The sequence below is a fragment of the Trachypithecus francoisi genome, unplaced genomic scaffold, assembly GCF_009764315.1.
Source record: "Trachypithecus francoisi isolate TF-2019V2 unplaced genomic scaffold, Tfra_2.0 Lachesis_group16, whole genome shotgun sequence".
In the NCBI taxonomy this organism is placed as follows: domain Eukaryota; kingdom Metazoa; phylum Chordata; class Mammalia; order Primates; family Cercopithecidae; genus Trachypithecus; species Trachypithecus francoisi.
The window spans coordinates 79,090,830-79,379,187 of record NW_022681461.1 but is presented as its reverse complement, the minus strand read 5'-3'; the positions used below and the strand labels follow the sequence as shown (position 1 = coordinate 79,379,187).

At 39.9% G+C, this 288,358-nt stretch overlaps 2 protein-coding genes across 6 annotated transcripts; one reads left to right on the top strand and one right to left on the bottom strand.

The window, feature by feature from the left end:
* Positions 1 to 92,382: 92,382 nt before the first annotated feature.
* Positions 92,383 to 92,977, bottom strand: LOC117098876. Its single transcript, XM_033237895.1, is given in 4 exon segments — positions 92,383 to 92,458; positions 92,460 to 92,564; positions 92,566 to 92,931; positions 92,933 to 92,977. Coding segments are annotated over 4 exon segments (576 nt in total). The 3' UTR covers positions 92,383 to 92,398.
* A 2,561-nt stretch (positions 92,978 to 95,538) lies between these two features.
* ZNF462 (zinc finger protein 462) lies at positions 95,539 to 248,057 on the top strand. 5 transcript variants are annotated; one of them, XM_033237892.1, is made up of 13 exons: positions 95,539 to 95,792; positions 156,229 to 156,478; positions 157,009 to 162,641; positions 163,408 to 163,572; positions 165,344 to 165,447; positions 168,426 to 168,544; positions 172,033 to 172,224; positions 205,760 to 206,027; positions 208,148 to 208,284; positions 218,122 to 218,345; positions 237,722 to 237,854; positions 243,949 to 244,072; positions 245,227 to 247,656. In XM_033237892.1, exons 2-13 carry the CDS (start codon positions 156,259 to 156,261, stop codon positions 245,432 to 245,434), a joined length of 7,527 nt encoding a protein of 2,508 aa, XP_033093783.1. In that variant the 5' UTR covers positions 95,539 to 95,792; positions 156,229 to 156,258; the 3' UTR covers positions 245,435 to 247,656. The 5 variants fall into 5 exon arrangements, with proteins under 5 accessions (XP_033093783.1, XP_033093782.1, XP_033093781.1 ...); XM_033237891.1 differs by having other exon boundaries at positions 95,543 to 95,792; positions 165,164 to 165,447; positions 245,227 to 248,057; XM_033237890.1 differs by having other exon boundaries at positions 95,543 to 95,792; positions 165,161 to 165,447; positions 245,227 to 248,057.
* Positions 248,058 to 288,358: the final 40,301 nt, after the last annotated feature.

Sequence of the window (288,358 nt, the reverse complement as noted above, 5' to 3'; positions counted from 1 at the left end):
AGAAGTCTATATGGAGAGGAACGGGACTCCCCAAGCCCTCCTTCAGTATAGGCAGTCAGATAATTACCCCTTCTTATCCTCCCCAGTGGTCAGACAGAGAGGCTTATTTCAGAGCGACCCCAGACTCAGAGGCACCAGGCACAGTGGAGAGCAAGGCTGAGGTGGCCGACTGAGATACGCCCTTTACAAGTAAGTTGACCTCCTGAACTGCAACCCCTTCAGCCCACTTCAGATTACCACAACAGGTCAGTAATCTAAAAAGTTTCAAGTAGAAGTTTTAAAGATCTATCTCTGGCAAAATGAAAGTAGTTCTGGAGACCACGCAATTCCACGATTTCACCAATGATCAAGCTGTCTTGGTCCTTGATCTCCCCAAACTGAAGCCCACAGGTTCACAAGCAGTCACCCAACACACACACGCACACACACACACACACCATCCAAATAATGACTTCATTTTAAACAAAAGCAATCATCAGGCATTGAAGAAATACCAACTTTTTTTTTTTAAATAAATTAGTTGAAACAAGCTTTTTTTAAAAAATTATACTTTAAGTTCTGGGATACATGTGTAGAACGTGCAGGTTTGTTACACAGGTACACACATGCCATGGTGGTTTGCTACATCCATCAACCCATCATCTATATTAGGCATTTCTCCTAATGCTATCCCTCACCCAGTCCTCTATCCCCTGACACGCCCCGCTGTGTGATGTTCCCCTCCCTGTGTCCATGTATTCTCATTGTTCAACTCCTACTTATGAGTGAGAACATGCGGTATTTGGTTTTCTGTTCTTGTGTTAGTTTGCTGAGAATGATGGTTTCCAGCTTCATCCATGTCCCTGCCAAGGACATGAACTCATCCTTTTTATGGCTGCATAGTATTCCATGGTGTATATAGACCACATTTTCTTTATCCAGTCTATCATTGATGGGCATTTGTGTTGATTCCAAGTCTTTACTATTGTGAATAGTACTGCAGTAAACATATGTGTGCATGTATCTTTATAGCAGCATGATTTATAATCTTTTGGGTAAATACCCAGTAATGTGATTGCTGGGTCAAATCGTATTTCTGGTTCTAGATCCTTAAGAAATCACCACACTGTTTTCCACAATGGTTGAACTAATTTACACTCCCACCAACAGTGTAAAAGCATCCCTATTTCTCCACATCCTTTCCAGCATCTGTTGTTTCCTGACTTTTTAATGATCACCATTCTAACTGGCGTGAGATGGTATCTTATTGTGGTTTTGATTTGCATTTCTCTAATGACCAGTGATAATGAACTTTATTTCATATGTTTGTTGGCCGCGTAAATGTCTTCTTTTGAGAAGTGTCTATTCATATCCTTTGCCCATTTTTTCATGGGGTTGTGTTTTTTTCCTGTAAATGTGTTTAAGTTTATTGTAGATTCTGGATATTAGCCCTTTGTCAGATGGGTAGATTGCAAAAATTTTCTCCCATTCTCTAGGTTGCCTGTTCACTCTGATGGTAGTTTCTTTTGCTGTGCAGAAGTTCTTTAGTTTAATGAGATCCCATTTGTCAATTTTGGCTTTTGTTGCCATTGCTTCTGGCATTTTAGTCTGAAGTCTTTGCCCATGCCTATGTCCTGAGTGGTATTGCCTAGGTTTTCTTCTAGGGTTTTTATGGTTTTAGGTTTTACATTTAAGTCTTTAATCCATCTTGAGTTAATTTTTGTATAAGGTGGAAGGAAGGGGTCCAGTTTCAGTTTTCTGCATATGGCTACCCAGTTTTCCCAACACCATTTATTAAATAGGGAATATTTTCCCCATTGCTTGTTTTTGTCAGATTTATCAAAGATCAGATGGTAATAGATGTGTGGCATTACTTCTGAGGTCTCTTTTCTGTTCCATTGGTTTATATATCTGTTTTGGTTCCAGCATCATGCTGTTTTGGTTACTGTAACCTTGTAGTATAGTTTGAAGTCAGGTAGCATGATCCCTCCAGGTTTATTCTTTTTCCATAGGACTGTCTTTGCTATACGGGCTCTTTTTTGGTTCCATGTGAAATATAAAGTAATTTTTTTCTAATTCTGTGAAGAAAGTCAGTGGTAGCTTGATGGGGATAGCATTGAATCTATAAATTACTTTGGGCAGTATGGCCATTTTCATGATATTGATTCTTCCTATCCATGAACATGGAATGTTTTTCCATTTGTTAAACATTAAAAAAAAAAAATTGGAAAAAGAGATGAATAGAGGGAGTTTAAGAAAGAGTTTTTCTTTCTTTCTTAAACAACCTTACATTTAATATCTTTAGAGTGGTAAGAAATGATATTACATCCATAAAATAAGAAATGGGTGCTATAGAAAGGAAATGGAGAAAAAGAGAAAACACTCAAGTGTTTAAAATATATTAGTCTAAATAAAAGTTCATTAGAAGTATTGAAGTAAAGAATGTCTCACAAAAAGCAAAACAAAAAGACACAAAGATGGGAAAGAAGATCAATCAGGGGAAGCAACATCCCAATAATGATAGTTAATGAAAAAGAGAACCAAGAAAAAGGAAACGGAGAAATAAAGAATACAAATCTTAACATTAAAAGGGCCCATGCAGGCCTAGAACCAAAACTGCAACAGATTCACAAAATGCAAATTATCATAAATTTTAAGCCGGGCACAGTGGCGCACACCTATAACCCCAGCACTTTGGGAGGCTAAGGCAGATGGACCACCTGAGGTTGGAAGTTTGAGACCAGCCTGACCAACATGGAGAAACCCCGTCTCTACTAAAAATATAAAATTAGCCAGGGCGTGGTGGTGCATGCCTGTAATCTCAGCTACTCGGGGGGCTGAGGCAGCAGAATCGCTTGAACCTGGAAGGCGGAGGTTGCGGTGAGGCAAGATTACGCCTTTGCACTCCAGCCTGGGTGACTAGAGTGAAACTCTGTCTCAAAAAAAAAAAAAAAAAAGAAAAGAAAAGAAAAAAGTTAAGACACCAGAGATAAAAAAAAAAAAAAACAAACAAACAAAAAAAAAAAAAACAGAAACTTTCAGAAATAAATTGCAGGCCACAGACAAGGAACCGATGTAAAAGGCATTTGAATGATCAGCATCTGCATGGATTTTTAGTCAGTGAAGCATGGTCTTAAAAATTTGGAGAGAACTTTTTTTAAGGTAGAATTTTATATCAAGCTCAATTATCATTCAGATTAGAATGAAAAATGCAAAAAATTTTATACATCGAAAGCCTCAAAAAATATTTACTTCTTCGGCAAATTTCTCTAGAAACTACTAAAAAAATGTACCTCAGCAAAAGAAAAACTGTGTCAAGAAAATGGAAGTCAAAAGATTTAGGAATTAAAGGCTTTGACACTGGAGAATGACACATAGGATTTTCTGATGTGCACCAGGCCTAGAGAGAAACTGTAAGAAAGAAATCCCTATGGAAAAAAATACATACAATTGATAGGTTTTATCTAATGTATTTAGGCATTTGGAAGAATTACTGCTGGTTAATCTGTTTGACATATTTGTTGGTGTGTTTAGAAAATTGTTAGTGCAATAAGTAAATAGAAAATTGAATAAATAAAATATGAGGCAATAACCACATAAAAAACAAAAAGTTAAATGAGAAAAAGTTTATATCATACTTGGCTAGACACTAAACTAAATATTCATGATAGTGTTATTCTTTCTAGAGTTTTGGGCAGAAAATGTTATATAATTGTATTGCGAGGCTGGAGGATGAGAAAAAGAAGACATGGGTTTATAAGAGATATAAATCCTCAAGTAGCATAATAGAAATTTAATATGTAATTTGTAAATGTAGACATTTGAAGGAAAATGTCAGAAGAGACTGCTAAATAATTTGAAGTAGCTCCCTCTGAGGAGTAGAATAGGTATGGAAAGAGTTGGGGCAAGGAGCTGTCATATTTTATTTATGGCTTTAGTACTACTTTATGTTTAAACTATGTATGTCACACTCATGATTTTTAGTGTAAAAGGAAGGATGTCTCCTGTTTTCACTATTACAAATAATATTACAAAGCACTGTTATATCCATTTTCTCATTTCATTTTTCACAAGAGTTCTCTGAGATAGAATTTACTGTGAGCCCTATATTACAAGTGAGGACATTGAGAATCATGGAAATGAAGTGAGTTGTGGCAAGTCTACTGATTGTAAATCCTTACCTTTCCTTCCATCCAAAGGCTAAAGAACACAATTGTAGTATTATTCTGTTTACAACTCCGCCTGGCTCCAAATAGGTACTTAAGGTAAATTATGAAGATGAATATAACATTGTTCCATAAATTGAATTAAAAATAAATCCTCTCAGAAGCACTTAGGAGAAGATACATAGACAGTTGATTCAAAGATAAGGTTAGTTTAGCAAATACAGGACAGAAAATCCTATGTATCACAAGAAAAGTGATTCTAAAATTTGATCCTGAGCTTCCTAGCAGCCAATGCTAAAAAGGAAGCAAGAATAAAAAACTGGACCATTCACTATATCCACAGTGTAAGACTATATCAGATTATCAGATTTTTTAAAAGAGTTTTATCTGTCCCTGATGCTGAAGTCAGAATTTACTTTCACCTACTAATCTTCAGTAAGAAGAAATGATATCATGTAATAAGCAATGTCAACATTGTTCTTAAAATATGTCTGTGATAAGTATAATTTTTGTTCCTCAATGTAGAGCACCCAATTTCATCACACCAAAAACAATTTGACTAAAAATAAATGAACAGAGGCAGGAGAAGGGGCATCAAAATATGACATGCCCTAGGTATAAGAAAAAAACTCAAAGCAAATATATAGTAATGTTCCTATTAGCCATATATACACAAACACTTATGTCACACTCATGATTTTCAGTGTAAAAAACACACACAGACACACACAGATGACACCTATAAATGGTTTTGAAACAATTTACCTTCCTGGTCCACTTGCCAAGAGTAACTAACTATAAATATCCACAACCTAACAGATTTATGCCATTTGTTGTATATTCATGAAAAATGAGATTAAAATTGATTTATGTATCCAAAATAGTGACATTTGGATTGATCAACAGTTATTCTTTCTGTTATAGACAATTTTATCTTAATATATTCCTGATCCTTAATAATAAAGTCATATTGTCTGTTAAATGCTGACTCTAGATGAGGGAGATTGAAATTCTCTCTCCTTTTAATGACTTCAGTTCTATCCCAAGTTCTATCCCTTCAGTTCTATCCCAATCTATCAGTTCTATCTTCAGTTCTATCCCAAGAGTTGTCCAAATTCCAAGACATTTCACTGGGCCACAGTACCAGGGAGTGTTGGTTTAAATGAGCCGACATGAAGAAAACTCTCAGTCTCAGAGAGAATAAATTAAATATTCCTACTGTATTGGTTTGCTAGGGCCGCCATAAGAACTTATCACAAACCGGATGGCTAAAAACAATAGAAATTGATTGTCCCACAGTTTTGGAGGACCCTGCTTTCAAAACAAGGTTTTGGCAGGGCTGTGCACTCTGTTACTCCCTCTGAAGGCTGTAGGAAATAATCTTTCCTTGCCTTTTGCTAGCTCCTGGTGGGTGCCAGTAATCCTTTACATTCTTTGTAGCTGTATCACTTCAATCTCTGCCTCTGTCTTCCTAGGGCCTTATGATAAGGATACCAGTTATTGGATTTAAGGCCCCTCTAATCCAACATGACTCCATTTAACTAATTCTATCTGCAAAACTCTATCATTTCCAAATAAGATAGTATTCTGAGGTTCCTACTGGACATGGATTTGGAGGGAACACTATTCAATCAAGCACACACACATTCAACAAAACTCAACAAGTGCCAGATAGGAAATACAGGGGGCTATGGGAGCACATGAATTGGGACCTAATTCAGACTCAGAAGAGTCAAAAAAGTTCAGAATCGAGGAAGACAGTGAATGGGTGAATGCTCAGACCAAGAGTTTACTTGTCAAGGGACGACTTCACCCCTTCTGTCCCAAGACACCCACCAATAGCTTCTAAACCCTTTCTCTCTAACTCTTCATTTGCCAAGGTCAAGTCCCCAAACTACCTCCTTCATAAAGCCTTTTCTGATTCTTCTTTGTCCAGACTCATCCCTCCTTTCTCTATTAACTACTGCTTAGCATTTGTGACTTTCTTGAAAGGAATAAAAACTGGGATACATTAAGTGTCTTCTGTGAGTCAGGGATATGCTAGTCACTTTTACATACCCAGTAATTCCTGTAAAGTGAAATCCCAATTTTACAGGGGGAAAAACTGAGACTTGGAGTTCAACGACTCATCTAAGAACACATAGCTCCTAGTCAGTCAGGACCCAGATGTCATGCATGATGTTTCAATGCACACTTCCTGCATTTAGAGCCTCACATTGTCCTAGACTTCTGCTTCCCCAGGTCTGCAGTGAGATAGCTGAGAGCAGGGATTGTGTTTTACTCCTGGCGTGTGGAAGAAATGCTGCTAGAACACAGTTGAAGGTCCCATCACGTCGAATGCCCACAAGGCTTCCGAAGGTCTGTGAGTGCACCCATAGCTCTCTGCGTCTTCAACACACCTCCCTCCAACCCTTCTTTTCTGCCAGAAGAAAACCAGATCAGCTGGGAGTGTTTTCACCAAGAAAAATTCATCTCTTAGCAAACATTCTTCCAGTCCCTAAGGATTCATCATAAGAGCTTTCCACTGCACCCGCTCATAGGGCACACAATGTGCTAAACCAGCTGTTTAACACGAGAGGCTCCCTGTCCCTGGAGACCTGAGACAAACTTCTGAGACGTGCAATACGTCTCCATTAGCCAAGCAACCATCTTTGGGTGTGCTTTCTAATTCCATATTCCTGTGTTCATTAACTATAAGCCTGCCAGAAACACAGGGCACCAGCTTTTCTAAGCAGAGAAGAGGCAAGTGTGCCTTACATGAATTCACATAGATCTGTGTTTTTTAGGACCCTGTATTACAGAGATTTGTCACCACCATAACCAGTGCAGACTTAGCTGCAGGGCCTGCTGAGATGTCCTTGCTGAGGCAACTGAGAAAGGTGAGTAAACAAGGATAGGCATGGCTGGGAGAGAGGGGCTGACCTGGCAGTGGGACAGGTTCCAAGCAGCCATCCAAATCCTAATGTTCAAAGTGGCAAGAGAGGGACTGCAGGACAGCAGGGAAGACCTCAGACTCCAAAGTCAGATAAAACTGGTTTGGAATTCTGGTATTGCCCCTTAGCAACTTTCTGACCTTGGGCAATTTGCATAACTTCTTATGCCATGCCTTAGAAGTAATAAAAGAACCTCCCAATTGTTCTGCGGTTAGAAAGAGATACTGCTTGTAGAATTCTTAGCACATGGCCTATTCAATGGTAAACTGTAAGTAATGCTCTTTCCAGACTGATTTCAGTCTCCAAGGGAAGAAGGGGTCTTGGCTGGTACAGTAACCTCCCATCAGAGGTGCCCTCACAGAGAATGGCAGCTTCACGACCAGGTTACGACAATGTCCAAATTAAGTAGAGTTGGGTCAGGGCCTGCGTTGTCCAATATGGTAGCCGCTAGTCACATGTGGTTCCACATTGAGATATGAAGTAAGTGTAAAATCCACTGGATTTGAAAGACTTAGTGTACAAAAAGTCAAATATTTCAATAATCTTTCTTATACTGCCTACATATTGAAGTGATAATACTTTGGTTATATTGGGTTAAATAAAATATATTATTAAAATTATGTTTAAATAAATTTTATTGTGTGTATTTGTGGCATATAACATGATGTTATTGGGATACATATATAAAGTAAAACGGTCACTATAGTAAAGCAAATTAACATATCCATCAGCTCACATCGTTACCCTTTTTTACTGGCAAGAGCAGCTAAAATCTATTCATCTAGCAGAATTTCCAAATACAGAGCAATTTTATTACCTATCATCCTTATGTGGTGCATTAGATCTCTAGAACTGTTCATCCTACATATCTGCCTCTTTGTATCCTCTGACCCATATCCCCATTTTCTCCCAATCACCGCCAAAATTAATTTCACCTGTTCCTTTTTCCGTTTTTTAATGAGGCTACTAAAAAAGTTAAAGTTACATGTGTGGCCCAGGGCCCACAAGCCTGGCTCGCATTACATTTCTGTTGGACCATGTTCGTTTAGGCCAGCAAGTGTCCCAGCCAATAGGTTGGTCTCAGAGGTTGCTATAGTTTGAATATTTGTGTCCCCTCCAAAATTCATGTCGAAACTTAATCTCCAATGCAACAGCATTAAGAGTAGGGCCTTCAGATGGTGATTTGGTCATAAGGGCTCCTCTTTCATGAGTGGGACTAAGGCCTTTATACATGAGCCTTAACACAGCATTCAGCATTTTTTGAGACAGCATTCATCCCCTCCAGAGGATGCAGCATTCAAGGTGCCATCTTGGAAGAGACCAGGCCCTCACCAGATACTGAACCTGCTGGCACCTTGATCTTGGGCTTCCAGCTTCCAGAACCATGAGAAATAAATTTCTGTTCTTGATAAATCACCCAGGCTAAGAGGTGTGAGTGTGTGTGTGTGTGTGTGTGTTTTGTTGTTGTTGTTGTTTGTTTTATGGGTTTTTTTTTTTTTTGAGACGGAGTTTCACTCTTGTTGCCCAGGCTGGAGTGCAATGGCACGATCTTGGCTCACTGCAACCTCTGCCTCCCGGGTTCAAGTGATTCTCCTCCCTCAACCTCCCAAGCAGCTGGGATTACAGGTCCCCACCACCATGCCCAGCTAATTTTTGTATTTTCAGTAGAGACAGGGTTTCACCATGTTGGCCAGTCTGGTCTCGAACTCCTGACTTCATGTGATCCCCCCACCTCAGCCTCCCAAAGTCCTGGGATTACAGGCAGGAGCCACCATGCCTGGCCAGGTATTTTGTTATAGCAGCACAAACAGACCAAGCCAGGAACCCAGTTTTGCATGTGTTAGAAGTGGAGCATAAGGCCGGGCGCGGTGGCTCAAGCCTGTAATCCCAGCACTTTGGGAGGCCGAGACGGGCGGATCACAAGGTCAGGAGATCGAGACCATCCTGGCTAACACGGTGAAACCCCGTCTCTACTAAAAATACAAAAACTAGCCGGGCGAGGTGGCGGGCGCCTGTAGTCCCAGCTACTCGGGAGGCTGAGGCAGGAGAATGGCGTAAACCTGGGAGACGGAGTGAGCTGAGATCCGGCCACTGCACTCCAGTCCGGGCGACAGAGCGAGACTCCGCCTCAAAAAAAAAAAAAAAAAAAAAGAAGTGGAGCATAATCAAAAAGCCAAGCCAGGCAGGGTTCCAAGCTAACGTACAGCCCTGCCAGTACTTGGGCTTGGCCCAGGTCTTCTGGAAACAGAGATGACAATGACAGCAGCAGGATACATATCTTACCTCACCTCCTAATGGGGAGGAGCCCCAGACAAAGGGCCAAGTCTGTGAATGGGTGGGACTAAGGCCATGAGCTTCAGGACCTGCCCTGGGCAGGGTTGAGGCCTCCAGAGACAGAGTCAACATGTTTGGGATTGTTTATAAACCTGGTAACAGGTAAGCACCTCACAATATTGTGAGTTCCTCCCTTGCATGTGAATGGCAGAGATAAGGATCAAGCCTTATCTCAAAGAAATTTCTCAAAGAAATTCACATCCAGCTCTGACTCTTGGGTGGGAAGAGAAAGTCAGAAAGAATCGGGAGAAGAAGCAGAAGTTTTGGAAGTAACTTCAAAGTGTTTCAAACTTTCAAAGTATTAAGTATGTCTGTAAGCCAAGCTAGCTACAGCCAATTTCTAACACGGACACAAGAACAATTCTTTGTGAACTCTATCTCATAGTCCCTTGAAAACATGCCCATAGTTAGAACCATATGTAAGACCTAACATGTTTAAGGAAACTCCTGGCTGTCCCCTTTAATTTCGCAGTCCCAAAGAGCCTCTGAAATGTGGTTAGGTAAAATCTGAGCCCAGTCTCCTCAGAAGCATGACATCAAAACCTGTTTATTAACTCCAAAAGTGAAACCTTTCCAAGAGTGTGTGTTTTCCTTAAGTGAAGGAGGGTAAAATAAGTCTCCAGTTTAGGAACTGAGAAGTGCAGTATTTGATCTTGTCTCCATGAAGTATAAACCAATGAACTTAAATAAAGCAGGCGTATGAAAAGCACGGGACATTGAAGGAAAATAAGATTTCTCAGCTGATGAGACCTCCGTGATACACTGTGCTTTGGGCTTGGATTATTTTTAGTCTTTGGCACTAAAATCAGGATTAGTATTTCACATCTTGGCCTCTGAAGACACTCATATGACTTTGTCTTTCTGGACATAGCATGTGTTCTGATACAAACTCTGTGAAGACCCTTACCGGATTCAGTGAGACAGCCTAATCCCTGAGTATAATGAGCATTTTCAAGGGCCATAGGGCCATGACAAAAACAAACAAACAACTGGCTGCTTCCACAAGACATGAAGAAACCTTGAATCATCTCTGGAAACCACTGGAAGCCACCCCAGTGGCATACCTTCAACGCGTCTTATGAAAAATCCATTACATTTGACTGTCTTCAGCATTTTGATGTTGCCTGTTTATTTCAACAGCATGGATGACTCACTTTCATAACCAAGCATAGCATGATTGGCCCAGTTCTAACAAGCAAACAGGAATTTCGGCAAAGTGGGGATTCTTTCTCTGCAGTCTTGAGACCCCTGAAGGTAACACTGTGTCGTGTCCTGCATCACAGGCTAGCCACAGACTCCACTGGCTGCTCCACTGGGGCCACTCTTGTTTGTGTCCACTCCATTTAACAGATCCCGGCACACACTGAGCACTTTTTAAATGTATATTAAGTAAGCAAGAATGAGTTACTGTCTAAGCTCTGAGTTTCACCTTCCCGGTGACACTGGCACTCTTTGCAACAAGGAGAACCAAGTCATCTAGCAATTCATTGGGTTGTAAAGCTGCCTTCTAGCAAACCACTTGAGAAGGCAGGCTTGGAGGAACAAAGCAGCAAGAGGTCACTTCATGTAGCTTTCTCACTACAATCCATTGTTTTCCACGTGAAAAAAGTGGATAATATAGTAGGCAATAGAAAAATGGGATCAGGCCAAGGGCTTCCAAGAGGCAGGGTTGGTTAGGTAAGCCAGACATGACCAAATTCAGGGTGAGCTTAAAAGAGGTAGACATCATACAACCTCTCCAGGAAATACTTTCTTTATCATAATGTTCATCATGATAATAATATGAAGAATATCCACTTATTCTTTTAATACTCATGCCATAAGTTCCTACAATGTTCCAGACACTACTCTGCATGCTGGGAACACAGCAATCAATAAAATAGGTAAAGTCTCCACCCTCATGGAGACAGGGAGACAATGTGAGGAAGTAAATATCTAATACGTCACACAAGAGTGGGCATGCCAGGGGCTGTGATTTTACACAAGGTGGCCAGGGAAGGTCTCAGAAATATGGTAATATTCGAGCAGAGACCTGAAAAGAACATTCCAGAGGAAACAAGTGCAAGCACGCTCTGCACAGTCAGGGAGGTGCAAGGCAGCCAGAGAGCCTTGGAGTGAAGAGAGCCAGGAAGAACAGTAGGAAACAACATCAGGAGGACGGATGGCAAGAGGGCACGTGATATAGCTCATTCACTCCAAGATGTCCCAGTCCACTGCTTCCCATATGAGACGGGAAAATACAGTGTCTCATGGTCGTGTCAAAAAATGTAAAAACAACCATCACAATAACAAAACTTCTCACCGAAATCAAGACCCTTAAAAGTCTCCCCTACCAAGCCCTATACAAAATGATAATGTCAGCATAGTTTACTTTTGACTCTTGTTAATAAACAGATTTCTTATGTACATGTCTTTCTTGCAAGCAAGATACCATGTTCTACTGTTTCATTTGTATAAAGTGACACACAGCTTTACAAGTGGGATCCAGGTTTTGTTGGACAGTGCTGGACTGTGTCAGCTTCTTAGCTCCATGTTCATTAATTTAAGCCTTACAATAACTCTATCTGGTAGATGTTATCACTCCCATTGTGTAAGCAATACAATAAAGCTCAGAAGATAATTTTCCCCAAAATTAGCCAGCTTATAAGTGGAAGCTCCAGAATTCCCACCCAAATGTATGGCTCTATGTCTAGAGTACCTTGGCCATTCGGTCATATCTTGCAAAGAAAAGAAGGAGAAGAACAGTGGATCCCTGAGTGGGTGTTGAGAAACTGGAAACAAGATCAGCCCTGCGACCCAGAGATTCAGAAAACTTTCAGCATGCATTTAGTCCTCAAGAGAGTGAACAACAAGGAAATGTGAACAACTGCTTCCTTGGATGACCAAGAACATTTATGGGAAAAAGAAACCTTGACTCAGAACCTTTGAAAATTAGACTGAAAGAAAATCTTCTAAAATTGTCAAATATCAAGAATCTGAACTATAAAACTACATGTTTGGGAGAAAGTTTAATCTTGATGGCACTGCCAGGATGAGGGAAAACACCAGAAACCTTGAGTGTGGCCTTGGCTGAGACTGGGCACTAAGGCTGTGAGGCATTGATAGAATGGTAGATGTTAAAAGAACCAGATATTCCAAATTTAAGCAGCTGTCTGTCTTATGAGAGGTAAATGTGTGAATACATTTTCAGTGTTTCCCTTTCCTCTGGCTGAGCAGCCCAGGAAAGCCGATATGTTTGTGCAAATGTAATGCAAATACCTGGGTACTGTTCTTGGAAACCCATTTTGCAGTGGCTTCATTAGCCAGCATATAAAATGGAGATGCTTAAAAGTTGTAAGTTTTAGAAGCAAAACTGATTTCTATGATCTAAGCAATCATCTATCCTGTTTTGTGCAATAAGGTAAATTTGGGGTATCTTTAGGCTGAGCTGTGTTTCTGCAGTCCTTCTGCTGTTTCTTTACAAGTGTTTCTTCTCTGGAGCTGGGTTCCCAAACAAGAGCTGGGATGGGCCCAGATGCAAAAATAGGCAGGAACTATAAAGCCCTTACTGCAGGGCTTAAGACGGAAGTCTCCAAATGCAAGAAAACTCAGAGAAAGAACTGATACCAACTAGCTTTCCAAGGGAACTCTGAATTTCCAGTAGTTGTGTGCCATGGTGACTGCTTCCTTGGAGTGCATTTTTTTAAATAGCTCAAGCAGCATTTGACTGTTGTTGTCCTCATGGGGATGTGTTTGTTCTCACAGGGTCATGCTCACAACAGAGTCTAGAACCAACTGCCAAAGGAATATAAGAGAAGGCACTGTGACATTTCCCTCTTAGATTGGAGAAAGAAACCATAAAGATGAGCTGACCTGGGACTAGTGCAACTCCCCAGACTGATGTATCAATATCTTATGTGTGGTGCTATATAACGATGGCAAACCCAGACTTAGACAAACATTAAAAATGAAAAGATCTTGCTGATGATTGCATACATCTGTGAATATACAAAAAACGACTGGATGTCACACTTGGATGGGTGAATTGTATGCTATGTGGATTATATCTCAACAATGCTGTTTGAAAAATTGAAAAGCTGCCTTTTCTTCATATAGCTAAAAAAAAAAAAAAGGTAACAAAGGACATCCCTGTCCACCACTATGCTATATATGTATTTCTGCGATGACTCATGGACTCGTTTTGATGTCTTCAGTAAGAGCCGTAGGGTAAAGTCTTAAAAGACGGTGAAAGAGTCTGCCATTAAGCAAGTGATACCTCAATAGTCAGTCATCCTGTAAGCAAACAGAAACAGAAAACTGGAATTTATAAGGCAGGCAGGCCTTCAGCAGAAGACACACCCTTCTCTCCATGCATCTCAGTGTCTTGGTTCTGGAATCTGGAGATGAGACCATGTGAGCATAGCTCTATAGTATGGACAACAGGACTTTAGCTCATGAAAACATCCTTTTGCAGGCCCCTGGCTAGAGATGAGTAAATGATATCTTATAGACCAGGTGCCTATTTGTTTGTTACTATGTTATTTTGGTTATCTCTGAACTTCCAGTAAGGTCTTGTTTGTGAATCATCCTCTTTTCAGCTGGTTGAATACTGGTACAACAAATAAGTCACATTTGTTCAGCATTCACCTATTCTTCACAAAAGCTTTATTAGACACTATTAGTATTAGCTTGCTAGTATTCGTATTAGGCTGCCATAACAAAATACTACAGATTGAGAATAGACATTCATCTTCTTACACTTCTAGAGGCTAGAAAGTGCCAACAAATTCAGTTTCTGATAAGGGCTTTCTTCTTAGCTTATAGATGGCCACCTTCCTGCTATATCCTAACCTGGCCTTTCCTCACTGCTCCTGCTAGGAGGGTGAGCTCTCTGGTGTCTCTTCCTGTTCTTATAAGGACACCAATCCCATTATATTAGGGCACCACCCCATGACCTCATTTAACCTTAATTATCTCCTTAAAGTCCCAGTGAAGGTCAGGGTTTCAACATATGGATTGGCATTGGTCAGGGGTGCAATATTCAGTCTCTAACACTATTATTTTCCCTATTGTATGCCTAAGAAAACTGAAGCTGGCCGGGCGCGGTGGCTCAAGCCTGTAATCCCAGCACTTTGGGAGGCCGAGACGGGCGGATCACGAGGTCAGGAGATCGAGACCATCCTGGCTAATACGGTGAAACCCTGTCTCTACTTAAAAATACAAAAAACTAGCCGGGCGAGGTGGCGGGCGCCTGTAGTCCCAGCTACTCGGGAGGCTGAGGCAGGAGAATGGCGTAAACCCAGGAGGCGGAGCTTGCAGTGAGCTGAGATCCGGCCACTGCACTCCAGCCTGGGTGGCAGAGCAAGACTCCGTCTCAAAAAAAAAAAAAAAAAAAAAAAAAAAAAGAAAACTGAAGCTTAGAAAAGTTATTTTTGTCATAAAGAGCAAGACTGGAACCCGGGATGTGTGATGGAAGAAACATGTCTTTATGCACTTTATTTATACACATTGTAGTGAATTAATGTGTGGGTACACTTTGACAAACATGCTAATAGCGGATCAGGCTGAGTGATGGTGGCAAAGAAATCTATAGTGAAGAGAACATCTTAGCAAGGCTACAGTCATGACAACCAGGTTCTGCCAGCCTTCCCTACATGGGCTTCCCTGTCCCTTGCCAGGCTTGAATGTTCTGGATCTAAATTTATTAAGAGAGATGATAGTTTTATTTTCATTATTCTAAACAAGAAGAAACATTATAGTCCAGACTCTGGAGACCCCAAGAGTTTTGGTGATGGCCACACAAATGGTGGCAAAGCAAGTAGCCTGTGGTTCAAAGTCACCTATACCTTTCAATACACATAAGTATCATTGAAGCCATGGACGGCATAGTACTTCTTATTACTACAACAAACAGATCTGCCTACCCCAAATCGTTCCTGCTCTGCCAGACTTTTCCTTTTCTCTCCTAACATCTCAATATATTTGTCCTATTCCACTGTCCTATTCCTTCTGCCTGATACATTCTGGCTAAAATGTCTTCTAAGGGTATTTCACTTATTCATTCGTCACATGTTTATTACTTCCTTGTTAGAAATCAGCTGTTATTCTAGGCACTAGCAATAGAATAGTGAATAAGTGAACAGTGTCCTCAAAGTACAAGTGTCTTCGTAAGGAACTTTGTATATTATTGTGAGAGTCTTAACATTCTTAGAACCTGTGAACAGAGAAGGCTCAGAGATGGCTATGCCTTTATCTTAAGAAGAGCATTTCTACTGCCAAATCAATCATAAACACTGTGAAAAAATGTAGTGTGATCTGCATTCATGATTAAATGGTTTCAAGCCCTAGCTTCATGTCTTTCATTTTCTCATGCAGCATCCACCATGTACCAGGAATTATGCTTGTTTCTGGTGGTACAGAAATTACTAGGGGAGAGGGACAGGCCATTACAATGCAATGTGCTAAGTGCTATGAAAGAATCACCATCAAAGTGCTTTGGAATTACAAAGGAGGGAGCAGTTTGGTCTCTTTGACAAAATGTAGAGAGCTTCACATAAAACATACAATTTGAGCTAAGTGATTGAGGAACAAGTATTTTCTAGGTAGAGGAAATGAATTAGTCTGTGTCTCTGTATTACTAGAGACATATAGCTTTTGAGGAGAAGGGAAAAAAATCAGTATGGCTGATGAGAATTTCAGGCAGGTAGGAAAAGTTAAAGGACCATTTCTAGACTGTCTCTGTATTTCTAAGATCCTTCCATAAACTCAGCTCCCACACCTTCATAACTTAATGGCACAGAGAACCGTAAATAATATTTACCTCTACAAATGCTTGTCTTCTCAAAGTATACCTACGTACATGTATACAGATACATATTTTAGCTTGTAAGACATCATAATGAGACATAAAAGTACCAAGTTGCTTTTTACTCAACATATTGGGGATTTGATTTTACCAATAGTTACTCAAATTTGGCTTGGGATATAAAACATCTTACTTCCTATTAAGGTATAAGAATTAGCCTTAGCAGAGTTTGCAGTGAGCCCACATCGCGCCACTGCACTCCAGCCTGAGCAACAGAGCAAAACTCTGTCTCAAAAAAAAAAGAATTATCCTTAGATGCCGGGCGCTGTGGCTCATGCCTGTAATCCCAGCACTTTGGGAGGCCGAGGTGGGTGGATCACCTGAGGTCAGGAGTTCGAGATCAGCCTGGCCAACATGGTGAAACCCCATCTCTACTAAAAATACAAAAATTAGCCAGGTGTGGTGGTGAGTGCCTGTAATCCCAGCTACTCGGGGGGCTGAGGCAGGAGAATTGCTTGAATCCTGGAGACGGAGGTTGCAGTGAGCCCAGATTGTGCCACTGCACTCCAGCCTGGTGACAGAGCGAGACTCCCTCTCAAAAAAAATAAAATAAAATAAAATAAAATAAGAATTAGCCTCAGATGACATAAAATTGAGCACATCAGAACTTGCATCAAAGACTGTGCACTTGTACTTTCAAAATCTTTGGCTCAATTAAATGATGTTTAAAATCTATTGCTTCAAATTCATTGTGGTAGATGGAAAGCAATCTTTTACTCTGAACCAGATGACAGTGGATCACAGAAGGGTACAGTGCTCTAAAGAAGCTTCCTAGCACTTATTCAGAAACTTGTCCAACAACTTCATGGCCCTTCCTTCATAAAGAGATCAGGGAACAATAAAGGATAAACATATTATTTTGGTAGCCTTAGCTCTGTTTGACACATAATTCTAGCTTTCTGCCTTCCAGGTACATGGTAGGAGTATATTTCCTTCAAGATGTTATTCCAGATACTCCAAAGCATTTTTTTCCCTTCCATTTTGATGGCCAATGATAACAGCTGCTTGATCAGGATCAGCCTGGTTCCAGAATGGGAACAAGACAAAGCAGTTACCAGACACTTCATAATGAATGTACAAAGTGAGAAGTAAACTTTTGTTGCTATGAACCACTAAAATGTGGGAATTGTTTGTTTCTAGGTATAATCTAGCCTCTGCTGACTGATAAGTTCTACATATTTGAGAGTTTAATCAACAATACAGGATTTTAAAAGTATAATTAACTATTCATGTGTCACACACAAAACACACACTGTGCTACATATTTTACCTTTATTTTCATACCTCGTGGATGGTATATTTTGTAGGCATATTTTATAAATGATAAATGATGTAGGTATATTTTATAAATGATAAAACATGATCAGAACAGTAAGTTGCAGAGTCAAAATACAAACCAAACCCTCTCATTAGAAAATTGGCCTCCCTTTCACTATACCCCATGACCTCTCCTATTTCTAGGGAATAATGTGGTCTCGTCAAATGTAACCTAGCTATCACTTGAATCCCAACCTCCAAGACCTAGACATATGATTTGAATCCCATATTGATGTTTTATGGAACATCAAATCTTTTCCCAAGAATTTTGCAAAAGCCCAGAAGGTTTATGAGCCCAAGCTCTTCCCTGCCTCCTAGAATCCTGATTCTTCATTTGAATCCCTCCTGCAAAATATGAAACCAGAGGTGACACTGAGCCCCTTCACCATTTCCACCAAAACAAAACAAACTGACTGTCAAAAAAACACGCATATACACGCACATATACACAAAAAAATATCAGGTAAGGGAGTCTGAGAGCACACTGTAGATCAAACAACTGAAAATCTCATGTTAGACATTTCTAGTCTTCAAAGATTCTTTCAGACCACCTACCTCCAGAGAGGTTTGTTTTGTGATCCTTGCCCCACAGAACACCTAAAATCCTGCCTGGCTCCGGTTCCTTTTTCCCCTTGCTCCTCCCACCAACCTCCTAGATTTTCTCTGCAACTCTGGATTCCTCTTCCTCAACCATTCAGAATGAGTCAGCTCTCTCTAGTTCCTACTTTCTGACTTGGGGAGTCAAACTTGCCAAACCTATCGACCTTCCATTTAATAAAAACTACCCTCTTTAACAGTCAATTGTGGTTTTTAAAGTACTTTTCTCTGTTATATAAACTATAAAATAGCCCTTTCAGATATGAATGTGGAACCAGCATTAAGGCAATGCCTATTTGATTCTCTTACTCAGTGCCATCTACCATCAGACATATCCTGAGACTTCTGCCAGGCAAAGTAAGAGATGCAAAATACTTGGATTCAGACCTCAAAATGTTTACCTTCAAACTGAAGACCCACGATTATTATACATCAAATGTCATGAAAACCTCCCAAGTCCTTGCCTACAAAATAGGATTTATGACAGCAACAAGAGTTTAGTAAAGACTGATGTGTTCAAGTGAGGCCTCATGAAGAGACTGGGACTTCAGATAGGAAGTTTATGTGCAGGGATTGGTAGCTATATAAGATAAGGTGGATAGGATATAAGTGATAGAGTATAAGGAGAGTGGATAGAGTGGATAAGGTACAAGTGACAGAGTATAAGCCAAAACCAGTTGGGAGGCGTGTGTTTACTCTTCTTAAGAAGAGCATTTCTACTGCCAAATGGTGTGTGCTGGCAACACTTCATTCCATCCTCCAGTATCTTTCTAGTCTACTGTGCCTAGAGTCATGTAACAATTTAAAAAAGCAAAATATGTATTAAACCCAAGTGTTTTTATCTCAACCCCAAGACTCTTTCATCTCCCAGTAGTTCTCCAGTGGTGATACCACAAGCGAACAGTTTGTCATGAGTTGGACTGATGGGTTCTGCCTCTAAAATCTGGTCTTTTTCGAAATGTTGAGAAAAGATATTCATGAATAATATCTGCTCAATTTTGAGTTTTTCTTCTCTAAATTTTTCAATCCTCTCACACTAGTTTTCTTTGTTGATAACGAAACAAGTTGTAAATAAACACTATGGGAAAAACAAGAAACAGTATGTACTCTTAGTTTTCCTTGGTTTATTTGTTTGTTTTTCATGAACAAGTACTCATGGAGGGGGCCAGGATTGGGAGCCATTCTCCCTGAATTCACACCTCTACCTTGCCCCTCATAAGCTGTGTGTCCTTCCCTAGGGAAATCATCTAATCTTTCAGTGCCTTGGTGTCCTACTTGCAAATCGGGGATATTTATAACACCATATTGCAGGGTTGAAGTGAGAATTAAGTGTGTATATACATTAGAAACAACTCTACCATTAGGAACAATGATAAAAATTGTAATAATAAAAACAATGATAATAATAGCTAACATTTTGAGAACTTAGTATGTATCAGGCACTGATTTATTTATCAATAAATATTAATTTTTTATCAGTATTCCTTATTGTAAAGTTCTACCAATGCATATAACAGAAAGAAATACATCATTATTTCATAGTGTTCTGAAATGAGCTGTATGACTCTCATCATGTTCTCTGCTACCTGGAAAGCATTTGAGAAGCCCCGGAATGCTCGTCAAAGAAGTTGATGTCATTCTTCCCTCATTTACACTTTCACACCACTAACTTTCTGTCCAAATTTCAAAATAGAACATTTGTTTCTGGTTGGATGAAAATCTTTGTTCTGAAGGCAACAGGCCATCTAGGATTCGCTGACTGTTCTGGGTGGATGCCAGATAAAGAGAAGTCCCAGAGGAAAATGCTTAAGATTTTCTACTATTATTGCTGCTATGGGATTTCTTTATGCATGTGCTACAGACAAGAATGCAATTATGTAGTTACTTAGTTCTCAAATGCAATATATTTCAGTGTTGGAATCATGATCAGAGCTTCTTACTATGGCTTCAAATCCTGCCTTCATTCAAATGATAGGATGAGTTCTTATTAAAATGGAGAAAACTGAACAAGATGCATTGCAAACCCATTTTCCTATTCTCTGGGTAAGCAAATTAATCCCAACATCACTGTCAAACTGAGTACATCCTGTGCTCAAATGGTTACTCTGAACCATACTGAAGAGTCCTTATCAAGCCTTCTTCACAGAACTCATGTGCTAGGATGCTTTCATTCAAGCTTCAACCAACCGGAGAACTTCCTTCCAGTTAGAGAGTAGTAACTAATTACCGTAGGCTGTGGTAAGAATTCTCAGAGATTCTGCTTCACCCAAGGTGAAGGTGTGAAATTAAATGAACGAATTATTAGTGCAACACTTATTTCAAACCATTAACTATTGTTTAGAAACTGACATTTTACAAATAAAATCAATGTCCTGGAAAAGGCAAATCTGTTTGCATCAGAGAGGTATCCTTTTTTCTCCAAAACTACAAATTTTGGAATTTATTAATATGCACATTTTAAGATTATCCTGTTAGAAAAGACTGTGATGAACCAACCCACTTAAGTGACGTTATGATGATTTTTAATGATTCAGGAAAAATCTCTACATTATCAATAGGCTGCATAACTAAGTCTCTTAGAAATCAAGGATGTGGCTTCCATGAGAAGCACTTTCCACAAAGCGTAAACAAAAATCCTTAAACAACCAACTTATTAAATCTAGAAAAATTCTCATTCCAGAATTTCTATAGTTAACTTTAGATATAGCAAAATAACCAAGCTGCAGAAATTAACATTAAAACTCTACTCACAAATTTATCAATTTGAAGTGCAACTTCTCCAAAAGGAAGGATAATGTTGACAGAGCCTGCTTATGAGAATCCATTAAACTGGAATCCAGAAAAGTTATTATCAGCACCCTTAATCTGTCATCAAGAGTTCTTGATTATTCAAATACAATCACGGGCCACATAATGACATTTCGATGATAGACCGCATACACAATGGTGGTCCCATAAGATCATAATAAAGCTGAAAAATTCCTATCACCTAGTGACACCTTGATGATCCTGACCCTGTGTAGGCATAGACTAATGTGTGTTTGTTTCTTCACTTTTAACAAAAATATCTAAAAGGTAAACATAACTAGAAATTTTAAAAATAAAAGAATGCTTATAGGATAAGGATATAAAGAAAGAAAATATTTTTGACAGCTCTACAATGTGTTTGTGGTTTAACCTAAATGTTATTACAAAAGAGTGAAAAGGATCGAAAAAAATTAAGCTTATAAAGTAAAAAAGCTACAATAAACTAAGGTTAATTTATTTTTGAAAGAAGACAATTTTAAAAAATAAATTTAGTGTAGCCCAAGTGTCCAGTGTTAATAAAGTCCACAGTAGTGTACAGTAATGCCCCAGGACTTCACATTCACTCACCACTCACTCAGTGACCCACCCACAGCAACTTCCAGTCCCGCAACCTCCATTTATGGTAAGTGCCCTGTACAGGTATCCCAGTTTTTATCTTTTATACCTTATGTTTACTGTGCCTTTTCTATGTTCAGATCTGTTTAGCTATACAAATACTTGCCTTTAGGTTACAATAGACTGCAGTATTCAGTGCAGTAACATGCTTTACAGTTTCGTAGCCTAGGATCAATAGGTTATACCATATAACTTAGGTATATACTGGGTTATACCACCTAGGTTCATTAAGTACACCCTCACCACGTGCAAACAATGATGGAATCATCTAATGATGCATTTCTCAGAATGTATTCTCATCTGTATAATGATGCATGACTGTATAGTAAATGAAAAGGGTTGAAGCACATTCAGAGATGATAGGTTAAGCAGCTTCTGATAAATACTTAACAGTGGTCACTAATTCTACAGGCTTCATATGAAACATTTTTACATAAATATCATTTTCACACCTCATAATAATTTTGCAAGTTGAGTATCATTATCTCCATTTTACAAATGAAACAACTAAGGATCAGGAGTGTTGGATCATCTTCTGAAAACCTAAGAGATAGCAACTGGTCGAACCAGGAATCAAAGACAGGTTTGCCTCACACCAAACCTGGTGCATTTCCCCACATATTGAACTACTTCACTAATGTACGTGTGGTGCTTTTCTGTATATTAATTACCTCATTTGCTCTAGTCAACAGTCCTCTGATAGAGGTATTCTTATTCTTGCTTTAAAGACAGAAAAATTGAGGTTCAAGAAAATAAGTGGCACCAAAAGCCATACAGAGAGTAAGTGATAATTCTCTTTCAATAACACCACAATGCATCTCCCCAAGAATTAGCAACAGAACTCCATCATTGACCAGGAGAGTAAGGTTCAAATTGAACTGGGTTGTGGTAGATCCTTAATCAGACACATTCCATTTAACTTTTTTCAAAGTCTGTTGCCATGGTTGTTAAGACCAGCATGCATTCCTTGAGATTACAACAATCTCACAGCTGACGATGCTGGAAATTGCATTTTGAGGTGTCATTACAAGGGTAGTAAAACCAAAACGAAACAAACAAAAAAATTAGTCTACGGCAATAAGCTTCAGTAGTCAAGACAATCATTCCACTTAGGATTGTATTTAAATATTTTCACTAATCTTTACTATTATTATCATTATTTTAAAAGTACATGGTCTTTACAGAAAAAATTGTTGAGATAAAACGTAGAAAGAATATGGGGGAAATGCATAGTTTTTAGCATCCCAAGTCCACTACAACTGACAGCCTGGTTTCTTTTTTCTTTTGCTCTTTTTAATATTTATAGTTGTATATTCCTTTGTGTATTTTTTATAAAGTCGTCATCGTATTATACATATAACTTGGTCTTACTTTTTTCGTTGAATATTGTAACATGGGAATAACAAGCACCATGTTACTAGCTGCTAATATTCTATGGAGCATGATTATCATGATTTGTATATTTTTTTCTCAGTACAATAGTTAGTCCTTTTGAGTTTTTCCAATTAATCTCCGTTATAAAAATCTTTGCGATGTTTCTTGATCCATAAATGCTTTGTCCAATATTTAGGCTTATTGCATTGGATAAATGCTCAGAAATAAAATTAATGATCATTTTAAGACTCTGGGTAGATATTGTCAAATTATTTTTCTAAATGCATGTATTTCCCACTTGAAATGTCATTAATATCATTTGAATATCCCAATTTCAGTAAAGTGACAGAATATTTCCCAGAGTATTCTCTGAAAACCTATATGAATCTGTGTCATTTATTCTGAAGTTAACCACTTAATTAGTTCATTCTCATGTTAAAAATAATCTTTGGTTCCAAAGAAGAAATTGAAGACACTTCCATAGATAATAAAAGTGTCCTAAAACCATCACTGCCTTTTAGCCATACTTTAGCGACTTCATTAATGCCTTATAACTGGGCACTGGGCAGAATGTAACTGCAACCACAAACATGTAAGCAGCACCCATATGCAGTATCTTTGGACAGTCTGACTCTGGATGACTTCACTGGTGTTGGGGACTTTGCAAAGCCTAGCCTTGTCCAAGCTGGTCAACAGCTGATCTTTGATGAAGGAACCGTCACTTCTGAGAGGTTATTTCAGGTTATAAGGTTTCCCTCTGGAAATTCTTTCCTTCATAAAATTTTTCAGTGTCTGGGTAACTTTGAAGAAATACACATTAAAAGAGATGAAACTAGGACTTCACTGAGTCTAAAAAAAACAGAGTGCTAATGCAGATATCTGCCAGGAGAGAGATAACACTATTCCACCAGAATCCTGGTCTTGGTTGTGGAGTAGAAGGAATGTTCCCAGAATAGGAAAATGGAGCATTGTCTTGACTGGGGAAAGAAAGATGGGGGAGGGAGGAACACAGGGAGAGGGTCAGAGATTGAGGGAGAATCAGAGATTGAACTAGAAACAGAAAGAAGATAACTTTTTTCATGTCTTTGGATAGTTGTGAGATTGAAGAAAAATTTTAACATATTTTGCCCAATGATGTAATACTGTGTAAACTCCTGGACTAGCTCTTTAAGAAAAGATTGTACAGATTCACATTGTTTCCCGGTCTTCTGCAGTCAAATGCTCCACCACTGAGCTATGTCCCCATTTTCCGGTTTTCTGGAGTTAAACTTGTAGTAGTTTGAGGTGGAGTGTGAGATGACAGAGATCTGTCCAAGGAAACCATTCTGAATTGACTGGGTCTTCACCAAAGCTCATATGGTATATGCGCTGACATGCTGCTATCAACTTTGACCCTGGGTCCTCTCCTATCCTACCCCAACCCCACCCCAGATTCTGACTTTTACTTGTGGAATCTAGAATCTGGGTAACTTTGAAGATAGGTACCAGGATAGGTATTGACTTAAGCCCTGATCACTATCCCCATTCATCACCCCTTATTTTGTTCTTCCTTATAGTGTGAGCTTTGCTATCTTATCCATCTTATACACACTCCCACAGCATTGCCAGCCCTGCCTGATTTGGCTCAGTAATATTAGCTTGGCCTAGGCAGCTAACACTACTCTATACACCAGAGAGAACATACCGATCACACAACCAAGGGAAGGTACATTCATGAAAATCTTTTGATTGCCTGATATTTTCACAAATTATAAAACAGGAAAAAATGTGGAAGTCAAGTTGGAATTTCAGGTTCCCCTTCTTAAGTAATGACATCAATACTTTACCCACCCCCACTCCTACCACTTAATAGGAATAGAGTCATATTTTACTTGAAATTTAGTTTCCAGTGTTTGCTTTTTGGTTAAAACTGTGTATCATGAAAAAAATATGTTTAAAAATCCCTCAAATAACCCAAAAAGTTTTATGTAAATCTTCAATAATTCTAAAAGCCCAGCAAACCCGGGTTTTCCTCTAGTGTTAGAATACATCACCAGTGGCTTCAGTTGAGCCCTGGAGAAAATCGTTATGTGTTTAGAGGCCGTGTTGTATAAAAAAATGTAAACTATGTCTTGAACTCTAGATCAACATGTCAATATGTTCCCAGTAGGAGAGTCACATGGTAACTTGGAGACATAGGAGCACCAGAACCACAACTTCCAACCCACATTCACTCTGGGGTAGAAGCTCACTGAGTGGAAATATGAGCAGGAATATCTATGCATCATAGTAGCTATAATGTGTCTACTCCTAAACTAAAGCAGGGGTGTTAAGTCTTCTTAGAGCTATTTATTAATTCATCTATTTCAGAAACATACACCATAGGCTTATTCTATACCAAACATCGGGTTGAACACTGCAGCAGTGACATACAGCAATGAAACATATTTTTTATTCTCCAGGAGCTCATTGTTGAGTGAGGGAAGAACAGACATTTGGGCCAATACTGATCATTCAATTCACCAACATTATATGCACACCAACAGAGGTGTAGGCATGAATTGATGAGAACATAGTGGAGGACCTTATTAATTCCACCTGGATAAATTATGGTGGAAGTTACAGAAGCCTCTGAGAAGAGGTTCACTGATGATAAATTTACAATTCTTAGTGCAAAAACAGGCCTACTAGCTCCTACTCTAAAGGTAAGCAACATATATTTCCTGCTGTGTTTTCTCTCAAGACAAAGCTTTCAATCTCCTTAGCACTACTTGCTCATTCATTCACTCATTCACTCAATTTTTCAAGCACTAAGCTATAGAGATGAGAGTATGGGGTCTGGAATTACTTGGCCTGGATACCCTTTGTAAATCTGACAATTACTCAAGCCCTCTAAATCTTAATTACCTTCTCTCTAAAACATGAATAGAACCCTGTATTAGTCAGGGTTCTCCAGAGGGACAGAACTAATAGGATAGATGCATATATGAAGGGAAGTTTGTTAAGGAGTGTTGACTCACATGATCACAAGGCGAGGTCCCACAACAGGCCATCTGCAAGCTGAGGAGCAAGGAAGTCAGTCCGAGTCCCAAAGCTGAAGAACTTGGAGTCCAGTGTTCGATGGCAGGAAGCATGCGGCACAGGAGAAAGATGTAGACCTGAAGACTAAACCAGTCTAGTCTTTCCACGTTCTTCTGCCTGCTCTTCTTATTCTGGCTATGGTGGTAGCTGATAAGATGGTGCCCAGCCAGATTAAGGGTGGGTCTGCCTTCCCCAGTCCACTGACTCAAATGTTAATCTCCTTTGGCAACACCCTCACAGACACATCCGGGAACAATAGTTTGCATCCTTCAATCCAATCAAGTTGACAACAGTAACCATCACAAACCCACATCTTGTGATTTTTAAAAACTGATTGAGGCCAGTGCGATGGCTCACGCCTGTAATCCCAGCACTTTGGGAGGCAGAGGCAGGCAGATCACTTGAGGTCAGGAGTTCGAGACCAGCCTGATCAACATGGTGAAACCCTGTCTCTACTAAAAATGCAAAAAATTAACCGGGCATGGTGGTGGGCGCCTATAATCCCAGTTACTTGGGAGGCTGAGGCAGTAGAATCACTTGAACCCAGGAGGCAGAGGTTGCAGTGAGCTGCGACGATCCTGCCACTGCACTCCAGCCTGGGCAACAGTGCTGAGACTCCGTCTCAGGAAAAAAAAAAAAAAAAAAAAGAGTGATTGAGACTATCCATGTAAAATACTTAGTATAGTGCTTGAAGCAGAATAAACGGCCAATAAATGCAACTGTTATCTGTCATTGTGCTAAGTTTGTAAAGATGACTAGGATCCCTGGGGCCAGGGGAGGAGGGGAAAGAGGAAGTAGAGAAGAGGATTGTAGGGAGACAAAAACACTTATGAAAACAAACAGAATTAAGAAAGCTCGTGAAGAGTATGTGATTGAAGGGGACAAGTAATGAGATTGGAAAGATAAATTGGGTCCTGATTGTGAAAGGGCTTGTAAACCATATGAGCAAGTTTGAACTGTATCCCTCAGGCAAAGAGAAGACAATGGAAGTCTTTTTTTTTTTTTTTTTTGAGATGGAGTCTGGCTGTGTCTCCCAGGCTGTAGTGCAGTGGCTGGATCTCCTCACTGCAAGCTCCACCTCCCGGGTTCACGCCTTTCTCCTGCCTCAGCCTCCAGAGTAGCTGGGACTACAGGCACCCGCCAACCCCCCCACCAGCTAATTTTTTTATATTTTTAGTAGATATGGGGTTTCACCCTGTTAGCCAGGATGGTCTCGATCTCCTGACCTCATGATCTGCCCATCTTGGCCTCCCAAAGTGCTGGGATTACAGGCGTGAGCCACCATGCCCAGCCGACAATGGAAGTCTTTAAGCAGAGAAATAACTTTATGACATTTTTTTAGGAAGAAAATCCTGGCAGAAGAGTGTATGAAAACTTGGAAAGATGCAAATCCAGAGGCAGTGATATCAGTGGGAAATGTTTACAATAATCTTGGCAAGAAAAATCCAAGGTAGTGGTAATGAGTGAGAACTGAAGTGGAAGAATTGGACTTGAGGAATATTCTAAGGTAGGATGAGCAGACCATAATGATTGATAAAATGTGAGGAGCAAGAGAGAAGGAAGAGTCTGTAATCTATAATGACTCAAGCTAGAATAAAGACAAGAGAAGCAGAGGCAGAGTAGATTTTGTTCACATGAGCAGTATGTGTATGCAAGACATGCTAGTAGGACTGTTGAACAGGTAGTTGGAAACTGGGTCTAGAGTTCATTGCAAAGCTCCAAGCTAGAGATATAAATTTGGGAGTCATCAGAGAATAGCGAGCAGTGAAAACTCTGGGATTGATTCCAAAAAGAGGAGTTGAACGTGTTTTGTTCTTGGTTGCATTAGTTCCCCTACTATTCACTCTTCTGAAATGAAGTGCAAACCATGTTACATGGTCTCCAAAAATAATGTCTTCAAGCCATCCTAGAGGTATTCACCTTTCACACTTTTATTCCACAAAATGTTACCATGGTTAAGTCACCTCATTGTGTTATGTAGAAGAAGCATCCTTTGGCATTGAATTCATCAACAAAAAACTGCTCCTTGGATTTTTGGGACTGTTTTCTTGACAGAAACCAGTCTCTTACCATAAACAATTTATGCTTCAACCTTGTTCAGCCTCAAAATGTTGGAGGACTAAATTGACCACTTTTTACAATGCATACTTATCTTCAGGAAGTAGCTGCATACAAATTTACCAAGAAACCCATAATTTTATTACAAATCGATATTTCGAAGGCCTTCCACCTTTTACATTTTTTCTTCCTCTCAAGTCTTAGCAGGCAGATTCTTCTCTACAAATAAGGCTAAGCCCTTTATCATGTCCCAGGTCCATAATGAATTGCATGACTCTTCTAGAATAAGAAATTTTGATCGCAGAAGATGTCACTAAAGGGCTAATGATGATCTAAAGGGTTTATAAAGCAGATATCTACCAGGAGAGAGAGAATATTTTTTTCTACCAGAATCCTAGTTTGGGCTGGGTAGGAGGAGGCCCCAGGCCAGTTATTTGAAGCAAATGAATGACCAAACATTGTCATTTTGGGCAATAGTTCACCATTTGCTTTAGTTGAATGTAAAGAATTATGGGCAGGGCCATTATTAGACAGCCATCATATCTCATCATTCTCAAGCTTAATGTTGGGCTAAAAAGAGGTTGCAGACTAAGGATGCCTTTGAGTTGACTGATGGATATAATTAACCAGAACAGCTTGGTGGTTTCCTCATTGCTCAATATACCATGTATTCTTAACAATAGGAGCCAGTTATAACAAATCATCAATAAAAGAGCACAGAATCGAAATTTAGAAACATTAGGTTCACATCCCAGCTTCAATCTTGAGTAAATTAATTAAACATTTAGGGGCTTATTATCCCTATTTGTAAAACATTGAAAATAGTACCACTTTACAGGGTTTTTTTTTAAGCATCAGTGGGATAATACATGTGAAAACACTTAACACAGCACCAAGTAAATAAAGACTTGCCCCCAAACATCAATACTGGATCAGAAAAACAGCTTGGGGTCCAAATAAGATCATGGTCTGCTTATGCCAGATGTTGAGTCTTTGTTCTAATGACATAATAGAATAAGTCTTAGTTCTAATGAAGAAGTCTTTGCTCAACTGAACTTATAGATCCTGAGTCATATTAGTTGGAGACCATACATGACCCATCTTTATATTAACCATCAGCAAATGCATTCTTATTTGAGTGACTAGAAAATTCAGGACTTTTAAGAAGTCATTGCTTTTCTGATTGTGATTAGTTTAGGGGCACAACAAGAGAACATACCTTTACCTCAATGTAAAGAAGCCATAAAAATCTGACCATACAACTGCTTAAATTAAAAAAATATATATGCAGAACTTCAGACAGAAAAGGTAGAGTATCCCTCAGATTTAGTAAAGTTTTGGGTAGGAAACTAGCTGATTTTAAGACAGTAGACTAGAGCTGCCTTGATATTATAACATACTATGCATGACTGATATCTGGCTTAGTTTTCAAACATAAATCTATTCCCCATAAACTTTGACTATGTGTGGCTCCCTCTCCAGTGTAAAATTTTGTCTGAGGAAAATTCCAAAGAGTTTCACTGAATACAAAAAGCTGAAGAGAGCAAACTGAACAAATAAGCCATTTTGGAAAAGGTCAAAGGATATTTAAGAGAGCTTGCCAAGATAAACAGCATAGGTTCAAAGAAAAAAAAACATAATAAATTAATATTTTAGAATCCAATATATGTCACTCTCCTTGTATATTAGAATGAAATAAGCATACATTTAACAAGTACTCACCAAGGAGAAATTGATTTTTCGGGCCCACTGGACATTCACACCATAGTTTGCTACTGATACAAAGAAAGGTTAATGTACCCAGTCACACAGAGCCAGTGAAGGAGGCTTGAGGTTGTACCTCAGTGATGACTAAATCATCTTCAGGCAACCAAGAGACTTCCTGGAAACATCTGTGAGAAGCTGTGGACTTTGCCATCCTGGGCCATTTATCCAGGCATGATGTTTAATTAGTGCACACAAAGTTGATGTGAAAGGCTTGGCAACTCATCCTCTCACCCCTGTTGGGTTCATTGCCTCATTAGAAAAGCCCTGGATGACTAACCAGCCAGACAAAAAAACTAGCACATTTTCCACTGTCCACAGTAGCAGTAGCTAACATTTTTATAAAGATTTAAGGTTTACAAAGTGATTTTATGTATGCAATACTCTGTTGCAGTGTAGTAGACAAAGCACCAGACCTTGCATTTCAAAGACCCGAGTCTACATCTCAATCATTTCAATCCTGCCATTATGTGACACTGGAAAGAGTGCTAATGCTGCCTGCCTCACAGGGAGTTGTTTGGATTATCTGAGATAGTACATGTAAACATAACTATCCCTTTGCAGGTGCTCGGTGATGATTGTCGTGACCCAATCTACTGCCTTCCCACTTCTCCATCCATTTAATTTGAAGAGTGAAATTGTCTAAATTTTCTGCTATTCATCTGAAGATATGGTTACCCCATAGTGAGGCTCTATGTAAATCAGATAGTCAATGATGATAGAGGTTAACTGAGAAGATCATAATAGGAGATTCAGATGGGAAAGCTGGAATAGAAGACAATGTCAGTTAGGTTGACCCTCCTTCAGATAAAATCTTATTGCCAATCCAGACTTCCTAGAAATTATTTTCTAGCTAAGCATGATTCTTGTTAGTTGCTGAGCTAATGTGATTATACTGTATCCATATGATCAAAGGAAACATTTTCAGTAAAACATAGAAGAATGTTAAAATTTAACTCTAGAATAGAGGTCTTGTCTCTTGCCTCTTTTTCTTCTCCCATGTTTTGTTTCTAAACTCCAGGACTGAGTCCTCAGCTCCCTCAAGAAAAGGGGGCTGGGGCTCACACAGCAACTGTATTTGAAGGAAAGCAGCGATTACCTCTCCTATCTTTCACAGTCAAATAAATATTTACTAAGTAAGGACACACAGCATACATTAAAATTAATGCTTTGCACAGCTTTGGAAATGTCTGTCATATCTGTCAATGTTTCAATAGCTCCATGACTGTGAATGGCTCTGCTGTCTCTCAGTGAGAGCTGCCATTTTCCTGATGGTGCTCTGCAGGAGGCTGGGCCTGATTACACACTCGGAGCCTGAGGACGGGCAGCTAAGCAGACGAAAGCTCAAGGGAGAGAGGGAGAGCTTATAAAGTTATTGTTCAGTGAGGTCTGCGGCTGCTCTACAATATTTTTGGAGAGCAATTTAATGGTGATTTCAAATAAAGAAAGGAAGCTACACCTAATAGGGACATCCATGTTTATAGACTATTAACAAAGAAAAACTGGAGAAAACTGACAATCATCTTTACTTGGTTAAATAGCCTATGCAGACTTATGTCTTCTCCATGTCAAGTTGTCACCAGCCCAAGGGTTTCAGAAAGGACGGTTTACACTTGAAAGATATTGATGTGTGTGTTTTCCCAAGTGTCATTCACCCAATGTCTGTGCATCATGGAGATATTTGGACTTGGATAATTTTCTTTTAGTGTTCTTCCCTCCTCTAGGAACAGTGTCAACTCCTGACACTAATCTGGCTGCTGAAATGATAGCTTCCAGTTTCATTAATGATATATTTATGATCCTTTTAAAATGCCAGTGATCTACTCTTTTTGGAAAATATACACAGCCATTAAGAAAGCCATATTTTTCAGCTGTTGCTCCTTCCATTGGCACCTCAGTTTTACTGCAGCTACAGTCACCAGAGGATGGAAGGAAATTTGACGGGCTATTTTGGGACAGTGAGAGAAACAGATCTGGAGAGATATAGAAATAGAGAAAGCAAGAGGTGAAATGGGAAATAGCAAACAGAGAGGTATGTGTTACACAGTTGACTACATTTTCCCAAGTATTCAGAAATAAATTAGTGACATTCCTGAATGTGCTGGAATGTCTTGCTTCATTCCAGCTGTGTTTTTTCTGTGACTCATATATTAGGGTCCCATCTCATCGGCTCTAGCATATGAGTGTTCTGATTTAACATCAGTACTGGCTTCCTGGGTTTTTTTGTTTTTTGGTTTTTGTTTTAGAAATACGCAGTTCTTTTTGTCAGGAAGAAAGCCAGTCTTTCCCATCAATATTTTTATCAATGCATACACCTCCCCATAAATGGTATTTTACGTTATAGAAATGAGATTGGAAAATCATTACAGAGGTTCTATCTCTAATGCTTTTTGAAGTTACTTGGCTAGTTGGAACATTTTTATTACCTCAGTGTAAATGGCAAAATAAATAAATAAATAAGCTTGCATGTATAATTCTAGCACTGAGAATCAACAGAGGTATTCATTTGAGTTTCCCAGAAGTAGAACCTGAGATGAGGATTCTTTCACGGGTGACCTACTAAAGAAGGATTCTCTGGAGAAATTGGTAAGCGTCAGGAAATCAGAATAGGAAAAAGGAAGAAGCTGAACGTGATGTAATAGCAGGTGAAGTTCCAGCCTCAACCTGAATCTGTGGGGAATTCTGGAGGATATTTAATGTTGCAGTTTGGTCCACACCGGCGCAAAGGAGCTGGAATTTCATACTGCTGCACCAGTGAAACGCTGGCTTCAGATGCCCTCAAGGGATGTAAACTACCAAGCACTTTGACTCCTGGGAGATCCAAGCAAAAATTGTCCAAGAGCTCAGAAGTGGTCCTCTTCAGAAGGTCACTGGTATAAGCTGTTAGAGGCAAAACAGCCAGAAGTTGTAGGATGGTATCCAAGGGGATTTGTCTGGATCACCAACAGCATCCACTATGACATATGACTTTCATTTATTCACCAAATAATAATTTAGTGCCCACTGTGTGCCAGGTTCTGGACCAAGTGCTGGGCTTATTAAAGTGAACAAGAAATATTTTCTGAAAAAGTTCAACACCCAGCAGAAGAAATGGGATATAAAGAGGTCAGTAAAATATAATATGTTTCGTGCTTTCAAGGATAAAAGTACTGTGAAACCATATAACAGCCAAGAGGGGATGTCATGAAAAACTTCGGAGAGAACATAATTTTTTTTTTTTTTTTTTGAGATGGAGTCTCACTCTGTCACCCAGGCGGCAGTGGCACAATGTAGGCTCATGGCAACCTCCATCTCCCAGGTCCATCTTCTCTGCCTCTGCCTCAGCCTCCCAAGTAGCTGGGACTACAGGCACCCACCACCATGCCTAGCTAATTTTCGCATTTTTAGTAGAGACGGTTTCACCATGTTGGCCAGGCTGGTCTCGAGCTCCTGTCCTCAAGTGATCCGCCCTGCTCAGCCTCCCAAAGTGCTGGGATTACAGTGCTGAGTCACTGCGCCCAGCCCAAAGAGAACATAATCTGAAGCATCAAACACTCTTGAACAAGTAGAAGAACTCAAAAACATTGTTAAAAGATGAAGGACTGCATCCTCAGCTCCTCAGCTTAGCTGAGCTCACCCTGGATCACTGTTGTTGTTTTTCTGAGATATTCATTAAGTATGTGCCCTGGAAACATTTTCTGAGGATCTGATATGTTCTAGGAACCGCAACAGACACTGGAGACACAAAGAAAAACAACAGTCCCAACCTTTAGAGGAGCTCACATCTTGAGCTCATCATTTCCCATTCTGGAAATTCAGATTCTTCATCTGAAAATTAAAATGTATAAACCCTTGGCACCTGCCTATACTCAAGAATAACACACACACACACACACACACACAAAAGAACTCAACAGAAATGCTCCAAACAATTAAAATCTCAGATCTCAGAAGCCCCCAGAAAACAACCAAGAAGCAATTTTTCATTTTTTTCCCCTTCTTTGTAGAAGATGTGGGCACAGTTACAGATTTAAACTCAGCTCTTAGAATGAATGACTATCATCCCCAATGAAATATCTATAATGTCTTAATCTATGGCCAAAAGTGAAAATAAAAAGTAAATGAATCTTAAGCTCCCTGTGATAATAGTGCCTACTATGGACAGCCAAGCAAAATCAAATATAAGAAAGCATCAGAATGAAGGATGGTGACACCCTGGGCCAGATGTGGTCATAACTGTCAGTAGAAAATGAAGAAGAAAGGAGAATAATGTAGAGGAAAAACAAGATCTAAGCAATTCTTGCCTCATATAGCCTGCCCCAGTTTACGAACGGAGATGTCCTCCCTTGGCCAGTCCAAATCTTGTCTAAACTTTCCCATCAAGCCATGTTGTATTTTTCTAATGAAATAGTACAATCCCTTATTTTAACTCTGATAGTTGTGCTGACATCAGCCACAGAGTTCTCTAGAAATCATCTGGCCTAATTTCTTAACTATCTTTTGTATTACCTATTAGTATGTAAACTCTTTGAAGGTAAAAATTTTTCTTTGTTTCTTCTTTTCACTCTCTCCAAGCTGAGTGAAGGGAAATGGAAGACATGAGAACTCATGCTTGCTAAGGAAGAAATGGGTAGAGTCTCCTCAAGCACTAAGTGTTCCTTCAAATTCTGAAAAACAAAGCAAAATGTGGGTGCAGGAAAAGATCACACATTGGCAACAATGCACATGAGTCATCAAATTTAGTAAGATTAGCATAGAAATGACAGAAAGGATGGCTGAGATCTGAATCTGACTCCTATGAAAAAGATGCCAACACTAATTAAAGGGTTGAAAAGGACACAAGGCAGGAAAGAATAAGTCAAGATCAGAGCTAGCAGAAACTAAAAGGGAAGACAACAGGAAATAAAATTTGAAAGCTAGGGCCACAGCGTGCAGACAGCTCTCTGCTGAGGTCCACCTCTTTTGATGGCAAAGTCTCCACTCAGCAATCATTACTGAATTGTGGTCATGGCCACCCAAAAGCATGATAAGTTGCATATCTTCAGAGTTTATATGAAATTCCACTTTTAAGGATGAAAATCTTGAAGACTCCATCGACTCTTTGTTCTTCTATTTAATGTGCTGAAACAATTACAGAGACTATGAAATGACTATGACCAAGAGGATAGAAGAACCTGTCCTCCAGGTATGTGAACAATCTATGAAGATATTCCCTTTGTTTCCAATATGTATCTTTGACTTTTTTATAGTAATAAGGGTGAAAATGGGTAGAAATTTCCTGAAAGTGGAGAAACACTTAAGGAAGTAGAGAAATTAAATACCTGGGTCAACACTGTCTATAGAGCCTTCTGTGATTACAGAAATCTTCTGTATCTGCCCTGTCTAATCACTGTGCTGGCCACTAGACGCGTGTGGTTATTGAAAACTTGAAATGTGACTGAAGAGGAACTGATTTTCTTTTAATTTTCTCTAATTCTAATTAACCTAAATAGACACATGTGGCTAGTGGCTCCCATATTGGACAGTGTTAACCTAACCATCATCTAAAAGGATGAAGAGAAAACAATAAAATAAAGAGGTTGAAGGAAGAGAATAAAAAAGAAAAATATGACTAAATTGAGAAAGTGATGAGAATGGGCAACAAAGGTAGTCAATAGAAGGAAAGAGTGAACGAGACCATCTAGGAGATCTGTTTTTATTTAAAAGAAGATTCGTTGCCAGGAGACAGATCAGCCTAAGAGCAGAGTTAAAAGAGCTTAGCTAGGAGAGGTGAGATTGGCAAGAGGCCTTGTCAGGAAACATCAACTAGTTTCTACAATCTGGAAGAATGTTGAGCTAAGAATTCCTTCTATGTTCAATTTCTAGGATCCTAAATAAAGCCATGTGCACTGTCTGTTTCAATTTTAGATTGGGCCAAGGAATATCCCTACAAGTCACTTTATTTCATGCTACTTTCTAAGGAATGGCAGTTCTCATTCTTTGAAAGACAACTCTGACTAGTTGGGTCTTAAGTTCAAAAAATAAGACAAAAATTAACAAATGCTGGCAAGGATGTGGAGAAAAGGGAACTCTTATACACTGTTGGTGGAAATGTAAACTAGTACAGCCACTATGAAGAACAGTATGGAGGTTCCTCAAAAAACTACAAATATTATAGAAAGATCATATGATATAGCAATCCTACTACTGGGCATTTGTCCAAAAGAAATCAAATCAGTACATCAAAAAGACATCTGCACTGTCCTATATCTTGCAACACTATTCTCAATAGCCAAGACGTGGAATCAATCAGAGTGTCCAACAACAGATGAATGGATAAAGAAAATGTGCATACATATATATGTTAAACACCAGCGGGGTGTGGTGGCTCACGCCTGTAATCCCAGCAGTTTGGGAGGCCGAGGTGAGAGAATCATGAGATCAGGAGATCAAGACAATCCTGGCTAACATAGTGAAACCCTATCTCTACTGAAAAATACAGAAAACTAGCTGGGCATGGTGGCGGGCACCTGTAGTCCCAGCTACTCAGGAGGCTGAGGCAAGAGAACGGTGTGAACCCCGGAGGTGGAGCTTGCAATGAGCCGAGATCGTGCCACTGCACTCCAGCCTGGGTGACAGAGCGAGACTCTGTCTCAAAAAAAAATAAAAATAAAAAACATTAAACACCATATGTTCTCACTCATGTGGAAGCTGAAAAAGTTTATCTCATAGAAATAAAAAGTAAAACAGAGGATACCATAGGGGGGTAAGGAGGGATAGGGAGAGATTTGTTAAAAGATAGAAAACTATGGCTAAATAGAAGGAATAAGTTCAAGAGTTCTATAGCATTGTAGAATGACTATGGCTAACAATAATATATTGTGTAGTTTCAAATAGCTAGAATGAAGATATTGAATGTTCCCATCACAAGAAGGATAAATGTTTCAGGTGATGCATATTCTAACTGTCCTGGTCTGATCACTATATTTTACATGTATTGAAACATCGCTATGTACCCCATAAATATGTACAATTTCTATATACCAATTTTTAAATTTAAAAAATAAATAAATTTTATAACAAGAAATAATATTCATCCTTGAATATTATTGGATTTCATTGATTTACTGACTGTAGACGTTTGCGGTATTTTGTCCATACGTACACAGAAAAGCAAATAGGTTCACTATTCATTGATGAAATGGAAAACTCTTAACACAGGTGCATAAACCAAACAAGCCAATCAACTTTGCTCCTGTTCAGTTAGAGACATTTTTCTGAACACTGGGAGACTCCACCGAGGTTATTAAAAACTTCAAGGGAGGGGAAGTAGCTGCAGAAGAGGAGCAGAAGAAACGAGTTTTCTTTTTTCTTTAAACATAAGAAGTTGCTCCCAGACCAAATCATCGCATTGTTTGTTTTGCACCTTCCCCTTATGTAGGCTATGCCTATCTGTTACGCTGATGTATTATACAAAAAAGCTACCCAGTGGGCAAAAATAACTAGTGTATTCAATGAGTTAAAACATTTAGAAAGCCTTTCCACAGCAATTAGCTCCATGATCCCCAGATCCTCCTTATTTTGCCAAAAAGACAACTAAGACTCACAAGATATGGTGGTCTGCACAAGGTTGCCCAGCTGTGGAGTATGACGGGCCAGAGCAGCCCAGGTTTCCTTCAGCGAAATCCTATATGAACGCACTTAAACCTAGGACCTGACTTGTAAGGAACTGACTGTTTCTTTCCTCAAGACCATGTACACAGCAGAATTCATATTTCTCAGGCCAAAGGAAAGTTCCACAAAACAATACCTGAAAACCAGACAGGTTAAGAGGCATCAAGGCATTTAGATACTCACTGTCAAGTTTACTCTTACATGAGGCACACATCTCCCAAATGTTGGCCAGAGGAGAGAAAAGGAATTAGGAACAGAATGATTGTTAAGTAAAGAAAGTAGGTGCAAGAAGTGTTACAAACCAAAAATCTGAAGTGGACTTTTTAGGTCCAAATTAGTGACTGGTTGATAAGAAAAGCTACCATATTCTTACTCTATGTGGGACAATGAGCTCAGAGTTTCATAAGCAGTTTTCTCAAAAAATAAAAAAAATTAAAAGTTGATTCTGTAGTAGCTATGGTGACTCTCCAACATTTATTTCTCTTGAGATGACTGATTTGCAACAATCATGATAATTCTATCCTCACTACTAGTCATTACTTTGGGAATAAGCCGCTAACCCGGTAGCCTTTTGTTTTGTTGTGTTGTGTTTGTTTCAGAAACAGAGTCTTGCGCTGTCACTGGCCCTAGCTCACTGCAGGCTCAAACTCCTGGGCCCAAGTGATCCTCCCCCATCAGCCCCCCGAGTAGGTAGGACTATAGGCATGCACCATCACATCCAGATAATTTTATTTTTGTCTGTGGAGACAGGATCTCACTATGTTGCCCAGGCTGGTCTCAAACATCTAACCTCAAGTGATCCTCCCACCTTGGCCTCCCAAAGTACTGGGATTACTGATGTAAGCCAATACACCCAGCCTTACCAGTGGTCTTGAAATAAAATTTCCTTCACATTTAAGAGGCACTGGAAAATGCGGCCCTCTGAAAATGAGAGTTTGCTTCTGAAAGAAGTCAACCCTGAAGATGGTAACACTAAAAGATGGAAAGAACATCACTGTGTCATTGAATCTCTCACAACCTTGGAATCCACTGTGCCTTTGAACTTCTCACTATGTAAAATAATCAATTATTTTATTATCGGAACATCTGTTTTTTATAGCCAAAATCATCCCAACTCATATATTCTATTAGCCTCATTTAAAGAAAAGAAAACTGAGGCTTGGAGACATTAAGCAATCAAATCACATAGGTAGTAAATAGCCAAGTTGGGATTTGAGAACAGATCCATCTGATTTCAAAGCACAAGATCTTAACCACAAAATGAATTGAACCTATTTTCTTAAGTTTCCAGAAATCGTTGGCCACTACCATACCAAAAATCTTTTTCTTCACAGTAGAAAAGTGCCAGACTTAACAAAAAATTATTTGACTAATTATGTTTTTAGATCTATTAACTCTGATTCTCATGTATTACTCTTTTTTTCCTATTCAAATACTCATGCACACCCTTAAGGAACTCAACATCAAGTACAGTGAGTGCAGCAGTTCTCAATTCCTTTTGTATTTTTTATTTCTAAACACAAGAATATATTTTTAAATACTGAATGTATTTTTAAATACTAGAAATCTGGGCATGCATCTGAAGGGTTTAGGTTTCCTCCATCAGTCACAAAGCAGTGTCTCACTGTTGGGTAAAGCATGGGCTGCTCTGGCGTGACACATAAATTTCTGATCTTTATCCATTTCTGGTCTGCTATTGACAATATTTAGCTCTCCTTGCAGCAACTAACAACCTGCTTTAGACCACATTGCATAATTTACTGATATGGTTTGGCTGTATCCCCACCCAAATCTCATCTTGAATTGTAACTCCCATAATTCTCACATGTTGTGGAAGGGATCTAGTGGGAGATAATTGAATCATGGGAGTGGTTCCCCCATGTTGTTCTTGTGATAGTGAATAAGTCTCATGAGATCTGATTGTGAGGCCTCCCCAGCCACATAGAATTGTGAGTCCTTTAAACCTCTTTTTCTTTACAAATGTGTATGGATATGTCTTTATCAGCAGTGTGAAAACGAACTAATACACTAACTCAACTCAATGTACCTTCTTACACATTGTAATAAATGAATGTAAGGCTGGGTGTGGTGGCTCATGCCCATAATTGCAGCACTTTGGGAGGCTGAGGCAGGCGGATCGTGAAGTCAGTATTTTGAAACCAACCTGGCCAATATGGTGAAACCCCATCTCTACTAAAAAAAAAAAAAAAATACAAAAATTAGCTGGGTATGGTGGCACGTGCCTGTATCCCAGCTACTTGGGAGGCTGAGGCAGGAGAATCACTTGAACTCAGGAGGTGGGGGTTGCAGTGAACCGAGATGGTGCCACTGCACTCCAGCCTGAATGACAGAGTGAGACTCCATCTCAAAAAACAAAACAACAACCAAAGAAATAGTGTACTCAGTTACAGCAAAAATAAACTTTACACTTAGACCAATGCTTGATAGTACACCAGGAAGGGGTTCATGGTGTAGGATGTAGCTGTCAATTTTAACCCAATAGTCAAATACCTATCTGGTTAAAGAGACAGATTTGTCAACAACTAATTATGGTAATGTCTAAGGAAATTCAAGATGAGGGGTCTTCTTGAAGGATTATCAGAGAAAGCTTTGGCCAGGCACAGTGGCTCACACCTGTAATCCCAGCACTTTGGGAGGTCGAAGCAGGCAGATCATGAGGTCAGGAGATCCATACCATCCTGGCCAACATGGTGAAACCCTGTCTCTACTAAAAATACAAAAATTAGCTGGGCATGGTGGCACATGCCTGTAATCCCAGCTACTTGGGAGGCTGAGGCAGAATTACTTGAATCAGGGAGTCAGAGGTTGCAGTGAGCTGAGATTGTGCCACTGCACTCCAGTCTGGCAGCAGAGTGAGGATCTGTCAAGAAAAAAAAAGAGAGAGAGAGAGAGAAAGCTTCATGGAGGTGGGGGCTTTTGAGCTGATCTGTGAAAGAGGAGTTGAGGTAAGCCTATCTAAGAAGGCAAGTTGCAGGGAATGTGGAGGACGGGATTCCAAGTGGAAGGAAAAATATGGGCAAAGTCACAGTAACATGACTTTTCTTGTAGTCACAGATTAGGGTTCCCAGTGAAGCTGGGTATTGCTTCTAATAGGAGAGAGACTCAGTCAGTCCCTTCCCATCAAAGAAATGAGAGCTTGATAAGGATGTCTATGAACTTTAAGGTAAAAATTATGGTAATTATTATTGCTTCTAGACATACAATACATCTCACAATTTAAAAGACATTTTACGTATATTATCTAAGTTGGCATTTACAACAGCTCTTATTATTATTTACACTCTACTGATGAGGAAACCAAATTTCAGAAAGATTGGCTGGCTTGCCAATGATTACACAGCAAATATTCAGCTAAAATTGTAAGAAAAATGCTCTTTCCATCAGATCACCAGCATCACCCTCTGAGTATCTGTAAGCTAAAGATCATGGGGAAATTAACATGCATATATTAACATGCATATATTCATTGATGCCAACGAGCATAGCATAATTATTGAGTAAATTAAGCATTGCAGAAAATTTTACATTTTTTTCTTTCTAGCTTATATTTTCCCAAACTGTGGTCTTATAATTTAAAAACAAAAATTAGGAACATAGTGAATGCATCTAAGACATAAATGGTGATATCTCTATATATTTCAAAATTATTCGTTATTGCATATTTAAGAGTACTTACTGCTTTCTTAACTATAAAGTAATTTATACTCATAAAATGTCAGGAGTGAAAGCTCACTTTAATTTAATCATCTGTTAATATTATATTAATGCATTTTTGTTTCTATGCATATATATATATATGTGTGTGTATATGTTTACCTCATGAGCCACCAATTTTTTTCTCAGATTGCTTATCAACAGAAGTAGAAGAAAAGACAAGCAAACCATGTTAGTTATATAAAACACTTCATGCAGAGCAAACCACAAACTAGGATTGCTAGGATTGCTGCAAATCTCACTGTTGAAGCAAATAAAGTATAACAAGGAGACCTTGTTCAACTGAAGATATCTAAACATTAAGAGCATATCTGGTGGGTCACCATTCCAAGATGGCCAAATAGGAACAGCTCCAGTCTGCAGCTCCCAGCATGATCAATGCAGAAGACTGGTGATTTCTGCATTTCCAACTGAGGCACCTGATTCATCTCACTGGGACTTCTTGGACAGTGGGTGTGGCCCATGGAGGGCAAGCCCAAGGAGAGCGGGGCATCACCTCACCCAGGAAGTACAAGGGGTTGGGGGATTTCCCTTTCCTAGCCAAGGGAGGCCATGATAAACTGTACTTGGAAAATTGGGACACTGCCACACAAATACTGCACTTTTCCAATGGTCTTAGCAAATGGCACACCAGGAGATTATATCCCACACCTGGCTCAGCAGGTCCCACTCCCACAGAGCCTTGCTCACTGCTAGCACAGCAGTCTGAGATCGACCTGCGAGGCAGCAGCCTGGCAGGTGGAGGGGTGTCTGCAATTGCTGAGGCTTGAATAAGTAAACAAAGTGGCCAGGGAAGCTTGAACTGGGTGGAGCCCACCACAGCTCAGCAGGGCCTGCTGCCTCTGTAGACTCCACCTCTGGGGGCAGGGCATAGCTGAACAAAAGGCAGCAGAAACTTCTGTATACTTAAACGTTCCTGTCTGACAGCTCTGAAGAGAGCAGTGGTTCTCCCAGCACAGTGTTTCAGCTCTGAGAATGGACAGATTGCCTCCTCAAGTGGGTCCCTGACCCCCATGTACTCTAACTGGGAGACACCTCACAGTAGGGGCTGACTCACACTTCACACAGGTGGGTGCCCCTCTGGGACAAAGCTTCTAGATATTTGTTGTTCTGCAATATTTGCTGCTCTGCAGCCTCCGTTGGTGATACCCAGGTAAACAGAGTCTGGAGTGGACCTCCAGCAAACTCCAACAGACCTGCAGCTGAGGGACCTGACCATTAGAAGGAAAACTAACAAACAGGAATAGCATCAACATCAACAAAGAGGACATCCACACCAAAATCCCATCTGTAGGTCACCAACATCAAAGACCAAAGGTAGATAAAACCACAAAAATGTTTTTTCAGCAGAAAAGCTGAAAATTCTAAAAACTAGAGCGCCTCTTCTCCTCCAAAGGATTGCAGCTCCTCGCCAGCAATGAAACAAAATAGGACAGAGAATGACTTTGATGAGTTGACAGAAGTAGGCTTCAGAAGGTCACTAATAACAAACTTTTCCAAGCTAAAGGAGGATGCTCGAACCCATCACAAGGAAGTTAAAAACCTTGAAAAAAGATTAGACAAATGGCTAACTAGAATAAACAGTGTAGAGAAGATCTTAAATGACCTGATGGAACTGAAATCCATGGCACGAGAACTACATGACGCATGCACAAGCTTCAATCGCCAATTTGATCAAGTGGAAGAAAGGGTATCAGTGATTGAAGATCAAATTAATGAAATAAAGCAAGAAGGGAAGTTTAGAGAAAAAACAGTAAAAAGAAATTAGCAAAACCTCCAAGAAATATGGGACTATGTGAAAAGACTAAATCTACATTTGATTGGTATATCTGAAAGTGATGGGACTAAATCTACGTTTGATTGGTATATCTGAAAGTGATGGGGACAATGGAACCACATTGGAAAACACTCTGCAGGATATTATCCAGGAGAACTTTCCCAACCTAGCACGACAGGCCAACATTCAAATTCAGGAAATTCAGAGAACACCACAAAGATACTCCTCGAGAAGAGCAACACCAAGACACATAATCGTCAGATTCACTAAGGTTGAAATGAAGGAAAAAATGTTAAGGGCAGCCAGAGAGAAAGGTCAGGTTATCCACAAAGGGAAGCCCATCAGAATAACAGCGGATCTCTCAGCAGAAACTCTACAAGCCAGAAGAGAGTAGGGGCCAATATTCAACATTCTTCAAGAAAAGAATTTTCAACCCAGAATTTCATATCCAGCCAAACTAGCTTCATAAGTGAAGGAGAAATAAAAGCCTTTACAGAGAAGCAAATGCCAAGGGATTTTGTTACCACCAGGCCTGCCTTACAACAGCTCCTGAAGGAAGCACAAAACATGAAAAGGAACAACGGTACCAGCCACTGCAAAAACATGCCAAATTGTAAAGACCATCCATGCTAGGAAGAAACTGCATCAATTAATGGGCAAAATAACCAGCTAACATCAAAATGACAGGATCAAATTCACACATAACAATATTAACCTTAAATGTAAATGGGCTAAATTCTCCAATTAAAACACACAGACTAGCAAATTGGATAAAGAGTCAAAACCCATCAATGTGTTGTATTCAGGAGACCCATCTCATGTGCAGAGACACACATAGGCTCAAAATAAAGGGATGGAGGAAGATCTACCAAGCAAATGGAAAACAAAAAAAAAAGCAGGGGTTGCAATCCTAGTCTCTGATAAAACAGACTTTAAACCAGTAAAGATCAAAAGAGATAAAGAAGGCCATTACATAATGGTAAAGGGATCAATTCAACAAGAAGAGCTAACTATCCCAAATATATATGCACCCAATACAGGAGCACCTAGATTCATAAAGCAAGTCCTTAGAGACCTACAAAGAGACTTAGACTCCAACACAATAATAATGGGATACTTTAACACCCCAATGTCAATATTAGACAGATCAGTGACACAGAAGGTTGACAAGGATATTCAGGACTTGAGCTCAACTCTGCACCAAGTGGACATAACAGACATCTACAGAACTCTCTACCCCAAATCAACAGAATATATATTCTTCTCAGCACCACATAGCACTTTTTCCAAAACTGACCACATAGTTGGAAGTAAAGCACTCCTCAACAAATGTAAAAGAACAGAAATCACAACAAACTGTCTCCCGGACCACAGTGCAATCAAATTAGAACTCAGGATTAAGAAACTCATTCAAAACTGCACAACTATATGGCAACTGAACAACCTGCTCCTGAATAACTACTGGGTAAATAACAAGATGAAGGCAGAAATAAAGATGTTCTTTGAAAACAAAGAGAACAAAGACACAACGTGCCAGAATTTCTGGGACACATTTAAAGCAGTGTGTAGAGGGAAATTTATAGCACTAAATGCCCACAAGAGAAAGCAGGAAAGATCTAAAATCGACACCCTAACATCTCAATTAAAAGAACTAGAGAAGCAAAAGCAAACAAATTCAAAAACTAGCAGAAGGCAAGAAATAACTGACATCAGAGCAGAACCCTTCAAAAAATCAGTGAATCCAGGAGCTGGTTTTTTGAAAAGATCAACAAAATTGATAGACCACTAGCAAGAATAACAAAGAATAAAAGAGAGAAGAATCAAATAGACTCAATAGAAAATGATAAAGGGGATATCGCCACCAATCACACAGAAATACAAACTACCATCAGAGAATACTATAAACACCTCTACACAAATAAACTAGAAAATCTAGAAGAAATGGATAAATTCCTGGACATATACACCCTCCCAAGACTAAGCCAGGAAGAAGTTGAAACGCTGAATAGACCAGTAACAGGCTCTGAAATTGAGGCAATAATTAATAGCCTACCAATGAAAAAAAGTCCAGGACCAGAGGGATTCACAGCCGAATTCTACCAGAGGTACAAAGAAGTGGTGGTACCATTCCTTCTGAAACTATTCCAATCAATATAAAAAGAGGGAATCCTCCCTAATTCATTTTATGAAGCCAGCATCATCCTGATATCAAAGCCTGGTAGAGACATAACAAAAAAAGAGAATCTTAGACCAATATCCGTGGTGAACATTGATGCGAAAATCCTCAATAAAATACTGGCAAACCGAATCCAGCAGTACATCAAAAAGCTTATCCACCATGATCAAGTGGGCTTCATCTCTGGGATGCAAGGGTGGTTCAACACACACAAATCAATAAATGTAATCCATCACACAAAAAGAACCAACGACAAAAACCACATGATTATCTCAATAGATGCAGGAAAGGCCTTGAACAAAATTCAGCAATGCTTCATGCTAAAAACTCTCAATAAACTATGACTGATGGAACATATCTCAAAATAATAAGAGCTATTTTGGACAAACCCACAGCCATTATCACACTGAATGGGCAAAAACTGGAAGCTGAATGCATTCCCTTTGAAAACTGTCACAAGACAAGGATGTCCTCTCTCACTACTCCTGTTCAACATAGTGTTGGAAGTTCTGGCCAGGGCAATCAGGCAAGAGAAAGAAATAAAGGGTATTCAATTCAGAAAAAGAGGAAGTCAAATTATCTATGTTTGCAGATGACATGATTGTATATTTAGAAAACCCCATCATCTCAGCCCAAAATTTCCTTAAGCTGATAAGCAACTTCAGCAAAGTCTCAGGATACAAAATTGATGTGCAAAAATCACAAGCATTCTTATACACCAGTAACAGGCAAACAGAGAGCCAAATCATGAGTGAACTCCCATTCACAATTGCTACAAAGAGAATAAAATACCTAGAAATCCAACTTACGGCCGGGCGCGGTGGCTCAAGCCTGTAATCCCAGCACTTTGGGAGGCCGAGACGGGCGGATCACGAGGTCAGGAGATCGAGACCATCCTGGCTAACACGGTGAAACCCCGTCTCTACTAAAAATACAAAAAACTAGCCGGGCGAGGTGGCGGGCGCCTGTAGTCCCAGCTACTCCGGAGGCTGAGGCAGGAGAATGGCGTAAAACCCGGGAGGCGGAACTTGCAGTGAGCTGAGATCTGGCCACTGCACTCCAGCCTGGACGAAAGAGCAAGACTCCGTCTCAAAAAAAAAAAAAAAAAAAGAAATCCAACTTACAAGGGATATGAGGGACCTCTTCAGGGAGAACTACAAACCACTGCTCAACAAAATAAAAGAGGACACAAACAAAAGGAAGAACATTCCATGCTCATGAATAGAAAGAATCAATATCGTGAAAATAGCCATACTGCCCAAGGTAATTTATAGATTCAATGCCATCCCCATCAAGCTACCAATGACTTTATTCACAGAATTGGGAGAAACTACTTTAAAGTTCATATGGAACCAAAAAAGAGCCTGCACTGCCAAGACAATCCTAAGCAAAAAGAACAAAGCTGGAGGCATCACACTACACGACTTCAAACTGTGCTACAAGGCTACAGTTACCAAAACAGAATGGTACTCATACCAAAACAGAGATATAGACCAATGGAACATAACAGAGGCCTCAGAAATAACACCATACATCTACAACCATCTGATCTTTGACAAACCTGACAAAAACAAGAAATGGGGAAAGGATTCCCTATTTAATAAATGGTGCTGGGAAAAGTGGCTAGCCGTATGTAGAAAGCTGAAACTGGATCCCTTCCTTCAACCTTATACAACAATTAATTCAGGATGGATTAAAGACTTAAATGTCAGACCTAAAACCATAAAAACCCCAGAAGAAAACCTAGGCAATACCATTCAGGACATAGGCATGGGCAAGGACTTCATGACTAAAACACCAAAAGCAATGGCAACAAAAGCCAAAATTGACAAATGGGATCTAATTAAACTAAAGAGCTTCTGCACAGCAAAAGAAACCATCAGAGTCAACAGGCAACCTATGGAATGGGAGAAAATTTTTGCAATCTACCCATCTGACAAAGGGCTAATACCCAGAATCTATAAATAACTTAAACAAATTTACAAGAAAAAATCAAACAACTCCATCAAAAAGTGGGCAAAGGATATGAACAGACACTTCTCAAAAGAAGACATTTAGGCAGCCAACAGACACATGAAAAAATGCTCATCATCACTGGCCATCAGAGAAATGCAAGAACCACAATGAGATACCATCTCACACCAGTTAGAATGGTGATCATTAAAAAGTCAGGAAACAACAGATGCTGGAGAGGATGTGGAGAAATAGGAATGCTTTTACACTGTTGGTGGGAGTGTAAACTAGCTCTACCATTGTGGAAGACAGTGTGGCGATTCCTCAAGGATCTAGAAGTAGAAATATCATTTGACCCAGCCATCCCATTACTGGGTATACACTGAAAGGATTATAAATCATGCTACTAGAAAGACACATGCACACGTATGTTTATTGAGGCACTATTCACAATAGCAAAGTCTTGGAACCAACCCAAATGTTCATCAATGATAGACTGGATTAAGAAAATGTGACACATATACACCATGGAATACTATGCAGCCATAAAAAAGGATGGTTTCATGTCCTTTGCAGGAACATGGATACGGCTGGAAACCATCATTTTGAGCAAACTGTCACAAGGACAGAAAACCAAACACCACACGTTCTCACTCATAGGTGTGAATTGAACAATGAGAACACTTGGACACAGGGAGGGGAACATCATACACACAACAACACACACACCCACACACACCTGTCATGGGGTGGGGGTGCAGGAAGAGAGATAGCATTAGGATAAATACCTAATGTAAATGACGAGTCAATGGGTGCAGCAAACCAACATGGCACAGGTATACTTATGTAACAAACCTGCATGTTGTGCACATGTACCCTAGAACTTAAAGTATAATAAAAATATAATAAATAGAAAAAGAGCATATCTAAGTCGCTGGTCTTTCTCAAACCCAGGAATACCAATTGGATATAACAAAGTGAATGGTAAGAAGGTCACTTTGAGACATGATCTAAAAGAAAATCACAGTTTTGTGGTCCCAGCAAAGATGAACTCTCTTAATGAGTCTAAGAATCCAGAAAGTTTAACTAACACTTGCTGGTTCCCATAACCCAAACTGAATGTTATGTCTATGCTGCCCACAATATACAGTCAGAATGCATTAAGATACAAGTGTCAACAATGAAACCTAGGACCATGAAGATGGTAGTTAGTAGGAAAATCAGAAAGCAAGAAGACATGCTTAGAATCAGCAAAAAACAAAAGCGAACTCACCCTCTCATCCATACTCCCTACGAAGTACAAAATCTTAGAGGAGGACCACTAGGATGTTGTTCTGAAAGCTACATGATCATCACTTAAAATAAACTAGTTAATCCATGAATTACCTGATCTACTCCAATTGTATATACCATGCCCCCGGCTACACCTACATGTGAATGACTGCTATATACACCCTGTCTCTGTGCTTATCTAAGCATCGTCTGACTTCTGCAATTAATGCAGCTTCCAGCCTCAAAATCTGGCTCCCACTCAAAATGTGCAAAGGTCCAGTCCCTACCCTTCATAGCAAAATTCTCTGGCATCAGTGGTTGTAAAATAAAACAATTTTCATGGGACTTATCTATGTTAAAAACATTCTTCATCTTTTAAATATGTCAGCTCTGGAAACTTTGAAGTTCATCATTTATCTTCATGTGATATTTTCAATCACTTAAGGAATAAGCAGAAATGTGTTGATCACTTATATGCCAAGCATTCCGTGAAGAGCTAAGAGGAACTACAATAAAAGAAAGTACTATTTCTGCTCTCAACAAGCTTGTGGTCTACTAAGAAATACATAAGTTACACAAGATACATTGGACAATGCAGTATTTGCAGTACTTATAGTCAGGGGAATATATAATTTAATCCTGTATTGTATAGAGGTCACTCTGATACACTAAGGAGGAGGTAAGGCCCTGTGGACCACAGGCGGAGTTGTCTAACGGAAAACATACTGAAGTCAGAACCTAAGTTCAAGTCCTGACAGCATTATTTTCTAGTTGAGTGGCCTTGGTAACCTCTTTGAGCCTTTAAACTAGATGGCTTTGCCCCCTTCCTGCCATAAAACTCTATAACTCTCTATAACTCATCTTGAGATACAATGAAGGCAGAATAAACTTTGTATAAATTAAGGGGAACAAAAGGGCATTCAAGACAGGAATAGTGTGAAACAGAAGGAAAGTGGTAGACCGCATGTAGCAGGGAAGACCCTGAGGGAATGACAACAGTGCCTTATGGGTTCAGAGTTAACAAAAATAGACTGTGACCAAGACCAGGCCTTCCATTTCCCATTCCTTCCAATCCAGAGCCTTTCATTAACACTATCAGATCAAGACGTCAGAGCCCCTGCCCATTCACTCCTAGACAGCCATCCAGAATGGCAACAAGTAGAATTCAGAAGGCTTCTGATCTGAGCACTTTAGTTTGGCCGAGAATCATTTTGTTGCCTATAAAAGAAACCCACTTTTTAAGTAAAAAGGATTTATCAAAATAACACAAGAAGTTCCTATGAGGTCCAATTGTAGAATACTACAGCTAGGCTTTATGGGACCTGGAAGGTCATCAGGTACCTATTCACTCCATCTAACTCTCTGAACCACATGGCTTCTTTCTGTGCATACATCTGCTTTGTTCTTTTCTTCCTATACACCAGCTTGGCCGTTCTTGCCCTATACACGACATGGCCATTGGATGGACTCTGTCTCTATCTCTTCATGAGTGTAGTGTCTCTGTGCCCTAGTTAGTTTTTGTGAATCATTTTAAATTATAGGGAGAACTCTTCATTGATCACCAGCCAGCTGGTGGAGCTATATGTTTTCTAAAATTTCTCCATTTATCAGAAATTGTAGTACTCAGTTCTGTCCTTTCAGGACTCTAAGTTGAGTAGACTAAACTAGATATTAAATAGAAGAATTTATTTATGGCAAGCAAATCAACCACAGTCTTTGCTACAGGCTACTAGGACAGCTTAGATATCTTATGAACTCAAAAGATGTGTGAACTAACCATTTATGATATAGCTTTTAGAAGAAAACATGCTCCAAGTCACAAATTGCAACACATTTTTGGAGCGGAATCTACTTTTAAATTGGGGGCTATCCAACATGTTTAGTTGGTAGACACTGTGTAAACAAACACGTTGGTTTAGTTAGTAGACATCATATGAAGAAACTGGTCAGACTGTGTCCCAACTTGATTCTACAAGTTTATACTTGCATACCACAAAATCTCTAACACAATTTAGCACAAACACATGCCCTTTATGTGGAGAACAAAGGCCAATCACTTAGAAAATAATGTAAGAACGTTAGATGAGTGGCTTAGAACATCAGTCCCTACTCTTTTTGGTACCAGGGACCAGTTTCATGGAAGACAATTTTTACATGGACCAGGGTGGGGGAATGGTTTCAGGATGATTCAAGCACATTATATTTATTGTATACTTTATTTCTATTATTATTGCATTGTAACATACAATGAAATAATTATGAAACTCACCATAATGTAGAATCAGTGGGAACCCTGAGCTTGTTTCCCTGCAACTAGACAGTCCCATCTGGGGGTGATGGAAGACAGTGACTGATCATCAGGCATTAAATTCTCATAAGGTATGCTCAACTTATACCCTTTGCATCTGCAGTTCACAATAGGGTTCATGCTTCTTTGAGAATCTAATGCTGCCATTGATCTGACAGGAGGTGGAGCTCAGATGGTAATGCGAGTGATGGGGAGTGGCTGTAAATACAGATGAAGCTTCACTTGCTCACTCGCTGCTCAATTCCCACTGTGTGGCCCAGTTCCCAACAGGCCATGTACTGGTGCTGGTCTGTGATCTGGGGGTTGGAACCCCTGATTTAGAAGAAAGTGGGATGGCCAAGCTCCCTCCATGCCGTTAGAGAGAACTTCAAAAGGAGGTAACAAACTTTCATTTGATGTCAATCACATGTCACAAACTGTACCAAGTGCTGGACATGCATTTTCTTACTTAAACCTCATAAAATCCTAAGAGGAGAATATTGTTAATCCCACTATCCAGACAATGGAACCAAGGCTCAACAAGGATAACTGACTTGTATGAAGTTTCAACAGCTGTGACAAAACCAATGTTCAAAGCAGGGTCCATCAGACTCCAAAGCACATGCTCACTCATTTCCCCCCTGACTCTAGTCAGCATAGTGGTTAAGGGCATGGACTCTGAAGCTGACCTACTGGATTGCTAACCAGTCCTTTGACAGGGTACAAGTGAACCTGCGCCTCAGTGTTTTCAGTAAAATAAGAGTTATTTAAAACATATCCCCAAAAGCTGTTGGAAGGATTGAGTTAACATACGTGAAGTGCTTTAAAAAAAAAAATCCTGACACATCTTAAGCTCTTCACCATTCACTTTGGTATATCCAACTGGATTTCTGATTTAAGAAGGGTCAACAACTTAGATTTGCCCTTAAAGTCCAGATATCTTCGGTTGAACTGAATCAAAGTATCTTGCCATACCCTATTTGCTCTAATAATGAGATTTGGAGCAATTCTATTTTGTGGCTCGTTACTATGCAAAATTTTACATAATTCAGATGATCTTCTTGCTTTTTCATAAGCCTTTGTTGATAAGCAATCTGAGAAAGAGATTGGTGGCCAGTTATGTACATGTACACAAACGTCTATGTAGAGAAGCAAAAAATGCATCAAAGCTATTGTTATTACTACCCCCATATTGTTTGGTATGCTATGATCCATGGGTAGATGATTAATACTGTGAAGAGGGAAAAGTCATTTGCTTTGATCTGATTACAAGCACGCAATAGTATTTGCAAAGTACAAGATGTGTCTAAATATCGAAGGAATGTAAATAAATCAAGGTGAATATACTTACCTAAGGAAGCACACTGAAACCCTGTCAGCATAGACAGTTTAGAATGAGGGTGGACCAAATACCAAAGGAGAAGTAGAAGAAGGAATAAAATATGCTATCAGAGTAATCTTCAATGCTGGCCCTAGGGGGATAAACTAAGTAACCTAATAGGTGTTTTCCATCTTTGAATTCTATGACTAGAATAGCAATGAAGGTTTTAGCTCAGAATTGGGATGCTACAGACAACTGAAGAGGTCTGCAGAAAGAAGCTTTTATATTACCTACCCGCACCATGTCTGGCTTAAACTAGTGCTGACTGATTTCTATTTTCATAAATGCTCACCCACCATAACAACGTTTTCACACACTGTGTGCAATCATCATGCACACATGCATACAATTAGGGCATGAGATACATGAGCATTTGTGTATAGATAGATTTTGAAAAGTAATGTTCATCTCTGATGCATTGGTTCTCTGATTTACATTCAATACGTAGAGAATAAAAGCATATTTCTTTTAAAAGGGAAAGGGAAAGGAGAAAAAACAGCAGCTGATGTAGGTTGGAATTTATGGGTCAAATTTTAATTCAGTGAATATTTCAGTAAATGAGTATTACACTTGTAACTTGCAATGTTTATCTAAAATGAGTGTGTGTTGGGGGAAAGAAGCGGGATAGGGAGAGAAAGCTATAACTTCCTTTAGACTTCATTATCAACATCATTTGGCCTACATATTAAAATTATTATGATTATGTCTTTAAAGGTAAAAATGTGTTCATACTGATCACATTAACTTCCTTATGGTGGTAATGAGTTTGAATTACAATGTGAAAACATTGAAACTAAATAACCACTAATGTTCTTCCAAACATTATTAAGAATAGAAGATTTCTCCAGATGGTCTAGAAATTCTACCGTTAAATCATAGTTAAATAATGTATGGGTCAAATTCCACGATCTTAAGTTCAGTAAAAGTGTAGTTTTTGTTATACTACTTTTCATATAGTATTATATGAGTTAATTAATATAATATTAAATGGGCACATCTCCTAATACAAAGTGAATAGATTATAACCTGGGGCTTTTTCATCTTTTGCAAACAGGTATTTGTTGAAATGGAATCTGACCCATATAAACGAATTTATCTTTATGAATGTGAATCTGATATGGCAGAAACCCTTTCAAAACTCCATGCCACATGTTTTTTTCATTACTAAAGACTTTTCAAGGATATGCACTAAGTGCATGTAAAAGTTATTTTCATTGAATAAGGCATTAAATTCTAACATATGAATCTCAAAATGTAGTAAATTATTGTAAAATACAAACTCAAATTATTACATTTAAAGGAACTCATTGTAAAATGTATGGGTGCATGGAAAAACACCTGAATGACTATTTCAGAGTTTAATTCCCTCAGACTAGATTCCTTCATTTGCAGGAAATGATTATTGTATATTCAGCCTTTTCACTTTTTCTCCCCCTATTGTAGTGTAATGACATTAAAAATAACATTCCTGATTAGAGTCTCCCACCTTGGATTTTCCCCCAAGTTAAGATGCTTGAGTTTACAAAATACTCTTAAGTTTTTATTGCATGGAGACTATCATGGTACAACTTACAACTAGAGAGCATCTCTTTTCAGGCAACAGCCAGATACTGTGTTTAGAGTTTGTGCAACCCTCATTCAGTCATACATTCTTTTTTCAGCTAATAGTTATTCATCATGCCAGACACTGTTCTGAGTGTTTCATGTGGCTAAACACGGAAGAGCAGTCAAATAAGGAGGAGAGAAGAAACCCTACGTTCTTGAGGCAAGGTTCTGATTATACAGTACTTCCTTTGTTAACAATAATTGCTTGTTACCTTATGATGCTATCCTTTAATTAGAAATGCCAATACAGGAAAATGTTAACTAGGTCTCACACCTATTATCAAATGTAAGATATGTCAAAATTACAAGCAGTTGTAGAAACGCACACTCATAATAATAATGATAATAATATAATAATAACATCTGCCATGAATTACTGCTTAGCATGTGTCTGACACCATGAAAAAAAAGAAAGAATACTTTACAATTAACCATAAGACTATCAGTTCTCTTTGGGCAGGAATCATGTATGTATCTCATTCACGGTTACATCTTCAGAATCAGACAAATTGTAAATATTCAAAAATATCTTTGTCAAAGAAATAAATAGAGAAATGAATGAATCTATTATCTCAATGAGTGACCAAGGCATATGAATTATTACCCCTTTTTACAGATGAGCAAACTTAGTTATAGACAGATGAAGTATTCATGGCTAAACTAGGATCTAAATCCAGTTCTGATTGACTCCAAGGTCTGTGGTTATAACTACTCTGCCTCCAAAACTGGCATTGTGGGTCCCAAATCTCACTTCCTCATTAAATCAAACATATTCTTAATTAAAATAAGCATATAATTATCTTTCATTTGATAAGTATTTTTGTTCATCTATTACGTTTTTAATTTCTCATACTGTACCTATAAGCACCTAATTCACTCATTATTCTGAACATTCATAATTATCTTTCAAAATAAATGTTCATTAAAACAACTTCTCTCCCTCTCACACTAAAAGTCAATGGTTGCATTGCCAAGAGGGTGAAAGTCTCTCAGGGATGCACATATGGTTTCAGTAATTCAAATCACCTTTTTATGTCTTGAAACCTGGTATAGTGAAAATAACAGGAGCTCTGGATAAGGCAAACCTGAGCTTGAGTTCTTACTACCCTACTTGACCAGCTGTGTGGCCTTGAGGGTTTAAATACTGCAAGCCTCAATTCTTTAAATGTAAAATGGGAACAACTGAAAGAAATAATGATAGAATATCTGCAAAGTTCCCAGTGCAAGTAGAAAAGAAGAGACTTAATCAATAAGAAACCTGATAAAAGTATGAGAGCAACTGAAATTTCCAGAAGAAGACCGAAAATCCTTGTGTCTGGTAGTTATGCCACTCCTGGAGAACCTCACCAAGAAAGTAGGCAGAAATGTTAATCTGGGTGACTTCTGGAGTGGCACCTGCTGCTGGCCCTGGTTTACTGGTGAGTCAAACTCATGCTTTTCTCTAGAGAAGGTACTTAGAGGGATGGTGCCTCAGGATAAAGAGTGAAAAGGGAGTTTTGTTGAAGGCCTTTTCTGTATCTATTGAGATAATCATGTGGTTTTTGTTGTTGGTTCTGTTTATGTGATGGATTATGTTTATTGATTTGCATGTGTTTAACCAGCCTTGCATCCCAGGGATGAAGCCGACTTGATCGTGGTGGATAAGCTTTTCAACAGCCGTTCATGCTAAAAACTCTCAATAAACTAGGTATTGATGGAATGTATCTCAAAATAATAAGAGCTATTTATGACAAACCCACAGCCCTTATCATACTGAAATGGCAAAAACTAGAAGCATTCTCTTTGAAAACTGGCACAAGACAGGGATGGCCTCTCTCACCATTCCTATTCAACATAGTGTTGGAAGTTCTGGCCAGAGGAATCAGGCAAGAGAAAGAAATAAAGGGTATTCAATTAGGAAAAGAGGAAGTCAAATTTTCCCCGTTTGCACATGACATGATTATATATTTAGAAAACCCCATCATCTCAGCCCAAAATCTCCTTAAGCTGATAAGCAACTTCAGCAAAGTCTCAGGATACAAAAATCAATGTGCAAAAATCACAAGCATTCCTATACACCAAGAACAGACAAACAGAGAGCCAAATCATGAGTGAACTCCCATTCACAATTGCTACAAAGAGAATAAAATACCTGGGAATCCAACTTACAAGGGATGTGAAGGACCTCTTCAAGGAGAACTACAAACCACTGCTCAACAAAATAAAAGAGAACACAAACAAATGGAAGAACATTCTATGCTCTTGGATAGAAAGAATCAATATCGTGGAAATGGCCATACTGCCCAAGGTAATTTATAGATTCAATGCCATCCCCATCAAGCTACCAATGACTTTCTTCACAGAATTGGGAGAAACTACTTTAAAGTTCATATGGAACCAAAAAAGAGCCTGCACTGCCAAGACAATCCTAAGCAAAAAGAACAAAGCTGGAGGCATCATGCTACATGACTTCAAACTATGCTACAAAGCTACAGTTACCAAAACAGAATGGTACTCATACCAAAACAGAGATATAGACCAATGGAACATAACAGAGGCCTCAGAAATAACACCATACATCTACAACCATCTGATCTTTGACAAACCTGACAAAAACAAGAAATGGGGAAAGGATTCCCTATTTAATAAATGGTGCTGGGAAAAGTGGCTAGCCGTATGTAGAAAGCTGAAACTGGATCCCTTCCTTACACCTTATACAAAAATTAATTCAGGATGGATTAAAGACTTAAATGTTAGACCTAAAACCATAAAAACCCTAGAAGAAAACCTAGGCAATACCACTCAGGACATAGGCATGGGCAAGGACTTCATGACTAAAACACCAAAAGCAATGGCAACAAAAGCCAAAATTGACAAATGGGATCTAATTAAACTAAAGAGCTTCTGCACAGCAAAAGAAACCACCATCAGAGTGAACAGCAACCTACAGAATGGAAGAAGATTTTTGCAATCTACCCATCTGACAAAGGGCTAATATCCAGAATCAACAAAGAACTTAAATAAATTTACAAGAAAAATACAAATAACCCCATCAAAAAGTGGGCAAAGGATATGAACAGACACTTCTCAAAAGAAGACATTTAGGCAGCCAATAGACACATGAAAAAATGCTCATCATTACTCATCATCAAAGAAATGCAAATCAAAACCACAATGAGATACCATCTCACACCAGTTAGAATGGCGATCATTAAAAAGTCAGGAAAAAACAGATGCTGGAGAGGATGTGGAGAAATAGAAACACTTTACACTGTTGGTGGGAGTGTAAACTACTTCAACCACTGTGGAAGACAGTATGGTGATTCCTCAAGGATCTAGAAGTAGAGATAAGATTTGACCCAGCCATCCCATTACTGGGTATATACTGAAAGGATTATAAATCATGCTACTATATTTTATTTATTTATTTATTTTTGAGACAGAGTCTGGCTCTGTCGCCCAGGCTGCAGTGCAGTGGCCAGATCTCAGCTCACTGCAAGCTCCGCCTCCTGGGTTTACGCCATTCTCCTGCCTCAGCCTCCGGAGTAGCTGGGACTACAGGTGCCCGCCACCTCGCCCCACTAGTTTTTTTTAGTATTTTTTAGTAGAGATGGGGTTTCACCGTGTTAGTCAGGATGGTCTCGATCTCCTGACCTCGTGATCCGCCCATCTCAGCCTCCCCAAGTGCTGGGATTACAGGCCTGAGCCACCGCGCCTGGCCTAAATCATGCTACTATAAAGACACATGCACATGTATGTTTATTGCGGCACTATTCACAATAGTAAAGACTTGGAACCAACCCAAATGTTCATCAATGATAGACTGTATTAAGAAAATGTGGTACATATACACCATGGAATACTATGCAGCCATAAAACGGATGAGTTCATGTCTTTTGCAGGGACAAGGATGCAGCTGGAAACCGTCATTCTCAGCAAACTATCACAAGGACAGAAAACCAAATGCTGCATGTTCTCACTCATAGGTGGGAATTGAACAATGAGAACACTTGGGCACAGGGCGGGGAACATCACACACTGGGGCCTGTCCTGGGGTGTGGGGCAGGGGAAGGGGTAGCCCTAGGAGAAATACCTAATGTAAATGATGAGTTAATGGGTACAGCAAACCACCATGGCACATGTATACCTATATAACAAACCTGCACGTTGTGCACATGTACCCTAGAACTTAAAGTATAATAATACTAATTTTATTAAAGATATACACACACACAAATAATAATAATTTTTTTAAAAAAAGAGTGGAAAGGGAGAATTGCCTCCCGATGCTTCACCTGAGTCTTAGACTTTGAGAGAAGCCAATGCCAGCTCAAGTGAAGGAAGTCTTGGAAGTAGAAACTGGTAGAGGATCTAAGGTTTGGAATGGGATGATCTCCAAGGTTTTATGCAGCAATTGCATTTTATGATTCTAACTATTGACCAATTGTAAAAATCATTTAAATGATCTCACATGTCTTATAAATGTATAAAGGCAGAACAGAACACCATGGTGTTGAGAGAAAGAGGAATTAAAAAAACTTCACATCACCCAGAGTACAAAGCCTCTAACGCTGGAGAAATTACTTTAAATGGAGGTAGGAAACATAACCAAGTAGATTTCAGAAAGGGCATCCTTCTCTCCTCCCCGGCACCCCAAGAAGAATGCATTTGGTGCTCAGTATATCTTCCGAAATATACGTGACTGCAGCCCCAGACAGAATATTCTAAAAGCATACAGGAAAAATGTACTGAATACTTGATTTGTGGCTTTTACTGGAGAGATTTACAAAAGCAAATAGAAAAAGTTTTCCATCCTCAAATATCTTGTAACTAAATGGGGAAGATAGCAATCAATATGGCAGACTAAATTGATCTCTAAATAGAGATACAAATAATGTGTTATGAAAAAACAAAGATTCAAACTAAAACACTAGAAGAAAATTCCATGAAAAATATGTTTTTAATTGAGCTTTGAGGAATAAACAGGATTTATAATGAGGAGAAAAAAAAAAAAAAAGAAAAAAAAACATGGTAAAAAATCCTCCCTAGTTAAAAAAAAAAAAAAGACAAAAGCCATGAAAAAGCAATTTCCTCAAAATGCAATATAAATAACCAATAAACATTAAAAAGAAAGATTAACCTTGTTAATACTCAGAAAATGCAAATTAAAGTAACGTGAACTTTTTTTTCTATAACATTGGCAAACACGGGGTTTTTTTTATAGTTCTTACGAGAGATCACATAATATACATATCAAGGCCCTTAAAAATGTTAATATAACTTTACTCACTAAATTCAAATCTAATAATTTATTCTAAGGGAAAGAAAAATCAGAGGAAATAATAAAGACATAGATCAAGTCATTACTTATAAAGATAAAATATATTAATATAATATAATACATCCATTTTATATATTTTAGAAGAATATTTAATGACATTGTAAAATTTTCATAATATACTCAACAAAAAAGAAGGGTTCTAAATAAATATATATATGCATGTATATATACATAGTATGTATATGTACTTTGAAGCAAAGATCAGAAAATACATCTAAAGATACCATACTATTTCTGGATTGTGGGATTATGTGATTTTATTTTATATTTAGTAATCTCTGTAATATCCAAAATTTATAGTAAGAGAAATAATGTTATTTTAATGTTATGTTAAGTAATGTTATTTTAAATTTTAATGTCTTTTTTTTTTTTTTTTTGAGACGGAGTCTCGCTCTGTCGCCCAGGCTGGAGTGCAGTGGCCGGATCTCAGCTCACTGCAAGCTCCGCCTCCCGGGTTTACGCCATTCTCCTGCCTCAGCCTCCCCAGTAGCTGGCACTACAGGCGCCCGCCAACTCGCCCGGTTGGATTTAGACAAGTTAAGAAGGGAAACTGTCATTTTAGCCCAAAGAACAATATGAGTACAGACAAAAAGACAAATTTGAAAGGCACTTTCAGAAAAGATAGAGTAGATGAGTAAGAAGGATGCAGGGTAAAGGAAACTGGAAAAGTGGTTGGAATCAGATTATTGAAGATATTGAATGTCATGCTCATGAATTGGTCCTATGAGTAGTGGAGCTCCTCACACAGGGTGATTATTGGTTTGCTTTGTTTTGTTTTGCTTTGTTTTAGAGACAGGGTCTCATTTTGTCACTCAGGCTGGAGTACAGTGATGCAACCACAGCTCACTGCAGTCTTGAACTCCTGGGCTCAAGCAATCAATCAATCCTCCCACCTCTGCCTCCCAAGTAGTTGGGAATACAGGCATGCACCACCATGCCCAGCTAATTTTTAAGTTATTTGTAGAGATGATAGGGGGTCTTGCTATGTTGCCCAGGATGGTCTCAACATCCTGCCTTCAAGCAACACCACTGCCTTGACCTCCCAAACTGCTGAGATTACAAGCGTGAACCACTGCACATGGCCCAATCCCATTGGTTTACAGAAACACTATCCAAGTGACCATTTGAGGTATGGAGGATGGATCAAAGGGGGAAAACTAGAAGCAGAAAGAATGTTGTTTATATATTCTAAACTAACAATATCCAAACTGTTTAGACCTTGACCCAGAGTAATGAATATGTTTCACATTGTGACCCAATACACTCACATACACACAAAAATCCATACAAAATTACCCTCACATATGACTAAAATGACATCTACTCTAATACATTCTATTCTGTTGTTTCCTGTTTCTTTCTGCTCTATAACATTACTTTTTGTTTTTTTCTTAAATGCTGGTCACAGCCCACAAAAATGATTTCATGACACCTAACGTGACAGTACTACTCTGGGAAAAACCCAAGTCTTCCTTTTCTCTTCCCAGCTCTACTCCTGAGTAGTAGACCAAGCTCTAGCGATGGATTGAGACCAAGAACCCAGAGCTGGGCCATGGTACTATGAGCTGGAGCTTTCTGAGAAAGAAGCCAAGGGGGGAACATCTTTGATCCCACATGGAAAAATATTTAGAGAGATCTTCTCCATTGGCCTCCATTTCTTCCATGGAATGCTTCTTGGTCCTATAAATTGTTTCCCATATAGCCAGTAAGATAAGACAGGCTTGGGACTTGTCCTCACCTTCTGGCAACCTACCATACCCCAATAAGACCAACATAAAATCTTTTTAGGCCAACAAAATATTTTTAGCTGGCATATTGTCCAATTTAATTCCTAATGTAGGAATTTGAAACAAAAGCCACATCAACTAGAAAAAGAGGGTAAATTGGTAGACTGTTGCTGACATACTTTTCCTTAGACACAATTTTGTAGGCCGTGGCTTTGAATAGAAGTCTATCTACCCTGGCAGAAAAGGATTCACTAGTCCTAGTAAGAGATAATCCAGGCTAAGTGGAGGATAGATCCAACAGACATATCTCTGATGGGATCAGCTGAATTTGAGTGTAGTTGAATTGAGAAGAGAAGGGAAAGAAGTGGTAAGGCAGAGGAGGGAGAAGAGAGAGAAAGAATACTCCTAACATTTCCACTTGGGAGATTGGGATTGAAACTGGCTGTATTGTGACATCATCAATAGAAAATATGAGAAGAGGAACAGATTTTGTGGAGAAAATAATGAGTTCTGTTTTGGTAGAGGTCCAGATCAGAGAAAATTTAAAACAAAGGGAAAAAGGCATTCCGTTTTTCCATCAAAGTGTTTCTATCTTTTATGGAAGAAAGCAGAATATGAAGGTCAGTTGAACCATGTGATGAATCGGTTAATTATCACACATTTCTGGATTTAGAGTGAACCAAGGTACAACCCCATTCACATGGCAAATGCAAACAACACCTATTATACATTTAACAAAGTTTTCTTGTTGACCATTTCATCTACCTTCTCTTAACAACACCTGGGAGATACCAGGGTCATTACCTCCATTTTGCAGATGAAAAGCCTGGACCCAAAGAGTTTAAGAGTCTTGTTCAAAATCACATTTGGTCCCTGGTAGTCTGGCGGCTAGGGAAAAAAAAAAAGCAAAATTACACTTGAGTCTGATACATTTTGCTAGTGCCTGTTCTAGACAGCAGCTTCTCTTATTAAGTAGCGAGCCTGTAAATTTGATCTGATCATGAGAAGAGAGAGGAAATCTCTGGCTGAGGAGGTCCAAGTAGAAGAGTCACTCTAAAAGGAATTTAGAATATTCCAGCAGCCAGAAGTAAAAGGCATGCCTTACTCAGATTGTAAAATAGTTTTAAACTGTTGAATATAAGATCTAGGCCATTAGAGAAGGTTTCCATAATTTGATGCTAGTTATATTATGAAATATAGCTCAAATAAATTCAATCTTATGGCTTTATAATCACTCAGGAAAATCATTGCAGAAAGAGGATAGTAAGGGAATTAAAATGTTTTCTGCTTTGAAGATTGTTTTATATTTTCTTAGGCAGAAAAGGGTTTTCAACAATTTTAAGGGTGTTAATGAACATAAATCATATATGTTTTAGCAATTCAGAAAGGCTAGTATGCATAAATTTTTTTTGTATTAACAAGAGTTTAATCCTTGTGATGTAATACAATTAAGTCAGATTCTCCCTTGCAGACGACTGCAGTCGAAGGAGAACTTTGGATTTAGAGACACCAGGATTTTCATTCTGGTTCCACCACCTACTAGTTTGATAACTACAACTGGGCAAATAACAGCAGAATTTATCTGAGCTCAGTTTCATCACCTGTTAAATAAAAATAACAATACCTACCTCATATAATAGGTGTAAGGATTAAGAGATAAAAATGCATATAAGACTCTGAGTCCAATCCCTGACACAGCAGAAGTTCAAGGAATAGTAGCTGTGATGATGAAAGAGAATAAAGGAAACACACACACACACACACACACACACACATACACACACACAACCACCATAAGCCAGCCTTGGAAAAATATAGTAATTTTATTTAGTTCACTAGGGTAAAATTCATTCTGGAGATTCCAAACTTTTAAACACAATATATACTTTAAAAATTTACGTTTGGTTCTAACATTCATATTTCAGGTGACCCTGGAAAAGGTATCTTGTCTTCTTTGGTTCAGATTTTGCAAAACACCAGGAAAAAAACACTTACCTCTGACCTTTCCAGAAATATAGTGACTGTTTGCTTTTAAAAAGATCAGTCATGGTTAGAATTTTCCCATATTAGAAGTCAGTCCAGCTCTTGTCTTCAGAAAAACGCATACATACAATCACACACAAACAACCAAACCATTTCAGGCAGATAAGAGGCAAGCCTTTTCAGTCTAGGTTTTCAGAAAGGATATGTGACCATCTTTCTAGGGAACTCATCAAGATACTTAACCTTTCGCACTGTTGGGAATTTCTTCCTTAAATGTATGTAGAATGTTTCGAGTGTATTTCATCATGTTCTAGCTTTAGCAGAGTTGGAGTACAATTGGTTACTACTCTCTGAATAAATAAATAAACTTTTTATTAATAAATAAATAAACTTTTTTCAATCCTGGAGGATTTATAATAGCTTCTTTTCACTCTTCTCTTCTCTGGGACAAATCATCCTGGTGCCTTTAACTTCTGCAGAGCGTGCTGAAATGCCCTGACTCTATTAAAGTGCATGGACCTTAATAAAATACTCTAGACAAAGTGGCTAATGGGTTGACTTTTGCCATAGATCTTATTTGCCAAACTTCTAAACATGCCTGCATGCCTGGAGCTTTCCTGTCCAAGTTCAAATATAGTATAACACATCACAAGTGCTGAGAAGCAGGAAGCCCATCACTGAATCTGGCACCACAGTCCTGAATGGAAAATACCATTTGTTTCCTTGGCAATCTGTCCTTGGTAACCAGAAAAAGTGAGGAGCAAAGGGTTAATGCTACTGTAGAAGAGTCACACTCACCAATTCTCAGAGGAGAGGGTAGGGTGGTAAATTCTACTAGGAGAGAGTGACTGGAAACAGGTTAAATTCCTGGTGCCGTTCAGCAGGAAGTTGGAGAAAAGGTCTAAAGGTCTAATGGCCTCATTAAGGGCTGCTTCTACTCCACAACAAGTTTATAATCAGAAGTTGTCCTGCAAGAAGAAAAGGGAAGGACAAGTGGGAAAGACACTTCTGCGTTGAGAATTGGCTAGCACAGAGGATGGAAGGCAGAAGACCTTTCCAACATGTTAAGAGCCAAAAGAGTACCTTTTAGTGTTTGTTTTGATTATATTTGCCTGTAACCCAGCAACTGGGCCCAGATGCCAGCAGCCCGAAGAGAACATTGCTGATGACTGGTGTCCAAAAAGAAAAAAAAATTCCTTTTGTTTTCTCACTTTTATGGTTCTTCTCAAGGTGAGTGAAAAGAGCTGGTCAGGGCCCTTTGAAACTGTTTAGAACCCTTACTCGTTTTTCTAACAATAGTCAGAATGATTTATAATGCCACGTGTTCTCATTGGTGGTTTCCTCTTTTTTATTTTTGAAGACAAGACACAAGTGGGAAATGTGAATCTTGAACCAGAGTTAAGATGATCTTTTAAAGCAACCGAATGCATTTACCAGTCACTCTACCCCCAACTTGAGGTTTTCCTCCCTGAATCACTCAGTTCTCCCCGCTACAAGGGCAATATTCATATGCTCAGTGTCATTACAAATGCTTGGATTTCAAGAGCTCCACGTTGCTAGATATTTTAAGTTGTTTGTGTTTTACACATTCTCCTCCTCTGTACTGAAAAACAAGGCTAGTATATCCAATGTATGAAATTCATCAGATATATTACAAATCACACCAAAATGATCCCAGACAGGCAGCATTCTATTATTTCAAAAGATATATCACAACAAAGGAAGACTACAAAACTAACTCATTCTTTATCATCTTTGCAACCAGGCGGGTCTTTATTCAATTCATGATAAATCCCTCCTCTTTTAATGTGTGTTTATTTTATTTTGTTATTAACTCTAGGGAAATAAAGAAAAGCGTGTGTGCGTGTGTGTGTGTGTGTTGGTGGTGGTTTGGTTTTGGTTAACCATCACCACTCAGGCATTTGAATATCAGTATTAATGCCGTCCTTAACCTCTTCATTTCTAGATGAATTAACCCAAATTTTTATAATTACCCTCCCTCCACCAACATCCCCATGGGACTTATTTGGTATGTTAGAAAATAACTTCGAATTAAAATTTTTCATTATTTCCTACCTAAAGACTCCTAGAATTTCCCATGATGTGCTGGTTTAAGTGGAAAAATTACAAGTACATTTTATTTGACTTTTATTTGTGTCATTTCTAATTTACTTGAGCAGTGTTTTGTAATTCTCATTGTAGAGATCTTTTACCTCCCTGGTTACCTGTATTCCTAGGTATTTTATTCTTTTGGTGGCCATTGTGAATGGTATTGCATTCCGCATTTGGATCTCAACTTGGATGTTGTTGGTGTATAGGAATGCTACTGATCTTTGTACAACTTTGCTGAAGTTGTTTATCAGATCAAGGAGCTTTGGAGCAGAGACTATGGGGTTTTCTAGATATAGAAACAGGTCATCTTCAAACAGGGATACTTTGACTTTCTTTCTTCTTATTTGGATGCCTTTTTTTCCCCCTCTTGCCTGGTTGCTCTGGCCAGGACTTCCAGCACTACATGGAATAGGAATGGTGATAGAGGGCATACTTGTCTTGCTCTGGTTTCCAAGGGGAATGCTTCCAGCTTTTACCCATTCGGTATAATATTGGCTGTGGGTTTGTCACAGATAGTTTTTTTTATTATTTTGAAGTATGTTCCTTCAATGCCTAGTTTGTTGAGGGCTTTTAACATTAAGGAGTGTTGAATTTTTAATAAAAGCCTTTTCTGCATATATTGAGATAATCATGTGGTTTTTGTTTTTAGTTTTGTTTGTGTGATGAATCATATTTATTGATTTCTGTATGTTGAACCAACCTCACATCACAGGGATAAAGCCTACTTGATGATAGTGGATTCGCTTTTTGATGTGCTGCTGGATTTGGTTTGCTAGTATTTTGTTGAGGATTTTTGCATCAGTGTTTATCAAGAATATTGGCCTGAAGTTTTCTTTTTTTTGTTGTGTCTCTACCAGGTTTTGGTATCAGAATGATGCTGGCCTCAGATAATGAGTTAGGGAGGAGTCCCTCCTCAATTTAGTGGAATAATTTGAGTAGAAATGGTATTAGATCTTCTTGATACTCTGGTAGAATTCAGCTGTGAATCTGTCTGGTTCCGGGCTTTTTTTTTTTATTGGTAGGCTTTTTGTTACTGATCAATTCAATTTCAGAGCTTGTTATTGGTCTGTTCAAGAATTCATTTTCGGCCGGGCGCGGTGGCTCAAGCCTGTAATCCCAGCACTTTGGGAGGCCGAGATGGGCGGATCACAAGGTCAGGAGATCGAGACCATCCTGGCGAACACAGTGAAACCCCGTCTCTACTAAATATACAAAAAAAAAACTAGCCGGGCGAGGTGGCGGGCGCCTGTAGTCCCAGCTACTTGGGAGGCTGAGGCAGGAGAATGGCGGGAACCCGGGAGACGGAGCTTGCAGTGAGCTGAGATCCGGCCACTGCACTCCAGCCTGGGCGACAGAGCAAGACTCCGCCTCAAAAAAAAAAAAAAAAAAAAGAATTCATTTTCTTCTTGGTTCAGTCTTGGGAAGCCATATGTGTCTAAATATTTATTCATTTCTTCTAGATTTTCTAGTTTGTATTCATAGTAGTCTTTGAGGATGTTTTGTATTTCTGTGGGGTCAGTGGTAATGTCCCCTTTGTCATTTCTAATTGTGTTTATTTGGATCTTCTCTCTTTTTTTCTTTATTAGTCTACCTAGTGGTATATCTATATATTAATTTTTTTTTAAAAATTCCTGGACTCCTTGATCTTTTGTATGGTTTTTTTGGTGTGTGTGTGTCTCAATTTCTTTTAGTTCAGCTCTGATTTTGGTTACTTCTGAATAATCAATATCGTTAAGATACTCATACTGCCCAAAGCAATTTACAGATTTAATGCTATTCTTATCAAACTAACAATGACATTCTTCACAGAATTAGAAAAAAACTGTTCTAAAATTCATAAGGAACCAAAAAAGAGCTTAAATATCCAAGGCAATCCTAAGCAAAAAGAACAAAACTGGAGGCATCACATTACCCAACTTCAAACTATATTATAAGGCTACAGTAACCAAAGCAGCATGGTATTGGTACAAAAACAGGCACATAGACCAATGAAACAGAATAGAGAGCCAAAAAATAATCCTGCACACCTACAGCCATCTGATCTTTGACAAAGCTGACAAAAATAATCAATGAAGAAAGGACTCCCTGATCAATAAATGGTGCTGGAATAATGGGCTAGCCATATGCAGAAGATTGAAACTGAACCCTTTCCTTATGCCATATACCAAAATCAACTCAAGAGAGATTAAAGACTTAAGTGTAAAATCTAAAGCTATAAAAACCCTGGAAGGTGACCTAGGAAATATCATTCTGGACATAGGACCTGGCAAAGATTTTATGACAAAGTCACCAAAAGCAACTCCAAAATAGAAATTGACAAACAAGACTTAATTAAACTAAAGAGCTTCTGCACAGCAAAAGAAACTATCAACAGAGTAAACAGACAATCTACAGAATGGGAGAAAATATTTGCAAACTATGCATTCAACAAAGATCTAATATCCAGAATCTATAAGGAACTTAGACAAATTTACAAGCAAAACCAAACAGCCCCGTTACAAAGTGGACAAAGGATATAAACAGGCACTTTTCCCTCCCTTCCTTACCCTTCCTTCCTTCCTTCCTTCCTTCCTTCTTTCCTTCCATCCTTCCTTCTCTCCGTCCCTCCTTCCTTTCTTTCTTTTCTCTTTCTTTCTCTCTTTCTTTGTTTCTTTCAGATGGGGTTTCACCATGTTGGCCAGGCTGGTCTTGAACTCCTGACCTCAGGTGATCCACTTGCCTCAGCCTCCCAAAGTGCTAGGATTACAGATGTGAGCCACCGTGCCCGGCCTCAACAGGCACTTTTCAAAAGACACATATGCAGCCAACAAGCATATGAAAAAATGTTCAACATCACTAATCATTAGAGAAATGCAAGTCAAAACCACATTGAGATAGTATCTCACACCAGTCAAATTGGCTATTATTAAAAAGTCAAGGCCAGGCATGCTGGCTCACAGCTTTAATCCCAGCACTTTGGGAGGCCAAGGAGGGGCAGATCACCTGAGGTCAGGAGTTTGAGACCAGCCTGGCCAACATGGTGAAACCCCCATCTCTACTAAAAATACAAAAATAAGCAGGGTGTAGTGGCAGGCATCTGTGGTCCCAGCTACTTGGGAAGCTGAAGCCAGAGGATTGCTTGAACCTGGGTGGTGGAGGTTGCAGTGAGCCAAGATCCTGCCACTGCACTCCAGCCTGGGCAACAGAATGAGACTCCATTTCAAAAAAAAAAAATAAAACAAAACAAAACAAAACAAAATAAAATAAAATAAAACTTCAAAAAGTAACAGATCCTAGAGAGACTGTGGAGGAAAGGTAGCATTTATACACTGCCTGTGGGACTATAAGTTAGCTTAGCCATTGTGGAAAGCAGTGTTCACTTCCTCAAAGAACTTGAAACAGAATTACCATTCCACCCAGCAATCCCATTTCTGGGTATATACCCAAAAAAATATAAATCGCTCTACCATAAAGACACATGCACATATATGTTCATTGCAGCTGTATTCATAATAGCAAAGACACTAAATCAACCTAAATGTCCATCAATGGTAGATTCGATTTTTTAAAATGCAGTACACATATACCATGGAATACAATGTAGCCATAAAAAAGGATAAGATCATGTCATTTGCAGCAACATAGATGGAGCTAGAGGACATTATCCTAAGCAAACTAACATATGAACAGAAAACCAAATACCACACATTCTCACTTATAAGTGGTAGCTAAACAATGAGAACATATAGACACAAAGAGAGAAGCAACAGGCACTGGGGCCTACTTGAGGGTGGGTAGTGGGAGGAGAGTGAAGATAAGAAAAAATACTTATTGAGTACTATGCTTATTACCTGGGTAATAAAACAATCTGTACACCAAACCCCCGTGACACACAGTTTACCCAAATAACAAACCTGCATATATACCCCTGAACCTAAAATAGAAGTCATAATGAAAAAAAAATTACACCAAAAAGTTTTTATTTGGCTAATTCAGTGAATGGGATTTTCAGATTAATCAAATATTCTCCATATATTTAATATTTTCAAAATTTGAAATACATTTAACAACAAAACTCTGTGCTACAGAATTTAACCTGTCTGATGACTCAGATGACATTTTAGAATCCTGTATTGCTTCAGTACCAGTTTTCAAGAGTTCACGATGCAACTTCACATTGGTAGCTTGAAATTAGCCAGGATGGGAGTCTTTATAATACAGAAAGCAGTAAATTCTACAACGAGAACCAGTTGTTAAACATTTACCAGCACACCACTAACTTCTAGGTCATTATTACAGGTTTAATTATAAATTTCCTATACAATTCACATTCTAAAATATACACCCTCAAATATGTAGCAGCATAATAGATCAGAGAATGAATGAATAACCAAAGTCTGAGAGTTTTACTCATGCTTAAAGTTGCAAAAATTCAACCTGATTTTAATTTTCTTTGGTAATCATTTTCTGAATTTTTAGAACAAAGAAAAAAAAATCTACCTTAAGTTAAAAGTGAGCAAAACAATAAAACATGCTGAAATAGCAGAATGTTTTAAATCCTGTTTAAAAGGTTAGAGGAAGCTTACTATCTTTCCCTATGATTCTTCTATAATTGAATATTCAATCCTTGAAAATCAGTAAGTAAAAAATATGAACCTCAATAGAAATTTTGGTGAAAAACTATACGTCTAAATTCTTCTGTTTTAGATGAAAAAAATACACATGTCTAAATTTTTCCATTCCAGAAAAATGGAAACAATCATTATTCTCGCAGGATATCCAACAAATACATTCTTATTATTCAGTTTCTTCATTTTTAACATGTATTTAGTTTTGAAAAAAATTAGATATTGTAAAAGAAAAAGAAAAATAATAAGGTTCTGTTTTATCTGCAAGATTGGCAAAGCTGGCCAGGCACGGTGGCTCAAGCCTGTAATCCCAGCACTTTGGGAGGCCGAGACGGGAGGATCACGAGGTCAGGAGATGGAGACCATCCTGGCTAACACGGTGAAACCTCGTCTCTACTAAAAAACACAAAAAAACTAGCCAGGCGAGGTGGCGGGCTCCTGTAGTCCCAGCTACTCCAGAGGCTGAGGCAGGAGGATGGCTTGTAAACCCGGGAGGCGGAGCTTGCAGTGAGCTGAGATCCGGCCACTGCACTCCAGCCTGGGCAACAGAGCGGGACTCCGTCTCAAAAAAAAAAAAAAAAAAAAAAAAAATTGGCAAAGTTTAATTTCTTAATAAAAACATCCAATGTTGGTGCAAGTATGGAGAAACAAACATTCTTACACTGTTAGTGAGAGAGCAAAATATCAAAACTTTCTGGAGAAGTTGGTAATGTCTGTCAAAAGCCTTAGATACATGTATGTCCTTTAACCCAGAAATTATCACTCCAGAATTTATCACAAGAAAGTAACTAGAGTTTGGCAACAGCCAACTATTCAACAACATTAGATTGCTAAAGTAATTAGATCATTAGTTTTCCATTATAGTAGCTATGTTGCATTGAGTAGTTCATACAGCAGTTCAGTTTATGCAAATAAAGGATAAGAAATAAGTCTGATGTCAACAATTTTAAGGAACTAATTCAGGGCACAGCTAAGACTAGCGTAGAGTCAATTAATCACCCCAGGTTCTTCTCATAAAAAATCAATATAACTCATCTTGACTGAGAACCTTCATTATCAAGAACAAAGCAAGTTGTAATTGTGTTGCTCTGTTTACTAAGGCAGAAAATCATGCCTTGGGTCCTAAAGGTTCTGAATTCTACTCTTCACACGACAGTTTTTCCTTCCACAATGCTTCCACTAAGTATGTTTGTCACTCTTTTAATGTATTTTTATTAAACGTTTGTATAAATATTGCCATGGCCGTAGACTATGCTGTCATCATTTCTTGCTCATCACTGCAGTAGCCTCCTAACTCATCTGTATTGATACAACACTAGTCATTTACCCCGCATGAAAGCTCAATCCTTAATATAGCCTGCATGCTCCAGTTTACATGGTTGACCCATAAATATCTCCTGGCTTTCTCGTTCTCCATCTCTCACTCCAGTCCAGCATCCTTTCTTCAGCTTCTCCAGGACACCTTGCACAAAGTCTTTGCACAAACCATTCCTTGAGTTCCTTCTCCCTGCCCTCCCCAACCACCACTGCCTTCATCCCCCAGTTAATTTTTTTTTAAACTTTTTTCAGATATCTTGTCCTTGGTTGTTTTTTTCTCAAGGAAACTTTCCTTGATCTCTCTATTACAAGCTCCCATGACCATTTCCTTCAAGGTCCCTGCTAACCCACCTTTGTGGAAATTTCAAAAAGGTGTCCCTTCCAATGCTTCTTGCAAGAAACTCAGCAGTGAGAGCCCTGACTGGTGTTCAGGCATCGTTTACTCGTTGGTCTGGTGTTTTAGGTGAGGCATAGTCTGAACCACTGTAGTGGCCCTACCATCCTTCACATGTATTGCGGCTGCAATTTAACAATTTTCATAGGGAATCATTTCTCTAACCCCAGCCTCTTTCCATTGTACCTTATTAGACTCTGACCTCCAGACTTCTGTGATATTGTCTGAACTTGATTACCATTGTATTCCCATTGTCTAGGACATTGCCTGGCACAAAACAAGTACTTAATAAGTCTTTACACATCAATGAATAAATCTAATCTTTTTGTCACTGTTATTTTCCTTTCCTCCACTTACCCTTTCTGTTTCCATCCTGTTGATAATCCACACACAAAGATCATTGAAACTTTCTAAGAAGTCTCCACAGGTGGCTATTTGCACCAAAATTACACCAGTAATGGCAACACATTGAGGTCCTCAACAAATGGAAACAATCATTATTTTCACAGGATATCCAACAAATGTATTCTTATTATTCAGAGTTTCTCATTTTTAACATGTATTTAATTTTTGTTCTTTTCTGCATGTTACATGTGCAACTAATGGGGATATTTAGAAATAGTGGGATGTAAAGAAACATGTAATATATCTGATGGTGCTAACAGATATGAACAGTGTGTGTATTTGTGCACTTAGGTGTGTGTGTGTGTTTGTGCGTGAGGTGGGTGTGATAGAGTGATGAGGGAAAGGATCAGCAAGATCTCAATTCTGTTTGGCAAATAATTACAAAGCATTTCTGAACTACCAAAAAAGGGAAAATAGGATTTACAAAAGAAAGGACTAGATCAAAACCATGCTGAGGAAAAGGAACATACTAATGAATAAAGTGAAACAATCATGTACCAACTGTACTTGATATTGAAAAGAGATTTGTGAAAGGCTAGAATCTGGTCTTAATCCCAGCAGATTTCAATCAAGTATCAAAAAGAACTGTGTGCTTATAAACTTTAAATATTTTATAATTTCCAAAATAATTTATCAGATTAAAAACGAAACATGAATCAAGATAGGTGGAGAACATATAAGGCAATGAGCACATATGGGTTTGGGTAGAGAAGATGAAAGGATGAGACTCTGTGTCTTGGGCTAATTGTATAGATGCAAAATTGGTATTATTGCTCCTTCCTCTATTTCTCTTGGTTTTCTAAAAGTAGCAAATGGCCAGATGGAAATATTTAGGAAGAAGGGGCTATTCATGAACAGAAGAAGAATTCTGATTTTTTCTGCTCCTAAATCCAAATTCTACTAGAAAAACAATGTACTCACAGAAAACTAGAATGTTCATAGAAAATGTAACCAAGTTAAGGAAAGAAAACCCACAAGAATGATATTGGCTTAAAAGTGCCTTTAGATATGTATATAACCTTATAAAATCAATTTAACTAAGCCTTCTAATAGACATTCCCCATTGTGTATTGAAATGTGAGTTGACAGGAAACCTTAGAAGATGAACAAAAATAGTGAAAAACAAGTCTTTTGTCTCATGGAACAAATCTTTTATGCTTTCAAAGTCAACTAAGATCATGTTGTACTCGAATGAAAGAGAGATTAAAGATCTTGCAGGTTAACATCTCCTGATCTGTGGCTGGTTTATTATATCATTCACAATATATGTGTTGGGTTTCTGATTTGAACCAGAAACTTTGGTGGGTGTTGGACATACAACAGGAAATAAATCAGAGTCTCTGATCTAAAAGAACCCATATTCTCATTGAGGGAGAAAGGCAATATCCAAATAAAGAAATCTGTGAGATCCTTGATAATGCTAACAAAGATGTACAGTGTGTATGTGTGCACTTAGGTGTGTGTGTATTGACGTGTGAGGTGAATGTGATAGAGTAGTGAGAGAAAGCATCTCAATAAGTTGACATTTGAGTAGAGACCTGGTTGGAGAGAGAATGTCCCGAAAATAGATGATTGCAGAGAATGCCAAAGAAGGGAACAGTAGGTGCAAACAATGAAGAAAAAAAAAGGAGGCCAGTAAGGCTGAAGCAGTCTGAGCAAGAAGGGGAATAGCAGGAGCAACAGTCCAAAGAGTAGTGAAGACAAGGTCATATCAGGTCCTATAGTCCAAGATAATCCAATATATACTGGATGTTATACTGTACGAGTTATGATGCCGTACCATATCAGTTACTTGCTCTGACTTAATGTCTTAAAAAGGCCACTCAGAATGAAATTTAAGTAGTCAAGGGTAAAAGCAGAGAGGTCAATCAGAAGGTTACTTAAATCACCAGTCAAGACATGAGGGTGTCTTGGCTCAGATCAGTAACAGAGGAAGTAAAGAGTAGCTAGACTGAGAATGTATTTTGAAGTAAAGGGATATGATTTGATTATTAATTGAATATTGAGCATAATACAGTAAGAAATTAACAATGACTCTGAGGATTTTTAATTTTAAAACAATGTTTGTGGGTATATAGTAGGTATATCTATGTTGGGCATATGTGAGATGTGGCTCTGAGGTTTTTAAAAAAAATAGAATTGCCATTTGCTATTAGAGAAGACTGGGGAAGTGAAAATCAAGGATTCCATTCTGGATATGTTCAGTTGATGCCTATTAGACATTCAAGCAGATATGTTGCATAGCACTTAGGCATAAGGGTTCTGGAATTTAAGAGAGACGTTCAGGCTGGAGGTGTAAATTTTGGGGTCACTTTATCTTTATGCTACTTAAAATACATAACTGGGTGAAATCACATAGGAAGAGAGTTTAGGTAACCAAGGGAAGGAGTCTGGGGACTGAGCTTAGATTTCTCCTACAAATAGAGGTAGGAAAATGAGGAGGTTCCAGCAAAGGACACTGAGAGTGTATGGCTTGTGAGATTGGAGGAGAACCAAGAGCTCAGTCTTGGAGGCCGAATGAAGAGCATGTTCATGGAGAAAACAGTTGAGTGAGACAAAGATCGAGTCTGAGTAGATTTGACCAGAAGTCATAGATTAGAGTTTTTTTCTCTCATTTCCATACTTTTTCCATAACACCATCCTTGCCTGAGCTATAGACAGGACTTCTTGGGAGCTGCTCATTCATAATGAAGTTCACTGAAATGTCAACAGAAATGGTGAAGCAGAATGTCTTGGCTTGTGTTTTTCCAAAGGCAAACCCAGAAAAAAGGCTTTGACAGAGGCCAAAGATGTATTAATGAGCATGCCACTACCTCAGCTTAATGGGAATCCTCTGAGGAAACATATAGAATATGCTTCAGCATTGTCAGGAGAAGTTGTTCATAGACTCATTGGTTGTGAGTTGCCTACCTGGGGGCTTTAAATATTTCGCATTTCCACATTGCCCTGTGCATGTCCTGTGGTGGTAGCAAAAGTTTCCAGGCAGAGAAACTGAGAAGCATGCTCATCACAGCTGCAGATGAATCTAGAGGTGGACTGAATTGGTATGAGCATCTGCTGTTGAGGACAATGCAAATCTGATTGTGGCAGAATTTCTTCACCACCACCTGAGAGCAGACTGTCAGGACTTTATTTTTAGACTATGAATTAAGATATTTGGCCAAATGATCAGGTAGCATTCTTTTGAGCACATCCTAGATTGAGGAAAATATATACGTGTGAGAGCTTTTAAAAAGTATTTGTCATGTCCTAAGAATAATAAAATATGACAAATATTAGAAGATATAACATTCTGCGTTCTTTTTTTATATCTAGAAGTTTCTGGAAAATCTTCTAGTTTCTGCTGTGTAGAGAAAACAGAAAGAAAATTATTGAAATATAAATATTATAAGTGGTATTACTTCCTTGTTTTTATTTTTAAAATGTATTATTTAGATTCACCTAGTACCAAGAAGGATTTCATCTGGCTAAAATAAATATTAATTTTTAATGTGTTTTAATAGTGGATATGTCTATATGAATATCTCATTAAGAGGAAATTATTTATAAGTTCATGCCATGAACTACTGCCATTGTCTCAAGAAACTGTACTTCTCTGCCTGATAAGCAATGGGTATTTATTAAATAGATGACAGATATTTGTCTTAGTAAAGTTTCATAACTTTCTCCAGGGAACTTACCCACACAGATATGCCTTTAATTGGCAACACAGCTTGTCTGAACTTTATGTTCTCACTGGAGATCTAGCTATTCCAAGTTAATTTTTTAAAAAAACAGGATTAATAGAGGATTGCCTGACACATGGCAGTATATTCTTTCCTCTAGATCCTCTGGGTCATCCTGGATAAGGTCAGGTCATAAACACACCCACGTAGACTCATTGCTTTGACTCTTCTAGAGCTATTCTCAATCAGAATTTGGTGTTATCCTAATCAGTCTTTTGAGGACCTGTGGATTCACAGGATGAATCCACAGAAATAATGGCTCTCTTACTTATCTGCTTCAGGAAAAAGCTCTGCTTCTTGTTTAAAAAAACAAAACAAACAAAAGTTCGTTTTGCTTTTATTTTCTGCACAACATGCCATGTCACTAGTAATATGTCCTACCTGTTTTGGCTGACTCTGAAGGCAGCTGTAGGACTCTGTGCCACACACTTCTGTGTGCCCATATTACATCTGCTGCTGTTATTTTTCTACTCATTTTTCCCTTTGCTCAGACTTTTTAACTATTGTTTCCATTTTGTATTAAATTTATTTGTATAATTTGAATTGAATCCTTTGTAGAACCAAAAAAGAAATAAAAAGAAAGATGGTAGGTAGATAAATGAAATAAATAATTTATGAGCATTTAGGGGAAAAAATGCAGTGGTTGTTGGACCTATATGGGTTCATTAAGAATAAACCAGGCCAAATTGACAAATACAGGGGAAAAAAATGTATGCTAATTACAAGAGCAAGTTTTTATTTCTTAGAGTAGATCAGATGCTAACTTAGCTAGGTGAATTCGTCCCTAACTGAACAATGATAACAAAAAAGAATTGAATAATGAACCTATTCCATCTTGGAAAGAGGTCTTTAGTAACACAATTCAAAACTCCCTCCTTTGGCTTGATGCTTCAAAGAGATCACAAAACACTGGGTTCTGAGGATTGAGGATTTCATACAACTGGGAGATATATAATAAAATGGAAAACAATATCAAGACTAAAAAAGTTTGGCAGTCTGAAATGATAGACCAACAACCTCTGGAAATTTAGCAACAATTGAAGGAACTGAGGCTATTTGATGTACAACAATATCAGAAATTCAGTTGGAGGTAAAGTGTTTTCTATTTAGAGGAGGGTGGGGGTAGGCTGTTTGTAAATCTTTGGAGGGCTGTCCTGTAGAAGGGGCAGGTGTTCCATGCTCCTCCAAAGAGAAAAATCAGGATTATAAACTGTTTGAGGGTAGAAACCATGTCTTAGGCATCTTTATAGTCTTAGTAGGTGCAATTAAACAGAGGTGTCATTTGATGCTTGTTGGGGTGTGAAACTGATGTTACAAGACAGATTCAAGCACTCTATAGGGAAGAACTTTGTAAGAAGCAAAACAGCTATCTTTTGATATATTGAATTTCTTACCATTGGAAGTGTTCCAGCTGTGCAGACACTAGTGTATTAGTTCAGATTAAGAACTTGAGTTCTGAGATGAGGCTGACCTAGATTCAAATTTTAGCCCTGTTAATTAGCTGTAGGAATTCAGACAAGTTACTTAACCTCTCTGGATATTACTTTCTGTCTGTAAATTGTGTATAATGGTAGCTTGCTTTCAGATTTTTTGTGATGTTTGAACTGAGATAATTTCTCATCCAAGTACTAATCAGACCTGACCCTGCTTAGCTTTCAAGATCAGACAAGATTGAGTACGTTCAGGGTAGTGTAGCCACAGACAGAATTGAAATAATTTCTATGAGGAGTTAGTACAGTGCCTGGAACAACAGTAAATATTCAATAAATTGTAATAATTTTTCTAGCAGAATGTATTTGACAGTCTTCTAAGAATGTTATAGAATGGATTTTTGCATGGGATGGGAAGTTGAAGAAATGATCACTTGGTCCCACTCAATTCAAAGATTCTCTAATTCTGTGTTTTCTCAACATTATTCTTTTATATATCTTTAGCATTTTATGAATTTTTCTAGAATTGCATTTATCTCACTAAGTTAAAAGCGGAAAGTTAAAGCAATTATCAAGCTCCTCCAGAAAAAAAAAGACTATCTCTTGTTTAACTTCACACCCCCAAGTATTTAGCACACTGATTGACATATAGTAAATAATACTGTATCCACTGTATAAATGAATGAATGATCAAATAACTATTTAATTCATCTGAAAACATAGACCACGTCTGCCATCTTTCAATGAAAATTTCAAGTACAAATGCTTGATCAAATCTGCTTAATCAACCCATGCTTCCTTTAAGCCCAAATAAAAAAAGCAAATGATAAAGATTATAATTTATTTGTCTCTAAATCGCTATTTAAGAAACCAACGTTTTTTTAGCACCTACTGTGTGCCAGGTGTTTTTCATAATAATTCGATTCGGGGCCGGGTGCGGTGGCTCACGCCAGTAATCCCAGCACTTTGGAAGGCCGAGGCGGGCGAATCACGACGTCAGGAGATCGAGACCATCCTGGCTAATACGGTGAAGCACCATCCAGTATTTTGTACTAAAAATACAAAAAGTTAGCCGGGCATGGTGGCGGGCGCCTGTAGACCTAGCTACTCGGGAGGGTGAGGCAGGAGAATGGCGAGAACCGGGAAGGCAGAGCTTGCAGTGAGCCAATATGGCGCCACTGCACTCCAGCCTAGGCGACAGAGCAAGACTGTCTCAAAATAATAATAATAATAATAATAATTCCGTTGGGTCTGTTAACACATCGATGAAGTAAGTAATGTTTGGCTTAGTTTGTTGACCAAAAAATATAGTGTCTGAGAACTTAAAAATACTCAAGTCACACTGCCACTGGGTGGTAATATATAGGATTTGAACCTTAGTCTGACTAATCCAAATGCTAAACGATTCCTTTACAAGTATTTTTAATTGCAAAAGCAACATGATATATGTTTACTTTGAAAATTTTGAGCAGTTAGAAATATATAGACCAAAATATTAAAACTTCCTTTTATAGTTAATGTTTCTTCACCCCTTTCAACCGCCTTCCATCCTCCAACCTATAAAAAATGATCTGCAAAAACTTCCTGTTAGATACTGTTCTATGCATTTACACACTTATATAACATATATAAACGTAACAAAATATAAATACAATAATAATGATAGAAAGATGTCATACGTAAAGATACAGTGTCTTTTTTTTTTTTTTTTTGAGACAGGGTGTCACTCTGTTGCCTAGGCTGGAGTACAGTGGTGTGATCACAGCTCACTGCAGCTTTGACCTCCTGGACTCAGGTTATCCTCCCACCTCAGCTTCCAGAGTAGCTGGGACCATAGGTGCGTGCCACTACACCTGGCGAATTTTTGTGTTTTTAGTAGAGATGGGATTTCACTGTGTTGCCTAGGCTGGGCTTAAATCTTGAGCTCAAGCGATCTGCCCACCTTGGCCTCCCAAAGTGCTGGCATTACAGGTATGAGCAACCACGCCTGGCCAATAGTGCCTTTTTTAATATGTGTTTTGCTCATTGGGTATGTCTTCTATCAACTGCTTGATGATGCCCTATGCCTGTTTTTTAAAATGTAGATTTAATTTTTCTAAACAAATTATTGGAACTCTTTGCAAATAACATTTATCCTTTCTTATACACAATTTAAACATTTTCTTCAGGTCAGTCATTTGTCTAGCTTTCTTCACCTATAGAATTTATTTTGTAGACTGCACACTAATCCTTTTATGTACATAGTCTGCGTTTGGACTTTGTACTCTGTATTGTGCCCCATTCTCTGTTCTGCTATTGTATTCTGTTCTCGTGCCAATTCCACATTGTTTTGATCACTATATCTTTATAACATCTGATGGGGAGTTAGTCTACACAGTAGTTTTATTTTTCTAAATGTTCATTTCCTTCTACAGATAAATTTTGGGATCAGTTATTAAGGTAATAAAAAATGTCATTTTGATTAGGACTGCTATGGATTTGTAGATAATTATATGGGGAATCAACACTTTACCATATTGAGGCTTTTCATATGGGAACATGATGTGTCTCTCCATTTTTCATGGTTTATCGTCTTTTGGTAAATTTTAGAAATATAATTATACAGGTCTTGCATACTTTATTATTTATTCTAGATATTTTATGGGTTTTGAAAAATTGTCAGTTGAGTAAATGGGATTTTATCTCTATATTGATTTTTTGGTATATATCTCATACCTGCGTCGTAATTCGTATAGTGGCATATACTGAGAGTCATCTACCAGGAAGCCCTCTGACCACTTCTCTTTCTAACAGAATTCTGATTTTGTTTGGAAGTAGCAATGTGCCCATTCCCAGAGGATGAATCATGATTGGTGTAAGCCAGTCATATAGCAATCCAAATGATTGCATAATTTCCTTTGTATTTACTTTTCCTACTACACTTGCCACCTACCTTTACAAAATGTGTAAGGGAAATTCTGATAAATTTTACTGCTTGGTGCAAGGAAAGCCCCTTTGCTCCTATCCCCATTCTTTCTTCCTACTTTCAGTGCTGATGAGCAGACATTATATCTGTTTGGAGTAGCCATAATGTAGCCATGAGGCTACAAATATGAAGACAAAAAGGCAAGGAGTTGCAACGATGGGATAGAAATATGGAAACTGCTGAAGTCTTTGAAGATACTACAGAGCCACTGAACATGTAGACAAACTGCCTTTCTCCAGATTTCCTTTTAAGGAAACAAGGTTTAAACTTCACTTAATTCAGTTTCTCTAACTACAGCTAAATGCATCCAAACCTATTTAGATATTACTAACATAGGGAAAAAATTGTTGATTTTTATGTATATTCCTTGTATTCAGCTTCCTTACCAAACTCTAATTTTTTAGAGAATTGTTTCAGAGTTTTGATTTTGCATTTGCAAATAATAAATTTTGGTTTTGATTTTTCTGATACTTCTTACTATTTCTTGCATTATCTAAAAGGCTGGGACCTCAGTGAAGTGTTGAATTCTATCAGTAAATAGCAGGTATTCCCCTTTTTAATTCCTGACCTAAATAGGAATGCCTGTAGTATTTCAGTAGTAAGTTTCTCGCTATAAATTTCTGGTTGATACTCTGATAATAAAAGAAGCATTCTTCTAGTCCTAGATTACTAAAAATTTACTTTTGCTTTATGCTGTTTTTTCTTAAGTCAGAAATAAATATATCAACTACTTATTTGGCATCTATCAAGATGATCACATGGTAAGTCTACTGTGTTAAATTAATATAATAAGGAACATCAATAGATTTTCTGGTTTTGAGCATCCTTACTTTTCTGGGATAACCTTATATATTCATGAAGAATCATTCCTTTCATACAACATTAGATTTTTATATAAAATATTTTATACAGGAGTTTCAAGTGCATATTTACAAGTAATATTGCTATAAAGTTGTTTATGCCTTTGATTTGCTTTGTTGGATGGTGAGATGACAGAATAATACTAGACACAAAGAATGAGCACAAAACCTTTAAACAGTATAGGACTTTTACTTTCATGTCTAGGCTTTCTGTACTCTTCGATTTTCCAATAAGCATTCATTACTTTTATAATAAAAAGAGTGAATATATATACATATATATAATATCTGAGTGTGTATATATATAAATTTAAAGATATTAATTTGTACATTACTACAACTGGGTGACATCACATAGGTTTTGATATGTAGTATTCTCACTGTTGTTTTTACTTTAAAAGGCTGTAATTTTGGCTTGGTATTCTTTTTACCTAAGGGTTATTGTAAGAGGTTTAATATACATACATATACACAGGAATATGTATTATATATGTATTATTTGTTTCTGTGTATTTGAATGTGTATTATTTGTTTCTGTAAGGTGTACTGGAATCTACCTAGCATTTCTGGTGTGAAGGTTAGGGAATGTTTTCTTTTATTCTATAAAAACTGATTTTTTTTTTCTTCTTCCTCTTAAGACAATTTTCATCATTAGGTGGACTTTTAAAAAATTATTCTTTTTATCGAATATTTCTAAATTCATTGATACAATAGTCTCATAACTTTTTAATCTCCTCTGTGTAGTTATGTCTGCATTCTTAGTTTAATGTTATATATTTGTGTTTTCTTCTTTCAGCATCTGACTTACCTGATTTTCAGTTGATAGTTTAATTGATAAAGTTTACTTGTTCATTTTCATAGAATTTTGTTTCTAAAACTCAATACTTTCTACTTAAAATTTGTGTGTAATTTTAGCTCCTTTATTTGAGAGTGGTTGTATATTTTCGATTTTTTCTATTTTCTAAATAATAAAGTTAAGGATATTAATTTTTACGTGACTACAACTGGGTCACATCACATAGGTTTTGATATGTAGTAGTATTCTCACTGTTGTTTTTACTTAAAAAGGCTGCCATTTTGGCTTGGCATTCTTTCCAATTAAGGGTTATTGTAAGAGATTTTTAAAAGTTTTTTAGTATTTTGTGTTTTGTGTCCTTTAAGTTTATAGTTTTATTGCATTATGTTTGTGATCTATTTTGGATGTTTATTGAACTTGGAGAGCTTTTTATGTGTGACTAAATAACTGGCCATTTAAAAAAATGTTCCAAGTGTACCAGAAAAGAATATCAGACACACAGTTCTATACATACCTCCATTTAATCAAGTTTAATGAATGTATCATTCAACTCCTCTATAACTTTGTATTTGAGGATCATTTAATTTGTCATTTTTTGGTGAGGCATGTTACAAATCTACAATGATCATTGTAGTTTTTGTCAGTTTTTCCTTCTATATATAACACATTACACTTCACATAGTAAGAAGCTATATAATTATTCCTCTGTGATAGGAGGAATAAATTAAATAAATAATTAAAACTTCCTTCCTTTTCATTTGTGTTTTTTACCTTGGATTTTATTTTGCCTGATATTACTATATTTTCTGCTTTCTTTTGTATAATATTTACCTGACTTCTGGTTAGTCTATTTTATTTCAAACATTTTTTATCATTTAGTTTTATTTATGATGTATTTAAAGAGCTATTTGCATTTTCCATTTCTCAGACTATCTTATTTCACATATCTCCTTCAGAAACTGACAGATTCTGTGACTCCCAGACAAAAAAAGAAAAATATATATAGAGTTAAACAACCCATTTAATAAACTTGATTAAAGTTTGTGGTTATCTATTGGGTGTAACAGTATGAGTTTCTATATCTCCATAAGAAAATAAGAAATTATCTATTAACATTTATTCTGAAAGTGGACATAAACATATTAACCAAATAGTTTTATTTCTGACATCTTATTCTTATTTCTGACATTGTGTCATGTTTTCTATTATATAATCTTGTTTATTTTTTTCTTTTCTTTTACTACTTGAATTTTCTTGTTCCTCTTTTCTTTCGTGAGTTTTAAAGCCACTGCTTTCTCAGTGAGCTGAAACAATATCTAACAGTGATCAGTAGTATAAGATATTAAACTCAGAATCCTGAATCTAAGTGCAGTTCACTCTTGAACAACATGAGTTTGCACAGGTCCACTCACACACAGCTTTTGGTCCACGTATGCCACCTCTGAGATAGCAAGACCAACTTCTCTTCCCCCTCCTCCTTAGCCTACTGAATGCAAAGACACGAGGATGAAGAGCTTTACAAAGATTCACTTCCACTTAATAAATCGTAAATACAGTCTCTCTTCCTTATGGTTTTTTCTTAATAATATTTTATTTTCTCTAGCTTACTTTATTGTAAGAATACAGTATATTATACATATAACATACAAAATATGTGTTAACTGTTTGTTACCGGTAAGGTTTCCAGTCAACAGTAGGCTATTAGTACTTAAGCTTCCAGAGAGTCAAAAGTTATCTACCAATTTTTGACTGTGGCAGGAGACAGGGTGGTGGGGTTTTGGTGCTCCTAACCCCTGAGTTTTTCAAGGGCCAACTGTATATTAAGAAAAAAGCTCACGTAAAGCTTTAAATGGATTTGTAACCCACTAATGTATCTGCAATTTTGTAAACACCACTGTTTTGGGTCATGAGCTAAACTTGTGTACATGCTGACAGAATTCAGACTGAGAAGTTAATTTTTATATATATATACATACATATATATGCACATATATGGAAGTTTTGCTCAAATATTTAATAAAATCTAAGCAATATTTAATATTGTGATCTTTTTCAGTTTAAAGTAAATAAAAATAAAACTGACACACACTTGCTAATGTGGACAAACAGATAAATGGAAACAAATGGATAGTCTAGAAACATATCTTACGATATATCAAATTTTAGTGTGTAATAAAATAACATTTCAATTAAGTGTGTAAAAGGTTTTTTAAATGATGCTGTGACAATTAGTTAATAATTTGGAAAGCAACTATGTTTGATCTCTACCTCATATCATATGTTGAAATAAATTCTACAAAGATTGTAAAGTTAAGTATGAAGATAAAATTCCTGAAACTGATTAAAAATCAAGTTAATGAATAGTTGTTTTTACTGGGGTTTCTGAAGGCTTTCCTAATATTATACTCATGGTAGAAAGCGTAAGGAAAATGATTGGTAAACTTGAACTTAACTTTAACTTCCATATATCAAAAATTAACTTCCATATATCAAAAAACATTATTAAGTTAAAAGCAAAATTTAAAACTAAGAAAAATATTTTATTATATAAGGGGCTAAAATTCTTAATCTACAAATTAACATAAGTCAGTGTGACACTCACACATCATACCAATAAAAAAAAAAGCAAAGGGGGCCGGACGTGGTGGCTCATGCCTGTAATCCCAGCACTTTGAGAGGCCAAGGAGGGCGGATCACCTGAGGTCAGGAGTTCAAGACCAGCCTGGCCAATGTGGTGAAACCCTGTCTCTACTAAAAATACAAAAAAATTAGTCTGGCCTGGTAGTGGGCGCCTGTAACCCCAGCTACTTAGGAATCTGAGCCAGGAGAATCGCTTGAACCTGGGAGGCGGAGGATGCAGTGAGCCAAGATCGCGCCATTGCACTTCAGCATGGGCGACAAGAGTGAAATTCTGTTTCAAAAAAATAATAATAAGAAGAAGCAGCAAAGGACATAAACTGTCAAATCACAAGGGAGAAGTACAGAGGTTCCCTCTGTGTTTGAGGGCTAAATATTTTTCTTTCTTTCAGACTTTTCTGTTTGCTAAATTTTCTATAATATATATTACTTACATAATAAAAAAACATATATACATATACATGCATAAATGCAAAAGACATATTACCATGCTATATCAGGAGTTTAATACTTGACAATGAGGAAAGGTGGTGGGTGCTACCTGGAATCAGAAGTTCTGAGTTCAAATCCCAGTGCTAGTTGAATGATCTTGGCAAAGTCAGTGAACCACTTTGAGCCTTGGTTTCTCCAAATACAAAACAGAGGAAATAATCTTCATGTCGCAAGTTGTTGTGAGAATAGTTTTTGAAATGTATGTGGAAATGCTTTGTGAGGATCATTTACAGATGTTTGAGATTCCTGTTACTGATGTAGTACGTGAGGGCTTTCCCCAGCCTCCAAACACAATCTGTGCACCATCTCTTACAGACACTACATCCCTCTGCCTGATGAGGGGATATATTCCTGAGTTGTTCAGGTGACAGTTAGCTGGGGCTGTCTTGCATTTTGCCATCTCCTAAGTGAATGGGACAGATGCTAGCTACAGGCTATAGTCAAGGGAAACTGTAATAAAGATCACTATTGCTGTTCTTTCTCCATGTCAGTTGCTTCACCACTCAATTCTAGTATGCGCAAAGTTAATTTGATTACCACATGATCCTATAATCTCTTGTCCATAACATTTAGAAAGTCTCAACTACTTTCAAATTCTGTGTTTCATCATACAGCAAATGAAAACATTGACTGTCCTTCTTTTTGAATAATAGAAATAATTCCTTTGTGAGTATTCCATGTTAGAGAGTAAATGCAAAAGAACCAGAAGAAACACTTTTTATTTAATATGATCCCTGATAATGCAGAATAGTGCTATATTTTCCATTTATATTTATATGTGAAATAAAACAATTATATTTTTCCAGATGAAAAATCATATGCTTCTTTTGTCTTTTTTATTTCCTGATCCTAAGCCTATAAAACTTATTTTAGAATGAAAAATGAAAAAAAAGTAAAAGATAACTCCAAATACTCCCAAAGAACAGAAGATATTGATATATAGAGAACACAATTAGCTATTCCACTAATCTTCTGAAATTAGAAAAGAAAATCAAATGAACTGAAAGTCATCAAAATAATTTAGAGAAAACATAAAAATATTATTATTATTATTATTATTATTATTATTATTTTGAGACGGAGTCTCGCTCTGTCACCCAGGCTGGAGTGCTGTGGCCGGATCTCAGCTCACTGCAAGCTCCGCCTCCCGGGTTGACGCCATTCTCCTGCCTCAGCCTCCCAAGTAGCTGGGACTACAGGCGCCGCCACGTCGCCCGGCTATTTTTTGTAGTTTTTAGTGGAGACGGGGTTTCACCGTGTTAGCCAGGATGGTCTCGATCTCCTGACCTCGTGATCCGCCCGTCTCGGCCTCCCAAAGTGCTGGGATTACAGGCTTGAGCCACCGCGCCCGGCCTCGAGAAAACATAAAAATTATTTATTGATTGACTAAGCAGTTAATTATCATTGTCACATAAAGTACAGGTTTTCATTTTTGAGAAACCTTAGGAAGGAAGTTAAGAATGGAGGGAGGAAAAAGCCAGAGAGGGACAGAGGGAGAAAGTTAAAGAAGGAGTGAGAAAGGAAGGAAAGAAGATAACTGAACTTTTGGTTCAATACCAGCTCAAGGAAATCTCTTTTGCTAGGATAGGCAAATTGGATGTAATGGAAATAGCCATGAAGAGGGATTGAGTAAGTCTGGATCTTAGTTTCTTCAATAACTTGGTATGTAACCCTGGGCAAATCACTTTTCCTTGAGACGATTTTCTCATCTGGAATAGATCAGTGGTTTTCCAATTGTGCTCCAGCAGAATGCTGCTGACTAGAAGCTAGACCAAGGAACAGTGGTGGTCTGTGCAATTAACAGAAAAAAATGAAGTGAAATAAAATGTTTCCTATTTGCTGTAGTTTATTTATTTATATTTATTATAACAATTCCTACAAAACATTGATTTTTCTAAGCATACTGAACTGTTTCTTGTATTTGAGATATCAGCAAACAAAGCTTCCTTGATTTTAGGTTTTTCTCTTACACTTAAAAATAATAGCGTTTGCTCTACTCTCACATAACTGGTTGATTAGTTCTTGCAAAAGACAAAATGAATTAATAAGCAGCAAATCAACAGCAATAGCAGAATTTAGATACCATTCATTATGTTTAGGGTTTTAAATTTTTAAATTATTGTTGTTGCTTTATTTATTTAAATAGTAATGGCTTGTTTTTCTAAGATCATGGGCACATATTATGGTTTTGATTTTCTAGACTAGACACATCTCTTGATTCCAAAATTAGAGCTCTTGCTTCATCTATGCTGCCTCACAGTAAAGGTTTAAGGATTTAGAGCATATCAGCTTACAGATACAGACTCCCATATACTTTATATACATGTTATTCAATCTTCATAGCATCCTATCAGTATTTAATTTATTCCTCTTTTACAAATGTGGAAACTGATGCATGGAGTCATTAAGACACTTGTCCAAGGTCATCACTAGCAAAAGCAGGAGGTGGAAACCAGTGAGGAGGTGTTCAGTGCTAGATTTGGTTTCATCTTTGTTCTAAATATTAAGTCAATAAATGTTCACATAAAACCTGTTGTTTGGAATGAGCAAATTTTCAGAATAAACATCAGAAAGATACTAAAAATAAACCTGTTCTGCCTTCTAGATACTTTAAAAAACATAACCAATGAGTAACTTTTGTGAAACACTGTTATTAGTAATGTGCCGAGAAATCAAACCACACCCTAGTGGACAAGAGAGTATGTGTAGATTTCATGTTATGGTGAAAGGGCAAATAACATGAAATCTACAAGGGTGCGGTCACGGGCTGGTAGTTTGCAGATGCAAAGTCAACTTTGTGCTAGCATACTGCATACTGGATGCCCTGAACCCTGAGTCAAGGCTGTTTGGGAAATCAAATGGATATGTCACCAAGAATTTCAAGGGGTGTGTGTGTGTGTTTAAATAATGATTTTAAAAACCTCAGAATTAATATTATACATTAGAAAAACATTTGATTTGGCCAGTCTTATGATATGGAAGAAATTTTGGGCTGGCAAAATTTATTTGCAAGCTCTACACTTTTCCTAATTGCAAAAGAGATATATTCATTGTAGAAAAGCTTAAAAATCTGAAAAGCCAGAGTGAAAAAAATATATATAATGTATACATAATTACATTGCTAGAAAAAATGACATTACCTGGAAAAAACTACTATTAACATTTTGATTATACTTGTCTGATTATTTTTCAATGCCTAGCTACACACACACACACACACACACACACACACACACACAAATATGGGATACTACTATGTACATTGTTTTGAAATCTGTTTTTTTGGTTATCAAAAAATCATGTAAATATTTCAGTGTCATTTGACAGTTCCTACAGAATTTGATAGCTATACAACTTTCTACCACATAAATGAATATAATTTCTTTGATCACTTGCTGTTAGGTATTGATGCTACAGTGAATCTCCTTATACATAAAAGTTTGATGACAGTCATGAATATTTCTTTAAATCAATTTCCAAAAGTTAAATTCCTGGATAAAAGACTTTTAATATATCTGGAAAGAATAAAACTTTTCATAGTTCCATTCTCACTAATAGAGAATTATAGGGTCGATTTTTTCATATTCTCAACAACTGGGAATTATATACGCTCTTAACAACTGGGAAATACACACACACTCACAAACATTCAGTATATAGTCATCCTTTGGTATCCAAAGGATATCAGTTCCAGGACCCCCACGGATGCTCAAGTCTCTTATACAATATGGCATAATATTTGCATATAATCTATATACCTTTTCTGATATACTTTAAATCTAGATTACTTACGATAATGAATACAATATAAATGCTATGTTGAACTTTTTTATATTGGCCATTAGTAATTTTCTTTTGCTAATATTTGGTAATATTTTTGAACTGTAGTGGCATGACAGATTTCAAAATGTAACAGTAGGAATGAGGAGACTTGGATTTTAGTCTTTATACCATCAGTGTTGGATGACCTTAGGTTAAATCATTCAATCTCTTTGGTCCTAAATTTTCTTTTCTATATAAAATATATTTAAAATGCCCACTCAAACTTTCTTCCTATATTATCTGTGAAGGGAAAAATATCTGTGAACAGATTACCACTATTTCATTAGCAGTATTAATATGTTCCTTGAGACACATTTACAATTACCAGACATATAAAAAGTAGATTCTATCACTTAACTTAAAAATGTTTTTAAACACTGAAAAAGATAATTGATAATTCAGTCCAAACAAAGCAGCTGACTCCATAGCTTATATATATATATATGCATCATTATATAACTATATAACTTATATAGCTTATCTATATGTTCTAAATTTTCTAAATTTTTTATAATGAGAAGTCAATTTACTGTTGACATGCTGGTATATTTCCATTCAAGGTGATTTTTGGGGTATACAATTTGAAAAAAAGTAATTCATGATCATAATTTTGTATCCAGGTCTTTTACCTAATATTGGACCATTTTTCTATTTAAGCACAAATTCTCAAACAATAAAGCTACTTATATGTCATAATGGGAATAGATTATTATCTATGTAACTATTCCTCTTATCTTAATCACTTATATTTGATTATTTTAGCATTTTTTTATATATATATTTTTCATTTCTGTTTAGGGTAGATTCTAAGCATAGAAATTAAGGGCACAAAAGTGTGAACATTTTAAGACTTTAAATGTATATTGTTAAATTGCTCTAAAAAAGATTTGTGCTAATTTTTACTTCCTAGTAAGAATATACAAAGAGATGACTTAATTTGGAGGTGTGCTAGCCACTACTATGCCACATAATCTTTTTCTTAAAAATGTTTTAAATTACAAAAGTGATTCACGTTTGTACACACACACACACACACACACACACAAATTGTAACAACACTTTCCTCCCCATCTCTCTCACTCCTTACCATTAGCATACCATTTAGCAAGTACACTATCAGACATTTTTTAATGCAAAAATCTTTCTTTCAATTGTGATAATAGTATATGTATTTTGATATGCATTGAAAATGTATAAATGGCCCATCAGACCTGTGATTTGTGAATATTATTGCTTATGATGAAGTTAAAAACATTTTAAAGTTGACATTTAAAAATGTATATTAATTAAATAACAGGACCAAGTTACATGAAAATATATCCCCTCCCCCCCCACAAAAAAGGAAAAGAATAAGAAGAAATCTTGAATGTGATATGAGAACGGTAACTTTGGAGAAACTACCATTGAAGTGTTGATTCTAGGGCTGACTGCTCCTTACCAGCTGTGTGTTCCTGAATAAGTCACTTCCTTTCTCTAAGCTTCAGATAGAGAACAAATAGTAAGAACCTAGAAATGCTGGTCTTTCTGCTGGAAGCAATGCTTCAGGCAATCTTTCACTTCAGTCTTGTCCTCAGAATTTGGTTAATCTAACCCTAGTTGATCTAAGGTTGTTATTTTGCCTTTTTAAGAAGTTGACTAGGCCAGGTGGCTGACACCTGTAATCCTAGCACTTTGGGAGGCTGACGTGGACAGATCACTTGAGGTTGGGAGTTTGGGACTATCTTGGCCAACATAGCGAAACTCCGTCTCTACTAAAAATACAAAAACTAGCTGGGTGTGGTGGTGCATGCCTGTAGTCCCAGCTACTTGGGAGGCTGAGGCAGAAGAATTCTTTAACCTGGGAGGTGGAGGTTACCTTGAGCCGAGATAGCACCACTGCACTCCAGCTTGGGCAACAGAGTGAGACTCCATCAAATAAAATAAAATAAAACATCTCTTTGAGGAAGAATTTCATGTTAAATTGTGAGTTAAGCCAACACATTGGCTTTACAATGAACTCCAAAATTTTTGACAAAATATTACTCCTTAATAACTTCATTGTGAGAACAGAAATATTCAAATTAATTATAGTTTCATCATAGGCCAAATCCTGGTATTGCTTTTGAGTAAAAAATCTGAAGTTTTATATCCAAGTAATGTGATATTGAAGCTAGTGGTTCATGAAGTAGATCATGCATCAAAAATTTGACTCATTTCAGTTATTCATCTTTGTATCCCTAGTACTCAGTTCTGAGAATGGCATAATACAGATGCTAAACACTCAATGATCGAATGAAATTACACATTACATATTACAATAACTAGTTTGATAGAACTGTAAATTTAACTACTACCTATGGAAGAAAGACTTTCTTTTGAATTTTAGAATATCACTATCAAAATATCTTTGATATCCAAAGGCATATATACAAAGATTCACATGGAGTAAGTTTAATGTAAGTCATTGCAATGTCTCTTCCTTTGAGGGCTGTTCAGAATCATGAATCATCCCCCTTTGTCTTCTGTTAGTCACTTTTCCCTAGGCATGGACACGGGTTACCTAGTTATATATGTTTAAATATGGGTTTATGACAATATATTGATTTTTCTGGAAGAGATTAGAAAGGTGTGCTAGTGACTTCACTTTTTTGATATGTGGAGCGTCCACAATTATCCAGTCTGAAGTTTTGAGAAAAATTTTTTGAAGACTGAGTAATTTCCAACAAGAGTCAAGATCTCAAAATAGATAACTCATTAAAAAATCACAAACTCAATTAGTAAAAAGATTACGTTGCATTGCATAGAAAGGAAGTTTTACATAGGGAAATACCACCAAGTTAAAAGATGTGTAAAATGTGGTTAAAAAGCCACATCGTATTCACCTACTCTTCCTTTTGCTAAAATCATCAACTCGAACAGTTTTCCAGCTGGAATTTAGAAAATGGGGCTATCAACTGGATTTTTTTTTTTAATAGCTTTCAGGAAGCAGGAATACTTTTCTTTTTTTAAATGATAGAACATAAATATTGAAACAACGGCATTAGAACATCTATCCATTCTTGCTTTGGTGGAAATTCTATCTAATTCAGCTTCTGGACCGACTGTTCGTTTTTCCATGATCTCTTCCTGCAGGTTTGCTAGAAGTCCCTTTTCCCCCCATAAACACTTTCCTTTGAGAGATTTGGGTGCCTTGCTTTTTTAAGGTTTTAAAAACTAAAATGATTTATAGACTATCTGTATCCTGTTGAGAGTTGGGCAAGTGAATGGATCATATTTGCATTGGTCATTCTGATTATAAGACTTCACTGTTTCTTGAACTAAAAGTGCAAGATTTATTATTCTATTAATGCTGATAAAGTCACTCTTTTGATGAGCCATAATTTCTCTTTATGAGGAGTGTGTATGCCAGTCACCAATGATAAGGGAGAAGAAAGTCCAGACTTCTAACATATTCACATTCCCTGCAACATTAATAGTCTTGAAACCCCATATGACTCCAGGGGATAATGCCACAGGATAAAGTAACAAAAGGTAAATTTCAAGGAGTCAGGATGTCCCCATGAGACTTCCCTCATATTGTTGGCTGTGTAGGAAACCAAGTTTTTTGTATTTTAATTAACAAATTTAAACATTAACCCTCCTAATGGAGAAGATAACCTACCAACTAGCCTGGTATTATCTTTGTGAATATTCTTAGGGAACGAAATAGCAGGAGGTGTGAACTTTCTCTTGTTTATCTTAATGGTCTGCTAATGGCAAAGCATAATTACTGTTACTTAAATGCCAAGTTTACTAAGGTTTTCACGAAAACCTTCGGCCACAGCGCTTTCCTTGACTGACCCAGCTTTTATACAGTTTTTAAAAAATCATTTGAAAAATTGCCCCAAATAAAAACAAGAAAAAAGAAAAGCCCATTCCCTTTATGTTTAACCTCTTTCAATTATTTTCATTGGGGAGTTAAAGCGTTTGTGACTTCTAAAAAGTCGAAAAGATGATGTGTATGGCATCATTAATTGAATTCGTATCGCCCCCACATTCAAAAAGCAAGAGAGTTTTGCGATAGTTCGCTTCACAGCTTCAGTAAGTCAATTTGCTTCTAAACCAAAGATCGAGTGTGTCTTCTAAAGACCATCGTGTGGTGCCGTATTTGGGATGGAAACTTAACCATTGTACCTTTCCCCCATGCACCCACACCAGAAGCCTGAAAGCCACCATCTCCCCCGTCGGTCTCTGGATCTCCTCGCTGTCTTTGTCCCTTCTAGACGTGGAGGCTTGGAGAGGAGGTTTGGTTTCCAAGGATTGGAGCGTTGTGAAGGGCGGGGCCACCTCCAAGTCCATCTCCCCTTTTTGTCCTCTTCTCCTGGGACGGGAGGGTGGAGCCAGGTCCCCCCGCGGCCGGTTCGGGAGCTCTCTCTATCTCGGTCGCTCGAGGTGAGTGTGAAAGGGCGGCAGCCCGTTTAATTGCAGCACAGGTTAATTTCTTGAGTTCACCGCAGTCGGTGCGCCAGCCGCTTCCCTGGTCTTTGCCAAGTGGGTTTACGAGGTCTGAGGCGTGTTGGGGCGCGCTCACGTTCTCGCAAAAGGCTCCTCCCCAGGGCTCAATTCCCCGACTGCGGGAAGCCCTTTGGTGCCCCAGGAGCCTTGGAAACCCAAGGTTTCCTCTGACCTCGTCGCTCCTTCCTCCCTCCCCACCCGCCTGGTTCCCTACGTCCCTGCCCCCAGGGAAGGACGGCCCCCATCTTAGGACTTACGACCCAAGCCAACCCAGAAGGTACCTTCACGTCGATGAAGATTTTATCGCAGCCTCTTCAAAACCCAGCAGTAATAGGAGCTTTCAACCTGAAATACGATTGTTATTTTCCCGGTGCAGAGCTTGACAGAAAAAGTCAGCTTTTTATTAAAGACAAAGAGGTAAATTATCAGCCGGGACAGTGGAGGGACGGCGGAGACCTGGCGCGCTTCCTCCGTTTGCCACGAGGAATTTATGGGGTGGCGGCGGCCAGTGCTCAGACACCCCCTGGGTCTCGGTGGGGAGGAGCTCGGGGCAGGAGGACTTCCCTAGGTCCCTCCGGGCACTCGGAAGGGGGAGTCCTCCGAAAGCCGCACAAAGCCGGGATCATTTCAGTCCGAAACAGCCTCAGCGTCCTCCTCCTCTCCTTTCTTCTTTCTCTTCTCGGTGACTCCCGTTCCCCTTTCGCCTCTGTCCTTTCTGCGCCTTGTTCTCCTCTCTTTACTTCTCTTCCCTCTCCTCGCCTTTCCTCTCCCTCCCCCTCCTTTCTTCTCCACCGCACGCGTAGAGTGTCATTTATTTATTTATTTATCACCCCCGCCATCAACACCCTTTTAGGGATCCCGAGCTTTTCAATGTGAGTGGGAGGAGAAAAGGGCAGGAAGTGTTGACTGGAAGTGGGTGAAATCATGCCTCGGGGTGAGAGATTCTGCTCAGGAATATAGGGACGGGAAAATCCTGGAAAATGAGGATTTAGATCTGTTTATGAAGCCCCGCTATCGGATGGGAACCAACTCCGCGCGCGTCTCCTCCTCCTTTATTGTGTGGATTTATAGGTATATATCTTCTCGGACTGTTGCTTGGGGGGAAGGAGGAGAAAGGGCGAGTATTTAAAGAGGACAGTCTTGCCCAGGATCCTTAACACCGCGCCTTCACCGGATGCGCGCTCCTCAATGCAAAGGAATCCAGCAACATCCCCCAATTCAGACGCGGACAAAAGAAACTTTAATTAAGGTCTCTGCCCCGCGCGCTGCGCGTTTCTCTCTCCTGAGGCTGTTGATGTCCAACTCCAAGATCCGAGAAGTAGAAATGGTACAATCAGCCCATGCCCTTGAACTTCAATTGCTCCTGACTTGCTGCATTGATTTTTTTTTTTTTTTGATACTGTAGAACCCCCACCCCCACCCCCCACCGCTCCCAGTCCAATTAAAGCCTTAGGACACTTTCGACCTGGTGGTGGAGGGGGAACCACTCCTTTGCAAAAGAAATAGTTCTGAATGATACGGAGGAAATTACACTAAATAAAAATTCAAGGTGTGAAAGCTTCATCTTGGCTCGCGTGTCTTCAACACCATGACACCTTATCATTAGGAGCGCTGATTGTTACTTTCCGAGCCTTTAGATGATCAGCCAGAAAGTGCAAACAACGCGGGGCTGGAGGGTGTAAAGTTATTTAAGCAGGCTTTCTTTTTTTCTTCTGGTGCGCAGTCAAAACATTTCACAAGTTAGGAAAAGAAAGTGGTGGTTCCGAAGCTAGGAATGATGGGCTCTTTTCCTCCTCCACCCCCCACCTTCCATATCAGAAAAGAAATAAAACGCACAATGAGCCTTTATTTCAGGAGAGAAGACTTCAAAATACGTGCCAGTAATGGACAATTTGAGCTTTTCACTGGAAATACTCACACCGCAAGCTGGAAAGGGATTAAAAAGCCCCACGTGGTTGATCTGGGTTTAGACTTGCAACCTCCAGTTCCCCATGTATGTTCTTTGCAAAGGTTGGCCTCTAGATGGATGCAAGTAAGGGACCCTCTGGGGCCCGGGCTCGGCGCCTCGGGCAGAGCTGACGGTGGGAGCGCTATGAGCTGCCGGGCAGGGTCCTCACCGGGGGCTTCCTCTGCGGGCCAGGGCTGCCGGTCGCCACCGGGACGCGAGCGCGCACGCCTCGGCCCGGCGGCCGCGCTCCTCGCACCGCCTTCTCCGCAGGTCTTTATTCATCTCATCTCCCTCTTCCCCTTCTCCTTCTCCTTTGCCTCCTTCTCCTCCTCTTCCTCCCCCTCCTCCACCACCACCTCCTCCTCCTCTGCCGCCGCCACCTCCTCCTCTTGCATCTCACTGGCCTGGCTCTGAGTGACAAAGACAATGTCCCAGCCTTAACTTTGCAACCACCTTGCCTCCTTCTGGGGTTCAGCAGGGGGGATGGGGGACAGCAGCAGCAGCCTCAGCATCTCCTCCAGCTTCTCCTTCTGCTCTTCTCGAGCTCTTGGATAATTCTTCCTCTTTTTTCCCCTAGCCTTTTTCCTCATTTCTTTCTTTCTTTCTTTTTTTTTCTTCCTCTCTCCTGCACGTTGTTGTTGTTATTAGAAAGGCTTCGCGCACCCCCTGGTGCTCCGGCGTTTTGTGTGGCAGGAGAAGATTGTCTTCCTTCTCTCTTTCTGTCTTGCTTTCTCTCTCCCCCTGGTTGCTCATTATTCAGAGAGAGACACAGAGGGAGGGAGAGAGAGAGAGCGCGCGAGGGAGAGGGAGGAGAGGAGAGAGAAGAGGAGAGAGGGGAGAGAGAGAGTGAGAGGGAGAGGGAGGGAGGGAGAGAGAGGGAGAGGGAGAGAGACGGATATCTCAGGTCATCTGCAGCTGCAGCGAGTCTGAGGAGCCGAGGAAGGCAGGGAAGATGGCGATCCTCCATTGCTGAGACCCGGCAGAAGCACATGAGACTCCCAAACAACTTCCACAACAATAACCCGAGCAGGAAGAGGAGAAAGAGAAAGAGGATAAGGAGGCGGTGGGGCTGGAGAACCCGAAGCACCTCCCGGCGCCGGGACGCTTCTTCTGTAAGTTACTGCAATTAACAACCACCTCGGGGTGGTCCGAGTGCTCCGGGGAAGAGAGCGCGGGGTGGTGGAGGCACAAACGCGCTCATTCATTCGGCCAAGGAGGGTTGGAGGAGCGGGGAGGAGAGGAAGTACCCTGCATGGACTGGCTGTTGGAAGAGGAGAAGAAGCGAGAGAGAAGAGGAGGAGGGGGAGGAGGGAGAGCAGGAGGGGGAGGAGGAAGAGGAGGAGGAGAAGCGAGGGAGGAAGAGGAGGAGGAAGAGGAGGAGAAGGTGGTAGTGGTGGCAGTAGAGGTGGCTGTGCTTTTCCTGCTGGCTGCTCCTTCTGCTGGGGGGAGTGAGCGCGGTGGCTTAATTAATTTCGTGTAGTTCTATGAAGAGAAGAGAAAATGAAAGATGAGTGAGAAGAGAGCTGGAGGCTTAGGACGGATGCTCCGAGTGTGGGGACAGGAGTAGGGACAGAGAGGGGGGCGGAGGGCGGGAGGCCGGAGACCTGAGCCGAGAGCCAGAGGGAGCAAGCGAGGGTCAGAGGAGGGAGAGCTCCGAGCGAGCGGCCCCGACCTGAGCGGGTTGACCTCTTTCTTTCTCTGTCCCTCTCCTTCCTTTCCCCCCTCTGTCTGCCTGTCCCCCGCCCGATGGCAAAGCCGTGCGGATTGGCACCCCCCCTCTTCCTCAGGTATTTGGCTCTCTCTCGCTCTCTCTCTCTCTCGCTCTCTCTCTCTCTCTCTCCCCGAAGTTGGGATGCGGGGTCGGGATGTGTCGGGGGGTGGCTGCTGCAGCTGCTGGTGCCGGTGCTGCTGGTGAACAGAGAGGCGAGGAGCGGGGGGCACCGGCCTGGTGGGGGGCGCAGGTTCAGGAGCGGCTGAGGAGCTGTCTCCAGGCTGGAGGTTCAGAAGCGTCTGGTGGAGGAGGACAACGGTTTCTGGAGACGAGAAGCCATTACACACGCTTGGCTCTCCTGAGGAAGGGAGAAAGGAAGGCAGGGGCCTGGGGGGGGGCGTCTCACTCCTGGTGCAGTTCCCAGGGGTCTGCCCTCTTTCCAGGCACGAGGGGAAGCCGCAGCCGCCCCCCATTGGAGCAGCCCCTCTTTCCCTTTCTTTATCTCCCTGTCCTCCATTTGCAAGCTGTCTGCTTTGGTTCCAGTCCAGACTCCAAAACACAAAGCTCCTTCTCACGTTCATTCTCCAGGCTGTTCACCATTCCTGAAGGAACCCTCATTTTCTTTTCATTGTAGCTTCTAACCTACAGAGAGGGAGGGAGGGAGGCTGCCTGGAGTTCCTTTTATATTGCTCCCCAACCAAGAAAAAAAAAAAGTTTCATTTTTAAGCACGCGTCTGGGATGGGGAAAGACCAACCAGTTGGGGCTTTCTCCCAGGGCTCCCGGGGGCTGTGTCTGAGTGTCTGTGTTGGCTGTTTGGTTTGCTTTGGTTTTGTTTCTGGAGGTTGCTTGCAGGTTTTTGGAGGAAGTGACTAGTTTGGTTAAGAGCTGGGAACTGAGTCAGGTAAGCCGTGTCATGTTGTAACTCCACCAGAAAATGGAGGAGAGCGGGTTTCCAGGAGACAAAGCTGAGATGAGAAGTGTTTATAAAATTATGGATGTCTCCATTTTGAAGCTCTGTTGGTGATGGCTGGAGGAGGAGGAGGCTTGCTTGCCTACTCCTTCTCTCTTTCCAGAGGGAAACCTTGTGGTGGTTCCTCACTATCTATTCATTATGCAAGGAAATGAGGGCTTTTAAGGGTTCCTCAGATTTTTCTCCACCAAAGGAGTGCTTTCACAAGTTATTGAGGCGTTTGTTTCCATTTTAAAGTAAACTTTTGGAATTTTTTTTCTCCTTTTGAGTGGACCTGAAGGGTTTTGACCTCCTTCAGGAAAGGCAAGGCAAAAACCTTAAAACATTTCCACTGAGGTCTTCACACAACTTTAAACTGCTCCAGGTCTCCTGAAAGTCACCAGGAAATGTGATTTCCTCCTTGTGAAGATGGTGATGGCCCTAAGCTGAGATTTTTTTGAGTTCTAGGGCTTGGTCATCATCATGTTTTGATGCATTGCAAGACTTTATTGTCTGATTTGGGTTGATTTCTGCAAATATTAAAAATAATAAGAATAATCCTGCAAGATCTCAGAGGAACTCTAAGACTGACTAACACCAGTTTCTCCAGGTTCTCCATTTCTCTTCAGGTCGTTCCATTTGTATGTTAGGCCTTCTTTTCGTTTCTTTGTTTCCCCCTTTCCCTTTCCTTCGGCTATTTTGTTCTGTGTTCTGAAGTACTCTAAGTCTTCAGAAATACCAGTATGTCTTCTTAACAATGTCACTATGGAAACAAATTTGAAAAACACAATGTCAGTTGAGAAAACCTTATGTCCAGGTATCTTCACCTTTTTAATTGGGAGGAATTTATTAAACACGTAGGAAGACATTTTGTGAGGATAATTTGAAAAAAGGACCCAGTCCTACCCTTGTCCACGCAGTGATGGGAGCTCTTCACATATTAGTTCTAGAGAATGTACATAATTGACCCAAACGAAGAACTAAATCCCGAAATGCTTCAGGAATTTATAAAAGCCAACCATGAAGATGTTGCTTTTCCATTAGGTGAGGTAGCCATCTTGAGGATGAGGGAAGATGTTGGAAGAATTTTAGATGAACTGTTGAAGATAGGTGAGGAGGGCTCCACGGTGGAATGAAAACTTGGAGGAAATTCAGAACCAATTAATATACTCTAAGGAGGCTAATTGGACCTTGCTTTCAACTAAGAAGAAATATAGAAAGGTACCAGCTTCAACAGAAATAAGGAACACATGGGTGAGCAACTTATAACAGCATTTTTCTTGCTTTGCTTTCTCATTATGTGTCAGATTTTTGTGTGTAAATTTCCTTATGTCTACAGTATTTTTGTGCATATTGAAGTGGTTTTAGATTCCAGATGTAATTATATTCTGTTGAGTAGCTGGTAGCACTGTCACTCAGTAAATGCACAGTGCTGTATATGACAACATCACATTTTTCAAACCAAACTGTTGTGTCATTAATTGAGGGTTATTGTTCTTCTGAGGGGTGTGAAAGGAGAGGGGAAATACATGGTTCTTTAGCTGATAATTGTCCATGGTCAATGAAGTAAAACCATGTTTGTGCAGACAAAAATGTATGGTTTCAGTTGTTGTGTATGCTCATTTAAAAATACTTCTCTTAGATCTCTGCTCCTTTATGAAAAACCTAGGCCCCTCCAAGGGCACTTTAAAAAAATCCTACTTGGAATCATAACTTTTATTATTCATTTTTGAATGTAATCTTTTGATCCCATTACTTTTGCTCTTAAGTGAAATTTCACCAATATTATATTTAAATTTGCTAATGCATAAATGGATGCACCAAACTGGGTGTCCAAACTGGGAAGTTCAGATGCAGTGGATAAAGAGTTATTTGGAAAAGTAATTACCAGATAATTTTACATCTAATTAACCATGTATGTTTCTGTAAACATAAGTACATTATATATTGATCTTGAAACAAACTTTCATGATACCTTTTTTTATTGTTATTGATAGCAGGACAATTGGTTCATTTGCTTATTTCAGCAGGGGGGAAAAATCTGACTGGTTGTCAGTCCAGCTGTTTGACTCTCCACATGTTTTACTTTGCAAGCAAATGTTTTGGGGTCTTAGAGTTGAACTTTTCTGGAAGGGAAAAATAGGTATTTAAGAGGCATCTTGGAATTTGGGAGTGCATTCTAACTGGTTATCTAAGACACATCCATCTCTGATGCCCTTCACCAACATGGCAAACACCATAATATTTAAGGACATAGTTTTTTGAGTTTTTCTAGACATAACCATTTGAATTAAGACAAGTATTTTGAATAAACCATTATGAGAGAAATAAAAAGTATTAAATCAGACATTTTCATTTAATGTCAAAGCTCAAAGATCATTTTTGTTTATGAAACAAGTTCATGTGGCTTATTATGCAAATTTTTGCCATGGCTCTAATATATCACAAGGAGAAATCATGGAGAAATATTTGTGAGCTATGATGCACACTGCCATAAGAAAAATTCTTGTTGTATTCTCACATTCCATAATATTTCTCATATTGGATTTATGTCAGTCTAATTCATTGACCACATTCCCCGAGGAATTGTTTTTCCCCCTTACTCTTTGGAGTTGGAGACAACTTTTAGAGAAAAAAAAAAACAAAACTTATCTACTCTTCCTAATGAGTCTTCCGGAAGACAGCAGAAGAAAAAAAATCCAACTCTACTAATGGACTTTAGAGTACTTGTGGTCGGTTTTCCTGAAAGAAAGGAATGGTAAAGTTGCAATGGGAAAGAGTCCTTTTTTCTGTGTGATGGAGTTTAATCGGGTCTACTCTGTCTTAAATTATTCCTTGATGTTGCGATTTCTTGGTTAAGGTAACCTTACTTATCTTCTTTATGGTATGTGCCTTTTTCAGACTTACACTTCACTACATCATGAAATTGACAAAACTGTATCAGCTATTCTGAACTCATAATTGGAGAACAGAGATGCTGTTTCATAATGCTGCAGTCACAATTAGGAGATACATAATGGACTCTTACTACTAAGGATCTGATATGAATGTATGACTGGGGGGGTTGGTATATTCAACAGAAGTAAAGGGAGAATATTTCCATGACTCAAAAGCTAAAATCCAGTGAACTGAAAAAAAAAAAAAAAAGTCAGTGTGTGTGAGTGTATGTAAAAGCAAGTATCTTGTGAGTTTCACATGCTTATGGAGTATGATGGCTTTGAGAGAGACATTAGCTGGGTATTGGTGACCTATTAATTGATTATGAGAAAACAGAGAGGAGAGTAGATAATGCTAGAAGAAAATTCCTGTCCTTGTGTGATATGCCAAGACATCTGGCAGATGTTATGTTGGGCCCTAAGGAATGGACAGTTTAATTTTAGCCCTAGCAAGGAAATGGGAAGTTCTAAGCTCTTTTAATAGCACAAGTCTTAGTTTGGGGAAGGTTGCTTAAAAAAATAAGAAAGAAAGGAAAAGAGGCACTTACTGTTATGTGAAACAACTCTAGGGAGTAGGGAGTGAAAACTGAAGTTTCGGGATGAGGAGCAAAAATATTATTTCTCACGTAGAAATTAACATAAAATTATTTTAAAAGTGACAAATATGTACACTATAAGTAAGGACTATTGGGTATTTAATATTCACCAGGCAGAACTTCCAATTTGGAAGCTAGTTGTTTTAGGCCCTAGATCATTTAGTTTAAGTCTCCTCCCTCCACTTGCATTATACTGAAGAGGAAACTGGCACAAAGACATGAAGTGAATTGCACAAGGTCAGAAAGTTCAGTTGTAACCAAGCCAGGCCTAGAACTCAGGTCGGCCGACTCCAGCCTAGTGCCCTTTCCACTACCCCATTGCATTTGATTGTGGAGGGTTGTGAAATAGCCGCTCTCTTCTCCAGGGCCCACGGCTTTCTGAGAAACTCTGTGCTCATACACTAGTGGGCAGGAGTATGAACTTTTCTTAGTTGGATTTAACATGTTGGGGAGCCCAGGGTTGAGCGTGGTTTCATTCATAGATCCAGAGACCAATTTTGTTCATGTGACATTCAGTAAAGTGTTAGCTTCTGAGTTTGCAGCTGTACTTTTCTTTTCATTTTTGCTGCTCTCTTCTCTCATTCCATCATCCAAGGGCTTGGGAGCCCTTTTCAAATGCCCTTCTTTGGAAGTTTGTGTGAGTCTATTGCAACTTACAATAGTGCCCACAATTGGACTCTGAGGATCTATTTTGCAACGTGGTGCAGATTTAAATTGGCTCCTTTCAGAGATGCCATTTTGTAATACTGATGAATGGCTGAGAGGGTGAAATCCAGTCTGAAACAATTACTGGTGGTTTTCCAATATTCTTACTCATTCAAAATGTGCCCTCCGTGTATCTTCTTGGAGCCCAGCTCTCTTGCAGACCAATGGCTAACCTTTTCCCATTTTCCCACTATACATGAAATCATCCTTAAAGTGACTTTTAACAACACAAACAACATTTAACCATGGGCAATGGGACAGTCCTGAAAGGAAAGGTGCAATGGGTTTCCACTTCTGTCTTCTTGGATGAGCAAAAGTGATTTTGCAGAGAAGAAGAGTGATGTTTGGAAGTTTCCACATTTCCTAAGCTCCTTCCAAACGAATGCATCAATTTTTAATTCAGGAGGCAGTCTGGAGAAGGTAGTGCTGGATGTGGACTTCTGGCAGAAACACAGTTAACGCTGTAAACAGTTGAACCTCAGTGTGGCACTCCTCCAAATGAGTTGACTGTCGAAAATAAAATGTTCCAGAAGAACTGGGAGAACAGGAAAGAAGTTAAAACAGCATGGTTTGCATGCCAGTACTAAAGGAAGAAGAAAAAAGTTTGGGTTGGGGGGGCATTGGAGAGAAGATAATTGTAAGTTGAACTGTCTCTTAGATTTATAAGACCCAGGAGAAGTTTCCAAATGTGGGAAAATGGGTTTTTATGAATTTAGATGGTATTTGCATTATGCTAGGAAGCTCTTTTGGATTTTTTTTCCCCCTTGAACTTTGTATTTGGAGAACTGCACACACTGATAAAAGGGAAATCCATTGGAAGGAATTTGGATGTACATTTTGTGCTTGGAAATGCTATCATAAAATTTATCGTTTTTCTAAGTCCTCCTATCTTCATCAGCTGAAGCACATAGAGGGTTTTTAAAGTCTTTGGATGTGTGTGTGATTCCAGCACAAAGTTAATTATTTTCGTGGCTTAGAAGGATAGAGTGGTGTGGTGTGAGGAGGTGCTAGTATTGTCACCTACAAATGCATTGCCTTTTACTTCTGGTGAGCAGATTACTTGGTGTCTTCAAAGCATTCTTGCCTAATTCCTAGCTGGAGACATTTTTTCTTGAGTTATTCTTGGAGAGAAGGTTTTTTTGTGTGTGCCAGGTCATGGGTATTTTGGTATTGATTTCCTTGCTTTCATGTGTTTGCTTATTCAGTTTACTGCATGTTGCTTCTGGATATTAATAAAATACTTGTGCTGTGCCTGTCCACATCTTACCCCCAACCTTATTCAAAGAGTAGACCCTGTTCTTTAGGGTGAAAGGAAGTTTGATAGGTACTTATTTGTTCAAAAAATAAATACTTGAAGATGAGAACTGTATAATTCAGGAAGTTATTTGCTAGACCTTCACATCGACAAATTTTAACAAATACCACACCAGGAAAGATGGAGAAAATTCTACTAGGAACCAATAGATCCTGATTAAAATGTTTTTAGGATCACGTAGTAGGAAATTAAACATTTGCCCAAGATGAGGAAGCGAAGTATTACCTTTGGATTCAGCTTGGTTGGAGCGCAAAAGGAGCTGTAGGCCCAGGTGAGACAACTGTGTCAGAAGTAATTAAGCCCAGGATTTGTGGAGAGGCTTAGTCGCCACAGAGCCCAGCTGGGGAAGGCCAAACTTACTCTCTAAGTTCTCGTCTGGGCAGTTGAACCAGAACACACGCTAAGGCCTCCAGATTTTGGAATTCTTCTTTTTCCTGTTCTGATTTAAGAAGGTAATGCCATTATTCTTTGGTTTTGCTCATGTCAGCTGAGTGCCTCTCTTTTTACTGGGAAATGCCAGACACTGGGGGATGGGAGCCATGTCCTTTAAGGGAAAATTCTCCCCGTTAACACTGCAAATATGCTTTAACATTGTCCTTATTACTCCAAAAATAATTGTGCAGTGGCACAATGTGGGATACTTGAAAGATGTTTGCTGCACAAAGGTTCCAATACTCACCTGCAGATTAAGAAATGAGTTTCTAAACCATCTCATTTCTATTGCTAATGAAAAGCTTTGGAAGGCACCTGTGAATTAGAGCTCCAGCTGCTATCATGGTAGGGAAGTTAGGCCTTGAAAGGATACATGGATTAGCCCGTCAGAAAAGCAAACAGTAGCATCAGCACAAGTAGAAAATAGACAAGGTTGTTAAAGCTAACAGGAAAGTAGGCTAAAGCATTACTGTAATTATATGGTGGAAATTTGCTGGGAAGGAGTGACTGGTTGGATGGGAGAAGGAAAAAAAGAAGAGAAACAGGAAAATAATGGACTAGCCAAATTGAAGAAGTCTGTCCACTGGGAAGAGCCTACGGGAAGAAGTAAGGCATTGCTTTTAAGAAAGCAATGTAGCAAGTAGAAAAAGACCTTGTAATTTGGTACCTAACACGTGTGAAATATGAAGACCAGTGCTCAGATCCACATTCTTTGGCCAGTTCCTATTGTAAAAAATAGAATTGGGTTTGGAGGACAATTTATGTGACTTTGGGGTTACAATTACAGCCTTTCTGATAAAGGACAGATGGAAACTCAAGGGAACTGGTTAAGTAGGCCTAGGTGGAGATTTTCCTGGAAAATGAACGAGGTAGAGAATAGAGCACAGCAGAAAATAGCTGCATTATTAATGGGCAGAAAATGTGATAGTCCTCTCTAAAGTGATCCATAGAGCTTCTCTACCTATGCCGTGGGTGTTAGAAGAAATGAAGAATAAAGATGTGCCTTTTCAGAGGGGAAAGGAATGGACTACTACTTGGCGTCAGTTTGGGATTCAGCCATTGGCTTGAGCCAAGCGTCACAGGCTGGTCTGTCCATCCGGTCCCAACATTTTAAAATCCAAAATAAGGCCACTGTGGTCCAGAATGTTTAGCCATTCTAATCCCTGATTACATCATCCCTCTGTGTTATGACTAATTAGTCAGCAGTTGAGCACCATTCAACCCAGATTGCCATGGGCCTGTTGGAGGGGTCCTTCATTTGGGGTACAATTTGAATGCTGGGTTATAGCTGAAGATGACCAAAGATAGATACCAGCTACAAGTACTTATCACCCAGAATCTTTTCTCTTCAGTGTTTTCTATCTTAGTCGTCTTTGAAGACTAATTAGTATTTAATAACAATAAGTGGGAAGGGATTCTTTGTAGAAGAGACCATTTTCTTTCTTTTTCTTTTTTTTGGAGACAGTCTTGCTCTGTCACCCAGTCTTGCACTGTCACTGGAGTGTAGTGGCACGATCTCGACTTACTGCAACCGCCACCGCCCAGGTTCAAGCAATTCTCCTGACTCAGCCTCCCAAGTAGCTGGGACTACAGGCACAAGCCACCATGTGCAGCTAATTTTTTGTATTTTAATAGAGATGGGGTTTTATCGTATTGCCCAGGCTGGTCTCGAACTCCTAAGCTCAGGCAATCCTTACCTGCTTCAGCCTTCCAAAGTGCTAGGTTACAGGTGTGAGCCACCGTGCCGTCCTCAGAAGAGACCATTTTAATTTGAATATCAGAGTTCAGCTGCAAGAACTTCTCCCCTTTGTGCTGTCAATTGAATATTGTCTGTTCTAATATTGGGTAAGAACAATAGAAAATAAATATGATTGCTTCATCAAAAAAATCTGCCAACTCTACAGAGTCGGAATACCACATAGGACCTTAAAAAATGTTGTCTTCCCTGCTGGACCGACTCACAGTTAATACTCGACAATGGTTTTTATTTTTTTCTAACATTTAATATGAACCAGGGACTGTTCATAGGGTACAGGAAACTGAGGTTTAGGGAGGTAAAGTAATTTAGCCAAAGTCATGAGGCTGCAAAGTAGGGGAGCCAGGATTCACATGAATGGGGGACTGCCTCCAGAGGCCTGGCTCTCAACTGGTGGGATCCAGCCTTGGTTATTACTTCATCTGCTAATAGCTTATGTTCTTGATGGTTTATCTCTTCCAGTTGCTTATGTCAGGAGTATATCCTTAGAGTTCTGGAAGGAAATCTGAGAATAATGGAAAATTAATTATAGTATATTGGTTGATATGAGATATATGACTTATTGTAATAGCTTGAGGAAGTGTGTTTAACTGAAGAGCACCCTTTTCTGAATTATAGAGGAGATGATAGGGCAAAAAAGCAAGAGACCATGTAGGGGACACTTCAGGGAATAAACATTTTAAAATTATATCAGACTCAGAAAAAAATGAGCCACCTACTTGTTGATGTGCTGTATGACTTTTTTTTTTTTTTTTTTTTTGCAGAAAAGGTGTTGTACTTTTTTTCTTCATAGGGCCGCTTTTGACAACTCAGTGCCCTGTGTTGGCTCTGGTTACTATCAGCCTGAGAAGTGTTCTCAACAGCTACGCAGATGTTTGAAAATTAGTTCTACTCTTCAATGGTCATTTTGGGGCATGGTGCAGATTCTCTTAAAAGTGTGGGTACTAGTACCCCCCACCCCTTTTCGTGATCACCATGTGCTCTGTTTAGATCATGGAGATGTGATGAGTGCTTTGGTTTTATTTGCCTCTCTCTGAAACATTACAACGTAGTAAGGAAGTTTATGGATGAGCACAAATGTCCCTAATGGAGTGACACACTGTGCTAAGGGAGATAGAGCAGATCCAGATATCCCTACGGTATCCAGGAGCGTAGCTTTTCTGCAAACGGTGGTTGGACATTAGTTGCTAAGTAGACTCTTCAGCCCTGAAGAAACTAGTGGTGGTTTTATAAAATCTTAACTTTGCTGTGGATCTATTCGGTTGATCTCTGGTCCCCAGACAGACCCATAATCAAAACCTTTGCAGAAGGATAAACACATGTCCTGTTTATAAAGTGTACTAGAGAAGGCCACAAAGTCATCCATTTTTACTTCTCATCCATATCATTATCTACCCAATTTATAAAAACCGTTATTTTCTTAGATAAAGGACTAAAATAGAAAAAAAAAAAAGCTCAGAAAAAACATATAAAGTGAACAATGGAACTGTATAGTTAAAGAGAGTAAAATAGAACTGAAGCGTGTTGTTCTTAGGGTGGAATTTCTAATTTGAGGAATAGGAACTCCATTCAGCCCCGGACAGCATAAACTGTGACCCTAGGCAGTAGTGCTTAGCATTCTAGGATAATCCCTCAGAGAGCAGCCTGTCTCAAAGACCAGTTCTCAATGGGCTTCTTCAGTTTTCCTTTTAATTCTTTGAGGAAACCTACCCAGACTACCCTCAGGAACTGCTTTGCAGGAAACAAGGTGAACTGGGTCAACATATCTTTGTGGATACAGTGAGAATTGGGAATTTGCGAACACATTCAATGTGAGGGGCTCCATAGGAGAGGAAGCTTGGGATATATTCTAAGGAGGTAAATGTAGAAAGTTCATGTGTGCAGGCCTGGCAAAGAAATCATTCATTCTCTTGAAAAGAAAACCACATTTTCAAAGACAGATTCTATGATAATTTAAAAAGTATATTGTATAGTTCACATAAAATAGCACGGATTTAAGGAGATGGAATTGTATCCTTCCACTTGTGTGGAAGTTTTTGTCATTCATTCCATCTTCTCCCATGGCTTTGCCTCCAGTTAGCAATTTTGCGGGCCTGAGAACTGAAGTGGTGTTGAAGAACAGATGTCAGCTGTTCCTGAAATTCATCCCTGCCCCATGGTTGACTCAGTGTTTCAGAATACCTCACCCATTCTTTTTCTGACCAGTGGCTGAAGCTTGTTAATAATGAATGAACATCACCCATAGGTCCTGAAATTAGCAAGTGTTAAATGTTAGGTGATTATTAGGGGAAAACAAGATAATCTAGTCAGTGGGCTTAATTAGGTTCTGATTGCCCAATTGCTGCTTCATGATAATTATATTCATAACCCCATTTCTAGACGTCAACTACAATGATCAAAATTGACCCCAGCATAGGTAAGTGTTAGGAATCTTATTTGAAGCAGCTCCTCAACGGTGAATATCTGATGTTTCCAATGTGCTTCTGCCTGTTCTTTCTTCCCCTCTTGCCCCCTTTCCATGATCTTTACCCCATCTTAGTAGAAAGGTCATGGCAATATTATTTTGTCTGTGACCATGCACATATTGTATAGCTTGTGTTGGTGTCTACAGAAAAAGAAATTCTTAAGTTTTTAGGGGTCAAGTATAACTGCAGAGCTTTCATAAATCAGCAAATAGGAATCTTGAAGCATAAAAATCCCAAATTGGCTGGATTGTTATTTTCCTCAGCACATGAAACCTGTTAAGTCGATTGAATATGATTCATTTGAATAGATCTTTTACTTTATAAGGCATAATCTTAAAATGAAAAAGAGAGTCATCTGTGTTTAAGATAATGCCTTAGCAACATGATCACTAAGATTTGAGGGAACTGTAAATCGAGAACTTTTAACTTTATATCACCCCTTCCTTTCCTCCAAATTATGAAATTTGCTGCCAGTGTGTTCCGGTATAAAAAGGAACATGTCATTACTAGGGACATTGTTTGCTGTTTATCTCCCAAATGAAGTCAATGATTTCCAGGAAATACAAACAACAACCTGTATCAGAAGTGATACAGTATACAGTGTGGGTATGTCAGCGTGACACCGTGAATCACTAGGCCAGACTGTCATTTGGCAGCCTTCCCTTTGTGACATGCAGTTATATGGGAAAATAATGCACTTAAAACTTGCATACCATGGCTGAACTTCAGTGCAATACATCTGTCTAAAGAACAACTAGGAACTCAGCTACTGTATAAATTGCTTTATGTGTATATACATGTATATGTATGTATATGTACACACATATATCTCTATACATAGAGATAGATACTCTCTAGGCACTTATTTTTCTCTAAAGCATCAAGAGTACAAATAGTCATCTCTTAGAATTTCTGGGGTGAAAATGCAATTCTCTGTGCAGGGGTCTCTGTTAAGAAAGTGATGTGTAATGGGTGGAGTATACTCTTTGGGGCCACACAAGCTGAGGCTGAAATTTGTCTCTGTCCATTACTAGCTGTGGGACCTTGAGTAAGTCATTTAACGTCTCTGTCCCCATGATTTCCTAGTAAAATAAGAATTATTATAATTTGAACTAGCCGGGCGAGGTGGCGGCCGCCTGTAGTCCCAGCTACTCGGGAGGCTGAGGCAGGAGAATGGCGTGAACCCGGGAGGCGGAGCTTGCAGTGAGCTGAGATCCGGCCACTGCACTTCAGCCTGGGTGACAGAGCCAGACTCTGTCTCAAAAAAAAAAAAAAAAGAATTATTATAATTTGAATCTGTAGAACTAACATAAGGATTAAAAAATAATATGTGCCTAAGAGTCCTGGTTCATAATGGCCACTGAAAGTGATAGTTTCTTCCTTCCTCACTGATAGAGAAACTGAGGCAGAGATCTTCTCCAGGGCTTAGCCCCATTTATCTATGGTCAGTATATTAGGTATTTTGTTCTTGGTCTTAAACTCAGTTTTTGGAATCCTGCTTGTTTAATTTTGTGCTGTGTCTGTGTCTCCCTTTCCTGATGAGCAGTCTTTGCTGCAGTTGTCCATTCCCAGGTAGACTTTACTACATCTTGAACTGATGGTCTGTGGATGAAGCAGCACTCCGTATTGCTATGTGTGCATTCAGTAGGAGCTTGTAAACTACCCGAGAATGATGCCATTTCCTCTTGGAAAAAGTACATTTATATGGTAACAACGCCTTCAACCTGACCTTGCAAAGCTATTCCCTGGAGTGTTGTAGGGGAACAATTTTTAATAAACATGAAGTTTTTCAAGCTTTTCAGAAGAAAGATGTTATTACTGTTCCTGTTGTTTGGTATCATTCTGGCAAAAATGATATGTCTAAGAAAATTGTCCTTATTGCAGAGAAAATATTGGCTGTGCTGTTTATATAAATGTTGTCTGCCTCACTGTTGCTCTACTCACATAGGTATCTCTTAGCCAGTTTGAGGACTGCCCTGTAGCCTGGCTTAGAAATGCTTCGGTTTTCTCTGTGCAAATGTTTATTTTAATAGTCCACATCTACTTAGTTTTACTAATGTACTATAATATCAGATGCTTTCAGACCTTATGGATAAGGAGACTAATTTTAGAGTGTTTTAAGAGTAGGTGATATTTTAAAATGTGGAAAATGTGGAATGGCATTGGTAGGGCCTAACCAGACTTACTTTATTGGGTCTGGCCAAAAGGACATTCATTAGTAGCTTTGGTGGTGGTGGTGTGGTGGTGGTGTGGCAGTGGTGTGGTGGTGGTAGTGTGAATGTTAGTGGGAAAGATGAAGAACATGTAAGTGGTTCTTTGGTAAAACCATCTAGTGATTTTCTACCTGTACAAGCAAAGTACTCATGATTTATTTATTTATTTATTTTACATTTGGGAAATTTCCAGAGAAATAAAGGTGTCCTTGGAATGTTGTTGTTGTTGTTGTTATCATTATTATTATTATTTTTGAGACAAGATCTTGCTCTGTTGCCCAGACTGGAGTGCAGTGGCATGATCTCAGTGCACTGCCAGCCCTGCCTCCTGGGTTTAAATGATTCTTCCACCTCAGCCTCCCGAGTAGCTGGGACTACAGGCATGCACCACTATGCCTGGCTACTTTTTTGTATATTTAGTAGAGATGGGGTTTCAGCATGTTGGCCAGGCTGGTCTTAAACTCCTGGCCTCAAGTGATCTGCCCACCTCGGCCTCCCAAAGTGTTGGGATTACAGGTGTGAGCCACTGTGCCCAGCCAGAATGTTATTATTTTTAAATTATAAATAAACTTTAGAGTTGCCACATTAACTTTGTGTCCAGAGCTATTTGAAGAGGAAAGAAAAACCTTGTGTTTATTTACTGGTGTTCAAATCTCTAGGATTCTCCTAAATGAGAGATTTTTGGTCTTCAAAGGGTAGAACTCAAAACTAAAGGAGTAGAGATGTAGCTGTGGCTGTGGCAGTGGTTATTAGTACAGAATGCCCTCAATACAGTAAGAAATATGGGATGAAATAGTGGGGATTGAATCCTGGACTCCCTAGGACCCCTTAAAGACTGGGAGTGGGAAGGTTGTCCAGTTGGTTACTTCTTTTTTTTAATTTTTTTATTTTTATTTTTTTATTATACTTTAAGTTCTAACAGTTGGTTACTTCTTTAAGGGATGTATTTTATTTGGGAATGTCACTGTCATATGTGCTCAGTTCTTGACATGTTGAAGGATCCTTGTTTATTTGTGACTACAGAGTAGTGGGAAAGTGATTGACTTTGGGGTATGACCTGAATTCACACCCCTGCCTGCCACCTCCTAGCTTTGTGAACCTGGATCAAGCTCCTAATCGCTCCTCTGCTCCAGTTTCTTATCTTTCAAGTGGAATTCTCTCTCTGGTGAAGCCTGAGAGGCATAATATATGTAAAGTGTTCAGCACCCTGCCAGGGGCCCAGTAAATGACCACCTCTACAGTTCACTTGCAATGATCAATTAGGGGCCACCCAATGACTCTGGTACAGATGGCATGCTCTTGCCATTCATCCAATGCCTGGTTTTACATACTTAGTTAGCAGTTGTGGGATGATGATAGAGTTGGAAAGAATTTAGTGTCTTCATCTTCATGTGTTTTATAGAAGCTGTTTATTTAAGGAACATGTGCCCATATCTGTATTCATTCATCGAACACTTACTGAGCTCCTCCTTTTGAGTACTAAGCATGACTGCAGTATGCCTAGGTGGTCAAACCCAGGGGATATGAGATCTCTCTATCACAGTTGTGTTAGGCTCTTTGTTTTGGTGATTAAGTGATTATGATGGAGATAGGTGTCCTCAGCCACATTCAAATAGCCTGGAGCCAGGGGATGGTGAAGAGTGGCTTAGGCTGTGGGTAGTGGATTCCTGTTTAGATGCATTCATGTCTACATCTTTGTGTGTATATATTTACAATATAATCTGCTAACCATATAGTCAGTGCTGCTGTGGTTCGTAATCTGGCAGATCATTTAAATATTTACTCCAAAATATCTTGTTCTCTGTTGGTGTGAAGTAGAGTTTCCAGTTATTTTTAGGTCATTTTCATCTTAGCAACCCTGTTGGAGATGAACCAGACACGCTGCTGTAAACTGTCCCCACATTTGGATAGAATTTAATAAAGTAAAGTTTAATGGTTTGGTCCCAAGAGGCAAACAGACCATCTGGTTAGCAGAAGGTTAGGTCAAGTATTGCATGGCTGCTGAGAGGGCCACAAACCAGCCCTGACACACTGGTAATGTGTCCAGTTGCTGAATGCATTAAGCATTGAAATGGTGCTTTCAGGTCTGCCGAGCCAGCAGTTCTGTTACCACCGCTGTGACGCAGGAGATAATTCAGCTGGGCAAGCAGCAGCATGGGGGTGGATCTACAGTACAGGATGTGTAATGTCAACATGAAGGATTGGAGCTGGCAGAAGGAAGGGAAGCAGTCATTTCATGCCAGTGCAGGAAGCCTAGAGAGATGCTTTCCACCCACCCCCCCAACCCTGTCTCTTGTCCTCTTCTGGAGCTTTCACATTATGTGTTAAATGATTACCTTGTGCATGGTCCATGGCAAAACTTCAGCTGATTTTTCTGCCTCTTTTGGAACCTGTCAGCATAAACAGAGTAAACCACATTCCACACACATGTAGGGCGGGCAAAGGAAAGAGTTTACTGCCCAGACTGGGAGGAGGAGAAAGGGCTTCATTAGGCAGGAGCATCTTTGTGCTTGAGATGGAATCCCATTGTATGTCCCTTTGTGCTCAGATTTGAGACCGGCCATCCATTCAAAGCCTGCAATCATCTCGGAACATTGTGCTGCAGCTGTAGTCGGTAGAAGGCTGCAGAATGGTTCCAGTGATTCTGCAAAAGCTTAGCAATTACATAATTGCTATGTAACTGGAGAGAGCCATCAGGATTGTCTAGTTACCCTGGAAAGAAGGCTTCTACAATTTGAGGGGTAGATTGTTTTCCCTTGTTAAACCTGAAAGCTGATGAGCAAGTACATCACACCACTAGGCTGAAACCAGGTCCTCTCACTGGCATGAGAGGGGAAGAAATTCACAAGTACACTTGGCTGGACATTCAGTGGACTTCACAGCTGTGTTAAAGGGAGAGAGAGCAACTCACTGACTCTTGGAATCGTGGATCCTTGTAGCAGTTTAACATGATATTTAACTTGTTTCTAATATCCGAGACTGTGTTCTATATGCATTCAAGGCATGGAGTATTCCAGAGCTTTCCTAGGAATGGGACACAGAGTTGCTCGTAATCACCAAGAGCCCTCTGAATTTCTGCCACCCGCTCAGGAGGATTTTCACAGCCTCTCTTGAATGAATATTTGCCTCAGATGCTGATCAGTGGAAGCACTGCAAAGCCTGACTCTTCAGATATTCCTAAATGCTGAAATCTTCTCGGCGTCAGCTCATGATGCTGTCTGAGTCTGTGCAGTCCAGGAGCTGGGACAGACAGACTGGACGGTTTGCCTGTGAGAACTTCACAGTGCAGAAATGAATTCCTTCTTTCAGCTACCTCACCACTTGTTTTCCATAGTTGAGAAAACTTTGAGGTGGTGTTGGCTAAATGTAGGTACGAGGGCTGCATTAAACCAGTGAGAAGTCCAAGGCTCCATTTCATCCCGTGTAAAACACTCATCTAAAATTAGCCACATCTCGTAACCCAAGTGTGGACTTTGTGTTTGTTTATGTTAAGTAGCTCTAAATTTCAGTGATCCTGCCTTTCTGGTGTCAGTTTTGTGGAGCTGCTAGAATAGAAAGAGTGGTTGTTGGGATATAATTTTATTAATGGTTTAAGTTGGGCCTTTTATAACTGATACTCATCTCTATTTCTCTATTTAAATGTGTTTGTAGTCAGAACTTCAGTCTAAGGGAAAAGTAAAACATTTTGGTTCCTTTGTGAATTAAAAAGGAATGTCTAGTAGGCAGTGTGGGGACCTGAACTCCCAAGATGGATTGGGTGCACAGATTCTTAGACCTTTCACCTTTAGACCTGTACGTTACTCTGTACCTCCTGGGTTTAAATCTGAGGTTGATAGATACGAATAGTTTCTTTAAGAATTCTGATTCCTACAAAACAACATTGGCAGGTTTTCAAGGAGCCAGCCTGTCTCAGCACTGAGGTTTTATTTTGTAACAATTTGGAGGGGTATAGGATCACCCATGGTGACCCTTTCCTGCGTCATTCCAGGCAGGCCTTGGCATGCTTCGCCAGATGAGTAAGGACGAGGACAGTTGGCAGGAGGACCTGCTGAGTTCATCTTGCTTCATATCTTAGGAACTGGCTTGACCCTGTTCCATCATCAGTGTTTGGGCCCTCTGAGAAACTCTAGACCATCTTTTCAAACACTAGACCTGGAGATTATGTTGAGAGCAGCAGCGTGCACTCATATGAGGGAGGAGCACTTGATTCTAGCTCAGAGGACACATTGAAGGGGGACCCTTTTCTGTCAGTATTGGTAGGCCTGTGAGGACCTTGGTGGTGAGGGCCATGGTGTATAGTGGAAAGATCATAGACCTCAGAGCCAGTGAGTAACTGGGTGACCTTGAGGGAATGATTTCATCTTTGATCCCCAATTTCCCTATCTGGAAAAAAAATCCACTTTGTAAAGTTCTTATGAGGAATAAAGGAAATCAGGAAAATAAATCTCTGGTGCAGAGCTTGACATATAGTGGACACATTAAAAAAAATCCTGATTTTCTTCCTTCCCATCTTTGAGTTTTTATTAAATACTTATTATAGGTAGAGTGCTGTTAAACAGTGACTATCTGATTAGAAGTCAGAATATACCTGAGTTTTACATGAAATCCCAACTGAGCGCTCCTTGAAGCTTGTACTGGTGAGATTGGTAAACATATACCTTCTTGGCTAAAGAGGCTGAGCTGAGCAGTATCTTTTGTTATATGGTGACTTTTCAAAGCCAGTGTGCTCCCCTGTGAAACATGACTCCAAAATCTGGTAAAAGGGAAGAAAAGTACCTTACCCTCTGTTTGTGCTATCTTGAACATTCCGTAATAGATTATATATTAAATTCCTTAGATGAGGTTCGGGTTTTTTGTTTTGACTGTTGCTACATGACTAACTCCTCTATAGTAAACCTGAAATTTTCCAAGAATGGCACAGATGTAAGCTATTTGATTATCTAGAATCCAAATGTCTTAGCAGTTTTAATGTGTTACAAGCCTTTTTTCTGCCACCTCTAGTCCAGCGTGCAACTCTGTGTTGGTACGCAGGAAGCCTTATTGACTGGTTTCAGGAAAAAGATCTTATTCAGTTAAAATTTAGCTGATCAGCTTTGAAGGCCAACCACTGATTTGTTTCATAATGAGTTCCTGAGCAGGACTAGACTAGAAGCTACAGAAAGGCAGGCTGAGTCTCCCTCGTTCACTAGTGCCTTGAGCAGTGCCTAAAACAGATGTACACAATCAAAATGTATGGAGTCTATAAACCAAACCTAGCATTTTAAAAACTGTTATATTGCTCCTAAATATCAGTTCCTTAAAAATGCCTACATATCTGAAACAAAATAGTCTCTTAGCTGCTTCTGAGCAGTCATTGCTGCCTGAAACATCACTAGACCTATAGCATTCAGTTAAAAAATGGAAGTTAATGTAAGTTCTCAATCAAAGGAAACTACCCACCTCTACAACCCATATTATATACATTTTGAAGTAAGAATGTCTTAACAGTCTAGCCGTTTATTGACCTAATATTTGTAAATGGTCTGTTTGGGCAGGTAAAAAGATGTAATGCAGTGTTTGGAACAGGAGAGTTTTTTTTTCCTTTTATTTCCTTTTTTTTTTTTTTTTACTGTATAATGTCCCTCAAGTTATGGCAGTGTACCTTGTGTCACTGAATTTCCAAAGTGTACCAATTTTTTTTTTTTACTGTGCTTCAAATAAATAGAAAAATAGTTATAATATTGATCTTCAACTTTGCCATTCATGCTTCTATGCACATTAGGTTAGATATTCCACATTGAAAGCATGAGAGTGCCTAGGCCTTTGAATGGCATATACCATTTCTGGGAAATGTATCTGGAGGCTAAGTATTGCTTTCTACAAATAACTGCCCCCTTTGTTTTAAAAAGAAGAAATGCATATTGAAGTAGTTACATGATTTGTTTGGCATATAGGAAGCACGCTGGTGCTGAGTATTTTTTAAATGGTTATGTAAGCAAAGCTGAACTGTAAATCTTCATTCAGGAATATGTATTAAGATTGTGGAATGGGTGTAGGACAATTGATAGGGGCTGACAGTGGGTTTGATTAAATGGATCTTTTATGGCCCTGTGATCTGTCCTTTACTTGAAAGCTTTTGAAAAGTGGAAAGATCATTTTGTTGCATTTCCCCATTTCTTGTTTTTAAAAGACCAACAAATCTCAAGCCCAATAAATGGCTTGTATTGAACTTTTACATTTGAATTAAAGATTGTTAAACATGAAAAAAAAAAAAAAGGTCTAGCAGTCTAGGTTAAAGCAGCCAAGGAGAATTTGTTTGTTGGTAGCTTTTGAAAGATACTAATGTGAAGATGACATTTTACTAGTATGATCCTGAATGATTCTTCAGTGCATTATAGAGTTAAATTTCATAGAATTGAGTCTGAAACACTGGAGAAGAAAAATTCAAACTCAAGAATATTCAGTGATTCAAGGCCATTGGTTCTGGAGGAAACTCATTTGCAGTTTTATATGAAAGAGGAAGATAGGTCTTTTTCCAGGACTTTCTTTGACCTATTAAGTCTAAATGGATGGTGGCATGTATTTTGTAGGGTAAATTGGTGGTATGGAAGCCTCAAGGAATATAGAGAAAAATGTCATGGAAAAAAAAGATGAGTATATAGTATTTCCTATCAATTTAACAAAATTGGAAGAATGAAGCAACGGAACCAGGATGATAGTCATGTTCTTTGAAGATGGTCAAGCAGATTCAGAAAACATCCTTCTTCACCTTTGACTTTAGTTATTGAACATTTCAATGGAATGATTTAGATCATTGAAAGTTTACTATGTGCAGAAGCCTTCTAGGTATTAGGTGACCTTGCAGCATTAAAGAAACCCATGGATCCTGTTAGTCCCAACCTCACTGAAGGACATATTCTGAAGAGCCAGCTCATTAAACAAGCTTTTGAAGGGTGTGCGCTGCAGAGCAGTTTCCTGTTATTTGGTTAATGGTTGACCTAGTTCTAATGCCATATGCTTCCTGGAACGCATTCTAATATAAAGTATGTGTTAAAGCAAGACTAGGATAATGGCAGGAAAGTCAAAGCCTTTCTGAAGCAGAGACCATATTAATGCTGGCCCAGTGAAGGCAGAATAGTATGTGGATGGAAAATGAAAAGACTTTTCTCTTCATGATCCTGTTTGCTAATTCTGATTTTAATCCTCACATTTTACCCCAGTTCATTCTAAGGAGTTGCATTTTCCCCAGAATACCTTATACATAAGGCCTCCGTCATTAGTTCATTTTTCAGTGCATGCTAGGCCAAGTTTAGTGTTGAAGTACCCTAAGTAAAATTATTACTGCAAGGAAAGATTAGATTAGAGTTGGCTAATGGCAGGTGATTTTGTTTTTGTGTTACTATTTTTGTATTGTAAACAGGGGATTAGTAAATCTTTTCCTCTGAAGTTTGGATGGAGTTCAGAGCTAAGATTGAGGCTCCTTTGACTTATTTATCCTTTTACCTGGAACCAGCAGCCCTGGCTTGTTCATTTAGATGGACAGGGGAGCCTACACAAATCATGGGGGCTGGTGAGCAAACTCTACACCGGGCATACAAGTGTTTGTTTTAACAGCTTCAGAATGTGAAGAATCTGTAGGTCTAGTCTGCTAATTGCTGGATATTTGGGTGGCAATAGAGGAAGTTGTTATGCTGTCTTCATTGCTCATAAAAAAATGTTTAAGCAACCACAAGTGTGTATATATGGTGGGGGAAGGGTGGACAGCTCCCTTTTAAAAGTTTTTTAACAAATCACTATAAAATTGTGGTATGCGGCAGTGATTCCTAAACCAGGCTGATCTTCAGAATTATTCTGAGAACTTAGAAACAAAAAGGGATTTATTAAAAATAGACTTTCAGGTTCTACCACAGGAGAGGAATTCATTAGGTCTAGGGTAGGAGCCTAGAATGTTTATTCTTAGAAGCCAGGTTTAGGAGCCACTGGTCTTGGGAATGCAGTATCATTAAGGAAGGGAGGAAGAAGCAGCCACTGTGCTTGAAGGGCTGACATGCAGGAAGCAGAAAAGGAAAAGAGTTGCTGTCAGAACTTGATATTTGTGGCTGCTAATAATTTGAGCTTTGGAATAGGCTTTCGTCTTTTCTTCTCTAGGAATTTACTACCTTTGGAGCACCTTACGGGTACTGTATACTGAGTGATTTACCCACTGCTGTGGTTACTGGATACTGAGTGATTTAGGTTTGGGAAATGTCATCTCAGTGACAGGTTACATACTGTGGTCTGCCACCACCACCATCCACCTCTGCCCTGTCCCCTTCCTCCTACCATGGAGGCAGTATAAACAGAATATCTGTCATTCATCAGTTACATTGGATGCAGTTTTTTCATATTAATTAATTTGGCAGAAACAAAGGAAACACATTGTTGATTTCTATATACAGAGAAATTGCTATGAATTCACCAAGTAAATTTTTGATTTTTGTTTGTTTGTTTGTTTTTTCTATTAACAATAAGGGATGCAGTCTTGTTGACCAAGGACTTGTTCCATATGGCTTTCTGCCTGGCCTGGTTTGAAGCTGTTGCCTCTGATATTGGGCCACTGCTAACTGACCTAGTTGTAAATTAGAGTAACCTTGGCTAGAGGATCAACACGGTCTAGGGTCTAAGTATGCTTGATGTGTAGTTGATCGTCAATGCTTATTAGTGAATGACCGAACCAGCTCAGTAGCTGTTTCTTCAAAAGATAAGAAGTAACGTGGAGAGGTGAAGATTCTGCTTCAAAGCCGTGTATGTGGTCAACATAACCTTTCTAGAGTGATTTCTGCTTTAATCTCAATAAAAAGGAAAATGGCCCTGTTGCAAAATTTGGCAAGTCAGACACTTCCTGGCATTTCCCGAGAAAATGCAAGGAATTTATTTATTTTCTTTACATGTTGTCTACCCCTAAACAACTATCACTACTACCGTTAAACTCTCTGTACACATTAAAGGAAGTGCCTCTAGAATAAATGTTGTTAAGAGAATTTAATCTTTCTTCACTTTCCTTCTAACTTTAAGAGCTCATGGGAATGAAAACGTTGGTTTAGAAGTAGAAGAGAAGAAACAATTGAGTAGAAAAAGAAAATAATTTGAGAAAATTTGTCTGGTTGGCAGTAATTTTTTAGTAACACAAAGCAGCAGTCATGGCCCAAGAACCTGTGGTTCTTGGTTGTGTCTTTGCCATGCTTAGAAGCTTCAAGAAAGGGAGTATAGTCTCTTTAAAGTTATTTTGAGGAGTTGGACACTACCTACTAGGTTCCTAATGCTTACCCAAGTTAAGAGGTTGAAGCGCCTCCAAGGCTTTAAGTAGCAGCTGAACATGTGATCTTGTTAACCCTGAGATGTTGCTGAGAAGTGACTCAGATCACCGTGGCAAACAATCCTGTCCAGTTCCAGCTGCCCCAGCAGAACTCAGCATTAGGTCACCCTTTAGGCGTATGGTGCAGAGCTCATGCTACCATCAAGACTTTAGAACAAGGACAACTTGAAGTGGCTGTCTTGCACATGGGACTGATGTTGAGGACTGCTTGATATTTTGGAGCCCACCTGATTCTTAAGAGTTTCCAGTTCCTCTATCCCTATTCCCTGTCCTCTTAAAAACCACTTGGAGAGAAGGGGGGGATGCCAGAGAGAGTCATGTTCTCATAATTATTTGCTTTTTGGATGTTTCCTCATCTAGATAGACGGGACCTTTTGTTTTCCCCAGGAAAAGGTAACGTATGCTCAAGGTAGCCTTAAAAAAAATGTGTGATGCCTATTTTAAATAAAATAACAAACTAGAACAGTTTGTATTTTATTAAAAAATAATCAAGAGGTAACTCATACCCAAGCAGTGGGTTTGTTGGCCTTAGCCTGATAGGAGGTAGCCACATAATGACTCACTGAGCACTACTGACTTAGTAAAAAAGAAAAGTAGGGGTGGAGTGGTTAAGAAGGTGGCTGGGATTGTTACCTCACTGGACCACTCTTTAAGCTTTCTCTGTCTTTTCATGACTCAGGTATGTTTATGTAGATCCAAAATTATTTTAAAGTTTGAAGTGTCTTTCTGTTAGCTGTGTGAATGTGCTGCCTATTTCAAAAGTTGATAATGACTCAAGGGTATCCAACTCTCAGGATTCAAGCCACTGCATGTTGGCAGTGATACTAGATCCTGGTTTTAAAAATAAAATGCCAGGATGCCACCCTGAGGATCCAGACATAGACTGTGAGCACATTCGAAATCTTCATCCTCAAATACACAACAATGTCAGCTACAAAAAAAAAACAGAAAGAAGAGAGAGGGTCTGAAAAGGAAGGAGTTCCTGTCATCCGCAGTCTATGTGAAGTCACAGGTTATATGGACCTAGGAAATCATCCCACTTAACCCCTTCATTTTACAGCTCTGGAAAGGCTGAAATGATTTGTCCAAAGTCCACAATGTAGGAAGTTAGTTAAGGAAGCCTGAAATGGAATCTCCGTTTTCTGCCCTGGTGATCCATGCTTATTCCACTACAACAGTGTTGGCAGATAGCTTCTATTTCTCGTGCCAATTTTGATTGATTGGTGGAGAATGCCTGGAGCTCCACTTTGAGGATTCTGTGCCTTGTCTAGGCTTGTTGGAAAAGAGTGTGGAGATCAAGCAGAGAAGTCTGCAATAGGCGGGAGAGGGTAAATGACAGGCGGTGGCACTTCCCTATACTTGCTGTCCCTTACAATTATGTGACTTAAAATTACAGGCTTACTCTTTACCAAAACACTTTCTCCCTTGGTGTTCATGAAGACATCCTATTTCTAAATGTTTTCAAACAAAGAAGAGAATATTTAGTCAAGGGCAGAGAATCTCATTCAGAAAAGCTTGTCCAGGTGATTTATCCAGGGTAACTAAGTTGTTGAGTAGCAGTTTGACCGAATGATAAGGTTTTCCCCATGAGTTTTATAACCTATCATGAAGAGCTGTCTTTCTGCATTGTTGGTATTGTCTAACCCTGATAAGACTGGGGAGTCATTCATCTCTTTCACCACCATCTTCTTACATGTTGTTCTTACATGTTATCCACAGCTGGATTTTCCTTGCCTACATCCCCCTAGGGCATCTACTAAATCCTCTCCCTCCATAAATGGAAGTAAAAAAACAGTTTCACAAAGGTCATAATGCAGAGCCCAACTGGAACCTTGGTTCCCTGACTATCAGTATTCCAAGATACTTGCTGACAGGTTTCTTACTTGTTGCAATAAAACTAGAAGGAACCTTCGAAGTTATTTATTTAATGCTATCTTATAGCCAGAGAAGTTGAATCCAAGAACATTTAAGGGACTTGCTCAAGGTAACGAAGTTGTTTAGTAGTGCAAACACCCTCTGGATCTTGAAAGCTAAACCCACATTACATATATAGATGTATTTTTTTTTTCTTTCCTTTCTCTCTTATTTTAATGAGACAAATGAATTGTTTATCATTGAATTCACAGGGGTCATGATTGCCTTGCAACATATTAGAATCTGTAGATTTCAAATAGAATGATGAAACTGTGATTAAGAAGGACTTTTTGGGTTGTCGTTAAATAGTTTATGTAGTACATTTAGAAGGAAAGAGTGATAATAAATTTTCTCGTAACACGACCCTCTCAAGTGTAATTTTGGAACCCTATCTACTTCCAAAGACAAACTGTTGTGAAGATGAATGTGGGAGATAAATGTGCCTGGCAGTCTAAAGCATGCCATGAATTCGTGGTTGTCTAGCCCAGTGCTAGGTACATGATAGCTGTTCTGTAACTGTGGATTTAGATCTACCACCAGAGTTCTGTCATGGTTGTCTTCTTATGTACAAACTGACAATACTTTGCCCTGAATAGGGTTAGTGTTTGGCAGGGAGGAAGCTGTGTTTCACTGGTAGGGCAGTCTGCTAACATCTAATTTGAGATGAATGCTATTGATAACAGCATAGAAAAAGCTACTGCCATTTCCCATTCAGTTGCATCCATTTGCCCATCTTGACCAGTTTGGAAAACATAACTGGGGCTCTTTTTTGGCGTCTTCAGCATCAGATAGCTCCTTATATGAAATGCCACTGTGGTCTGTTACTATTGGCTACTCCACATCTGTCACTCTTCCCATTCTATTAGCTAATAATGAGAGAGCGTTAACCTGGATTTCTAAGATCCTGGTGTTCAAACGTGTTGACTCTTGGACCTCTTAGGAAGTAGGCAAGGTAGGCCATCTTGCAGCTTTTACCCTCTGCTGGAATATTTCCTTCTGAAGTGCCACCACTTACAGAATCATCGATTAAAAACCTTTCCCATGTTCTTTCTGGAACCTCAATCTAACCTTGAGCCTTTGTTTTTGGAAGATAATGGTATAATTTCTACACAAAACTGGGAACAAACTACTTTTAATTCCTTTTCCTCTTAGTTGTTTCAGCAGCATGATCCCCTTTCACTTTAACGGAAAGATTCTCTTTCTAGCTTAAAATATTCCGGATATGCTTTAACTTGCCTTGGGGTCATAGCACACATCTCCCAGGACTGATGAGTCTTGTCAGTTGCCCCAGGGTGAGAACTTTAATAAGCAAATTCCACACACCTGGTTTTGCAAAATATTGGCCTAATGGGGCACCTAGGTGGAAGTCAGTAAGTGCATCCACTCCCTACGTACACACCCTTCCTCCCCACCCATTTTAAAAGGGAGGCCTCAGAAATGCTGCCTCCCCGTTTATCTTGTAAAACTTTCCTGTCTCTGCTTCGCTATGCTGGGGTAGCTCAGAGGGTTGTGATCGTTAACGAGCTCAGGGTGTTACTGTCGCTGCTGCTGTCTTGTGGATTTGAAAGTAATGCCAGTGATGGGATGTGGTATAGGTACGGGGGAGTCTGGTTAAAAGGGAACAGGGCTGGAAAACTCTCTTTGTCAGACTGTGACTCCCCCTGCTCTGCTCTTTGATTTGTGGCTGCCATTGGTGTTTACATGGCCTTCCCGGCTCACACTTTCCTTGGTTAGTTGAAAAGAGACTGCCTGTTTCCCTGTTACTGAATGCTGTACCCTGGGCTTACTTGTTTTTTACAGTTTTTCATTCATTTGTTCATTCATTTAAATACTTACTGAGCATTTGACTGCTTCCCAGGCTTTGTGCTAAATGTTGGCTCTACCGAAATGAAAGACCTAGACCCTGCCTTTTAGAGGCTCATAATCTAGTATTTACATCTCCAGTTATCAGCAGGTCTAACACATTACCACCACTGCTAGAAGTGGTGTGTTTTTAATGCATTTTATTTGGCTTATGTGCTGTCTTTATTTGCTGATGATCAACTCCCCCAAATAAAGCTATTTGGATATCTTTCTTGTTATCCATTCTTTCAGACGTGTTGGCTTACCCAGGTGATCAGAGTGCAGGGTAACTGCCTTAAGAAGCTACAGTGGCATTGATACTTACGCATATCCAGGCCAACTAATAGGTGTGACCATTTCTTTGAGTGTTTTATGCTCTAGTATGGAGCTTGACTCCACCTTACTTTCCAGCTGCCATCCAGTTAACATACCCACAGGATTCTTAGACCAGACATACATCATTGTATATATTCTGCCTAAAATTTTGTAAAATCTAGTGGTGGCATTTAGCTCTTTTGGCAATAAAAACTATAAGAATTTCATGGCCTTGACTGAGCTATGTAATTTCTGTTGTCAGCCTTTGTTCCACAATCATTTGTGTGTATGCACCTCAAGAATTTCAGTCATCAACCCAACAACGTATGCAGTACCCCTTCCAGGAAGTGATCTTCTGGTCTCTTGGTTTGGAGTTACTTAAACATTGTGGGGAGAATTCCTTCATTTCCTTCAGGAGTCCTTTTTGGGCATATAGAAATCTAGCACTTGAAACCACTTAATCAAATATCATATCCACACACCTGCAGTTCTTTCTCTATGTCTACAGACATGGTTTTACACTTGTATGATATAGTTAGGCTCAACTCCATTTGTAGCGAGAAACATTTGAAACTTGTCCCCCCTCACAATGATGATGCACTTAGGTTTACCTTCATAATATGGGTAAATGTCTCAGGTTAGCCAAATGTGTCTAGGGCCAGAAGGCATATGCTTTGATATGGAATTCTGGAGGTCATTCCCAGCCTTTGTCCTCTGCACTAAGGCTCATGTCACTTGCATCATGCTGTGACATGAAACAATATTGGATCATAGGGAGTGCATAATAGACTATGTTGTTCAATTATCATGAGATTACCACATACTCTTGCCTGGAATCTTGCCAGCAATAGTGAACAAAGAGATGACCCAAGCAACTTTCTCACTTTTATTCTTGAAGACTAAATGGCATCCTTAAAATCTGATGGTTTTCTTTGTACCCTTCTGGTTGAGTAAAGAATAAGATGGTCTTTTTCTTTTTTGGACAAATCATATGGCTAGTACAGGAAATCAAGGAGATTTTTAGCTAATTTAGTAAAAAAGTCAGAGGTGGAACAGAAAATACACCAGCTGAAAAAAGGAGATGATTGATTTCTAGGAAATGGGAGATTGTTCGGTATATTTACAGTAATGAAGAAGAGTTCTTCCTGGAACAAAAGTATTGAATAAATAACAACAAGAGACAAAAAAGAAAAATGCATTTCCCTGGTACACAAACCTTGAAGCTCATGCTTTTTGCCATTAGGAGTTCTGAACATGTCTTGAATTCTTAGACTTTCTTGATTTTTAAAATCTAATATTCCAAAATAATTTTTATTCATCTCCGTGTTTTCTTTGTTTTCCCCGAGTTATCTGTGTCCTCTGAAAGTTTAAAAACAAGTGATTTTTTTTCTCATCTTGCTGGCGGAGACACACAATAGGCTGCCTCTCCCCTTCTCTGTGGAAAGAATGGAAACATAGTAAGCGGCCAGAGGAGCTCCATACAGATTGACATTCCTTGCTTCTGCTTTTGAAGTTAAGATGGTCACGAGAGAGAAAAATATTTTCGGTTCCAAGCCTAAGAAAAGGACATTCCTTTTAGTCTTGGCGTTCTTGTTTTCATAGTGTTGATTTCTCTTTGAATTATCATTAGTCCCATTAATAAATCACATCTGAACATGAAATCACTTTTGCAAGTTCTTCCCCTCTCCAGACCCTTGATTATAGAAAAGGTGACGTTTCTTGATATTTATCTGAAGTAGCTTAGAGTATGTTTTCCTGGCTTTTTTTTCCCTCTCTGGATAGGTTCCCATTGTTGATCAAGCATATTCAAGAGAGTTTTTTCCAAAGAGTCCTGAGAGACCCATCCATGCATTCTATTCTGTTAAACAAGAAAAATATAATAATAATAAAGTTTAGCTTTCACCTTGCTTTAGAGAGAGAAATCTCAGAGGAACCATTTTCCTTTCAGGAGGATTTGGGGTTCTTAGGTTAAATTCCATATTATACAAATTCCCTAATGGCAAAGAACCTATGCAATCAACAATCTTTCTTTTAAATGTATTTCTCTATTGAAAGAGCAGGGGATTCCATTTGAGGCATGTGTTGATTAAGACATGAAGACAAGGTCTGAAATTGGTGGTGGCCCAAGGTCATTGGTAGAACTAATGGACCATTTGAAAATTATTAGCAGCTGGTTTAATAGCGTTTTAATAACTACAGCTGTGAGAAAATCCAAGCACAGGGTATTTGGAATGTTCCTTTTGAGGTCCTTTCCTTTTGTTCTATAATAATCCTGGCATCTGTTTAACAAACGTGCAACTCAGAAGATTAGGTAGCTATATACATAAGCATATCATGCAGGCTTTATTTGCTTTAGGTTTTTACCATTAAAAACATTTTTGGACATCATCACACTTGTCACACAATCTGCACATCCCTATGCCCCAGTCAGTAACACCACAATCTCAGAGTCTCACAATGTTGGAGAATTTCAATGGCTCATCTCAGAGTTCTTCTCACTTACATTTTTTATTGAAAATTTTTACCGTATCTAAGGATTTGTGGGGTTCAATTTGCCAAACTCCAGGGCAGTGGAAAAGAAGACAACTGCATCAAGTCAGTTTCTGGTTTTATATAGTTTAGCAGAAGAATAATTTGCTTAGATCTTTGCCTTCATATTTATTTGGAGGCATATACTCTCTCTTTCTCTCTCTCTCTCTCTCACACACACACACATACACACATACACGCACACACATACACGCATGTTATGCATAGATGAATAATATTTGGTCTGCAAAGAAATAGGCCTGTTTCCTCCATCTGTCATCTGTACCTTGCTAACCCAGAGACTTGACATGGAGGAGGAATGCAAAGAGCCTTTCACCGTTAATGGATTCCACAGCTGTGAGTCACCCTGGCCCCAGGCTTCTCGCCTTTGCCTCATCCCATTCCTGCTCTCAAAGTCAGAGGTCTGGATCTCCAGTTACTGACTTTGGAACTAGGGGGAGATGACACAGGTGACGTAAAACAAGAGCCCCCTTCTGTATCAGAGCAAATTCCTGAAATATGCTACCAGAACATAAAAGTGTGGAAGTCAGCTTTAGACAAATCCCTGCCTTACATTGATTTGCAAAGCTCTTTAGAAATCAGACCAAGGCTTTCAGTATACATATAAATGTGTTCTTCACAACACAATGCCATGAAGCAGATGTGCTCTCCTTGAGACCCACAGAGGTCAAGCGACTTCCCCAAAATCATAGCTGGTTGATTGCCAGGAGAGAGACCCAAACCTTGTCTTCTGACCAGCCCTTTCCAGTACAACATGGATGACTCACCCGCAAATGACAAATGCTTTGTAGTCTTTTAAAGGAAGTTGGGGATATTCAGGGGACATGGTCTAACCTTGTGAGAATGTATCATCATGGAAGGAAATCACCATCCTTTTCATAGTGTAGTCCTTGGAGTCAGTTGCTGAGATGGCTTTTTATGGCTTTTGTAGGATGGATTTTAGTGATGATAAAAGGACATGGTAAATATTTGGTAATGTAACAAATGCCCATGGAAATGGTAAACAGTACTATCATAATTGTTTTCATTTCCTTAACTGCACTCAAAGAGTGCAGACGAAGAGGTGTCGCCCAACTCATCCCCAGACTAATATGTTGAAAGCACCAGGCTCTGATGGAGAGGGAAAGGGGTAATGCTAATAGTACTCAGGAGATGGCAGGAACTATATTTTCTAAGAGTCAGAATCCCTGCTATTTCTGTTGTCTCATTTAATCCTCACTATATTTGTTGTGCAGTGGATGTCATTTTATTGTTATTTCTATTTAGCATAGGAGAAAACAGAGGCTTTAGACAGGTTAAGTAATAACTTGCACACTGGTACTAGATGGTAGGTATCAACACTGGGATGTGAACGCAGGTCAGTTGCTCTCTATCCGTTGTGAAGTGCTGCCTACAAACCTCTTTGAGATGATTGAGAAATGTGATCCTGATATTTCTGGAGGACTAGAGTAGTCTCTGAAAATATATGGCTAGGAACTATTGGCAACAGACTATGTGCAAACTGATTTTTAGTACTTCCTCATTTAATCCTTGTTATAATCCTATGAAATAGTACCATCTTTACTACTTTTTACAATGAGGAAATGGAAGCTGAGAGAGGTTATACAACTTGCCAAGATCTGACCATTGTTAATTGATAAAAAGTGGATTTAAACCGGTAGGTGGGCTGCAAACCCATGCTCCTCACTGCCATACTGGGTGCTGCTAGGCTGAGGTTCAAAACAGCCCCTGTTGGCTGAAGGTTTTTTCCAGCTGGCTCAGCTCTCGGGTTGGTGCATTCTGTAAATGATCAGTTTGACAGTGTAGGTAGTAGAGATATGCTGCTTTAAGAAAGAACTTTGTATCTCTATTACAGAGAGAAGATATAAAGATATTAGGTCAGTCATCCATTAAAAAATACAACAGTCTTCCCTTTTTTAAGTGGGAGGGATCCCTAACTCTTTGGTGTTTATCTGAAGGAAAATGTAAAGGTATTACAGGGCTGTAAGCATGGCAACAGATGTGATTAGATTAGCATTTTAAATCTCCAACTCCAGATGTTCAGCTGCATTAGGTAACTACCTCAAGGTGAGTGCCAATGAAAACTCTTAAATAAGTACTTTGTTCAAAGGAATCCTTCAAGGTTTTCTAGGTCTGTGCTGTCCAGTGTGGTAGCCCTGAGCCACAGGTGGCTGTTGAGCACTAGAAACAGTGAAACAGCCTTTGAAACAGTGCCTGGTCCAAATGGATATGCTACTGTATAAGTCTAAAATACACTGAATGTTGAAGCTTATTAAAAAAAAGGATGAAATATCTCAGTAAGTTTTATATTGATAAATATGTTTTATACTGATAAATAGAAAAATATTATTGAGATAATATTTTTGGATATATTAGGCTACATAGACTATGTTATTGAAGTTAATTACACTTGTTTCTAGCTGCTAGAAAATTTAAAATCACATACATGGCAGGCATGATTTTTTAATCTGACACTGCTGGTCTAGGTAATTTCCTTGCTCTCTAGTTAAATAGGAAATTTATGGGAATACCATTATCATAGGTTGATGCACTGTCTCTGAGTACCCTTTGTTTAAACTATTTCCTACCTAAGGTCTGTTGCTTCTTGGATAATATTCCATACCTTCATTGGCACTGTTCTTTTAAAATTTGGTTGGAAGTATCATTTTTCATTTATTACCAAAGAGTAGATTGTTCTTGACATATGTTAGAAAAAATTGAGCTTAGACCACATCTCATTAGTTGCTCTGGATGGGTCAGAAAGTGGTGACCTGGTTATTAGACAGAGTGCACCAAGCATTAGCTTCTGTCCCCACTCCCTTCTAAATATCATGTAGGCTTGACCCCTCCTCTTCATCCCCAGTGCATCGTCTGGCCCAGGCTTCCTTTATCTCGTCCCTGGGCCATCTTAGCAGCTGCTTAGCAGCCTGTTTCCCACAATCCTCTTCACCTCTAGGAGTCCCTCTTAATGCTGCCAAAATAATCTTGAATAGGACACAGCTTTCATTATATCACATTGCCCTGATCAAGGATGATAAGAGAAACCTGTTTCTGTCCGAATGCAGGGAGGGAGGGAAGGCTCTGACATTTGAAACTGGATAGATCTTATGTTTTTAATCCCTATGAAATGGATATATTTTAGTCCCATTATACAGATCAGGAAGTTAGAGGTCCTATTGTCTTTCTTTGCTAAAACCTATGCTAGTTCTAGTGACCTGTGCTGATTGCTAGCTTTCAGGAACATTCATGGAAACAAAAACTTGGAACTCCTGTAATACCATCTATTTGGGGTTGGGAATATGTATTGGGTACCTCTTTCTTATATATATTCATGGAGTTCTTCGTAGACAAACCATTCAGTCTGGTTATGATGTTCACCTCCCCTCTACATCCCGGTTTTATTTACTTATGAAAAGAAATGCAATGCAAAAAAAACAAGAACTTTCATTATCTAACCCACCCTTTCTAGCCTTAAATCATGTCCTTTTCTTTCCCAATGGTCTAATCGTAACTGCCCTCTCCATCTCTGTACTTGGAAACTGTACTATAACAATCTATGCCTTATTATAGAGTGTTTGGAATTCTTCATTCTCTGATTTTTTTTATGTTAGTCTTACCCCAACTGTATTTTTAACTTCCATGAGAAGGAACATGCCTTATACCAGCCTTCTGTCTCCCTCATTGTTTTTGTTTTTCTCCCATGTCTAGAACCATACTAGCTACGTAGTAGGCACTCAAATGTTTAGTTAGTGGATGGTGCTGGCATGTGGCAGCTGGTCAATAAATATTTGTTTTTGGCTCAATGGAAAGTGATTTTTTTATAAATGAGGACAGAGAGCTCCAGATCAATGATTCCCTCTTCACCAGTCTAGATGTGAGGTGGAGTGGACCTTGGCAATGACAAGACACTTCTAAGCCAGACTCGACCTCATGGCATCTCAGGTTTCCCACCTGATCTCGGTTGCGGGATGAGGTGGTCATGGCTAGTATCCCATATAGCTCCAGAAGGTAATGGGTTATATTGCTTCTAATATTTCCTGGAGTGACATTTAAGATGTTTATTTGTGTTTAGGGGGTAGAAAGTAAAGTATATAATCCCCTGAGGACAGAACCTGTCCTCCTTAGGGCCTCCTAGAACAAAATTGAACATTAGATCAATGAGATCAACTGATGAAATATTTTGTTCAAATATGTGTTTCTGCTAAACCTTGCTGTCTCTTGTATGGGATACACCTGCTCCTGTCTGAAGTTTATGAAGACAGCTCACAAAGCATTGACATTTGGTCCACTTGCTAATAGGCAGTTAATGTTCTGTGGTCAGTCTTGGCTGTGCCTCTTTTCTTCACGTGCCAACGTTATTTTGTGGATTCATATTAAGTATTTAAACACCAGAGTGATCACACACCCACACATTCCCTAAAATGTGGGCTGACTTGTTGGCCAACCATTCATGAGCCTGGGGATTTTTTGAGAGAGACTATTTAGTTTGTTTTCTGATTTCTCTGAAAACATTTAAACAAACAAACAAAAATTCCAACTTGTAAAGCCCACATACTAATAAAAATCACACAAACACTATAGAGGTTGGAATTCAGAAAGGGTAAAACTTCTTTTCACCCTCCCCTTCAGAGAAAACTTCACCGGTAAAAGTTTAAGGTATATGGCTTCTGGTCATTTTTCTATATTTACGTATTTGCATCATATTATTATCAGTATTTGAATAGAAACAGATTATGTGTCCTGTTTTGCAACTTATTTTTTCACTTAACTATAAACATGAAAGAACACTTCCCCTAAGAATTCCCTAAGAAGTACAGGTTTTGGTATGCAGGAAAAAGAACTAGATGCCTGGGGTTCTTAGCTTTGGTGACAAGAGAACTTTGCCTACACTGTTGAACTTTTGCCATCAGTGACCTCATTCTACTTTAATATGTCGATCTTTGAAGACTTACTTTTTTTAGTAATTCCATGGAAATAAACTGTTTGGAGACCAGTTCTTATCAGTCGTGATGCTTCTCATCCCCTAAATGCACCAGTCTTCTGGAATGTAGTAATGTTTTATGAGTAAAAATTATGTTTTGTAAGGACACTCCTCTTTGTCTGAAATTCATTGCCAGAGGCAGGAACAGAATAAGGAGCGCAGTAATATGCACAAGAATATGAGAAGAGGAAGACAAAGGTAGAAGTATCCTTAAGTTCAAAAATGCCAGATCTGCTAGACAGTCTTAAGACAAAGATGGCATTGAGATTAGGGAAGGAGAATAGAGAGGGAAAGAGGCCAGCAGCAGGGCCCTGCTGATCCATGGATTCGCCTCCAGCCACAAGCCAGTCAGTCCCTAGCTCATGGCCATATGGGACTGAGGCTAAAGCTGTGCTCTAATTCTGATCCTCAAGCTTCTCCACCAGCCCTCTCCCTCCCCCGACAAACACATACAGCCTTGCAGTTCCTGAGCATTAGCAAATGTGTAATTCCTTATTTTGTCAGTGCTAAGATGCACTTTTCCCCACATTTATACATTTCTCAAAAGGGATGCATGTTATCATCAGTTTATATTTAGTGTGCATGGAGTCCTCCCTTGAAAATTTGTTATTAAACTAAGTCTTATAATAAATTTGGAGGAAGAACTCCAAATAGAGGAGGAACAATGTATGGGTTCTGGACTCTGCCTGGAGATGGGTTTGAACAGAACAGAACACAGTCCCTGCTTTCAAGAAACTCACAATACACTGTGGGGAAAGAGGCAACTAAGTGGATGGTGCTGTGTGAAAATGTTTGGGAGATTCAAGGGTACCTAAGAAGGGTCCAGCACAGCCTTGGGTTGCCAGGAAAGGCCTTCTAGAGAAAGTGGTACTCAATTGGGTGTGATTTTGCGCTAACCCTTCTGGAGGTGGAGGGGGGTCATTTGGCAGTGTTTCCAGAGAGACAGTTGAAGCACTGTTGGTTGTCACTACTGGGTATTAGGGAAGATACTACCAGCATCTAGTGGGGATGTCAGGGATGCTGCTAAATATCCTACAATGCCCAGGACAGCCTCTCACAATAATTATCAGGCTTCAAATGTGAATAGCACCCGGAGTTTCAGAAACCCTCCTGTAAGTTGAGATTGAGGGATGAATACACATTGGTGGTACTGGGGGAGGGGGGTCAGGGTGGAGAGAGTCATAGGTGTCCAGGAAAGGGAGTTATTTGGAGGAAAAGTTGCCCATGGTGGGAAATGGCACAGAAACAATGGTTTTGTAAGGTTTGGAAGCAAAAGTATCCTATTATTGGTCCTAAGAAGGTTGTTGCTGACCATGATGAATTTGGTTTAGCAGAATGAGAGTTACAAAAGCCAAATGTAGAAGACTGAAGGAGAAGTAAGGAACATGAAAGCAGTTTGTGAAAAGGAGGAATTGATGATAACAATGGCATTGTAATTAAGTTTTTGTATATGCCAGAAACTATGCCAAATGCTTTATGTTCCTTATCCAGATTATTCTACACCACCTTGTGATATATGGATTACTCAGTATGGATGAGGAAATAGAGGTTTGGAGAATTTAAATAGTTTGTCAAGGATTCATATACCTCATAAATCATAGAGTCAGGATTCAACCTCAGGCCTCTTTGACTCTATCTGTAATTTCCCTAGAGAAGAAGATAGGCCAGAGGGACATGGAGAGAGAGAGAGAGTGAGAGAGAGAATGAGTGAGTGTTGGTATGTGTGCATGTGTGCATGTGTGTTTTCTCCCTAGATGGCTGAGAGTTTACGGTGGGGATGACTTAGCTAGTAGTCAAAGATAAACTGAAAATGCAAAAAGGATAACTATCAGATCATCTCCCAGATGAGGCAGGTGAGGACTGACTCAAGAACTCAAGGAATCAGCCTTAGATGATGGGACATGGGAGCACCACTTCCATTGTGGCACGAGGATAAGAGAGAAAAGATAGGTGTCTGTGCAGATGAGGAAGGGAAACCCTGAGAGAAAATGGAGTCCTCTTCCTTTTCTCAGACACAGTGAGCAATGGGAGACAGACTTAACTATGTGAACATGAGATTACTGGGTGGAGTTGAGATCATGAATTTGCAGGGACACCAATCTGAGGATATGCAAAAAGAATTTGGGAGATTTAAGATTTTTCCATTTAAGATTGTTCCAGAGTTGACATTTTTTTCAGATGGTTATGTGGGGAAGACAAAGGGGTGGATTGCATAACAAGAGCTCATTCTCAGCTTTCCTTCCACCTGCTTAAATTCCTTTAGGAAGAGATAGTGTGACTTTTCTCTCTTTTTTTTAAATTTTAATTTTATTTAATTGTTTTACTTTTCCATAAGTTATTGGAGTACAGGTGGTATTTGGTTACATGAGTAAGTTCTTTAGTGGTGACGTGTGACATTTTGGTGCACCCATCACCCACATATACACTGTACCATATTTGTAGTCTTTTATCTCTTGCCCCACTCCCACTCTTCCCCCCAAGTCCTCGAAGTCCATTGTATTGTTCTTATGCCTTTGCGTCTTCATAGCTTAGCTCCCAAATATCAGTGAGAACATACGATGTTTGGTTTTTCCATTCCTGAGTTACATCACTTAGAATAATAGTCTCCAGTCTCATCCAGGTCACTGCAAATGCTGTTAATTCATTCCTTTTTATGGCTGCATAGTATTCCATCATATATATATATATCTCTCACAGCTTTTTTATCCACTCATTGATTGATGGGCATTTGGGTTGGTTCCACGATTTTGCAATTGTGATTTGTGCTGCTATAAACATGTGTGTGCAAGTATCTTTTTCAAATAATGACTTCATTTCCTCTGGGTAGATCCCCTGTAGTGGGATTGCTGGATCAAATGGTAGTTCTACTTTTAGTTCTTTAAGGATCTCCACACTGTTTTCCACAGTGGTTGTACTAGTTTAGTTCCCACCAGCAGTGCAGAAGTGTTCTCTGTTCACTGCATCCATGCCAACATCTACTGGTTTTTGATTTTTTGATTATGGCCATATTGCAGGAGTAAGATGATATCACGTTGTGGTTTTAATTTGAATTTCCCTGATCACTAGTGATGTTGAGCATTTTTTCGTGTTTGTTGGCCATTTGTATATCTTGTTTTGAGAATTGACTATTCATGTCCTTAGCCTACTTTTTGATGGGATTGTTTTCTTACTGATTTGTTTGAATTCGTTGTAGATTCTTGATATTAGTCTTTTGCCAGATGTATAGATTGTGGATGATTTTCTCCCACATCTGTTTACTCTGCAGACTGTTCTTTTGCTGTGCAAAAGCTCTTTAGTTTAATTAAGTCCCAGCAATTTATCTTTGTTTTTATTGCACTTCCTTTTGACTTCTTGGTCATGAAATCCTTGGGTAAGCCAATGTCTAGAAGGGTTTTTCCAATGTTATCTTCTAAAATTTTTATAGTTTCAGGTCTTAGATTTAAGTCCTTAATCCATCTTGAGTTGCTTTTTGTATAAGGTAAGTGATGAGGATCCAGTTTCATTCTCCCCCATATGGCTAGCCAATTATCCCAGCACCATTTGTTGAAAAGGATGTTCTTTCCCCATTTTATGTTTTTGTTTGCTTTGTTGAAGATCAGTTAGCTGTAAGTATTTGGGATTATTTCTGGGTTCTCTATTGTCTTCCATTGGTATACGTGCCTATTTTTATACCAGTACTATCCTGTTTTGGTGACTAGGCCCTTACAGTGTAGTTTGAAATCAGGTAGTGTGATGCCTCTAGATTTGTTCTTTTTGCTTAGTCTTCCTTTGGCTATGTGGGCTCTTTTTTGGTTCCATATGAATTTTAGAATTGTTTTTTCTAATTCTGTGAAGAATGATGGTAGTATTCTGATGGAGATTGCACTGACTTTGTATGTTGCTTTTGACAGTATGGTCATTTTCATGATATTGATTCTACCCATCCGTGAGCGTGGGATGTATTTCCTTTTGTTTGTGTCATCTATAATTTCTTTCAGCAGTGTTTTGTAGTTTTCCTTGTAGGGGTGTTTCACCTCTACACCTCCTTGGTTAGGTATATTCCTAAGTCCTTTATGTTATTTTTTTCAACTATTGTAAAAGGGATTGAGTTCTTGATTTGATTCTCTTATTGGCCACTGTTGGTGTACAGAAGAGCTGACTTGTGTACATTAACTTGTATCTGGAAACTTTGCTGAATTCTTTTATCAATTCTGGGAGATTTCTGGAGGAGTTCTTAGGGTTTTCAAGGTAAATAATCATATCGTCAGCAAACGAACAGTGACAGTTTGGCTTCCTCTTTACCAATTTGGATGCCCCTTATTTCTTTTTTGTCTGATTGCTCTGGCTAGAACTTTCAGTGCTGTGTTGAAGAGGAGTGGTAAGAGTAGGCATCTTTGTCTTGTTCCAGTTCTCAGAGGGAGAGCTTTCAACTTTCCCCATTCAGTATTATGCTGGCTGTGGGTTTGTCATAGATGGCTTTTATTACATTAAGGTATGTCTCTTCTCTGCCGATTTTGCTGAGCATTTTAATCATAAAGGGATGCTGGATTTTGTCGAATGCTTTTTCTGCATCTGTTGAGATGATCATGTGATTTTTATTTTTAATTCTGTTTATGTGGTGTATCACATTTATTGACTCACATACGTCAAACCATCCCTCTATCCCTTGTATGAAACCCACTTGATCGTGGTAGATCATCTTTTTGATATGCTGTTGAATTTGGTTAGCTAGTATTTTGTAAAGGATTTTAGCATCTATATTCATCAAGGATATTGGTCTGTAGTTTTCTTCTGTGGTTATGTCCTTTCCTGGTTTTGGTATTAGAGTGCTGCTGGCTTCATAGAATGAATTAGGGAGGGTTCCCTCTTTCTCTATCTTGTGGAATAGTGTCAAAAGGACTGGTACAAATTCTTTTTTGAATGTCTCATAGAATTCTGCTATGAATCCATCTGGTCCTGGACTTTTTTTGTTGGTAATTTTTTAGTTACCATTTAAGTCTCACTGCTTGTTATTGGTCTGTTCAGGATACCTAATTCTTCCTAATTTAAGGTAGGAGAGTTGTATTTTTCCAGGAATTTATCCGTCTCTCCTAGGTTTTCTAGTTTATGTGCATAAAGGTGTTCGTAGTAGCCTTGAATGATCTTTTGTATTTCTGTGGTGCCAGTTGTAATATCACCTGTTTTGTTTCTTAGTGAGGTTATTTGGATTTTCTCTCTTCATTTCTTGGTTAATTTTGCTAATGGTCTATCAATTTTATTTATCTTTTCAAATAACCAGCTTTTGTTTCATTTATCTTTTGTATTTTTGTTTGTTTGTTTGTTTCAATTTCATTTAGTTCTGCTCTGATCTTGGTTATTTCCTCTCTTCTGCCGGGTTTGGGTTTGGTTTATTCTTGTTTGTCTGTTTCCCTGAGGTATGACCTTAGATTGTCTTTTTCTGCTCTTTCAGACTTTTTGATGTAGATGTAGGCAGTTAGGGCTATGAATTTTCCTCTTAGCACCACCTTTGCTGTATCCCAGAGGTTTTGATAGGTTGTGTCATTATTGTCATTAAGTTTGAAGAATTTTTAGATTTCCATCTTGATTTCATCTTTGACCCAGTGCTCATTCAGGACCAGATTATTTAATTTCCATGTATTTTCATGACTTTGAAGGTTCCTTTTGAAGTTGCTTTCCAGTTTTATTCCACTGTAGTCTGAGAGAGTGCTTGAAATAATTTTAGTTTTCTTAAATTTATTGAGGCTCGTTTTGTGGCCTCTCATATGGTCTATCTTGGAGAACATTCCATGTGCTGTTGAATGGAGTGTGTATTCTGCAGTTGTTGGATGAAATGTTCTGTATGTATCTGTTAAGTCCATTTGTTCCAAGGTATAGTTTAAATCCATTGTTTCTTTGTTGACTTTCTGTCTTGATGACCTGTCTAGGGCTGTCAGTGTAATATTGAAGCCCCCACTATTATTGTGCTGCTATCTCATTTCTTAGGTCTATGAGTAATTATTTTATAAATTTGGGAGCTCCAGTGTTAGATGCATATATGTTTACAATTGTGATATTTTCCTGTTAGACAAGGCCTTTTACCATTGTATACTGTTCCTCTTTGTCTCCTTTAACCACTGTTGCTTTAAAGTTTATTTTGTCATATAAGAATAGCTACCCCTGCTCACTTTTGGTGTCCATTTGCATGAAATGCCTTTTCCCACCCCTTTAAGTTTATGTGAGTCCTTATGTGTTAGGTGAGTCTCCTGAAGGCAGCAGATAGTTGGTTGGTGACTTCTTATATATTCTGTGCTTCTGGTTCTGTATCTTTTAAGTGGAGCATTTAGGCCATTTACATTCAGTGTTAGTATTGAAATGTGAGGTGCCATTGCTTTCATCATGCTCTTTGTTGCCTGTGTACTTTGGTTTTTTGTTTCTGCTTTTTAACTTGTATTTTTGTTTTATAGGTCCTGTGTGATTTATATTTTAAAGAGATTCTGTTTTGATGTGTTTCCAGGGTTTGTTTTAAGATTTAGAGCTCCTTTTAGCAGTTCTTGTAGTGGTGGTTTGGTAATGGCGAATTCTCTCAGCATTTGTTTGTCTGAAAACAAGTATATCTTTCCTTATATATTATGCTTAGTTTTGGGGGATACAGAATTCTTTGTTGGTAATTGTTTTGTTTGAGGAGACTGAAGATAGGTCTCCAATCCCTTCTAGCTTGTAGGGTTTCTGCTGAGAAATCTGCTGTTAATCTGATAGGTTTTCCTTTATAGGTTACCTGGTGCTGCTATCTCACAGCTCTTAAGATTCTTTCCTTTGTCTTAACTTTGAATAACATGATGACAGTGTGCCTAGGTGAAGATCTTTTTGCAGTGAATTTCCCAGGTGTTCTTTGTGCTTCCTATATTTGGCTGTCTAGGTCTCTCGCAAGGCTGGGGAAGTTTTCCTCAATTATTCCCCCAAATATGTTTCCCAGGCTTTTAGAATTCTCTTCTTCCTCAGGTACACTGATTATTCTTAGATTTGGTCGTTTAACATAATCCCAGACTTCTTGGATGTTTTGTTCATATTTTCTTATTCTTTTTTCTTTGTCTTTGTTGGATTGGGTTAATTTGAAGACCTTATCTTCACTCTTGAATTTCTTTCTTCTACTTGTTCAATTCTAATGCTGAGACTTTCCAGAGCATTTTGCTTTTCTAAAATTGTGTCCAAAGTTTTCTGAATTTTTGATTGTTTTATTCTTTAAGCTATCTATTTACACGAATATTTCTCTCTTCTCTTCTTGTATCATTTTTTGGATTTCCTTGCATTGGGCTTCACCTTTCTGTGGTCTAGCCCTGATTAGCTTAATAACTAACCTCCTGAATTCTTTTTCAGATAAATCAGGGATTTCTTCTTGGTTTGGATCCATTGCTGGTGAACTAGTGTAATTTTTTTTTTTTTTTTGCAGGGGGTTGAAGAGCCTTATTTTGTCATATTACCAGAGTTAGTTTTCTGGTTCCTTCTCATTTGGATAGGCTCTGTCAGAGGGAAGGTCTATGGCTGAAGACTGTTGTTCAGATTCTTTTGTCCCACGGGGTGTTCCCTTGGTGTGTAGTATTCTCCCCCTTTTCCTATGGATGTTGCTTCCTACGAGCCGAACTGCAGTGATTGTCGTCTCTCTTCTGGGTCTAGCTACCCAGAGAGTCTACCCAGCACCAGGCTGGTTGGGGGTTTCTGCACAGAGTCCTGTGATGTGAATTGTCTAAGGGGTCTCTCAGCCATGGATACCAGCGCCTGTTCAGATGGAGGTGGCAGAGGGTGCAGTGGACTCTCTGAAGGTCCTTACCTTGGTGATTTAATGGTCTATTTTTGTGCTGGTTGGCCTCCTGCCAGGAGGTGGCACTTTCTAAAAACTATCAGCTGTAGTAGTGTGGAGAGGGACCAGCGGTGGGCGGGGCCCTAGAATTCCCAATATTATATGCCCTTTGTCTTCCACTACCAGGGTGGGTAGGGAAGGACCATCAGGTGGGGTGGGGCGATGTGTGTCTGAGCTTAGACTCTCCTTGGGCAGGTCTTGCTGTGGCTGCTGTGGGAGATGACGGTGAGATTCCCAGGTCACTGGAGTTGTGTACCTAGGAAGATTATGGCTGCCTCTGCTGAGTCATGCAGGTTTTCAGAGAAGTGGGGGAAAGCCAGCAGTCATGAAGGACCGGTATGACTCCCACTGTGACCCCCGCAATAGCCCCAGGTCTGTTTCCAGGTGGAGGGCGAGATGGGCTTGAAAATTTCTCTGAAGCTATGCACCTCCCAGCTGCGAGAAAAAAGGGTTTTAGTTCTTCCACACCTGTGTAGTCTGCATGTCGGATTTGTGCCCTCCTCCGAGTTCTGGTCAGGAGGCTTCTCACCCCGTTCAGATTGTTACAGAGTTCAGCTAGAGAGTTCGTTCTCCCTGTGGAGTTTTACCCCCTTCTCCTCTGGCCACCGTCCCAATGGATCCCTGTGATGCCAGGCAGGAATGGGCTGCTTGGGGACCCAGTGAGATCCCAGGGCCATTCTGCTGCTTCCTCTACCGCTGTATTTTGCTTGGCTCTCTAACTTGACTCAGCTCCAGGTAAAGTCAGAAACTTCTCTGGCAAGCAGACCTTCAGCTTCTCCAGCAGGGGTGTGTGTTTGGGAGAGGAGGGTCTCCCTTTCCCATTTCTGCAGTTGGGGCACTCACAGTATGAGTACTCACAGTACTCACCGGGAGCGGTGTCTCCCGGGTCCTGCAGGAGCAGTTTGCTTTTTTCAGAGGGCCTCTGGGTCCTCTTGGGATTGCTGGTTTGTTCTTGCAGTCGACCTGGAGCTAAAATTCACAATGCAAGCCTCCGCATGCTGCTCTGCCTGGAGCTGCAATCTAGTCCTGCCTCCCTTCTGCCATGATACCAGAAATCCCTGCTTTTCCTTTAAATGTATGGGTAGAGCAGCGTGTTGATTGAGAATTGATGATATACAGATACAATTAATAAAAAATTATCTTTATAACCTTAAGGCTGGAGTTTCTAAAATCACTGAATATGGATTGTCTGAGGTTACTGACTTAGAAGTAGTCATTCAAGAATCCCAGACAGGGTGGAAAAAAAAAGTCATTGTCAGCAGAAGAGTCAACATTCTTAGTAATCTGGGGTAAGAAAGTTGAGTTTATTGATAACTAGACCAGTCACCCCAGTTGTTTTACATTTGATGATTATTTTAAACTGTTTGAAGTGTTGAAATTTGTTGAAAATTTTTCACATCATTAAGTAAAAAATGAAAGTGTTATTCACTTGGGCCCACACCTAGATAATTTACCTTATTTGTAAATTTTGAAAACTTTATGTCCTCTTTTATAGTAATTGTTTCTCTTTGTTTTCTTGTACAAATGCATTGGCTAGCATTTCCACAACAATGCTAAGTACCAGTGATAATCCTTGTCTGGTTTTTGACTTATAATTTTTCTAATGTTTCTTCATTAAGTACAACACTGAGTTTATCTAGAATTGCTTCAAGTGCTGTTCAGCCTCTTTGATACTGATAAAATTATTATTTTCTTTTTTGACCTTTTAATATAGTGGAGTGTTGATAGATTTTCTTGTATTGAAACTGACTTTTCTCAGTCAACCCCACTTGATCTTGGAGGGATATTTCTTTAATGAGCTCCTGGATTTTATTTTGAATTTCTGCCTCAATATTTCTAAATGACATTGCTCTGCTTTTTATTAGTATTTATTATGGACTAAGCTCTGTAATCTATGTCACACTGGCTTTGGAAATAGATTGGTAACAATCTTGTGCTTTATACTTTAGACCAGTTTAAAAAGCATCTGATTTACTGATTCCTTAATGTCACTTAAGATGCTTTGGTGATTAGGTTGACTATTTGACTGCTAGTCTTTCATTGAATTGTTTCTTCTTGGATTAACTTTGGTAATATGTGTGTTTCTAGACACATTACATTAGTTTTACACATATTGCCATGAGTTTTACATGGTAATTTTAAAATTATAATACATTTTCCTTTACATTTTTGGATATTGTCTTCTACTTATACTTATTTTCTATATTTATGTTTTGCCCTCGTCCCTTTTTGTTGTTAATTAGGCTAGCTAATTGTTTTAATTTAATTTTATATAGCATATTTTTAAAAAATAAAGTTACTAAGTTACCTTATTATTTAATATATTGATTCCTGAGTTTATTTTTATTGTAATCAAATCTTTTCTTCCAGTTTTCTTCTTCTGTCTTTCCATTTCCCCCTGGACTTGAGTTAGATGCTTGATTCATTTAGTATTGTTATTTCTTGATTTATAATGTTCATAAAGCTGTGATGTTTCCTCTAAGTATTGCTTTTACCAGATTCCACATTTAAATACGTAGCATTTTAAAAGTCATATTCTACTGGTGAGTTTTTATTTCTGGTTACCCCAGAAATTGCTTAGGAGAATGTTAAAAAATTTTCCCAAATGTTTGGGATTTTTCTTCTCTTTTTTCTTCTTCTTTTTTTTTTTTAACATACCTTTATTTCACTGTAAGTAGAAATTATGTACTGTTTTTTAAATTTGTAATTTATTATCTCTTAATTCTAGCATTAAATACTTCTTTAAACCTCCATGGGCACTTGGAAACTTTTGTAGATGTCTCACAGATACTTGAAATGAAAATATGTTTTCTATTTCAAGATATAGAATATGAAATGTACCTCTTAACTCAATTTTATGAATTGTATGAATTATATCCTTGGTGGTCTTTCTCTAGTTAATCTGTTAAGTGCTTGTGCCTATTTCTTGTATCTGTTGCCATCTTTATTTCTTTATCTATTTGGTGCTGCTAGAGAACATAAATATTCATAATAAATCTTCATTGTGGATTGTACTTTTACATTATTAAGTATTCATCTTTATCATGTTAAAAGCTTTTGTATCTTAAATTTAACCATGAATAATATTAATCGTGATTTCTTCTTTCTTTTGCTTGGTATATGTTTAATAATACTAGATTTTCAAACTTTTTGTATCATTTTACTATGTATGTGTCTCTTATAGACAAAATCCAGTTAGAGATTGTTTTTTAATTTACTCTGGGGATGTTTTCCAGAGGAAGAATTATCTAGTTCACATTTATTGGTATATCACATATACCTAATTCTAATTAATTTTATGCATTCTCTTTTATATTTCTGTGCAATTTCCTTTGTCCTCTTCATTTTACTATATAATCTGCATTTTCTTTTGAGTTCTTTCCTCTAGTGATTCAAAGCTATATAGTCTGTTTTTATTTTTATTACTAAATTAATGTTCTTACACCTTTATTTCGAAATTTGTTAACTTCACAAATGAAACAGTATGTGTATTTATTTTTGTCCTGCTATGAAAGTTGAGAATATTTGCCCATATATACATATTTATTTTTATTTATTTTTATATATATTTTTTGAGACAGGATCTCACTCTATCACCCAGACAAGAGTGCAGTGACATGATGTCGGCTCACTGCAACCTCTGCCTCCCAGGCTCAAGCAATTCTCCTGTCTCAGACTCCCAAGCAGCTGGGATTACAGGCACGTGCCCCTACCACCCGGCTAATTTTTGTATTTTTAGTAGAGACAGGTTTCACCATGTTGGCCAGACTGGTCTTGAACTCCTGACCTCAAATGATCCACTTGCCTCTGCCTCCCAAAGTGCTGGAATTATAGGCGTGAGCCGCCTCTGCCCGTTTATATTTATCCTCTAAAGTTTTTGCATTTCCATCTGTGTATTTTATTATGGTTAAGTTTTTTTTTCCAATTCTACATACTTTTATAGTTATTATGGGATGATTTATTGTTATTATAACTACTACATTTAAGGAATTATAATTTTATTTTGTAAGTATTATCAATTATTCAATTGTAGTTTTAAATGTGAGCGGATTCAGTGCTCATAGCCTCTGCTTACCTCTAAATTTCCTGTTCTTGAGATCTTGATTTTGAACCTTCTGTTGGTTGTATTTTACTTACGTGCTGCATTCTCTGACTATGCTGATTAGAAAATCATTTTTTATTATTTTTATATATTAAAAAAACGGATTGTGAACTTAATTGGGAATTGATTACTTGGGTATTGTTCTCTCTTTCTTGAGCCTCTGCAGACATAGCTTCACTTTTTTTCTGTCATCAAATGTTACCGTGAAAAAGTCAGAGGACACCTGACTTTTTCTGTTATAGATGAGTAATTGTTAAAGGTCTTGATATATATAGGATTCAGTGTTTAGCCTTGAAATTCTGTAACCTCACCAAGATGCTTCAATTTTACTAATTCAGTCTTACTTTTTCTTGGAATATCAGATACTCTTTTATTTCAACTAAGTATTTTCTACCACAGATTGAAGCATATTTAGTTTTGTTTTGTTTTGCTGTCTACTTCTACAAAACCTTTTATCTGTATGTTCGATCTGTTTTCAAACCTTCTTATCTGTCATCATCTCCACTTGCTTTCATCTACTTGTCTTTTTCCTCTGCATTTTGTGCAGTTTTTTGAAGACTGTTTTCCACATCATCAACTTTGTTTTTGATTTGTGGATTTTACCTCTTATAACTTTAATATATTTATTACTTCTGCAATGATATTATTTTTGTCATCGTTTTCTTTCTTCAACTGCCAGCCTCTCTTTCATCTTGTGCTGATGTCTTGTCATCTTGTCTTTGATCTCTTCTTTCATAGAATCTCTGTTAATTGTTGTATATAATTTTCTTCTGTGTCCTGTTCCTTCAAAATAGATTTTTTCCATGGGTGTTTTCCATGCCATATTTTTCTGTCATCCTCCACCCCTTGTCTTAGTTTTTTTTTTTTTTTTAATAACTCATTTGTCTTCGGGGCATAACTAGCAGAACTTTTTCTTGGCCCTCAAAAAACGAGAGAAACATCTCTTTTAATCCCCTCCTCAAGCCCTGCTTAATTCTGCTTTTAGAACCTGAGTTTGTGTCTTGATGGCTTGACTTGCTTCGGTAGTCCTTCAGCAGTTTAGAAGGGTTCTGGCTAGGTTCCTGGGACGGACACCGTTGAATTTTTCTCTCTGAACTTCATGATTCTAAGTTTTAAGTCTTGCTTTTGATTCAAGGGTCATGTAAGTTTATTGGTTGGGTGTGGCCAAACTGTATGTTTTGTCTTTTATTTTCCCTAGCCAAGCCTTTGTTAGCAGTGTAAGACAATTAGCCATCATTTTTTTCTGGAAATTTCTTTGGTTAGCCTAAAGCATATATCCTTCTTTTGAGGGATTTCCAGACACATCGGTGTCTTCAGATGTTGATTCTTAACTGAGAGGTTAGCCCTGCAGTATAGCTTTAGGGCAACAATCAAATGACCACTCTAAGCTTGGAGGTATTTTCTAATAAGATTTTATTTATCATGAAAGCTTCCTGTCATGGAAGAGCCTAGGATCATGAGGATTTACCCAAACTCTTAGTATTTTCCAGGTAAAATACCCTGATTCTTTCCTTTGTGGACCCATGTCCTGCTTTAGAAATACCAAGGACACCATGTCATGAACCTTTCTGAAGCTTTTAAGGGAGATGGGTATCAGTATCAGCACTTGCAGTAGCCACAGTCTTCATTCTTTCAAGACGAGTAATTGTCTTTTATGAGTGTACTCATGTTAGTTTCTGATGCTGGGTCTGCAACTTAGTATTTTCTCATTAATTCCCAAACAAGAAGTTAAATATTTGCAAACAGTAGTTGTCTCCTGTGCTCTTCAAGGACTGCATAGTTATTATTGCATTCAGCCAGTTGGCAGCATTTTAAAGTAGGGCTCCAATGCAGTGGAGCAGGGAATGCTCACTATTCTAGCTGGTGGTCTCAGGGACTGTTTCATACAGGAAGGAAAACTTGAGCTTGGTCTTAAAACTTGCTTGGACCTCAGATTCACCCTGAGAATATGTAAAAAAGATTACTGGACCTTAACACCAGAGTTTCTGATTCAGGTCTTGGGTGGAACTCAATTAATTTGCATTTCTAACAAGTTCTTTGGTGATGCTGGTGCTGCTGGTCCAGGGATTAGACTTTGAGAACCACTGTCTTAAAGGCCGGGGATTACTTAGACCTTCCAAAAGCAGGTAAAAGTGTTCTACATGGAGGAAAACCATGAACAAGCATAGAGATCTCAACATCTTCCTGATTTCTAAGCTATTCTCTTCAGAATGGTAACAGACTCTTCTAAGAGACCCTTAGGGGAGATATTTTAAAAGTTAAAGATGATTCCTAGACTTTCTGATACATTTAGATTTTTTAAATACCCAACAAATGGATATAGATACCCTCTAGGAATAAAGTTAGATGAATAAAGAAATAAAGGATAAAGATAAATTAATATATTAGTAAAGAGAGAAAAATATTCCAAGTTGCAATTGGTTTCAGAATGCAGTATATAATTTGAAGCGAAATCCAGTATCAACAATATTCTGTTATCATTAGTCTGAGACACTCCCTAGGTGTGCCACCAAAGAGGCTGGCTTTTTTTGACAGACATTTGTAAGGCTGACTACTCTTCTCCTTTCCATTTTACATGAACCGACCCTGCTATGTCCAGATCCTCCTAAGCCTCGTTCAGCTAGCCTCTTCAGTGACTTTGTTGGCAGTGCACATTTTCCATAAGAAACAAGACAATGTTTCTCGTGGGGTAGATTTGGCAGGCATAAAGCTACTACATAACCTTGTTCTGACTCCATGAGTTTGGATTCTAAAGATAATTCAGTGTTATAGCTCTTGTTCTTCTGTGTATACCTTTGTCAGCAACTTTCAGTCTTCCAAATGTGTTTCCAAAGTATAAACACACTGCTTGCATGCCTAAGAAGTTCTCTGAATAGTCAAACTGCAAAAAATGGATTTTGTACCTTTTCAGTTACTCTCCTGGGTGTGAATTCAAGGTAGAGGAGATACTTGTGTTTATTCTGAAATCTGGTCTTTAAGATCTCCTCTCCACTGGACACGATGAACCTATTGATGGTTAGCTTTTAGAGTAGAGTCTTCTCTTTGACTTAAGGAAGGCACAAATAATATTGTTTCAGTATCTTTCAGGGAGGCTAAGAAGAAAAAATTCTGTTTCTACCTAATTTTGTTATACTCCCTCCACTGAAAAGGTTTATACAGTTTTGAGCTATAGGACAGAATTATTCCTCAGGCTTTCCAGGATTCTTTGCAAACAAGAATAAAAAAGGCTTTGTGGAGGGAAGGCAACCAAATGGTCTCAGGTGTAGTCAGGTGATGACTCCAGGTGTCACATCAGTTCAGGGTAGCTTAGCAGTGTTATAAACACATAGGTAGAACAACGCAGCCAGGGGCAGCTTCTCCATGGATGATGAGGAAAAGGAGGATGGTCATTTATTTAAAACTCATGGATAAGTGGAGACTTAGAATTGCTAGTGGAGACTTAGAATTGCTAGTGGAGACTTAGAATTGCTAGTTTCCCAGTAGTCGGCTAACCACTGCGATGTAGCTTCATTAGCTTCATAAGCACTAGGTTTTGTTTTGTTTTGCTGTTCATGAATGCTCTCTGGAATTCCTTAGGTTCTTGAACATTTAGTTCGATTTGGTACCACTGGTTAATTTTCTCCTGGAAAGCAGGCATGCATACAGTTAGTACTCATAGCACAAATCTCATCAAAGCCAGACCTATGCCGGGCCCTGGGGATATAAGAATAAAGAAAAAAAAACGCATTACTTATCCTCTGAAGAGTGACTTATAGTAGCCTGGGGCCCTGTCACTTTGAAAAAAGATGATTTTACACATTGGAGAGGAGAACATATGCATTGTTTTTCACAGAAATTTTAGTCAGAGGCCACATGCTAAGGACTTAACTTTTTTTGTTTGTTTGTTTTGTTTTTTGAGACAGAATCTCGCTCTGTGACCTAGGCTGGAGTGCAGTGGCATGATCTTGTCTCACCGCAACCTCTGTCTCCCAGGCTCAAGCAGTTTTCCTGCCTCAGCCTCCCGAGTAGCTGGGATTACAGGCACCTGCCATCAAGCCCAGCTAATTATTTTGTGTGTGTTTTTAGTAGAGAAGTGGTTTCACCATGTTGGCTAGGCTGGTCTCGAACTCCCTACCTCGAGTGATCTGCCTGCCTCAGCCTTCCAAAGTGCTAGGATTACAGGCAAAGGCCACTGTGCCCAGCTGACTTGATCATTTTTAATGACATTTGCCCCTTAACAAACCCACAGGATTATCAACTGTCCTAGTTGGGTGCAAGGGCTGTATCAGTAGGAAAGACCAATCACATACATTCACCTTGGATTTTTTTTTTTTTTTTTTCTGAAAAAATTTTTGGTAAGATACCCAAATTAGAAAAATAAAACTGAAAACTCATGATATCATATAGTATGAGGGCTGCTAAGATCATTTAAAACCATAGAATTATAAAATCTTGGACTTGGGAGAGAACTTGTTGACCCTCTAAGGATCCAGAGACTCCCCAGTGAAGACCCCATGAAGGGCCTCTAAAGACAGGAGGGTTATATGCAGAGAGTGAAAATACCTGGAGATCATTTAGTTTTCAGTCTCAGCACTACTGACATTTGGGGCCAGATAATTATTTGTTGTGGGGGCTGTCCTGTGCATTGTAAAATGCTTAGCAGCATCCCCAGCCTTTACCCACAGATGCTGGGTACGATAACTAAAACTGCCTGCAGATACTGCCAAGTGGCCCCAAGTTGGGGTGAGTGGGGAATAAAATTACCCCTGGTTGGGACTACTGCTTTATGACAACACAGGGTTAGTAATCTAACACTCATGATCAATCTTTTTTGATTGGTTGGAATCCTATCACTCAGAAGCTCTAGTTCATTTGTTTGTTCCTTCCTTCATTCAACACATATTTCTGAGTACCTGTTGAGTACATTGAGTGTTCCTGGGGCTGAAGATCCTAATGTGAGCCAGACAGATCTAGACTCCTTCTTAGGGTTCTTGTGTTCTGGTGGGAAGAAAAGACCACAGACAAACAAGGGTCATGCCAATAGTGAAGGAAATAAAGTAGTGTATTGCAGTAGAGAGAAACTATGTGTGTGGGTTGGTGTTGTGAGTAGGGATTTCAATTTTATAGATTTTGTAGGGGTTGGGAGTGGTGGCTAACTTTAGATAGAGTTGTCAAGGAAAGCCCCTGGATTTAATTTATAAGAAGGCAGTCACATGAAGGTTGGCATTTATATGTCTCTGAATAATAAAATGTAAGGGAATGAATTTAATCAGGAAAAAAAATCTTACAAAATATGAGAGGAAAATCTTGTAAAACAGGTCCTTTGCACAAAAAGGTTGAACATCATGATCTAATCTCTTCATTTAGCAAAATGATCAAAGTAAGGGCCTCAAAAGACTTGTTCTCAAGGTGAAGATGGCAGGCAGAGACATCATACCTACTGTCACTTTTTGGTTTTAGTGACCTGAGAACAAATTCCTTAATTGACTGGATAGGCATTTCTGTATGCCTTTTTTTGTTTGTCTTTTGTTTTTTAAATAGCTCAACAGTGGATATGCTGAAAACCCTAACTTTGTTGGGCAAAAGTGGGATTTATCATTAAGGATTTATGGAATGTGAGGCTTGGCTCCTTAACTGAGCACTGTAGTGTTTTCACCTGATAATAAAGTCTACTGTTGTGTTGGTGGACAAATGTCTAAGCTTTCCGCTTGGTTCTTGGGATGTAGGAATTTTTAGGAATAAACTTACTTACTAAAAGTATATTGGGGATTGCAAGAGAAAAGAAATTTCTTAGCTTTCATTTTTAGAAAATTTCTAATTTGGGGGTATATTCCACTCCCATATGGAAACACATATGATGTTTTTTCCTGCTATAAGGCTGCATTAATTTGTTGAAGCAAGGGTAGGAAAACTAATGGATCTGAATGAGCCAGTTGGTTAGTTTGATAAGGGAGAAGGACAGCCTTCTATTGGCTTCTGCTACAGGTAGAAGTCAAGAGGAGGAAAAAAAAAATCACAGTCCCCTTGAGTAGGAGGACTTGAAAGCATGTATGGTCTACATAGGCTCAGGCACTGTTTGCCTTTTCAGAAAGTAGGCAGTTTAGGACTTTATCCTCACAGGGTAGCTATATTAGAAACCATGGTTTGGAGAAAGACACACAGACAGACAGATTCAAGTGCCAGGCTTAGGTAATCAGTTTTGTCTGCTATAAGAAAATAGACTGGAAGGGTTATTACATCAGGGGCTGCCACTGATGGAGGCAGGCTCAGAATCATTCTCATCTAAAGGAAGTGAATTGTTTGAATTTTTTGAGCAAATGATGAGCACACAAAAGTGAGCAAGTCTCGGGGAGATTAGATTGAGATTTTCCCCAGATAAAAGAAGTTATTTCAGCAAAACTTCCTCACACCCTCCACAAGTCAATGGCCATATATCATTTTTTTTCTTTGCCTAGTAATAGAAAACAAGGTAAGTTGTTAAAAATGGTTTCTGGATTCATTCACTGAATCTGTAGAATTGAGACTTGGTATGTTTAGCTGAATCTTTGGTATGTTTAGCTGAATCTTGTGAGCCAGGAACACTTGGGGCCATGAAGACACACCCAAGGCCCAAGGTCAGTCAGGCTGACCAGCCCCCAGGGAAAGTTCTCAATTCACATCTTGGTCTTTCGTGATGTGGAAGATGACTTTTACTGCAGCTTCTGCTTACTCTGCGTCTTAATCAGTTCTGTAATGAAGACCCAGCAGCATATCTGCAACTTCCCTTTAATTTTACAATTTTTATAATGAGAGTTCTTGTGTGAAAAGTGTTGGTAGAAACCCAGGCAGCATTCTGAAGAGTCGATAAAGCAACACCATGATTTTCTGTCTCTGCTGTTTGGGTGAGGTTTAGCTCTGGAGGGAAGAAATCAGTTATCTCTTGTTCTAAGTACAAGGGCAAGAACAGCTGCAGTTTCCAAGGAACTTCCTGGTGAACCCATGACATTTCAGAGAATTCCTCAATACTTATTATTGCTCACTTACTCATTCTTAGGACACCAAGAATGGGTTCCCATCATTTGAAAGGACATGATGAGCTGGAATCTCATTTATCATGGTTGCATTTTGAGAATTTCAGTGAGGGGGAGGCATCTTCATTTTGTTTTGTTTTGTTTCTAAACCACATCTCAAGAAAGTTGTAAAGACGCTTCTCAGAATTAGAATTATCCAGTGAACTGCAAGTTCCCCTTTACAGACAATGAAGTCTAAAGCTACTGAGATATCAGCCTGCTTCCTCCCTTTCTTTTCTTGTCCCTTCTCTCCTTTTATCTCCTTATTCAAATCACACGCTTCCTTTTCTAAGGACAGGAGAGCTGGCAGACTGCCTATTGGCCTGTTGGCCTCAATTAGCCTTATATCATTACAAAGGAATGCATGAATTCTCCAGAAGGTATGTAGTATCTCTTTCTGTATGAGACACTCACTACCTGCTTTCATAACAAGTCACTCGGTCAGAATCACTTCTTATTTACATATCCAACATTTTTAGCCACTTGGATTACATCCCTAGATGCTCATTTCATTTTAATGATGATCCCAAAGGTATCTATTAAGAAATAGTACTCCAGCATACTCTGTAGTACTTGAAAACTTTGTGCAGGAGAGCGAACCTAAAATAAAAAGTAACCTGAAGGCTAGCATCCTTGGCCAGTAGGTGACTGGGTTATTAATCTGCAAATTGCCTGTTTCAGACTTTGTGCTTATGTACAAGGTCCCACAGATGGACCAGGCCAACTGTATACAACAGAGGCCACATGCATTGGCAGGACTTGGTCTCATGGTATTTCCCTGCTACTATTTAAATTCAGTCTCATATTGGAGGTTACATATGTGATTGCAAATTAATCCTTTCTCTTCTGAAAATTTGGTTTTGAAGAACAGCTGTGTCTCCCTTCTGAATTCCTTAATTATTTATCCTCCTTGATATGTTAAACCTTTCATTAGTGTGGTGGATTGCCAAGAGTACACAGAACTGCTTAGATCATGTAGCAAACAGTATACACATTTGATAGGACATTTGAAGACCACATTGTGAGCCAGGATCTATAACAGTACCAAATGCTATGGGATTGTTGGAGGTAGCTTGTTGTTGGAAGTTGCTTGTTGGTTTATTTTGCTGGTTTATTATTTATTTTATTTTATTTTTTTGAGACGGAGTCTCACTATGCCACCCAGGCTGGAGTGCAGTGGCATGATCTTGGCTCACTGCAACCTTCATCTCCTGGGTTCAAGCAGTTCTCTGCCTCAGCCTCCCAAGTAGCTGGGATTACAGACGCCCGCCACCACACCCGGCTAATTTTTTTTTTATTTTTAGAAGAGACAGGGTTTCACCATCTTGGCAAGACTGGTCTTGAACTCCTGACCTCGTGATCTACCCGCCTTGGCCTCCCAAAGTGCTGGGATTACAGGTGTGAGCCACTGTGCCTGGCCTGCTGGTTTATTTTTTTACACTGTAACATGGAGATAGTACCTATGTCATTTGTATTTATTCAGAAAATAACTGATTCTGCCCCACTCTTGTTAAATTTGAAGGGCATATGCCCATATATGAGTTAAAATTAAATCAAGAAAATTAATTACATATATATGTATGTAATTAATTATATATATATAATTATGTGTGTGTGTGTGTGTATATATATTTGGACATTCTGTATTTGCATTTGTAGTTTTGATTCCATAACTACTGTTCCTGAAAGAGATTTCACCTCAACTTTTCAGTTCATTACTCTTTGGAAAGATGCTTTAAATGATTATTAAATTATTAGAACTTTCACTTCAGCCTTAACAAGTGTAAATGATTAGTAGTGATATAGAACTCCCCTTGTTGCTAAGAATAGCAACCCAACATTTACAAGTTTACTAGTGCCTTTTTTAAAAAAGAAATAATTTTTCATCTTAAGGTCCTGGGGCTTGCAATTAAAAATATTAACTTCCCAATACACGTCACAACTCTTTGACTTCAGCATATCAACAGTTTCTGATCTGCAAATATATTTTTTAGAATGATCTTTAGTTTCTTGATTTTTCTGTTTTTCTAGCTGAACTATTCCAGAATTTATGTATTCTATTACCTGTCCTTGGATAATTGGTTTTTCCATTCATAAGAAAGAAAACTAAGAAAAGTTCAAACAACAGGTGCTAATGAGAGCCTTTTATTAGAATTATGATTGAGGAGAACTGGGAAGTTTAGTGTCTTATAAATGAAACTAGGTTTCTGGAGTGGACAGAGGAAAAGCACCTTATGGTGTTTCTGGTTCTATTTCTCAAAGGCTTTGAAGGTTATAATTAGTTGCTACTGAATCACATGGCTGTGGTGCTTCACAGCTTTATTTCTGGGCTGCAGTCCTTCAGTCAGAGAACAGGTTAGATCCAGGCAAGGCCTATGCCTTTTAATTTGATCACTTCCTGAAGACAGCTGGGATTTTGACTTGAGGACCACATTTATGCTCCTGGGCCCTCAAACTAAAGAGCAGTGTTTGCCAAGCTGACCTGGACCAAGTGATGGTGGCGGGCCTGAAGAATGCTACACAGTGTCAACACCTGCCCGCTCCAGTTACGTCTGAGCAGTGAGTTGGAAGGATGAATGACGAAGCTGTGGTTTGTCTCCTTCCTCCTTCACAAGAAGGAAAACTGAGGCATAATGGATCCCTGGAATTCTGAGCACAGAAAGTAGGTGGGCAGGTGATATAAATTAAAATTGGTGTTCTTAAGATTGAAAATGAGCAGGCTTTGTCCATAATTTACTTTTCCTCATTTCTGTATATATGTTTCAAATCTTTGACATCATCTCTGGTTGTTCTTTATATCTTCAAGAATTTGTCGAACATAAACAATTGGATTTTGGGTTTCCCCGTCAAAACCCCACATTTTGAAATCCTCAAACTATAAATACAAACTGAACAAATCAGCAACGAGTAAGTAGTACTAAAGGCAGTGACTAATTAGGATAGTCTAGGGGTTTCATGTTAGGAGCACCAGTCACATTAGGTGCCAGTTACTATAGAATGAAATCTGTGTTCACCTTGCAGGGATCATGATGGGTGGTGTTTAAAGTCTAGGCATCTGAGGCCTATTTGACCTTGAAGGACCTGGACATATATCTGGGGTAGAGACAGAGTGCTTGTTCGATTTGCAGATTCATCTCAAGACCTTTTGAAATAGACTCTTTTTAGTTAGTTGAGAAACTTCCTCTTTTACTTTTGATTTTGCTGATTTTGGTGAGAAAAAATATTGCTAATTTCATCATCATAGTATTATTAAATGAAGTAAGTAGATATGAGATCAAAGCTTTTAACTTAAAATCATAATTTTATAACAGATCAGTGACTAGGTTAGCCTCTTAGGGTTGCTGCTCTTCGGGATTGATGAAATAGATATGCAGAGCTTATTTCTTGCCTTTTTTTTTTTCTCGGTTGTGGTTTCTTAGAGGATTACCATCTGCTGCAAAAACATGAATGGGTCATCCTCATGTCCATTGTGTTTTTGTCTCTGTCCTTCCCTACTCCCTTCTCCTCCACTTGCTGTCACTTTTTGCACATGTGCCCATGTACCATCTCATAAACATATCAAGTTTCTATCTCTTTGATTGGGCCATGCCAGCAACTTCTGTTTTCTTCTTCTGTCAGCGTCTTCAGGAGAAATGTGTACACAAAGGCAAGATGGCTTTCAAAGTAGGCTACATCCTCCTTTCAGTACTTGGTGCAGACATGAAATTGAAGGCCATTCAGCTCTACCTGATGCTGGTTCTCTCAGTGGCCTGGAGATTAACCTCTTCTAAGGCTCTGAGCTATTTTTGAGGCAGAGGCTGCAACAACATGAAAGCTAGAACCCATTAGGAAATCACTTTCATCATCTCTTCTTTTTCCAAATCAGTGGCTCTTTTTCTGATCTCATAACCCTTTAATCTCCTTTGTAGCAGAACAAGGAGACTGTTAGTTTATGTTTGTGTTCAGTGAAGTTAGCATCCTTGATAATAGCTTCAGAAGACACCAAGATATTAGAGAACTACATAGAGATGAATTTCATCTCTAGGTGAATGACTTAATGCCGAAGGTGCCCTGCTTTCCTTCTGCAGAGCCGTAACTTTTGTTGATGTTGTGCAAGTCAGGCTTAAACTTTCCAAAAGACACACAGCAGAAAGCCTTTTGTTGCATTATTTCTAAAGGCTTGAAGTTTTGAAGGGAAGAGATTTTGTTTTCCTCTCTGCTACACAATGGAGCTTTCAGAGAACCTCCTTTAAAAGGAATAGCTACAGCCTTTGTGTTGAAGGGTGTGTCTGTTGGCAGGGTCTGCTGATGCAGACAGACTGGCTGGTGATTAACAAAGGTCATTAGACTTTGGAATCTGGCAAGCAGAGTCGGATGGTATGTCTTCTGTGTGTGGAAGGACGACTTCCAAGAAGTCAAGGCATTCTGGAGGTCCCCCTGCTGCACCCCTAAATCCTGGTGTAGAACAGGATCCGGCCCAGGGTCATCCTTCTCTGACCAGGGCTCTGCTGGGACTAACAAACCAGCATATCAATCATGGAATAAAAGAACCTTTGGAGATCTTGGTGAATGACATTTGAGGAGGAGAAAGGTGCTGCTTTTTGAAGAGAAATGAAAACAGTTAATTCTTTGTTGGGAAGAGAAGAGCATAGGAGGAGCCCAGCCTGCTCTTCTAGCATTCATTTCTGATTGTTAGCCTAGCAGAATCCAGGAGAAGCCATGTTGTGCACGGAGGAGAAGCTCTGAGCTAAAATGGCTGCCCCTAAAGCTCAGAGGACTAGGGCAGCTTAGTGAGTCTTAGAGCTTCAGTGACGCAGGAGCTCATATCTCTTGAAAGTGTGATAAACACATTCAGCAGAGCTGTGGCTTGTTTGGCTGAGATGAAAAGACTAAGCTTGGGGGATGGGGAGTGCACACTGGATGATCTGCTTTTTTCTGTGAAGTGTTCTAAATGCAGGAGTTGTCTGCACCATGGAAAAATTTGTTTTCAGGTCTAATGGACTGTGCGAAAGGAGAAGTGGGGTGGGGCCTCAGTGACTGCTGTAATTTGATCCAGAGCTGATAGCAACCTCTTCCACACAATTTGGGTTGTTGCTTAGACATAAAAGCTTGTGTATCTGGAATATTGAGACTTAGCTGAAAAGAGTCTGGTGCACAGTTCAATGTTTATTGAAAAAGGATAAATTGCTGGGTGAAAGAAGAGGAGGTAAATATCTGTGGCTCACTCTGCAAGCTCAGTCTGTCCAGAACTGGACTTGCCAGAAGTTATTTCAGGAGGAGCATTCTTTGATAGAAAATCCTTGTGTGATGGCTCCTTTCACTACATTAATATGTTATTACTGGACCTTTTTTTTCCTGCAGAAATAATTTATCTTTTACAGTAAAAGTATAGAGTATTACATCATAAAATACATTGGCTACAGCGTTAGTTCTTGGACATCTGGTTCTAGATTACAATGACTCAGTAGAGTTTGTGATGATATTAATGAAGTAACTTACTCATTAAGACAATAACAGGGTATCTCAACTTAAAATATACATTAAGATAGGAAGGACTTCACCTTTGTAATACATTTTTGACTTCTTGATGGTGGGACTCTCCATTGAGTTAGTGTGTAGCTTTCTGTATATTTCAGTCACACAGTAAATAGCAGAATGAAGGTAGCTGGGCAAGTTTTGATTTATTCCATGGTAGGTTCACAGCTTTTTGCATCCAGGTATGCACTTCATGGTTGTAAAGGAAAGAAGTGGAAAAAGATAAAAGTCAGGACTTAGAAGCCCTTCTTCAAAAATGCAAGTTTCTGTTGTCTTCATGCAAATCGAGGTGCCAAGGTGCAACTTTAAACAGAAACTGGATTGTCATCCAAAGTTGGTTGTTTGAAAACCTCGTGAGAAATATTTTATGACCTAATTAGATTGAAGAAGCTGTTAGGTTATAATTGGTAGGTAATAAAAGAGCAAATAGTCATTTAGCTCATGGAAAAAAAAAAAAAACCCCACAACTAAACTATTTGGAGAAGGGAGGAAATAGAGGTGTACCCCAATATCAGCAAAGTTATTAAAATAAGAAAAGCTACAATAAAAATGCTCTACCTCCACTCCAAAGATTTAAATACTATTTCACTATTTGGTGACAAGACACCAAGGTAATAATAACTAAATAAACAGCTAATGAAGATTGAAATTTTCCCTTTCTTCTGTGTGGACATCCTCTTCTTTTGAGATGGCTCCAATTTAAAAAGAAAATGAGTCCAAGGCAGAACCAAAGCCAACATTAAGTTACCAAGAAATTTGGATTCAGTGGAGAAGCTCAGAAACTTCTGAAACTTTTGAAGTACTAAACGTTTCCTTGACAAATGGCATTGGAAGACAGACATATCATGCTAGAAAATGTTTATCTGGTGTTTTTCCTTCTTTGAAATTATGAGGTCAAGGACATCATCTCCATTATGTCTGATTGCCTCTCTTTAGCCAATGTTCCAATTGGCAAAGCCCAATAAGAAATCTACTGATACTGGAATTTTCTCCCATTAATGGATATATAGCCCCATCAGCTCGAGGTATGCGATTAGTGCATTCCTTAAGATGTTTTGTTCTGACTTCTGCCACAGGTTCCTAATGTGAGAGGGTAGACCCAGATCATGGAGGTGCTTCAGTGTGATGGCTGTGATTTCAGAGCCCCGTCTTATGAAGATCTCAAGGCACACATTCAGGATGTCCACACGGCATTTCTGCAGCCAACTGATGTTGCTGAGGACAATGTGAATGAGCCACGATGCGGGTCCATGAATGCCAGTAATCAGACAGAGGTGGAGTTTTCTTCTATAAAGGATGAATTTGCCATTGCAGAAGATTTATCAGGTAAATCTATACTAAACTTGGCATAGCCAATGTATTTTAATTGCTCTTGTTTCCTTTTAGCCTGTAGCCATGGTTCTTAATATATGTGGCTTTTGCAGAATTCCTTGTGCTTTGCTAGCCATTTTTGTGGTTTGGGCATCATGTATCTCTTCTTGAGTATCTTAGGTTGTTATCCTTTCAAAAGCTTCCTCATATATCCTACCTTTTAATTTGGAGAACAAGGTAGTAGCTTGGAAAGTTCTAGAAAAAGTAGTACAATTTATGAAACTTGTATTTTTATAGCCGTGTGGCGCATTTATGGAGATGAGGAGAATACCTAAAGCTGTACCCTGCATCTTTATCCATGAGAAGGTGCAGTACGGGTATCTTCATTGATGCTTTGTCAATACTCTTCAAGGCCTCATCTTGAGACTTCAGGCCTTTTGCATGTGATGTTTAGTAATGAAGAATAATTGGAATGATACTGATTTGCATGATTAGATATCTTAATTGTCTTTTGCTTTGTCACTTTCCTTATGCTTTTTCTTTAGGTCAAAATGCAACTGCATTGGGGACCGGAGGTTACTATGGCCACAGTCCAGGATATTATGGTCATCATATTGCCGCTAATCCCAAACCAACAAGCAAGTTTTTTCAATGCAAGTTCTGCGTACGCTACTTCAGGTCAAAAAACCTCCTCATAGAACACACTAGAAAGGTCCATGGAGCTCAAGCTGAAGGGAGTTCGTCAGGACCCCCTGTCCCGGGATCCTTAAATTATAATATCATGATGCACGAGGGATTTGGAAAGGTCTTCTCTTGCCAGTTTTGCACATACAAGTCACCAAGAAGGGCAAGAATAATTAAGCATCAGAAGATGTATCACAAAAACAATTTGAAGGAGACCACTGCTCCCCCACCTGCTCCTGCTCCAATGCCAGACCCTGTGGTTCCGCCCATATCCCTGCAGGACCCCTGCAAGGAACTGCCAGCAGAGGTTGTGGAGCGCAGCATCTTAGAGTCTATGGTCAAGCCTTTGACCAAATCTCGAGGCAACTTTTGTTGTGAGTGGTGCAGCTACCAGACCCCCCGCCGAGAACGCTGGTGTGACCACATGATGAAGAAACACCGCAGTATGGTCAAGATCCTTTCCAGTCTCAGACAGCAACAAGAAGGAACTAATCTACCTGATGTGCCGAACAAGAGTGCCCCCAGCCCCACTTCCAACTCCACCTATCTGACCATGAATGCTGCAAGCCGGGAGATACCCAATACTACCGTCTCCAACTTCAGGGGCTCCATGGGCAACTCCATCATGAGACCCAATTCTTCTTCAGCTTCCAAGTTTTCACCCATGTCTTACCCTCAGATGAAGCCGAAGTCACCTCACAATTCTGGTCTAGTTAACTTGGCAGAGAGATCCCGTTATGGAATGACTGACATGACCAATTCTTCTGCTGACCTGGAAACTAATAGCATGCTAAATGACTCTAGTTCTGATGAAGAGTTCAATGAAATAGACAGTGAGAATGGTTTAAGTGCTATGGATCACCAGACATCAGGCCTGTCTGCAGAGCAGCTGATGGGCTCAGATGGCAACAAATTATTGGAGACCAAGGGGATTCCATTTAGAAGATTCATGAATAGGTTCCAGTGCCCCTTTTGTCCTTTCCTCACCATGCATCGACGTAGCATCTCTCGTCACATAGAAAACATCCACTTATCTGGAAAGACAGCTGTCTACAAATGTGACGAATGTCCGTTTACTTGCAAGAGCTCGTTGAAACTTGGGGCTCACAAACAGTGTCACACGGGTACAACGTCAGATTGGGATGCTGTGAATTCCCAGAGTGAAAGCATTTCATCCTCACTGAATGAAGGTGTGGTGTCTTATGAGAGCTCAAGCATCAATGGTAGAAAGTCAGGAGTCATGTTGGATCCCTTGCAGCAGCAACAGCCACCGCAACCACCACCACCGCCGCCACCACCACCACCATCACAACCACAGCCACTGCAGCAGCCACAGCCACCACAGCTGCAGCCACCACATCAGGTGCCATCCCAGCCACAAACACAGCCACCACCAACACAGCAGCCACAGCCACCCACACAAGCCGCACCTCTGCACCCATACAAATGCACCATGTGTAATTACTCCACCACAACTCTGAAAGGGCTAAGAGTCCATCAGCAGCATAAACATTCATTCTGTGACAACTTGCCAAAATTCGAGGGGCAGCCCTCAAGCCTACCATTGGAAAATGAGACAGACAGCCACCCCTCTTCCAGCAACACTGTGAAGAAAAGTCAGACCTCAATTCTTGGGTTGTCCTCCAAGAACAATTTTGTAGCTAAGGCCTCTAGGAAGCTCGCCAATGACTTTCCTCTAGATTTGTCACCCGTGAAGAAGAGAACCAGGATTGATGAGATAGCAAGCAACCTTCAGAGCAAAATTAACCAAACCAAACAGCAGGAAGATGCAGTGATCAATGTTGAGGATGATGAAGAGGAAGAGGAAGACAACGAAGTCGAGATAGAGGTTGAGTTGGACAGGGAGGAAGAGCCGACAGAACCCATCATAGAGGTTCCTACTTCCTTTTCTGCCCAACAGATATGGGCAAGAGATACCAGTGAGCCCCAGAAGGAGCCCAACTTCAGAAACATCACCCATGATTACAATGCCACCAATGGGGCTGAGATTGAGCTCACCCTTTCTGAAGATGAAGAGGATTATTACGGCTCCTCAACAAACTTGAAAGATCACCAAGTTTCCAATACTGCTCTGCTGAATACCCAAACTCCCATCTATGGGACCGAGCACAATAATGAAAACACAGACTTTGGTGACTCTGGAAGGCTTTACTATTGTAAACACTGTGACTTTAACAACAAATCTGCCCGGAGTGTTAGCACCCACTACCAACGAATGCACCCGTACATTAAATTCAGCTTTAGGTACATCTTGGACCCCAACGATCACAGCGCAGTGTACAGGTGCCTGGAATGCTACATTGATTACACCAACTTCGAAGATCTCCAGCAGCATTATGGTGAACACCACCCAGAAGCCATGAATGTACTCAACTTCGATCACTCGGACCTGATCTACCGGTGTCGGTTTTGTTCATACACGAGCCCGAATGTTAGAAGCCTGATGCCACATTACCAAAGAATGCATCCCACGGTGAAGATCAACAACGCGATGATATTTTCAAGCTATGTCGTGGAGCAGCAGGAAGGGCTGAATACAGAATCCCAGACCCTGAGGGAGATTCTGAATTCAGCTCCCAAGAACATGGCGACTTCCACGCCTGTGGCTCGTGGTGGTGGTTTGCCAACTACGTTCAACAAAAACACTCCTTCCAAGACCTTTACTCCTGAATGTGAAAATCAGAAGGACCCTTTGGTCAACACTGTTGTTGTTTATGATTGTGATGTTTGTTCGTTTGCAAGCCCCAACATGCATTCTGTCTTGGTTCATTATCAGAAGAAACACCCCGAAGAAAAGGCTTCCTACTTTAGGATCCAGAAAACTATGCGAATGGTGTCTGTGGACAGGGGCTCTGCCCTTTCTCAATTATCATTTGAGGTGGGTGCTCCAATGTCTCCCAAAATGTCCAACATGGGTTCCCCACCCCCCCCACAACCCCCGCCACCAGACCTCAGTACTGAGCTTTACTACTGCAAACACTGTTCCTACAGCAATCGGTCAGTTGTGGGAGTGCTTGTCCACTACCAGAAAAGACACCCAGAAATAAAGGTTACTGCCAAATATATCAGACAGGCTCCTCCCACAGCTGCAATGATGAGAGGGGTCGAAGGGCCCCAAGGCTCCCCCCGGCCACCCGCCCCCATGCAACAGCTGAACCGAAGCAGTTCTGAGAGAGATGGCCCTCCTGTGGAGAATGAGATGTTCTTTTGCCAGCACTGTGATTATGGGAACCGGACGGTCAAAGGGGTACTCATTCATTATCAGAAGAAGCACCGGGACTTCAAGGCCAACGCAGATGTGATCCGGCAGCATACAGCCACCATTCGAAGCCTCTGCGACCGAAATCAGAAGAAGCCTGCCAGCTGCGTGCTTGTCTCCACCTCTAACCTGGAGCGGGACAAAACGAAACTCCGAGCACTCAAATGTAGGCAGTGCTCATATACCTCCCCCTACTTCTATGCACTGAGGAAGCATATCAAGAAAGACCACCCCGCCCTGAAAGCCACAGTCACGTCCATCATGCGATGGGCATTTCTAGATGGCTTGATAGAAGCTGGCTACCACTGCGAATGGTGCATTTACTCCCATACGGAGCCCAATGGTTTGCTCCTGCATTACCAACGGAGGCATCCAGAACACTATGTTGATTACACTTACATGGCTACTAAACTGTGGGCTGGGCCAGACCCATCCCCTCCCTCTCTCACAATGCCAGCCGAAGCCAAAACCTACAGATGCAGGGACTGTGTTTTTGAAGCTGTCTCCATCTGGGACATCACTAATCACTACCAAGCGTTCCACCCCTGGGCCATGAATGGTGATGAGTCAGTGCTGCTGGACATCATCAAGGAGAAAGATGCTGTGGAGAAGCCCATTCTTTCATCCGAAGAGTTGGCAGGCCCTGTGAATTGTGAAAACAGTATACCCACCCCTCTCCCGGAGCAGGAAGCTGAATGTCCAGAGGATGCAAGACTGTCCCCTGAGAAAAGCCTGCAGCTAGCTTCAGCCAACCCCGCCATATCCTCCACCCCATACCAGTGCACGGTATGCCAATCTGAGTATAACAACTTGCACGGTCTTCTCACCCATTATGGGAAGAAGCACCCTGGCATGAAAGTGAAGGCTGCTGACTTTGCCCAGGACATTGACATCAACCCAGGTGCCGTCTACAAATGCAGGCATTGCCCATACATCAACACCCGTATCCATGGCGTCCTGACCCACTACCAGAAGCGACATCCGTCCATCAAGGTGACCGCTGAGGACTTTGTGCACGACGTAGAGCAGTCTGCTGACATATCCCAGAACGACGTGGAGGAGACAAGCAGGATCTTCAAGCAAGGGTATGGCGCCTACCGGTGCAAACTGTGTCCGTACACGCACGGCACTTTGGAGAAACTGAAAATCCACTACGAGAAGTATCACAATCAGCCTGAATTTGATGTCTTTTCCCAGTCGCCCCCGAAGCTGCCAGTCCCCCTTGAGCCCGAGATGACCACTGAAGTGAGCCCCTCCCAAATCTCTATCACTGAGGAGGAGGTGGGAGAGGAGCCCGTGTCCACTTCTCACTTCTCTACCTCCCACCTGGTCTCCCACACTGTGTTCCGGTGCCAGCTCTGCAAGTACTTCTGCTCCACGAGGAAGGGGATCGCCAGGCACTACCGCATCAAGCACAATAATGTCCGAGCCCAGCCGGAAGGCAAGAACAACCTCTTCAAGTGTGCCCTGTGTGCCTACACCAACCCCATCCGCAAAGGTCTGGCAGCCCACTACCAGAAGCGCCACGACATTGATGCATATTACACTCACTGCCTGGCAGCCTCCAGGACCATCAGCGACAAGCCCAACAAAGTGATCATCCCATCCCCGCCCAAGGACGACTCCCCTCAGCTGAGCGAGGAACTCCGGCGGGCAGTGGAGAAGAAAAAGTGCTCCTTGTGCTCTTTCCAGTCGTTCAGCAAGAAGGGCATTGTGTCGCATTACATGAAACGCCACCCAGGGGTGTTCCCAAAGAAGCAGCACGCCAGCAAGTTGGGGGGCTACTTCACGGCCGTCTATGCAGATGAGCATGAGAAGCCCACGCTGATGGAAGAAGAGGAGAGAAGCAGCTTTGAGAAAGCCGAGGTGGAGGGTGAAGCTCAGGAAATCGAGTGGCTCCCGTTCCGCTGCATCAAATGCTTCAAGCTGTCCTTTAGCACTGCAGAGCTGCTGTGCATGCATTACACTGACCACCACAGTCGGGACCTAAAGAGGGACTTCATCATTCTGGGCAACGGCCCCCGCTTACAGAACTCCACCTACCAGTGTAAGCACTGTGATAGCAAACTGCAAAGCACAGCCGAGCTGACCTCACACTTGAACATTCACAATGAGGAATTCCAGAAGCGTGCCAAACGTCAGGAGAGGAGGAAACAGCTTTTGAGCAAGCAGAAATATGCAGATGGTGCTTTTGCAGATTTCAAACAAGAGAGGGTAAGGATATGTTTTGATTTCCCTTCCCCCAGGAGGCCTCTCATCACTGGTGCCCACATGCACTTCTTCGTTGCCAGCCAAACTGCTGCAGGCTTCCTAGTGACTTAGCTTGCCAGAGAGCTCAATAAGTCAATTAAACATTTCGAGCTTGATTATCTCCCATTCTGTGCTCATCCCTCTCCTTGGTCCCGTTCCCCTCCCTCCGTCCCTTTGACTCCTCCCATGGCTCCCCAGGGGAGGTTTGGGGTGGTTTCTATGTATGTCTTTCTGCCAAGTAGCTTTATCTGAAGCCTAGTTTTACAACAACGCTCGCTCTTTCCTAAGGCAGTGTGGGCTGTCTCTTGGTACCATTAGCACTTCTCAGCCATGTCTTGGTCTTCAGTGTTTGCTACACGAACCTAACGTCTCCAGGAGTAGATTTTATTTTATCAAGAAGTTCATTAATGGCGCAACTATGCAACGTTTCACCTGCCTAGTTGAAACTGGTTTGAAAACCAGATAACTTAGTGGCAGTGACAATGAGCTTCTGCACAGAAATCTTCTCTACTCACAAGCCGTAACGTATTTGGGTTCCAAAGACTTTGCATAGTAGGCAGCGTGCCATGATGCTGACAAATTTGTTATATAAAAATACTCGCCTATATCTCCCTTGGTTTTTAACCTGATAATCGGCTTTAAAATAAAATATGTTAATAAACTGCAAGAATAAATTCCGACAATTGAGGGAGGCCTCGGAGTACTGATGGCTACCACTGTATTTTACCAGCCTTTTGGTCACTTAGAAGAGGTGCCAAAGATCAAGGAGAGGAAAGTGGTGGGCTACAAATGTAAATTCTGTGTGGAAGTGCACCCAACGCTCCGAGCCATCTGCAATCACCTCCGAAAGCACGTCCAGTATGGCAATGTCCCAGCTGTGTCAGCTGCCGTGAAGGTGAGAACTGGAAGGTCTGGATGAGCATTCTTGTGTGTGAGCGATTCGAGTTACTTACTAACCCCATGGCCTAAAGCAGCTCAGGAAAGAGCATCTCAGAATGTGGGCATTTCTGAATTATGCTTGGATTGGTTTGGCTTGTTTTGATTTCTTTGCAGGTTGGATCTTCCTCATCTTTCTGTTCAGGGAAAGGTCGAGTTTCGATCTGGTTTCCTTCCACGTGGATAGTTTGGTGGCAACAGAAGGTCCAGGATTCTCGGTCTAGGAGGCTTCAGGTCGTCCTTCTCTTCTGCGTTTAGTGCCATTAGCTCTTCGTTCTTCCAAGTTGCCCGAGCTCTTGAGAGGAATCAAGTGGGTTCTGTTCCCATCGTCTTCTGCTCCTCTTTCTTCCTGACTTCTTACTGTTCTCATCTGGCTGAGGATGCAGAAAGCCTAGGAGAATCTCTTTGTCTTCTTATCCTGGATCCTCTGGGGACTGCAAAAGACATTAAAACTAAAAGCATTCAAGTAACAACTGACCCTGAAAGCCTTGGTTTGTCTCCTCCATCCCCTCTCCCATATATGCTGACAAATGTCTTCCCTTTTCCCTCTGACTTTTATTAGGCCACCTGTTTTGAACATCATAATCCTAATAGCAGCCACCACGTCAGTAACCAAGCCACCATCCCCATCTCCAGGATATTGCTCAGCCCTATTATTTATTAAAACAGAAGTCATTTCAGGGTTCTGCCCTCTCTCTACGGGTACATGCAAATATATTTTTGTCCTCTGCCCTTCTTGAGCTTACATCCTATTTTGCCAATTTAACATGAAGATAAAGTCTCTACTTTTCTTCATTGAAGACTGAAGCTTTCTGTCTTTTGGCAGAACAGTGGCAATCCAGGGATATCAGCAGTCATTGCTTGACATACAGTTGCTTCTTTCATACACCACTGCGGTGTGTCCCAGGCTCGTTTCCTGGGATCACGTGAGAGAGACAGAAGGGCTTTTCCTGTGTAATCAGTAACCCAAGGAACTATCTCGAAAAACAGGTGACTTAAAACTAGGCTGCTCCTTAATTTTTTGAGTTGATTATGCAGCAGTCTCCAGTCATAGAGTGAAGTCACCATCTACAGGGTAGGGGGCAGACAGCAGGATCTTTTGCTTTGCTTCCTTTCCAGATAATGGCCCAAGGCTCCTCAATGACCATACTACTTTGCTTTTCATTCTCTTCCTTTCTTCCTCTCTTTTCTGTGAGCCACAACCCTAGCCCAACTTTATGTCAGCTTAGATGGGATTGCAGTTGGAATTTTCTTTTAAGGGGAAGAAGTGAGTGAAGTGTCTTCAGAGCGGGAGAAGCCCTTGTTCACATTTCGCAAACAGTAGCAACCTGTGTCCGGGTATGTTGTTCTAAAATCACCTCCACTGCATGAGGAATGGCAGTTGGGCTTGCTCTCCCTCTAAAGGTAGCTGGAGAGGCAGGGGAGGAAGCTCTGACAAGAAGTGCTATTGAGTTTGGGAGAATGAAGGGAGAAAAAGAAAGCTGGGGGCAATGATGATGGATATTTATTTTGTTGGTGGGGCATGTGTGTGTGTGTGGTTCTCTTAGCAGGAGGCGGATGACCCTGCCCACTTGTTCCTGGATGGATTGGAAGCAGCCAAAGACGCCAGTGGTGCCCTGGTGGGCCGGGTGGATGGTGAACACTGCTTGCTTGATGGAATGTTGGAGGATGAAACCCGGCCGGGGGGATACCATTGCAGTCAATGTGACAGAGTCCTGATGTCCATGCAGGGGCTGCGTTCTCATGAGAGGAGCCACCTGGCCCTGGCCATGTTTACCCGCGAGGACAAGTACAGCTGCCAGTATTGCTCCTTTGTTTCTGCTTTCAGGCACAAGTAAGTGCTATTGGGGGGTCACTAGTGGTTACTGGGGGAAGATGTCATAGTGGAAGGCACTAAGCTAAAGCAGAAGCTTGGATGAGTAAGAAGGCCCCACTCGTGGTTCACACCTCCTGCTCTGTTACCTGGAGCCTCAGTCACTTTTTCTGTAAAATGGGGCTGAGAACCGGAGATTGATCGGATGGCATTCGATTTGGCAAATGCAGGCATTTTAAAAATGAGAATTGGAGGAATCGCTATGATTTACCCAAAGGAAAAATGCAGCTGTGGAGAGTAGATGAGTCTCCTGATTCATCTGTCAAACATTCAGTCAAAATCTAGTCATTATTTGAGGAAGTAAAGTCCATTTGGAAAACTGATTTGCTAAAGAGGTAAAATTAGGACTGTTAACCCGTGTGACCAAAGAAACGTTGCTTGCAAGTTTTCAAAAGACCTTGAAAGGTAAAGAAGTTCACGGATGCCAAAGAGTTGCTTGACATACAGGGAGATTGAGGAGAGGGAGCTTCCCATTACTCATCACAGCTTTGAAAGTGTAAATTTGGAACAAGTGTGTAAGGCTTTTTGGGGCCATGGAAAGAGGGGTGGTTTTAAGAACAACTTTTTGTTGCCTTTCTCTTTCAGCCATATAAAAGAGAGATAAATATTCAATAATGCATTTGGATAGTCTTGGATAAAGGTGACTAAGACTGACATGCTTTTTAAAACAAATTTTTTAATGAAATAAATGATGGACTGTTTGCTTCTTACAAAAGATAAAGGGCCAGTTAGTGGTTGTTGAACAGAAGAAGGAGGTGGTGGTTTCACAGAGGTTAGGATGGGTTGTAAACACTTTATTATTATATGGAGCCTAATATCTAATCTTTGTCATCAGATCCATACATTGGCATAAAACTTGTAGGGTTCTCTTCAATTCATGAAGTATTGATTGAACAGCATCTATCACTTTGTCTGACACGCAGTGGAACTTCAGTAAATAATTGTGAATAGATGAATATATCCTGTCCTAGGTAGTGTACTTTGGAGAAATATAAAGACCCAGGCCGTGGTCTGTGGCCCAAGGAAATTTAGGGTCAAGGGTTGGTTTATGAAATTAAAAAAAAATAAAAACCCCACTGACTCAGTAAAATAAAGCACGTCTTTGAAAATACCAGTAAAATACTATAATGTGTCAAAGAAGGGAAATGTTATGTCAACTTTGGAAGAGTCAGGAAGGTTTTATGGAGTAAGGAGCATTTGGGTCAAGTCTTAAAGTAGAAATATAGGACTTGAGTAGTTTGGAAAGGACATAGGATGTAGAGGAAAAGCTGTGGGAGGAGACCATGAAGCTGACTGGGGCCCTAACTGGGGGTTCAGTTTGACTAATCCTTAAGTTACATGTAAAGGAATAGTGAAAGATAAGGTCTAAATACTTTAAAGGAGACCATATTTGGAGTTTTAAATGCCAGGAAATAGTATTTCATAATTTAAATTACTGGTAAAAGGAAGAGTCAAATTAGTAAAATAATTATAATTGGTAACATTTATTGCATCTCACTGTATACCAGGCACTGTACTAAGTGCCTTTAAGTATTACTTAATTTCATTCTCAAACACTCCGTTAAGGTATGGCCCCATTATTATCATCTTATGAATAAGAAAAGTAAAGCCTAGAAAAATTAAGTAATTTGCCCAAGGTCACTCAACCTATAAGTAATGGCTGAGATTTTATCCCAGGTAGTCTGACTCCATAGTGTGTGCTCTTGAGATGAAAAAAAAAAAAAAGAAAAAGAAAAAACATGGGGGCTAGGGACAAGGAATTAAGAAGCAATAATAGTAGCTAAGTAGCTAGTTCAAGAAGTTAGGGAATGATTGAAGGAATGGATTTGCCTGACTTGGAAAAACTGACTTAATGCATGAGATGAGGGACAAAGTAAAATACAGATGGCACCTAGGTTTTCAGTTTACTGAACTGGGAGAAAGGTTAGTGCCATTTATAGAAACAAGGAAATGAAGAAGAGAGTTTGTTTTGTAGACAACTCTCTAATGGGTTTGTTTTGAACAGGTTGAGTTAAAGATAACTAAAGGACACCCAGAGGGAGCTGTCCAGGGGCAATTGAAAATGTTGCTTTGGAGCTCAGGAGAGCATTATATGTTGAAATGGTAGCAGTACCGTTCCCACATGAGGCATTTAGAATGGAATTTAGTTCTCTGGAGTACTGATACAAATTAGAACTTCTTCCCACACCTTGTTTGGTAGATTTATTATTTTTTTAGGCTAATAATTATTATGAAGTACTAGGGGTTCGTTGTAATTAAATAACTCCCTTGTAAGTTGCTTCTGGAAGACTTAGAGCAAACATGGCTGTGTGTATCAGAAGGGATGTGCAGCCTTTTGACCACGTGACTCCTTTAAACATGCATGCACTTTACCTGCAAATTAATATAGACCCTGGAAACAAGACAGCCCATTGCAAGAAGGTCAGCCACTTCGAAACCTCCCTTCCTCACTCTAGTGTTCACAATGAAAGTAGAATTAGAATTCAAAAAGAAAGTCAGCTCTTTTCAAATGCTAAATTTCTCTAATTCCCATTCTGTTATTTGAATAAGTTAGAGGGCTAATTGATAGGCACTCTCACTGGCTTGGCAGGAAGCTTGAATTCACCCATATTGTACCTTCTCTTTTTAGATACACTCTTCCAATTATCAGAGCTATAAGAAGGGACAATAAAGATTCTTACCATGACCTGTTACCACTGCCATATCTCTAAATCCAAAAAAATCTCTTGATCTCTTCCTTTAGCTTCCTGTCCTCTTAGAGTAGGTACAACTCTTGAAAATTAATTAATTAATTAAATTGATAAATGCCGTTATTGAAAAGTAAACAAAAAGACTTTGAACGACCTAGAAGTAGGATTCCTGGAAAAAAGGCAATGAGCAAATCCTCTATGCAATTTTTAATTTTGTCATTTTTCTTTTCGTTTCCCTTCTACATCAAGTTTGGATCGCCATATGCAAACGCACCACGGACACCATAAACCATTCCGATGCAAACTCTGCTCCTTCAAGTCCTCCTATAACAGCCGGCTGAAAACACATATACTCAAAGCTCATGCTGGTGAGTTGTGCACTGATGATGCACAAGTTCTTTAGCACTCTCTGAGTTTGAAACCTGATGGTCTTTATTGAGTGAAATACTGTCCTGCCTTACACTTGAGAATATTATTCTTGGGATGGATGTATTTTCAGTTTTATTTTCACCTAGTAAAGAAAAAATAAAGAAAAAAGTAAAAGTTAAACAAAATCACCTAAATCCAAAATAATATAAAGCCTATGTCACCCATGTTATAGTTAGTTTGTTCGTGCTACTAGCAAGTTAGAATTAGACTGTTGGTGATTTTTACAGAAATTTCTAAATTGCCTATACTTTCTAGTGCTATTGCCAAGAATCGTTATATGTACTAAAAAGACTTTCCAGCTAAAATAAAGTTAACAACTTAAGGAAGTTAGAAAGGGCAAAGGGAACTCAAGGTGAGTGAGATTTTTCAAGAGATACCCTTAGATACGTTTCCGTACATAAGATAGAAAATGACTTTGGGTGGTGAGTGTCCAGGAGCTGTACTGGTCTCTATCATATTGTTGTTCCATCTCATTATTCATTAGAAAAAATTTGGAAATGAAAGAAGAAACACAGTCAGTCATCTATAATCTTATCTGAAGACCACTGTTGTTGACATCTGGTGTGTCATGAACATCCCTTACCCACCAGGCTCGGCACTAGGCATGTTATATGCATCATCATCTTTAGTCCTACAATAGTCCTAAAGGGGAGGCATTGTGCCATATCCCTTGTGCCTTGTATAACCCTTGGTCACACTCTGAACAGTGTTGTAAGAACCGCTCAGAACCTAAGTCCTTCACTTTTGCCAGCTCCTCATACTCTGTGTAAACAGGACCATGTCTCTTCACTGTCTTCTGAGTGTTGGATTTTGTTGAACTGACTTAATGCAATAAAATTGCCCAGGGCTCCCAGCTGCCCCAAACTCCACTAGGAGTCAGGAATGGGACAGGGAAGTTAGCTATAGGGGCTTTTCTCTATCTTTTTGTATTTTTCTGTCTCTGGGAAATTTCTACTAAAGTCCATGAAGTGAATGGCTTCAGGGTTCAAATCACTCTTTTCTAACTTGTGTATATTGTAAATTATCCAGCTGGGACACTCTCCTGGTGAGTTTTGCCCATAGGCCTTAGCCTCGTCAAAAGCACTTTTACCAGCGAGAGCTGGGAAGAGATGATTCGGCCTGTGGGAAAGACTTGAAGAGAGCATCAGAGCCTGCACACTGATGCCAGCATATTAAGCTGAAGTGTCTGCTCTTGGAGCTGACCCAGCAAACTGGCTCCCTGTGCTCACTGGCTGGCAAGAAGAGTGCATCCAGTAAGAGAGATTGGGAGCAATGTAATTCAGTTCTTGACATACCTTGGAACCTTGGCCTCCATGACATTGCTTTGAACGACTGAGTGGGGCTTGGCTTCGAAAACGCCAGTACATTTTCTAAAAGACTCTTGACTCATCTTGTCTGTTCTAGATGGATTATTTTATTTTAAAGAAGAAAAGGTTATGTGTGCTAACCCAAACATCTGGATTTGAATTCTCTCTCAGGTCGTGCAACTCACAGCCACCAGTAAGGTTCACACAACCAAGCTTGCATTTAAAAAAAAATGAAAAAATAGAAAAAAGAGGGCAGTAGTATTCTATATATTGTCATATATATATATATATTAGTAAACATCATACTCAGCATTGTGATCTAACTCCTAAAGAGATACAACTGACTGGTGTTCCTAGTTGGGTCCTCTGACTTTTTTGAACTTCTGTCCTTCCTTGTGCTTCGTGATGTTGAGCAATTCAAGTTTTTCTGTGGGTTTCTTCAAGACTTTTTTGGAAATGCAAGCTCTGAGGGTCATCAGTGGTGAGAGGAAGGCTTAATTATAGAACTTGGATGCTATACTCACTCCACATGTGAACCCATTTAATAATTTTCATGGTGGCAGGAAAGTAATCTCAGAAAAGCAGGGGGAAAGAATGATCTTCCAATACCTGTTTTTCTTACTTTTAATCCTTAGACCACAGCTCTGTTCATTTTCACTGGTCCACAAAACTTTATGATTCTGTTTTCTCTTCTTTCTTCTCTGACTTTTAAATGTCACCTTAAAAATTCATTTTAAAAATACATGTTCATTAGAGAAAATTTGGAAATGAAAGAAGAAATACAGTCATTCATAATCTTGTTATCTAAACACCACTGTTGTTAACATTTCATATATTTCCTTTCAGTCATTTTCTCTATAATTATTTTTAACAGTTGTAATTCTAATGTCATTGAATATATATATTTAGCCTTTGTATTTACTTTTATTTTTTATGTTATTATAAACTCCAAGAATTTATTTTAATTGAATAAAATAAATCATCAATAGGATATGCCAAGATTTACTTGTTTCCTTATGGTTGTAAATTTAGGTTATTTCATACTTTTTTCAAGCATAAATGATGCATATTTCTAAGTAAAACTTTATATTTATTAAAGGATATCTTCTTATTACTCTTTGAAATGGAATTACTGGGTTGGAAACATGAGCATTTCTATGTCTATTGTTCTTAAAAGCGAAATGGCTTTCTGAATTGATCTTACCAGTGTATATATATCCAACAATTTAAGCATACCCACTTCACACTCTTAGTTCTTAAAATGTAATTAATTTAAAAGGTAACATATGGCAAAGGTAAATCCCATTCTAACTTAATTTGGTCATGGTGATCTGTGTTCTATTTCAGTGGCATAAAATTAATTTAAAACATAGTGCTTGTTTTTACTGAGAGGCACTCTTTATTGAAGAATATTGGAGATAAACACACACACACATACACACACACTCTACCCCCTGAACCCCCATATTTACATATACAGCTCCCTTCCTTAGAGAAATGACTTATTTTTGCCCATTTCTGTGCTATTGACTAGATAGGGAAATGGAGTTCTGTGCTGAGGTTTGTGAACTGGTCCAAAAATGTATATATGTGGGATGAGAACGTGTATAGTTAGCAAGGAAGTACAGAATAGAATAGCACAGCAGAGCTTACACTGAATGACTTTGTGATTAAAAAGCCGCTAATAGATCGTTGGAATAATAATTAAGCATACTATTTTCTGTGACTGACAAAAAGGCAACCTTGAATGAAACCTGACATGGTCATTTCTAGTGTAGAGAGAGGGGAGAAGGGATTGGAAATTTTTCTAAAGGAAGTATCATAGGCCCGTTGGGTTTTACTTCCTATTGGGGAATCAGTTCATAGCTTCACTCCTGTAAGTAGAGCCCAAAATGAAAAAGGACCAGTTCACTAGATTCTGGAGCTCATGGGAGAGTTTCCACTCCAAAGGGGCACTGTGGTTGTGGCAGGTTGTTGGTCTGTGAGGTTCGTTCATAGAACATGAAGCTTGAGAAGCGCTTCTCTAGCATGAGTTAACTGAGTTATCTTATTTCCACCCCGGCCTTATACCCTTCTCCCCTCTTTTTCCTGTTCTATTTCTTGTCAACATCCTCTTCCAGGTGAGCATGCCTACAAGTGTTCTTGGTGCTCATTCTCCACCATGACAATCAGCCAGCTGAAGGAACACTCCCTCAAGGTCCACGGAAAAGCCCTGACCCTTCCCAGGCCACGGATCGTCAGTCTCCTCTCCTCACACTCCCACCACTCCTCCCAGAAAGCTACCCCAGCTGAAGAAGTGGAAGACTCCAACGGTAAAAATGGGCTTCCAAGCTGGAATTAACCACTCAGGGTTGAGGTGGGCTGGGATTCATTGCCAGTCATTCTTTTTAGAGGAAAATCTTATGTGAAAACATGATGGTTCAAGTGAAGGAAGAACTGTGAAAAGGTTGAAATGGTGTAGAAGTTGGAGTGGGAAGGGAAAATGAACTTGTTGAGCATCTGTGTGACGCCACGATGAAAATGAAAGTCAGCACTCATGGGAGTGTTGCTGGTAGCAAGAGACAGTCAAGTGGAATGGATTAGTTTCGAATCGTTCCACTGTGGTTTCAAGCAAGAAAGTGAATGGAGTACCAGGGCAATTTGTTTGTTTTTGTTTATATCCTGTCTTGTTCTAAAAAAGATGCACTGTGAAGTGTTTGGGGTGACAGGTATGTACATTAATGACACAAAATTCAGAGTAGGAATGCAAAGGGTGAATGAGTGGGGAAGTATGTCTCATTGAGCCATGTGATACCTTAGGGGTGACATAGGGATTTCTTACAGCTAAAGGATGCTAATGAGGCATGAGTTGGGAGTGTGTTACTATCTAGTTTTGGAGTTTCAGAAGAAATACAGGAAGCCAGGGAGAGGGTCTCCTTGATAGCAGGTGTGACCAAAGCTGTAGGGTAGAGAAAGAGAGTCCAGACCTCGGGGCCTGCAGATGTGGCATAGTAAGCAAAGGGATAGTTTATTGTTTTTATAAGACCAGGAAGCAGACCTGTTTTGATTTCTCATCTCACCTCAAATGATTGCAGAATCAGCTACTTGGAAAAGAAGTAGAGGAAGTCTGCAGATTCTTCGAGGTAGACCTGCTCTCTTCCAACCCCTTCTAATTCTTGAGTCCCTTCTGCGGGAGCCAGTTAGCTACCATCAGCTTGAGTACTTCCCAGGTCAAGGAACGACTGTCTGCCAAGGTCTACTGTTACATTCTTGGGAGGAGCTTAGTGGACTGGAAAGAAAGCCGAACAAAAGCCTGGATTTGAAATCTCACTTCTCTCAATAGTGGTTACGTTTCCCTGGGCAATCTTAGCTTCTTGTTCCCATATGTAAAATCGGGGATAGTGATATCTACCTCAACCGATTATCTTCAGAGATTAATGAGAAAAGGTACACACCTGTAAAATACCTAATCCAGCCTCTGACACATAGTAGGTATTTAGTAAACGGCCGTTTTATTTCTGTACTTTTCATCCTTGGTTGCAATTCTGGCCTTTGGGACCATTTATAACAAGTACGAATTTTGGTTATTTTTAATGTATGTGTTTAAACCAAGAGACTCTTCAGATAACCTGACGATCTGACAGCCCAACTTGTCAACATGGTCTAATTCTCAGATTATCGAAAGAGTAAATGAGTAATGTTTATTCATGAGGCCTGTGAGCAGACACCTGTGGGAGGAAATGAAATGGTAAGTCCTAAGATGAAAAGCTGCCTTTTAAAAACGTTTTGAAGCTTGGTGGTCTTTCCTTTGCAAATCGTTTATAGTGTTCAACACTATAACTCCTTACTGGTATCCCTGCCTTAAAGGACTTCTGTTTAACAAAGAAGGCCTGTTATGATGGCTACGACTTGTAATGACGTGACCACACAATCTCCTTAGCTACTGTGTAGTAGTTTAAAATGTGGAAAGAAGCCTGTGGTGTTTTTTTTTTTTTTCTTCTGGGAAAATTTAGAGTCACACATCTAGGACTGGGTGAGAGTACCAGTGGAAGGGTAAAGAAAATGTCCCCTTTTCACCTGAAATATTCTATTCACCAGGAAAGGTTGGTATATTGCAACCAGAAGGGCAAAATCTAACTTGACCCACATTGTAAGATCTTTATTAATGTGATTTTTAAGTAATTGTTTTCATCTGACATGGAAGCTACATTTGTGGAGCCGTTTGAATGGAACAGATTCATCTCAGTGCCATTGCTAGCAAAGGCTTTTGCTGGGATGTTTTTCTCAATGTCATACCTTCTTTTTCCTTTGTCTTTCTTCCTTGAAAGGTGGTTCTCAGTCAGAGGTCAAAGGAATCCTTTAAACCCACCCCACTGTGTGTATTATTATCCTCTGCATAGACTAAGAAGAGTTGAGTTCAGTTAAATTCTTGAGCCTGTACTCTCTCCCGAGGACTTTGCTATGCATGGAAGAATCAGAAATGAGTATAGGATTTTTCTGGCCCTCTGACAACTTAGAATCAATTGTTTAGATGATATTATTAGCACTTACATTTGAGCTAACCATAACCCTAAGCCTCAGGCCTAACCTGTCTGGGGAGTGATTTCAGATTCTTGGAGAATGGACTGTGGGGAGGGGTGGTTGTCACAGAAATACAACAAAGTGATATTGACTAGCTGTCTCTATAACATGGATAGTCTGTTTTTGTTTAGGCACAGGGAAATAATTTGCAATATATAAAAGTGATTCTCAGTCTTCTTCTTATGAAAGAACATAGTAACTGAAAGCTCTGTGTGATAACTATTTGGTGAGACCTACACAGAAGTCATTGGGCCTGTACTGTTTTTAATGTATGTAAATGACCTATATCAATGGATCAGCAGTGATTAGTTTAATTTGATGACATAAAAGCTGATTAGATGAGGTAAACAAAAAGAAGGCTATTCACATGAATGAATAATTCTGTGGAAAGAGTAGTTAATAGTTGTTCATTTAGTAAGTATTTTCTTGAATCCTTATTATAGATTTTGTACAGTTTTGCATAGCCAAGAATGGCTAAGCAGGCCCAAAGTAGGAAGACTTTGCTAAGGAGCCGGATGGTGGATTCCTAGAAACAGCTAAGTCTACAGGATGGAAAAACAGCTGTGGGACTAGATAGTAACCTGTAAATTATGCCTTGAATGGTGTTTGAAACACACATGTGAAATCCAATTGCACATTTTAATAGAGAGAAGCTGTGGGGCTATTGGCTCTCAGTTCAGGTTTCCCACACTGCAGATGCCAGGACAATGTGAACACACCAACCAAAAATGCGTTGCAGGCCTGGGGGGAGTCAAGATCCATAAAACCAGGGAAATCACCAGTGTGTCTTTGGCTTTCTGATTCCCTAGTGAAAGATGTGAATAAAACAAGTTGACATGTTGCTGCTATTTGCAGTGGTCAAATGCTTGCCGTCTTGAGAGGGAGCCAGCCTTCTCTGGCAGAGGGAAACAGCCTGAAAAGGGATGTTCTTTCTAAGCTGCTCTCCCTCCCAACCCAGAGGAGGGAGAAAAGCGAAGAAAGCAAAAATGAGAAGGTAGAGGGCAGATTTCACTCCAGCTGCCTGGCCACACACCTCTTCTGTGCTTCAACCATGCTCTTGGGCTCTGAGCTGTCAGTCTTGACATGTTTCACCAGCACACGAATCCTCTATATATTCATGATGATCAGTTGTTGGAAAGAAAAGCAACAGCACTATGGTATTGGTTTTGTCTATAAGATAATGGGCAATGACACATAATTGCTATTCTAAACAATGCATTAAGGGGAAACAATAAGGTTTTCAACAAAGGGAAATGCTCTGCTGTGTTTGTGTTTACTGTGTTTCTTCTCCTGCCATGTACAACACAGGACTGGCTTTTATCCGGCTGTTTCCAAGTCTCTGCTTTCAGTACAGAAAAATACACATATACGCACAGCTGTAAAATAACCAAGAAACTAGGACAGTGTAGTTTAGCTATGAGATTTGCTTTAGGTCTGAGAAGCTATACAGGACATGGCCAATGGATATGTAACTTAAAATTCAACTATATGTTAAGTCAAGCCAGTGATGACATTCCATGTTTTACCTACCTCTAGTTTCTCCCGGGGACTAATAAGTTATTTTGTTTCTTCTATCTATGCAGTTATGCTATGGAATTGCCTGCTTTAGAAAATAGCTACTATGATGCATTTAGGACAAAAACAAAAATCAGACCAGGTACAAAGTGAATAAGGTGAATGATGGTAACATTGTTTGTTTATTTGTTTGTTTGTTTTGCCCGTGCCTTAGTTAGCAACCCAGAGAAAACACAAAGAACACTTGGTTATGATACCCCTCCATTTATAATATAGAACTTGATATAGTCCACCCAAAAGAGAAGTCTGTGGTATTAGAATTAATAGAAAAATGTTGCAAGGGGCTTTGCAATTTCCTTTTGTACAGATTTTTTAATAAATCTCAATTGGTTTTTCTCCTCTAAGCTCTAGAATAATACTTGACAAACACTATTTTTATCAAGACATTTCTCATCAAGGAACCACACGTACTTATTACCTCTCATATGAAAGTCTTCAGCGTTGCATCCAAAGTTCACCATTTAGTCATGCTTTCATCATTGCACAGTGGCTTCACTAGCAAATACTGACATTCCTGCCATCTCTCTACTTACTATCCTAAACATTTAATGTCTTCCTTTGTACTTCTACTCACTTTCAGTAAGCTCTGCTGGGAGGTTAGATGGATTTCTTTCCTGTCTGCTTTTCTGTACTAGTCCATGACTTTCACTTCCTTTAAGGATTGATTTTCACTGGCCCCAAACGTACTCTTATTATACTCTTGTATCCCTCATCTTCCTGGTGCTCTATTAGTACTTGCAGATACGCTATTTTTTCTGTCCCCTAATTTTCCAATATGGACAGTTAGGTAAGTACTTACTAAATACTTATTCTTTTCATGGACCCATGATATCTTGGAGGCATCACAGTTTTCAGTTCTGTTAATTGTACTGGCTCCTCAAATACATTTTAACTCCACTAACCAAATTACACAGGATGAGTTTATTTCACTTCCGTTTAAGAGGCAGGTCAAAAGACATCTGAAGATGAAACCTTAGGGAATGCTCTAACATTAATTATCTGACACAATTACTCTGCCGAGATAAAAAGATCTTCCTTGACAAAGAGCATTTTAAATGTTGTCATTGTTCCCTGCATGATGAGACCTTCTGTATAGGTGAGAAGCTGAAGGTTAAGACAGGGTAGAAACCCTTCTGTCCCTCAGAAGGATATAGAAAGTATGATGGAGCTGGAGAGATGAACATTTCTAGTATGGTCAGCTGTTAGCAGAGTTGCTTCTTGGAGCAAGTGCGCACAATTATTGATCTTAGAGTGGGCTAATTTGTTCTCTGTGTCTCTGGCAATATACAGTGTTTGGCCACAGTTAAATTCAGATTCAAAGACGATATAGTGATAAACTGACCAACAAAACTTGTCAATGAGTAGAGCTTTCTATTCTACCTGAAAACTTTTCCCATCAGACTTTTAAAACAATATATTGGTTAGAAGAGACTCATTTGGTGAGACTCCGTTTTTCTAAACATTAGAGATTGGCAAAATTTTCCTTTAAAAAAAATTTAAATTGACTCATAATAATTACACATATTTGTGGCATACAGTGTGATAATTTGATACATGCATATGATGTGTAACGATTAAATTAGGGCCATTAGCATTTCCATCACCTCAAACATTTATTATTTCTTTGTGTTGGAAACACTCAAAATCTGCTTTTTAAGCTGTTAGTAAATATACAATCAGTTGTTGTTTATTCTAGTTATCTTAAGATGCTGTAAAATTCTAGATCTTGTTTCTCCTATCCAGCTGTAATTTTATATCTATTTACCACCCTAATGCCCTTCCCAGTCTTTACTAACCACTATTCTACTTACTACTTCTATGAGATCAACTTTTCTAGCTTCTACATAGGACATAAGAATGTGCAGTATTTGTCTTTCTGTGCCAGCTTTTGGCAATTTTTTTCTATAAAAAAGGCCAGACAGAAAATATTTTCAGCACTGTAGGTCGTGCAGTCTCTGTCACAACTACTTAACTCTGCCATTGTAACATGAAAGTAACCATAGACAGTATGTAAAAAAAACAACATGGCTATGCTCCAATAAAACTGTATGTACAAAAACAAATTTGGGAAGGCCCATGAATGATACTTCACTAACCTATGTCATAGATGAGATGATTGGGGGGAATAATTACAGCAATACCCATGAGATTAATCCAGTCTTTAATAAATGTCATTCTGAGCCTTTATATTTAACATGTGGAATACTCCTAGATGTCACTTAAAAATGTAACTTGACCTAAATATATTATTAGATTCATATATGAAATGTAAGGTATTAGATAAAGTTTTAAAAATATTAGTGCATGAATTACATTTAAGCTTAAAAGGAAAATCTTCTCTAAGAATTATGTTGAGTCTAGCTCCAAACTAGCAACTCATTTTACCTTGGCTGCAGCAATGCTTGACAACTAAAAATTAAGATCTGGGATGCTTTATTTTTGAAGAGAAGCTTTTCAGATCTCTAAATAGGTCAGACATAAAATTCAACCTTTAAGAGGATCCAGTTAGTTGCTAGGGCTTCAGCCCTTCCACACAGGTTCCAGTTGCAATCAGATGGAAAGAAAAAATGAGATGGTTTCTTTAAAAATGACAGTCATGAAATGGAGACTTCCAAGTGAATAACTAATTGTAAAATACAAAAATTTACATCGTTTATAGCACATGCGATGTAAGACATAATTTTAATGGCTTGACTATAATTTTTAATAGGTTCTGCTGGTCTCAAAATTATCTGACCAGCTACTAACTAACCTTCTCTTTTTGATATCAGAATTTCTACATCAAAATGTGGCCTAAAGTTCATTTTAACACTTACTATATTTCTATATCTCTACGGTAAAGACTTAAGAGGTCTACAATTTCAGTGGAGCAAAGTGGCATTGAAGACCCCGAATCTTCTGTTATTACCTGGAAATCTACAGGGATCAAACTGTTAAGACTCTACCTCAGTGACAAAGAGCAACCCTCCAAAATTATCACCACTCTGAACTCAAAGGTCATGTGATAGACACTTCCCAAGATACCAACCTGCCTGGAATTTCTGTGACTTTTTGAATTAGCCATGGTTTTGTGGCTAATATCATCCTTTGTGCCAGAGATGAAAACATTTCAAGTGTAGGCTTTCCATGTCCTGGGAACGTAGTCAACTAACTCATCTCCTTCTTCCCATGCCAATAAAAACATTGTTCATCAGAAATATAGCCATATACCACTAAAGTTATTCGGAACTAGTTCCCAGAAACACTGGAGTTTGCTTCATAATTCCACATCTGATGTTCACATCTCTGGATGTGAACTGCTTGGAGATTACCTCAAGTCTTCCAGACCTCATTTGTGGAAAGTATCTAGAAGGGAAGAAATCTACTTTATTCTTTAGCAGAAAAATATAGTCAGTCATTAGCTGAATCATCTAAAACAACTAATCTCAGTTATTTTTTAAAAGAAAGAATCTTTCCTTGTCTTCTCATTGCCCACTTCAAATTTTCTGTCCCTGGCGCTGAAGCTAGTATTTTAGCCCAATTTTACTTGAGATAAAAATCCCTCAAACTGTCTTGAGACTTCTTGTGACTCATAGGTCTCTCCACTCTTTCTGTTCTGTTTGAGAGGATTTTACACAGGCAGAAGGAAGGGTATTTGAGTTGGGAGAAGTCAAAAGAGTCAGCCATGATTTAGAGGTAGAAATCCTGCAACAGCCTTGCTAGAGTCGAGGGAATGTCCTTGAAAAGATGAGTATGTAAACAAATAATTTTTTAAAAAATGGAAAGAGCCACGCTGTTGTGGCTCATGCCTGTAATCCCAACACTTTGTGGGAGGCTGAGGCAAGAGGATCTCTTGAGGCCAGGAGTTCAAGACCAGCCTGGGCAACATAGCAAGATCCCACCTCTATAAAAACATAAAAATAAAATAAAAGTGAATTAGTATGGAGGTGAGAACAAGATGCCAGAAATAACTTTTTAGCTACAATTATTTTTTTGAAAAAAGTAAATTACATACATTTTGATTGTATGTCCCAGGAAAGTATGTCCAAATGATACACATATTTTTGTTAACATGTTTTATTAACCGTAAATAACAGCCAACAGAAAAATCCCAGTGGTGGTGATTAAACAAAAATGGTGAAATAACAAATGGCCAAAAGTGACATGAGGGGAAAGTATACAGGTGGGATAATCTGCTTGCCCTCTGCTGGATTCAGTCCCTTTCTGTTTAGGCCCAGGAAATGATATGTTCCTGTCACTGGGGCTCTTCCACTTTGCAAACAGTTTCCGAGTCATCAAGTTCAACCCAAAGGAAGTATTTGGCCGAGAGTGTAGGGCCCAGCTAAGGTTTCATTTCCTAGCACACTGCTTGTGGAGAAGTCATTCCAAGGCTAGGTTCTTCGGCTTCCATGGGGACACAAAACATTCTTAGATGACTCGCACAAGTCACTCTCTTACATCATATTTTATTTTGATGCACTGTGAGTCCTCCACCAGAGCTGCTATGTTAGCCACATTGAGAGATGCAGGACCTTCTAAACTCTTAACCTATGTTCATTTTTAGCACTGCTAGTTATTTTTTTCCCCCTTGGCCAGTTTGAAAGTCATTCATTCTGGTTTACATAAGGGTTCTGCATGTCTCTTCGTTCAATTCCCAAGTGATGAAAAATAATTTTTTTTATTCTACCAATTGTCTTAAATATGTCATCTGCTTTAATATGTCTAATGAATTGGAGGTATAAATGATTAATCTCATTTGAAAGAGAAGGGCACGAGGAGTGAAATGGTGAGTCAGACATCACAAAGCGTGTACGTGGTGGAACTGTTTCATTCACAGGTTTGTCCGATTCCGAAGCCTGTGCCCTTGAACTTTGTGCCTCAGTGGAGTCTAATAGCAAAAACACATACCCAAGAAATGATCCAGAGTGGTAAAGCCTTGGCTGCTTATATGTCTGTGGGCTCTGGAATCTTCTAAAGGAAATGAAAGACAAGTATTTATTATTTACTGATATTTGGAGCTTAAGTTAACAGATGTACAGATAGTCTTAAGTTAAAAGACCAGAATACAATAAAGTGAGAAATTGTGTGTCTGGATTTGAATGGCTGTAGCTGTGGATATGAGAAGGAATTGAGTCATGTAGGGCTTCATGGAAGAGGCAGTACTCAAGCTGGACCTTGAAGGGTGAGTGGATGTGTGCAGGTGGATGGAAGGAGGCAAGGAGGGAAGAGTATCAGCATGAGCAGATATACAGGAGAAAGGATCCTGAGACTGTAAAGAACCAGTGTGGCTGGAACAAAGGATGTGTGGTGAGGTTAGTGGGAGGGCAATTGGTGAGGTAAGGAGAGGGAGAGCGAGACAACAGGAGTACTTAACACTGGGAAGAGGACTTTGGATTTGTTAAGAAACACTCAATGAGGAAGACAAGCAGCAAGATTCCTTCCTCTCCAGAAGTGCCAGGGTACATTTGAGCTATAGGTGCATTCAGCTAGCATCAATAGGTCTTCAAGAAGGAATGTGCAATGAAATTAGTCATGGGTAGTACTCATCCTCTTTTAAGATAGCTGCATAGAATTTTTACCTTCTGATGACAAAAGTAATACCAACTCGTGACTAAAGAACAGCTTTATGGCAATACATAACAAAATGTAAGGGTCACCCATCATGCCAGCCTCTCCCTACCCAGAATAATCTCTATTCACAGATTGTCGAAGTCATCTAGATACTTGTTCTACGAATATACAAATACAGGTTGTCATGTAGTTTAGGTTGTTTTTTTTTTTTACAAAACTGGAACCGAACTACACAAACTATTTTTCTTTCATGTGTTTTTCTCTCACTTGATGGGTTCCATCCACATGACTTACTATAGTTTTGAAATATAAGGGTTCATATCTCAAAACAAAAATAATTCCTTTTCAGATAATAAATACTGAGTACTTAAAGGTTTCAAATATATTTTTCTGTATAATAAATTATATATATACATATATTATATTTAAGGTGGGATTCTCAGAATTATAGAAGGCCTTTGAGACTTTGCCAATCAAAAATTCATTAATTTTATTTTATGACTCACTCACCTCTTCAAAAATTACTCAAGTAGAGTCTCTTTCCTCACTACTTACTTGAGACTTCATACGTTTACAATATTGGTAAACAGTCCTTAAAAGACAAAAATCAAGATTACAGACTGTCTAGACCGTTCAGAGTAATGGGCTAGAAGTAAGATTTTGTGAAAGGATAAATACAAAGTAAGTTGGGTAGCTGATGACCCCTGCATTTATTTCCATTCCTGGACTTGCCAAATATTCTTGTAATTATTAGCTACCTTACCTGTCTCTCCAGCTAAACTGTGTGCTCTCCAAGGTCAGGGACCATTTCTTATTCATTTCTAGAGCCCCAGCACTGGGTAGGCCATTCAATAGATATTTCTTAAATTGTTTTGAATGAGGACAGCAAAAGCAACCACACACAAGGAAAGCCAAGAGAACAATTTATGTGTGAACAAGCCTGGGAATCTGGAAAAAGCCAATGGAATCTGGCTGTGTGTATAGCAAGATGTGCCATCCCACGTTATTGCACGTTTCACTGATCATTCCCCCGTCCTTGAGTTAACTAACTTCTCCCTTCCTCCCACCCCAATGGCAACACCATAGCCCTTTAAACTTTCTGCAAATGAAGCAACCAATTCCTTTTTTTCCAAGCAGCCAGGGAGACAAGTGGGTGCCTTCCTTACTTTCTGCCACCTCTTGAGAGTACTTCTACTTCCTTTGTTTAATAGTCCTTTTTCAAATGCCTGCTTTCTGCTTATTTTCTTCCTCTCTTTTGGAATATTCTTCTGTCTTCCTCTATGAACTCAGTGACTGGCTCACAGCCTTCCTTTCTAATCCAAATGTAACCTTCATGCTCTGGAATTACAATAGACTACACTCAACGGCAGTAACTCAACAGACACTTCAGTCGCCTCAGCCAGGGAGATTTATCTCCTTCCTGACTGTCCTCCAGCTGCCCACCTGTGGCCAAATTCACCATAACAGCTCCGTCTCCAGCACCTCAAATCTGCCTTTACTCTGACCACTGCAGGTAGTCTCCTTCCCCATCCAACCTAGACCTGACCAGAGGGTTAGCCATTTCAAAGGGGCTTTCTTCAGCATCCTGGTTTCTCTCGTCCCCTTGTCCTCTGGTTTCCAACTTACCAGACTCCAACCCTGAATAACCTTCACTCCTGCCCTTCCTCTGATGTTAGCCAGTCTTTCTGATTCTGACCTCCATCTTTTCCAATCTGTTTTCCAGGGTATCTTCGTTAATCACAAATCCAATTTACTTTTCAAAATAAATTTGAGCTGAGTCAGACTTACCCCTATGTAATGTCAGTTTATGCTTAAGTATTTCAAGATATTTTCTTAAGTGAAAGAGACAGGAATAGAGCCACAACCAATGTGCTAGAAGTTGCAAATAGCTGTAGTCTATCTTACTTATCCCAAACTAAAGGGAGTGAGCAGCTGTATGGTTAGTAGCTGTGGCAATCACAAATTATTGTACTTGTGAGTTGTGATTTTATTGTTACTCTGATTTTATAGTATTTTAAAATTTTGCCCATGGGTAAGTTTTTAATTAGGAATAGAGAGAAGGAAAGATGAGAAAATTCACATCTACCTTGCATGTAAGCAAAAATAATGTCATCAATATGTCTGTTAGAAGAGACATAATAATTATGATAACTAAACCACAGGCAGACAGTGAAGTATAGGTGCAGTTCCCTATTAGCACTTTAAAATTGACAAATTCTGTGTGGTGTTATATGAACAATAAAATAAGATGATTTTTGCTAATATGGTTACAGTATCCTGTTGCATCTTAGCTATTTTATCTCCATAACAGAAGTCTGGAACACAATAACTCTTTAAAAAATTAAGTTCAGGCCAGGCCTGATGGCTCACACCTATAATCCCAGCACTTTGGGAAGGCAAGGCAGGAGGATTGCCTGAAGTCAGGAGTTCAAGACCAGCCTGGCCAACATGGTGAAACCCCTCTCTACTAAAAATACAAAAATTAGCCAGACGTGGTGGCAGGTGCCTGTAATTCCAGCTACTCGGGAGGCCAACGTGGGAGAATTGCTTGAACCCAGGAGACAGAGGTTGCAGTGAGCCGAGATCATGCCACTGCACTCCAGCCTGGGCGACAGAGTGTGTCTCCATCTCAAAAAAAAAAAAAAATCTAGGTTCAAGTTTAAATAAAATATTCAAAAGATTTGCTTTTTCTGTTTTAAAATGAAAGCTTTTTAGTTACTTTTTGAATAGCTTCATTATTATGTGCCTCTACCCTATAACTTAACTAAAAGATACATAGTACTTTTCGCCATACTTCTTTCTCTCCTAATTATTTGGGGTATTTTCTAAATCACGGCATGCGTAGGAGAGAATGTTGAGTAAATAGATATCACCCACTATGTGTTGCCAAGAGCAGAATAAGAGAGAACCTGAGGTTAGAGAAGTAATTCTGTGCAAGTGTAAGTTTAAGATTTATTTATTCGTTTATTATCTTTTTCTAAATTGAGATAAAGTAAAAACAAGGGTAAGAAAGAAGGTTTGAAAACTATACTATGCTGCACACATTGGTGGTTGTTTTTATATTAATTAGCATAATCCCAATGAAAAGAGGTGACTCTACTGGGATTGGCCATATAAAGCCACGGTTAACAAAGTACTGAGAGCAGCCCAGCCTCACAGCCCCAGCCCAGGTGGAGCAGCTCTCACTGTGCCCCTGGGCTTCCTGTATCCAACGGGGAAGGAGGGTTGTTGACAGCAATGAATCTGCAACATTTGACGTCGCCATAAGCCTGTCCAAGTTCCACCCCAGGCCTTCTTGCTTGCCTCGGCCCCAATCCGGCACTCTTACCCAGGGGAAGCATCCAAATGTTCCATGGAACCTCTTCCCCAAGTCATAACAGTTTTTGTTGTTGTTGTTTTTTTTTTTCCAGTGGAATTTTGGAGTTGTGGTGCTGTACTGGCATCAAGTGTGACTCTTGCGGTGTATTGCTGGGTTCATTTTGATTGAGCAAATACCAGGAGGGATCATTTTCACCCAACTGGAACTAGTGAAAATTAAGGGCAAATGATTTTTTTGAACCCAATTCTCCATATAGATCATCTTTACTTAATGGTGTACAGATCACACTGGAGATGTTGGAACCCTGAGTTTGAGATTTGGCTTGAAAGCTGCTGCAGGCTCAAGTCCAGGAAGTATCATTCACATTGTCGTTAATGAAATGTGCAGCCTTAGGCAGAGGTCCTGTCTAGCTCCGTATCACACATGCATGTCCTTAGTTAAAGCATTTACCCTCTCTGAGCCTTGCAGTTTCTAATATGCAAAATAATGATGCCTACTTTATGGGGTTATTTCAAGGATCAAATGAGATAATGCAATGGAAGTACTTTCATATTCTAAATTACTGTAGAAATAGTAGCTATTATGAAAATACTACAGTAGAAGCAAATTTGTTGTCAATTTATGATCATTTTTAATCAACCATAGAATGGGTTTAAGTAAAAAAGGAAAAAATTTCACATCTAGCCTCAAGCTGAATGAAGTTTCCTTACATCATGAGCTTTATTGGGAACCTAAAACAATTCAGTGTTTGGAAGGTGGTGCTTAATCTGGAGCCTTGATGATACAAACTTACCTGACCTTCAGGACTTAGTTGAAACCACCCACACAAGAAACTCCTTAGCACTTGATACTCTAATGGGCTAGTGGAATGCATTGATGAGTCCCAGTGTGTGACATCATTACTGTGGTTATTACTGACATGAATCGATGATCATTTTTAATTAATGATAACTATCACTTATTGCATGTCTACTGACTCAGTACTTTATAAACATTGTTTCATTTTATTTAAGCCATACAGCAATCCCATGAGACAGGAACTTCCATGACCAGCTCCTTGCTGTTTAGGAAGGAGGAAAATTGGCTTAAGCAAGTTAAGTGGTGTGTCCCGGGTCATAGTTAAATCCAGCAGAGTTGGGGTTAGGGGGCACATCAGTCTGACTCCAAACTTTGTTTACCATGTCACTGCTTCCCTAAGCCTCAGTTCTTAGATGTACTGTTTTTCCCCCTGGCAAATCTTAAAAAGGTTATACATATGAGCCCCAGGAAAGTGCTCTGTGTTTGAAATATTAAAACCATTCTTGGATGTGACCTTCTGCAATCTTATCTTCCAAATCTCTTGGAAGGAAAAAACCAATAATCCCAACTTCTACTTTCTCACCACTCACTCTTTGCTTTTTGTAAACTGCTAGACTCAATGTTCTGCCTTCAGCCTTTTATTGAAACCACTTTCGTGAAGTGATCTAATACTGGCTAACTGCAGTGGCATTTTCTCGGGGAAGGAGGCATTCCTTCTTGCTGTTTACACCTGCTGCCTCCTTGGCTCCCCCTCCCTCTCTCTGGAATTCCTTGCAGCATGACCTTGATCCCTATGACTATAATGAAATGGCTTTCACAAGGATCATCAGTGATTTCAGTCAAACAAGGTCATGGCCGCTGCTCTTTCTTCGTCCTTCTTTTTCTGTCTGTGGCATTTAAAACTGCTGACCTTTCTCCTGGGGAAATTCTCTTCCCTTGGTTTTGGTCCTGCTATGTGTTTCAGGCTCTCCTGTAACCTCTCTGATCATGCCTTCCCTTTACCTTGTTTCTACTACCTTTCTCCTGCTCCCTTTACATGTACTTGGGTCTGGTCCTCAGTTCTCTTCTCTGCACGCTGTCTCTCTTTACAAACACAGGAAGTCTACTTGCCCTCTTCTGATGCCGCCAGGACTTCCAGTGCTAACCACTCATGTTAAGTCTGAGACCCTCTGTTCTATCTGCTCCCTACCTTCTCCACCTGTGGGTCTCATTCAACTTTCGTTTCAAAGGTTCTAAAATGAAACTCATTAATTTCCCACTAAACTTCTCCTTTTGCCAGAGCTCTTGGGACCTAGCTAGTATCCTCTGCTACAGGTCTTGTTGGACCTACTTTCCATCAGCCAGTCATTTGTTGTTTGCTAAGTCCCGATGTTTATATCACCTTAATTCTTCTCACATCCATCTCCCTCCTTCCTATCCTCATCTCTTACCTAAGCCATTACCATGTTTATCCCACCTGCAAAGCCCTCCATTCATTCTGTTCTAAGGAAGGTTAAGAATTCATATCATCCTCCTATTCAGAAGTCTTTAACAGCTCTGCATGGCCTGTGTATTAGTCTGTTTTCACACTGCTGTAAAGAACTACCTGAGACTGCGTAATTTATAAAGAAAAGAGGTTTAATTGACTCACAGTTCTGCATGCTAGGGAGGCCTCAGGAAACTTACACTCAAGATAGAAGACAAAGGGGGAGCAAGGCACGTCTTATATGGTGACAGGAGAGAGAGAGTGAGGGTGGGAGAGGTACCATACTTTTAAACCATCAGATCTTGTGAGAACTCACTGTCACAAGAATAGCATGGAGGAAGCTGCCCCCATGATCCAGTCACCTCCCATGAGGTCCCTTCCTTGACATGTGGGGATTACAATTAGAGATGAGATTTGGGTGGGGACACAGAGCCAAACCATATCAGCGTGTTTAAAAGAGGAAAAAAAAACAAAAACAAAAAAACTCAGTCAGTATTCTCCATGTTTATACCCAGCCTGTTCTCTTTCCATCAGCTGCTTCATTCTCCCGATATTCTAGCCTAATTGGAATGAGCATCTCTCTCCTCACCCTTTTGCCTCTGTTCATTATGTCCTCTTTCCATCATCTCCACATGCCCAGGCGCTACTTGTCTTTCAAAGCCACGTGCAAATTCCTTCATTTCTGTGATGCAACAGTGATCTCCCGAGATGTGAGTCAACTCTTCCTCTGAAATCCCTCAATGCTGTGCCCTACCTCTCTTGAGAACATGTAGTTCAGTCTGCTGACTCCATAATATTACCAGGAGGGAGCTCTTTAGGAGCAGGGTTTTTGTCATGTTTGTATTATAAATTAATGTAAGACTGCTTCCTTCCTAGAGTAGATGTCCTGTAAATGTAAAATGAAAATTTGTTGTGTCCTGTAAATAGTCATGGTAGTAAAGTAGTAAATCAAGATTTGAATGGTTTTTTGACTCCAAAGCCCCACTGTCTTCTGGCCACGCTGCGAACAACAGATAATGGACTCGTGGGCATTTGTTTGATTGTTTGAGCACTCGCTCATCTTAGTGTGTGTTGCTGTAATCTCCCCTAACAACCTGAGAGCTCTTGAAATATGAGATCTGATTATCTTTGTATCTATCAGATATCTAACATAAAGGAATACCTTGGAGATATTGCGGGTTTGGCTCCAGATCACCTCAGTAAAGCAAATATTGCAATATACAAGTCATACAAATCTTTTGGTTTCCCAGTGCACATAAAAGTCATGTTTATACTATACTGTAGTTTATTAAGTATACAATAGCATTATGTCTAAAATATATACATACCTTAATTAAAAATGCTTTATTGCTAAAAAATGCTAATGATTATCTGAGCTTTCAGTGAGTCATAATCTCTGCTAATGAAGGATTTTTGATTAGATGATGGTGGCTGCTGACTGATCAGGGTGGTGGTTGCTGAGGATTGGGAGTCGCTGTGTCAATTTCTTAAAGTAAAACAACAATGAAGTTTGCCACATTCATTGACTCTTCCTTTCGCAAACGATTTATCTGCAGCATGCAGTGCTGTTGCAGTGCTGTTTGATAACATTTTACCCATAGTAGAATTTCCTTCAAAATTAGAGTCATTATGCTCAAACCCTGCCACTACTTTATCAACTAAATTTATGAAATATCCCAAATCTTTTGTCATTTCGACAGTGTTCGTAGCATCTTCATCAAAAGTAGACTTCACCTCAAGAAACCACTTTCTTTGTTCCTCTATAAGAAGCAACTCCTTATCTTTGCAAGTTTTATCATGAGATTTTATCATGAGAATCAGTCACCTCTCCAGGCTCTACTTCTAATTCCTCTCCAGGCTCTACTTCTAATTCTAGTTCTCTTGGTGTTTGTACCACATCTGCAGTTACTTCCTTCACTACAGTCTTAAACCCCTCAAAGTCATCCATGAGAGTTGGAATGAACTTCTTCAACACTCCTGGTAATGTTGATATTTTGACATCCTCCCATGAATCACAGATGTTCTTAATGTCATCTAGAATGGTGATTCCTTTCCAAAAGTGTTTTATTTTACTTTGCCTAAGTCAGAAGAATTCATCAGAAGAATCACTATCTATGGCAACTGAATCCTTATGACATGTACTTCTTAAATAATAACACTTGAAATGGAAATTACTCCTTGATTGATGGGCTACAGAGTGGATGTTGCATTAGCAGGCATGAAAACAACATTAATCTTGTATAGCTTCATCAGAGCTCTAGGGTGATGAAGTTCATTCCCAATGAGTAGTAACATTTTGAAAGGAATCCTTTTTATCTGAGTAGTAAGTCCCAACAGTGGGCTTCAAATATTTAGTAAACCATGCTGTAAGCAGATGTGCTATCATCCAGGCTTTGTTTTTCCATTTATAGAGCACAGAGTACAATTAGCATAATTTTTAAGGACCCCAGGATTTTTTGAATGGGAAAAGCACTGGTTTCAACATAAAGTCACCAGCTGCATTAGTCTGTACCAAGAGTGTCAGCCTGTCCTTTGGAGCTTTGAAGCCAGTTATTAACTTCCCCTTAGCTGTGAAAGTCCTGGATGGCATCTTCTTCCAATAAAAATCTGTGGTGCCTACATTGAAAATCTGTTGTTTAGTGGAGCCAGCTTCAACCATTATCTTAGCTATATCTTCTGGATAATCTACTGCAGCTTCTGCTTCTATGTCAGCACTTGCTGCTTCACCTTGCACTTTTCTGCTTTGAAGACAGCTTCTTTTCTGAAGCTTTATAAACCAACCTCTGCTAGCTTCAGACATTTCTTCTCCAGCTCTCTCACCTCTCTTAGCCTTCATAGAATTGAAGAGAATTAGAGCCTTGCTTTGGATTAGGCTTTGGCTTAAGGGAATGTCGTGGCTGATTTGATCTTCTATCCAGGCTACTACAACTTTCTCCATAATCAGCAATAAGGATGTTTTGCTTTCTTATCATTCATGTGTTCACTGGAGTAGCGTTTTTAATTTTCCTCAAGAACTTTTCCTTTGCATTCACAACTTGACTAACTGTCTGGCACAAGAGGCCTGGTTTTCATCCTGTCTCAGCTTTCAGCATGCCTTCCTCACTAAGCTTAATCACTCCTAGCTTTTGATTTAAAGAGAGAGATGTGTGACTTTTTCTTTCGCTTGAACACTTACAGGCCATTCTACTAGGGTTAGTCATTGGCCGAATTTCAATATTGTTGTGGCTCAGGGAATAGGGAGGTCCAAGGAGAGGGAAACAGATGGGGGACATGGCTGGTCAGTAGAACAGTCAGAACACACACATGTATTGATTAAGTTTGCATCTTACATAGGCACAGTTCATGACACCACAAAACAACTAAAATAGTAACATCAAAGATCACACATCACCGTAACAGAAATAATAATAATAATAATAATAACATTTGAAATATTACAGAATATTGCATGACATAGACACAGGAAATGAGTACCTATTGCTGGAAAAATGGTGTCAATAGACTTATTCGAGTTAAACCTTCAACTTGGAAAAAATGTAATATCTATGTAGTGCAATAAAGCAAAGCCTAATAAAATGAGGTATGCCTGTATAGTACATATAATATATGTCATGAGTAATCAAACCACTTATAAAAAGCTAAGACATCCAGAAGAATATTGCATCACTTTGCAAAATAATATTTTGATGACTGCTTTAAGTCTAAATGAATCTAGGAAATATGTATTAAGCATCTGAGTTGACACATGGATGTTAAGACTTAAGAGTAAAATGCAGACCTAGAAATATTTTGGATGTTGCTGAGAGTTTGTATTTGGGAAACAGAGCAAAGGGTGGCTGATGATTACACATTGTGGTTTGCAGCACATGGATAAAGCACTTGGTCACCTGTTCTACATTATTGTTATTATTTGCACATGAAGGGTTGGTAGGGAGCAGAGAAGGTAGCCTACTAAGTTCCTTTCTTTCCTTGCCGTAGGTAGGGCCATAGTCCATTTGAGATGTGAGTGTATTGAGTTCAGTAGAAACAGTTAGATGAACAGTTCAGATGAACAATTCTAACCTGCTAGTAAAATCCCGAGAAGAAAAGATGGTGTTTTCTACTTAACAAAACAAAGTATGGATTCATGGAGTGCTGATGATATTCCATCATCACTAGGGAATGTGCTGCCAGTTGGTTTTTCTCACAATGGGAATGCATTTCTACCAAGCTGCCTTTCCCATCTGAGAGGTCAGGACTGTGGGTACAATTTACAGACAAAGGTAAAACTGGGAGCCCACTATTTCACCTGCTCGCTGCTTAAAACCCTTCAGTAGCTGTCTACATTGTCTTCAGAATAAATTCTGAGCTCAGCATGGAAAGCAGTTCATTGGACCCTGCATTTGTCACTGGGATCAGTCCTCACCACTTCTTCCCTTGTGCTATAGCTGCACTGAATACCCTGTCTTTAAAAGAGTCCTGTTGGCTCACACTTTAGCCCTTGCTATTCCTTCTTCCTGGAATGCCTTTCTCCACTTATTTTCTCTTCAAATTATTTTGTAGATCTATGGTGGGAAGAAGGCACCTCTCAGCACAGAGTCTAAGATTTCTCAAAATGAGTAGTAGGCAAACACCCTTGAAGAGTAACCCATACTTAGCTGAGCCAGAAGTTCCCAAGGAAGCTGAGATACCCTCATCAATCATGAAATAAAATCCAAAGATCCATCACACTGAGAAATTCATGATAACATTCCTTGTGGGTAGCAGGGAGAACTAGACAGTCAACCAATACATATCCACTGTAGATGAGGTGGCAAGAAGTACTATCAAGAGAAGAAAACCAAAGTGAAGGGTAGAAAGGATGGGAATTGGTGTGTCAGGTAAGGTGGCTGGGGAGGGCATCATTGATGACAGGAATGATGGAGGCCAAGCCTGTCAATTGGATACCAAGAACCTTGCTCAAAGCTGCAGGTAATCTTGAAGAATATTGAAAAGGAAATAGACCCCAGAATCATTGCCAGGAAAGCCTGTACAGCTTGGGAATTGAATTTGCCCTGAGATGACTTTTTGAAGCAAGTTGATTTGTGACCATCCGTGTGCATTGTTAACTTACAAAATAGGAGTGAATTGTTCTGTCTGTGGTATTATTCAGGTTGAGCCCTGCCTTTGAGCTGAATCCAAGCCCCACGATCAATCCCCTCCCCACTCAGCCATCTCCACCTACAAAATCAGTGGACAAGTTGCTGCCATAAGTAGCAATGCATTTGGCTCTGCCAGAACTAGACAGTCAAAAAGTAGCCTCCGGCCGGGCGCGGTGGCTCAAGCCTGTAATCCCAGCACTTTGGGAGGCCGAGACGGGCGGATCACGAGGTCAGGAGATCGAGACCATCCTGGCTAACACGGTGAAACCCCGTCTCTACTAAAAAATACAAAAAACTAGCCGGGCGAGGTAGCGGGCGCCTGTAGTCCCAGCTACTCGGGAGGCTGAGGCAGGAGAATGGCGTAAACCCGGGAGGCGGAGCTTCCAGTGAGCTGAGATCCGGCCACTGCACTCCAGCCCGGGCGACAGAGCGAGACTCCGTCTCAAAAAAAAAAAAAAAAAAAAAGTAGCCTCCAAGCAGCTACCATGTGCCTAGAGCTGGGATGAATACTATGTATTTTACAGCTGTGTCAGAGATCCCTGTTCCACTTGGTTCTGCAGTCCAGTAAAGGAGTCCAAATGCTTCCATCCATAGAACATACTCCATAAACACTTATTTGGTGGAGAATTGATATGATGCAGACTTCATTGCTGTGGAACTGAGGCCCTTGCAAGCACTTGCTTCGTGCTAGTCACTGGACTTCACACGCTTGCCTTATATAATCTCCAGAGCACCCTATGAAGTTGCCAATGTTGTCTTCTCCACTTGACAAATGAGAACACAGAGGTCTGTTGGGTTAAAAGTTGCTGCAGACCTAGGCGGAGGCTCCTCAACACACTCTGGAGAGCTGAAAAGTTGTCTGTTTTCAGTTCCTGGGTTTTGCCACCTATATAATGGGAAGTAATAATTCTCATTTCATAACGTCATGGTGAAAGGCAACAAGACACTTTATAAAAAGCACCTGACACAGATGCTAGACAGAGCTGGCTAAGACAGTGAAAGGTGAACCTGGATCTCACTATCTGATCTCTCCAGCTTCTTGGAAATTTAATACCCTACACCTCAGTCCAGCATCACTGGGCAACATTTCTGTGGGTGAGTTTGGAGTGGGTGGAGGAGCTATCCTAAGGGAACAACCCACTGCTTTAATGGTGATTAAAAATATAGCTTAACCTAGAGCGAGGTTTTTCTTACACTGCATGGAAATAGGTGAAAATAAAAGAAAAAAAGGGTAAGAAACCCACTGGGTTTGTTGGCTCAGAGACTCCCGCTCAGGGACAATTTTAGAAGAGCTCTGTGCTTTGAAATGTGGCTGCTCATTCTTGTTCTTGATCAACCATAGCCTTTCTCACCTGATTTCCGTATAGCATCACTTAGAGCTCTACGTGTATCTAAATATATATATATGCTTATACCCAGATGTGTTCTTTCCTCTTGATTATCGAATCTTTTAAGAAATCTCCACAGTTGTTCCCTCCGAGCTCTCACAGCACTGTTCATAGCAAGCCATCAATTGTGACCAACTCCTTGAAGTCAGTAGGCATCTTCCCTCCAGTCAGGTCTTGAGGAGGAAGCACTGTGGCCTTGCCCACGGCCTGTGAGCTCTAAATACCATCTGAGGTTGCTCACAAGCTCTCTACGGTTGAGGCCAAGTCATTTATATAAAGAAGCTTTTGTGCTCAACACTTTTTGTTGGATTTTTTCAGTGTGGTAAAGACATCTATATGATCTAAACGAACAGCAGGAAACCTGACTTCCTCATCACACAATTCAAAAGACTCATAGGTGAATTATGCATTCGGTATTGTGAGAGCTTCTCAATTAACAATGGCAGATGCCACCCAGAGTTTCCTCCAAAAAATGTTAGAAAAAGGATCCTTCACCACACATTCATTTCCCTACAAGTTTCCTGCCTGTCTCAAGGAGGGTTTTTAAGAACACACACTTTGAATTACAAATACCATTTAATGAAGAAGGAATAGCTGCAGTGGCAGAAAAAACAAATACACATTTTTGGGACTGGGCATTCAGGACCCCCAGGTTATGCTTCAGTTTCTTCACTGGTTACCTGGGCAACATAACCCCATCTCTGCTTTTCTGAGCCACTACAAGTCCTTATGCAAAATGGATAGTCTGTATGCTGCATATCTGGGATGAGTACATTTCTGATGGAGGAAAATTGGTAAAACAGTGTATGCAGTGAAAATTTGGTTCTAAACACCTGAAGGTAACCCACGAATACCTTCTCACAGATTGCAAAGGGCTCTATTTGTATGGTCTCAGGTGTTGATTATTTATCAAAAAGCCATGATGCATTTAAATACATGGTACCCATTACATCTGAGCATCTCACAAACATCAATGCCTACTGATGGGTGAAAAAAATGACGGATAGAGAGCTGCATACTGAATCATCTCAAGTGGCTTCCAGATGTGCTGATAGCATCTGTTTTGAGTTTTGGCTTATAGCTAATTTAGGGGCAAGACTAGAAATTAATGCCTTTGGCTTCTTGAGACAGCCGTGGATTCTGAATTACATTGCATTCAAGTTCTTAAATGTTCAGAAGCCATTGTCCATGTAATTAAAAAAGACCCAGGCTTATTTCAGCAAGTGTGGTTCAGTGTTTCAGTAGGAAGACTCTTAAATCTCAGTATCCAAAAGTGAGAGAGTAACATTTGATCAATTCCATTTTCTTTTTAAATCTGGGTTTTTGCAGAACAGTATTTTCAGTCTGTACTCTTTTTTTTTTTTTTTTTGGATGTTTTTAACATGTTTGTTGAGCACGTGCTTTAGACCAGCCGCTGGACTAAGTTCTGGGGTACGTCGACTTGAAACAATTATAGATCAATTATAGATAGATAGATGGATGGATGCACACATGAACGAGTAAATGGATGGATGGCCTAATTTCAAAGAGATCATAGTCTGGTGGGGGTAAAATAAATTAACCTTAATACAGCATGATATGTAGTAGTAGGGGAGTCTAAGGGGAAAATTTAATACATGTATCTAGAAAGGTCAAGGAAAATCTTCATGGTGATAGCAGATTTGGACTGAGTTCAATTTTGAAAGATGAGTAAGAGTTTGTCAGACTGAAAAGTATAAGAAGGATATTGCAAGAATGTACAATGATGCAGGGAAAAATGGCATAAAAAGTGAATATTAGAAGCCTTGTATGTGACTGGCATTAAGCACAGCATGGGAACAGTGTGGGCATGGGAGTGAGGATCAGCCTGGAAAGATGAAGGAGAGTGTGAGCCCCTTGGTTCAGAGTTTGGACTTTTTCCTGTAAGAAGGTATCATGATCACATTTGCATTTCAGAAAAGAAAGGAATCTTAGAGGGAGAAGAAACTGGAAAATAGAATGCCAGTTAGGAACATTTTGCAGTAGAAGTTCACACAGCAACCACGAGGGCCCGAATAAAAGCCATGGCAGTGGGCTAGTGAGTGGATCACAGAGATAGAGTTTCTCAGGAGGCTGAACCAACAGAGCTTTTGACTCAGTGAATGTGTGGAACGAAAGAGAGAAATGACTCAAAGATTTATTCTGATTTCATTGACTGGGTGAACGAATGGTGATGCCATTGAGAAAAAATGTAGAAAGACAAATGGGTATGTTCCCAAATATAAGACCTAGTGAATTGAAAAGTCCAGGAATCCTCCTTGGCCTCAGGTCAAACCTGCCTGGATTCCTCAAAAATATAAAGAAAAAACATGAAGCTTCACACAAAATAAGGCCTTTGAGAAACCTTTTCAATGAATTTAAGTATGATGGGAAACCAGATCTCAAAAAAAGAAAGATTGCCCATTTTTTGCCATGTTGGTGTCATTTTGCAGGCTAATATTTTGTTTTGTTTTCTCAATCTATTCCCTGATCATATTTCAAGGTTTTGTTTTTACTCATCAGAATGACAGGAAGTTTTCAGTGTGTGTTTCCTTCAAGTTTGGCCTCAACCTTATTTTCAGGATTAGGCGTTTGTTTTTCCATTTGCCTCCATGACAACGAAGTCCAGAATTCCTATATATAGTCATCCAGCGTCCATTGTCCCCCTGGCCATTGTATCATAATCTTGTGCGTCCAGGCCAGAGAGCTCCACCGATGACAGTAGACAAGGAGGTGCCAGAGTCCTTGGCCTGGAGATTTTCAAGGCATAATCAAAAGAAGGAAATAAAATAATATGACTGCCTTTAGAGATGTATGTTCCCCCTTAGACACTATCCAGAAGGAATGAAAATGGTTTGTGTTCTAAAGCTTAGTTTCGAATATAATTTTCTTTTGGAATAGTCCGTAGATAAAGAACATTTTTGAGGCTCTTCAGAGGAAATACTTGGAAAGTTGCAATGGTGATTTGTGGTTTTTGTTGTTTCTCTGGATGCCAAATTCTGCTGATTGTTAATAGCACTTAAGAAACAGGTATTTTGAGAACAGGAATTAAATCAAGGTACAAAGGAGTTCGGATAGAACCAAGAAACATTTTTTAAATGAGCAGACTTCTTGAGTCTGTGAATCATCTTGATAGCTCTGTGTTACACACTGTTGTAGTAACTTAAAACAATATATGTGTACCTGGAGTTAAGAAAGTTGTCCACAAATTCAATCCAGGAAACATTTTCTTAAGTACTTTTCCAGGCACTTCTAAGCAATTGGGATACATCAGTGAAAAAGGCAGCACGAACCCTTGCTCCTGTGGAGCTGACATTACCTGCTTGGTTGTCATTTCAGATTGACAGGAACAATGCCTTGTGTGCCTGTATAGCACGGTTGTCCACAAATTCAATCTAACGGATATTTTCTTAAGTACCATCATTAAGTATTTATGGTGATAATTAAAGTTTATGAAGTTTGTAAAGAACCTAACAGATTATCTTGTCTAAAGGCACCTAAAAAAATTACTGCAGTAAAAAACACATAACATGGGAATTTATCCTCTTAACAAATTTCTAAGTATATAGGATAGTATTGTTAACTGTATACACATTGTTATACAGCAGATCTCTAGAACTCTTTCATCTTACATGACTGAAAGTCTGTATCCGTAGAACAACAATTCTCCACTTCCTTCTACCCACAGCCCCTGGCAACCACCATTCTACTGTCTGTATGGGTTTGACTGCTCTAGCTGTCTCATGGAAGTGGTATCATGCAGTATTTGTCCTTCTGTGACTGCCTTATAGCATATAACAAGATTTCCTTCCTTTTTAAGGCTAAATAATATTCGTGTGTGTGTGTGTGTGTGTGTGTGTGTGTTATACATCACATTTTCTCTCATTCACATGTTGATGAACGCTTAGGTTACTTCTACCTCCTGGCTATTGTAACTAATGCTATAGTGAGTACATATCTCTTCAAGATCCTAATTTCAATTCTTTTGGATAAATACCCAGTAGTGGGATTGCTTGATCATATGATAGTTCTGTTTTTACTTTTTTTTTAGGAAATTCCATGCTATTTTCCGTGAGACTGTACCATTTTGCATTCCAGACAACAGCACACAAGGGTTCCAGTTTCTCCACAGCCTTGCCAGCACTTATTTTCTTTTTTTTGATAATCACCATCCTAACTAGGGAATCCTTTTCAAAATGCCTTAAGCATTTTAATTTCATTTAAAATGTAAATACATGTATTCACCAGTATTGTGATACAGGGTAAAGCCTATGTATTTGAATCTGGTTCCTTTGATTGAAGTTCCCTGTTTCCTCCCTTGCATAAACCACACTCACCTACGCTGTGTTGTGTGCTACTTCCAGTTTCCATTTCTTTGAAGTGGAATGAGAACTTAGACATTTGTAAAACAGTCTTAGAGCAGAGTCCTTCAAGATTTTTGTGATCTCAATCTTTTATAGTTGGTCTTGCCAAAATGTAACTTAACAGTAATTTTTTTTAGCAACTTGACTTTATCAAGCCTTTTCAAAGCATTCAACATAGCTTTCATAGAAATAACACTTTTATACCTATATTTTATCTTATAGAATATTAATTAAATTGAATGAGCTCAGTAGCAAATATAACTGGTACAAAAAAGTTTTAGGAGCAAATGAAACTGATGATTCTTGTTAGCATTAGGTCCAATGCTAGAAGCAGAAATGGATGGACCTGCTAGAGGATGGTGCACAACATCAGCCTAGACACCACTGTTGCCATGGTTCTTCTTTGGTTAGAATGTTTTAAGGTCACAGACATTGATCTAGCCAAGTTTGCTTAAGGAGGACTTGTAAATGTAATACGAGGTATAATGAGATCAGGGCAAGAATCACAATGTGTATGTGTTGGCAAAGCATAGAGGAAAGCAAAGAGTTCTGTTTGGATTGTTGGGAAAAATCTTCACAGAGGGTGTGACATTTCAGTTGAATTTTGAAGGATGGGTAAGAATTTGTCAGGCAAAAAGAAGAGCAAGCGCACTGGTGGCCTTGATCAAGGATCCCCCAAGGATGCAATACGTGGCATGTGCAAGGAATTGGAAGCTAGCTGGAAGTGAGGCTGGAGACATGGGCTGAGACCAGACTGAATAGCTTTACACTTGAGCAATAGGGCACAGTCATATCCTAATCATATATGAGTAATGATACGTATACTGGCTGAACTAGAATTGATCTTAGAAGAAGAAAGACCAGGTAGGAGGTTTTAAGAGTTGCCCACATGTGATAGGAGGACCTGAATGAACAAGGGGTAGGGAAGGCAGGACTGGGGAGGAAAATGAATGGAGGTGGGTCATGAGGCATGTCTCTGAGGCATGATACCTGTTTAAATGTGCTGCCATAGGAAAGGGAGAAATCTGAAACCCTGAAGGAAGAATCTCACAATTTGAGCTCGAACAAAGTGATGGGCCATTTACCAACATTCAGAACGCAGAAGGAGATGTTTAGGGAAAGATGGTGTCAGTTCTCAACGTGGTGAGTTTCAGGAGTCCATCAGACACAAAGCTTGAACAGTTTTTCAGCTTTAGATGAAGACTCAGATGATCACAAAGCTCAGTAGGTTTCCCATTGCAGAATTCTTTATCTGGTCACTACAGATTCCTGGATCACTGTCGCATACATTAAAATACGGCAACTATTTTTGTCCTTTGCCTAAGTTTATTAGTAGTTGTATAATAGAAGTTGCATGCCATCCCAAAAGTTTCCTGACTGTTAAATAAAGTACATTTTTTAGCTACCCTCTTACCTTTGTTCGTGTGCCTTTCTCAAATTTTCTTGACTAGAAATAATGGTCTATATGTCTAGCTTATTTGGGTTCTCCCTCAACCTCCTCACTTTGGGCATTTTACAGTATCTTAAGTTATCCACAGATAATATTCTGTTTCTAATGGCCCATGCTACCAACCATTAGTTGCTAAATAGTCTGCTTTTCGAAAGAAAATTACAATCCATGTATTATTTTGAACTTCCTATGCTACTTTAGAACTTGGCGATTTTAAATTGTCCCTTACACAACCTACCCCACCCTCTGATGTACATGTTTTTCTGTTCAGACTCATCATTTCTTTACCCTGGGGAAATTAGGTCATTTTTTTTTTCATTGTGATAATAATGTAGTTGTTGAATTTCTGTTTAGTTTCTCCAAAATGTATGACTTAAGGTGGAGGTGTAGTGAGTTGAACGTTTAGGTAACTGCATGTCTGGTGTTGATTTCATTAATTTGCACACTAATTAATACTAGTTATATTTATTAATGGACACTCATGGTTCTCTTGACATCCCCTCTCTATCTCTCTCACTCCCACATTCTATGAGGCACAAAGTGCTGCTTTTTCCTTCCTTCTCCTGCCTCTTTATAAATACCTCTATTAAAACATTCTGTTTGCATTGTATCATGATCAATTATTTACATCTTTGTATGGGAAAGTGAGTTGCTTGAGGTCAGGGCTCAAGTCTTCCTGTCCCAGAACAGGGTCTCCTATTTACTTAAATGCTCAGTAAATATTTGCTGAATGAATGGGTGTAATTGAATCACTTGCCCCTTGGCCATCTCTAAAATTTGCTTGCCTAAAATTCCTTGTCTTTTATTTTTTCTTGGTACTTGATTCACAGTGACCAACAAGCTTGTCTTCCAAGTCTGCACCAAAATCTAGCTCAAATATAATTAAATGTAGTTGCTGGCACCAAGGTACTTCTGCTCCCTTTCACCTTCACTCACATTCTCTATGCAGGGCTGCAGAAAATTGAGAATTGATCCTCCGGTATGGCTTCCTCTTTGTATCACTTAGAGTATGCAAGGGGGCTGTCCTCTCTGGCTCCTACAATTTGCTGCCCAATCGACTCTTATTCTTCCTTGTGTCTTCCTTAATCTTACAATAGCTGAACTCTCCTGTTACTGTTCATTTGTTCTCTTTGCCTCTTTTATTCCTTCAATCAGTGGGGTGAGTTTGCTAGACACGGAGAGGCCTGTATTTTCATAAGTCAACTGCTCAGCTCTCTCCCCTAATAAATATGAGTTTCTAGAAGGCATCTCTCATGTCTTCTTTGACTTTGAATCCCCAGAGCCAGCACATGACCTGGCACTAGGACAGTGTTAACTAAATGTTGTGGAATCAGAACTGTGAATACTCAAGAAAGTCTCATTCTCTCAGACTTATAGTCCATTTATTTGTCGTTTGCCTTTATAAAGTCAAATTTCTTGTGTTTGTCTCTATGCTGACTCAGTTTTGGAGAAAAAAAGGAAAAAAATAAAATAAAAACAACTCAAACAGTTATTCTGGAGAGCTGGAATTAACAAAAAAAAAAAAAAATTCCAATTTCTCCAGGACCATGAAAAATGAGAGGTTAGGGTGTCCCATTTAGAATTCAGCCCTTACCTGGCTTGAAATCCTAAGCTGTTCGAGAGCCACAAAAAAGCACCCATCCCTCATTTGCATTGTGTATCTTTCTTTTTCCAGGCAAACCCCACTTGAGGAATGTTAGAGTGTTATTATTTGAGGACAATTTATCAAGCATCTAACTAAAGCATGACATTTAGACAGATAGGTTTCCAGTTCTGGGTATTTGCAGGGCTTATCTTCACAACTTACTTCTAGAAATGTCTCCTGCATGGTCCCTTATTTTGTTTATATAAGCATTTTGAAATTTTGGATATTCTGTCTCTTTTCCTTGAGTCTTGCTTTATTTTTTTTTTATAATGCTTCAAAATGTTAAGTATTTTCTTCCCTATTCATTTTAATGTTATCTTCTATCTATTCTGTTATCATTTGCATCTGTTCTAATGTTATTTTCTTAACTATTTTAATCTTTCTATCACTTTCTCTCTTTCCTCTCTACTATGTGTTTATTGCTGAGAGAACACTTACGTTCTCTTTGGCTCCTCTGATTGGTATCACAGAACCCTAGAGGTCACCATTGAGAACAGATGCCTAAGACACAAGACTCAGACTTTATAATCAGACAGGTCTTTGTTCAAATCCTCCCTCTGCTTCTTTGTATCTGTGTGACCAGTCATCCTCAGCTTCAGCTACTTCACTGGTAAAATTGAGATGTAAACTCAATTAGACTGCACACCATAGTTGTGAGAATTAATTGCTGGTGTCTGAATAAATTCTAAATCCTGTAGGCACTGTGACCATCATTGCTAAAATTCTGGTTTGATCCTGATTTTAATTAATTTCTTACGATAGCTTACAAACTGGAGAACTCCATATAACTTAATTAAGTTTATTTTATGACTACAATTATACATTATAATTTCATTTCTAAAACTTCGCATATAATTAAAGTCACAAGTCAGAGAATAAAACTCTTTTCTCAGACTGTATGTGTCAGGGTTGGTTGGTTGGTTGGGAATGTATGGTGATGCTAAGCCATGACCTGCTTTTAAAGTCTTTGCTGTTGGTTCCATTGTGGATACCACTGGCCATACAGGTGATGAAGATGTAACTTGTGTGAGCCGCAGCTAGGTGCAGAACTTCCCACTGAATTCACATCCATGTGATTCAGCTGTTGTGTTTCCCCATGACCAGAAGTCTGACTCTCTCAACACAGGGATATTTTTAACCTTTCTTTCCTTAAGCTCAAAATGAAAGAAAATAGTCTTAATGATGATTTTTAACTTATGTGACATGCCCTTCGCAGCTAACAATCTGTTTGCCTTTCTAACCTGGGCACAAAACGACCTCCTTCCTGCTCTTCAGGCCATGCTTCATGAACAAACAGGAATTTTATGTAGCTTAGCAAGTGGGCTTTTTAAGGATCGGTGGAATGATACATACTCATGTCTTTATCACTTTAGTGCCCAAAGTGCTAAAATCCTACATTATTCACAAATTCCACGTGAGCGAGAGCGAAATTGAGAATGTTGGCAGCAAAGAGGAAAGTAAAGCCCTAAGAAAATACAAAAAGTTGTAACCTGGGCATTGTTACAAATGTATCATAAATGATGGGATTTTCTTATTTTTGTCAATAAACCTGTCCGTCTGATTTTAACCAGGAGGGGAAAAAAAAAAAAGGAATTTATGATAGGGACACATCAGCTGTTCCTTTTGCACTGCCATTTGAGAAGGGCAATGAGCCTCTGTTTCTTGGAATGCTTTTCCCGTGACTTCTTGCATTTTTATTTCTTCAGGTTTTCCATACTATTTAAATACCAGAGTTAAAATTTAGAATTTGTTTTTTGAGATGAATGAAATAATATGCAATAGGCCCTAGAGACAAGATAAAAATGTGTGAACTAAAAGAGACTGGGGTCCTTGGAGGGGGTCTGCCTGACACATCAGTGCATGTGTTGAGTTGGGGGTGGATGGAAGGTATGGGAGTGCATTCATTGGGCTTATCATCTGACGAGGAGCCATTCATTTCTTTTTTTTTTTTTTTTTTTTTTTTGAGACGGAGTCTCGTTCTGATGCCCAGGCTGGAATGCAGTGGCCGGATCTCAGCTCACTGCAAGCTCCGCCTCCTGGGTTCACGCCATTCTCCTGCCTCAGCCTCCCTAGTAGCTGGGACTACAGGCGCCCGCCACCTCGCCCGGCTAGTTTTTTGTATTTTTTTAGTAGAGACGGGGTTTCACCGTGTTAGCCAGGATGGTCTCGATCTCCTGACCTCGTGATCCGCCCGCCTCGGCCTCCCAAAGTGCTGGGATTACAGGCTCATTTCTTTATAGTTTTGCTAGAAAGGGACTGAAAATGTCAGGTACCTGGTGACTGAGACTACTGCCAGCATCCATACTAATCTGGGAGATCCAGGGATGCGCCTTGTTATGGAGGGGACTATGACTCCTTTAAGACCTAGACCATCACTTGGGAGATTTGTTTTGGTCTCTGGGTGGATTTGTGGATAGTGGACAGATCACAGGCCAGCAGGACCTGGCTTTGGCCTTGTTGGTTATGGAAGAATTTCTATTCTTTAGAGCTAAGAGTGCAAACTAGGACCAACATTACCAAGAGGACAGAAGCTATCTAGGGATCCTGGCTGGCAGTGCTCAACTTAGAGCTCAAGCCTGTGATAACAAGAGAAGTGGAGTGTGTTTTGTGCTTCATTGTACATGTGTTTCAAGCAGAAACTAGACTTGAGGGCTTAAATAGAAAGCATCTCAAACAATCCATGAAACGGTAAACAAACCTGCTATTGAAAGAAAGAATGAGAAGCTGACAATTGCATTATTGTGATCCAGAGTGGGTTCATCAGCTAGGGTAGAGGAATAAAGAAAAAGGAGATAAAAGAACTGGGTAAAATGAATTCAGTTGTCATTCCTTTCTTCCTTTGTCTTCCGTTTACACCTGGTAATGAACCTATCGAGGCTTGGAGAGATTGTTCAAGTTTCCTTTTGTTTTATTTTTTGTGTGTGGCAGGTTTGTTTACAATTTCCAAAGGGGTTTTTCTCAATCTTGAGGAATATGAATTGAGGAGGCGGGGAGGAGAACAAGAAGGGGAAGATGTTTGAGTGTTTTGCAGACAGGCGGTGGCCCAGCAATCAGGGAGACTGCTCTGCTTTTGTTTTCCTGTTCGAAGAGGCTGACGGGATGGATGGTGCTGGTTTCATCAAATATGGGTTTTAGAGAATTCCTCCATGTCCTGCCTTAGGGAATTATGCTTTGGAAAATTAAGTGTCCATCAAATCAGGAGGAGGCTTGTACAGTTTCTATCCCCTTTCCCCCCTGCTTTTTGAAAGGCTTAAGAAAAGAGCCCTTTGTTTTCTTTTCAAGGAAAGTTACACTGAAATTCATCTGTGTGGTATTCATGGACTTCATTTGTGTCATTCATAGGCAGCTGTAGGTTATATAGGACAATGTTTTTGCATTTCTAACCTCCACATTGAAAGCAGCATGTTGGGAAAAGGTTCAAGACCTTTTACTTTTCCTCTCCCCCAACCCCTTTATTTATTTATTTTTACTTTTTTCTCTCTCTTTTTTTTAATTCAAAGAAGAAATGCTGAGATTTCCCCTCCTCCCTCCTAGATCAGATTTCTCCACCACATGCCATTGAAGCTTCTCGGGGTTCAGATTTGTGCCTGTCATTTCCGACATTTTCCTCAGAATCCTGAACTTTAAAATACCTTTCAGGGAAACTTGTTTGGAATTTCATTTTAATGGGATTTATGAATAAATCTCCATCTTAATGCTGACTAAGCTTTAAACATCCATTCCAGGAGAACGCTATTGGATTTTTATATTTTAAAATTTAAATCACTTGAGTGTGAAGGCATAAAACATTTTTATATTTGTGTGAGTGCCTTGTGCTTGAGCATTTCTGTTAAAGACTGATTTTTTTTTTTATTTGGTTGGCTTGAATAAATCTAGGCTGCAAAGGAGGAGATGTTGCATCATGTCCTTTCCTTTCTCGTGTAGATGCCTGTGTACATTATGCGGGTTTCTTTTCTCACCTACCCGGACGGGTATTCTGTGGCAACCTGTTGCCATGCTGCTATTTCCTTTAAAAAAAAAAAAAAAAAACAGTTTACTTTCTTCCTATGCTTTGAAACCTTTAACCTCAAAATTTTATTTTTAAATGCCATGAGCCCTCAAAGTCAGATTAAAGAGGTGATAGTTCCTCCCGACATGCATTCCCCAAATCTGTGTTGTAGAGTGTAAATGAAGATGAAAGACGGCATCATAATCATCCCTCTTAAAAAAAAAAAAAAAACCCTCAAAACTAACTTTGGTCAAAAGATGCAAATGTTCAGTTATAAAATTAGTAAGTTCTGGGGATCCAATGTGCAGCATAGTGACTGTAATTTATAATACTGTGTGGTTTACTTGAAATGTGCTGGGGGAGTAGGTCTTGGGTGTATTCCCTGCACTTTACAAATGGTAACTGTGAGATGATGGATACGCTCATTAAATTGATGTGGTCATCATTTCACAATGGATACACATATCAAATCATCATCTTGTACACCGTAAGTATAAACAATTTCTGTTTGTCAGTTATACCTTAGTAAAGCTGGAGGGTAAAAAGAAACCTGATGTCAGGGGTTTTGAAGTGTTGAACCTCTACTGTGTTCTCTGTGCCCCGTGTCATTTTTCCCATCTCTTCACAGATTCATCATATTCAGAGCCCCCAGATGTTCAGCAGCAGTTGAACCACTATCAGTCAGCTGCCCTGGCAAGGAACAACAGCCGTGTTAGCCCTGTGCCTCTTTCTGGGGCTGCTGCTGGCACTGAGCAGAAAACCGAAGCCGTGCTTCACTGCGAATTCTGTGAATTCTCCTCCGGCTACATCCAGAGCATCAGGCGCCACTACCGGGACAAGCATGGTGGGAAGAAGCTTTTCAAGTGCAAAGACTGCTCCTTTTACACAGGCTTTAAGTAAGTGATGTAATGAACAGCTGTGGAGAACAAGGTGGCTGCCCCTGCTCCACCCCTCACTGCAGGCCTCCCTTATACTTTCCTACTTGGAGCTTATGGGACGCTCTGCCCATGTGATGATGTAGGGGTTGGGTCCAGGCTTCATGGAAGGGGGCTAGTTTCAGAAGACTGCTTTGGGATTTGTAAAGGGACAAAGAGCTATATCAGAACAAATGAGTTTTAAAATTGGAGCAAATGGGCTCCAAGTAGTGTGAGATTGAAGCAAATGATTTCCTCCCAGGCTTAAAAAAAAAGTATATTCTTGGAAATAAAATCAAAGTCAAGAGAAAACATCTGGCAGTAGTGTCTTCCCTGCTCCCCTGGTAGAAAATTCTTTAATTCTTAAGATCATAGTATTGAAAGACACATAGAGAATCAGTACCCCGGCACTTCCAAGACTATGCTTGAGCAATCTTAGAGAGATTGTTCCAGTCTAGAAAAAGAGAATCCATAGTCACCCCTGCTCCTGTGGATGACAGAATTGATGGACTCAGTTAAAGAATGGAATGCTTCCTATGACGTAATCTAAACTTCTGCAGTTGAATCTCATCCTGTGAGATAGTGTTTAGGTTAGTGGCTACAGGTGTAGAGTGTGAAGCCTGACTGCCTGGGTAATTCTGGAAAAGTCGCTAAGATACTCTCTCTGTCCCTATTTTCTTATCTATAAAATAAAGATAATAATAGTACCTACATCATAGGGGTCCTGTGAGTAATAAATGAACCAGTGTATCTTGAAGTACTTAGAGTAGTGCCTGGCACAAAGCAAACACTAGTAAGTATCATAATATCATAGATGGAAAGCTATTATAATAATATAGCATTAGGTATCATAGATATAAAGCTATTTTTTTCTGTTCCTATTGTAATCAGGATCTAACCCTTAGACTACTTCAATACATGCTTCACACAGAAAGGCTGTGGAAATTAGGCTTCACGTCCAAAGAAAAAGAAGAATTGGAAGAAGTCTCTTTCCCACCAGCATTGTAGTAGCTGGGATTTGGTGGAACATGTATTCTATCTCTATTAATTTGCTCTAGTTACTTTTCAGATAAATACGTGTGTGATTTGATACTGAGAGAAGGCTAGAGGACCCCAGAGGGCAAGGGCCAACAGACAGGCAGAGACTGTCTCCAGAGAGCAGCACTCAGGTTCATAAGAAAGGGTCCCTGCTCATTAAAGTCTTGGCTTTATTGATTTTAATGAGACATTTAAGGCTTTGCAGATTTTGAAGATTTGAAAAGGATGGAGGAAGAGGCAGCAGTACCATTCCACCTTTAAGCTGGTATAACAACACTTAGTTTACCTAATCGTCAATCATGATGATTGACTTCCTGGACAACTTGCCCTCCGCCCCCCCCCCCTTACCTGTGAAGAATTATACAGGCAGTTTCTAAGTCAACCTAGCTCTAAAATAGTCTCTCTCCTCCTAAGCATGATGAAAAATAGCTCCTTTTTTGGGATTTTGTTTTCATACTCTTAATAGACAATTTTTAATTTTTAAGAATAAGGTGTACCAGGCACGGTGGCTCACGCCTGTAATTCCAGCACTTTGGGAGACCAAGGCGGGTGGATCACAAGGTCAGGAGATCGAGACCATCCTGGCTAACACAGTGAAACCCTGTCTCTACTAAAAATACAAAAAAATTAGCCAGGTGTGGTGGCGGGTGCCTGTAAACCCAGCTACTCGGGAGTCTGAGGCAGGAAAATGGCGTGAACCCAGGATGGGGAGCTTACAGTGAGCGGAGCTTGTGCCACTGCACTCCAGCCTGGGCGACAGAGCGAGACTCTGTCAAAAAAAAAAGGAATAAAGTGTTTGGGGAATTTGTTTCTTTTCACACTAGGCTCTGAACCCAGCCCAGGACACAGTTTCCGGAAAGAAGTTACCACTGTTTGACAGTATTGATATCAGTTGAATGACCAAGTTTCTGGGTGGTCAACAAACATGATTAACAGATTTTTTTTTAGCCCCGCAAGCAGGAGAGCCGTACTTGGACATATATAACGGGTTTGCCAGCAGGAAATGTGAAAATGCAGTGATCCCTGGTTACACGCATCACCTCTCTCCCCAACCTCTCTCCTAGATCTGCTTTTACTATGCATGTGGAAGCTGGGCACTCGGCGGTTCCCGAGGAGGGCCCCAAAGATCTTCGCTGTCCTCTCTGCCTCTATCACACCAAATACAAGCGCAACATGATTGACCACATCGTGCTGCACCGAGGTAACCTTTCTAACTTGGTTTTCTTGGATGCAGGGGGTGGGCAGGCAGCAGAAATGGCCTTCTAGGGATGCTGTCTCAGAGTGGCAGTAGCACCTGTGCCTTGTTCCTCACCTTATCTTCAGGCAAGAAACCATAGTGATAACCACAGTGACAGCCAACAGGGTAAAAACACCTTCCTGCTAGGTGTATTTCCTCCACCTGGAGGGAGGCAAAGGTGATGGATTCTGCAGTGAACATTTCTGTAGGGCTTCCCAGCATGGTGGATTTGTACATTCTGAAAATTCTGCCACCCACAGCCTTGCGTAGACTGCGTAGAAGGGATGAACAAGAAACAAAATGGGTGGGTGAAAGCAAATGTGAAATGTGAAGAGCTCTATGACTGTGAGAGATTCTTTCAAGAAGACCAAAATGATTTCCAAAGCAGAACGTGGAACTTCCCTTGAAATGGTTGGAGGGAGAAAGAACTCTTTAAGATAATGTATATTATGCATTCTAAAATAATCTCTATTATGTATTCTAATAATAATCAGAAAATCCATGGGCTTTGGATTTAAATTCTGGTTTTAGAGCCTACTGTGTTTAACCTCTCCATCCATTAAAAGAGATGATTGTACCTATGAGATAATGGGTAAAGTGTCCAGTGGTTTTTCATAATGGATGCATAATGACTGTTCCATAAATGTTGGTTCCTGCTGATAAACAGTGATACTTCTTTTAAGTCCACTTCGGTCTTTCTTAGAGTTGCATTTACCCTTGGTCAGTTAAAACATTGTTAAACAACAGGCTTCCTCTGCATTGGAAGGAAAAATGTGTTATGTAGAACCTGTTTTGTCCTGAAAAGATTCAAGCCACAGGTGGATAGAAAAAGATTAGTGGGGTGCTCATTGCCAGTCTTGATTGGTGTTTCTACTGATCTTTCCATCTACTTCATTCTTTCTCTCCATCCCTTCTTTTCATCCTCTTCCCTCCTATCTTCATTCCTTTGCTTCTGACCTTAGAAAGCCTTTCAGTGTTTGTCACATAGACCTCAAAAGCAATGAGTGTCATCTGTTGTCTTGCTGAGATGTCACTCACTCTGAAATGCTGGGTATTGGGAACCATTTGCAACACACTTCACATTTTCCCTGAGCCATTGCCTTTGGCCAGTACATTTGTGACATACTCACCTATGTCTGTGCAAACTCAATGGAAGGCTGGACATTTAACACACACAGATTTCCCTCCTCCCCCTTGCACTCTAACAAGACATGAGATCGTTGCTGGCTAGAATGTCCACCTGCAAGCTGGGAGAAGCAGCATAGGAACATTTAGGCAGGAATTCTTGGCCCGAGTGGTCCCGCCTGGTGTTCCGCCTCAGTCACCTGGCTTCCGGTCCCCCAGCCCATGTGTTGTGGTGGCTCTGTGCCCTATCACAGCTTGGTAAGGGGCCATCAGCAGGGCTGCTGCCGAGCAAACAGACACGGTGAATCTTCACTTTCTGTGGTTGGTTCCTTTCTTTTCCCATATTGCTGCCTGGCAGGAACAGAGCTTTGATGCCTAACGAGCTCAATGACTTTCCCTCCCTGAGCTGAGAACACAAGAAAGGGGGAAGCAAAGAGAGATTAAACACTACTACCACAAATACTCCCATAATGTTCTACCCTCAACAAAGTGCCGCTTACACCCACATTCACTTCATCTTCCAGCAACATTGTGAAGGATACGATTACTCTACTCCCCTTGTACGCGTGTAAAACTTGAGATTGAGACAAACTATTTCTTTTATAATTTAATGTACTTATTTCCCATCTACTTCATTTCACAAAGGTTTTAAGAACCTTTGTCTGCAGAACTATAGAATTAAAAACAAATGAGGAAAGTGGGGTAAATGCAAAATAAGAAGAAACTAATGGAAAGTTCACCTCTAAGTATGAAAAAGCTAGCTGAGAGTTTGGATACCCAGTGGATACCATGAGGTGCCATGCACTTGTTCACAGTGGGCTGCAGATTTGGCCTTGAGATTCCTTGCCTGCCATGGAAGCAACCAGATTTCAAGTGCTTGTTAGACTTTTTTGAAATGTTGTTCAGGAAATTTTCAGGAATTTGTCTGGCAGGTTTTCCTGAAGGGGACAGTGTATAATGTAGTGTTTATTGTGCCCGCCATAAATACAATAGTAAGTTTTGCAGGGCCCATGAGAGCTGGAATCACTCACCCACAGTCATCCAACTGGTAAGCAGTCAATCGCAGTCCTTTGATCCCATGTCTCATCACATTACCTGTCACTGGTTATTTGTGGTCTCTTCTGTTTACTTGTAAAGATCATTTTCAGAGTCCTTATCAAGGTCAGAAAACATCCATCTGAAATGAACATGAGCATTTGAGGATGAATAGTAATAATAACAACATTAACAATAATAACAACACTGGTTACCGTTGCCGGTTGCTTGCCTAGCAGGTACTGTACTAAGTGCTTTACAGTATGTCATTTTACAGAATTCTCACAAAACCCTATGTGATGGATGACTGTTATCCCCCATGATGAGGAAATAAATAGATTCAGAAAGGCTAACAAGTTGACGAACATGAAATCTCTAATAAGTAATCCAGCTGGGATTTAAACTCAGGCTTGTCTGACCCACAGCTCTTGCCTTTACCCACCAGGCATCCCTCTCTCACCCTGAGAGAGGTAGTGTCACCCTGTTGAGTGCTCTAGTAGCTGTGGCAGCTGGGTTCAAGGACAGAATTATCAGACGGGCTGGAGGTCACAGGGGAAGTCCACGGATCCACAGGCAGGACACAGCCGTGTCTACCATCTGTGTCCCAGCCTGGCTTTGGTGTCCATCTCTACTCAAAATGGCAGCTCAGTATGAAGCTGACCTTAACAAGTCGAGAGACAGGGTTGGGTGTCTGCCTTGCAATTTTGTATTGGGGCTGATCTCAAAGTAACAAGATGTGGCTCCTTCTGCAACTTTCCTCTTCCTGCTCTATCTATGACATCCTTGGCCTCTCAGGTCCACAGTACAAGATCTTTCTGAGGTCTTAGTTAATTAAAGTATGTGGGATGAAAAGCAAGAAAACCAACTTCTGAACTGGCCCAGAGACAGAGCTACTGCTGGCAAAAATAGAGTTTCCATTGCTTTTTGTCTGTATAAATTGATATATTTAAGTAGGGAGAGAATCTCCTTCGCTCATGGGAAATCTGAATGTGAACTAATCAGGGATTTATGTTGGCCACAGCAAAAGAGAGTATGATGTTTACTCATGTGTTCAGCAAGCATTCATTATTTGCTTGTTACATAACACACTATGCTTGGTTCTTTGGGCAAAATGGGGAACATAAGATCCAGTACCCACTCTCCTCAGAGGTAAGCATATGCGTAGTATACACAAGGCAGTGAGTGATGGGTACCTAGGAGGTTTATTTCTGTTTGCAGTAGAGAGGAGTGGCTTTCAAACTGATCTATGATAACATTTCAACAGGCAGAGAAGACTTAAGGCAGGGTATATTAGTTTAAAAGGGCTATTGTAACAAGTGACCACTAACTGTGTGGATTAAAACAACAGAAATGTATTCTCTCACAGTTCTGGAAGCTAGAAATCTGAAATCAAGGTGTTGGCAGGGCTATGTTTCCTCTGAAGGCACAAGAGAAGGATCCTGCTTTGCCTTTTCCTACCTTCTGATGGCTCCCAGGGTTCCTTGACACTACTTGGCTTATAGCTATATCACTCCCATCTTTGTTTCCATGTTCATAGAGCCTTCTTCCCTATGTGTATCTCTTTGTGCCCTCTTTTCTTCTTATAAGAACACCAGTCATTGGATTTAGGGCCCACCCTAATCTAATGTGGCCTTAACTGATTGCATTTGCAAAGAACCTGTGTACCAATAAAGTCTCATTTTGAGGTTCCAGGTAGACTTAAGTTTATGGGGGATACTCTTCAACCCACTACACGAGGGAAGAGACCATTTAATAAACTACTCAGATCAGTGGAAGCAAGATATATTTGCAGAATGATATTAGACATTTCCGGGGTCCTGAAGAGAATAGGAAGTATACCAGAGAAGTACGTTCTGGCCAAAGTACGAAGCGCTTGGATACTAATATAGAAGCTGGAACTTTAGTCAGTAGACAGATGGGAAGCCAGGACAAATTCTGATCAGGTTACTGATGAGACGCTTATTGAATACTAATTTAGCAAAGGTTGAAGCAAAGGATTAGTAGACCCATCTCATTCAGGAAATATGAACTTAGGTCAGATCAACATTTGGTGAGATTGACCGTGATTTGATGAGTTTAACTAGGGAAAAATTAAGCCCTGAACTTCTGTTTCAAGGATGAAGTCAGTGGTAGGACTTTTGGTAGGTTTTCATTCGTGCAACAGATATTTATTGAACACCCACCATATGCCAGCATTATTTTGTTTTTGGCTTTTTGAAGGAGATTTTTAAATTATTTTTATGTACAGAAAACTGAACAGTATACATTTAACCCAGTTTAGTGGCAGGTTTTTTAGCGTCTGCCTTTTACAGCTTGGCAGTGCAAGCCACAGATTTTGGACCAAGGACCTTTCCTCCTCAGTGATGTGGGATCTCATCATATCTGTTATAATTGGTCCTGATGGCTTCCACCAGCTTAGCCAAAGCGCCTTTGTCTTCCAAGTTAACATGTGTGAAGGCAACAGTAGTGCAGATCTCCCTGTGGACTAGACACCCCAATTTGTCCATCCCCTTGACAAGACAGTAGGGGACTCCCTTCTTAGGACTCAGGGCAAGCAGGAAGACAGCCAGCTCCCTGGGATCCACATCATGTGCAGTCACCATTGGTTGAGCTTTCTTGTTCTCTACTGAGCTGGTAAGAGTATTAACTCCTGCTGGAAGGACAGGTGGCCTCTTTGTGGGGACATTCCCTTTGCTGGCAGCCTTCTTCTCAACCCAGGCCAACAGTCTTCTTCTCTTGTTTTGTCTCTAGCCAGCTTAAGCAGTTGAGAGCTGTTAGGGGTCCAAGTCATGGGTGAACGGGTTAATTATGGGAGTCATTTTGAGCTGCTTCTAGGGTAGCCCTTTACTACTATAGCCAGAAGTAATGGGAACATTTGACAAAGGGACTAAGGTCCCTTTGGGGCTGGGGGTCCTGTCTTATGCCAACATTCTTAAGCTTTTTCTCAAACAGGGGATTCACCACCCTCTTGGCCTCCTGCTTTTCCGTGACAGCAGGAGCCAAGGCCATCTTCTTCCCCTTGGCGTTTTTTTCTCTTGGCATCTTGGGCAGCTGGAGGAGACAGCTCTAGCATTGTTTTAAGCTGTAGGGATACAGCCATGAAGAGTCAGGCAAGGTTTCTGCACTGAAGGAATTTGAACTTGAATGAGAAGAGAGACAAAAAAACAGGTGAATAAATAGTTTTATGAGGGTATTCCTACTGAGTTGATCACCATTGAAAGCACAATGTTTCATGCATAGCTTTGCCCATATGTATGTGTCTTGTACATCCATAGTGAGCCTTAAAAACTGGCCACAGATTTTAGGCATGAAACACAGTGTTGCTAAATATTTACATTGTAATTTTGGAACCATGAAATCACTGCTATGGGTCTTTAATTGGCATATTAACTTAAAGTTTCTGTTTCCTAATATGTAGACAAATGCTGAATTTGCACATTGCAAGTGGGAGCCTTGGGAACGGAAGTAGTGTCCCCTAACTTATCTGATCAGTGTCACTTTTCTTGAGAATAAAGTTTACAGTGAGATTGCCAATCTTTAATTTTATCCAGTGAAATTACATGTTTCCTTTCAACTTCCCCAAATAACTTTGCCTGATAGAATTGGAGGTACGATTTCCAGTTCCTTCTAGCTTGAGGATGGCAGCCTGGCTAACATCAAAACCTCATACTTCCTACCAGGAACTGTTTTGCTTGTGTTTATGTGTATCTGTTTATGGCTACATTTTGGGATGATTGATAATTTAAAAATAATGTTATTTTCTTCATAGTTTTCTCTAATATTCAGACTTTGTCACTTCTTTGCTTTGGTGCAATTTGCATGCAAAGTTTTGGTGGAGTAAAGAACTTCAAATCTCATTGCTTCATGTAGACTTGGCATGTTCTGGGAAGGAAACCCACCTATGTTGTGGTGTGCCTTTCAGGAAGGATTTTTACTAGATGAATCTGGGCTCTGCAGTGGTGTGGTTTCTCACCAATTTGAGCAGAAGTGAACCCTCTGTATTGCAACTGTGCAGAATTTTCCACTGACCTCCATGGACGCTTGAAAGCATGCTATTGTCAGCTCTTGTTGCACCTTAGTACACATGTGCTTCAATGTGACTCTCAGGCCCAGCCTCTTTGGTTTTATGTCCTGCTGTAGCACCAAGCATCTTTTGAGTAGGAGGAGATGAGAGACACAATCCATCTTGTAGTCGAACTGGTGAAGTCATAATATTTTTGCAGCCAGTGCTAGAAGCTGAGTCACAATGAGTGTGATTCAGGCCTTGAGTTTTCACCCAAGGTAATTTTGAGAGGTGTGAAGTCAAAAAGACCCACAGTTGTCACTGCCCCCATAGAAAAAACCCTGAGCACTGAGCTTCTGTAACCAAGGGAGAGCCCAGTCTATACCTGGAACCATTCCAGTTTTTAACTTTTATGTCCTTCATTTGCCTCAAGAATGAATGACCTCATTCAGAAAACACTGTCAGTCGTTTGCCCACCTTTTAAAGTCTGTCTTTTTTTATTTTTATCTTGGTCATGTTAACCATGTTTTTAGAAAGGGGAAAAAGCTAACTTTTTTCTAAAATTAATATCTTAGTAAAAACTCACATAATTAAGAGATCTGGTAGACTGGCAATGTCTTAGTTTGGAAATGGGAAGTTCTAGATTTCAGATTAAGTTAAGCAGGGATTTGACCCTTTCCTCAACTGTAGAAGGTGCTTGAAAGACATTCAGACATAAAGGGTTACCTTAGAAATCTGTAGCTTTTGCATTTTTTAAATATTATAAATGAAAAGCTTATAAGCACACACATACAGACTGGAGAGTTCTTATCAGGGGTGCGGGAGGAGGGCCCTGGCAGGGATCAGAAGACCTGTGTTCTTATGTCACAATTTTCTGCTGAACCAGAGGTGTAACTTTGAGGAAGTAGCTTAATTGATTAGTTCTCAGTTTCCACATCAACAAACTGAAGAAAACAGAACTGACTTTGCACGGTGTTATGCGAATAAAAAGTTATGTCAAGAGCAGAACACCTAACGGCGCTTGAACCATTGTGAGCACTGAATAGACTGCAGTGGTGTTCACATGAATAATTACTTGAACTTCAGAGTATTATTCTGACTGTTCATGACTTTGTGTAAAATTCACTTGGACACACATAGTGAAATTGGAAACTGCAAAGAAAACCAACCTAAGTGGTAGAGGAATTGAAAAGGAGACTCATAAAAAAAAGTTTGAAAGAACTGATTATTAATTGTGGAGAAGTGAAGACTGGAGAGTCACTGAATGACTATCTTTGAGGCGTGCAGGACATCATTATATGAAAAATGATACCCGGCTGTTCTTCATCACTGCAGAGGTCAACAGAACCCAGGCAGGCAGGACAGGGCAAAGCCAAAGAATAAGAGTAGAAGCAGTAGCGATGATAACATATAAATCAGGAACAAAAATGTAGAGAGAGCAAAGGGGATGCAGTCCCAAGGAAGATGCCAGTAAAGTTCATGTCAGCACTTCCCATGAACTCCTGAGGTCTAAAGGCATGTCCCCAGCATGGGGGCAGTTCCCCCAGTTCAGCCTGCATGCCCCATCTCTTGCTGTTGACACCAGCTTGTTCCTGGGTTCTGTCCATGAGTGCCTTACCCAGCGTAGTTGCAGGTAATGCCTGGCACTTTGCTTAGAGCAGTGATTCTCAACTGAGGTCAGTTTTGCCTCCCCAGAGTGTGTTAGTCTGCAGCATTTTTGGTTGTCACAGCTGGAGAGAAAGGGGTGCTTTTGGCACCTAGTGGGTAGAGGCCACAGTTATTGCTAAACATCCTACAATGCACAGGCTGGCTCCCCACAACAAGGAATTATCCTGTCCCAAAATTTCAATAACGCTACTTTTTAGAAACCCTGGGTTACAGGAATAGAATATCCTAGCATGAGCTCCTTAAGATTTACTCGTTTATGCCAAAGCATTTTTTTTCTCCGTTTACACCAAACCATACAACTGAATGGTTAGAGGACTTAAACAGTTGCTATTCTAAAAAAATGTGTGGATTACATTATAATCATGTGTTTCTTAGCTGTCTGCTATACTTGGGTTTAAAAATATTTATATTTCTAAGTAAGCAACTGATTCTTTGTATAGGGAAAATAACATGCATTAGAGCTCCAGGGAGTATGTTGCAGATACCACCTTCCACGCTTCCTCTGCCCAGCATTTCGCTGGCCGATTAATCGCTGCATTCAAGGACTTGCAAGGCAGTGACTGCCCTACAATCAGAGTGTTGTGGGTGAGACTAAGGCATGACACTGGGTGGGGAAAAAATTCCCTAGGGCCTGCACACTGGCCAGCAACAACGGGAGGACTCTGAAGAGTGAGTCGCATCGGCGCACAACGTACCGATGCCCTGGAAATGTTGCTATTCAGTGACTCTGGGAATAAATCATGCTTTCTTGACTTAATAATACATTGCTGTTTCTAAATAATATAAGTATATGTTGTGTGCGTCCATTTGTAAACTTTCTGAGTCTTCTGAAATCCAGACACAGCATGAAAACACACGCTATATTTGATTCTTGCATAAATAGCACAGATTTTAATTTTATCCCAGTTATGGATATCTGGCGTGTGCGCTGATACTCTGGGCAGACTGGTGTGAAATTTAATTTGAGCAGTTAAACACAAGGGTGAGAGAGTGCAAAATAAACAAGCACACGCATTTCCAGCCCTACAGCATTTGGTATGTTAACGGGAAAAGCACCCAAATCCTCTCTCTCTTTTATTTTTTCCCTCTGACAATCAGATTACAGACTGTCTAAAAAGACACAAATCCTCCATGTCTCCTGCGCAACCCCACCTCCCCCGATTGTTGCCTGCAGTCATTTCATTTGTGAGCTCTTCATAGTTGGAGTTTTAGTGAATGAAAGTGTACAGGTTTGCTTTCAGACTTGATATTAGATGAGAAATCACCTTAGTTTCAAAAGGAGGGAAGAATCTCTTTGAGAATACCTTAGAAGGGGAAATGAGAATGGAATTGGAAATAGTGAGAAATAATAGATTTACAGTTAAGCAGACCTGGTTTCACATCTCTGCTTTGCCAACTGCAATGTCTATGACCTTTGGAGAGTTGCTTGAAGACTCTGTTACCCATTTGTACTTATTTGTAAAAATGAGAGTAACTCCAGGCTCATAAAGTTGCTGATAGAAAGGTACCAGCACATGGGTGCCTGGTGAATGTCAATTTCTTTCCCCCTTAAAAGCATCTGTAAGTCCAGCCTCAGTTACACTTGCTGAGGAAGGAAGGCATGCTCATGGTTATTGTCAGTAATTATTAATGTTGGTAAAAATTGCAGCTACTTCCATTCCTCCCCCTTGCCTTAATCACCTCCATTCAGGAATTAGCAAGCACCTACTAGCCCGCCGCACCTCCATTTGTAGGTCATTCTGGGTACTGAGTACACAAAGAAGCTTTTGGTCTTAAAAACACCCTCTCATTCCCGAGGAATATGTTGTTTGGGGGTTAGGGGAGGGGCAGTGTGCATGTGTGTCCGTTCAAGGAACCAGATCCATGAGAAGCAGCAAGATTGGGTGAGTTTCTTCTTACATTCCAAAGAAAGAACATCTGCTTTGCCATCAGTAAAAATTCCCATCTTTCCATTCAATTTGTTTCCACAGAAGAGCGCGTTGTCCCCATTGAAGTTTGCCGATCCAAACTGTCCAAATACTTGCAGGGAGTAGTTTTCCGCTGTGATAAGTGTACCTTCACCTGCTCCAGTGATGAGAGCCTCCAGCAACATATAGAAAAGCACAATGAACTGAAACCTTACAAATGCCAGCTCTGCTACTATGAGACCAAGCACACGGAGGAACTGGACAGCCACCTTCGGGATGAGCATAAGGTACTTACCAGGACTTCCTGCTCCTGCCTCAGCACACTTGTGGGGAGGGGCCGAGGGGGATACACCACTGCATTTAGTCACGCCCACTGTGTACCAGATGGAGATGTGAACTCAAAGAGCTTTCAAAGTGAGGTCTAATGTCTTCTATTAGAAACATAAGGTCATTTTTAAAAATTGTGAAACACAGGTTGGGTGGAAGGGAAATCACCCGTCATTCTGCCACACCAGTCCAAATGCTGAGCATTTCTGGTCTCTTTTCTAGACCAACTTTCATTTGCTTTACGTCACTGTGATTATACTATACATAAAACGTTATACTTTGCATTTTTTAAAGCTTATTCTAAAAGAAGTATTTTGCTATGTTATTTGAAATGTTAATACATTTTAAATCACAAGGTTTGGCAGTTTCTATAAAGGACCAGATAGTAAATATTTTAGGCTTTGCAGGCCTAAAATGTAGTCTTAGTGTTAATGAAGAAAGCAGCCATGCAGGCATATCACTTGAGTCCAGGAGTTCAAGACCAGCCTGGGCAACATGGCAAAACCCCATCTCTACAAAAAATACAAAAACTTAGCCAGGTATGGTAGTGTGCACCTGTGGTCCCAACTACTTGGGAGGCTGGGGAGGGAGCATCACTTGAGCCTGGGAGATGGAGGTTGCAGTGAGCTGAAATAGTGCCACTGCACTTGAGCGTGGGCCACAGAGTGAGACGCTGTCTGAAAACAAAGAGAGAAAGAAAGCAGCCATAAACAATACATAAGTGAGCCAATAAGGCTGTGTTCCAGTAAAAGTTTATTTACAAAAATAGGCAACAGGCTGTGGGCCCACAGTTGCCAACCCCTATTCTGGTAGAATCACCTCTGTGTTTCTCAGTCATGTAGGTGGTTTCCAATATTTTGCTAACTACAAAGATTTGTCAAGGCATTACCCAGTATGTCTGAACATGTATAAGGATTGTAAAATGTATGTTTTGAGGGGAAGGAGACTCGAGAATGAATACATTAGTACAGGACATAAAATAGAGGATTTGTGAAAAAAAATTCTCTTCCAGAGGTTTGCCGATCAGAGGGTAGAAATCACACAGGACAACTTCCTCACTCTGCGCAGGGCTCATCTGGCATCTCATGAACTGAGATGATCATTTCTGGTTTTGTGTATTGCCCAGAGTACAGGAGGAGCTATAATTAGTATTTATTTAATGACAAGAGCCTATCAAAATGCTTTTTAATTAGCCAACAAGTCCAAAACATCTATTGAGTGTTTACTGAAGGCACAGGGAGAAGCACTTTTGATATTGTTTGCTTTTTCCTTGCTCCGTATCCTCATGAGTGGAAATATAGCCCTTCTTTTCTGGCCTTACAAACCCACGTTATAAAGAGTTTAGTCTGAATCATCTGCATCCACGGGTTAGAATTGTTCTGTGGGGTGTTGAGAGAGAAGGCTGAGCTTTGTCACCTGTCCACAATGGAACAATTTAATGGTAACTTCTCTGCTTTGGAATGCATTTATTTTCCAATATGTCTGCCCGAAAAAATGAAGCAAAGAGGAAAAGCCTGAATTACCTCACTTAAAATTTTTCATATCCTTTCTTATTCAAACTTCCTGGGCATTTCTTCCCCAAACTCGAGGGTAAATTACTCATCTTTTTCAAACCAAGCTTTCTATAATTATTCACATGTATCTTATTTACATAACTACCTCAGACCTTTTTATTACAGTGTTTAAGCCTCTAAGCTGATATTTTCAGACAGAACAAATCCGGAAGAAGATTCTTCTCTAGTTGTTGCACAATAGCTTGTAAATCACTGGGGAAATCCAGAAAATGTTAGAAACCGTAACAGACTTGGAACCAGAGGGTTCCTCAGCAGTGGGCGCAAGGCTGAGGCCATGAGGTACGGATCATGGAAATGAGTTGCTCAGGAACATATGGCCCAATTAAGAGCTTTTGAACCAAAAAGATCTGGATTATAATCTTGTCTCCACCATTTGCTTAATTTTCTGGGTTTGTTTTCCAGTTACTTAAATTTCTGGTTTGTTTTCCAGTTTGTAAATGGGAATTGTTACACGTTTCTCAGAAGTTTTGTAAGATTAAAGGAAGTCCTGTATTTCCCCCACTTTGAGACCCAATACATTCCTTAGAATATTTGTTAATTGAATTGTGTTCAAATATGATAATAGTTGTACCTATCATAATGGCAGCTGTGTTCCTGAAGACCTAAAACATTTACAAAATCACTAATTATACTTTGCATCTTAGACACAGTCTTTTTTAAAAAATTATTTTTCTATAGAGTATTGGGATACAAGTAGTATTTGGTTACATGAGTATGTTCTTTAGTGGTGATTGGTGAGATTTTGGTGCACCCATCACCCCAGCAGTATACACTGCACATTATTTGTAGTCTTTTATCCCTTGCCCCGCTTCCACCCTTCCTCCCAAGTCCCCAAAGTCCATTGCATTATTCTTACGCATTTTTGTCCTGATAGTTTAGCTCCCACATATCAGTGAGAACATACAATGTTTGGTTTTCCATCCCTGAGTTACTTCACTTAGAATAATAGTCTACAATTTCATCCAGGTTGCTGCACATGCCGTTAATACAATCCTTTTTATGGCTGAGTAGTATTCCATCAGATAGATAGATAGATAGATACATAGATAGATACATAGATACATAGATAGATAGATATCACACTTTCTTTATCCACTCGTTGACTGGTGGGCATTTGGGTTGGTTCCATGATTTTGCAGTTGTGAGTTGTGCTGCTATAAACATGCGTGTGCAAGTATCTTTTTCGAATAATGACTTCTCCTCTGGGTAGATACCCAGTAGTGGAATTGCTGGATCAAATGGTAGTTCTACTTTTAGTTCTTCAAGGAATCTCCACACTGTTTTCCATAGTGGCTGTACTAGTTTATGCCCCACCAGCAGTGCAGAAGTGTTCCCTCTTCATGCATCCATGCCAATATCTACTGTTTTTATTTTATTTTAGTTTGTTTTTTTATTATGGCCATTTTTACAGAAGTAAGGTGGTATTGCATTGTGGTTTCGATTTGCATTTCCCTGATCATTAGTGGTGGTGAGCATTTTCATATGTCTGTTGGCCATTTGTATCTCTTCTTTTGAGAACTGTCTATTCATGTCCTTAGCCCACTTTTTCACGAGATTGTTTGTTTTTTTCTTACTGATTTGGTTTATTTCATTGTAGATTCTGATATTAGTCCTTTTTCAGTTGTATAGATTGTGAAGATTTTCTCCCACTCAGTGGGTTGTCTGTTTACTCTGCTAACCCACAACTATTTGCCGTGTGAAAGATCTTTAATTAAGTCCCAACTATTTATCTTTGTATTTATTGCGTTTGCTTTTGGGTTCTTGGTCATGAAGTCCTTGCCTAAGCCAGTGTCTAGAAGGGTTTTTCCAATGTTATCTTCTAGAATTTTTATAGTTTCAGGTCTTAGATTTAAGTCCTTAATCCATCTTGAGTTGATTTTTATATAAGGTGAGAGATGAGGATCCAGTTTCAGTCTCCTACCTGTGGCTAGCCAGTTATCCCGGCACCATTTGTTTAAAAGGGTGTCCTTTCCCCACTTCATGTTTTGTTTGCTTTGCCGAAGATCAATTGGCTATAAGTATTTGGGTGCATTCCTGGGTTCTCTGTTCTGTTCCATTGGTATATGTGCCTATTTTTATACCAGTACTATGCTGTTTTGGTGACTATGGCCTTATAGTACAGTTTGAAATCAGATAGTATGATGGTAGTAGTCTGTTTTCACACTGCTGATAAAGATATACCCGAGACTGGGCAATTTACAAAAGAAAGAGGTTTAATTAGACTTACAGTTCCAGGTGGCTGGGGAAGCCTCACAATCATGGCAGAAGACAAGGAGGAGCAAGTCCCGTTTACATGGATGGCGGCAGGCAAAAAGAGAAGGAGGAAGACACAAAAGCGGAAACCCCTGGTAAACCATTAGATCTCATGAGACTTATTCTCTACCACGAGAACAGTATGGGGAAAATTGCCCCTGTGATTCAATTATCTCCCACCAGGCCCCTCCCACAACACATGGGAATTATGGGAGTATAATTCAAGATGAGATTTGGGTGGGGACACAGAGCTGAACCCTATCAGTGATGTCTCCAGAGTTATTATTTTTGCTTAGTCTTGCTTTGGCTATGTGAGCTCTTTTTTGGTTCCATTTGACCTTTAGAATTGTTTTTTCTAATTCAGTGAAGAATGATGGTGGTATTTTGATGCAGATTGCATTGAATTTGTAGATTGCTTTTGGCAGTATGGTCATTTTCACAATGTTGATTCTACCTATCCATGAGCATGGGATGTGTTTCCATTTGTGTTGACTATCATTTCTTTCGGCAGTGTTTTGTAGTTTTCCTTGTAGAAGTCTTTTGCCTCCTTTGTTAGGTATATTCCTAAGCTGTATATTTGCAGCTATTGTAAAAGGGGTTGAGTTCTTGATTTGATTCTCCACTGGTCACTGTTGATGTATAGAAGAGCTACTGATTTGTGTACATTAATCTTGTATCTGGAAATGTTGCTGAATTCCTTTATCAGTTCTAGGAGATTTCTGGAGGAGTCCCTAGGATTTTTGAAGTAAATGATCATATCATCAGCAAACAATGACAGTTTGACTCCCTCTTTACCAATTTTGGATGACCTTTATTTCTTTCTCTTGTCTGATTGTTTTGGCAAGGACTTCCAGTACTATGTTGAAGAGGAGTGGTGAGAGTGGGCATCCTTGTCTTGTTCCGGTTCTCAGAGGGAGAGCTTTCAACTTTTCCCCATTCAGTATTATGTTGGCTGTGGGTTTGTCATAGGTGGCTTTTATTACATTAAGGTATGTCCCTTGTATGCCGATTTTGCTGAGAGTTCTAATCATAAAGCAATGCTGGATATTGTCGAATGCTTTTTCTGCATCTATTGAGATGATCGTGTGATTTTTTGTTTTTAATTCTGTTTATGTTGATCACATTTATTGACTCATGTATGTTAAACCATCCGTGCATCCCTGGTATGAAACCCACTTGATCATGGTGGATTATCTTTTTGATATGTCATTGAATTTGGTTAGCTAGTATTTTGTTAAGGATTTTAGTGTATGTGTTCATGAGGGGCATCAGTCTGTAGTTTTCTTTTTTGGTTATGTCCTTTGCGGATTGTGGTATTAAGGTGATACTGGCTTCCCAGAATGAATTAGGGAGGGTTCCCTCTTTCTCTGTCTTGTGGGATAGTGTCAAAAGGAATGGTACCAATACTTTGAGTACCAATTCTGGTAGTCCGTCTGGTCCTGGACTGTTTTTATTGGTAATTTTTAAATTACCATTTCAATCTCTCTACTTGTTATTGGTCTGTTCAGGGTGTCTAATTCTTACTGATTTAGGCTAGGAGGGTTGTATTTTTCCAGGAATTTATCCATCTCTGCTAAGTTTTCTAGTTTATGTGTGTAAAGGTGTTCATAGTAGCCTTGAGTGATCTTTTGTATTTCTGTGGTGTCAGTTGTAATATCTGCCATTTCATTTCTTAATGAGGTTATTTGGATTTTCTCTCTTCTTTTCTTGGTTAATCTTGCTAATGGTCTATCAATTTTATTTATCTTTTCAAAGAACCAGCTTTTGTTTCATTTGTCTTTTGTATTGTTTTTTGTTTGCTTGTTTCAATTTCATTTAGTTCTGCTCTGATCTTGGTAATTGCCTTTCTTCTGCTGGGTTTGGGTTTGGTTTGTTCTTATTTCTTTAGTTCCTGAGGTGTGACCTTAGAATGTCAGTTTGTGCTCTTTCAGTCTTTTTGATGTAGGTGTTTAGGGCTGTGAACTTTCTTCTTAACACTGCCTGTGCTGTATCCTAGAGATTTTGATAGGTTATACCATTATTGCCATTCAGTTTGAAGAATTTTTTAATTTTCATTTTGATTTCATTTTTGACCCAGTGCTCATTCAGGAGCAGGTTATTTAATTTCTGTGTATTTGCATAGTTTTGAAGTTTCCTTTTTGGAGTTGATTTCTGGTTTTATTCCACTCTGGTCTGAGAGACTGCTTGATACAATTTCAATTTTCTTAATTTATTGAGGCTCGTTCTATGGCCCGTCATAGTCTACCTTGGAGAAAGTTCCCTGCACTGTTGAATAGAAGTGTATTCTGTGGTTGTTGGATGGAATGTTCTGTGTATATCTGTTAAGTCCATTTTTTCCAAGGTATACTTTAAATCCATTGTTTTTTTGTTGACTTTCTGTCTTGATGACCTGTCTAGTGCTGTCAGTGGAGTTTTGAAGTCCCCCACTATTATTGTGTTGCTGTCTGTCTCATTTCATAGACACAGTCTTTAATGTAATATTTTCACTATGTCATATTATGTTCTTTAATTTTTTTCTCTTCCTCATGGTTCACCAGCTTATTAAGTCCAATGAGCACCTAATTGAGGCTAAAGAATTGCGACTTTCAGCTTGCCTAATGATTCTTATGTTTGTCTCAATTGTTAGGTTTATGAGACTCATTACTGAGATAGCAATACTTTTTTTTCCCATTTTCTAATTTTTTTTCCCTACATGATGAGTACAAAATGCAATTTGAATTTTTGAAATAATTCTCCAAGCACTGTTTTGTATATAAAGATGGCAGTGCTATTGAAACTGAATTTTTGGCTGACAGCCAGTGGAATTACATGCTGGCTAAAAATGGTCATTTGTTAGGGGGAAAGATATACAAACACCTGATTTCAGGGTTCATGAGAGAGGAATGGGGAGTCAGTGTACAATGTACTAAACAGAATTATGCTGACAATTCAAATATAAAGGTCAAGGACCATAAGGCTAAAACAAGAAATTAAAGGCATGAGAATCGGAAAGGAAGAAACACAACTTTTTATTTATAGACAATGTGATTTTTATAGGTAGAAAATCTGCAGAATCTACAAGGAAAAAAAAAAGCTACTAGAACATGAATGAGCTTAGCAAGGTTGCAAGATATAAAATCAATATACAAAAATCAATTATGTTTCTGTATACTAGTAATGGACAACCTGAAAATGAAATTTTAAGAAGATCAATTTCATGTACACTAACATCAAAAAGAACAAAAGTCTTAAGAATACATTTAATGAGAACTATACACTGGAAACTATAGTGTTGCTGAGAGGAATTTATAAAACTAAATTAATGCAATATATACCATGTTTATTAATTAGGAGACTCAATATTGGTAATTCTTTTCATACTGACACACAGATTCAACATAATCTCTACCAAAATCCCAGTAGACATTTTGGGGGTGAAAGTGATAAATTGGCCCTAAAATTTATATGGCAGTACAAATGACCTAGAATAGCCTAGTGTGGAGAAACAATAAAATCAGAGAATTCACTCATCTTGATTTCAAAACTCACTATAAATTGACATAAGATAGATGCATAGATCAGTAGTGCAGAAGCAAAAGTCAAGAAATAAACTCTCATATATGTGATCAGTTGATTTTCATAAAAGGTGTTAAGGTAATAGGGAAAGGATTATTTATTTTTTAATGGTGCTGAAACAATTGGATTTGTGTATGCAAATTATGTCCCTTGACCTTTACAGCACTCTCTACTCAAAAAAAATAATAATAATCAAAATGAACCATAAGCTTAAATGTGTGACTAAAACTATAAAACTTGCAGAAGAATAGTAGATTATATCATCTTGGGTTAGGGAAAAAAATTTATATATGATGCAAAAGTTACAACTGAAAGAAAAAAAAGAAGACACCATTAAGAAGATGAAAAGGCAAGCAACAGACTAGAAGCAAATATTTGCAAAGTAATTACCTAACGAAGGGCTCTAACCAAAATATTTAAAGAAATCTTACAACTCAACCATAAGAAGATAAGCAACTCAGTTAAAAAATGAGCACAAGATTTGAACAGACACCTTACCAAAGAAGATAGATATACAAATGGCAAATAAGCACATGAAAAGATGTTCAACTTGATTCACCACTTGGGAAACATAAATTAAAACAAAATAAGATTCCACTCCCCAACCACTAGCTAGCATGGCTAAAATTAAGAAGGCTGATAGTATCAAAGTGTTGGCGAGGATGTGGACAAACTGGAGTCTCATACATTGCTGATTGGAATGTAAAATAGCATAGCCACTTTGGAGCAGTTTGGCATTTGTTTATAAATGTACACTTGCCATCTGACCTATCAATCCTACCTTCACATAAAATGGGTAAATAAATAAAATATGGCGTATCCATGCAATGGAGTACTACTCAGCAATAAAAGAGAATGAGCTACTGATACATTTAACAGCATTGAGGAATCCAAAAAATGTTACGTGGATAGAAGCTAGACACAAAAGACTACGTATTTTATAATTCTGTTTTTATGAAATTTCTAGAAAAGGCAACATGATAGAGACGGGAAGCAGCTAAGAGGTTACTTAGGCCTGGAAGATGGGAGCAGGGATTGATTACAAAGGATATGAAGGAGCTTCTCAGAGTGATGAGAGTGTTCTTAAACTGGATTGTGGTGAGGGTTGCACAGATATATAAATTTACTAAAAATCATTGAATTGTTTACTTATAATAGATAAATTTTATGGTAGGTAAATTATACCTCAATACCTAAAACAGATGTAAGTTTCCCATAACCCAACACACAGTAGGTCCTCAATAAATGTTAATTTCCTATAGTCTTTTTATGATGTTCATCCTGAGAACAGCTATATCAACAGGATACTCAGGATCCGGATTAATGTGGAATAGACTTAGCAATTGGTTCCAAACAGGGATTCACTTTTTTTCCCAGTAAAACAGTGCATTGCTCATTATATTCTTCTACAAATAGCATTAGGCAATTTGTGTGGTGGGGAGAATCTATAGAATAAACTATAAGACACGTAGAATGTACTTTCAGTTAAAGGATTTCATTAAAAAGAACTGAACATTCAAAACTCGACTTCTGAATTCTGCCTACAAAGGTTGTAAACCTCAGGAACGTCTATAAAGATGTCAGACTATATCATTCACGGACTGGACAGAATCCTGGTACCAGCAAGAAAAGTCCTTAAAGTCAAATATACCATTCCTTCTGAGAAACAGAATCTCCAGTGCACTCGATTTAGGCTGCATGTTTATCCTCAGAAGCCAGCGTACAAAAGGGATAACCATCAGAACCCTCATTTTATAGGTAATAAACACAATCTTTCCTCCTAGATCTTTATCTTTGTTACTAGTGAGCAAGGCATCACTTGTAATCTCTTAGGATCTAAAGTAAACAGTGCAGGTTATTTGAAATTTTGTTTTTTTGTCCTTTGACTCCCTGTCTGTTTTTAATCTCAGTGGGTCCTCTAGAAGGTTGACTAGTGTAGTCTCTCCCTCCACCCCTCTCCCCTTTACTTCCCTCTCTCCCTTCCTTTACTCCCTGCATTCTCTGTCCCCCAACATTCTCCCCTCCAACACATATAGTGAATTATTTATCAGTAATGCCCTTTATTAGCAATACTGTTGAAAGATGAAGACAACGTTTTGTCTTTTTTGAGTCAGGGTCTTGCTCTGTTGCCCAGGCTGACGTGCAATGGCGCAATCATAGCTCACTGCAGCTTCAAACTCCCAGGCTCAAGCAGTCCTCCCACCTTGACCTCCCAAAGTGCAGGAATTGCAGGTGTGAGCCACTGTGCCCAGCCTAAGACAACATCTTTAGGAACCTTAAAGTCATGAAGAAAAACAAACCTTGCACTTCTCACATTTAAAAAATACACACACCTTTTTTTAAAAGAAAGTTTATATGCAATACCTTGTTAGTGTTCTTTATGATTCTGCAGTCTCTTTGCTAGTTTAAGGAACATAAAATATATTATCTCTAACTTGTTCTGCTCATAAAATTGTCATGTTCAGTATATTAAATTTAGACGGATAGTCTATTCAGGCAATACACATTCACTAATTGAATTTACTTTGAAATGTTTTTAATTTTTTATATAAATGGAGCCTCAGGCAGTTGAACTCTAAAGAAACTCATATCTTACTTTTTGCCAGTTTGAGGGAAACAGCAAAACATTAAGCTCAGAAGGAATCATCAACATTTTAGTTATTCTAATAAAATTGCTCAGTTTTTTGGACTAGTGAAATCCACAGTGGCCAAAAAAAGTCACATAGGACATTTGTTTCCAGAAAAGGAAATGAGAAATAAATGAAGAATCTTTCTCCAAAGATTCTTCCCAAATAAATCATAAGACGAATTTTTCCCAAATTATAAAACACACCTTTGGCCACAATTTTTTTTTTTATTGCTTTTTATTCCTGAACTAAATGCTAGCAACTTTAGCTTTATCAACTACAATGATTTCTGCAAGCTGAAGCCTTCTCTAGAAGACTATGCCATTTCACTTCTGCTTTCCCTCATGTAGTTCTGCTTCTTTGTTGACCGTAGCTCTATCTCTTCCGTGTGTTGTAGAAGACAGAGAAACCAGAATTAGATGAGCACGAGGTGTGACCATTTTTCAGAGGGGTGTGTCCGGCAAAACCTTCAACAGTATTTCTCAAATAGGCATTTGAAGATGTTCTTTACCTGTACCTTCGAAACCATCCACTAAACTCCCCAGTCAAAAGTCTTCGTCCCAGCTTCTAACCTTACATAGAACTTTTCTTCTCCTTTCTTAAGGCAGATTTATTTATCTCACCTTTCTTTCAAAATCTAACCTAGTGCCCAACATACAGTAAAGCCTCAGGAGTTGTTTGTTAAATAAATGTTAAGTATCCTGTTCAAATAAGCAAAATGTGGCAGCATCCAGTAGCATCTTTTCCCTCTGCATTTGGGTCCAGGAGATTGACAACTGCTCAACTGGCCAGCCGCAAAGCTCTGAGCCTTTCTTTTTTTTTTTTTTTTTTTTTTGAGACGGAGTCTTGCTCTGTCACCCAGGCTGGAGTGCAGCGGCCAGATCTCAGCTCACTGCAAGCTCCACCTCCCGGATTTACGCCATTCTCCTGCCTCAGCCTCCCAAGTAGCTGGGACTACAGGCACCCGCCACCTTGCCCGAGTAGTTTTTTGTATTTTTTTAGTAGAGACGGAGTTTCACTGTGTTAGCCAAGATGGTCTCGATCTCCTGACCTCGTGATCCGCCCGTCTCGGCCTCCCAAAGTGCTGGGATTACAGGCTTGAGCCACCGCGTCCGGCTAAGCCTTTCTTAATGATGTCTTTCACCTAGCTTCCTTGAGTACTTGTGTCTGAATTTATGCTGAGTTTCTCCAAATAAGTGATTTTGTCTGGACTTTTGCTAAGTTAGGTATGATGGAAATATGTTTTCTGATTGTGACACAGTGATTACAAAAGAAAGTAGATATCTTCCTTGACTTCTTCCTTGACATATATATGTGCTCTATATCCTTCTGGGTACTCTGTCATCCTTTGTTTTTAATATTCGTAGGCTTTTATTTTGAAAGAAATTCTGAAAGGATGCTACTGTTCTATCCCATCACATTTTGCAATATCACATTATTGTTAATAGTTTTTCTTTCTCCTTCCTGTGTTCAGCCAGTATAGCCATGGTAGTTTTGACATACTTTGTGAGTAATTTTGCATTTCTGCAGATGATTTGCATTATAATGGGAAAAGCTTGAGCTGTGTCATCCGGAGATCTGAGTCCTAACTAATCCTGGCTTTATCACTTTCCTGTTTTGTGCTCTTCACCTACAAATATAGAAGGCAACACATTTACTACACAATGGTCATAAGGGATAAGTGATACATGTGAAAACTATGGGGTTATTTTTAGCACATAATCGATATTTGGTAAGTATTGAAACAAAATCATTTAGAAAGTGTCCACTCTTATTTTCTCATTAACAAGCAACTTTATTTCATGGGATGCAAATCTTATGGCAATATTTGTTTTTATTATTATACTTTAAGTTCTAGGGTACATGTGCACAACATGCAGGTTTGTTACATATGTATACATGTGCCGTGTTGGTGTGCTGTACCCATTAACTCGTCATTTACATTAGGTATATCTCCTAATGCTATCCCTTCCCCCTACCCCCACCCCACGACAGACTCTGGTGTGTGATGTTCTCCATCCTGTGTCCAAATGTTCTCATTGTTCAATTCCCACCTGTGAGTGAGAACATGCAGTGTTTGGTGATCTGTCCTTGTGATAGTTTGCTCAGAATGATGGTTTCCAGCTTCATCCATGTCCCTACCAAGGACATGAACTCATCCTTTTCTGTGACTGCATAGTATTCCATGGTATATATGTGCCACATTTTCTTAATCCAGTCTATCATTGATGGACATTTGGGTTGTTTCCAAGTCTTTGTTACTGTGAATAGTGCCACAATAAACATACGTGTGCATGTGTCTTTATAGCAGTATGATTTATAATCCTTCGGGTATATCCCCAGTAATGGGATGGCTGGGTCAAATGGTATTTCTAGTTCTAGATCCTTGAGGAATCACCACACTGTCTTCTACAATGGTTGAACTAGTTTACAGTCCCACCAATGGTGTAAAAGTGTTCCTGTTTCTCCACACCCTCTCCAGCACCTGTTGTTTCCTGACTTTTTAATGATCACCATTTTAACTGGTATGAGATGGTATCTCATTGTGGTTCTGATTTGCATTTCTCTGATGGCCAGTGATGATGAGCATTTTTCATGTGTCTGTTGGCTGCATAAATGTCTTCTTTTGAGAAGTGTCTGTTCATATCCTTTGCCCACTTTTTGATGGAGTTGTTTGATTTTTTCTTGTAAATTTGTTTAAGTTCTTTGTAGATTCTGGATATTAGCCCTTTGTCAGGTGGGTAGATTGTAAAAATGTTTTCCCATTCTGTAGGTTGATCTTATGGCAATATTATGAAGTCTTTATACTTTATGATCTTTCATGGGTTTTCATGTTACTGGTGAATTCAGATAGCATTTATTGCGTGTCAAGTGGATGACTCTACACCGAGCCTATAAAGCTAAATAACAAATGGTTGCTACCCTGGAAGAGTTTATAAGCAACTAGGTGAGACAGGTTTAAACAGAGAAGCACAATTCAGCATGTTACTTGCTTGATAAGAGGTAGTTTTAAAATTGGAGAGGAGCATAGTACACAACAAATACAGTTTCATGGCTCAGGTTCCATAGAACTTTAATACTGCCTGACTGGTTTGTTTGGCTGAATATCTTTTCTTTCTCCCCTCACCCCCAGCTTTATTGAGGTATAATTGATAAATGAAATTGTATATATGTAAGGTGTACAATGTGATGGTTTGATATATGTGAAGAAAAGGGGAACCCTTGTGTACTGTTGATAGGGATGTAAGTTGGGAGAGCCATTAGAGAAAACAGCACGAAAGCTCCTCAGAAAATTGAAGATAGAAGTACCATATGATACAGCAATCCCACTTCTGGATATTTAACTAAAGGAAACAAAATCAGTGTCTCAAATAGCTACTGCACTCCTCTGTTCCCTGCAACAGTATTCACAATAGAATAGCCAAGACATGGAAGCAGCCTAACTATCCATTGATGGATGCATTTTTTAAAAAGTGGTACATAAATACACAATAGCATATTATTCAGCCATGGGAAACAAAGACACTCTACCATTTGGGACAGTATGGACAAACTTTGAATATCCTTCCTTGAAGCTTTTGCAAGAACTCTCATTGAGGTATTCTTATCTGAGAATGCAAGATTTTTTTACTTGCACTTTTGACCGTCTTGCTGTAAGAAATCGTACAGACAATACTTTACTGAATCTTTCTCCCACTATTTTCTTTCCCTCATTCCCATTCTGATTTTTAAGGACAGGCAAAGAAGACCTGTCTGTTGAGTAGCCCACTTGGTAAGTCAGGGGTTGGGAAACTATGGTGCATGGACCGAATCCGGCCCACCTCCTTTTTCATATGGTCCACTCTCTAAGGATGGTCTTGACATGTTTTAATGATTGAAAAATTGTCAAAAAAAACTGTTATGTGAAATAGGAAATTCACATTTCACTTTCCCTAAATAAAGCTTTATTGGAAGACAGCCATGCTCATCCATTGACTTACTGTTTATGGTTGCTTCTGAGCTACAACAGCAGTTGAATAGTTGTAACAAAGACCATAGGGTCCAGAAAGCCTCAAATATTTACTTATCTGGCCCTTTACACAAAAAGTGTACCAGCCTGTGTTATAAGTCATTCAAAATCTTCGCAGCACTGTGCATTCTTTTTAACATCAACATGCAGTATTAGGTAATATGAGCATCCTGTTTGGGTGCCTCTGTTTGAAGGTATGAATGTTAAGTAAGAGGGGCAGCCTCAGAGTTGAAAACTCTGGAAACATTAAGTGGACTTTCTCAATCACAATCTCTCCTATTTGATGCCTGCAATGTAATCTGAAGACAAGGATTCCAGTTCCATTCTGTCATTAGCAAGCACATTTATATCAGTCTTCTATCAGACTGGGTTTGCTACCCTAGTACAATATGAAAATGCATAGTCAACTTGATAATATTTGTAAGTCACATATAATTATTATTGCCTTAGAATATGCCAGAAGTATGGAAATACATGCTAAGACCAGATCTAAACCATTTTGCTGAATAGTTAAAAGTCAGCAAATAGACAAAGCTTGAACTTTAAGTTTGAGTGTGGAAGTGGTTTTGCAGTGTCCTCACTTCAGTGTTAAAGGATAAAACATTTGACACCTCATCTCACTTTTATTTTTATTTATTTATTTTATTATCATTATTTTTTTGAGACAGAGTCTTCCTCTATCACCCAGGCTGGAGTGCAGTGGCATGATCTTCGCTCTCTGCATCCTCCACTTCCCAGGTTCAAGCAATTCTCCTGCCTCAGCCTCCCAAGTAGCTGGGATTACAGGCACCTGCCACCACGCCTGGCTAATTTTTGTATTTTTAGTAGAGACAGGGTTTCACCATGTTGGCCAGGCTGGTCTCAAAGTCCTGACCTCAAGTGATCCACTCACCTCAGCCTCCCAAAGTGCTGGGATTACAGGTGTGAGCCACCACACCCAGCCCTCGTCTCACATTCTCATTAGATGGATGACTTCACCAAACTCTGGGTTAGTGGCCTTCACAGGGGACCTTGAGTGAGTGGGCATTCACAAATAGCTTTCACAGGAATAAAGATCTGCATATAGGTTTCTAGTCTGAATTATTATGTGTCTGAACAATCCACCCTTCAAGAACATGCGGCTTCTTTCACCTGCAGAAGGAGCCTGCAAGGAGCCGGGTTCTAAATCTCAAACTCTTAAGCTTGCTCTTTCTCCCTTTGCTGTGGGCCTTTGGGGAAATGATAATAAACTGCTTCTCATCTTTAGAGGGAAAAAGTGTGTTTCTCTCAATATGTCGTCTGCATCATCAAGGAGTTACTCAAATACACACCAGTCTCCGGGCCCAGAAAGTGGTGTAATCAGTTCAAAATATATGGGAACTTTTATAAAGTCTATACCCTTTGACTTTGACCCTGTAATTTCACGTCTGGAAATTTAGCCTATAAAATTAAAACTAGGCATGAAAGAAAGGCTTAAATACAATAAGGTTTATTATTTTTTGTAACAAACATTTTTAATAATGAAAAGCCAGAAATGATCCACTGTAAATTCATGCGGGAATGCATAGTCAAGTAAACTGTCATATATCCACTTGATGAAATGTTATGTAGTGATTAAAAATTATATTTATTCAGAGAATGATGTGCACACTGTGCCAGGCATGAAAAAGTTGGATATACACTTGTTTGTTTTAAATGATAACAGTAATGTAAATAAGTTATGGATAGAGAACAGGAATACAGAAATACAGTAATTCATTAACAGTTATTATGTATAGGTAGTTGGACTTTAAATGAGTTTTTCTGTATTTTCATAAATTTTTTTGTGAATATTTATATAAAAGAAACTATTTTAAATGAAAATGAAGATATCCAGTAGCCAGGAGGCGAGAATAACACCCTCTCTTAATCTAGACACTGTGCTGGCCAGTGGGGGTTCAGCTGTAAGTAAGACTCACAGCAAGTCTGTTCTCATAGTTTGTATTTGGACTGGGGAGGGGCAGGCCATAAACAATTCATTACTGAATGGGGTGTGCTTTTGAAGTGGGGGTGCAGAGTGCTATGAACACATGGAGCAAGGATATTGAACACAGGAGGAATTTAGGGAAGATCTTCCAGAAGAAGTGACAGAAGCAGGGCTAGGAGATTAAGGACTCAACACATGAAGCCGGCAGGCATGAGCAAGTTTCAGACAGGTGAGATGGTGGAGGCATAGACTCCTCAAGGGCATGACATATTCCAGGACCTCCGTAAGTTCAGGGTGGTGGGAGCAAGGGGGAGCCTGGAGAAGATGGGCCAGAATAACATGAGAGCCCGCCATGTAAACGGCAGTAAGAAATTTGTATTTCGTCCTCAGGGCAAGCAGAGACTGACATGAAAAGATTTAAATTTTTTTAAAAATTGCTTTGACCACACTAAAGAATCAGGTACAAGAAGGGACAAGAGTAGGTGCTGGGAGACGAACACGGGAGGGGAAGGGGCTTGCAGTAATCCAGGTAAACAATGATAATGGGCTCAGGAATGCAGAAAAGAGTCTTCCTTTTGTGTTAGGATTAATATTTAGATGGATGGCTTGGGGATTTCAAATACCGTCATAACCCAAAACAATCAAGAGTTTTTATTTTAAAATATTCTAATTACATAGCAAAAATTTGAGTTCTCATTTTTAAATCTTTTAATTGCCTAGCAAAGATTTTAGAAATCTTCAGGACCAAATAAATCCTGGGTTAGCCTGGGATGAACATCATACTGTGAAAATGTCATGTACTATTTTAAAATCATGCAGAATTTAAAATGTTAACAGTTTTCCAGTGAAGGGATGATGGTGCTGGGAAAATGGACAAATACAGTCTTCAAAAAAACCCAGAATGAGGGGGGAAAAACATAACATTTGGTTTGGTGACAGATCTCCTTCTGTCACCAAGAGCTCCAAAAGAAGCAGGGGTTCCAGTGTGGACCCCAGAGGCTGGCACACAGCAAGCCAGCCCTCCAGGAATCCTTGATCAATGAATGAATGAATCAATCAATCAATCAATCAATCAAAACAACTGGATTAAAGCAGATGTTTGAGGATTCTTCTTTGGTCTCCTTGGTTTCATTATTTTTGTTTCCTGGTGACAGCCCACCCCTTATGTCCTTTACACATATTTATAGTTTCCCTGATTACTAATGGTGAGAAGTGCAGGAGAAAGTGGCTCAGGAAAGGCTGCCTTTTATGTACTAGTCACTTAAAAATACTTTTCTTCAAATGTATTTAAAAATTAGGCAAATTGGAACCTTGCCCACTTTTCCTGAAAAACTAGCAAGCCAGAAAACTTTTTATTCAAATATTTATCATAAATGCTATTTGGCTAAAATGTAGACTTTGTGGCTAAACATAACTTTGTAAATATGCATTTACAGTGCTCGTTGTAAGCATTCCCAAGAGCCAAAACTAGAAAAGGCTCACATTCCCAGAAAAGGAAAAGGAAATTACATTTTGGGGGACTGTTGTGTTTCAGGCACTATGCTGACCTCCTTTCACAAATAAATATATCAAGGACATATACTGAGTGATTTATCCAGAATCTAGTGGTTAATGGCAAATCCTAAACTTGAACTCAGGTCTGTCTGAATTCAAAGCACATGTTCTTGTGCTATCCCTTTTTACTTTTATGTCATAAAAGGAAATCAGTGAAAATGTTAAAGCCCTAGTTAGTAAGGTGCTACAAGCAAAACTCCTTTGGAAACCGTTACTGTGGACTTAGAGGGGAAGAAAGAGAAATCAGGATTCGAAATTGACCTCTTTCTCTTCCTCTTGCCTTAGTCCCTTAATTTTTACAGCTTGTTTAATTGAGAAAAACAAGAAGTTGCCTTCCCTGCTTGTTTAGCGTTGGGATTGTTGTCTACGTCTTGTCCACCCCCATGTTGAGTTGTTTTCAAAGTTAACTAATTTCATGGATTTCATTGTTATAGATAGATCAGTGTATTGTTTCTCCTGTTTTAAAAGAGGTTTTTCCCTGAGTTCTCCTCCTTCTGAATGCTACCTATCTCTTACAGGATGTTGTTGGGACAGTATTCAGCCTCAGTGTCTTTAAGGCCTGGTACTCTGAGGCTCTTTAAATTTGTCACAGTCAATGATGATGTTCCCATCTGCCAAGCACATGGAATCAGTGGCGTTCAGCAAATCTTGGTCCCAGAGACTATTTTGGAATTGTCTTGTAAATTATCTCTTTCCTCTCCTGTGCCTTCATCACACTCTGTCTCTACTGTGGCAGCTAGGGAAGTCTGCCTTGGAATCTAGTTAATGATGTCTGTCTTCCCTCTTCAACTCAACTGGGAGCCTCTGGAGGCCAGAACCAGGTCTCATTCATCTTGTGTGTACCTTCCCCATGCCTCCAAGAAGGGGAGCATAACACCTTACAAAGATGCGTAGCCCGTGGCAGTTTTTTGACTTTAACCCTGCACCAGCTTTTCATTCCTGATCATTCTATGCATGCAACTGGAGAGGTTCTGAAAATCAATTCATGATGAAGGTAAATTTTGTGCTGCCATTGATCTGGGAACCCAAAATGGAAAATCATTAAAGACTTTTCTTAGAATAGATTTTTGTTTCCCTCCAATGATATTTTGAAGAAAGCTTGGATTTCCACATTATTCTGACCACATTTTACATAAATAAAAACCAGCCATAGTTAACACTTTAAAAGGGCTTTTAGGGGTTAGTCATCTAGGTTTTTCTCAGATAATCCCAGCCTTGATACACAGGCTGTGGTCAGCTTCAAAAACAGTAGTAACACTTGACAGTAATAATAATTATCTTCCATTTAAACTAGAATTCAGGATCAGATGGCTGTCATCTGGCCTAGCCTGAGACACCCTGCAACACCCTGGTTGTTGGGATCATGGCAAAGAAGCTTGTATTGTGTCTCATTGCTAGTGGTCAGCATGCTTGCAGAATATCTTCACCTGCAGAAGTATTTGAAACTTGGATTGTTACGAGGGTTGCACCTTTGAATTCAACTAAAATAAAAAGTGTGTTTTGGATATTTACTCTATACTCTAGGTTTCGTTTTACTTTTGGTCTCCTGCATACCACAGCTCATGTTTCTTCACAAGTTTGGTAATGAAGGTCCAGTGTGCAAAAGTTCCCCCGAAAATGATGGAATGCAGGAGCAAAGGGTAGCTCCATCTCCGAAAGAGTCAAAACAAAGTCAAAGAACTCTTAGGCCCTGGAGTTGTTTGGTCCTGGTTGCGAAACCACAGTCACAGTAAAATGATGTCGGAAAGATCACTCCATCAGAAGGAACCCTATTTGGTCTGCGGCTTATTATTCCATCATTTGTTTGGGCCTTTTTCAGGTAAGCCGTAACTTTGAGCTGGTTGGACGGGTTAACTTGGATCAGCTGGAACAGATGAAGGAGAAAATGGAGAGCTCCAGCAGCGATGATGAGGACAAGGAAGAAGAAATGAACAGCAAGACTGAAGACAGAGGTTAGTCTCATCCTGCCCTCCCAATCCCAGATGGCATCTGTCATGTCCGTAGTGAGACAGAAGGGAGGCAGGAGATTGTTGTAGGAGTAACAGAAGGAATGATCCTTCTTAGTTAAGTAGCAGAACAGACTGACTTAGGAAACACATCAAGAGCTGTGTCTTTGTAAACTATTACTAGCTATAGAAACACCAAGGAAAACAGACATTTTCTCCCTAATTATAGATATATGTTTGTTGAAAAAATAGATGGCAGTGATTTGTTTTTAATAAGGAAAACTGGTATCTAGGGAATCTTCAGAATAAGGACAAGCAGACAGCAAGATGGATGACACTGTAATGCTCTAGAGGAATGAGAATGAACTTCCAGTTGAATGCTTATTTAAAATTACTGCTGCTGGGGCTGTAGGGGAGAGTGCAAAGAACTTGAGCCCCTACCCCTTGATGTCCCTCTGCATGACCCTTTTCTTAACCCCCTTTGTGCTCTGACTTGCTTTGTAAAGAGAGAGAAAGAGAGACCACCTCTTTCATTCAACTATGTATTTACAGAATACACTGGGGAAGGTTTTGTGGGACTTTGGTACTATTTTTCTAACTTCCTGTGAGTCTATAATTATTTCAGAATGAAAAAGTTTTCAAAAGTATATTTAGTTGTGGATATACATTTATGTGATTCAGAGTTGGTTTTCCATATTGTTCAGCATAGAATATTGTGGAAAACCCCAGACTATACATACAAGAATATAGGTTGAGATATGTTACTTTAGTTATTGCAGATTTATCAAAAGCACGTGGATAACATAAACATCAGAAATCAACATTGCAGATATCGACCCAGAGATGAGAATAGTTGCCGTTACTGAGCATCATTATGTGCTAGCCTCAGTGCTGGTGGTTTTTATATAACATTTTTCTTTAATCTCATGACTAGAGAGGACTATGCATTTAGCCTGCCGAATTTGGTTTCCAGTTCTGCTACTTACTATCTAGACGGCTGCGGGTAAATTATTTTATCTCCTTGTACATTCATCATCTGTAAAATAATAACAGTCATAATAATGAGAATAGTATCACCTCCCTCCTAAGATTGTTGTAAAGATTTTTTTTTGAACTTTAAAACTTCAGATTTCAGACTTTTTAAATTTATTTTTTAATTATTTTTAATTGATAAAAATTGCATATATTTATGATGTATAACATGTTTCAAAATACATACACATTGTGGAAAATTATATCAAGCTAATTAATGTATGCATTACCTCACATACTTGTCATTTTTATGGTGAGAACACTTAAAATCTACTCTCTTAGCAATTGTCAGGTATACAATATGTTGTTATTAACTGTAGTCACTGTGTTGTACAATAGATCTCTTGAACTTATTCTTCCTATCTGACTGAAATATTGTATCCTTTGAACAACATCTCCCCATATCCCCAAGCCCCTGGTAACTACCATTCTACTATCTGCTTGTATGAGTTTGCCTTTTCTAGATTCCCCATATATGAGTGAGGTCGTGCAGTATTTGTGTCTGCCTCTCTGTGCCTGGCTCGTTTCACTTAACGTAATGTTCTACAAGTTTATCTCTGTTGTCACAGATGACAGGATTTCATATTTTTTAATGGTGAATAGTATTTCATGTGTGTATATACCACATTTTCTTCATCCATTCATTTTTTGATGGACGCCTAACTTGATTACTTACCTTGGTTATTATGAATAACCCTGCAGTGGACGTGAGAGTGCAGATATGTCTTCAATATCCTACTTTCATTTCCTTTGGATATACCTAGAAGTGGGATTGCTAGATCAATGTGGTAGTTCTACTTTTAATTGGTTGAGGAACCTCCATGCTGTTTCCCTAATGGCTGCACTAATTTGCAGTCCCACCAACGCTGAGGTGCACAGGAGTTCCCTTATCTCCACATTCTCTCTAGCATGTTATCTTTACTCTTTTTGATAATAGCGCTCATTGTGGTTTAATTTGCATTTCCCTGATGATTAGTGATGTTGAACATTTGTTCATATGCCTGGTGGCCATTTGTGTCTTCTTTTGAGAGATGTCTACTCAGATCCTTTGCCATTTTTTAATCAGGTTATTTTCTATTGAGTTGCTTGATTTTCTAATATAGCATGGGTACTAATCTCTTATTAGATGTATGGTTTGCATATATTATCACTCATTCCATAGGTTGTCTGTTACTATGTTGATTGTTTCCTTGGCTGTGCAGAAGCTGTTTAGTTTGATGTAATTCTGTTTATCTGTTCTTGCTTTTGTTGCCCATGCTTTTGAGGTCATATCCAAAAAATCATTGCCCAGACCAATGTCATGGAGCTTTTCCCCTTTGTTTTTGTCTAGTAGTTTTATGGTTTTAGGTCTTATATTCAAGTTTTTAATTCATTTGGAGGTTATTTTTGTATCTGGTGTGAGATAAGGGTCTAATTTCATTCTTCTGCATGGGAATATCCACCTGTTCCAATACCATTTATTGAAGAGACTGCCCTTTCCCCATTATGTGTTCTTGGCACCTTTGTTGAAAACTGACGGACCGTGAATGTGTGGATTTATTTCTGGGCTCTCTATTCTGTTCTGTTGGTCTGTGTATCTGTTTTTATGCCAGTACCATGCTGTTTTGATTACTATAGTTTTGTAGTCAATTTTGAAGTCAGGTAAGGTGGTGCCTCCAACTTTGTTCTGTTTGCTTAAAATTGTTTTGGCTATCCAGGGTGTGGTTCTATGGGTTGTTGTAAAGATCAAATGAGATAACACACAAGACCTTCGCCAAGTTCCTAGAATATAGCAGTTACCTAATAAATGATAAGCCTGCAATGTAGGTGTTATTTTTGTGATTTCACAAATGGGAAAATTAGGACCCAGGAAATTTAAGAGCATGTTCAAAGTAAAAAACAAAACAAACAACAACAAAAAAAATAAACCCTGGAGATGAAATTCAATTCAAATTTACATCTTCTGGCTCCAAAGGCAAGCCCTCTTCTTACCCTGCACATCACTTTCCCAATGCCTCGAGTAGTGTAATCTTCATTGAAGGGGACCTGGCCCTGAAATCTGTGGGTTCAGTGGCCTTTGGGACCTTGCTCTAAGGAGCCGTTTTGCAGAATTTCTTTGTGTTTTCTGCTTGTTCTGTCTGCAAACATTAAGGAAGCCTATTGGTGGGCTACTTCCCTCCAAGGTGTTCCCTGTTCCTTTTCCTGACTTGCACTCACCCTCCTACCATGATGCCAGGGCTGAAGACTATGGGTTTGCAAAGGGGAGTTCCAGTTTGGCTCTTGAACCCCTGATCAAGACAGTCAGCAGGAAATGACAGCCAAGATATACTACCGTTTCAAAAACCCTGTGCCTACAGTTAACCTGAAAAAGACATGGACAAATAAAACATCCTTACCATATAGGTTGATTGTTCCCATAAAGTTATTACTTTTATCAGTAGGGGCTGTATTAATCCATTTCTTACAAGGAAAATGGTTGTGATCGGAGAAGCATGGCTTTTTTTTTTTTTTCTTTTTCAAACCATTTCATGAGTATGTTCTTCACAATGATTTCTTAACATCTCTGCACTACTACCGGAGTTTTCTGGGAGAGGATACTTTTGACAGAAAGACTCCTTTTTCTTCATAATGCTCCATGGCCTTGCCTTTTCTCCTCTGAAAATAAATTATTTCTCATTGGATATTATTGTGGCTTTTTAATCTCTAAAGCTGAGCATGTGTGATTTCAAAGGTTATAAGCGTTATAAAGGCAAAATACCTTCTAGGCTTCTGCTCCCCTGTGACTCCTTATACAAAAAGAAAAGGAAAGAAAGAAAACTCGAATTTAGAAGATGGTGGTTGGGATGTGTGTGGGACACGAGGCAGACCTCCTCATTTTACCCTACTTGGCAGCCCCCTTCTACTTGGCACTGTGGCATTACACTGGAATGGGTTGGCTGGAAAGAACTTCAGGGTCCCCGCTTCTCACTGGAAAAAGTATAGTATCCACATTCATGAGCTTTACTACGTGGGGGGAAAATAAAAAAGCCCTCAGGGTGGAGAAGCACGTATTCCTCTCAGAGGGTGGGGGATTTACATGAGTAACTTCCAGTCATGTTAATGGGAATTAGAAGCCTAAACCTTCCCTTCCCCCTCACCAATCCTTGAAAGAGCAGCCTCCTTTGTCCCAACTCCTTTGAATAGACCGAGAATCAACTTTCCACCATCTAGGTATATTCTTGGCAAGAAGAAGAAATGCACACAATAGCCTCGGGCGTTTCTGCCAGACATCCCAGCTTCTAGGAGCAGAGGGCAGGAGGTGGCTTGCGCGCAGCTCTCGTGCTGGTGGAGAGCTCTTGGAAGAGTGGCCAGTGCCCAGTGGCCTCCTCCTTTGAGGATGGAACTTATTATGTGCCATTGGAAAGGACAGATGACTGGTTTCCTGTTTACAGATTAAGGGTAAAGGAGCAAGTGTACCAGGAATGTTATTCCTCTTATTGGCAGTTTAGACTTTTATCAGACACCCTCAGTTTAGGGGATTCACAGCGTTGCAGCCACCCCACTCCCTACCTCCTTTCTAAACGCAAGCGCTGGACTGAATATGGACATGCTGCAGGTCCTGCCTAGGAAGCTCAGGGATGATTTGAAAGAGAAGAATCCAGGCATGAAGAAATCAAAATTAACCCCAGCAGAATCCTCCCCACCCCCCTCTCATTATGCAGTTGGGGAGGAGTCAGGAAGGCATTCTGTTGATTTCTTGCCCAAGATAATCCCTGCTAAGGAATTAATGCGCAGAGCAGATGGTGCTGTCTCATTTCCAATGAAAAGAATCAAGGAAGATAGTCTGTGCAATTATTTTTAATGGCTTGTGTGGTGATCTTCTTAATTTGTGAGAAAATGTTTCATCTTTTGTTAAAACTGGCCCCAGTCACATAGCTGTTTGTGCTGAAGATTAAGGCATCACAGAGCCCCCCATCCTGTTAACATCGTCCTGAGAATCTTATTAGATGGGGCATTTCAACCAGGAGGCATCTTCCTGTAATGTCTTGTATGTGTGGACCAGAGTGATCAGAGTGTAAAGATGATCAACACTTCCCTATGCGATACCCTCACTTTGCAACACGGCTGCAGAACTGGCAAAGTCCTGCCGTTTATTACCTACATGAAGACTTGGCCCTCTGGTATAATGAAACACACATGGGCTAGGAACGCAGGCTAACACAATGGCCATATAAGCTCTTATCTTTGAGTTTGCCAGAAGACATGGCCTGAAAACAGTTAAACAGCCAATCCACATTTATCAGACTTCTACCATGTGCCTAGTACCATGGAGGAAACAAAACAACTAAGTCAATATTTGATGTTTACAACAGACCGTCCAGAAATGTCTGCGTATCCCCGTATTCATGAATACCACCAATGGAGGGGTAGGTGCCGGGCAGCTAGCCAGGATCTCTCAATAGCTGGGCACATGTGTTTACATACTGGTTCCCACTCATCCAGATTCATGTTCATGGTAGAGTCTTCGCTTGCAGATCTCATTCAGTGCACATAACTGCCCTGTAAGCTATTGATTATAATACCTATGATGGATGACCACAAGACATGAGCCTTCAGCCTTACTTGGAACAAGTAGAAACCCTGAGGTCCACAACACATAACCTGGTCCAGGGCTTTTGGTAGCCTATGTTCTTTTCAGTGAACAAAGATAAACCTGTGTCAAAAAAGAAATGAATAGATGCTAACCTGTGAGGCACTGATATAAATCATCACACAAAGGAGAGAATAAATTGGAAAAAATAATGCTCAGATTCCTTTGGAATGGGCAAGGGGCTCTTCAGTCAAGAAAGACCCAGATTATGTGATAGAAGCTTTGGGGAGGTGAGGAGAAATGAGGTGTTGGGGCCCAAGAACCAGAAACAGTTCTTGAATGCTATTCAAAAAATGTCCTAAGGGGGAAACCTAAGAAAAAGTAAGGAATCTGGAAATTGCTTTCACCGCATGGCTTTATCTGTGAAGGTAGGAGAGAGGGTATCCTAATGAATGCTGACTTAACCTATTCTGCTGATTCCCACAGCACACAGGTAACACTTCTGCTTTCTCTTTGCAGAGCTGATGAGATTTTCTGACCACGGGGCTGCTATTAACACTGAGAAGCGTTTTCCATGTGAATTTTGTGGACGGGCGTTTTCACAGGGCTCTGAGTGGGAAAGACATGTGCTGAGACACGGCATGTAAGTCGGGCCATCTCAAGGATGCCTTTGTCCAAAGCAAGAGGTAGGGAGGGAGGGAAGGGCTCTCGTTTTGGTTCCCCTGACAGTATATACACCCCTCTGTGTCACATTTCTGGGCCATGGGAGGAGAGGCAATAGTGAGGAACCAAGTTTCTCCTTTTCTGTTGTTTTTTAAAATGGTCACCCAGCCGCAAGTCAAATAAGGAAAAAAATCATCTTTATGAACGACCAGTCCCACTCAAGCCCATGTGCAGAAGTATAGTGTTTTCTCCAGCCAATGTCCCTTTAGTTTTCATTAGCATGACATTCTATAATAGAACGTGAATCGAGGTCTAAAGATATGGCTCCTGTTCCTGCCTCTGTGACTGACCATTCCCTGAGTGGCCCTGAACATTCCATGTACTGCCTTGGGGACAGAGCTAGCTTCTGCCTGCCTCCCAGGTAGGTGAGAGCATACTTGTAAAATACTTATGAGATTCCTGAACATAAAATCAGCCCCTCAACAAGGCACCGTTAGTCCACCAGACACAGAAAGAACCGAGGATGTGGTCTTTTCAGGAGGAAACATGGCTTGTGTGGTGATAGGAAGCCTGAAGCTTGATCCCTGAAGCCTCAAGGGTCTAGACCTCAGAGAATATAACCATGCTTCCCAAGACATGGGTTCCGTCTTTAAGTTTTTGCTTTTAGTTTGTTTTCATGATTTGTTTCAGGACCTGACAAATAAATCTTTAGTACCTGAGTTACTCTTTTAGACTTAATAAATATAACCAAATCTCCAAGCTTCTGGGTTCAGCTGATGACTTTGAGCATAAGACAATTCCTGCTATTACCACTGATGATCCAGTAGAGGAAGTAACATAAAATGATTATGCTTATCTAGAAACAAAACATGGTGTAATCGATGTATAGTATAATAATGGATACTTCTGTAAGTTTAAATCTTTAAGATACAGAAATATATGACTTAAGCAAAACATAGCAGAGATGAATCACTTGGTATTTTGTCATACACCATGGCATTTGTTCAAGGGAAACCCCAAGGCTTTTATAGGATCAGGAAAATAAAGACACTTAAGGGTTTTTATTATTTATTTGTTTAATAAGAAAAATATATATACTATACTCATCTGTCTCTTCGATAAATGTTTTTTCAGGGCATTGAATGACACCAAGCAGGTGAGCAGAGAAGAAATCCACCCAAAAGAGATCATGGAGAACAGTGTTAAAATGCCCTCCATAGAGGAAAAGGAAGATGACGAGGCCATTGGGATAGACTTTTCCCTAAAGAATGAAACAGTAGCCATCTGTGTAGTAACTGCCGACAAATCTCTCCTGGAGAATGCAGAGGCCAAAAAAGAATAAGCGTTTGGTGAAATCCTTAATCAAACCTTACTTGAACAGTGATGAAAAAGTGGGAGGGCTGGCTTGGGCTGAGAAGGGAGGGACAGAAAAGAGAAGACAGAACAAAGCTGCTTTTTAGGACTGAACAATCTATTTTCAAAGCACTGGTACCTGTGTGAGTGAGTATGTAAATTAAAGTTATTTAAATGGTTGGAATATGTGGCTCCTTTTCCATCACTACATCTTTTCTTCCGGATCTTCATCATGGAAGTTTCATTTGTTGCGGAATATGGAAGCACCTCCCAAGGGTACACGGTGCACCCTGTGGTGGTCTTGGACAGTATATGGAAACAGAAGCTCCGTGACAGTAGAAGACTTCTCATTGGGGAGCAACTTTTTGACGCACAACTTTTGGTGCGTTTTTCTAGTTTTAATACCTTAAGCTTTTTCAAGACCTAACTGCAGCCGCTTTGGGAAAAAAACAAAAAACAGAAAACAAAAACAAAAAAAAAAAACTGCTTTGCATAAAACAGTCACCTGTTTCCTAGTACCTCAAACTTAACCAAGGGAACTCTCTGCATTTGTCAGTACTACCTGTCGTCGTTGTGGTTAAATGTAGAGAGAACTGCTGGGCAAGATGGTGAATGGAGAAAAAAAAAGAGTTTTAAAGAAAGGAACACAAATTGTGCTTAAAATCCCCATGTGGGTTTTATTTCTTAAAATACTGTGATTTTTTTAATTATTTTAGTAAAAAACAAAACAAAAAAAAGAAACAGACTTTAATTATTAGATAACTGTTTGTGAATTGTCATCCTTTATTCCAGGTAAGCTGTTTATTAGTGTTCAACTATAATTTAGAATTCGGTAGATTCATGTGAGCTAATTTTAAGGTGATTGTGGAGTTTTGTTTGCCACATGTTTATTTTCTATCAATTTGAGTGTTACAAACACAGCACAATTCAGTTTTTCATATGAATTGTTTTTCGTGTGTGTGTTGTTATTGTTTTAATTTCGGGGCAAGGGAGATTTCATTTTTTGTGAATAGGAATGTTTTTATTTTAAACATGGAAATAACAAAGAAGTTAACTTTCTTTTTTTTTTTTTTTTTTTTAATTTAACTAAAGAACCAAACTTTCGGCACAGCTATGCAGCTTGTGGGCCAGACGAGGAGGTCCTCCTCACCCTTTTGTTGCCTGTCAAATTCACGCATTATCCGTCTCACACAAATAATTTCTGTTAGGATTGGCTGGCTTTTGTGTGTGATTTTAAAATCTGTGTTTTGTTTCTGCTGGCATTTGTGTTTTGCGGGGGGGTTTCATTTATTTAGGGGACGAGGGGATGTGCTAGAATCCCATCCCTTTGGTGAGAGTGGACAAGAAATAACATATATCCTACAAGGAGCCTGGAGAACTACTTTCTTTTTTTTTTTTTTTTTTTTTTTTTTTTTTTTTTTTAAGTCTAGCTGCCAGCTGCTCTGTCCCCCATATCAGCTTTTTCAGGAGGGAGCAGCTTAGACGAAATCTAAGCTTACATTTATAATATGTTCTGATTGTGAACAAAGGGTTTCGTTCCAAAAAATAGAAAAGAACTTTTCTTGAAGCCTAGGTTTTAGAAGCCCGTGTGTGCGTGTGCTTGGATGTGCGTGTGTGTGTGTGTGTGTGTATGAGTGTGTGTGTGCATGTGTGAGTCCTTTGGTTTTCATGTTTTGTTTTTTTTTTTACTTGGAAGGGTTGTGGGAGGGTGGGAGGGAAGAAAGGGAAGGGGAATTGCTGAGATGACAGTGTCCCACACAGCTTCAAATAAAATCCATGGAAAGATGTTGCATTTGTGGAATAAGTGCTTACTTGAAAAGCATGTTCTTCTTTTATTTTCTTACTGTTAAGAATTTTTATTTGTAGGATGTTTGTTTTAATTTAATTTTTTAAGGGATGGGGGCCATCATGTGGAAACCAGAAAATGGGGAAAGTGTGAACTATCCAGACAAAGATTCATTTTGTGTCTATATTTGTTTTTAATTGGCCTCATTTCAAATGTATTAAACAGTTCCATACCTGGATTGGGTGTTTGTAATGGTTACCAAAAAACAAACAAAAAAAGAAAGAAAAAGGAAAAAAAAAAAAAGAAAATAATTGTGACATGCTTTTATCACTACTTTATTTTTCAAATAACATGTAAATATTGTAATCCATTGGATTTTGTTTTGCTAACCTGTTAATAAAAATATGGGACCATTATCCTTTTAACAAGGCTAGAATGTCATTTTTTTTCTTTTTCAAACATATACCTGATATTTTGTGGCCGCACATTTTGGATGCATTATTATAATTCTGTTGACTGTAATGACATAGAATTTACAACATTTTTTGTTGTTGTTTAATTTATACAGAGGACATTTTTTTCAGAGCTTGAGAGAAGAAAATAAATAGCAAAATGATAACCTATTGACTCTAGTAACCAGTGTTTCCCAAAACTTCATAAAAGATAGGGAGACCCTGAGTCCTTGAAGCCAAGGGTTTAAAAACAAAAACAAAATAAAAATAAAAAAAAAAACAAAAACAAAAAAACCACAAGTAGGTTATTCAAGTTGTTTGCAACATACATTTTGTAATGAAATGTGAGAAATTAATAAAGAATTTTTTTCACATGTGTCTATGTGCATCTGTTGTAAATCATTTACAGATATGACTACAGATAGGAAATCTAGAAATATTACAGCACTATCTTTCAATGCTTGTACACGAGATATTTTAAGTCATTGAATCTACACAGGTATGGAAAACCAAGGTAAAGCTGAGGTGAGGTTGAGGTTCAGCTGAGATTTTCAGATGTTAGTATTTCTGCATCAGGTATTCATCACTAACTGAGGGAGTTTTAGGGAAGGAATATTTTCCATCAAAAATGTGAATCAAAGTGATGTGTGAACTTCAGAAGGAGGAAGTGCCAGTGATTAAACAGCATCTGGGGACCCTGAATCCACAAGCACAGTCACTTTAAGCTAACTGCAAGTCACACCCACTGCACAGGATCCATTTCAGTATTGCCCCACTTGCTTATGAAAGCCTGTGCCACAAACTACCTTACTGCACATCCTGCAGTCATAATTGTCTCCATTAGCTTATTCTTTGAGCTACCCTGTTATAAATCAATGGAAAAATTAATAGTCCTGAAGCCTAGAAGAAAAGGAAATTAAAATCAACAACATAATTATTAACTCAGATTATTATTACACTATCTGCCTCTACCAGTGTTAGAAGTATGGCTCCTGGATCATTTGTTCAGTGTTCATTCTAAAAACTTGGTTCTCACCCTTCCTCCTCCCCATCCCTATCAATAAGATCGCGTTCTGAGTAACGTTTTATATTCAAATACTCAACAGATACTCAACCTTTTCTAAGGACTGCAGGTTGAGAAGTTTCTCCTGTATGTTTTCAGAAAGGAGAGAAAGTGACTTAATGGACTTCACTGCAGTAAACATGGTCTCCATGAAATATTTTATGAACAATGCTTTTACTGAGTTCATGTCTAATCCATATTCTCACTTTGTTTATGTAAAATAAATGGAATTTATTGCTATATAAGTCATGGTAGGGGCTGCAACGAGGCAAATCCTGAAATCTCTGGCCTAGCACCATAGAGATTTGATTCTTACACATATTCCCTGTGAATGTCTGTGAGGTGTCCTAGACCTGTTGACTCGGGGGTCTGGGTTGCTCCATCTGGTGATGCTATCATCTCAACACATGAATCTCAAGGTCAATGCTGAGAGCTTGGAAGTGTTTTACCCACTCAAATGTCTGATCCAGGAAGTAGCACACATCACTGTCAGTCTCTTCTTATGGGCTGGATCTAGTCACATGGTTCCACCTGTCCACAAAGGGACTGGGAAGTGTATGAGCTTCCAGTGTGCTTAGGAAGAGCACGTGACCAAGCAGCCTCCACCGTAGTCAGGAACTGGTAGAGAAAGAAACTCTGTTCTTTGGAAGGTACAGGATGCTGATCCCACCGCATTGCCCATGCACTTCACCAAGATTTCGGAGCAAATATTTGGTGCTAGCTATATCAAGAAACAGGACAGACGTGAGATGTGTCTTCTGACAGCTCGTGAATAGTGAGCATAGACATGCAACATTTGGAGATGTGACTTCCACTGGAGATGTTTGGGGCTTGCTGGACCCGTTAGCTTCCTGGTGTGAGGCTTTGACTGTACCTCTGCATTGATCGTGGCAACCCTTGGGAAACATGGTCTTGATGGTAAATGTGTTTTTTTCTGTCCATCCAAAAGAACATACTTGACTTAGGGAGGCATAAAAGAAATTGGTTACTCACATACATTCGTCAAGTCTTTTAGTCCTAAGTTTAACAAAACTTACCGTATGTTCTTTCCTTACAACTATACTTATTGATTCACTATTTGCCACCATTATGGCATAGCTCTCAGAGGAATAAGCTTAGCAAAACAAAAGTATCTCTCACTTCCTTTCACTTGTACACTTGTGTGTACACTCCACTCATGCAAACAGGTGGAGCTTTAAGGATTGGAGAAGTCTTTACCTTCAGAATTTAAAACTTTATGTTTACAATTATTAATGTGACAATATTAGAGGAGACATCAAAATAAAGTCACTTTCCTACTTCCCACATCCATATCCAGGAATGTTTTCTACTAGTTTCATTCCTGAGCACTTTTTACATGGCTCTAATCAATTTTAAAACATCCTTTTTTTTCACTTAATAGTATATTTTCCATGTTGCTATTAGAGTCTTCACAACTAAAAATGTTCAGAACTACGTAACATTGAATGGAAACACATAACTATAATATATAACTCATGAGTGATTGAACATTTAGATTTTTAGATTTTGCAATATTATAAATAATAATGTAGACAACATCTTGCCCATGCCATCCCCAGCCACACTTTTGGATAATTTCATTAAAATAAATTATCAAAGGTACAATTAGCATTCAAAAGGGTATTATTAATTTGCACCAACACCAGCCATGAATGGAAGTAATAACTTAATCATGTCCTTGAATATACAAAAGAGAGGGCGATACCATGATCATGAATGTACATTCTAAAGTCAGCTCACCTGGATTCAAATCCCAGGTGACCCACTTGATTGTGTGATTTCAGGCAAGCTACTTAAACCCCGTTGTCTTAGTTTCCTTATTTGTAAAATGAAGATAACAATATTCAACCATTCATTTTGCATGCTTTTATTGCAATATAAAAATTTCTAGATATTTTATCATAGCCCAGATATTCACAATTGAGAGGCTGGATTTTCATATTTGAGTTATCTCTAAAATGATGTTAAGACTCAACAAAATGTGCTTAATTAGAAGGAGAAGAATTCTTAGTCAATTTTGTATGGCCCAAGACCCACTGAAAACTATGATGCCAACACTGATGGCAAGCACCAATGATAAATTGTTTATGTTGACTTCATTTGGGGCTTGCAGAGACAATTCACAAAACAATATAAGGTCATTCAGAAACCAGGAGGAGGGAGGAACTGGCCGCCTGAGGGATGGGGAGTGGTTAACACTGGAAAAGCTAGACCATTGAACAGAGTCTTAAATGACTAGTCTGGAGTGTATGCCAGGAAGAAAAAGTGATGGACAGAGGACATTCCAGGTGGAAAAGGGGGCATTTATGCAATCATAGAGGTGAAAAGTGCTGAGCCTGGTGTTCTGGGAGTGGCAAGTGGTATTGGATGACCCGATGAGGAATGCCAAGAGAGGAAGATAAGCCAAAGCTAGAAAGGTTGATCAGAGAATTCATGAGGGCGTCCAATATCATGCCAAAGAGTTTCCATAAAGAAGTGGAGATGCCTGTAAGAGTTGTGAACTCAATAAAAGGGATTGACACAATCAGATTTAAGTTTAACAAAGACTATATTCAACTAACAAAGGCAATGGTGGTTGGTTAATTGCCCGCCCAATAGCTATCACTCCCATTTTTCTTACTTAGTTGAAGCCTAATTTTAATTGGAATGGTAATGTACCCAGTTTTAAAAAATATATTTCTCAGCTTCCCTTGCAGCTAGGAACACCATATGTCACATTTCTGGCCAATGAAATGTAAGCTGAAACTTTCTGGGAAACTTTTGTTTTCCAATTATAGATATCACCTTTTTCTCCACATTGCATTCTTCTCCCCTTCTACATCCCCTTCTACCTCGTCTCCTCCATTTTATTCTTTCTGGAACATGGAGCAGCCATGTTACAACCATGAGACCACAGGAGTGTGAAAGTGTGATGCTTTCTAAAGTATGACCTACTGGTGCCCCAGAAAGTTGAAGGAGGCTGGGTTCCTAAATGCATTGTGGTTATGCTGTAGAAGCCTAGTTGGACTCATCCTGAATTTCTTCTGAGATGGAATTGGGAGGGGGAAAGACATTTGTTTAAACCACTGTTACTTAGGTTTTTTGTTATTTATAACTGGAAGCAGTTTCTACTGCTGTAAAGTGATAGCCAGCTGAAGTCAAGATAAGTTCACTGCAATTGCATTCTTTAACTGAACCTCCTGAGTGAAAAAATTCCAAAAGCAATGGTAAGATGGAAGCCTCTGTGTTCTATATCGACTGAGCTTCAGCCGGTGATTTCTTAAAGCCCTCTGGAAGGGAGAATTTGACTCCAGCAGTCACATTGTGTCACAGAGCTATGAGGGGGCTATTTAAGGCCAAATTGTAGGTGGGAAATATGAGGAATCACATCAGCCTCTCCCATCTCACTGTCTTCTCTATTAGCCTCAGGTAGAGAACAGAAAGGAAATAGGAAAGGAAGTATTGATAAAATGTTTCCAGCAAGCTTCTCTGGCAGGACCTGGGAGTTGATAGGGAATAGCATTCTATCATAGAAATTATAAAGTGCCTTGAAATATCATGCTCATCATTTCCTGAAAATGTCAGTTCCTTTCTAAACAACTCGCACTGCACGCATCTTGAGTGCTAAACTTTTTTTCTCTTCTGGAATTACCTCCCATTGAAGACTCAGCCTAAATGTCACTTCGGATGTGAAGCCTTCCTTGCCTCCCTATGAGTCACAAGATATAGACTATCACCCTATCTATCACCTATCCACCATCTTAATAAACATTTATGGAAGGCTCATTATGTTCCAGGAGTGGTTCTAAATAGTTTATACACATCATCTCATTTAATCCTTGTATTGATTTTCCTAAGACTGTTGTAACAAATGACTACAAACTTGGTGGTTTAAAACAACAGAAATGTATCCTCTCACAGTTCTGGAAGCCAGAAGTGGAAAATTAAGGTGTCATTAGGGTTGGTTCCTCCTGGAGGCTCTGTGGGAGAACCTGATTCGTGCCTCTTTCCTAGTTTCTGGAGGCTGTGGGAAAGCCTTGGTGTTCCTTGGCTTACAGACGCATTACTCCAGTCTCTGCCATCTCCCCTCACATCACCTTCTCTTCTGTGTCTTTTCCCTTTCCCTAAAAGGATACCTGTTATTGGACTTAGCACGCACCCTAATCCAGAATGATCTCCTCTCAAGATCCTTAATAACATCTGCAAAGATTCTTTTTCCAAATAAGATCAAAGTCACTGATTCTAAGTACATGTATCTTTGGGGGTGGGGGGAACCCACTACAGTCCTCCTAAAAAACATATGAAGTGACTACTATTATTAGCTCCATTTTATAAATCAGAACACTTAGTGAAAGGCTAGATAATTGCCCAAGATTCACAGCTCAGGAGGGGTGGAGCACTTCAAGCAGCCAGTGTGCATTCCCTTAACCACTGCTGTACACCCTTCTCTTTGTCTTATTTGTTGTTGCCTCCCTAGTGCCATGCACAGAACTTGGCCCTGAATCAGGACTCAATAAATGTCTGTAGAAGAAATGGATGGATGGATGGATGGATGGATGGATGGATGATGAAATGTTCTTCTCTCCCCCACCCCCACCCCACTCAGCCTCTAAGTAGCTGAGACACATTGCTGTCAGATGCAGCTAGCCTTTTTAAATTCAAATATATTCCTGTTGATACCAAGTGTTAGTTCTCATCTGATTTGGCATCAATGTTACATTTTCTTTCAGAGCTCGATATTGCTTTTTAAAATATCTAAGTAAAAATATGCAGCTTGGTAGATGAAAAATGTCTTTGTCTGCAACTCCAGGCTCTCTCTGAGAAAATGCCAGAGAACTCAATACCAACACTCCCCCTTCAGAGGTCACCTTGACCCTCCTCCTCCTTCCTTGCCTAGAGGTGGATAGGAAATGGATGAAGAGATACCCTGGGTCTGAAAATTATAATAGACAGCAGCAGTGACCACTGCTAGAGGAGGGGAGAAAAGCCAGAATTGGCTGTGATGGGAGTGGAGACCCTTGGCTGTGACTAACAGGGCAGACTGTGTCAGGATGCTTAGTGGTGAAGGCAAGTGAGTAAGAGTGGGAAGGTAGCTTGAGAGAGATAGGGTTAAAGGAAGACTGTTTTTCAGAATACATGTGACTTCGACACGTTTATCACACTGGAAAGAAGGAGCCATGGCAGTTGTAGGGGAACTGACAAGCAAACTCTTACTGGATACAGGGCACAGGAGAACAATTGGCTTGAGAGATGAAGAGGGAAGAAAGAGCAAAGGGAATGTGCTCTCCTCTCCATGTAGGTGAAAGGTTCAGGGAGTGACGGGGTTCATGCTGAGGTGGGATCCGAAGTCAGAGGAGAGGGATGAGTAGGCAGAGAGGTGAAGGGTTGGAGCTGCTGCTGAGGGCTGTGTAGAAGAGAACTGGTGGAAGGAAAAGGAAGCTGAACAGAGCTGAACCCGATTAGTCAGTATTATGCTCTTCATATGACAGAGAAAGCTTACCCAGAGAGTCCAGAGTAATAGATCTTTTGCTGGAACTTCTTTCACAACATCCCTCCACACACACACAAATGCAGATAAGCACGCACACACCACCACCACCTAATAAAGAAAAGAGAGAGAGAGAGAGAGTCACTCTAGGAATCCGAGGGGACACTACCTTTCCCCGCCTACCTAATTATCTGGCTTTTTGAATTAGGGCTGGATAGCAAACTTGTCTTTTTTCTATTCACAATTTCTCTCTTGAGTTTGCTCCCATTAATGAAACAGCTTAGTTTGGTTTAGCTAACTGCATGCATGACTTCCAAAAACCACATCACAATGCAGGAGGAATGCAGTCGCTAGCAATGCTACAGCAGCTTAACCACATTGTTTAAAGAGAGGAGCCGGGGCAGCCCCAGTACTTCTGAAATCCATTTAAGATGTGTGAAAACATGAGATTGAAATTCTGACCTTTCCCTAGAGCTAGAAGAACCTCCTCCAGGGGGCTGTTTGGAAGATTGCAGATGCAGGGCTGGGCCCATCTACATCTCCCCAAGACTCCGGCTTCTGGTAGCCTGTCAAGCAGGGAAGCCCTGCCTCTGTGTCCTGTCCCTGACGGGGCATCAGCCTGGTTAAGAGTGGAGTCTCTGAAGCCAACTTATCGTATTCAAATCTTGACTGCTCCATTTACAGTGCGGCCTTAGGCACTTAACCTTCCCACACTTCAGTTTCTCCATCTATTTTTGACATAAAAGTTATAGACATAAAAGTACCTAGTCACATACATGTTATAGGGATTAAATACAATAAGTAAGGCCTTTCCCATAGGTTGTGCTCAGTTGGTATAATTGATCATCATCATTCTCATTGTTATTGTGGTTAATTCTTTAACGACTAGGAACCTTTGTTTCCCTATCTGCAAAGAAAGGACAATAAGATCTCCTTCCTTAAGGTGGCTTAAAATAAAAACAGATTAGAGAGACTATGATGTGTTTGGTGTGTGGTAGACACTTGATATGTGGCCACTGATTTTAGTACATCTCTATTACATCCACTGATTTTTCTGTTGCTGGCCTTGCAGAAATGTAAATGGCTTGATTTCTTCCGTCATAAGTATGATGATGGAAGATGGGTAGACCTTACAGTACGGGCTCTGGGGTCAGATAGAGCCAGGTTTGAGTTCTCTTATGAGCTTCGAAACCTGGGGTGCTATTTAGCCTCTTTTATGCCTTAGTTTTTTTAACCCATAGAAAGGGGAATAAAAGTATCCACTGTGAACATGCCATGTGATAAAGCAGTATCTGGGCCAGAGGAGGGCTGCAGAGTGTGAGATGCATACTCCTTGAGGGCAGGGGCTCTCTCAGGCTTCCTGTTGTATTCCCACACCTATGAGCATACCTGGCTTGTTGCAGGGCTGCTCTGTAAGTATTTGCAGCCTGACTATTGGAGAAGTGAGGCAGAAGCTCAGTGCTGACCTTTGAAAGGAGGTGTGGCCCAAGGGGGCCTCATAATCTCACTCTGTATAGTTGGTTTGAGCAAGTGCCACCCTCATTTATTAGTCTTTTTTTTTTTTTTTTTTTCTGTACTGCAGCTCTGTTTGAGTCTTCTAGAAACAGAAGTATTCCTCCGCAAATACTTTTCTGCCACTGTGGAGGTTTCTCATACTTAAAAAGTTCCAGCCAGTCACCATGCATCCCACCACTCCACACCTGACACTGTCTGTGAAGAGGCCTCCCAAGTGATAGATGGTCATGTTTGACTAAGTAGCCATGAGATGTCTTGTTTCTATTAATTATCCTAAATTGGTTATTGATTATGATTAGATTTAGAAATATAGTCACTGTCCTGATTTAAATGTAAACACTGCAGGATTCTTGCTTATGAACCTTGCGAAGATGCTAGAAGAGCCTAACTGACCTCCAAATCACACTTTGAGAGTTCTTGGAAACAAAGATCCTATGTTACTAAAGAATTAAAAACTACAACAATGGTGATGGTGGTGGTGGTTACCATCAATTGCACACAGACTATGAAAGAGGCATGGAGCTAAATTCTTTGCATGTGTTATTTTATTTAATCCTCATAACATGTATATGAGGGTTAGAAAAGGGGCTTCCCTCTCCCCAAGATTTACTGATGAAGTACACACTGAGCTGCCTGACCCTAAGTGTTCAGGGAGCACTGGGAGCCAATATGCATAAGCAGTTGAGGGTAAAACACTCTCTACTCCATGGCCTGCTAGAGGGATTCTTCTGAATTTAAATCTGATCCTGCCTCTCTCAGACTTAAAGCACATCTCGTCAGTGAATCTTCTGTCTTCAGTGAATCTTCACTCATCCTTCAGGTCTCAACTTAAATGCCACCTCCACTAGGAAGGGTTCCCTTGTCCCCAGGATTGAATGAGGCTTCCCTCCCAGGTGCTCCCGTAGCCTTCAGGGCTCACTGAGATCATTGCACTGAACTAATAAGTAAGAATTGAAGTGTTCTGCTCACTTGTATGCCTCTCTCACTCCACAATGAGCAAAGATTGTGTCTTATCGACTAGCGTTTCCAGGGCCGGGCACTGTGCCTGGAACAAAGAAGTCATTGATTTAGTTAGGATGCTTTGTGCTGCAAGTAATAGCAGATCCCAACTCAAACTCAAACTGGCTTAAACAATGAGGAAATGTGTAACTTCAAAAAAATCAGAAGTCAGATACACCATGCAGTAGGATCAGCAGCTCAATGATCTCATCAAGGGTTCGGGTTCTGATCTTTTTATCTGGCCATCATCGATTCAGTTCCACCCTAAAGCTGGTTGCCTTTGTGGTCACAGCATGACCCTCAACACCACATACTTTGTGATTCACATCTAGAAGAGAAAAGAGGGAAACCTCTTTCCCAAGCATAGTCTATAAAACCTTCCTTGTAATCTGATTGGGTCAATTTAGGTTGGCACACCAATACAGTCCTTGGCAGGTAATCACCATCATCTGATTGTCTCAGGCAAATTGTGATTTCTATCAAGAATAGGAATGAGATATAAAAAAAATCTAGGTTTAAATAGAGAGGAGGAAAGTAGAGCCAGAGGTAGGCTAAGCGACTGGGAGTACACTTTACATAGGTGCTGAATAACTATTTGGTAAATGAATAAGTGTGTCTTGGTGCTCCTAGAAACTACTTCAATGGGGAAGTCCATCAACAAAGTGGGAGGGGCTGAAGCTCTCATGGCACCTCTCCTGGCATTGAAATGTCCTCCACTTAAGAAACAATAGAACCATGTCCAATCTGATGCTTCTCTCTCAACCATCCTCTTGCTCAGAGAGGATAGTGGTAAACTTCTCTAGCCAAGTGAAAACATTTCTAGACTTTTGCAAGCAACACCGCATCGCTTCATTTCAGACCATTTCCTTGACTCTAAAAAGGAGCTCAGCAGACCTGCTGCTCTTATCTTACTTACAACCCACACTGTTCGAGCTCATTATTTTTAAAGAACCAGAAAACTCTGCTTGGAAACAAGGAAGGGAGTGCAGCCCCTCTTCCAAGCCTGTGTCCTATATCTACCCAACCTACTTCTCAGGGAGCTGGTGAGGGTGGATGGCAACATGGGCCTTTGGGACCCGAAGGGTCTGTCCTGAAACGCCGGCTCCACTGTTGACTCAGATTGAGACCATGAGAAAATCACTTACTCTCTGTGAGGCTCCTTTTCCTTATCTGTGAAACAGGACATTCATAAATAAAGACCTGCCTTCCCTACCAGAAAGAATGGGCTGCTGAACTGTCAGACAGGAGAATTTGGGTTTAGAGAAATTAAGACCTTACAGAGAACAGAGGGTGGGAGGAAGAGGAGGAAACATCAACAATAAACCTAGGAAAGGTCTCATGAATATAAGTGTCACGTTTTTCCTAAAATAGAGTCTTTAAAAAGGTGCAAAATGTCAGTGACATTTAACACGTATTAAAACACTAATAACAAGTGCAATCCAATTAATTTCTATTTACCACCCTTTGCTTGTAAGAACATCTTTAAGATCTTCCTCCCCTTTAGTTTTCAGGAAAATGCTGAAATTTCAGGTTGCAGATAAGAGGCAGGTTGAGAGGTGTTTGTTGGTTGGTTGGTTTGTTCCTACATTTGGGTTTCCATCTATATACATTCATGTATTTCTGACAGTTTGCTTGAGCATTGGTTTCTCCTGTTCCCCAGAGACCCAAGTTCAAGCACCTCAAGGAACAAACCCCACGGACCATCTGTCTACACAAGACCTGCTCCTCCCCTGGGTCTCCTGGTCTCAAGGAAACACCGCCATTTACCCAGTTACCCAAGGAGGAGCCTGGACATTGGCTCTGACTCCTCACATTAGACCCTCACCTCCTATAGGTCCCCAGGTCCAATCGTTTACTGCACGAGACCCCTTGAATCCATCAGCCTCTGTCCACACTCACTCCAGGTGGCTGTAAGTTACTTTTTGTTGTTTATCAAGACCACTATAACCACTTCCTATCTGGTTTCCTCCAGTCCAACCAGACCACATAAAGCAGCCTGAAAGAAGGCACATCAGACTCTGTCACTACGTTTCTGAAAACATCTCAAAACCTCCAGCTCCATCTCTCCCCCAGAAAATCAGAATTCAGATACACCATGCAGCAGCATCACCAGCTCAACGATGCCATCAAGGGTTCGGGTTCTGATCTTTTTCTCTGGCCCCCTCCCCTGAACTTCTTCCCAACATGAATGCCAGTTTAATGAATACCTGAAATCCCTCAATGACTTCATTCTCACACCTTTCCACATGCTGCTCCAATTTCTGGGAGCACTTCCCTCCACCCCCAGCCTAACTAGTTTCTCTTTGACTTTAAATACTCTTCAAAGATTTAACCACTTTGTGGCTCAAGTTTTTCTCCCATACAATGAGAACAATAGCCTATTATTCTGTGAGTACCTACCTCACAGGTTGTTGGAAGGAAAGAATGGGTTAATCCACGTAAAGCATGAAGAACTGTGCCTGGCAGTTCAATAGATGTTAGTTATTTTATCCTTTCCAAGTAGCCTTGACCCTGAACCATACCCCTCTCTCTGGTTATGCACTCCTGTGTTATCCCACACTTCCCTCATCATTACCCTTAATAAACTGAATTCAAATTGAATCACTAGAATTTGCATTCCTTGAGAGCATATACAAGGTCATATTTATCTTTGTGTCTCAGTTCAGCATGTAGGGCCAGGAACAATGAAGGGACATAGTGAATTTCAGTTGAATGAATAAATGTTCAGGCCAAGAAACCGTTTTACCATTGCCTGAAAGTCATGCCAAATGAATTATGGAAAATTGCTCTCACTAGGGCTTCTGACAAACTGCTCCGGAGATATCTGGGTTTTTGCCTTGATTTACACTAGCCAGGGACAACCCCACCAACTCTCTTGGGGTAGTAGCATGACAGGCAGAGCTACCCTCTATTTCACTTAAAAACAGAAAAAACCATGAAGAGGAAAATGACTTAGTCATCACTGTCAATCTTGGCAAATAAACATTGCTATTACGTACTTCAGAACTCAAGCAGCAACACATAATTAGGCACAGGTTCAATCAGCAGCGAGATGCAGGTTAGGGGAGTGTATGAGAGGATGAGTGGCTCATTTGCACTGCAGAAGAGGTGAGATGTTGATTTTCATGCAAACATTGTCTCAAAGATTCCCAACTAAATCGGCACATTTAGATTTTTAAGGCCCAACTAAGCGAAATGTTTTTTCTGGTGAAAAAAGAGCAAGGAGTTGTACAGATGTGTTTCTGAGTGGCAGCAGCAGATCTATTATAATTTTGCTTGTTTTCTGATTATAGAACTAATGTATTTTCATTGTGAAAACTTGGAAAATATAGAAAACAATAAAGAAGCAAATAAAAATCTGTAATAATCTCATACACTTGATCCTATCATCCAGTTGATTCCTTTTATATCTACATTCAGTAACTCACTCAGTAAATGATCTCATCCAGTCTGATGGCTTTAAATGCTGTCTTCATGTGCGTGAGTGTCAAATTAATATCTCCAGCTCTGTCCTCTCCACCAAGCTCCAGACTAGATGTCAAAGAGACAGAGCCTTACAGATATTTAATAGCATCAAAAACTCAATATGGCCATAATAAATCTCTTGCTTTCTACCCTCTCTCTGCAAAAAGGTTTCCTTCTCCAATCTTCCCAATATTTGTAAACGCCACCGTTATCCACCCAACTGCTTAAGCCAAATCTAAAAGTCATACCTTTAACCCTCACACACATTTAGTCCATCAGTCTCACCTCTACCTCCAAAAAAAATCCAATTTGCTATGTCTTCCATCTCTACTGCCATCACCCAAGTGCAAAATGCTAATGTTTGTTGCCCAGAATCTTGTAAGATCAGTCTCCTAACCCATTTCCTTGCTTTCTCTATTCTTTGTATGGCATTCAGAATGCTATCTGGTTATTTTCTTAAGCCTCCTACTTAAAAGTAAAATTGCAAAAATAAATAACTTAAGGTTCTTGATTATATATGTGTGCTTATATATATGTGTCATTATATATTCTTGATTATATACGATATATATGTATGTATATATATATTTCCAAGTTGCTTTACAGAAATTATCTACCAATATCAACTGCACCAGCAGTGTCTGGATTTTAAGATACCATCCTCACTTGTGCCATGCACTTGGCCAAGAGTAAACTTGAATCTTTCTGTTGTTTTACATTTCTGTCTCTTCTACTGGTTAATGCAATAATTACTTCTTTGATCATTTCATATTTATATAGCAACATGAATTTTCAATCCATGATGCATGTGAATTAAAATATAACTTTTAAATACTTTTTCTTATAATTGAACTTAGTAGCTACCTAAAGCCCCCATGTTGTCTAATGGCAGAAAACTCAATCTATTTAAGGAACTCAGTCACTTAGGGTTTTCTCTGTCACTTCAAGTTTAAACTCAGTCAATTTGGGTTTTCCCTACCCCTTTTTTCTGCTTGAGACCTGAGATGTATCCAAATTGATGGAAATCACAGAGCTCAGAGGGGTCTTATAGAATCCTAGCCTCTGTCAGAAAAAAGGAGAGGGAGACTTGGTTTATGGCTGGCATCTGTCATTGCTTGGAATCTACCAAGAACTTTGTTCTATATGGTCTTTTGTTAATCTCATTTTAATAAGCTGACATGTCCTGGGCTCCACCGTCAACTCCAGGTGTTCATTGGTCCAAGCAGTCCGTGGTTGACCCTTTATTAATCAATGCCAGACCCTCTTGGGGTCACTGGCACTTCGGAAACTTTTGCACACTCTCCCATGGCAGTCTGGGACCATACAAGACTGAAAGAGCTATTTTGGAGCCTCTGTGTGTCTTATTCACGTTTCCTCTCTGCTTCCCGTTCACTCTACTGCTTTTGGGCTACACTTGGGAAGTTCTACATAGGTTCTTTCTTCAGGCTTTTCAAACCTATTCAAGTGTTCCATTAACTCCTGGCCTGAGATTAAGCTCAGGGAGGAGGTAATTAATGTGGCAGACACAGAGATAAACGACTGCCCAGATCCCTCTTTATGCTAGATATTGTTACTCAGGTGCAGGGAGTGAGGACAGTCAGCAGATGGTCTCCAGCTGTCAGCTTCTCCCAGATGCAGATGAAGAACCTTGCCCAAGGTCATGCCCTTCCCAGAGCAGCTTGTGCCCAGTGACTAAGTAAGGTGGGGGTATAAAGGTCCAGCCATTCTGCCCAACACAGAATCACTTTGGTAGTACTATTTGCTCCAGAGTTCCTGCTGCTTAAGGCTTGGTCAAGGTTGCCTTGCAGCTCAACTTTTCCCTCAACCCAGTTCTGCTTTCTTCTTTTTCTTTTCCTGATCATTAATTACAAATCAGTATTTTGCACCCCAAACCCCACCTCAGAGTCTACTTGAGAGAACCCACCCTTCTGTTTTTGGTAAGCTGAATCATGTTCACGATCCCTTCTCATGAATACTCTCTGCAAGTTTCTTGCTCCCCCTCAGATCCCCCTCCCTCAGTTTAGCCCTTGGAAGTTTTACAGACTGTACAGGAGTAGACCATTAGTTTTATATGTTATCACTCAATAGCTCCAATTCTCATAGCATGTGGCTTTTGGCACAAAAAAGCCAAGCTTTTGAAACTCAACAACTTTTTCTATCAACCTATTTTCTTTGCCAGGGCTTTGAAAAGGCTCTTTTGAAACTCAAGATTGAGAATTGATGCCTTTGTTGTCTTTTGTTCGGCTGTGGCCTCCCTTCTTCAAGGCAGTGAGCTCCAATTGCCCTAGTTGCTGCCTTGAAATAAGTAGAAGGTTCCCATAAGAAATATGGAAGTATGTGCATGTGAAGCATGGAAAATTCTCAGGTTAACTCAAAATCTTATCCTAGCTTATTTGCCAAATACCTGCAGCCTTGTAAACACCACTGAAAATAGCCAGAGCTCAAATCTGTGCTGGTTCTGAAACCCAGACATGGAAGGCAAAGACAAGGCAGAACAAGGGCAAAAGCTCCCTAAAATCATAATTGTCAGTACCTGAAAGCTAAAAGGGGTTCCGCCAAGATGTTCCGTCAAGAACTTGGAAGTAAATTTTCTCCTTTATGCAAAGTCACCTGAGCAAGAGAGTGGTACCCCAAAAAACTGGGCCCTATTATATCTTAGCAGATATATTATTCAGAAGATGGAGTTAGAAATACTAGGCAACATCAAGAGTTTCAGAAACAGATGTGGGCAGTCCTATTGGAAAGTGCTTTCTTATGGTTATAAATCAATATATGCAAAATATTGGTAAGATTTTGTTACAGTGATGGCCCTCAATGAACCACACTCTGTTTAGTCCCTTCTCTTGAATGTGGACTTGTTCTGTGACATGCTTTAACTATAGACTGCAGAGGAAGTGATACTGTGCCAGTCATAGGCATAAACCTCAGGACCTAGCAGCTTCTACTTTTCTGATGTTAGGAACCCTGAGCCTCCATATTACAAACAGAGTAGCTCTGTTGAAGAGACCTTATAGAAATCCATGTGGAGAAAGAGATCCTGAGACTATACGGAAAGAGAGGTGACCCAGGTAACCCAGGATTCTGACTGAATTCAGCCCCCACTGACCAGCTAACCGAAAACAGCCAGTAAACTTCAGTAAGACCAGTAAATTACTGCCCAGCTAAGCCAGGCTCATTTTACAGAACTGTGAGCAACAACATAATATTTTCTGTTTAAACCACTGAACTTTGTGATTTTTTTTTTCCAGCTTTAGATGACCCAAAGGAGATTGTAGCTTATAGACTTCAAGTCTTCAGGGCAGGCCCTCTCATTATGAGATAAATTCATCAGGCATCTTAGTGTAATGCTATTAAACATTCAATTCACCTTACTTCCTCTGTGCTAATTCCAGCCTCACCCAACAATCTTTTAACCCTTCCCCAGTCCTGCACCTCCTGCTCTGCCAAGCAGTTCTGACTTAAGAGGGAGAAGGCGCTAGTAAAAGACTTCAATAAATTTTTCTTTTCGGAATTTTGAAATTGAGGTATAACTTACATACAGCAAACTATGCATATCTTACAGTTCTAAGAATTTTGACAAAATACATACACCTTGTAACCCACACTCCTGATAAAAATATAAACTACTTTTGTAACCCCAGAAGGTTCTCTTATGTTCCTTTCCTATCAATCTTACCACCTCCAGAGCAACCACTGCCAGGGTTACATTTTCAATGGATTAGTTTTGACCATTCTTAAACATCATATAAATGGAATTATACAGTATATGCTCTTTTGTGTCTGGCTTCTTTTCTTTATATGTCTGTGAATTTCATTTCCATTGCTGTGTGAATTTGTAGGCATTCCTCTTAATTGCTGATATGGTTTGGCTGTGTCCCCACCTAAATCTCATCTTCAATTATAGTTCCTATAAGCCCCACATGTTGTGGGAGGAACCAGGTGGAGATAATTGAATCATAGGGGAGGTTTCCCCTATCCTGTTCTCGTGATAGTGAGTCAGTTCTCATGAGATCTGATGGTTTTATAAGGAACTTCTCACTTCGCTAGGCACTCATTCTGCTCCTTCCTGCTGCCGCTTGAAAGGGGATGTGTTTGCTTCCCCTTCCACCATGATTGTAAGTTTCCTGAGGCCTCCCCAGTCATGCTGAACTGTGAGCCCATTAAACCTCTTTCCTTTATAAATTACCCAGTCTTGGGTATGTCCTCATAGCAGCATAAGAAGAGACTAATATAGTAAATGGTACCAGGTAGTGGGGCACTGCTGTAAAGACACCCGAAAATGTGGAAGCGACTTTGCAACTGGATAACAGGCAGAGGTCAGAGCAGTTTGGAGGACTCAGAAGAAGACAAAAATGAGAAGTTTGGAACTTCCTAGAGACTTGGAGGACTCAGAAGACAGGAAGATGTGGGAAAAATTGGAACTTCCTAGAGGCTCATTGAATGGCTTTGACCAAAATCCTGATAGTGGTATGGGCAATAAAGTCCAGGCTCAGGTGGTCTCAGATGGAGATGAGTAATTTGTTGGGAATGAGAGTAAAGGTCACTCTTGCTATGCAAAGAGACTGGCTGAGTCTTCCGGCCTTCATCTTTCTCCTGTGCTAGACGCTTACTTCCGTCAAACATCGGACTCCAAGTTCTTTAGCTTTTGGACTTTTGGATATACACCAGTGGCATGCCAGGGGCTCTTGAGCCTTCGCCACAGACTGAAGGCTGCTCTATCGGCTTCTCCACTTTTGAAGTTATGGGACTCAGACTGGCTTCCTTGCTCCTCAGCTTGCAGACGGCCTATTGTGGGACTTCACGTCGTGATCACGTGAGTCAATACTCCTTAATATTTCTTACAAAAATTTTCTCCATTCTATAGGTTGCCTGTTCACTCTGATGATAGTTTCTTTTGCTGAGCAGGAGCTCTTTAGTTTGGTTGGATCCCATTTGTCAATGTTGGCTTTTGTTGCAATTGCATTTGGTGTTTTAGTCACGAAGTCTTTGCCCAGGAAAGTATAGATTTTAAGGAAACCTGATCCAAAACATGACTGTGCACTTTAATTTGGGAGTGGATGATAGTTTAGGAACTGGAGCAAAGAGAACAGGGCAGGAGGGGAGTGTGTGTTTGCTAGGACAAGGGGGAATTGAGAAAGTTGAATGTAGTTGAAATAACTATCCATGGAATTCAGGATAGGTTAGGAAGGAAGCAAAATTGGATGGTGATATGATTGGCCGTGTCCCTACCCAAATCTCATCTTGAATTGTGGTTCCCACAATCCCCACGAGTCGTAGGAGACACCCGGCGGGATGTGATTGAATCATTGGGCTTTGACCTCCATGATGTTCTTGTGATAGTGAGTTCTCATGAGATCTAATGGTTTTATAAGGCACTGTCCCTGCTTTAGCTCTGCAGTTCTCCTTGCTGATGGTGGGTGAAGAAGGATGTGTTTGCTTCCCCTTCTGCCATGATTGTGTTTCCTGAGACCTCCTTAGCTGTGAACTGTGAATCAATTAAACCTCTTTCTTTCATAAATTACCCAGTCTCGGTTATGTCCTTATTAGCAACATGAGAACAGACTAATACAGATGGGATTTAATGGGGGCAAATATTTATATGTGATTAGAAATATTGCAATAAAAGTAAAGAGAGGGCTTAGGAGCATCTTAAAAATATATATCTCATTTCACAAGAACTCGCGAAGAGACCATTTGTGTCTAAACCTGACAAGTTCGGTGTGGTGGCTACTTGATCCCCCTTTCATACCCTCGGCTGTTCTCTCCTAGGATGGACTGCCTGGTTTGCACACTCATCTGTTGAATCATTTTTCTTACAAAGCCATAGAGTTAATGGGAGATTTGATTAAAATTGCTCTTACAAAGAGGGACTCCTCAAGAAAGAAAAATTATTGAGAATTTCACCAAGTCAAAGAGACACTTCTTTAGCAGAAAGAGATGATTAGTTGAGGTGTTTGTGATATAATTACAGAAGGGTGGTGAGAGAATTCCCCTCCATGGTCCCCCATCATGCCCATAGCCCTGACACAGTATAGACTCCATGAGCTCCACTACTCCTTGATATGTAACCTTGGGCAAGGAAATTAACCTTCCTTAGTCCGTTTCTTCATCTTGAAAATGATATACCTTCTGGGGCTGTAATGTGGGCAGAGTGAGAAAATGGATATGAAATAATGCAAGGGTTAGTCATTATTTTGTTGGAGTGCCCACTGTAGTAGGTTTCTTTGAGGCTGACTTTTTTATGATTAGACTAACTTAAGAGGATGATCTGGGATACATTTACTGCATTAAATAAAGTTTCTTCAGTTCCCATCAGATTCACTAAGGGAAACTGAAAGATACTTGAGTACATGAAAGATCTTAAGCTTGGTGGCCACATCAGAAGTAGTTTCTTGGTCTAAAGTAGTGATTCTCAGGCTTCAGCATGCCCCAGAATCACACGGAAGGTTTTGTTAACACACAGGTGGTTGCGTTCCACCTCCAGAATTTTTGATTCAGTAGGTCCGGGACGGGACCCAAGAATTTTCACTTCTGAAATGTTCCTGGTTGCTGCTGCTGCCGCCATCCAGGAGACCACACTTGAAGAATCACAGGTCTTTGCTATTGTGAATAGTGCGGCAATGAACATATGCATGTATGTGTCTTTATATATAATAGATGACTTATATTCCTTTGGGTATATACCCAGCAATGGGATTGCTGGGTCGAATGGTATTTCTGACTTTTAAGTTTTTGAGGAATCGCCACATTGTCTTCCACAGTGATTGAACTAATTTACACTCTCACCAACAGTGTATAAGTGTTCTGTTTTCTTCACAACCTAGCCAGCATCTATTATTTTTTGACTTTTTAAATGGCCATTCTGACTGGTATAAGATGGTATCTCATTGTGGTTTTGATTTGCATTTCTCTAATAATTAGTGATGATGAGTTTTTTTTCATATGCTTGTTGGCCACATGTGTGCCTTCTTTTGAGAAGTATCTGTTCATGTCTTTTGCCTACTTTTTTATGGGGTTGTTTGGTTTGGTTTGTAAATTTAAGTTCACTTACACCCTGTTTAAAGAAAAAAAAAGGAATTAAGGGTCTAAGAGACTTACAGATCTGAGACAGCGAGTCACTCCCCATGTGACCCCTTTTCAAAGCAGAGCCACCAGCACTATTCCCTATCAACAGAGGAAGACATTTTTCACTTCACAGATGAGTGGGGATTCTTGTTCCTTCTCTCCCAATCAGTGCTCTGAAGTGAAAGTCACTGACTTTTCATGATTAAACTCTAAAGCTTGGTTGGTCAGTCATTGAGGGACGAGGCTGTAACCACACACCTAAATGAATTGGTTTGACTGATAATGAAATGAACTATTTCTGGCATGATTGTGATGATGAAGGCGTGGTCATGCTGCACAATGCAGGAGGTGGTTAGGAGCAGTCTTCCTTGTTCGTGCTGGGTTAAAAAGGACTTCAGGGAGTGAGAAAGAGCCAAATAGAGTGTGTGTGTATATATATATATGTGTATGTATATATATATATGTATACATATATATATACGTATATATGTATATATGTGTATATATGTATATATATGTATATATATGTGTATGTATATATATATATGTGTTTTTTTTTTTTTTTTTTTGAGAAGGAGTCTCACTCTGTCACCCAGACTGGAGTGCAGCGGCCAGATCTCAGCTCACTGCAAGCTCCGCCTCCCAGGTTTACGCCATTCTCCTGCCTCAGCCTCCCGAGTAGCTGGGACTATAGGCGCCTGCCACCTCGCCCGGCTAGTTTTTTGTACTTTTTAGTAGAGATGGGGTTTCCCCGTGTTAGCCAGGATGGTCTCGATCTCCTGACCTCGTGATCCGCCCACCTCAGCCTCCCAAGTAAATATAATTTTTAAGCAGGGAAGTAAGCACTGCTGAGAGGTAATGCTGAAGGGAATATAAAATGTTACCACCTGCCTTCTAAGCCTCCTTCTCATGCCTGGGAATTACCAAATGTGTGAAGTTGAGTCCAATGCCCACAAAAGAAACTGAAAATACCAGGCACTTATTTTCCCCACATTTAGGGGACCTGATGGAGACTCTGCCTCTCAGTGCAGTAACTCCAGATTCTACCTGAAGTTACAATCCCAAGAAGCAGGGATTACTGAGAATCTACCTGTCAAGGGGTGGGTCAACTCTTCTGAGTTTCTAGAAGCACCTGAAGCAGAAGTTCAAGAAGCAGCACAAGGCATTCTGGTGGTTTCAGGTATGCGTGCTATGGTATCTAATGCTCAGGGGAGGTTATGCTGGTGACTTCACCAGCTCAGTTGACAGTTCTCGATCCTGGTTGGGTCTTGGCTACAGAGCCTCCAAGCTTAGTGCCAGAGAGATTTTTAGTTTGTGTGTTTTAATTTTGTGGTTAACTTTTGCTTGCAGCTGAGAACCCTGATCAATTCAAAATAAGTTCAAAATAAACTCCGAAATCAAAAAACCTAGTTTTGAGTCCTGTTTTTCTATTTTTGTTTGTAATTTTGAGCAAATATCTTAGCCTATCTGAGCCCTCCTTAAATTGTAAATAGAGTAATTTCTACACAAAGGTTGTTGGAAATAATGAGATAAATATGTGGAAATGCTTATTTTAAAACCATATTGCACTGTAAAAACGTGGGTTACTATTTTAATACAAATACAGACTTACATGGCCTCCCTATAACTGAGGATTGATTTGGGCCTTTCCCCCAAATTAGTGAGCCTTCCCTTTTCTGGACTCATCAGTACTTGAATTTTATCTCTACTTAGAGCATTTTCACAATGAATTTTAGTTATATAATAATCTGTCTCTTCTACAAGACTGAGTTCAAGGGCAGAGTCTTGTTCACCTTTTCCTTTCCCTTTAGTATCAATTGGCACATAGCAGGTTCATGTCAATTGGATGGAAACATAAAAGAATTTGCTGAGCGCTCTAGGAGCATACAAGAAAGTTTCCAGTACAGATGCAACTCTCACTTTCTTCCTTGGCAACACTTTTTGGATCTGTAGCAACACGCCCCAATGGACAAGGGAGCGATCAGATGGAGTAGGCTCATGGTGAGGCTACTGGTTGTCCTGCAGGTGCAAGTGATAGACACAGTGGAGAAAACGCATCTTAATTGGTGGCATAAAAAACACTTCCCAAGTGCTGGGTTGGGTTGTAAGTGCCATCTGTCCTGCCACAGAGGATTAAGGGGAAGAACACCTTTCCCTGGATTCTGGAGACAGCGTAGGCATCAAGATGAGCTGTTGATATTAACTTGCCTGTGCTCCACCTGGCTAATTGCAGGCGAGGGAATCTGTCTAGGGTTTCCAGTTTGAAATCAAATGGATAATACAGTGGCAGGTCTCTCATTCCCAGGTGTTTGGTTGCATTTGTTAAAGGGAATTCTAGAGAGAGTGAGAATTAAACATTTTTTGGCCTATCCTGGAAGGTTTTATGTCAATATAGTCCATTGTTTGATGTTTGATCTCCCAGTCACAGAAAAAATAAAATGTGCTTCTTCATTCTGGCTCTGTCTTATCTTACACAGCCTCTTTCATTTGCTTATTCCCTTCACAATTACTGAGTCCCTATGTTGGGTACTGGGGGCCCCAAGGAAGCTATAACGTTGTTTCTGAAAGCTGAAAATGTACTGTCATGGATAAGAGGTAGGGGAGAAAGTAAGCCCCACAGAGGTAAGGAAGAAACAAAGCTAAGAAAGAAAAAGGGAAAGAAAAGACCATGGGTCACAGTCCCTGTCATACTTTCTGTGCTGCCTCCCTCATTCTGTTTGAGAAATGCTTCCAGGAGGACCACCTATCATAGTGTTTCTCCATTGTCTAGATGAAAGCCACATGGTCCAGACCAGGCCAACTCTGTTACAACATCTTCCTGTCCTCGGTGATGGATACAAAGATAGGACAAAACAAAAGAAAGCCAAAGAGGGTCTCTCCATGAGACAGCCTATTAAGGTACTGAAAAGGGAGAGTGTCTTCCTCTGCTGAAGCCATGAACTACACCTATGAACACCGGGCTGCTGAAGGCCCTCAGTCTTGGGACTGGCCATGCTATGTTGTCACAATCTCCAAGTCTCAGTGACTGGTGACAAAGGTTTCTGCCTTGTTCACACTATCAGTACACTGAGGGGCAGTTGAGAGCTCTGTTCTAAATTCCCTTACTTGGGACCAAAGCTGATCAAGTAACCACAGATCTAAATGTTGCTAGCCACTATGGCAGAGGTAAAAAAAGATTGAAGGGGTGTGTCCTGCCAATTAAATGTTCTAATCCAGAAGTGACACATGTCAGAAGTCACATGTCACTTCTGCTTACAACTCACTGACCAGAACTAGTCATAAGACCCCACACCATCATAAGGGGATTGGGAGACATTAAGTCCTTCTGTGTTCCCAGCAGGGAGAGTAATCAGAGCTATTTGGAGAACACAGGAATGTATGTGTGTATGTATAAATGTATATAAGCATATATAGATATATATGTATTTTTACATTAATGTATGTATACACAGTCATGCATCACTTAGCAATGGAAATGTGTTCTGAGAAATGTGTCCTCAGGCGATTTTTGTCATCATACAAACATCAGAGTGTACTTACACAAACCTAGATGATATAGCCTACTACAAACCTAGGCTGTATGGCATATAGCCTATTTTTAGGCGGCAATTCTGTACAGCCTATTACTGTACTGAATTCTGTAGGTAATTATAATTTACACCTATATCTTTGGCTTTCAGTGACTGTAAGCTTCTTGAAAGGAATGCTAAACGATGTATCTGTTTCCTAAAATACGAGAATTCCTTTCCTGAGACAAATATTGGCACCCCTGGTTGGGATAACATTTTACCCAATAAGACAAAGAGTCAATGAATAATGAATCCACATGCACAAATAGTACTGCTTGAGTGTTTTATTTTGCAGGGAGGGAAAACATACCTGAATAAACATTAGTGTATGAATACCCCTTTGCCTAATCTATGTGTGAATCTCATGCCATACACTGCATAAAGTAAACAAAAGTCCGTGAAGAATTGCAGTTCCCATCTTCAGTAATGGTTATAAAAATAACCGCATACATCTACTATGTAATTCCCCCGTGTCCAGCACTATGCTGGGTGCTTAATATGCTTAATGCAGTTATGTCTTCAGCACAACCCTGCAGTGAGTGAGTACGGTCATCCCCATTTTAGAGACGAATAGACTGAGGCCCCAGAGAGTTTAAACAAGTTGCCCGCAGCTGATGGGGGTCAGGATCAGGATCTAGATGCTTCTTTTATGCCACATTCATCTCTCTGCCTCTCCAATGTCCTCATTCCCTAGCTCCAAAATCAACTTCTCAGTATTCACTTCTTAGGAGTGAGTTTCTGGCCCTTTCAGCTTCTACAGTAGGAGGTGAGCTTCTGGCAAGGAAATTGCGTGGGAAGACAGAATGGCTGTTAGGAAGGCAGCCAGCAGCGACTGCCTCCCCATAGCACATGGGACAGGGCTGAAGAAACTGGAAGTGTTTACTGCAGGGGAGAATAATGAAAGGGTATGATTGCTGTCTTCAAACATCCTAAATCTTTTATGTGAGTGTCTCTAGAAGGTAAGCCCAGAGCAATGGGTGGAGATTTCAGTAAGAATCTTCTAATAGCCCAGCAGTCAAGAGAATGGGCTGGACAGAGGGAAGGTCACTCAAGGTGTTCAGACACAGATTGGAAGGCGGCAGGCCATGGGGAAGGAGATGCACTCTGGAGTCAGACAGACCTGGGTTGATCCAGCTCTGCCACATCTGAGCTCTGTGACATAGGACAGGTTATTTAAACATTGAGTCTCTCCTCATCATAAATTGAGCCAAGTAATACCTATGCTGTAGGCTCATTATGAAAATTAGAGTACATGTAGAGGACTACTATAGAGCAGTGGAAATAAGAATACCATAATCATTGCCTCCGATGGGACATCTCCCTTAGCACAGCTCTTTGAGATTCAAGAATCAAATGAGAAGGGTGGAGCACTGACTGGTATGACCTATAGAGAGATCTCACTGGGGTAAAAAGGACTTTATGAAGCATAACATCCCAAAATGTGGGCAATGGTTTTTTTTTTTTTTTTTTTTTTTCAGGATTTCATGACAACACTTTTGAGAGCAGCACGGATTGGTGCGAGGGGCAGCAGTCTTTTTACAGGAATTATTTTCTTTGTGCCTGTTGGCAGAGGGGTGGGGAATTTCCCATATCATGTGTACTTCATCTCCAATAAGGGATCAAGTTACTCTCTATGACTTAACCACAGCAAGCCTGTCATCGACCCTCTGTCTCCATAATATTCTCACCACTGAGTTTACAGTTGATTGATTGTTCCTTCCACATACTATAATTGCTTCATTAGAAGCTTCAGATGGTTCATTGTGTTGGCAACTTCCTGTAAAACTGTCTGCACAATCAGGGCCAGATACATGCCACTGAGTCATCAGGGATTGAATATTTGTGTGTGTATGTGTGTGTGTGTGTGTGTGTGTGTATCTGTTTTCAAAAGGCAGACTATTATGCAGGGTTTATTCCATGGCTGGGGGGCAGCATGTGAGCACACAGGACCTGCATCTGAGTGAACTCAGCCACTCCAGGGCATCAGTTACCATCCGTTTATTAACAGCTCTCCAATTTCTAGCTCCAGCCCAAGATCTCTTCCCTGATCTTCAGAATGAGATAGCAAAATACCTCAAGGGATGATCCCACAAGCATCTCCAACTCAACATCCCTAATCCTGAGCTCAGGATCCCCACTGCAGCCTCCCTCCTCTAAAACCAGTGATCTCTCTCATTCCCCATCTCAGCAAATGGCATCACCATCCAGCAGTTGCATAGGCAGATTTCTGCCCATTGTCTGTTCTCCCTCACACTCCACACCCAATCAGCAAGCCCTATGAATTCTTTCTTCCACGCCTTTTTCTGCAGGTCCACTCCCTCATTCCCACTGTCAATTCCTTAGCTTAAGCTACCACTATTCCATGGGCTACAGCAACAGCCTCTTTCATTTGTGCTCCCTCCAGGCTCAAAAAGATGGCCAGTGCTGGGCATGGTGGTGCATATCTGTAATCCCAGCTACTCAGGAGACTGAGGCAGAAGGATCACTTGACCCCAGGAGTTCGAGGCCAGCCTGGGCAATGTAGCAAGACCCCATCTCTCAAAACAACAAAAAAACCCCTCAAACTGATAACATCACTTGCATATTTAAAAACCTTATGCTGCAATACACTTTTCTCCTCAGTATCTTGTGTTCCTTCTTTTTTTCCTTTATTTTTATTTTATTTTATTTTTTTAAGAGAGGACCTCTCTCTGTGCTGGTGTTCAGTGGCACAATTACAGCTTACTGCAGCCTCAACCTCCAAGCTTAAGTGATCCTTCCACCTCAGCCTCCAGAATAGCTGGGGCCACAGGTGCATCCCACCACACCCAGCTCATTTTTTAAAGTTTTTGTAGTTAGGGGTCTCACCACATTGCCCAGGCAGGTCTCAAACTCGGCTCAGGTAATCCCCTTGCCCTGGCTTCTCAAAATGCTGGGATTACAGGCATGAGCCACTCTGCCCATCCCTTTTCTTTTTACAAAAATAATCCTTATTTCTCATAACATTATTTTTCCCTGACATCAAGGGTTGTGTCTTTCTTATTCACCACAGTATATCCCCATGATAAGCAGCTGTTAGCCACAGAGAAGGAGCTCAGGAACCATCCACAGCCATGAAAGAACAAGTAGGAGTTCGTCTTGTTAGCTGACATTTCTCCCGATGGTCTAAAATGTCTTCAGGGACAGAGAATGGAGCACTTCAAATATCAAACGGGCAGAACTTAAATAAGCCTACCTGGAGTATGACATGCAAGCCTTTCACGAATGTGCCTCTCCAGGCTTAGCTCTGCCAAATCCCACCCTTTTCTCTCACCTCCATTACTGCTCTCTGTGCTGCAAGTGGCCAGAACTGTCCTCTCCAGTCCCCAAACACCCCATGCCCATTCATACGCTCATTCATATCACCATTGCTTTTGCACATATGTTCCTCTGCCTTTTCCTTCCTTCTCCACCTGGGTAAATTCTGTTCATCTTCAGTGGCCACTTCTTTGACTGCCCCAGGTAAAGATAGTTGCTCCTGTCTTGCATTAGTCAGTTCAGGCTGCCATTAAAAAAACACCATAGACTGGGTGGCTTAAACAACAGACTTCTGGAGGCTGAAGTCCAAGATCAGGGTGCCAGCATGGTCAGGTTCTGGTGAAGCCTCTCTGCCTGGGTTGCAGGTGGCTACCTTCTCTCTGTGTCCTCACATAGTGGTGGGAAAGAGAGAAAGCTCTCTGGTCTCTTCTTTTAAGGGCGCTCATCTATGAGGACTCTACCCTTATGACCTCATTTAAATCTGATTAATCTCCAAAGCCCTCACCTGCAAATAACATCCTATTAGGGGTTAGGGTTTCAATATATGAATTTTCAGGGGGATATAAACATTCTCACTCCATAAATCTCTTTATCCTGACTTCCTGCTTTACTATGTATAATCATTATAATGACTACAAATATGAAGCACTTACTCTGTGCTTCATCTTTTTTATTTCATTCAATTCTCACTCCTAAGAGGGTAGGTCATTGATATGGCTTGAATATTTGTTCCTCCAAATCTCAGGTTAAAATGTGATCCTCGGTGTTGGAGGTGGGACTGAATGGGAGGTCTTTGGGTCACCAGGGCAGATCACTCATGAATGGCTTGGTGCCCTCCTGGTGGTAACATGATAATGAGTGAGTTCTTGCTCTATTAGTTTATGCAAAATCTGGTTGTTAAAAAGAGGCTGGCACATCCTCCCCTCTCTCTTGCTCCTTCTCTTGCCACATGACAGGCCCTCCCCCACCTTCACCTTCTGCTGTGATTGAAAGCTTCCTGTGGCCCTCACCAGAAGCAGATACTGGCACTATATTTCTTGAATGGCCTGCAGAGCCGTGAGCCAAATAAACCTCTTTACAAATAGTCCAGCCTTGAGTATTCCTTCATATCAACATTAAATGGACTAGTAATACAGTACTTTTGTCCCTATCTCAGAAATGAGGAAAAAGTCACAGAGTAGATAGACCATTTGCCCAAAGTCTTACAACCACCAAGTGGTGGCCCTATCCAAACCTGGAATCAGGGGCTCCTGACCCCAAAACCGAAGTCTAACCACTCTCTCGTATTGCCTAGAGCAGGAGTTGGTGAATGTTTTCTGCAAAGGGCCAAATAGTAAATATTTTAGGCTTTGCAGGGCATATGTTCTCTATCATAACTACTCAGCTCTGCCATTATAGCACAAAAGCAGCCATAGAAAATATATAAATGAATGAGCATGGCCTTGTTCCAATAAAACTTTATTTATGGACTCTGAAATTTGAATTTCATATAGTTTTCATGTGTCACAAAATAGTCTTCTTTTGATTTTTTTCCCAACCATTTAAAAATGTAAAAACCAATCTTAGCTCACAGGCTGTACAAAAACACATAGCATGCTGATCCCTGGCCTAAACAACTACATTGAACTTAGAATAGTAATTAGTTTTTAAACATATCTCTCTTCTCCAATTCCCCCTGACCTTCTCAAGCAGGAGCCTGCAGTACTCATTCTGTTTCTCCAACAGCCCACTTAACATTTTCTTCTTCAGGGTCTTTTCATACAAGATAGGGCTGCTTCCTTACCACCTTCACGTCCTTGTCCTTCTCAGCGAGGTTGGCCCTGGCCACACTATCTAAAACTGTAGCAGCCTCCTCTATAATTCATGCCCTTTATCCTGTTTTATCTTTCTCCTTTGTACTTCTCAAGCACGTAATTTTATAATCAAGCACGTAGTTTTTCCATTTATCTTGTTTAGTGTCCCCAGTAGAATGTTAGTTACTTGCAGGCAAGCACTTCCCTTTTGTATAGTGCTGTAAACCCAGAACCTAGAAGGGTATGTAGTGCATAGTAAGAGCAAAATAGATATTTTCTTAAGGAATCATTCACTCACCTAAGTCATTTTAAAAATCCAGCACAGAGTAGATTCTCAAAATTAAAAGCTTAGGCTGGGCACGATGGCTCAATGCCAGTAATCCCAGCATTTTGAGAGGACGAAGTGGGCAGATCACTTGAGGTCAGGAGTTCCAGACCAGCCTGGCCAACATGGTGAAACCCCACCTCTAGTAAAGATACAAAAATTAGCCAGGCATGGTGGCGGGCACAGGTAATCCCAGCTACTCAGGAGGCTGAGGTAGGAGAATCTCTTGAACCCAGGAGGCGGAGTTTGCAGTGAGCCGAGATCGCGCCTCTGCACTCCAGCCTGGTGACAGAGCAAGACTCAGTCTCAAAAAACAAAAACAATTAAAAGCTTAAATGAACAGCTAGATGAGGTATGGATCATGTTTCCTCCCAAGATCTTATGCTTTTGGGTTTGTAGAAAATCTCTCATTTTCTATGGAGTATGTAGAGGGCAGAAACGGGCCCTTGCTTTGTCTCTCTGGTCTCCCCGTTAGGTGCTGATCTGCACTGGGGTTTCTTGGAGGTGTGAACTCCTGACCCTGCTCCTTCTGGAATGCTGGGCTGAGGAGTATCTCAGGGAGGAGGCAGAACGTGACTAGGGCAAGGGGATCAGCCTCAGACGGGAGCAGCAGATGGAGCCGGGGACAGCTTGGTGAGGAAGGCCTGGAATCCTGGCAGGAAAGACAAAAGGTGCGTGCCAGGGTTCCCGGGCAGGCTGGCAGAGTAGGACTGGCTTCTTGTTAAGTTAATTGAGGTAATTTTTGCTGCCACCTTTTGGATAGTAACAAAATTCTCTTTCCACCAGCCACTGATCATATCTCTGCCTCCTGCCACATTTCATTGTACAGACAGTGCACTAAATTTAGCTACATTTATTTAGCTGTTCCTTAAAACTTTGTCACTTAAAAAATAATTATAGGATTTCTCTGACAGACTGCAATACACAGAGTGCACCAAATTACAGGTATAATTTGGAGATCCAACTGGGATCACCAAATAAAATTGACAGCAGCGGCCTAATTCCAGAATAATCCATGTGGCACTGGAGAGGATTTGTTCCTTAGGCCCCTCTCCTTAATCTGTGTATTGAGCCTAAAGGTCAAAGAAACCAAAGCAAAATAAAGGAAGTGGCCTTTAGGCCAAGGTATGGACCCCAGGGAAGTCCAGCCTTCCTTCTGCTTGGCAGAACTGGGCAGACGACCAGGCCCCAGACGTGCTCTCCCCGAGTGCAAAGAAATTTAACTTCCATCCTTCCACCCAGTGAAGAGCCTGACAAGGTGAGCTCTAGGAGAGAAGGGCTTCATTAATTTTTAAAATTTTCCTTTGCATTTTCTGTGTTTGTGAACTATGGAAACCAAAGTTTGGCTCCCAAGGAAAAACTGATGCTCAGGAGGAAAACAGCAGGTCCTTCTGGGAAGTGAAGATGCCACTCGGCAGAGCCTGAGTGGACATAAAGCCACAGAGTGATGGATAATTTTGTTACCGATTCGTTTCACAAGCGGTGCCGAGATCCTGCTGAGCTGCTGCTTTTGTACAGACCCTGAGGACACAAGCCAAGCAGAAAAGTAAGGGAGGCCTATTCAGCCTAAAACCTTCTACAGATGCTACAGAAGGGCCCTAGAGGGGCAGAGAGAGCCAGGGTTGGCGTCATGCTTGGGGGAGCAGCTGGGCACAGATGCCAGGAACTGGCAAGGAGGATGGTGCCGCTGTGCTGGTGATTTTTGATGTCTGTGGATTTCCCCCTCTCTAAATCAAGCTCTGTTCTTCTCAGATACTTCATTGTGGCTTTCAGGTAGGAATAAAGAGCTCTCTGGCAAGGGATATCTCCCTGGGGAGCTGGGTGGAGTCCAGAGCATCCCTTCAGAAGTTAGCACTTCAGAGGTTGATTCTGGAACAACTGGTGACCAGAAGCACTGCCAGCATTAATATAGAGAGATAGTCCAGTTGGAAGGAATCTTTCTGATTTTTCTGTTTCAAGATCTGGGTTGTTAGCATTGCTAACTCAAGCCCAAGAGCAGTTAAGTGACTTGTCACAGGCCGAAGAGCAAGGCTGGGGACAAGTCTTGAAACCAGTTCTCCTGTCTCTCAGTCCAGGGCTACCATTTTCAAAGCAACTCCTGGCTAGTAGAAAGAGCACCAGCTTTGGAGCCAGATGATTTTGAATTTGAATCCAGGCCCTGGCACACACCAATTCTGAGGCCTAAGTAAATCTCTCAAAGCTACTGTTTCCTCATCTGTAAAACGGAGACAGTCATTTCCTGCTGGACCTCCTGTATTGTGTGGTTAAAAAATGATCCAGCTTGGGTGAAAGTGCTTTGCAAGTTGTAAGGCGCTGAATGAATATCACTCATTGTCATATTGCCGTCTGTAACTGAGATCCCAAAGGAGCCCAACTTTCCAACAGGAGCCCTAAACGGAACAGCAGAACAGTGTCCCCAGAGCACCTAGAAGGCAGGAAGCAGGCCTCAGCACCACCCCACTGTCCATCCTTCCCTCTGTCCACTTCCTCTCTCCCACTGGGCCTGAGAAGAGTGAGCTGCAAATCTTTCCATATTGCACAGTAGCTCTGAGTCCCTGGCTATGCCATAGCCATGAGGAAAATTCAGGGCATTTGGCTAGTTCTTTCCTGCTGGTGTGAACATCTCAATTCTCAGCCTCTGCCTTGTTTCCCAAGGCCTTTGGGTATGTAGAGGACCCTGTTCTTGGGTCACCCATCTCCCATGGAACCAGAGGCTACCCCGTAGTCTGGAAGTGGTAACAGCAAATTTTTAGGACCACAGACTGGGATGGCTAATAGCTGGCAGCTGGCCCTGGCCTCTGATCATTTCTTCTGCAAAGCCTCTGACCAGAACCAGCAGCCCAGATTTCTGCAGCTCACCTGCAGGACCCTACACAGTCACAAACCCTGCTAGTACCTAGGGAGGCAGAGGACAGACTTGAGCTGCCACTGCAGATAGCCTAACTAGTGACCATCTCTGAGTGTAACCTCCTGCACTAACTAATGCACAATATTAGTATCCGCTGAGTACCTGCTCTATGTTAGGGACTTCCCCATGCACTATTGACTTGGTCTTCTAATACCTAAGTAAGAAACAACTGCCCCTATTACACAAAGGAAATGAGAGTCCAGAAAGGTTGTAAGATTTGCCCAAGGTCATGCTGCTAACAACATTAATAAAGCAATAATGAGTGCTTTCAACTGTGGATTTTCTCACCAGCCCCTGCAATAACCTGGAGAGTGTTAGAACACTCCCTGTCTTGTAGATGAGAAGGCTGGGTATAGAAGAAGCTAATGACTTGCCCACTCATGGTAGATAGCAAATTAGCATTGATCTGTAGTCAAATCCATGCCCCACTTATGTGGTTTCCAACTCACATGGACTGGTGCTGGATTTAGACCCAGTGTTTCTGATGCTAACCCCAGTGTTCATGCCCCAAACCCGGGCATTTGGAATTCTCGCTGCAGAATCACCAGAGAATCACCAAGGCAGCCTTTTCCAAGGGTAGGTTCTCAGATTCCACCTTTGAAGACTGTTTCAGCAGATCTGTAAGGGCCTATGTGGCTGTGTGTATAACACACACCACAGGTACTTGCAGTGCTTGAAAAGCACAAGGTTCTACTGCAGCTTCCCTAACTGCCAAGGTTTCTAACGGCAAACCCTGCCTCATCAGTTTCCATCTTCCATCCTCAAATTACAGCATCACCACAACTGGCTCTGTCCTTGCCTCCATCACTGACAACCGGCCTTCACTGTAAGTCCAGGGGCCGCTTTCAGATGCTTACCTCAATTGGCTTCTCAGTGGCCACCAACGTCTGTGACCACTCCTCATTCATGATTCTCCATAACATCCCTTTTCTCTTGGTTTTCCTCCCATACCACTCTAGCCTCTTCTTTTAATTAAGTCTCCTAACTGACTTCTGGCCTCATTCTGTCTCTCCCCAGGACTTTGCGTTCAGCCACATTCTTTTGGCATTTTCCTTGCCCTGGGTAACCTTATCCACCCCATGGCTTCAATTGCTCCCTCTGTGTGGATAATGCATATCACCTACCCAGAGCTCCCTGAGATCCCCAAGCCTTTTGATAGTGTCCACCTGGCTATCTCACAAAGCACCTCAAATGCAGCATGTCTGTAACGGATCACAGAGTCTTCTCTGGCTACTACTGCTGTCTCATCTCTGTGAAGGATCACTCATAGGTCACTGAAGGCAGAGACCTGGTGGTTTATGTTGGGGGGTGTTTCCTCAACCCCTCCTGCATCAAGTTATTACCGAATGCCAGATATTCTAGCTCCTAACTTCCCAAGAAGCACCCACGGGTCCCCATCTACATGGCCTCTGTCCCAGTTCTTTCTCTTCAGGGCCCTGACGAATCCCTTTAGTGTCTTTCTGACCAGGTTCTTACCCACCCAACGCACTCTCCTCCCAGCAGCCAGGCCACATGCCTACTGAAAACCATAAAGTCTTTCCCTATTGCTTCGGGGTAAAATCCCAGTCTTTTATCTCCTGCCCAAAGCACTTCCTGAGGGGGCCAGACTTTCCTTTCCAGCCACATCCCCTGCAACTCCCCATCAAACAGTTCTATCTGTGCTCCAGGCACTTAGACCTGCACACAGTTCTGGGAAAGCTTCAGGGTCTTTTGATATATTTGCACATGCTGTTCTCTCTGGCAGGAAGAGACTTCGCTGACTTCTGCGCTTAACACTATCTCCTTTTCCACTGTTCATCCTTCAAGTCTCCCTCAGGAGCCACCACCTCCAGAAGCCCTCCCTGACCACTGGGTTTAGGCAGGTACCCCTCCCTTGCCTGCCCACAGCAACCTGTGACCCCTCTTTCCCAGAGTTTACCACCAACCGTGAACCATCTCTACCTCTCCCAGTGGAACACCAGCGACTTCCCATTTTGTTCATCTCTATCTGTCTGGAACACAGGTCAGTACAAGTGGCACTTAATACATGTCTGTGGCCTAATAATGATGAAAATAATAACATGTGCCAAACATTTATTGAGGACTTAGACTGCCAGGCACCATATTAATTATGGGCATTGTATCACTTAACCCATACAACAACCCTATAAGGGAACTCTAATTCTCATTCCCATTTTATAGATGAGGAAACTGAGGTGGGGGATGTTAGTTAATTGACCCAAGGTGACACATTTAGTAAGTGATAGAGTGGGGACCAGAGCCCCGTCAAATTAATGAACAAAGGAGGAAATGGTGACTCTGGCTCGACCCTCTGCTCAAAATTGAGATAGGACCACATTTCAGTAGTAATATTTAACCATGTCATCCTGAGTAAAAGGCACTGGGAAATCAACTCCGAATTCACTGTGGGAAAGAGAAGACCTTTAGCTTTTTAAAACTAACCAGCCATCCCGCAACCCTGAGAACCTGAAGTAAGCATTCCTAAGAAATTCCTAAGAAAAACATGTGTGAGGTTTTCCTCCTGAGTCTCCCTTCCCCTGACGCCTCCCTCTCCCTGCTCCTGCACTGGCCACTGAATAATGCGCAGTTCCACCTTGCTTCCCCAGCAGCCAGAGGGGCCATCTGCAGAGAACCACAAACTCCATCTCTTCAATTATCCCCAATTCCCAGCTGCGCCGGGAACACACGAGGACAGAAAAATGGCTTGAAATCTGTATGCAGGAGAGGTTGGGAAGGTTGAAGAGAGCAATTTTTGTTTCACATCATTCCTTTGTATAATGTTGTATCCTTCTGACAAGTCCCCATAATACATCTTAACTTCACCAATTGCTGCCTTAAGAGAAAACAGTGAAGACCTATCTTTAATGTCAAAGGAACAATGGGCGTCCTTCCAGAGGAGGAAAATGACTTGCTTTGAAAGAGTTGAAGAAGAAAAGTGCAAAATGTTCCAGCTTAACATGAAGGGGGAGAAAGTCAGCAGCTGTGTATTGCCACGTCCGCTCCCCGGCTGCACGACTAGGGCGGCCCTGCCAGCCTCATCTGTCTGTTGGACCCACAAGCAGAGGAGGGCGCCTCTTAGCTTGGGTAGGGGCAGATAGCCGGTGTTTATTCCTAGGGAAAGTCGGGCCAGCTCCTCTCGGCCCAGGTGTGCCTGTGGGTGTGTATACCTGGATGTAGAGTTGCTGCAGTTCCCACTCATTGAAATCTGCTTTCCCTTCAAAGACAAAGACCTGAATACTTAAGTAGCATGCCTGGGAACTTCAGCCACTGGTGGTGGTTCTTCCTCCGGAGCACTCTGTTTGCATCTGATTTTCTCCACATGTGGCCGCTCTCCACTAGGCATTGAGATGCAGCTAGATTTTTTTTTATTTTATTTTTTTTAATTATACTTTATGTTCTAGGGTACATGTGCATGACGTGCAGGTTTGTTACATATGTATACATGTGCCATGTTGGTGTGCTGTACCCATCAACTCGTCATTTACATTAGGTATATCTCCTAATGCTATCCCTCCCCGCTCCTCCCACCCCACAACAGGCCCCGGTGTGTGATGTTCCCCTTCCTATGTCCAAGTGTTCTCATTGTTCAATTCCGACCTATGAGTGAGAACATGTGGTGTTTGGTTTTCTGTTCTTGCGACAGTTTGCTGAGAATGATGGTTTCCAGCGAGATGCAGATAGATTCTAACCAACCTTGGCACAAACGCTCAGTGGACTAAAGACTATTTAGGTCCACCTCATTAGACTTTTCCCTATAGGTTGGGAACTTCTTCGGCCACCTTTCAGTTTCAGATTTGGCACTGCCACATCAAGCTTCTTGCAATTTTCTGATTGTACAATTTCATGCATTCCTTTTCTGTGCCTTTTGCACATGCTGTTCCCTTTGTCTGAAATTCCCCTGGGAAGTCCTGTTCATTCTTTAAGACAGCTCAAATATTTCCTCCTTCTGGAGGCCTATGTGACCTTTTAAGTGAGTTTATTACCCCCCTCCTTTGGGTGCCAGGCTACTTCTGCAATAGCAAACATTACCCTGAATGAAATTTTCGAAACAATGATGATTGTTTCGGGAGCAGGGACGTTCTTTATTCATATAGAGATAGAGGTAGATATAGATACAGATATATGTCCACACTTTGGACCTAGCTCAGTGCTAGGCACATCATATGTGCACAATAACTCCTTTTTGGATGAGAGGATCTAAACCTGAGGTCCTTAATCCTGGCTAAAAATTAGATTTACCTGGGAGATTATATATAATGTATCTCAATAACAGGTTCCTACCCTAAACCAAATTAATCAGAATCTCTGGAGGGCTATGTAACTTGCAATTGAATCACCTGGGGGGCTCATTAAACACACATGGCTGAGCTCCACACACACCCACCCCCCCCCAGAGTTTCTAATTCAGTTGGTCTGAAGTGGGCCCTAGAATTTGCATTTCTAACAAGTTCCGAGGTGATGTGGATGATGGGGGCATCTGAGGACCACACTTTGAGAACCACTATCTAGGCCCAGTACTTTCCTACTTATCCATTTCAATCAGCTTGAACCAGCTGAGACCCTAGGGCATCTCCTGAAGTGGGCTAAGTGCTGTCAGTTTGAGTCAGGGTTCCCTGCTTGCCCTCAAAAGGCTTCAAAGCAGCTTCCCAAATTTCAATGTGCATAAAAATCCCCTGGAATCTGTTAACCTACTGAACCTAATTCAGTAGGTCTGAGGTTGGCCTGAGATTCTGCACTTGTAACAAGCTCCTAAGTAATGTCTACATTCTAGAGCAGGAGCTGGCAAACTTTTTCTGTAAAGGGTAAGATACTAAATATCGTCGGCTTTATTGGCCACAGAGTCTCTGTGGCAATTACTCAATTCTGCATTATAACCTGAAAGCAATCACAAACAATACAAAAGTGAATGGGCATTTCAAAACTTTATTTACAAAAACAGGTGGGAAAGACAGGATTTTTCTCATGGATCATAGTTTGCTGAGTCTTCTAGAGACTTGAAAGAGCAAAACATATTGCATTGGCCAAGACAAAGTGAGGTGCAGGTAGCTGAAGAGGAGGGAAGAAGAAGAAATGAGTTGGGTTTGGGGATAAAAAGTGATTTAAGCTCTGAGTAGAGGAAGGAAAGGAGGGGAGGACATTGTGGGCAGGTGCACAGAGGGGAGATTGAGAGCCTTCTAGCTACAATGGTAAGACCAGAATGTGTGTAATTAGACTGTATTAGCCTCAAAGTGACCCACTTAACTCTCCCCTTACCCCTTTCCTGCACCAAATTAATAGACATTTATCAGAACAGCCTGTTTCAGGAAGTAAAAGATCAGGGGCCAAGCAGCAGGTAAGTGTGTTGGGGAGAGGGGTCCCTGAATCTTTTATTTCTTTTGCCATTGTTGAGTTCCAGGGTCCAATAGTAGAAGCAGCATCAATGAAGAGTCCTAAGACTTTGGACTCATTATTATGTGTTCAGCATTGTTCTAGTGCCTTCGATTGTTAAATTTAATACTACCAACTCTGTGTGGTATGTACTATTAACCCCATATTAGAGGAGCCAAGGTAATAAGGCTTATCCAACCCACATGTATCATAAAAATGATTCTCTAAGGAAAAGAAGTATTCTGTTACCAGAAGAAAAATGCAATACACATTCAGTCAACTCCATTGCTCAACATATGTACATACAATTTCCAAAATGCCCCCACCTAACATGGTATAAATATTCCATCTAAAACTGAAAACACACTCATACATTTTCTAAAGAGAAGTCCATATAAATAATAAAATAACTAACATTTATTAAGCTCTTAAATTATGCCAGTCACTACAATTGCTTTACATGTATTGACTTATTTAAGCCTCACAAAATTATTAAAAAAAATATTGGCCAGGTGCAGTGGCTTATGCCTGTAATTCCAGCACTTTGGGAGGCCAAGGCAGGCAGATGACGAGGTCAGGAGATAGAGAACATCCTGGCTAAGATGGTGAAACCCCGTCTCTACTAAAAATACAAAAAGTTAGCCAGGCGTGGTGACAGGCACCTGTAGTCCCAGCTACTCAGGAGGCTGAGGTAGGAGAATGGCGTGAACCCGGGAGGCGGAGCTTGCAGTGAGCCGAGATTGCGCCATGCAATCCAGCCTGGATGACAGAGCGAGACTCCGTCTCTGGGGGGAAAAAAAAAAAAAGATATTACTGTTTTAGCCCAGGTTTGCATATGAAGAAACAGAGGCACAATGGAGTATTATTAGTTGCCCAAAGTTATGCAAGTAAGTAGTGGATTTGGGATACCAACACAATCTGATTCTAGAACCAGTGCTTATAATTTCTACACAATCTTAACTAGTTGACTGCATCTCTCTTCAAAGACAGGATTTCTGCAATGAAAATTCTATTCTGGTGTGGGTGAAGTTTCATGTGTCTAGAAACTCATGGTAAATGACAAATTCACTCACTCCTCCCCAAAATATATGACACACAACGAGAAAGAAAAAGATAACTACCGTTAAAAGCTCTCTCTTGGATAAAGAGAGGAGAAAAAACATATTGTAATCATCAACTGTATAGCATCTACCATGGGGATAAGTGCATGGTGGGTAGGAATAACCAGGACATCTCTGCCCTGTGATGAAAGGTATTCCTTGGTCAACCCGTCTGGCTTCCCCTCATTCTGCTCTGGCAGGAAATCCCTTGTTTATTGATCCTGTGGCCATAACTAAGTGGGACAACAAGAGGTTTCCCTTCCTGTGGCTACTTGCTTTCTCTTAGTGAGTTCATGAGCCTAGGACTGCCCCAGTTGTTGACCACTTTGTTGCAGATTATCATTTGTCAGGTTTTGTGTTTTTCAGGCATTACAACTTTCTTAAATCTTAATAAACACTTGATCGATTTGCATTCAGTCAAATCCAAAGTCAGAAAGATGGGTCCTTGAATCTCAACCACCATATGGAAGTTTCTGTTCCTTGGCAGCAGGCCTTCCTGTTGTATCCACCGGGCTAATGATGCACTAAGGCAGGGAGGCAAGACTGAAATTCATTTTGCTTCTCATTGCATCCCAGAGAATGGCTTTTTATGCTATGGAAGAAAGATGATGTTCGGAGGGGTTGGATATCATGCTACCTCCAAGTTCCAGTCTCTTCTCTTTGTATTTAGCCTCCCTTCACTTCATTTATGTTACATTTATCCTGGGATAGAGAATTTAGCTTTTCCAACTCACAGTGCTCCTCTCAGCCATTCTGGACTGCTGACTGATACAGGGTGGGCTTCTCTGAGAGAAGTTCTCTCTTCTTTCCATTAAGCTTCCTTCTTCCTTATAGGGCATTACTGAAGGCCATAAGAAATAACAATTCTCTACAATATAATTATATTTTCTATCTCTAGAACATGGTTTGAGCCTTAAGATATTACATGAAACCGTTCAATCCAGCTCACTTCCCACCCCAAGAACAGAGAAATTCTTGGTGCTCTGCAACCTACTGTGACTCAGCCAATTCTGCATTTTAGGATGTCACTTACAAAACCTCACTTCCAAGAGCCAATGTTATTGTTATTTAGGTCTCATTTCATTGTAAGTGAAAGAAATCCATCTTAAAATGGCTTAAGAAGAAAAGGGAATGTATTGGCTCATGTAAGTGGGAAATCCAGGGCTTCTGCTGGCTTTAGATGTGGCCGTTTCTCAAGCCTGAAATTATGCCATCAGTCTACTCTTGCTCCCTCAAAATCTCAGTTCTGATTTCCTTTGTATTGATTTTATTCTCTGTCAGTAGTTCCAGGTTTATATTTAACCAGAAGAAACAAAGCATCACTTTTTAAATACAGTTATGTATTATATAACAACACTGCAAACAACAATGGACCACATATATGATGGTGGTCCCATAAGATTTTACTGTATATTTACTGTACTTTTTCTATGTTTAGATACACAAATACTTACCATTGTGTTACAATTGCCTATAGGATTTTATACAGTGGCAGGCTATACACGCTTGTAGCCTAGGATAAATAGGCCTATACAGCCTAGGTGTGTAGTAAGCGCTCCCATCTAGGTTTTTGTGAGTACACTCTGACGTTCACACAATGATGAAATCGCCTAAGGACACATCTCTCAGAATGTATTCTCAATGAGTCCCATTGAGAAGTGATGCATGACTATAGTTCCAGTCAGAAACTCATTGCTGATGATCATTTGCCCAACTGGAGCCACATGACCATTCCTAAACTAATCACTGTGGATAGAGAGGACACAACACAGTGACTGGTCATGCCTGGCCAAGTGCCCAGACTCAAAGCCAAGAACTGGAAATTAGCCCAACCTAAAACACATAGTCTGAAAATAGGAAGAATATTTTCCCAAGAGAAAAGAGTGGTTCTGTTAGCAGAAGAGATGCTGCACAGGCAAACAACAGGAGTCCACTTTAAGGACCATGACTATTTGTGCTGACTCTTGTTTCCCTAAAGCCCAGCCCAATGCTTGTCACATAGAACTCTATTAATATTTGTTGAATGGATGAGTTCAGAGATTGTTTGTATTCCAGTTACTCTATGGTGAAGCCTAGTGGAGGCTGAGCTCTTCAAGATCTTCCATGAGTTCAAGTGTATAGCCCAGTTTTAATGACTCCTGGATTTGCCTCATTGGTGAAATAATCCTCTTCTCTCCATAGGGACCCCTCTTCCCAACACTTCATCAGAAGGAAATCTGGCAACTTACATGTTCCCCCAAATTTAAAAATACAACAAATTTATCAGAAACAACAAAATTATATATTCATTCTTTCTTTAATTCATTCATTCCACCAACATTTACTGAGCACTTATTTTATACTAAGCATTGTGCTAGGTACAAAGATATGAGCATGAAGGTCATAATCCCTTACCTTAAGAAGCTCAAGCCTAATAGGCCAATAAGTGATAATACTACTACTACTAATAATAAAACCCCACACACACACAAAAAAACAAAGTGGAAGCAGCTCATGAAGTAAAAAATTATGGGCTTTGCTGGCCAGGTGCAGTGGCTCATGCCTGTAATCCCAGCACTTTGGGAGACCCAGGCGGGTGGATCACCTAAGGTCAGGAGTTCAAGACCAGCCTGGCCAATATGGTGAAACCCTGTCTCTACAAAAAATACAAAAATTAGTCAGATGTGGTGGCTCATGCCTGTAATCCCAGCTTCTCGGGAGGCTGAGGCAGGGGAATTGCTTGAACCTGGGAGGTGAAGTTTG

Bases quoted from the DNA above. Each gene is read 5' to 3' on its own strand.
- ZNF462 (XM_033237890.1), top strand. From the start codon at position 156,259: ATGGAGGTGCTTCAGTGTGATGGCTGTGATTTCAGAGCCCCGTCTTAT. The intron at 156,479-157,008 runs GTAAATCTATAC...CTTTTTCTTTAG, and splicing joins CATTGCAGAAGATTTATCAG to GTCAAAATGCAACTGCATTG. The intron at 206,028-208,147 runs GTAAGTGATGTA...CCTCTCTCCTAG, and splicing joins TCCTTTTACACAGGCTTTAA to ATCTGCTTTTACTATGCATG.